The following is a 258803-nucleotide window of genomic DNA, read 5'->3' on the forward strand; positions in this document are numbered from 1 at the left end:
ATAAGCCATTTAGGCTTGTTTGCCAATCCTTTTCTTTCTTCTTGAATTGAATAAAATATATATATGTTTAAACCAGATGGTAGTGCAGGAAGCAAACGTAAAAGGCTCGAAATGTTTTAAGCGGTCTTCGTTTATGCTGATTTCAGGATAATCTCCCCTTGTACAGGATCTATATTCTAAACTGTCAAAACGTATTCGTTGCGCGACGCATATCTTGGTTAAACATTATGACGTAAAAATAGACCAAATACCAGTGACATTTGAGGCCATCATGGCGGGCATTGTAAACAGGAAAAAGAGCGAAGATCAAATTAAATCTTGTGATATCATGTTTGATGCCGGCGTACATTCAAATGTCAGGGCTGTTATTGCTAATGAACTTTTAAAGTATTTTATGTACGAAAGGCAACAGATACCAATGCCATTCGATCATTTGAAAAAAGAAGCACTTGCCAAGTCGAAGACCACCACTTCCAGTATCGAGGAAACGGTAATGCTATTTGCTGAATCTATAAAATCCCACAGCTTAAAGGGAACATAGCCTTGATCAAAGGTTGTACTGGATGCTGAGCCTAGGGATGTATAGTAATCCCATTTAGCTATTAATTATTAATACCTTAGAGACTTGTGCAAGTCTCAGGGAAACATAACTCCCAAATTTCCCCAAATTTTAGTGTCCAGTCGGCGCTATTTTAATTAGGCTGAAGGGCATGGACACTACAGATGCTTTATGGCTTTGTTCATGAGGACATACAGTATGTATTTTCATTTCAAACAGAAAATACAAATTTGTAAATCATCATGTCTTGTGATATATTTATCTCAGATTTCCCATTATATTGACCACATTTGTTATCAGCTGTTCGTTTATCTGAAGTGTCTGAAGGGATACTGTGTACTTTTTACTATTGCATAATACTGGTGTTCACCAATATCTTCATGCTTTCACTCTTGTATGCATTAATCAACAACAAAAACATGTGTCAGTTTGACTGTTACTTCTTATTGTACATATCCGTTGTTATAGGACAACTTCTCATTCATCCATCCTCCAATATGTGTTGGTTCGTGCAGCACAGTGAGAACAGATCTGAACACATCAAAAACCTGTAGAAATTCAGCTCCATAATATGCAAATTTGTATTCCCCAAAAAGAAACAACCAATCCATGTTTAGATTTGACACTTTCAAACTTGACAAAGTTGGAGTTTTGTTTCCGTCTAAAGCATGTGACTGGATGTATGCCTTTAGAGTTATGTAGTATGGTAGCCCAGTGGTTAAAGTGATCGCTTGCCATGCAGAAGACCCGGGTTTGATTCCTGTCATGGGTACAATGTGTGAAGCCCATTTCTGGTTTCCCTTGCCGTGATATTGCTGGAATATTGCTGAAAATTACGTAAAGTCATACTTACTCACTAAGTGGAGTCATGTATCTGGCTGATTGTGCTCTGAAAGCTGCATCTGTGTAGTAAATATCATATCAAGACCGCTTTGTTACCACCAGGTGTTGCAGGATGACCACTCTTAGCGATGGAGATTTCCTTACATCAGTGTTTTGTTGAGACAAGTAAATGTCACTGTAATAGGAACTCATCATCACCTCTACCACAAGTTAAATGTCAACATATATTTAATGTTAATATTGTTTTTCCATTAAGATTGTAGTGATTTATTTTTTCAACATCTGTTTTAGCTATGAGTTATGTGTCTCATTGTAGGATGTTGGTTTTCGTTGCAGACTGTCTTGACTACTGTGAGGCAGAAGAGGAAATGTTTCTATGGCAGCATGGAGGAAAAGAAGAGGACAAGACTGATTTCCTGTGTGATGGAAGTGATGGACCAGGTCGAGGCTGCTTTTATCACGTGCCCTGAAGTTAAACAGGTGCTCATCACCATGGGTGGCACAGTCATCAGTCCCAGGGAGTCGTTTCTCATCAACCTCCCTCCTCTGTCCCCAGAGGCAGACTTAGTGTCCCTCAAGTCCAGTGTCAAGTCTCTGTTCCGCCAGCTCATTACCCACGACTTGTTGGGGGGAGTGAAACCCATCTCACCAACACACATCTCTGTACTGCTGTATGCACCCAGAGATAGCGGCATACAGTGGTTTGTGCCCAAGCCCATATTCAAGCGTCCTGTCCGCGGTCGACAGTTTGAGTACAACATGAAATGTAGACACCATAATGTGGGGTCACATGACCTGTCATGTGATGTGAGTGAAATTGAGATATCAGGAATTGAGCCTCTGGACTCATCAGTGCTGTCTGACGTTGACATGAATGACTGTGTTTTGAAGAGCTGTCTTAGTGCATCTTACCCAGCCACTGCCTTGTATACTGGAGATAGTCAGATGGATACATGTAGGCCTTCCGAGACTGTTGTTTCCTCTTCACTTGAGCCAGACATGATCTGGTTCCAAGCCCCTGTGATGGTGAAGGGTTATAAGGACAAGCCAGGAATGATGTTGTCTTAGGTGACCTATGCTGGTGAAAGGATGTAAGGACAAGCCAGGAATGATGTTGCCCTAAGTGACCTATGATGGTGAAGGGATGTAAGGACAAGCCAGGAATGATGTTGCCTTAAGAAACTTTTTCACTTCTTAACATGTATTTTTGAAATTTGTTTTTAAAACTGTAGATTTTACTTATTTATATACATAAAAGATCGGAATTTTTATATCATGAATTAAAAGAAAATGTGCAGATTTCATAATGATGCTTGTTGCAGTAATCAAAGTGATTTTTTGTGCATGTATTTGTGATACGCATCCTGCTGAAACAACACATTAAAGTATGTCATTTATTACAGATGCAAATGTCAATAAAAGTGCTATTGTAAACTCATAGTCTGTCAGAATACAAACAAGGCAACCTACTACTGAGTTACAAGTCCTGAATGTGTACTTCAGGACACAGCAATCTGTCCAGTGTCTTCAGAGCATAACAATCAGTGAAGGCATTGACCCAGGATGTGTGTAGTGTCTTCAGGGCATAACAATCTGTGTAGGCATTGACCCAGGATGTGTGTAGTGTCTTCAGAGCATAACAATCTGTGTAGGCATTGACCCAGGATGTGTCTAGTGTCTTCAGCGCATAACAATTAGTGTAGGCATTGACCCAGGATGTGTGTAGTGTCTTCAGAGCATAACAATTAGTGTAGGCATTGACCCAGAATGTGTAGTGTCTTCAGGGCATAACAATCAGTGTAGGCATTGACCCAGGATGTGTCTAGTGTCTTCAGCGCATAACAATTAGTGTAGGCATTGACCCAGGATGTGTGTAGTGTCTTCAGCGCATAACAATTAGTGTAGGCATTGACCCAGGATGTGTGTAGTATCTTTAGTGCATAACAATCGGTGTAGGCATTGACCCAGGATGTGTGTAGTGTCTTCAGGGCATAACAATTCTTATCAAGTTACCTTAATTAAATGATTCAACATCTGGAAAATTCCGTTCCATGCCTTAGCTACGTGAACACCTGGGATGCCAGCTGACATCACGGGAACAGCAACACACCGGCAGGGGTCCAGACTGTGAACACAGACAGAACTCTTCAGTCTGTATCTGTTCCTTTGTTTGTGAACACAGTAACTTCTATTTAAACTGTGAAATTAGAATAGAAATTCGCCACACTTAACCATCAGCCAGTACAGAGGATACCGAGGTTGAATTCAACACAATTCCGAGGTCCTAACTACTCTCAGCCAGTGGGATTGTGATATTTTATGGACGCTTCCTGTCCAATGTCGCCTCTACTTCACAGACAACCCATGCTATTTTTTTAGTTCCATGCTTATTTACAAACCCGTCAATATCGACACTTCATTCTGCCCTTCGTCTTTACTAATTTGGGGAGAACACCGTTGAAGAAAGTAAAGTGTATAGTATGTAGAATTGCTAGTTGAACACCAGACTCTCTGAGATTCAGCAGATACCCGTATATGATATTATATTAACGATATTAATACGACAGATAACTCTACCGCGCGTCACACACGCACACACACACACACACACGCGCATGCACATGCACATGCACCCGCGCGATATCAAGTAACAGAAGTACTAGCAGCCAGTTAATCAGATCCATGTGCGATTTGTTAAGTTAATGTGCAGCGCGGTTAGTAAGTGACGATTATTTCACGCCAGTTGTCAGTATTTAAGGTGTAGTACATATACATAACAGATACTAGATCTAGAGTCTTTTCAAGGCCCGATTTCTATTTGCAATGAAGTTGGTCAAGTCCCACCAGTGGTACCTGTGAAGGTCCGGGTTAGAATGAGCCTCCGGTAACCCATGCTTGTAAGAGGCGACTAACGGGATCGCGCGGTCAGGCTCGCTGGCTTGGTTGACACATGTCATCGGTTCCCAATTGTGCAGATCGATGCTCATGCTATTGATTACTGGAATGTCTGGTCAAGACTCGATTATTTACAGACGCCGCCTTATAGCTGGAATATTGCTGAGTGCGGCGTAAAACTAAACTCACTCACCAACCAGTGGTACTGGCCGGGGAACTTCGTGGGTGATGACGCCAGTCCGAAACAATAGGAGCGTACATTCACCGTGGATGAAGATTCTCCTGTCGTTTAAGATGTGGTGAGGTGAGGTGAGGTGAAATTGGGTTTAACGTCGTGCTGGAGAATATTTCGCTCATATGACGACGTGCATGCGTGTGTATGTGTATGTGCGGCTGCTTGTACTAGCCCAGACTTAAGCTGGTTTTATAGTGCTAGCCCACTGAGATACCATGCCGCAGTGAAGCATGAATACCCCACTCAGACACATTATACTGACTCCGAGCCGACCAGTCCTTGTTGTACTCATTAATGCCGAGCGCCAGGCAGGGACCAACTAGTACCATATTTTAACGTCTTTTGGTATGTTGCGGTCGGGGATCGAACCCGCGACCTTTCGCTCTCCGGGCGGACGTCGTTTAAGATGTATAATGATGACGTCTTACATATTGTTATTGCAAAACTTGGTAACGCGGAGCATCACAAATTAGTCTAACGCTTAAATTCTATAATAAAAACGTTGATTGAAACGGGCAACTTCATTTTACGTGAAAAGTAGCCCCTGTAAACGTGGGGTTGTTTTAGATTCAGAACAATAGGAAATGTACCCCTTGGACTCTTGCATTACTAAAGTGAGTGAGTGAGTGAGTTTAGTTTTACGCCGCACTCAGCAATATTCCAGCTATATGGCGGCGGTCTGTAAATAATCGAGTCTGGACCAGACAATCCAGTGATCAACAGCATGAGCATCGATCTGCGCAATTGGGAACCGATGACATTTGTCAACCAAGTCAGCGAAACTGACCACCCGATCCCGTTAGTCGCCTCTTACGACAAGATAGTCGCCTTGTTATGGCAAGCACATGGGTTGCTGAAGACCTATTCTACCCCGGATCTTCACGGGTCTGCATTACTAAAGAGGCGGAAGGTAAAATATTGTTTGTGAACATAATTTCTTTGTATAATATAGATATTTTATTTTATATTTGCGAACAAATTCATCACCAATAACCAATATACGTCTGCTTTTAAAAGCCATGTTGTGGTGGAAACAACTCGGATTCAGATTGTCTGCAACATTTGTGCTTGACAATACACAGGTGTATTTCAAATAAACGAATGTAATGTTGTTGGTCTTCGAGGACTGGCATTATATACAACGTTAAGCACCATCATCCCTTGATCCCCGTGTAGTATGTGTAACCCAGCAGGAGTACATGTTGCCGTAACGATCCAGCTGGGAGCCATGTTTGTGTCCGATCTACGTTACAGTGTGCCGGTGGTTTAGCGAAAAACACATATCACCAATTTAGGACGCCAGACATGTTTAATTTCATTTGAGTGTGAAACACACTTCTGCTTTTACAGGATGCCGATGCTGAAAAGGTCTTCCATTTTGAAGTACAGTCCTTGTTCGTTTGGGGACCTCGATGCGAACACCATCGCCACTGTAACGGGAGGTAAATACCAACATTCAAGAAAGATGGCGTCGTCCATGTCTTCGTCAACTGGTACGCTGTGTATTGATTTTGACACGTTTGTTTGAACATGTAGGATAAACGTTATATTTTGGGGATAAGTTGTTTTTTAAACATATGCCCGGCCATACACCCTTTATACATATGGTGCTGCTATCAGTAATATTAAAGTTAACTAAAAGCCTTCTTTTTGGTCGGCAAGTTTTACAACTTGAACAAGAACGACGATAATCAGTAAACAAATGTACCTAATCTTTAATCATGTATGCCTTTCCCTCTCCCATATACACTTTGATTATTCCTAGGTGCGGGTAGATTGTATCGGAATATATTTATGTGTATCATTTTAACATGATTTCCAAATATCCCATTGCCTTGGTTGTTGTCATGGTTATGATGCTATCAACAAGAAGGTTATCCAAAGTTTATCATATCAGTATCACGTTTCATACAGTACCCACCTGACGAACAACTTCAATTTTCGAATTTAACGTCCGTATCCCATTACACATTCTTGTAACGTCCGGGGGGCGGTGGGGTAGCCTAGTGGTTAAAGCGTTGGCTTGTCACGCCGAAGACCCGGGTTCGAATCCCCACATGGGTACAGTGTGTGAAGCCCATTTCTGGTGTCCCCTGCCGTGATGTTGCTGGAATATTGCTAAAAGCGGCGTAAAACCAAACTCAGTCAGTCAGTCAGTGTAACGTCCGTATCCCATTACACATTCATGTAACGTCCGTATCCCATTACACATTCATGTAACGTCCGTATCCCATTACACATTCGGCATTCTTGTAACGTCCGTATCCCATTACACATTCTTGTAACGTCCGTATCCCATTCCACATTCTTGATAGAATATAATCCAGCAACCGATAACCTTCCTTATGTGAGACTATTCATTTGTTGTCAGGAGCTTAGGAAATAATGTTTCAGGGTGCCGTTGTACAAAACAACCTTAGTGCTAAGGCTACCATAAGTCTACGTTAATGAATGGGAGTTACGGTAACCTTAGCGCTAAGATCGCTTTGTACAACAGCACCCTGGATAGTAGTTAATAAAACCAATACTTCCACTGGTGGTCCTAAAATTACAAAAGAGTGTAAGTGGTGAAAGACCTTTATTTAATATGATACACTGATGTATTTCACAATAACAAATTTCAAATTTCAACATGCTTTCCTTCTGATTTGAGGAGGAGCCTGGCTGTAAATATTCCCCCAGTGTGATGTCATCACAAGATTATTTGATCAGAGAACATACTAATTCCATGGGCTGTTTAAGATGTAACTTGTTTCATGGTTGTGTCGTTGGAAGTCTGCTGCAAGTGCAATGCTGATGAAAGTATCTATTGTTTAGCCATACATAAATATTATAATACACATTTCTAATAGTTTGTATTTTCTCTCTTACAGAAAATAGCACCTCCTACTGGATCAAGTTTTTCACTGATGCTGGTGTCCCTCCAGGAGACTCTGCGAACTATGCAGTTGCATTCAATGATAATCGCATTCAGAGGGACATGCTCCTTGACCTTTCCAAGGAATATCTGCTGGACATGGGCATCAGTCGCCTTGGAGATGTCATTGCTATCCTAAAACATGCCAAGGCTGTCCACACACAGGTAGAACCATCGCTCCCAAGGAAAGCATGAAACACAAATTTAACTATTTCAGTACAATAGGGAGAAGGAAATGTTATGATAGAATGGTATTATCATAGAGTGTTACACCTGAAAACATTTTCAAATCCTTTAATTTATTAAATTCTTTGATCAAAGCCTGTTCATGATAATCCTTGCTATTTTAACAACATTAAGTTACCCTTTACTTATTTACTGTCAACTGTGAAAATGTCTTTTACAGAGGGGGCGCTAGCTAAGAGGTTAAAGTGTTTGCTCGTCATACCAAAGACCCTCTTTCGATTCTCCTCATGGGTACAATGTATGGAGCCCAATTTTGGTGTTCCCCGCCTTGATATTGCAAAAGCAGTGTAAAAACCATCTCACTCTCTCAGGGAAGAACAAATCGCAATTATTGTTTTCTTGAACATTGTCAGTTGTTGTTTGTAGGATGCCCGTGATAAGGTCCTGAAGAATGCAAGTCCAGCTGCTAATAATAGTACTTCCAACAACAGTCCATCTCAGGCCCGCAGATCTACAGGTAACCATGGTAACAGTTGGCAAGATGGCTGCAAAACAGCAGAAGTAAAGACTGAATGATATATATTTACACATAGATTTGGAAAACCCCTGTATGTTGTATTTAATATTGTTGAAGTACCTGATCCCTAGTGTCAGTCACTCAGTGTGTTTGTGTTCCTGGTGTTTAAGGGTACCTGACCCCTAGTGTCTGTGTGTTTATGTTCCTGGTGTTTAAGGGTACCTGACCCCTAGTGTCTGTGTGTTTGTGTTCCTGGTGTTTAAGGGTACCTGACCCCTAGTGTCTGTGTGTTTGTGTTCTTGGTGTTTAAGGGTACCTGATCCCTAGTGTCTGTGTGTTTGTGTTCCTGGTGTTTAAGGGTACCTGACCCCAAGTGTCTGTGTGTTTGTGTTCCTGGTGTTTAAGGGTACCTGACCCCTAGTGTCTGTGTGTTTGTGTTCCTGGTGTTTAAGGGTACCTGACCCCTAGTGTCTGTGTGTTTGTGTTCCTGGTGTTTAAGGGTACCTGACCCCTAGTGTCTGTGTGTTTGTGTTCCTGGTGTTTAAGGGTACCTGACCCCAAGTGTCTGTGTGTTTGTGTTCCTGGTGTTTAAGGGTACCTGACCCCAAGTGTCTGTGTGTTTGTGTTCCTGGTGTTTAAGGGTACCTGACCCCAAGTGTCTGTGTGTTTGTGTTCCTGGTGTTTAAGGGTACCTGACCCCTAGTGTCTGTGTGTTTGTGTTCCTGGTGTTTAAGGGTACCTGACCCCTAGTGTCTGTGTGTTTGTGTTCCTGGTGTTTAAGGGTACCTGATCCCTAGTGTCTGTGTGTTTGTGTTCCTGGTGTTTAAGGGTACCTGACCCCAAGTGTCTGTGTGTTTGTGTTCCTGGTGTTTAAGGGTACCTGACCCCTAGTGTCTGTGTGTTTGTGTTCCTGGTGTTTAAGGGTACCTGACCCCTAGTGTCTGTGTGTTTGTGTTCCTGGTGTTTAAGGGTACCTGACCCCTAGTGTCTGTGTGTTTGTTTCAGCTGCCAGCAGAATGGTGGGCCACTACTTGGGCAAAGACCCTGAGGCTGCACCCATGAAGCAGATACCAACTCCCAAACCAGAAGTGTCAGGTCAGCCAAAGGTTCTCCACAATCGAAACCCAATATATGTACTGAGATAATAGTTGTATGTGTGTATATCATATTGAAAATGGTACATTACAATTATTGATGTCATCAGTTTCTGAAAAACGTTAATAAATTTGATGTGGCTGTGATGAAAGTGACTTTGTCCTGTATGTAATTCCATCTATGTACAGATTCCTCGTCAAAGAGGTCCTCAGTGTTCGAGCGACTTGGAGTTGACTCCCCGCAGCAAGTCACAGTGACAGGACTGGGCAATGTTGTTCTCAGGAGTACCTCACCATCTGTGAGTTTAACACCTCGGCACCCTCCTACCTTACTGATCACAACCCTAACCTCCTCCCAGATAACCCTAACTATCCTCCCACAGGTGTTCACTACCCTAACTATCCTGACCCTCCTACCCTGGTGATCACTACCTTAACTCTCCTCCCCCAGAGTGATCACTGTCCTGACCCTCCTACCCTGGTGATCACTACCCTAACCCTCCTCCCCCAGGTGATTCACCATCCTGACCCTCCTACCCTGGTGATCACTACCCTAACCCTCCTCCCCCAGGTGATTCACCATCCTGACCCTCCTACCCTGGTGATCACTACCCTAACCCTCCTCCCCCAGGTGATTCACCATCCTGACCCTCCTACCCTGGTGATCACTACCCTAACTCTCATCCCCTAGGGTGAGATCACTATCCTGACCCTAACCCCCCAGGTGATCACCATCCTGACCCTCCTACCCTGGTGATCACTACCCTAACTCTCATCCCCTAGGGTGAGATCACTATCCTGACCCTAACCCCCCAGGTGATTCACCATCCTGACCCTCCTACCCTGGTGATCACTACCTTAACTCTCCTCCCCCAGAGTGATCACTGTCCTGACCCTCCTACCCTGGTGATCACTACCCTAACCCTCCTCCCCCAGGTGATTCACCATCCTGACCCTCCTACCCTGGTGATCACTACCCTAACCCTCCTCCCCCAGGTGATTCACCATCCTGACCCTCCTACCCTGGTGATCACTACCCTAACCCTCCTCCCCCAGGTGATTCACCATCCTGACCCTCCTACCCTGGTGATCACTACCCTAACCCTCATCCCCTAGGGTGAGATCACTATCCTGACCCTAACCCCCCAGGTGATCGCCATCCTGACCCTCCTACCCTGCTGATCACTACCCTAACCCTCCTCCCCCTGGTGATCACTACCCAAACTCTCCTCTTACAGGTGATCATTGTTTGTTGTGTTGATAACATCTTGATGTTAATACAAACATTTGATACTGATACAGACTTAAGAGAAATGTTTGATTTTATATACATTTCCATGGTTACGGAGGAAAATGAGATGGCAGAAAAGTCATTTGTACCGTAAACAAATGTCACACTCACCATATTTAGTGTTAAATTTAACAGCATGTCTTCATTGGTAATGTTTACATCTACACATTCAGAAGTAGTAATTTTATCCTGGACCATTATGTTGATATGTTGTGATACTGTTTAGTTGATATACACATGTATTAGTATTACAATTTCCAGTCAATGATAGTTCTATTGTCAGTGACTGTAGACAAGGCTCTCCATTAGCTGTGAGTTTTCACTAATACTACAGGCTGAAATGTTGACGTTCCACACTCTTATGAAGAATATTGTTCTGGTGACCTCCAGGGTTCTGTTTTTAATCGTCTGGGAGACAAATCAACTGTCAAGAGACCAGCATCTTCAACCTCAGTATTGGGAGAAGACGAGGATGACAGTGATGAAGTTGCTGCCTCAGCCCTGGAATACGCTGGAGTGCTCAAGTCCCCCCCTAAGAAGGTCAAGGTCACTTCACAGTCTAAGAAGGCAGCATCCCTGACAGCTGCAGCCCGTAAACTGGCTGTCCGGAAGAAGATCAGTGAGTATGTCAGGGATGGGTTACGAAGGTTGTTTCAGTAACAGTGACTGGTGTGTCGCAATGTCATGTGGCAGGATGGTCAAGTGTCAAAAAGATCAGTTTTGATATGTATATTTTCTAAAGAATGTATGACTTTTTTCTTGTATTGAACTTCGACTTGTTTTCAATTCAACATTTTTGCAACCTATAACTTGAAAACTACTTCATGGATTCTTTTCCAGTAGTAGAGGTTCAGTTTGATTTCGATAAGTGGAGTTTTACCTTACCTCACCCTACACAGCTTCCATACCTAAACCGAAGAGACAGTACTGAGTAGACCGACAGTTGAAATCTGTGCCTCGATAACCCAGAGTTATCTTTCTTGGCTCCTTCAGATTCATCTCGTAGTGTGTTATGGAAGTCACCTTTGATTTTTGAGACTTTGAACCAAGACATGTTGAAGTTGTAAACTCTCATCAGTGGCAGCCTTCATATGGTTTAGTGTGTATCACACACAGGCTGTTTCATGTAGGAATGTTAAGGTGTCAATATATCTCCCAGGTCAAAAGTTTTCTCCAGATGATGTTGGACTCTAGGTCAGGGTTATCAGTGATCCCTCCTCACTTTGGGCATTGTTTAACATATATTTTATGAGTGATTAAAAATTTATACTACAGTGGAATCTGTCAAATCCGAACTCTTTGTAATCCGTATTTCTTTATAATCAGGACTACTCTGAGTACCGGCAAAATTGTTCTTAATTTATCATAAAAGCTTGCCTTCTAATCCGGACTCTCTCAAATTACGGATTACGGACTAAAATAACAGTCCTGGCAATCAACTTGCTATGAGAACAATGCTTTGTATATGTATTAAGGAAGTTTGTATATGTATATGATGTTGAATTATAGATAATGTTATGCTGGAATGTTGTAATAATTCTGCTTATGTTAGTGACATTGCTTATTGTAGCTAAACATTCTCATGTTCCATCTTGGTCCTCAGCAATCCAGACATCTGAGGTGACGACAACATCACCAGCATCAGCAGCAACAGCAGGCATTCTGTCGCGAGATTATGTGGCGGAAAATCTGTCTATTAAACAGCGACTTGGGAAGAAGGTACAAACAGAAACAGCAAGCAGTACAACAGCATCATCATCGACCAGCTCAGCCGTAACCCCATCAGTGACAGTACGACTTGGCCCTCAGAAAGCCAAAGTGACCAGCAGCAGTGGAATAACGTCCCAAGGTACGTGAGGACCGGCAGGTTGCAGTGTTGGTGTAGTATACATCACTGAGGTATTCATACTCATTATCTCACCCACACATCAGTATCATAAGGTCTGTTTGACAGCTGTAGGTTGATCTGGCTGATCCTAACAAACTGAACCAGTTGGTGACATGCTGGCTGCCACACTCACCCCAGCAGCACAATCATTGTTCTCAATATCAATCACTGAATTGTCTGGTCCTAAGAGGGCTGATATGGTAGTGGAGGGTTGATATGGTAGTGGAGGGTTGATATGGTAGTGGAGGGTTGATATGGTAGTGTTGATATGGTAGTGGAGGGTTGATATGGTGGTGGAGGGTTGATATGGTGGTGGAGGGTTGATATGGTAGTGGAGGGCTGATATGGTAGTGGAGGGTTGATATGGTAGTCGAGGGCTGATATGGTAGATGATGGTTGAAATGGTGGTCGAGGGTTGATATGGTGGTCGAGGGTTGATATGGTGGTCGAGGGTTGATATGGTAGTCTAGGGCTGATATGGTAGTCGATGGTTGATATGGTAGTCGATGGTTGATATGGTAGTAGAGGGTTGATATGGTGGTCGAGGGTTGATATGGTGGTCATGGGCTGATATTGTAGTGGAGGGCTGATATGGTAGTGGAGGGTTGATATGGTGGTCGAGGGCTGATATGGTAGTCGATGGCTGATATGGTAGTGGAGGGTTGATATGGTAGTCCAGGGTTGATATGGTAGTGGAGGGCTGATATGGTAGTTGAGGGCTGATATGGTAGTTGAGGGTTGATATGGTAGTGGAGGGCTGATATGGTAGTCTAGGGTTGATATGGTAGTTGAGGGCTGATATGGTAGTTAAGGGTTGATATGGTAGTCGAGGGTTGCTATGGTAGTCGAGGGCTGATATGGTAGTCGAGGGTTGATATGGTAGTCAAGGGCTGATATGGTAGTCAAGGGTTGATATGGTAGTCGAGGGTTGATATGGTTGTCGAGGGTTGATATGGTAGTTGAAGGTTCATATGACTGGTAGTCGAGGGTTGATATGGTGGTTGAGGGCTGATATGGTAGTCGAGGGCTGATATGGTAGTCGAGGGTTGCTATGGTAGTCGAGGGCTGATATGGTAGTCGAGGGTTGATATTGTAGTCAAGGGCTGATATGGTAGTCGAGGGAGTTGATGGCAGATCGAGGGTTGATATGGTTGTCGAGGGCTGATATGGTAGTTGAAGGGTCCATATAACTGGTAGTACGAGGGCTGATATGGTGGTCGAGGGCCGATATGGTGAGTCGAGGCTGATATGGTGGTAGAGAGGCCGATATGTAGTGGTCGATAGGGCTGATATGGTAGTCGAGGGCTGATATGGTAGTCGAGGGCTGATATGGTGGTGAGGGCCGATATGGTGGTCGAGGGGTTGATATTGGTGGTCGAGGGTTGATATAGGCAGTCGATATGGTAGTAAGTCGAGGGTTGATATGGTAGTCAAGGGCTGATATGGTAGTCGAGGGTTGATATAGTAGTCGGGGGAGTTGATATGGTTGTCGAGGGTTGATATGGTAGTTGAGGGTTGATATGGTAGTCGAGGGCTGATATGGTAGTCGAGGGTTGATATGGTAGTCGAGGGCTGATATGGTGGTAGAGGGCTGATATGGTAGTCGAGGGTTGATATGTTGGTCGAGGGCTGATATGGTAGTCGAGGGCTGATATGGTGGTAGAGGGCTGATATGGTGGTCGAGGGTTGATATGGTGGTAGAGGTCTGATATGGTGGTCGAGGGTTGATATTGTAGTCGAGGGATGATATGGTAGTCCAGAGTTGATATGGTAGTCCAGGGTTGATATGGTAGTCCAGGGTTGATATGGTAGTTGGGGGCTGATATGGTAGTAGAGGGTTGATATGGTAGTTGAGGGCTGATATGGTGGTCAAGGGCTGATATTGTAGTGGAGGGTTGATATGGTAGTGGAGGGTTGATATGGTAGTCGAGGGTTGATATGGTAGTCGAGGGCTGATATGGTAGTCGAGGGCTGATATGGTAGATGATGGTTGATATGATGGTCGAGGGTTGATATGGTGGTCGAGGGTTGATATGGTGGTTGATGGTTGATATGGTGGTCCAGGGTTGATATGGTGGTCAAGGGTTGATATGGTAGTCTAGGGCTGATATGGTAGTGGAGGGTTGATATGGTAGTCGAGGGTTGATATGGTAGTCGAGGGTTGATATGGTAGTGGAGGGCTGATATGGTAGTGGAGGGTTGATATGGTAGTCGAGGGTTGATATGGTAGTAGAGGGTTGATATGGTAGTCGAGGGCTGATATGGTAGTGGAGGGCTGATATGGTAGTGGAGGGCTGATATGGTAGTTGATGGTTGATATGGTGGTCGAGGGTTGATATGGTGGTCGAGGGTTGATATGGTGGTTGATGGTTGATATGGTGGTCCAGGGTTGATATGGTGGTCGAGGGTTGATATGGTAGTCTAGGGCTGATATGGTAGTGCAGGGTTGATATGGTAGTGGAGGGTTGATATGGTAGTGGAGGGTTGATATGGTAGTCGAGGGTTGATATGGTAGTTGAGGGCTGATATGGTAGTCCAGGGTTGATATGTAGTCTGATATATATGGGGCTGATAGTCTACGGTGGTAGAGGGCTGATATGGTAGTCGAGGGCTGATATATATATATGGTAGTCGAGGGTTGATATGGTAGTCGAGGGTTGATATGGTAGTCATATGGGGTTGATATGGTAGTCGAGGGCTGATATGGTAGTCGAGGGTTGATATGGTAGTGGAGGGTTGATATGGTAGTCGAGGGTTGATATGGTAGTTGAGGGTTGATATGGTAGTTGAGGGCTGATATGGTAGTTGAGGGCTGATATGGTAGTCGAGGGCTGATATGGTAGTCGAGGGTTGATATGGTAGTCGAGGGCTGATATGGTAGTCGAGGGTTGATATGGTAGTTGAGGGTTGATATGGTAGTCGAGGGTTGATATGGTAGTTGAGGGCTGATATGGTAGTTGAGGGTTGATATGGTAGTCGAGGGTTGATATGGTAGTCGAGGGCTGATATGGTAGTCGAGGGCTGATATGGTAGTCGAGGGTTGATATGGTAGTCGAGGGTTGATATGGTAGTCGAGGGTTGATATGGTAGTTGAGGGCTGATATGGTAGTCGAGGGTTGATATGGTAGTCGAGGGTTGATATGGTAGTCGAGGGTTGATATGGTAGTTGAGGGTTGATATGGTAGTCGAGGGTTGATATGACTGGCGAAAGGAAACTGTCATATCATAACCTTTTTATCATGTACCACATCAAGTGATGTAACTCTAAAACAAACTAGCCTCCATCTATTGAACTTTCGAGCGTTTGCGTGTATTCATTCCATACCAGTTTAGTAGCAGGGCAATAAGGCTGATATGGATTTTCGGCCCTAGGGATGATATGGCTGATATGCGTTTTCAGCCCAGCTGGTCAATATGGACATATGCCGACAGCCAGTATTGCAAAATGGTCCATACGGTATGCACGAATGTTAACTTTCGCGATTTGGTAAGCTGTGTTCTGATTGGTCAGTCCAAAAGGTTAGCTGATGTGACCTTCTACAAGGTTTTGTTAGACTCAGTATAGCAGTGTAACGAATAATACTGAGCCTAAGTTTACTTAGACTGCAAACCGGAATGCATGGTATGGATGCCCACTGGTGGGTTTAGATAACATTGAGGTGAGGTAAAATTGGGTTTAACGTCGTGCTGGAGAATATTTCACTCATATGACGACATGCATGCGTGTGTATGTGTGTGTGCAGCTGCTTGTACTAGCCCAGACTTCAGCTGGTTTTATAGTGCTAGCCCACTGAGATACCATGCCGCAGTGAAGCATGAATACCCCACTCTGACACATTATACTGACTCCGAGCCGACCAGTCCTTGTACCATTAATGCCGAGCGCCAGGCAAGGACCAACAAGTACCATATTTTAACGTCTTTTGATATGACGCAGCCGGAGATCGAACCCGCAACCTTCCGCTCTCCTGGTGGACGCTCTAACCACTACACCACGGAGGTCTCGATAACATTGGGCTTGTAAGAACATTATCTAAGCCAAGCATAGTCAACAAGCATGCCTAGAGCAATACAAGGCAAACTAACCCTTTCTGGGCCATTGGACAGCTTTATTTTTATATATGCAAGTATTCCATATGTAGTTTATCTTAGAAACCGATAAATACTCTCAATGCAGACTATGTTGTAACCAGTGAGGAGGCAGATAAACCATGGACCAGTCAGATTGTTTTCATACACCATGTTACATGTGACATATGTTATATTTGGGATTACACTGTCTTTGTAAAGTACAGATTCTAGTACTTTTGTTGCGGTCTAGGCGGCTGACTTTGTGTGCTGGCGATTAGGTGCCTGACTCTGAGGGTGTGGGTTCGAATCCCGGATGGGACTCAACCCAACAAAAGTACTAGAATCTGTACTTTATAAAGAAAGTGTAATCCCAAATATAACATATGTTACATTTGACCACTTTCTAAATGACATTGTGTACTTCATACCATGTTACATGCTACAGGTATCAAGTCTCGCCTGGCCCCAAGACAGGAGAGGACACACCTGTGAAGCCACCCGAGATCTCCTCCACCCCCACTGTTGTGAGGTCTGGGATCTTCGGGCGACTGGGAAGAAAGCACACCACACCTTGACTACAGTCTACAGTGACTGATGTAACCTTCTCATGGACTGTCAATGTGATCTATTATAGACTGCCACCCCCAGTGATGGCCTCCTGTACCTGGGAGGTAGTGATGGCCTTCTGTACGGGGAGGTAGTGATGGCCTTCTGTACCTGGGAGGTAGTGATGGCCTTCTGTACGGGGGAGGTAGCAACGCCCCTGTGTCACCTGTCTGTGCTGCAGGAGTAGTGACCGCTATGGTAATACACTTGCATAATGAGGGCAGCTGGCGTCTCGAGTGTCAATGTCTGCTTGCTGTCCTGATAGCCACCACTCTCCGTCCATGTTGATGCTGCTTGTCGGGAGCCGACTGTTGTAAGTGCACTGGTCAAACTCCCCGACCAGTGATAGAAAATCATCTAATATGTGTGACAGGGAAGAATGAATGAATTCACCTGTGTGAGGTGAGGGTGAGAAGGAAATAGGTTAAGGTAGTGTAGGTAGGATGGATAATTTCACCTGTGTTTCAGGCTTTGTTCAGAGGAATGATATCACCTGTGTGGGAAGGGCTCTTAGGAAGAATGATATCACCTTTGTGAGGTGTGGGGCTACTGGTTGTAAGGTAGATTGAGTCCTCGTGTTGCGTGTGAGTGAGTTATCTGCAGTGTAGTGTCTGTTGAGGTACAAAACAGACCCGTGTGCAGTGGGCTGACCTCCTGTGTGGAGGCACTGGGTTGAAGTGGAATCTTACCTAGGCGTAGTTCCCAGCATGCAGTTGTCATGGTTAATAGAAGCCAAATAAAGCAATGAAATGATTTTGAAACGTAATGGTGATGGATGCACGTCGCCAGCAACCAGGAAATGATGCAGGGCATTGTCAGCAATAATTCACAGGGAGTAGTGAAGATGGTAATTTTACTTTCATTTTGTATTTATTGAACTTTTATTTGTGAGATAACATAGCACTAATGATATTTTCTCATTAAAGACAACGTGGAAAAGCCATAATGTGTTGTGTCGTTTGTATGATCCAGTTAGTGTCGTAGTATTTGTACATTGAGAACAGCAGTTCTAAACCCAACTTGCTCATGCTTTTTGTAGGTAATAATATACAAACTTACACATCACTTGTATATATATTCGGATATACCAGTTGTAGCGCTCCAGTATATGTCCATATACCCAGTTGTAGCACACTTCTATATGTGGATATACACAGTTATAACACACCAGTATATGTGGATATACCCAGTTACAACACACCAGTATATGTGGATATATCCAGTTGTAGCACACCAGTATCTGTGGATATACCCAGTTATAACACACCAGTATATGTGGATATACCCAGCTATAACACCAGTGTCTGTGGATATACCCAGTTATAACACACCAGTATATGTGGCTATACAGTTATAACACACCAGTATATGTGGATATACCCAGTTATAACACCAGTATCTGTGGATATACCCAGTTATAACACCAGTATCTGGATATACCCAGTTATAACACCAGTATATGTGGATATACACAGTTGTAGCACACCAGTATATGTGGATATACCCAGTTGTAGCACACCAGTATATGTGGATATACACAGTTGTAGCACAGCATTATATGTGGATATACACAGTTGTAAAGTAAGGCCAGAAATCCTTGGGAAATGCTTTTTGGCTTCAATATCAATATGACGAATTTGACACAAGATAAAATCACATATATGATACATGTACGAGACTCTACCTAGTTGGATATTAAAGCTCAGATGAAAAAAATGCACTTGAGGGGTGACTTCACAGGAGGAAATTTTGACGTTTTAACAACATTCGTAAATATTCTAAGTACAAACTGTAGTTTAGAAATACAGACTATAATTATTCATATAGCCTCAACTAATTAAATTACATAAATGATTGTAAACAGTTTTGTTTTGTGGAACATCTATATGTGAAAAAGATGGAACTCTTGTAGTAGTTATAATCAAAATAATTACGTAAAAAATTCTTAATTCAAATCACATAGATAATCTTGTTCACCCCTAGAAGATTCACTTCGTGTATGAGCATTGAACTGGCAACATGTGACTTGATATCTCTGCAGAACAATTAATTTCAAATTTATACCAGTATTTCATACTGGAGAAACAAAGGGGGAAACCTCTCGTCAGCTATGACAGGGTTTACTATAGAATGTGTAAAGCCCTTAATTTGACATATAGTCAGGTTTACAACGTTGTAAACAAATCAGTTACCTCAGGGGTCGTGTCAAAATCAAAACCAGGTAGGAAACACAAACTGGATAGCTTTGATGAGGGTGTCAGACGCCGTGCAGTTTATAAACTATATGAACGCAGAATCCCACCGACGTGTGCTAAAATAAAAGATGAGATCAAAGATACAATAAATGTCTCGAAAACAAGACTTGTAGCTCTGGTAGAAATGGGGTTCAGGTACACCAAAAGGGGAGATGACAGAGCTGTGTTTAGAGAAAAGTACTCAATCCTGTCCATGCGATCAGCTTATCTCAGAACAGTTGAAGAATACCGCAATTTGGGGTTTCAAATTATATACCTTGATGAAACCTGGTGTAATAAAAATCAGTCAACCGATCGGATGTGGCTTCCTTCAGATTGTTCTAAGGCACCAGTGTAACCATCGTAGGTTACGGAATGATTGGGGGTTGTGACTTTGTTGTTGAGGCCAATACATAGAGAATCTCACCCAAGTGTCTTCTGATATCAATTATATCAACACGAGTTGATAAAGTTACAAATATCCGAGGCTTGCCGAGGATATTTTTACTTTATCAACGAGTGTTGATATATTTGATATCAGAAGACACGAGGGTGAGATTCTATTTATCATCCAAAATCACTCTTCATAAATTTTCAATGAAAAATGTACATCTCTGAACATGGTACTGCCATTAGACTTGCAGTGCAGTGATGTCATATCATTGTGATGTCATCAAGTACATGACATCATAGCATTGTCAGGGCATTGTACAAAATCTACTGTCAAAACGATATCTCCTAGGAGATATCGTTTGATCTCACACAAGCGATATCTCCGGTGGAACACAGTTTTGGATGATAAATCTGATGGTGATTACTATAGCGAAATGAATGGGCAGGTATTTTTGGATTGGTTCGAACATCAGCTTTTACCGCAGCTGGACGAACCAAGCGTTATCATTTTGGATAACGCCAGTTACCATAACCTGCATGTCCCTGGTACCATCACACCCAACATGAGCAATCTCAAGGCTCAGTTGCAAGACTTTCTCACTTCCTGTAACGTGCCTTACAGGCAATCAGAAACAAAGCCCCAGCTCATGGAAAAAATCCGGCAGCACAAAAAGCCAATCCAGTACATCACTGACGAACTAGCTGCAAAACAAGGCCACATAGTTCTGCGTACACCATGCAGTACGGCACTGTGAGCTCAATCCCATCGAGCTGATCTGGGGTAACTCAGAGACCTCTAGGTAACTGTAAGAATTTTATTGCTCGCGATAATACAACATTCGCGCTTTCAGACGTTAAAGAGCTTGTGTATGCTTCTTCTGCGAGAATTTCCCCCAGAGGTGTGGCGAAAGGCTGAAGACCGTGTTCTCAAAATCGCGGACGAATACCGTCTGCGAGACGGCGTTAACGTCAGCCGAGTTGCACCTGTTGTAATTCCGCTAGAGTCCTCATTATGATTAGGGAATGGTACATCGTGATTACTCATATGTCATATTAGGTCGAGGTGGTATGAATGATTATATATGAGTTTTGAATCTGAAATATCAACCATTATCAAATAATTGCCAAAAAAGCATTTTCCAAGCATTTCTGGCCATTTAGCACACCAATATATGTGGATATACCCAGTTGTAGCACACCAGTATATGTGCATATGCCCAGTTGTAGCATACTACTGTATGTGCATATACCAGTTGTAGCACACCAGTATATGTGGATATACCCTGTTATAGCACAGCATTATACGTGGATATACCGTTGTAGCACACTACTGTATGTGCATATACCCTGTTGTAGCACACCAGTATACGTGGATATACCCTGTTGTAGCACACTACCGTATGTGCATATACCCAGTTATAGCATAGCATTATACGTGGATATACCCAGTTGTAACACACTACTGTATGTGCATATACCCTGTTATAGCACAGCATTATACGTGGATATACCCTGTTGTAGCACACTACTGTATGTGCATATACCCTGTTATAGCACAGCATTATACGTGGATATACCCTGTTGTAGCACACTACCGTATGTGCATATACCCTGTTATAGCACAGCATTATACGTGGATATACCCTGTTGTAGCACACTACTGTATGTGCATATACCCTGTTATAGCACAGCATTATACGTGGATATACCCTGTTGTAGCACACTACTGTATGTGCATATACCCTGTTATAGCACAGCATTATACGTGGATATACCCTGTTGTAGCACACTACCGTATGTGCATATACCCTGTTATATAGCACAGCATTATACGTGGATATACCCTGTTGTAGCACACTACTGTATGTGCATATACCCCTGTTATAGCACAGCATTATACGTGGATATACCCTGTTGTAGCACACTACGTATGTGCATATACTGTATACGTGCATATACCCTGTTATAGCACAGCATTATACGTGGATATACCCTGTTGTAGCACACTACTGTATGTGCATATACCCCTGTAATAGCACAGCAGCATTATACGTGGATATACCTGGTTGTAGCACACTACTGTATGTGCATATACCCTGTTATAGCACAGCATTATACGTGGATATACCCTGTTGTAGCACACTACTGTATGTGCATATACCCAGTTATAGCACAGCATTATACGTGGATATACCCTGTTGTAGCACACTACTGTATGTGCATATACCCTGTTATAGCACAGCATTATACGTGGATATACCCTGTTGTAGCACACTACTGTATGTGCATATACCCTGTTATAGCACAGCATTATACGTGGATATACCCTGTTGTAGCACACTACTGTATGTGCATATACCCTGTTATAGCACAGCATTATACGTGGATATACCCTGTTGTAGCACACTACTGTATGTGCATATACCCTGTCATAGCACAGCATTATACGTGGATATACCCTGTTATAGCACACTACTGTATGTGCATATACCCTGTTATAGCAGAGCATTATACGTGGATATACCCAGTTGTAGCACACTACTGTATGTGCATATACCCTGTTATAGCACAGCATTATACGTGGATATACCCTGTTGTAGCACACTACTGTATGTGCATATACCCTGTTAAAGCACAGCATTATACGTGGATATACCCTGTTGTAGCACACTACTGTATGTGCATATACCCTGTTATAGCACAGCATTATACGTGGATATACCCTGTTGTAGCACACTACTGTAAGTGCATATACCCTGTAATAGCACAGCATTATACGTGGATATACCCAGTTGTAGCACACTACTGTATGTGCATATACCCTGTTATAGCACAGCATTATACGTGGATATTCCCTGTTGTAGCACACTACTGTATGTGCATATACCCTGTTATAGCACAGCATTATACGTGGATATACCCTGTTGTAGCACACTACTGTATGTGCATATACCCTGTTATAGCACAGCATTATACGTGGATATACCCAGTTGTAGCACACTACTGTATGTGCATATACCCAGTTATAGCACAGCATTATACGTGGATATACCTAGTTGTAGCACTCCACTTTATATCCAGCTGATACACAGTCCTATAGATATATCTCGTTGACAGCCCCTGCTCACATTTAGATATCCAGTTGATAGTTCCTCCTTATATATAGAGATATCCAGTTGATAGTGCCTCCTTGTATATAGAGATACCAGTTGATAGTGCCTCCTTGTATATAGAGATATCAGTTGATAGTGCCTCCTTGTATATAGAGATATCCAGTTGATAGTGCCTCCTTATATATAGAGATATCCAGTTGATAGTGCCTCCTTGTATATAGAGATATCCAGTTGATAGTGCCTCCTTATATATAGAGATATCCAGTTGATAGTTCCTCCTTGTATATAGAGATATCCAGTTGATAGTGCCTCCTTATATATAGAGATATCCAGTTGATAGTGCCTCCTTGTATATAGAGATATCAAGTTGATAGTGCCTCCTTGTATATAGAGATATCAGTTGATAGTGCCTCCTTGTATATAGAGATATCCAGTTGATAGTGCTTCCTTATATATAGAGATATCCAGTTGATAGTGCCTCCTTATATATAGAGATATTCAGTTGATAGTTCCTCCTTATATATAGAGATATCCAGTTGATAGTGCCTCCTTGTATATAGAGATATCCAGTTGATAGTGCCTCCTTATATATAGAGATATCCAGTTGATAGTTCCTCCCTGTATATAGAGATATTCAGTTGATAGTGCCTCCCTGTATATAGAGATATTCAGTTGACAGTGCCTCCTTGTATATAGAGATATTCAGTCGATAGTGCCTCCCTGTATATAGAGATATTCAGTTGATAGTGCCTCATGTATATAGAGATATTCAGTTGATAGTGCCTCCCTGTATATAGAGATATTCAGTTGACAGTGCCTCCTTGTATATGGAGATATTCAGTCGATAGTGCCTCCCTGTATATAGAGATATTCAGTCGATAGTGCCTCCCTGTATATAGAGATATTCAGTCGATAGTGCCTCCCTGTATATAGAGATATTCAGTTGACAGTGCCTCCTTGTATATGGAGATATTCAGTCGATAGTGCCTCCCTGTATATGGATATATCCAGTTGATAGTGCCTCCCTGTATATAGAGATATTTAGTTGATAGTGCCTCATGTATATAGAGATATCCAGTTGATAGTGCCTCCCTGTATATAGAGATATTTAGTTGATAGTGCCTCATGTATATAGAGATATTCAGTTGATAGTGCCTCCCTGTATAAAGAGGTATTCAGTTGATAGTGCCTCCCTGTATATAGAGATATTTAGTTGATAGTGCCTCATGTATATAGAGATATCCAGTTGATAGTGCCTCCCTGTATATAGAGATATTCAGTTGACAGTGCCTCCTTGTATATGGAGATATCCAGTGATAGTGCCTCCCTGTATATAGAGATATTCAGTTGACAGTGCCTCCTTGTATATGGAGATATTCAGTTGATAGTGCCTCATGTATATAGAGATATCCAGTTGACAGTGCCTCCTTGTATATGGAGATATTCAGTCGATAGTGCCTCCCTGTATATAGAGATATTCAGTTGATAGTGCCTCCCTGTATATAGAGATATTTAGTTGATAGTGCCTCATGTATATAGAGATATCCAGTTGATAGTGCCTCCCTGTATATAGAGATATTCAGTTGATAGTGCCTCCTTGTATATGGAGATATTCAGTCGATAGTGCCTCCCTGTATATAGAGATATTCAGTTGATAGTGCCTCCCTGTATATAGAGATATTCAGTTGACAGTGCCTCCTTGTATATAGAGATATTCAGTCGATAGTGCCTCCCTGTATATAGAGATATTCAGTTGATAGTGCCTCATGTATATAGAGATATTCAGTTGATAGTGCCTCCCTGTATATAGAGATATTCAGTTGACAGTGCCTCCTTGTATATGGAGATATTCAGTCGATAGTGCCTCCCTGTATATAGGATATTCAGTCGATAGTGCCTCCCTGTATATAGAGATATTCAGTCGATAGTGCCTCCCTGTATATAGAGATATTCAGTTGACAGTGCCTCCTTGTATATGGAGATATTCAGTCGATAGTGCCTCCCTGTATATGGAGATATCCAGTTGATAGTGCCTCCCTGTATATAGAGATATCCAGTTGATAGTGCCTCCTTGTATATAGAGATATTCAGTTGATAGTGCCTCCCTGTATATGGAGATATTCAGTCGATAGTGCCTCCTTGTATATAGAGATATTCAGTTGATAGTGCCTCCTGTATATAAGAGATATTCAGTTGATCTACGTATATACACGGTGTCATTAATCAAGGGTCAAGCTATTGGTAACACTATTTCTCACATCCATACTAATACTGTTGTGAGTTTAAAATAAACAGCTAGCTTTTACTGTGTCTGCTTTTCACATATATACTTAGGCTAGACTAACTGAGTGAGTTTAGTTTTACGCCGCACTCAGCAATATTCCAGCTATTTGGCGGCCAAGAATAACTTAAATATATTTGATATAGCATAACAAATGGGATATATTTACTTATTTAATTACTTATTATATATATTTGTGAAGTTGGTAGTGGTAGGTGAAATTGGGCCTGTTGTGACATTCATGGAACACAAGAAATCACTGATCACGGATGACCTGTGGAGTGTCCCCGACTGTTGTGCTACTGTAAGCGTCAAAACAGAGTAGTCTCCCTTCACCGATTCTCTCTCTCTCCCAGGATGCGGGAGTGCCTCAGGTTGCAAGTGAGTTTACTAGTCTTTTTGTGTACATATGACGCAACAGCAAGTTTCAGATAAGCGTGACTTAGCTATCAAGTGTTTCATTTTTTGTTGTTGGAATATTCAGACGACGTGGCTCGTCCTTGATCATCGACTGCAGCTTGTGTAGGTGGTTGAGTGGAACACCCACGAAGTCACCTGACGCGACTAGTGGTCCGGTTTGTTGGATTATACGACACTTCAACTGGCGGTGAGGAAAATAGCATTGCACGGTTGTTCAGTAAGAATATACTGACACGTGTTTTCCTTTTCACCATCAGCTAATCAAATGTATTTACTCTATATTCTGTCTCTTCATGGGATAATTGTTGGGGACCAAATCACGGGAAACGGGCTCCCTACAACAAGCATGAGATACACTCATTCTTAACCAAGAATCTGAATGACATAAGGAAATTTTTCCATAATCAGTAATGGAGAAAGTTTTGAAATATTTGAAATGTTAAGTAGGTCAATGAATCTTGGTATGATAACAGTTATACCCTACCCAGGCCAGGACAACACTCACTGACTGCTCTGACGACTGACATCTTCAACTGTGTACTCCAAGGCCATCGCCTGTGTTTAGTCCTGTGAGGGAGGCCGCTTTGAGTTGTTATGATCCTCACAACAAATCTGTTTGTTTCAGTGTTTGTGGCTAGCCGATGCAAGCTGTGTTGTGGAGTGTGGAGGAGCATGAGGACTCTGGCCACAGTTGTGCCCAAACTGACTGTCTCTCCCCAGATTGCCCTGGTGGATGAGAAGGTTTGTGTGACAGTGAGTGGGCTGAGACCGTCCCAGAGAGTGACCCTCCACGCGTCACTGACAGAGAAGACTGTGTTTGCTGCCTGTGGTCACTTCACGGGTGATGAACATGGCTGCATCAATGTCACAACTCAAGCCTCTTGTGGAGGAACATACACAGGTACCTTGTACAACCTGTAAAACAATATATATAGTCCTTCACAATGACGCCCCTGTGCAACTCAACCCACCCCCTCCCTACCCTAAATAACAACTGTGTCCTACACTACACCTGTGTCCTACACTACACACAACTGTGTCCTACATTGCACCTGTGTCCTACACTACACACCTGTGTCCTACACTACACACCTGTGTCCTACACTACACACCTGTGTCCTACATTACACCTGTGTCCTACACTACACCTGTGTCCTACACTTCACCTGTGTCCTACACTACACCTGTGTCCTACACTACACACCTGTGTCCTACACTACACACCTGTGTCCTACACTTCACCTGTGTCCTACACTACACACCTGTGTCCTACACATACACCTGTGTCCTACACTACACACCTGTGTCCTACACTACACACCTGTGTCCTACACTACACCTGTGTCCTACACTACACACCTGTGTCCTACACTACAAACCTGTGTCCTACACTTCACCTGTGTCCTACACTACACACCTGTGTCCTACACTACACACCTGTGTCCTGCACTACACCTGTGTCCTACACTACACATCTGTATCCTACACTACACCTGTGTCCTACACTACACCTGTGTCCTACACTACACATCTGTATCCTACACTACACCTGTGTCCTACACTACACCTGTGCCCTACACTACACCTGTGCCCTACATTACACACCTGTGCCAGGGCACACCCTACACTTTACCTGTGTCCTGCACTACACACCTGTGCCCTACACTTCACCTGTGCCCTACACTACACACCTGTGTCCTACACTTCACCTGTGTCCTACACTACACCTGTATCCTACACTACACCTGTGTCCTACACTACACCTGTATCCTACACTACACCTGTGTCCTACACTACACACCTGTATACTACACTACACCTGTATCCTACACTACACCTGTGTGTATCCTACACTACACCTGTGTCCTACACTACACACCTGTATCCTACACTACACCTGTGTCCTACACTACACCTGTGTTCCTACACTACACACCTGTGCCCTACACTTCACCTGTGTCCTACACTACACCTGTGCCCTACACTACACACCTGTGCCCTACACTTTACCTGTGTCCTGCACTACACACCTGTGCCCTACACTTCACCTGTGCCCTACACTACACCTGTGTCCTACGCTACACCTGTGTCATACTCTACACTTGTGCCCTACACTTCACCTGTGCCCTACACTACACCTATGTCCTACGCTACACCTGTGTCATACTCTACACTTGTGTCAAACACTACACACATGTGTCCTACAGTGTGGTTGCTGTTGTTCATGTGTCTGCTGTGTTTGTGGCAGGCGTCGATGGCATGGGGCTTCTGTGGAGCATGATACCGGCACCGGGGGAGTCAAAGATGGCTCGTCTCAGCAAGAGGGATGTCACAGAACCATTTTCAGTGCGGTTCTCACTGCTTGAAGGCCACCTAGATTTAAACCAGTGTGATGTAAAAGAGACCATTGTGACAGTTACGGCAGAGCGCTGGTACAAGGCCAAGGGTGTCAGGAGTATCACTGTCCGAGAGGGAAGACTGAGGGGCACATTGTTCTTGCCAGCAGGTAGGCAGGTGTTATGTGTGGGCAGGTGTTATAGGTAGGTATATGTGTATGTTGGCAGGTGATAGATGTTGGTTGGTCTCATAGGTAGTCAGGTGTTGCAAGTAGCCAGGTGTTACAGGTTGGCAGGTGTTACAAGTTGCCAGGTGTTACAGGAAGCAAGTGTTAAGGACCAGATGTGTCTTGTTTGACAAGATCTGGATGTGTCATGTTTGGCAAGGACTGGATGTGTTATGTGTGACAAGGTTTTGATGTGTCATGTTTGACAAGGTCTTTATGTGTCATGTTTGACAAGGTCTGGATGTGTTATGTTGGACAAGGTCTTGATGTGTCATGTTTGACAAGGTCTGGATGTGTTATGTTTGACAAGGTCTGGATGTGTCATGTTTGACAAGGTCTTTATGTGTCATGTTTGACAAGGTCTGGATGTGTCATGTGTGACAAGGTCTGGATGTGTCATGTTTGACAAGGTCTGAATGTGTCATGTGTGACAAGGTCTGGATGTGTTATGTTGGACAAGGTCTGATGTGTCATGTTTGACAAGGTCTGAATGTGTCATGTGTGACAAGGTCTTGATGTGTCATGTGTGACAAGGTCTGGATGTGTTATGTTGGACAAGTTCTTGATGTGTCATGTTTGACAAGGTCTTTATGTGTCATGTGTGACAAGGTCTTGATGTGTCATGTGTGACAAGGTCTTGATGTGTCATGTTTGACAAGGTCTGGATGTGTTATGTTTGACAAGGTCTGGATGTGTCATGTTTGACAAGGTCTTTATGTGTCATGTGTGACAAGGTCTGGATGTGTCATGTTTGACAAGGTCCGGATGTGTTATGTTTGACAAGGTCTTGATATCTTATGGTTGACAAGGTCTGGATGTGTCATGTTTGACAAGGCCTTTATGTGTCATGTGTGACAAGGTCTGGATGTGTTATGTGTGACAAGGTCTGGATGTGTCATGTTTAACAAGGTCTTTATGTGTCATGTGTGACAAGGTCTGGATGTGTCATGTTTGACAAGGTCTTTTTGTGTCATGTGTGACAAGGTTTTTATGTGTCATGTGTGACAAGGTCTTGATGTGTCATGTTTGACAAGGTCTTTATGTGTCATGTGTGACAAGGTCTGGATGTGTCATGTGTGACAAGGTCTGGATGTGTTATGTTGGACAAGTTCTTCATGTGTCATGTTTGACAAGGTCTTTATGTGTCATGTGTGACAAGGTCTGGATGTGTCATGTGTGACAAGGTCTTGATGTGTCATGTTTGACAAGGTCTGGATGTGTTATGTGTGACAAGGTCTGGATGTGTCATGTGTGACAAGGTCCGGATGTGTTATGTTTGACAAGGTCTTGATATCTTATGGTTGACAAGGTCTGGATGTGTCATGTTTGACAAGGCCTTTATGTGTCATGTGTGACAAGGTCTGGATGTGTTATGTGTGACAAGGTCTGGATGTGTCATGTTTAACAAGGTCTTTATGTGTCATGTGTGAGAAGGTCTTGATGTGTCATGTTTGACAAGGTCTTTATGTGTCATGTGTGACAAGGTTTTTATGTGTCATGTGTGACAAGGTCTGGATGTGTCATGTTTGACAAGGTCTGGATGTGTCATGTGTGACAAGGTCTTGATGTGTCATGTGTGACAAGGTCTGGATGTGTTATGTTTGACAAGGTCTTGATATCTTATGGTTGACAAGGTCTGGATGTGTCATGTTTGACAAGGCCTTTATGTGTCATGTGTGACAAGGTCTGGATGTGTTATGTGTGACAAGGTCTGGATGTGTCATGTTTAACAAGGTCTTTATGTGTCATGTGTGACAAGGTCTTGATGTTTTATGTTTGACAAGGTCTTTATGTGTCATGTGTGACAAGGTTTTTATGTGTCATGTGTGACAAGGTCTGGATGTGTCATGTTTGACAAGGTCCGGATGTGTTATGTTTAACAAGGTCTTGATGTTTTATGTTTGACAAGGTCTTTATGTGCCATGTGTGACAAGGTCTGGATGTGTCATGTTTGACAAGGTCTTGATGTGTTATGTTTGAAAAGGTCTGTCCAGGTGTTACAAGTAGCCCGGTGTTACAGGTAGCAAGTGTTAAGGACCAGATGTGTCTTGTTTGACAAGATCTGGATGTGTCATGTTTGACAAGGACTGGATATGCTATGTTTGACAAGGTCTGGATGTGTCATGTTTGACAAGGTTTTTGTGTGTCATGTGTGACAAGGTCTGGATGTGTCATGTTTGACAAGGTCTTTATGTGTCATGTGTGACAAGGTCTTGATGTGTCATGTGTGACAAGGTCTGGATGTGTTATGTTTGACAAGGTCTTGATATCTTATGGTTGACAAGGTCTGGATGTGTCATGTTTGACAAGGCCTTTATGTGTCATGTGTGACAAGGTCTGGATGTGTTATGTGTGACAAGGTCTGGATGTGTCATGTTTAACAAGGTCTTTATGTGTCATGTGTGACAAGGTCTTGATGTTTTATGTTTGACAAGGTCTTTATGTGTCATGTGTGACAAGGTTTTTATGTGTCATGTGTGACAAGGTCTGGATGTGTCATGTTTGACAAGGTCCGGATGTGTTATGTTTAACAAGGTCTTGATGTTTTATGTTTGACAAGGTCTTTATGTGCCATGTGTGACAAGGTCTGGATGTGTCATGTTTGACAAGGTCTTGATGTGTTATGTTTGAAAAGGTCTGTCCAGGTGTTACAAGTAGCCCGGTGTTACAGGTAGCAAGTGTTAAGGACCAGATGTGTCTTGTTTGACAAGATCTGGATGTGTCATGTTTGACAAGGACTGGATATGCTATGTTTGACAAGGTCTGGATGTGTCATGTTTGACAAGGTCTGGATGTGTTATGTTTGACAAGGTCTGGATGTGTCATATTTGACAAGGTCTTTATGTGTCATGTTTGTCAAGGACTGGATGTGTTATGTGTGACAAGGTCTTGATGTGTCTTGTTTGACAAGGTCTTGATTTGTCATATTTGACAAGGTCTGGATGTGTTATGTGTGACAAGGTCTTGATGTGTCATGTGTGACAAGGTCTGGATGTGTTATGTTTGACAAGGTCTGGATGTGTTATGTGTGACAAGGACTGAATGTCTTATGTTTGACAAGGCCTGGATGTGTTATGTTTGACAAGGTCTGGATGTGTTATGTTTGACTTGTAATGATTTGTGTATCTACTTGTCCACAGGTGATGGTCCTTTTCCAGGTGTGATTGATATGTTCGGGTCAACAGGAGGTTTAATTGAGACAAGAGCTGCACTTTTAGCTTCACATGGGTTTGCTGCTTTAGCTCTTGGCTACTTGGGATATGATGACCTTACTAAGGATCTGAATGACCTTGACCTAGATTACTTCCTTGATGCAGTGGACTGGCTGCAGAATCATTCTGCCATCTGTCTGAATGGCATCGGCGTCATTGGGGTCTCGAAGGGTGCGGAACTGGCCATGCTTATGGCGACATTTTCTCCAAAGGTTGGTGATGGTGGGATGATTGAAGCTCAAGCATCGTATTGTTAGTTTGATTCCATCTTATAGATTTGCATCATCTAGTGATATGTCTAGAAAATATTATTTCCAGAACAGTTAATGTTTTAATGTGATGATTTTTATATATGGCTGAAAAACCCCTGCGGACCATGTTGTAAAACATTAAGGTGGTTGGGTACTGTTGCCTTGTGACTAAAGCATCCATCATGCATCCATCATCACAGTACCGATTCCATGCATGGTGATGACATGTAGGGTCAAATTCCGGTGTCCCTTGCTGTGATATGACTGGAAAGTTAAAAGTAATGCAAAACTATACTCACTCAGTCCAAAACATAAAAGTATGCTCACTTAACAAAAACACTGGAGTTCTGGGATGTGGCCCCAGTGCTAGGTGTACGAGGTGACTCACGGGTGCAGGTGGGCAGGTAACTTGATTGGGTCTTTGTATCACCTTTGCTTCAGCTGGTTCTAATAATGTCTGATTTGTCTGGTCCAGACAGTCTGCTGTCATTTACCTGTAATATTGCTGTCATTTACCTGTAATATTGCTGTCATTTACATGTAATATTGCTGCCATTTACCTGTAATATTGCTGTCATTTACCTGTAATATTGCTGTCATTTACCTGTAATATTGCCATTTACCTGTAATATTGCCATTTACCTGTAATATTGCTGTCATTTACCTGTAATATTGCTGTCATTTACCTGTAATATTGCTGTCATTTACCTGTAATATTGCTGTCATTTACCTGTAATATTGCTGTCATTTACCTGTAATATTGCTGTAATTTACCTGTAATTGCTGTCATTTACCTGTAATATTGCTGTCATTTACCTGTAATATTGCTGTCATTTACCTGTAATATTGCCATTTACCTGTAATATTGCTGTCATTTACCTGTAATATTGCTGCCATTTACCTGTAATATTGCTGCCATTTACCTGTAATATTGCTGTCATTTACCTGTAATATTGCTGTCATTTACCTGTAATATTGCTGTCATTTACCTGTAATATTGCTGTCATTTACCTGTAATATTGCCATTTACCTGTAATATTGCTGTCATTTACCTGTAATATTGCTGTCATTTACCTGTAATATTGCTGTGTGGTATCAAACAACAAATTAACAAACGTCTATTCCTCCTGCGCAGGTGACAGCGGTTGTCAACATCAGCGGCTCCCTGGCCTTCACATTTACTGACCTGAAGAGAATCGGTGCCGAGGACATCAAGGGTGTAGAGTAAGATATGGAGAACTGATCTGATCAATGTGTCATGTGTGATTGTTGTGTGCATGTCTCTGTAGTGTGTAATGTGTGTGTCTCGTGTTTGTTCTTTATATTTACGTCGTATGTTTTAATAGTTGTGTGTCTACTGTCTAGTTTGTGTAAAAAGGATGTCTGTTGTATCCTCCGTAGCTTCTCATGCATGGGTTGTATTGTTATGTTGTATCTATTGGTTGAGGTAATGTCCTGTAATTGTCCCTATATTCCAACTTGTTATGTTGGACACTTGGCCCAACCAACACATTCACACACCTGGGCCACATGTGTCCTGACTGACACATTCACACAACTCAGCTATGTGTGTCCTAACTGACACATTCACACAACTGGGCTATGTGTGTCCTAACTGACACATTCACACAACTGGGCTATGTGTGTCCTAACTGACACATTCACACAACTGGGCTATGTGTGTCCTAACTGACACATTCACACAACTGGGCTATGTGTGTCCTAACTGACACATTCACACAACTGGGCTATGTGTCCTGACTGACACATTCACACAACTGGGCTATGTGTGTCCTAACTGACACATTCACACAACTGGGCTATGTGTGTCCTAACTGACACATTCACACAACTAACTGGGCACCTGTGTCCTTACTGACACATTCACACAACTGGACATGTGTGTCCTAACTGACACATTCACACAACTGGGCTATGTGTGTCCTAACTGATACATTCACACAACTGGGCTATGTGTGTCCTTACTGACACATTCACAAAACTGGGCTATGTGTATCCTAACTGACACATTCACACAACTGGCTATGTGTGTCCTAACTGACACATTCACACAACTGGGCACCTGTGTCCTAACTGACACATTCACACAACTGGACACCTGTGTCCTAACTGACACATTCACACAACTGGGCTATGTGTGTCCTAACTGACACATTCACACAACTGGCTATGTGTGTCCTTACTGACACATTCACACAACTGGACTATGTGTGTCCTAACTGACACATTCACACAACTGGGCTATGTGTGTCCTTACTGACACATTCACACAACTGGACTATGTGTGTCCTGACTGACACATTCACACAACTGGGCTATGTGTGTCCTAACAGACACATTCACACAACTGGGCTATGTGTGTCCTAACTGACACATTCACTTAACTGGGCTATGTGTGTCCTGACCAACACCTTCACACAACTGTGCTATGTGTGTCCTTACTGACACATTCACACAATGGGGCTATGTGTGTCCTGACCAACACATTCACACAACTGGGCTATGTGTGTCCTAACTGAAACTGAGGCAAGAGAAGGATAGTGTGCTATGACAGGGATGATGTCAGAGTTTGTGTGTTTCATTACAGGATAGATGTGGGTGGACTGGTGGTTACAGATGCTGGCATGATCACTCGAGATGCCTACAGCGGCTGGGAACGTGTCACTATTCCTGTAAGTGAGAAACATGGTCTGTGTAACAGTTCTGGCAGAGTGAAGCCTTGTGGGCCTCATGTTGTATGTGAATGTATGGTCTGTGTTTCAGTTCTGGCAGAGTGAAGCCCACTTCCTGCTGCTCTATGGAGAAGAAGATCAGTGTTGGAATGTCCAGGGAGCCAAGATGATGGTGAATTCACTTCCAGTTGAGAAGAGGAAGAAAGTAGAGATGGAGTTCTACCCTGATGCAGGCCACCTGATAGAGCCACCCTACACACCACACTGCTACTCCTCCTTCCACAAAGTTGCAGGTAACTACCTAGATGTGTTGGTTGCCAGTGGTACCGTTTGGGTATTGGTGGTCAGTGCCCATAGGTTTATATCCACCCTGATATAGATACTGTACAACACCTGTATTGTAATCCACCCTGATATAGATACTGTACAACACCTGTATTGTAATCCACCCTGATATAGATACTGTACAACACCTGTATTGTAATCCACCCTGATATAGATACTGTACAACACCTGTATTGTAATCCACCCTGATATAGATACTGTACAACACCTGTATTGTAATCCACCCTGATATAGATACTGTACAACACCTGTATTGTAATCCACCCTTGTATAAAAAATGTGCAACACTTGTCATGTAATACCTGTATTGTAGGTCACTAAAGTCTATCAGTATTCTGTTTTCACGAGTTCTCGACTCAGCTTCAACATTAGCACTGATCTCTAGCTGGTCATGTGTGTTTTCAGAGCCAACTTAATAGCATGTTTTCATGCACAGTAAATTGTTGGTGTGGGTGTGTTACTCTTGCTATCAACCACTGGATTGTCTGGTCCAAAATTGGTTATTTACAGATAATTTCAAATTGCTTTTTAAAGAATATTTTTAGAGAGGTGAATATTGCTGATTGTAGCGTTAAGACCCAAAGAAACAAAAGCTGTGCTGGACAACTTGTGTGACTATCTGGTATAGGCTCTAGCTCTCATGCTGCTGGTTTCAGGAATGAACCTTGTGTGGGGAGGGTCTCCTAGGCCCCATGCACATGCTCAACAGGATGCCTGGCACAAAGCACTCAACTTCCTGCATTTACATTTGGGTCAAGGTCAAGGTCAGGATCAAAGAAGAAACAGCCAAGTGAAGAGTTCCCTATGATGGCAGCCATCTTCCCTCAGCCTGCTCCATCATAGTGATGCTGCATTACCTCATGTCGCCAGTAGTGTGATCATGTCATATTGTCACTTCTGGTTTTGCCATATATATTTCAGATGACAACCGATCAGGACAGAGATTACTCCAGAGTGGGTCTCCTGGCTAAGTACTGGCAAGTCCAGGGTGGATCTCCTGGCTAAGTACAGTCAGGCCGCGGTAATCCGGTCCTCGTTAATCCGAATCCACCGACTTCCGAATGCTACTCACTGGGCACCAAATCATCTCCCTATATATTGAATACAATTGACACCTCGTCAGTCCAACGATTCAGTTTCCGCCTCCGAACGCTGGTCAGTCGGAACGGATTGGACTAATTAAGTTGTAAACAGCTGCGTTAATCCGAACGATTGAAGTTGACCGCGCTGCCGACTGGCCCACCCAAAGTGACACGTGGTTTGTTTAGCGACTTAGCGACTCATCCCTTTGATCCCTTTATCACAAAGTCTAACCAGTCCAGTTAACAGTTTAACAACTTTTACTCCAAATATATTGAGTGAGAAGTGTCAATGTGTGTTGTAAAAATCTTCCGCTATAAATATGTACGGGTAAACATTTCACAAATCAATGCATTTTCACTATGGCTTGCCAACCTGCTAAGCGTAAGCGCTTCGAAATTACTGCGTCTCAAAAGAGGGTAATTTGCCTATACATAGAAAGAAATCCTAAAGCCAGTTTCGATTTTTTAAGTAAACATTTTGGCGAAGAATTCGGTCATTCTGTCGACAAAACTACTGTTTCGGACATATGGAAAAGTAAGGATAAGTGGCTAAATATTTCGGAAGATTCTCTATCTCTCACAAGAGAACGAAATGCTAAACATGCCAAATTAGAGGAAGCACTTTATGTTTGGATGACAGAAATGAACACAAAAAATGCTTCAGTAAATGACCAAATGTTAACTGAGAAAGGCATGGAATTGGGCTCAAAATTAGGAATCAATGATTTTGGTTATTCTCGCGGTTGGCTTTACCGCTTCAAATCTCGTCATCAAATTAAGAAACAAAATTATCAGGGGGTAGCTGCCAGTGCTGATAAGAATGCAGTAGTTAAAGGTAGAGAAGAATTGTGATTCGCTGACTTCAGAGAACATCATAGAGATGGTGACAGCTGCAGATGATCAGATTGAAAGTGAAGAAGAAGAAGCAGAAGACATGGTCACCCTTCCGTCTTTAACAGACATGAGACTGTACCTCGGTAACATCGTTACGTACTACGAGTGCCAGGGTGACATCGAAAATGCAGATAAAGCAATGGACATGCTCAATTCTTTAAAACAACCTTTGACGCAGCCCACCATTAAAGACTACTTTTGTAAGTAAAATGTGTGAGTGAAACAATGTGTAATAAATCCAGTGATTGTCTTTCATGTTTTGTTTTGATTTCTTTGATATCAAGGGGAAGTAACTCGGTGCATATACTGTGGTTTCAGCAGTACGAACGTTTCACTATCCGAACGTTTTTTTAAAGAAACCAAAGTGTTCGTATTAACGAGGCCTGACTGTACTGGCAAGTCCAGGGTGGATCTCCTGGCTAAGTACTGGCAAGTCCAGGGTGGATCTCCTGGCTAAGTACTGGCAAGTCCAGGGTGGATCTCCTGGCTAAGTACTGGCAAGTCCAGGGTGGATCTCCTGGCTAAGTACTGGCAAGTCCAGGGTGGACATAGTGTCAACATACTATCAAGTCCAGGTGGATGTTGTGGCCTGATACTGGTGTGTCCACGATGCTGATGGGATGAACTAAGAATGACAACTGCACACGATGCAGGGAATCAGTAGGTCTGATTTTTGAAAACACACAAGTGTTATAAATTTATTGTAGTTAAGGCCTTAGACCCTATATAAAAGCGTAATTTACCAACTGAAAAGGTGACATCTTCAACTAAGCTGAAGTCAGTTTCAGGTCGTACTTGGGGCACTGGACATTTGATGACAACTGAAGAAACACTGGAAATAGAACAATGTCTGGTTTATGTAATCTGTGCATGTGAATAAAGCATCAGAACACAGCTGTGACTTCTGAATGGGATGTAGTAAAGTGGCAGTCGTGGCTGTCTCTGACGCCAACAGGTACAATCAGCCAAAGAATCACAATGTAAAAGGGTAGAACAAACAAATGAGACTATTAGGAGATACCGGAGATATCTCTCCTAGGGACGTTTGACGTCACAGATGCGTTGTATGAACTGAGCAGTCGCTATGAAGCTCAAGCTGACTCTAAGTCTGCTGGGAACTTTGGATCCTCTGCCATCTCACACCTGTTGGTTCTTACAAAATCTGAAGAGCACCTGTTATTTGAAGACTGTGAACAACAGAACAACGATTTATGACAGCGCTGTAAGTCTGATCCAGATCATGTCAGCCTGGGTATTGTTATGCACCTGGCCAGGCCAGACTGGCGATGTAGTTGTTGAGCTTCTTGCTGCGACCCACCATGGCCCTGGTAGCGGCGCTCCTGCTGTTCATCTCCGCGATAATCCCGGCCACCTGTTGACGCGGGACGGCTGGTGACCGCCCGGACGCCTCATACCTAGACGGGGCCGACTTGGGTCTCCGAGGTCTCACGCTGCCCGGGTTTGACCGCCAGGCCTCTTCAATGCTGGGAGTAGAGGCATTTTTGGAGGCCAGTCTAAGAGCTGACCGCTGAGGCTGCGCAGTGTGTGGGCGTGTCTTAATGTCAGTGTGGCCCCTCCCCTTACTAGTCATGGTGTAGCTGCTGGCTGGGCGGATATGCATAGGGCTGTATCTGCCCCCAGCTATGTGACCCTCGAGTCTGGTGCTGCTAGACACAGGCTTGCTGTCCCCTGCCACACGGGCAGGCATTACAAGCCCAATCTTTCGCTGTCTATTTGGCCTTTTTCTCAAATAATGGTTTTGGATTATGTCATCTAGAACTTCCAGACATGTGGTGAACCTCTGCTCCTGTTTCTCAGGGCCCACATGTCGTCGTTCAGAACTAGCTCTCTTGACTGTCACAGGAGCTGCAACAGTTGACGGCCGTGGTATTCGTTCTATTGCTGGTTTAGGGTTCTGGTCTGGCGTCCGGGCCTCCATTGGAATAACAGAAAGACGTCTTTCCTTCAATGCTGCGTTCTTCCTCATGGCGCGCGTGTCGGGCTGGGAGTAGGTGTCAAGCCCGGTGCATCTGACTGTCAGATCTCGCAGGAAGTGTGTGTACTCCTGGAACAACTTGACGTGCTGCTGCTGAGAGGTTCGGTCCTCCTTGTCCAGGATCCGCAGCGTCACCTCCAGCTGCCTCTGGAGGGTGACGTTCTTCTGGCGCATTAGGCGCTCCGTCATGCTCATGTCAACCGCCATTATCTGGAACACAGAACACGTACGTGAGTTACTAGTAACTGAGACTGTGTATGCCTACTAGGGCACAAAGCATATATTTGTGGCAACAAAAAGCGGTTACACCGTGATTGGTGACGTACATATACTGTATTATTAAGGATTGGTATTTTACGTTGAGACTCCTGTGTCGATTGCGGACGAAAAAAGATCCCAGAGCGTGGACTGGATGGTCAGTGACCTGGCGGTAAGTGTGGTATTGTACCTGACTGCAAGTTGGCCTTCCCTTCACTTGAAAATCAATGACAACAGGTATTTGTGTTTGGATGGGCGTCCCTTCAACTGCCGACAAACTGGCAACGTAGGTCTACGCCCCATACAACCGACGAGTACTCCCCATACAACTAATGCCTACGTCCAAACAATATAGGACCCAGCCCCATACAACATAGGACTACGCCCTATACGACGGCGGATTTATTTAACAAAGCAGGAAACCGCCCCATATGTTGTAACGTAGGACACACACGCACTACCCACTACACACACACACACACACACACGCACTACCCACTAAAACACACACACACAAAACCGACGTCCTCGCACCATTCCACTACGACTACGCGCCATACGGCGACCTACACTGCCCTATTCTACCACTCTACTGCCCTAGTCCGCCCCACCCTCCCCTTCTTTTACATACTACAACTGTCACCCACTCAACGTAGGATTTCTACCGTTTTAGCGTAGGACCCCTAGCAACCGCCTACTGAATATATATTACTGGTAGAATTCTGCATGAAGATGCCATTTAATGGAATTGTCACGTCCAAACATTGATACACAGGAATACCTGCAGACTGTACAGTACCACAGAGACTACGAAACGTACAATACCTCGTAAAGGAGGTGTTTACCATCTGGTGTCGGCAGTGTGACGGTTCACGGCTTCTTAATGTCGGCAGTGAAAACCTTACAACTGCACCGCTCGACAACACAAGGGAACATTGAAGTTTCCCACCGATAGTATCTACACTACCATAGAGTGGCCTGGAAGAGATTGCATCTACACAGACGGTCAGTGCAAGGCGCAGAAGTAGTACCGTAGATCCTTGAAAACAAGCCTTCCTCCCCTACACGTCAGCTTGTAATACACGCCGGGTTTGATGTATCATAAACATCTCCCTCGATTGGACCCCGAATCAACTAAAAATATTTACCGTCAAATCATATATTACGAGTGTAGAATGTGTCTGAAATATATAGATATCACAGCGTCTATACAATGATATACGGTATTAAGTAACCCCAACCACAGTGGACAATGAGTGGTGCCTTCATTGGGTGCCAGGTAGGACGCTGGGGTGATAGCTACACTGTCTACACTGTCTCACTGACGACCAGGGGCCGTCTTGACAAGGGATTAGTCGGGTAGCGACAGCTGAGAGAGTGCTGACGTTTATAAACAGATATTGATGTTTCTTGATTTGTACCCCCGCCAGTGCCACTCTCTTAGCGTTCACCCTTAGCGTAACAACATGACTCACTGGAGACATCCGATAGTCATGACAGCAGGTACAAACACCATGGATCAGTGCTACGATCACAGTTTATAATACTGTTGTGTGGTATAGTTCCTGACATACAACATACGAATCACAGTGTGATACAGTAATAATTGCGGCGAGCATCACACCAAACTGCCGAAACACAGCTGTCAGATATCAGCATTAAGATCCAGTTGGATATACAACAGCTGTAACACACCACACCCGCGAAGGCCCGGGTTAGAAATGATCTTCAGTAACCCATGCTTGTCGTAAGAGGCGACTAACGGGATCGGGTGGTCAGGCTCGCTGACTTGGTTGACGACATGTCATTGGTTCCCAATTGCGTAGATCGATGCTCATGCTGTTGATCACTGGATTGTCTGGTCCAGACTCGATTATTTACAGACCGCCGCCATATAACTGGAATATTGCTGAGTGTGGCGTAAAACTAAACTCACTCACTCACTGTAACGACGTTTTACATCTGCGTCTTCAGAAAGGGGCGAAGCAGATCCCCGAGACGTCATTACAAACAGTTCAGAACTTAATATCCATTGATCAAAGTTCCATGTATTCATTGTATGTACTAGTTGTAACACTTCTATATATAGCAGCCATAACACTGCCTGCCTGACTGTAGCTTTGTCCGACGTGACTATATCTACCGACTCCAAGAGAGCCTCGCCCGGCACGGGCCGTTATTACACCACCAGCACAGTGAATGTTTATGCACTTTGTGCAGATCTGAATAACCAGTGTTTTGAAGCTCATCCTGTACATGCATTCAATAGCCTCATATACAGACACCGTATTCAGGTGAAAACAGCATTGACCTATATATACGTTTGAAATGTATTCCATGCTTATCACATGTAGCTCGTTGTCCAGGGTGTCCCTTACAAGGCGTGTACACATACACGCGCACACGCAGGCGCACGCAGGCGCGCAACTTTCTATTTTCGTCCCGAGAACGTCATTTTGCTTCAGATAGCGACAACGTGTTACTGAATGTAAATGCGAATCTTCACGGGGACGTCGATTACGACAGTGTCTTGAAGTGACATCAAATTTCTACGTGTTGTAATAGGTATATGCGTCTTGAAGTGACATCAAATTGCTACGCGTTACTATAGGTACATGTATATGTGCCTTGAAGTGATATCAAAATGCTACATGTTGCTATAGGTATATGTGTCTTGAAGTGACATCAAAATGCTACGTGTTGTAATAGGTATATGTGTCTGGAAGTGACATCAAATTGCTACGTGTTGCTATAGGTATTTGTGTCTTGAAGTGACATCGAATTGCTACGTGTTGCTATAGGTATTTGTGTCTCGAAGTGACATCGAATTGCTACGTGTTGCTATAGGTATATCTGTCTTGAAGTGACATCAAATTGCTACGTGTTGCTATAGGTATATGTGTCTTGATGTGACATCAAATTGCTACGTGTTGCTATAGGTATATGTGTCTTGAAGTGACGTTAAATTGCTACGTGTTGCTATAGGTATATGTGTCTTGAAGTGACATCAAATTGCTACGTGTTGCTATAGGTATATACCTACCTGTGTCTTGAAGTGAGGATCAAATTGCTACGTGTTGCTATAGGTATATCTGTCTTGAAGTGACGTCAAATTGCTACGTGTTGCTATAGGTATATGTGTCTTGAAGTGACGTTAAATTGCTACGTGTTGCTATAGGTATATGTGTCTTGAAGTGACATCAAAATGCTACGTGTTGCTATAGATACCTGTGTCTTGAAGTGAGATCAAATTGCTACGTGTTGCTATAGGTATTTGTGTCTTGAAGTGGCATCAAATTGCTACGTGTTGCTATAGGTATTTGTGTCTTGAAGTGACATCAAATTGCTACGTGTTGCTATAGGTATTTGTGTCTTGAAGTGACATCAAATTGCTACGTGTTGCTATAGGTATATGTGTCTTGAAGTGACATCAAATTGCTACGTGTTGCTATAGGTATATGTGTCTTGAAGTGACATCAAAATGCTACGTGTTGCTATAGATACCTGTGTCTTGAAGTGGATATATGTGTCTTGATGTGTCTTGACATCAAATTGCTACGTGTTGCTATAGGTATATGTGTCTTTGAAGTGACGATGTAGCTATAGATATATGTGTCTTACGATCAAATTGCTACGTGTTGCTATAGGTATATGTGTCTTGAAGTGACATCAACTATCTACGTGTTGCTATAGGTATATGTGTCTTGAAGTGACATCAAAATGCTACGTGTTGCTATAGATACCTGTGTCTTGAAGTGAGATCAAATTGCTACGTGTTGCTATAGGTATTTGTGTCTTGAAGTGACATCAAATTGCTACGTGTTGCTATAGGTATTTGTGTCTTGAAGTGACATCCGGTAAATGGAGGTTATTATTAACGACTGTAATTTATCTGCACATGAGCAATGACTTATCAAGTCACGGTAACAGCAGGAACGAAATGTGCCGTGGAATGTAAGTAATGGTGTTACTCTTTATATTAGTTAAACAGACGTAAATTAAATAGTCTAAGATCAGTTTCAATGTCTTATTGCCATCCTTTCAAGTTTTCTGTAATAATCTCTGTCAAATCGTGATTGAATATTCAGAAAGTTGACAGAAGCGCTGTATTCCATACATTTCCGGGTACTCGATTCCGATTCCGATTCGGGTAAGTACATGCGGGTACTCGATTCCATTTTTTTCCTACCCGTCCCAGCCCTACACGGAGACGTCAGCTGACGGGCATGTTTTGGTAGATGCAGGTGTATACACCTACCAGCCAGGGACCTCTCCATTGCTGCGTGTCTTGTGTGTGGAAGAGGAACGTCGTGCTGTCTATTTAAGTACATGGTAACTGAGTTCTCGCTGGGTACGAAGACAGAGAGAGGATCACGTTCATTGTGGTGGGACATTACACTAACAACTAGTCTCTGAAATGAACATTTTTTTACAGCAAAAAATAGTTCATAATAAAAAAATGAAACATTATGAAAAGGAGCTGTGGAAATCTAGACTTGCCACATAATCTAGACTGTCATGGTCTGTCTTGGATATGTTTGTTTCAGGGTCTGTATAACAGACTAGTGAGACATATACATAAACACTTACCGTAGGTACGACCGATCACTGCAGGCAGCCCACAACGCCGGAGAATTACGTCAGAGTGAATGTTGCCATCCGTATGTTGGCGTTGGTTTCAGGGCGGCTCTTTAGTGGAACTGTCTATGGACAACCGCTAGGTCAGACACGCTTAGTGCAATAGGGTCGCTAGAATCACAACAGAAAATCTGCTGTGAATGAAAATACAATTTAGCAATGTTCATGTTCCAACATTCTCCTGCTTGATTCTAGTGTCGCTGCGTCCCCCTGTACCTGGTCATCCACGGTACCACCCTCTCTACTGGCCTTGTAGGGGTCTCGCTGTTTGCCGTCCACACTGGAGATGATCACAGGCGATTTCTCGCAGAGTCCTTCCTAAGACTCAGATTATAATGCTTTGGTGTAATGTTGCAATAAATCCGTTCAGCACTTGCCCTGGCCGCTTAGCGGGGTTACGCCCGTTGTCTACTTATAATGCACCACAAGTTCATATGAATGGCACCTTAAAGGCTTTGTAATGGAATAAAGGTTGTGGACGCGAGCGGCTCTCTCTCTACAAGGATTGGTGACAGCTCATTTGACGGGATTAGGCTCTGTCATGCAACCGGACCCACCAAGACAGCATTCCTACTCTTACTCCCTCCCTCCCCTCCCCCCTGCAGACTGACGGTGGAGGGTAGTAGACATTGATTGGTGAAGGGACTAGAGTCTTATCTGAATAACACACACACACATACACACACACACTCTCTCTCTCTCTGGTACCACTCTCTCTCTACCATGGTAACTGAGGTGCTGACATAGGTGACTCCATGGTAACTGAGGTAGACGTATGTGACTATGAGACATACTACCATGGTAACTGAGACATACTACCATGGTAACTGAGGTACACTATGTGACATACTGCCATGGTAACTGAGGTAGACTATGAGACATACTACCATGGTAACTGAGGTACATGAGACATACTATGTGACATACTAAATGACATGTGACATACTACCATGGTAACTGAGGTAGACTATGAGACATACTACCATGGTAACTGAGGTAGACTATGAGACATACTACCATGGTAACTGAGGTAGACTATGAGACATACTGCCATGGTAACTGAGGTAGACTATGAGACATACTGAGGCCATGGTAACTGAGGTAGAGGTACTACTATGTGACATACTACCATGGTAACTGAGGTAGACTATGAGACCATGAGGTAGACTATGAGACATACTACCATGGTAACTGAGGATGGTGACATACTACCATGGTAACTGAGGTACACTATGTGACATACTACCATGGTAACTGAGGTACACTATGTGACATACTACCATGGTAACTGAGGTAGACTATGAGACATACTACCATGGTAACTGAGGTAGACTATGAGACATACTACCATACTACCATGGACTATGAGACACTGTACTACCATGGTAACTGAGGGAGGTAGACTATGAGACATACTACCATGGTAACTGAGGAGGTAGACTATGAGACATACTATACCATGGTAACTGAGAGGTAGACTATGAGACATACTACCATGGTAACTGAGGTAGACTATGAGACATACTACCATGGTAACTGAGGTAGACTAGTAACATGGTAACTGAGGTACACTATGACATACTACCATGGTAACTGAGGTAGACTATGTGACATACTACCATGGTAACTGAGGTAGACTATGAGACATACTACCATGGTAACTGAGGTACACTATGAGACATACTACCATGGTAACTGAGGTAGACTATGAGACATACTACCATGGTAACTGAGGTAGACTATGATGGACATACTACCATGGTAACAGAGGTAGACTATGAGACATACTACCATGGTAACTGAGGTAGACTATGAGACATACTACCATGGTAACTGAGGTAGACTATGAGACATACTACCATGGTAACAGAGGTAGACTATGTGACATACTACCATGGTAACTGAGGTAGACTATGAGACATACTCCCATGGTTGCCAAAGTACAGCAGTAATGCTTCATGTTCGGATGGTGTCCTTGCGTCACGTGACAGCTGAATGCTGGGGATTATTGTGAGAGGGGTGTGAGTGGCACCTACTTCAGACTCCGCGCCACGATCTGGGCAACCACGAACCGGGCAACCACGTTGTATTACCAAGGAAAGGCAACTTTATCTCACAAGGACTCGGCGTAAACGTGGTGGAAGGAACGTGAACCGTGAGGTGAATTGCACATTCGTAATACTAGTATACTGAAATTGTGTTAGCAAGTGTACTGTTTGAAACCCGTTACTTTCTGTGGTGAATGACAACAACGTTGCCTTCTTGGTGTGCCGTCGTCTTTCCTATACGTTCCTCCATACCATGCTGTCCTCCTGGTGGTTTATTGTCTCACCTTGTACAGCTAACCTATGCTGATAATACACACGACATACGAAGCGTTCACCTACCTTGGCGTTGGTTGAAATGTTGATACAGCCGTAACGGGACCTCCCCAGGCGTATGGAGTGAATGGGACATTCGTAAAATATTGATGGTTTAACGTCGCAGTCAGCATTACGGTAGATGTATGACTGTTGTCAATAATTATATTAGGTCTGGAACAGAATCCACGCAACTGGGACCCACGTACCTAGGACAAGATGACTTGCTTCAACCACGTCAGCGACCCTGACCACCCGATCCCGTCAACTGGGTCAAGATGACATGCTTCAACCAAGATGACATGCTTCAACCATGTCAGCGACCCTGACCACCCGATCCCGTCAACTGGGTCAAGATGACATGCTTCAACCACGTCAGCGATCCGTCCTGGGACCAGATGACATGCTTCATCCATGTCTGCGACCCAACTGGTCAACAAGATGACATGCTTCAACCATGTCAGCGACCCTGACCACCCGATCCCGTCAACTGGGTCAAGATGACATGCTTCAACCATGTCTGCGACCCTGACCACCCGATCCCGTCAACTGGGTCAAGATGACATGCTTCAACCATGTCTGCGACCCTGACCACCCGATCCCGTCAACTGGGTCAAGATGACATGCTTCAACCACGTCAGCGACCCTGACCACCCGATCCCGTCAACTGGGACAAGATGACATGCTTCAACCATGTCTGCGACCCTGACCACCCGATCCCGTCAACTGGGACAAGATGACATGCTTCAACCATGTCTGCGACCCTGACCACCCGATCCCGTCAACTGACAAGATGACATGCTTCAACCACGTCAGCGACCCTGACCACCCGATCCCGTCAACTGGGACAAGATGACATGCTTCAACCATGTCAGCGACCCTGACCACCCGATCCCGTCAACTGGGACAAGATGACATGCTTCTTGTTTAGGTTCCAACTCTGACTTCATTAGGTTCACCAGCCAACCTAGCTGAGTGAGCAACTTGATTGTGAAGTTCAGCTGTAGTCTGAGTTGACTGACATCTTGGTGAACCTGAATTCCGTCGTCCAAATAGAAGGCATTGCGTAGACCTCGATGATGTAGATATGCGACTATAGGCTTGGTTACTCGTGTGAATAGCCACGGAGCCGAAGATATTCCAAACGATAGGACGTTCCATTGGAAGTTCTGCCCTCTGAATAGGAATCGTAGATACTTTCTTGATTCCGGGTGTATGGGGGATGTGAAGGTACGCATCCTGCAAGTCTATGCTGGCCATGTAATCTGCTGGACGGACGAGTAGTCTGAGTTGAGGTAGGTGGATCATTCTGAACCTCTCTGGTTTCAGTAGATAGTCTTTGTTGAATTTGCGCATGTTGTAAATCAAGTAGAGTAGAAGCCTGGAGTGAGATGATGCTGATCTATTATCTCTACCGCCTCATTCATAAGTAGTGAGTCGATGGCCTCTTGTAGTTTGTCTGCCTGTTCCTCTGCGTAATCGAAGACCATCAGGCTGAGAGTTAGCGGAGGTGTGGCCTTGAGTTTCACTCTGTATCCTTCTCTTAGTACTTGAGAGACGTAGTCGTCCTCTTGTATCCCCCAATTTTTCCAGTACCTTTGTAGACGTCCACCCACTGTTGATGGTTTTACAGGAACGGCAGGGGGTGGAAGACTCCAGTCGTTCCGAACCACGATATCAACGTCTAGTTCCTCTGGATCCTCTGGGAGTGCGGCCTCTCCCTGAGTTTCCTCTGTAATTTCTGGATGAGCGACGAAAAGATCCTTTGCCGCCTCTGAAACTGGGGTACTGCTTCTCCTTTGCCTTCTGTATGCCGGAATATTTTGACTTGCTGTTATACTTTTGAGAAGTATGACGGATGACGTTGGTTAGAGGGTACCTTGGATATAGGTTCAATTGGAGGGATAGTGACGGAGTCAAAGTCGTCGTTATGCATCATATAAGTGAAGATTCATCTCTTCACGAACCTCTGTGATGTGAGCTATCCCTTCGCGAACGTCTGTTGCTAGATGTATCCCTTCGCGAACTTCTGTGATGTGAGCCTTCTCTTCTCGAACCTCTGTCTCCTGATGAGTGACTTCGCGAACGTCTGTGAGAGATATGAGATCTCGATCTAGAGCGGCTAGGTGTAGGAGATGGATCCTTCAATGTTCTCAAACGTTGAGGGTTCGCAGATGTAGAACTGTGTGTAGGCATCTCATCTCTTCTATCCTCTTCCAAGATGACAGAGTCGTCTGACTGTGGAGACCTTCGCAAAGATGTACGTTCGCCAACCTAGTCTTGAGACGCAGTTCTATGAGGAGTAGGTTTGCGCAGGTCCGTAGGATTGCGCACGGTGTTGGTAGATGAGAGGCTTCACGATCCTTCGCTTCTTCCTCGAACCTACGTTCCATCATGGCCATCATCTGGTTGGTGAATTGTCTCATACTTTCACCCGGGTCAAAGTTCAGCGTTGGTTGAAGCTGCTGCAGTGTTGACGAAGCGTTCGCGTGCGCTGATGAGTTCTGCGCCTCAACTTCACTCCGTTGAGAAGTAGGTGGTAGTTCGTCAAACAGCTGGCCTGCTGTGACCGTTGCAGGGGACGATCTAGTACTTGTAGAAGTCGATTGAGTCGCTGAATTCATAGGTACTTCGGTAGAAGTACCGGGGATCATCAAAAACGTCTTCTTCATGTGGAGGTTATATCTCCTCGTTGAAGGGTTTCTGCTGCGTTGATGTACTAGCACGCGTAGATTTACCCTCAGATCTGGTAACAGATGCTTTCTTCTGCGATGTAGAAGAGGGTGACGTCTTTTTCTTACTTTGAGTCGGTGTCAACTGTGTTGTAGCCGATCTCTTCTTCGGTCCCCGTACCAGCAGATTGCCCCTGCAACGCACTAAACATAGCACCAGTATTATGAACATCAGCAGTAGCAAGCAACATACAGTTTGAAGGCTGATCTCCTGTTTTATCAGCCGTGACTTGAGATGACTTCCTCACCCGATCCATGGCACGTCTATAGATATAAGACAAATATTGATTTTATTTAAGATTTGATAAATCAACACACTAAGTACAGCGCAGGCTGGAAGAACATGGTTTTATGCACGAAGGGCACTGGGGGTGAGGATCAGCCACGGATAACCTGTGCCTGCAAACACTGCAAGATTTCATGAAATGTAAACAAAGTTACATAACGATGAAATAAAGACACAAATACAAATAATTTTTACAATTGTTTTACATATAATACATAGTAGTTATTGCCAAATCCAGCGTAATTTTGAAGAATAGGACCTAAATAAATAGGATATAATGCCGTATAAGGAAGTCCAGTGCTCGCCCAACCATCCGCTTGGGCGAAAAGGGAGAGAGTGACAAGTAAGGCTGGTCACATGACTGTTTGCGCGGAACGAGGGCAAAGGGAGGTAACTCGTGGGTGAGTGTATTTTTACGTCCGCTTCTGGAACTTCAAGGGATTCAAGCGTTCCACTGCCATTCGAAAAGGAAAAGGAGATAAGCAAAAGGTCATGAGTCAGGATAAGAAAAAATAAAAACGTTGTTATCAGAAGCAATATGGTCACGACTACAGAGAAATGTGTATACGATATCACGGGCAACTGTGTGACTCAGTGGGCATAGTCTGGTGTCGTCTGCAGCAAACAGGCGATTCATCCATTGATACGCTGCGAACATAGCAGGTCACCAGTACACAGTATGTTTGCCGCTCTTCAGGGAGAAAGGTCAAAATATAGGACGGTCGCCTCGCCACTGGGTGACTGAGACAGCCCGTCTGCTGTCCAAATCAAGGTCACTCCCTCGCTCTGTGCGAAAACACTAATAGACAGATGGTACAAACAGTGTGACTTGAACAGTATAGGACCTGAACGGTGGGACCTGACATCTTCAAATATACGCAAACAGAGGCGTTCAACTATTCTACTATGCCCTCGGTGTTATCCACAATAGGAGGGTACATAACCCCTGTGTTGGAACTGGTGCAGTCGCTTCTACCCCAGGAACGATCTGTCTCCACCCGTACTGCCCTCATTTTCTCGTCCACCCTGCTGCTTGGCTATCTGCTTCTGGGAAGGGATGGGAAGAAACGACCCCCTGGGCCTATTGCCTTCCCCGTCATTGGCAACATGCCACAGATGGCCGGCATCAGGAACATCTATCGGTTTATGATGAAGCTGCGACATCGGTACGGCGACGTGTACAGGCTGAAGGTGGGGTCGATGACGATGGTGGTTGTGTTCGGACCTAACCTGATACGAGACACTCTGGTGAACAAAAGCAGTTACGTCATCAACAGGCCCAACTGGATCTACATTCTCAAGAAGATCTTCAATGGGAAAGGTGAGTGTAGGTTGGCACGAGCCACATCATTTAGATCAATTCCCGCCATTCTGATAAACACCTTACTGAAAGTTGCTTTGTTTACAACAACGTGACCTTCACAATATAGGGCATATTGAAAGTTGTTTTGTTTACAACAACGTGACCTTCACAATATAGAGCATATTGAAAGTTGCTTTGTTTACAACAACGTGACCTTCACAAAATAGAGGATCTTGAAAGTTTACTGTGCTGGTATGGCGTCATCTATACTCACACACTGTGCTGATATGGCGTCATCTATACTCACACACTGTGCTGATATGGCGTCATCTATACTCACACAATGTGCTGATATGGCGTCATCTGTACTCACACACTGTGCTGGTATGGCGTCATCTATACTCACACACTGTGCTGGTATGGCGTCATCTATACTCACACACATGTGCTGGTATGACGTGATCTATACTCACACACTGTGCTGATATGGCGTCATCTATACTCACACACTGTGCTGATATGGCGTCATCTATACTAACACACTGTGCTGATATGGCGTCATCTATACTCACACACTGTGCTGATATGGCGTCATCTATACTCACACACTGTGCTGATATGGCGTCATCTATACTCACACACTGTGCTGATATGGCGTCATCTATACGTGATCTATACTCACACACTGTGCTGATATGGCGTCATCTATACTACACACACTGTGCTGATATGGCGTCATCTATATCACACACTGTGCTGATATGGCGTCATCTATGCTCACACATGGCTGATATGGCGTCATCTATACTAACACACTGTGCTGATATGGCGTCATCTATACTCACACACTGTGCTGGTATGGCGTCATCTATACTCACACACTGTGCTGATATGGCGTCATCTATACTCACACACTGTGCTGATATGGCGTCATCTATACTCACACACTGTGCTGATATAGCGTCATCTATACTAACACACTGTGCTGATATGGCGTCATCTATACTCACCCACTGTTCTGATATGGTGTCATCTATACTCACACACTGTGCTGATATGGCGTCATCTATACTCACACACTGTGCTGATATGGCGTCATCTATACTAACACACTGTGCTGATATGGCGTCATCTATACTCACACACTGTGCTGGTATGGCGTCATCTATACTCACACACTGTGCTGATATGGCGTCATCTATACTCACACACTGTGCTGATATGGCGTCATCTATACTCACACACTGTGCTGATATAGCGTCATCTATACTAACACACTGTGCTGATATGGCGTCATCTATACTCACCCACTGTTCTGATATGGTGTCATCTATACTCACACACTGTGCTGATATGGCGTCATCTATACTCACACACTGTGCTGATATGGCGTCATCTATACTAACACACTGTGCTGGTATGGCGTCATCTATACTCACACACTGTGCTGGTATGGCGTCATCTATACTAACACACTGTGCTGATATGGTGTCATCTATACTCACACAGTGTGTTGGTATGACGTGATCTATACTCACCCACTGTTCTGATATGGTGTCATCTATTTAAGAAATACGCTTCGCTCTACCACCATGTATAGTGTAATAAAACACACTTTTGCCCTGAACTATTATAACGTTAAAGCACTCGGACGCAAGCGTCCTATACATGGTGGTAGGGCGAAGTGTATTTCTTTTCTAAGATGCCAAATTTAATACTTTCTAAAGATAAATACGATTAATTTAAGGCAGAAAACAAACGACGGTGTCGGTGACCTAAATTAAGAATCCTCGCACAGGGCTAACTGGCGCGCTGTTCTATTGATGTGTCTGCCCCCTACGTTAAGACGAACGTTACCAGAAAAACCAAATGATAACAGTTTGATGACGGTTTACGTTCGGATTAAATATCTTCTTTGAATTATTTTAATTACATCTGTCATTAACGTAAACCATATGGGGCAATAAGAACGTTGCATTTCTACTACCAGCGTAAGTTTAGATCAGTACATCCAGAGGAAGTTGAGTAGTCAAGCGACATTCCACAATTGCATTGTGGGAATGTAAACATTACGAACGTTACCGTGTCGCTGAAAACTTGTGAGTCGAAATGACACATTTTAACCGTCGTAAAGCATAAACGTAATGTTTCCACCAGTGATGTTAGCTGCGTGAAGCAACAGCAAACCAAGACACTGGATGCAACGGTGAAGTTTACTGTAGGAGGCCGTACGAGGCGATGACAACTGACATGCATCGTGACGTCGCTTACATTGTGACGTAATGTAAAATGGTTCGATTACGAGGGGGCACACTAGAATGGCGCAGTGACGGGATAACGTCATTCAATTGTTACGTCATCAAAAAACTATACCTTTATTGTCTGATAATGTATTTATTTTTCGATTGTTCTAACCGCTAGGCATCTTAGAAACTCACACACCATGCTGATATGGCGTCATCTATACTCACACACTGTGCTGATATGGCGTCATCTATACTCACACACTGTGCTGATATGGCGTCATCTATACTCACACACTGTGCTGGTATGGCGTCATCTATACTCACACACTGTGCTGATATGGTGTCATCTGTACTCACACTGTGCTGATATGGCGTCATCTATACTAACACACTGTGCTGGTATGGCGTCATCTATACTCACACACTGTGCTGATATGGTGTCATCTATACTCTCACACTGTGCTTATAAGGCGTCATCTATACTCACTGTGCTAATATGGTGTCATCTATACTCACACACTGTGCTGATATGGCGTCATCTATACTCACACACTGTGCTGGTATGGCGTCATCTATACTCACACACTGTGCTGGTATGGCGTCATGTATACTCACACAGTGTGTTGGTATGGTGTCATCTATACTAACACACTGTGCTGATATGGTGTCATCTGTACTCACACAGTGTGTTGGTATGACGTGATCTATACTCACACACTGTCGGTATGACGTGATCTATACTCACACACTGTGCTGGTATGGCGTCATCTATACTAACACACTGTGCTGGTATGGCGTCATCTATATTCACACAGTGTGTTGGTATGACGTGATCTATACTCACACAGTGCTGATATGGTGTCATCTATACTCACACACTGTGCTGATGTGGTGTCATCTATACCCACACACTGTGCTGATATGGCGTCATCTATACTCACACACTGTGCTGGTATGACGTCATCTATACTCACACACTGTGCTGATATGGCGTCATCTATACTCACACACTGTGCTGGTATGACGTCATTTATACTTACACACTGTGCTTGTATGGCGCGCTGGTATATACATACACACTGTGCTGGTATGGCGTGTTGGTATATACTTACACACTGTGCTGGTATGGCGCGCTGGTATATACCTACACACTGTGCTGGTATGGCGTATTGGTATATACTTACACACTGTGCTGGTATGGCGTGTTGGTATATACTTACACACTGTGCTGGTATGGCGTGTTGGTATATACTTACACACTGTGCTGGTATGGCGTGTTGGATATATACCTCACACACTGTGCTGGTATGGCGTATTGGTATATACTTACACACTGTGCTGGTATGGCGTGTTGGTATATACCTACACACTGTGCTGGTATGGCGTGTTGGTATATACTTACACACTGTGCTGGTATGGCGTGTTGGTATATACTTACACACTGTGCTGGTATGGCGTATTGGTATATACTTACACACTGTGCTGGTATGGCGTGTTGGTATATACTTACACACTGTGCTGGTATGGCGTGTTGGTATATACCACACACCGTGCTGGTATGGCGTGTTGGTATATACTTACACACTGTGCTAGTATGGCGTATTGGTATATACTTACACACTGTGCTGGTATGGCATGCTGGTATATACATACACACTGTGCTGGTATGGCGTGCTGGTATATACCTACACACTGTGCTGGTATGGCGTATTGGTATATACTTACACACTGTGCTGATATATACTTACACGCTGTGTTGGTATGGCGTGTTGGTATATACTCACACTGGGCTGGTATGGCGTGTTGGTAAATACTTACACACTGTGCTGGTATGGCGTGTTGATATATACTTACAAACTGCTGGTATGGCGTGCTGATATATACTTACACACTGTGCTGGTATGGCGTGCTGGTATATACTTACACACTGTGCTGATATGGCGTGCTCATATATGCTCACACTGTGCTGGTATGGTGTTATATATACACACACACGGTACTGGCCCCATAGGGTTAGTATCTTGATGTGTACTCATGGTACATCTTTACGTACATGAAACTCTCACGTTCAGGTGTCTTCTGGAGTAATGGCGACCAATGGCGCTCCATGAGGAAGTTCGCTGTCATGACCCTGAGAGACCTCGGGGTGGGGAAACGGTCGTTGGAGGAGCGCATATTCGAGGAGTGTTGCATCCTAACCGAGACGTGGGAGGCCCTTGAGGGGAGCAGCTTCAATGTCAAACCGTACCTGGCGAATGCTGTATCCAACATCATGTGTAACATCGTATTCGGGGAGAGGTAAGAATATGTTCCTGTCAGCTGATTTGATCACTCCCTATCTTGGTTCAAGCTCGCGATGCCGATGTGGCCCTTACACGTCTTATAATGTTGTGGAGTTGAATCCCACTTATCATTAATTTGTCATAAGTGTGTCAGCATCTTTCCTGTACTCGTTGAGGGCAAACATTCTAAATATCTACTGTCCCCATTATACCTTCTTAGGTGACATACCATTATATTCTGTCTAGAACACTCCTCGCTGTCAAGTGTGTCTGGTGTACGAGTCTTTGCTGTCCAGAACTCCCTTACTCCTCGCTGTCAAGTGTGTCTGGTGTACGAGTCTTTGCTGTCCAGAACTCCCTCACTCCTCGCTGTCAAGTGTGTCTGATGTACGAGTCTTTGCTGTCCAGAACTCCCTCACTCCTCGCTGTCAAGTGTGTCTGGTGTACGAGTCTTTGCTGTCCAGAACTCCCTCACTCCTCGCTGTCAAGTGTGTCTGATGTACGAGTCTTTGCTGTCCAGAACTCCTCACTCCTCGCTGTCAAGTGTGTCTGGTGTACGAGTCTTTGCTGTCCAGAACTCCCTCACTCCTCGATGTCAAGTGTGTCTGATGTACGAGTCTTTTCTGTCCAGAACTCCCTCACTCCTCGCTGTCAAGTGTGTCTGATGTACGAGTCTTTGCTGTCCAGAACTCCCTCACTCCTCGCTGTCAAGTGTGTCTGATGTACGAGTCTTTTCTGTCCAGAACTCCCTCACTCCTCGCTGTCAAGTATGTCTGATGTACGAATCTTTGCTGTCCAGAACTCCCTCACTCCTCGCTGTCAAGTGTGTCTGATGTACGAGTCTTTGCTGTCCAGAACTCCCTCACTCCTCGCTGTCAAGTGTGTCTGATGTACGAGTCTTTGCTGTCCAGAACTCCCTCACTCCTTGCTGTCAAGTGTGTCTGCTGTACGAGTCTTTGCTGTCCAGAACTCCCTCACTCCTCGATGTCAAGTGTGTCTGATGTACGAGTCTTTTCTGTCCAGAACTCCCTCACTCCTTGCTGTCAAGTGTGTCTGATGTACGAGTCTTTGCTGTCCAGAACTCCCTCACTCCTCGATGTCAAGTGTGTCTGATGTACGAGTCTTTTCTGTCCAGAACTCCCTCACTCCTCGCTGTCAAGTATGTCTGATGTACGAATCTTTGCTGTCCAGAACTCCCTCACTCCTCGCTGTCAAGTGTGTCTGGTGTACGAGTCTTTGCTGTCCAGAACTCCCTCACTCCTCTCTGTCAAGTGTGTCTGATGTACGAGTCTTTGCTGTCCAGAACTCCCTCACTCCTTGCTGTCAAGTGTGTCTGCTGTACGAGTCTTTGCTGTCCAGAACTCCCTCACTCCTCGATGTCAAGTGTGTCTGATGTACGAGTCTTTTCTGTCCAGAACTCCCTCACTCCTTGCTGTCAAGTGTGTCTGATGTACGAGTCTTTGCTGTCCAGAACTCCCTCACTCCTCGATGTCAAGTGTGTCTGATATACGAGTCTTTTCTGTCCAGAACTCTCTCACTCCTCTCTGTTAAGTATGTCTGATGTACGAGTCTTTTCTGTCCAGAACTCCCTCACTCCTTGCTGTCAAGTGTGTCTGATGTACGAGTCTTTGCTGTCCAGAACTCCCTCACTCCTCTGTCTCGATGTCAAGTGTGTCTGATGTACGAGTCTTTTCTGTCCAGAACTCCCTCACTCCTCGCTGTCAAGTATGTCTGATGTACGAATCTTTGCTGTCCAGAACTCCCTCACTCCTCTCTGTCAAGTGTGTCTGGTGTACGAGTCTTTGCTGTCCAGAACTCCCTCACTCCTCTCTGTCAAGTGTGTCTGATGTACGAGTCTTTGCTGTCCAGAACTCCCTCACTCCTTGCTGTCAAGTGTGTCTGCTGTACGAGTCTTTGCTGTCCAGAACTCCCTCACTCCTTGCTGTCAAGTGTGTCTGATGTACGAGTCTTTGCTGTCCAGAACTCCCTCACTCCTCGATGTCAAGTGTGTCTGATATACGAGTCTTTTCTGTCCAGAACTCTCTCACTCCTCTCTGTTAAGTATGTCTGATGTACGAGTCTTTTCTGCCCAGAACTCCCTCACTCCTCGCTGTCAAGTGTGTCTGATGTACGAGTCTTTGCTGTCCAGAACTCTCTCACTCCTCTCTGTTGAGTATGTCTGATGTACGAGACTTTTTTGCCCAGAACTCCCTCACTCCTCGTTGTCAAGTGTGTCTGGTGTACGAGTCTTTGCTGTCCAGAACTCCCTCACTCCTTGCTGTCAAGTGTGTCTGATGTACGAGTCTGTTTTGCAGGTTTGAGTACACAGACAAGGACTTCAACAAGCTGCTGGGATACCTTGAGTTCCTGTTCAGGAACGCTGGTATCCAGGTCCCCGAAAACTTCTTCCCATGGATCAAGTACATCCGGGGGGATGCACCAGTAAGTACTCGTGGGAACCACCAAGGGATGTTGTCTCGTTACCATAGTGATAGAAACCTGGCACGGTGATAGACGTGCTGTTCTTCTTTTGAATTAGTTCATTACGCTTCTCTTCTTCCTTATTACCATGGCAACAGATGCTTTGCTTTTGTCACTTTGTGGTGTTGAACACTTCACTGTTGCAGGCCCAAAAGATGATTAACAATGACAAGAAGTTGCAGGAATTCGTGCTGAAGAAAGTGAATGAGCACCGGATGGACTTTGACCCCGACAACCCGAGAGACTTTATTGACTACTTCCTGAAGGCCGAGTTAGAGGGGGACGGTAAAAGTAGGTGGAACACCGAGTTAGAGAGGGGGCGGTAAAAGTAGGTGGAACACCGAGTTAGAGGGGGGCGGTAAAAGTAGGTGGAACACGGAGTTAGGGGACGGTAAAAGTAGGTGGAACACCGAGTTAGAGGGGGGCGGTAAAAGTAGGTGGAACACCGAGTTAGAGGGGACGGTAAAAGTAGGTGGAACACCGAGTTAGAGGGGGGCGGTAAAAGTAGGTGGAACACCGAGTTAGAGGGGGGCGGTAAAAGTAGGTGGAACACAGCGGTGTAACACTCAGCATAGAATCCACTCATGACCCTCAACTCAGCCACTGAATGCTTTTATATTCTCAGATGTACTGGTCAGTGACAGATGTACTGTACAGGGTTGAGTGGCAAGTGACAGATGTACTGTACAGGGTTGAGTGGCCAGTGACGGATGTACTGTACAGGGTTGAGTGATGTACAGTACAGCGTTGAGTGGTCTGTGACGGATGTACAGTACAGCGTTGAGTGGCCAGTGACGGATGTACTGTACAGGGTTGTGTGGTCAGTGACGGATGTACTGTACAGGGTTGAGTGGCCAGTGACGGATGTACTGTACAGGGTTGTGTGGTCAGTGACGGATGTACTGTACAGGGTTGAGTGGTCAGTGACGGATGTACTGAACAGGGTTGAGTGGTCAGTGACGGATGTACAGTACAGGGTTGAGTGGTCAGTGACGGATGTACAGTACAGGGTTGAGTGGTCAGTGACGGATGTACTGTACAGGGTTGTGTGGTCAGTGACGGATGTACTGTACAGGATTGAGTGGTCAGTGACGGATGTACTGTACAGCATTGAGTTGTCATTGACGGATGTACAGTACAGGGTTGAGTGGTCATTGACGGATGTACTGTACAGGGTTGAGTTGTCAGTGACGGATGTACAGTACAGGGTTGAGTGGTCAGTGACGGATTTACAGTACAGGGTTGAGTGGACAGTGACGGATGTTCTGTACAGGGTTGAGTGGTCAGTGGCGAATGTACTGTACAGGGTTGAGTTGTCAGTGACGGATGTACAGTACAAGGTTGCGTGGTCAGTGACGGATGTACTGTACAGGGTTGAGTTGTCAGTGACGGATGTACAGTACAGGGTTGAGTGGTCAGTGACGGATGTACTGTACAGGGTTGAGTTGTCAGTGACGGATGTACTGTACAGGGTTGAGTGGTCAGTGACGGATGTACTGTACAGGGTTGAGTGGTCAGTGACGGATGTAGTGTACACGGTTGAGTTGTCAGTGACGGATTTACAGTACAGGGTTGAGTGGTCATTGACGGATGTACAGTACAGGGTTGAGTGGTCAGTGACGGATGTACAGTACAGGGTTGAGTGGTCAGTGACGGATGTACTGTACAGGGTTGAGTGGTCAGTGACGGATGTACTGTACAGGGTTGAGTTGTCAGTGACGGAGGTACAGTACAGGGTTGAGTGGTCAGTGACGGATGTACTGTACAGGATTGAGTGGTCAGTGACGGGTGGTACAGGATTGAGTGGTCAGTGACGGATGTACTGTACAGGGTTGAGTGGTCAGTGACGGATGTACTGTACAGGGTTGAGTGGTCAGTGACGGATGTACTGTACAGGGTTGAGTGGTCAGTGACGGATGTACAGTACAGGGTTGAGTGGTCAGTGACGGATGTACAGTACAGGGTTGAGTGGTCAGTGACGGATGTACAGTACAGGGTTGAGTGGTCAGTGACGGATGTACTGTGTACAGGGTTGAGTGGTCAGTGACGGATGTAATGTACAGGGTTGAGTTGTCAGTGACGGATGTACAGTACAGGGTTGAGTTGTCAGTGACGGATGTACTGTACAGGGTTGAGTGGTCATTGACGGATGTACAGTACAGGGTTGAGTGGTCATTGACGGATGTACAGTACAGGGTTGAGTGGTCAGTGACGGATGTACTGTACAGGGTTGAGTGGTCAGTGACGGATGTACTGTACAGGGTTGAGTGGTCAGTGACGGATGTACTGTACAGGGTTGAGTGGTCAGTGACGGATGTACTGTACAGGGTTGAGTGGTCAGTGACGGATGTACTGTACAGGGTTGAGTGGTCAGTGACGGATGTACTGTACAGGGTTGAGTGGTCAGTGACGGATGTACTGTACAGGGTTGGAGTGGTCAGTACTGTACAGGGTTGAGTGATCAGTGACGGATGTACTGTACAGGGTTGAGTGGTCAGTGACGGATGTAGTGTACAGAGTTGAGTGGTCAGTGACGGATGTACTGTGTACAGGGTTGAGTGGTCAGTGACGGATGTACAGTACAGGGTTGAGTGGTCAGTGAGGGATGTAGTGTACAGGGTTGAGTGGTCAGTGAGGGATGTACTGTACAGGGTTGAGTTGTCATTGACGGATGTACTGTACAGGGTTGAGTGGTCAGTGACGGATGTAGTGTACACGGTTGAGTGGTCAGTGACGGATGACCAGTGTTTTGCAGTCAGATGTTCTGTAGTATGACATGTGTTTCAGTTGCGGTAGAGGACGTGTTCCGTACCAGTGTGGATCTGTTCCTGGCGGGTTCGGAGGCAACGTCTGTGTCGTTGCAGTGGATGTTGCTGTATTTGTCAAGCTTCCCCGACATCCAACAGCGATGTCATGACGCAATCCAGAAGGTAGGTACATGGTACGTCACACACAAGTAATCTGAAACACGATGCATGTTTCCTGAAGCTAAATTTAATTGTCAATTTGGTTGTATTTAAATCACACTGTATTCTTCCTTGCTGGCTGAAGGTGACAGGGGGCGGGCGGCCTGTGACGCTTGCGGACAAGGACAAGCTGACATATATTGTAGCCACCCTCAACGAAGTCCTGCGTCTGGCATCCATTGGTGAGTCTCTTAGGGGGGAAGGGAAGGATCAGGGCGTATCACTGGGCGGGACAGGTGTGAATCTGGGTGTGCCATTAGGGCGGAGCAGAGGTGGATGTTGGTGTGCCATTGATCGGAGCAGAGTTGGATCACGGTGTGTTATTTGGCGGGGCAGAGTTGGATCACGGTGTATTATTTGGCGGGGCAGAGTTGGATCACGGTGTGTTATTTGGCGGGGCAGAGGTGGATTACGGTGTGCCATTGGTCGGAGCAGAGTTGGATTACGGTGTGTTATTTGGCGGGGTAGAGGTGGATTACGGTGTGTTATTTGGCGGGGCAGAGGTGGATTACGGTGTGTTATTTGGCGGGGCAGAGTTGGATCACGGTGTGTTTTTTTCGCGGGGCAGAGTTGGATTACGGTGTGTTATTTGGCGGGGCAGAGGTGGATTACGGTGTGTGTCAATGGGTGGGGAAGAGGTGGATATGGGTGTGTCATTGGGTGGATCAGAGTATGTCACTGGACTAGGCACGATTGGATCATGGTACTTAACTTGGCGTGGTGGGGAATGTGTGTTTTAGGAGAAGGACTGGCAGGGCTGTGGATGTTAGTCCCCGGGAGAACCTCCTTGTTGTTGACACAACGTGCCGTGTCACTCTCACGTGACATCTCGGAAGTGGTGGTAACATTTTCTACGCATGTCCGTGATGTGATGTCCTCGCCGTATTTTCATTGCCAGTGATCTTTTCCTAGCGCCGATGACACCCCCGCATGCTGTGACCAAACCATGCGAGATCGGAGGCTACCACGTCGACGCCGACACCATTGTGATATTCCACATCTACTCCGGCCACATGGACCCTAAACACTGGAAACAACCGGAAGTGTTTCGCCCCGAACGCTGGATAGACACGGAGGGCAGGATCATCAAAAACACGGCCTTTATGCCGTTTGGAGGGGGTGAGAACTGTTCAGACATGTCAGACAAGTCCAACCCTTCTTAACATAATGATAAACGAGGTTCTTGAGAGGCATTTAGAAGTTGGTATTCAAGTAAAAGGCAAATATTATGGATGACAACTTCTTTTTTATTGTATGTCACCACGTTTCTGGGCTTATTCCTTGCCCCTTCGTCAGGTGCAACTGACGAATCTATTTACTTTAACTTACATGCATGAACACTGGCCAACTTAGTGCCACATTTACACAGACGGGCCATTTGACCCAGGTACAAAACCCACACATCACAACCCTCTGGGCAGACTTAATCCTACTGCCTCCCAGACAAACTATTCACGGCAGAACTAATGGACATAGTAACAGTACTCCGTGACCCGCTCTTCAAACAACACCATAAAATATTAAATCTAACAGACTCATTCAGTGGGCTCCAGGCGTTAAAAAAACCAAAATATATACACACACACACCCTCCTCCTAAATAAGTAAGTAAGTAAACAAATAAATAAATAAATAAATGATAAATAAATAAAGTGAAACACTACATGGTCTGGTAGGGTGCGTGGCACTGTGTCGTAATGTAAAAATCTCCACATCATCACGCTGAGTTATCATTGCCTGCGCCTTCAAACACTATTCGCTCATTCATTAGATTTATTGTTTGTGTCCAGGACCTCGCACGTGTTTGGGGGAGCCTCTGGTGATGATGGAGTTGTTCCTGTTTGCCACCAACTTGTTGCAGCGGTTTGAGTTCCGACTGGAACCAGGAGCGGGAACCCCGAGTCTGGAAGGGTATCAGGACGGCATCACCAACTTACCCGTGGACTTCAACATACAGGCAGTCACCCGCTCCACGGCCTGACTCTGGCAGCTCAGAGCATCAACAAGTTCACAATGTGTAGACTAACGATTAGTATCTGGATATATATAGTTTAGATAAAAACAAATAAATCATTTAGTGTCACACAACACCCAGTGACAATGAAGATTCAGAGCCTGTGGAAATCTAGACTTGCTTCAATCTAGAGCTTTAGCACTTCATAAGGGGCTTGGCGGAAGGGGAGATAATGCGGTTCAGGGACTGAGGCTGACTACTTCGTGCGTAGCTGTCATGTCGTCCTGGACATCCACAGCCATTTGGCTCCCTAGTAAGTCTATTGTATCAACACAAGTTTGGGATGAGTTTGTCACCAGGGGGATTCAGGGTAAGATTGTCGTTACATGATGAGTCATGATGGGTTTGTGTGTATGTTTGTATCTTTGTGTGTGTGTTTTTATATGTCACGGTCAAACGCACGCGTTCTAACGGAACATGCTGTGTCTAAATAAAACATTTGGAGCATATCCCATGAAACAGACTATGCACTTTTGTATAAAGGCCACTTTGGTCATTATTTCAGCTATATCATACCGAGTCAGCTTGACGGACGTGTGTCAGTATTTCAGTTATATCATACCATGGCAGCTTGACGTGTGTCAGTATTTCAGTTATATGATGACGTGTCAGCTTGACGTGGGTCAGTATTTCAGTTATATGATAACGTGTCAGCTTGACGTAGGCCAGTATTTCAGTTATATGATGACGTGTCAGCTTGACGTGGGTCAGTATTTCAGTTATATGATGGCGTGTCGGCTTGACGTGTGTCAGTATTTCAGTTATATGATGACGTGTCGGCTTGACGTGGGTCAGTATTTCAGCTATATGATGGCGTGTCAGCTTGACGTGTGTCAGTATTTCAGTTATATGATGACGTGTCGGTTTGACGTGGGTCAGTATTTCAGTTATATCATACCATGTCAGCTTGACGTGGGTCAGTATTTCAGTTATATGATGGCGTGTCAGCTTGACGAGTGTCAGTATTTCAGTTATATGATGACGTGTCGGCTTGATCGCGTGGGTCAGTATTTCAGTTATATCATACCGTGTCAGCTTGACGTTGGTCAGTATTTCAGTTATATCATGACGTGTCAGCTTGACATGGGTCAGTATTTCAGTTATATCATGACGTGTCAGCTTGACGTGGGTCAGTATTTCAGTTATATCATGACGTGTCGGCTTGACATGGGTCAGTATTTCAGTTATATGATGACGTGTCAGCTTGACGTAGGTCAGTATTTCAGTTATATGATGACGTGTCAGCTTGACGTGGGTCAGTATTTCAGTTATATGATGGCGTGTCAGCTTGACGAGGGTCAGTGTTTCAGTTATATGATGACGTGTCAGCTTGACGTGGGTCAGTATTTCAGTTATATGATGGCGTGTCGGCTTGACGTCGTCTGTCAGTATTTCAGTTATATGATGGCGATGTCGGCTTGGCGTGGGTCAGTATTTCAGCTATATGATGGCGTGTCAGCTTGGCGTGTGTCAGTATTTCAGTTATATGATGACGTGTCGGTTTGACGTGGGTCAGTATTTCAGTTATATCATACCATGTCAGCTTGACGTGGGTCAGTATTTCAGTTATATGATGGCGTGTCAGCTTGGCGAGTGTCAGTATTTCAGTTATATGATGACGTGTCGACTTTTGGCGTGGGTCAGTATTTCAGTTATATCATACCGTGTCAGCTTGGCGTTGGTCAGTATTTCAGTTATATCATGGCGTGTCAGCTTGACATGGGTCAGTATTTCAGTTATATCATGACGTGTCAGCTTGACGTGGGTCAGTATTTCAGTTATATCATGACGTGTCGGCTTGACATGGGTCAGTATTTCAGTTATATGATGACGTGTCAGCTTGACGTAGGTCAGTATTTCAGTTATATGATGACGTGTCAGCTTGACGTGGGTCAGTATTTCAGTTATATGATGGCGTGTCAGCTCGACTTGGGTCAGTATTTCAGTTATATCATACTGTGTCAGCTTGACGTGGGTCAGTATTTCAGTTATATGATGGTGTGTCAGCTTGACGAGGGTCAGTGTTTCAGTTATATGATGACGTGTCAGCTTGACGTGGGTCAGTATTTCAGTTATATGATGACGTGTCAGCTTGACGTGGGTCAGTATTTCAGTTATCTGATGACGTGTCAGCTTGACGTGGGTCAGTATTTCAGTTATATGATGACGTTTCAGCTTGACATGGGTCAGTATTTTATAGTTATATCATGACATGTTAGCTTGACGTGGGTCAGTATTTCAGTTATATCATACTGTGTCAGCTTGACGTGGGTCAGTATTTCAGTTATATCATACCGTGTCAGCTTGACGTAGGTCAGTATTTCAGTTATATCATGATGTGTTGGCTTGACATGGGTCAGTATTTCAGTTATATGATGGCGTGTCAGCTTGACGTGGCTTTTTTTTCAGTTATATGATGATGTGGCAGCGTGATGTAAGTCAGTATTTCAGTTATATGATGACGTGTCGGCTTGACATGGGTCAGTATTTCGGTTATACCATGGCGGTGTCAACTTGGCGTAGGTCAGTATTTCAGTTATATCATTACGTGTCAGCTTGAGGTGTGTCAGTATTTCAGTTATATCATGACGTGTCAGCTTGACGTGGGTCAGTATTTCAGTTATATCATGACGTGTCAGCTTGACGTGGGTCAGTATTTCAGTTATATGATGACGTGTCGGCTTGACGTGGGTCAGTATTTCAGTTATATCATGACGTGTCAGCTTGACGTTGGTCAGTATTTCAGTTATATCATGACGTGTCAGCTTGACGTGTGTCAGTATTTCAGTTATATCATACTGTGTCAGCTTGACGTGGGTCAGTATTTCAGTTATCTGATGGCGTGTAAGCTTGACGTTGGTCAGTATTTCAGTTATATCATGCCATGTTAGCTTGATGTGGGTCAGTATTTCAGTTATATGATGACGTGTCAACTTGATGTGTGTCAGTGTTTCAGTTATATATCGATGCTTGACGTACAGGTCATTTCAGTTATCATGACGTGTCAGCTTGACGTGGGTCAGTATGTCAGTTATATGATGACGTGTCAGCTTGATGTGTGTCAGTGTTTCAGTTATATATCATACCGTGGGTCAGTATTTGTCAGCTTGACGTGGGTCAGTATTTCAGTTATGATCATACGTGTCAGCTTGACGTGGGTCAGTTTTTCAGTTATCTGATGACGTGTCAGCTTTACGTTGGTCAGTATTTCAGTTGTATCATACTGTGTCAGCTTGACGTGGGTCAGTATTTTAGTTATATGATGGTGTGTCAGCTTGACGAGGGTCAGTGTTTCAGTTATATCATGACGTGTCAGCTTGACGTGGGTCAGTATTTCAGTTACATCATGCCATGTCAGCTTGACGTGTGTCAGTATTTCAGTTATATCATGATGTGTCGGCTTGACATGGGTCAGTATTTCAGTTATATGATGACGTGTCAGCTTGACGTGGGTCAGTATTTCAGTTATATGATGGCGTTTCAGCTCGACTTGGGTCAGTATTTCAGTTATATGATGGCGTGTCAGCTCGACGTGGGTCAGTATTTCAGTTATATGATGGTGTGTCAGCTTGACGAGGGTCAGTGTTTCAGTTATATGATGACGTGTCAGCTTGACGAGGGTCAGTATTTCAGTTATATCATGACGTGTCAGCTTGACGTAGGTCAGTATTTCAGTTATATGATGACGTGTCAGCTTGACGTGGGTCAGTATTTCAGTTATATGATGACGTGTCAGCTTGACATGGGTCAGTATTTTTAGTTATATCATGACATGTTAGCTTGACGTGGGTCAGTATTTCAGTTATATCATACTGTGTCAGCTTGACGTGGGTCAGTATTTCAGTTATATCATACCGTGTCAGCTTGACGTAGGTCAGTATTTCAGTTATATCATGATGTGTTGGCTTGACATGGGTCAGTATTTCAGTTATATGATGGCGTGTCAGCTTGACGTGGCTTTTTTTTCAGTTATATGATGATGTGGCAGCGTGATGTAAGTCAGTATTTCAGTTATATGATGACGTGTCGGCTTGACATGGGTCAGTATTTCGGTTATACCATGACGTGTCAGCTTGACGTAGGTCAGTATTTCAGTTATATCATTACGTGTCAGCTTGAGGTGTGTCAGTATTTCAGTTATATCATGACGTGTCAGCTTGACGTGGGTCAGTATTTCAGTTATATCATGACGTGTCAGCTTGACGTGGGTCAGTATTTCAGTTATATGATGGTGTGTCAGCTTGACGTGGGTCAGTATTTCAGTTATATCATGACGTGTCAGCTTGACTTCCTGCTGCCTGTGTTCCCCTGTGCACTGATGCGTTTCTTTTTCTCATGAATTGGAATTTCAGATAGGATTTTCAGAAATGTAATGAAGGCAATTTCGCCTAGATGTTTTGCCACGCTTGGAGTATATTGATGGTCTGATATCGTACAATGTTACTCCAACAGCCCATCGCGACACTGAATTCCACCTGAACTACTCTGGGCAATACGTCAGTGCGTCTGTGATCAAATAGCCAAAGACGATATCGCGTGAAGATACGTGTCATGAACAAAAGTCCGTTGTTATGTGCCATGTAATGCCAACAAACAACATGAGACCAATAATTTCTCTCAGAATAGGAGTATCTGAAACTGAAACATATAACAAGAGAAGACTGTTTCCCCTTTCAGTGTGCGTCATGTCGAGTTACTGAAAATACGATATAGAGATCACAACAACACGTGACAGAGTCAGCGGTCCTTTCTTATTAGTTTATGTAAACATACAATAAGTCTGGACAAATTCTTACATGTGATACGTCAGTTCTACAAGATTTAATCTGTTTGGTCTCAAGTAGAATTTGGGGGGAATATACAGAGTTGAACAACGAGATGACATCAGAGCGGCAGAAATGATTGTTGTGTAAGCTTCGCGATAGCACGACAGCGTCAGTACTACGACACAAGCACTAGTGTTCGACGAGAATAAGCCATCAGTGGTGGAAGTCCTATCTGAACAAGTCCAGCAGACGATTAGGTGACATGGGCATGCACACAGGCATACACACCAGGCATGCAAACATGGCATGCATACACACAAGGGATGAAGCACACACAAGGCATGCAAACATGGCATACACACAAGGTATGCATACACACATGGCATGCAAACAAGGGATGCCAACAAGGCGTGCATACACACAATAAAGCACACACACAAGGCATGCAAACGAAGCTTGCACAAGTCATACTGCACACTTCGTCTGTACAACGAGGAGAGTTCTATGGATATACAACTTCTTTAATATAATGTAAGAAGTAAAGCTACTAACACCGTTATCAAGCATCATTTGTTTGATAACGGTGTTAGTAGCTACACCGAAACGTCGCTCATATTCTACTAACAACGTTATCAAACAAATGATGGCATCATTTGCTTGATAACGGTGTTAATAGCTACACCGAAACGTCGTTCATATTATATTTAAGAAGTTGTATATCAATAGAACTCTCCTCGTTGTTCATCACACCAACTTCTAAATGCCACTCAAACAAGTCACTTCGTCTGTGTTGCATACATGCAAACGCAGTATTTCGATCGAGTTTCTCGGTTCTGTTTTAGAACTTGTTGAACGTTTTAAACAAATGCTGTCAGTCATTTGTAAATATATCAGGATTTATTACTGTAGAACATGTGCACGTACTTAGACTCTCTACATATCAATGAACTAATTACCGCCGCAATATACTAGTTGTAGTTGGAATACTGATGAGGGCAAACAAAACAACTAATTAACAATTACAGGTTAAAAAGCTTTAGGATCGGATTAATCTGCAACAAAATAATACTTTAACCCTCTACGAACACTATCTAAACATAATAAAACATTAATTACGGATAGTCAAAGACTCCGTTTCAAATACGGCACTAATTATGCCTACTCTCCAACGGTCTCCTGACAACGCAACATAGAAAGGTTATCTGTCTTCAAATTCACTTTTGTAAGAAACATTATTTTCAGGCGTTTCAATCAGTCAGGGATAACCTACCGTTTCCTTTGTTTTTGAGATACTTCTTTTTCGGTCGGTATAAACGGTGGTCTCTCACATAGCCAGAGTGGGATCTGCCTGACCAGGGTTACTGTTTTGATAACGCTTGTCCAGATGAGCCATATACATGTAGTCTGTATCAACAGTGCCAATACCACTCAACGCGTGTACGACAAGGTAACATTTTCACTGTTACACTTACAAATTCCATTCACATATGTATTGCTGTATGGACCAATTCTCTAGTGACACTGGGCGATGGGACAGCCTAGTGGACACGAAATTGTGCAGAACTATGGATTGAGAAATAACTAAATTTTACATTGTCGTATTAGACTGGGATGCAGCAACTTGGACACTGCATTATCTAATCTTTGAAGGACTGATGTAATATGTATTAGTTTGGGGAGCGACATTAAAATATAGGGGAAACACTGTTTGTCAATCCCACTGTACACTACTAGTGGTACAAGAATAAATATTGTTTAAACTATACACACACTTGCATACAAGTCGCATTGTAGATATACACTATAGCCCTAGAACAAAGGCTCACGATTCAGTGGCTAATGCTAATTACCTGGCTTGCATCTCTCACCTAGCCAAAGTGCAATGTTGTCTTAACAAGACCTGTTTAGGAAGATTCTGGCTAAGTGAGAGTGAACCGTAACTGTATCAAACTGAAGCACCCCGGTTCGTTTGAGAGTAAGAGTTACCTGCTCCTTAATCAGGAGGGCGCTGCTGCCTAGCAAACTGTAAATGTGTAAACAACCATATTCACAGTACAGCTTGTGTGTTTGCACGGTATGTAAATCTGTTTTGTTATAGGCCACTGATTTGCTCGTAGCACAAAAAAAACCTTTCACTTGTCATTACAGACATTTGTTCTAATATCGGTTTTGCAATGCATCTTTGTAGGTCCGTTGCAACGAGCAGGTAGATATGCTCGCGCTTGGAACTATACTTGTCTGAACCGGCTTCGTCGTGTGAAATTAATATAAAAATCTTGATTGTATTTTCCGACTTTAAACTGAGATAGAAAAAAACAAGGATGAAGCAATAAGCTGGATCTAGCCTTGCCCAGTTCATAAAAACCCATTGGGATCCCAAACCAAGTTATTTAATCATTTAGCCGTAAACGTCAGATGTCGGATACGGCCTTCACAGTCTCACTCTCGGAAGACAGTAAAGTTGTTTGTTGTGATGAGATTTTGAAATGGGTGTTATTTGTCTCCTTTATTTGCAGTGTATGACTTAAAATGAAATCGGAATATCAGAAGCACTTCAAGGTGTCGGCGCTTAGGAAAAGCCTGCCTCTCTACTACGAGAATGTGGCCTTTCGGACAGCGCGTCGAGAGAGGGAGTATGCCCACACACCGGTCTCCTGGTACACTGAGGAGAAAAACGATGATGAAAGCGTGGACAGTGACAGGGGGGATGAAAGTGGATCAGATGGGAACGATGACAGTCTACAGGTGCCAAAAGTGATGAAGAAGAGACTTGTGGCTGAGAGAGACGAATGGAGTGATGATGACGATCACCCCACCGAATCCCCACTGGTCCATGATGAGAAGTCAAACAGTATGCCTATTTCCGCAGAAAGAGAACATTCACAAACACAATTGACAGTGGGTGCAAATGGTACTTGATATTAATTATGTTGAACCTAAGATAAGAGCCTGACACATGTTGTATTGTCATTTGAAGTCTGCTGAAGTGATACACTGGAATCTTGGGATGGTTTACTGGGGCGACAGACATGATACAGTGCTCAGTGTATGAGGGTGAGGTGAAAGTGGAATCTTGGGATGGTTTACTGGGAAATTGCAGGTTTGATAAGTGCTCAGTGTATGAGGTGAGGTGATGAAATTGGGTTTTACGCAGCGGTTTGAGAATATGGCGGCATGCATCGTGTGAATGTGCGGCTGCTTGTACTAGCCCAGACTTAAGCTGGTTTTATAGTGCTAGCCCACTGAGACTGAGATACCATGCCGCAGTGAAGCATGAATACCCCACTCTGACACATTATACTGACTCCGAGCCAACCAGTCCTTGTTGTACCCATTAATGCCGAGCGCCAGGCAGGGACCAACAAGTACCATATTTTAACGTCTTTTGGTATGACACGGTCGGGGATCGAACCCGCGACCTTCCGCTCTCCGGGCGGACGCTCTAACCACTACACCATGGAGGCGGTCGCTCAGTGTATGAATAAGGCTTGTCCAATTACCCGAGATGGGCTAGATTTCTGACGGACGGTCTAAATTTACAGCTAGCCAGCTCAATGGTCTGGTAAAAGTTTTTAGATAACATGTTCCATACATTTGAGTAAATTCACCATATCCTAAAATCTATTTTTCAAATTGAGCCTTACATTTAGATTTGACAATTACTGTTTGAACATTGAACTATCGTATCACAAGCTCAAAGTACTGCATTGACATATATTATCAATAAAACACTGACACTTATCGATGCGCAGAGATCTGCAAATTGTCTGGTGTGGTTAAATCTATTTTGGGCTGGTAACATTCTGGCGTTACCAGCCTCGTACTGTCTGGCTGGGATATTGGCTTAGTTCATTCACTGTATACAGCAATGATAACACTACTGTTAAGACAGATGGGTTTTGTTAAACAATTACAAGATGAAGTGAGAATCTGAAGTTGTGATATATCCATATATCTTGAATCCAACATCCAATCATCACTGTTACTTTGTTTATGAGTGAAAATATCCATTCATCAGTTTCAGAAAATAATTCAAATATCCTTTCAACATCTACCTTTGGTAGCCATTTTGATGTTGGATATTCACCCACTACCAACTTATGTCTGCTGGCAACACATTGAAATATGATAGTCCTTGCGTTCACATATGAAGAATGAGAAATGTCCAAGTGAACTTTGAAATAACGACAATCAAATTACTTCTTAGATATGGACATGTGGCCTGTCACGCTTTTCACACTGTCAAGCAGCACAGAACAGGCAATGGTCTTTAAGTAGGCATCAATGACCCGGACAGGATGACCATGACTGCATGCCTCTGTCTGTCCATGAAATAGGTAATAGGGGTTACCCATTCATTGTGCACCATGGTATTTCAATCTATAATAATAACTTCATGTTTAGGTAAGTTTGAGTGGTAATGTTTAAGGCATGATCATCATTATGCTGGATAATATTAAGAGCAAACATTGTGTCCTTTTTGAGATTCAGATTCAAGGATTAAGAAGCAGAGGAGACCGGACAGAAGACAGAAGATTCCTTGCCCTGTCAGTAAACTACATGGTCCGATGTCAGGAACGAAGCAACCACAAATAAAGAGTTCCAAGAGGTCAACTACATCCGCTGGTGTGAGGTCAAAGGCTTCCACTTTATCCAAGTTGAGGAGATCAACAACGCCTGCAGCAGAAGCAGAAGCACAGCATCCAGCGCCATTCATGTCCTACGGCTGGGCAGGTGCTGGGCGTGACTTGTCTCAACACAAGACCTTCAACATTCGAGCAACAGCAGATGTGAGCAAATTAATTATAGCAGGCAGTTCATGTTGCCACCATTACTGTCCCATTTTCCTAGACATGTCTTGTTGCCCAGCTTACTGTATTAAGTTTGTAGTTGTCAGATTTTGCAGAATATTGTATTTAGTATAGTTAGGGTTGTCCAGAAACATGATCTATCACTTGTTTATGTGTGTGTGCAGGTTTGTGTGACATCCTCGTCATGTTGTCATTAGCTTCCTTTCTTTCTCAGCTGGAACTTGTTTTGTTACTAACAGTAAAGATACTTTACCATCTGTGCCCACATTTGTAAGCCTCTGTCACTTTAGTAGAAGCATCAAAACATTCACGGCTGATAGGTATTCCAGACACTTATGTTGAGCTATTGTTGAATGTACTGGTAACTTCTCTATGAACAATTGGGGGCGGTGGGTAGCCTAATGGTTAAAGCGTTGGCTCGTCACACCGAAGACCCGGGTTCGAATCCCCACATAGGTACAATGTGTGAAGCCCATTTCTGGTGTTCCCTGCCGTGATGTTGCTGGAATATTGCTAAAAGCGGCGTTAAACCAAACTCAGTCAGTCAGTCTATGAACAATTGTATGATATGTAGTGTTATAGTGAATTTTAATGTTGTTAACACTATTCCTGGTGCAGCAGTTAGTGACATGATGGCTGTTCCAGGTTTACCCTGCTGCTCTTCGGGCCCACTCCAGGAGGACAACCGCAGCACAGCAGAAAGAGGTGTCAGCTCAGAAGACTAAGGAGGATCGCGTGCAGGCACTATTGAATTCAGCCGCCAACGAGAGAGCTAAGCACGAGATTGAGTGGACATCTGAGTACAGGCAGCAGTATCCCGCATACAGCGAAGAGGAGTACAGCCGGAGTCTCTCTGCTCGGGCCAGTGAGAGGAAACTGTGTCGTATCATCTATGTGTCGTGATCACAGAATGCTGGTTGAGTGGGTTCAACACTCTAGTTTGTAGTCACACATACCAACCACATAACTTAGTCAATGACACAAACAACATTGATAGTCACATTAATCCATAGACCAGGAGGATGGAAACTACTCTCATCTTTTGTCTATATGGTACACAATGATATGCTGGAGAACAGTCCTCGGCAAATGTGAGAGTTGTCTCCCTTATCATACAGTACAAAGATTGTACAGGCCCTGGCCTTGTGGACACGTTAGGGCCATGGATTTATGGGCCAGGTCAACCTACATGAACATATCTCATAGAGCAGACTGAGTCCGCCGCGAATGGTGCCTTGTGACAACTTTTATTTAACCCTCCTACACAACACTGAGATTCATCAACAGTCTTAGATAGCAAGACTTCTACATTTTTCAGAAAAGCTTTTTTATGTACATATATTTTATTGAATTCTGTTATTTAGTATATGTTTAAATTATCCATTGCATATTTTGCAAAATGTTACTTTTATATTAAAATGAGTAATCCTATACTTGTCATTTCTTGTGGATATGGAAACCGATGTGACTAAACATTGATCACACAGCAGCAGTGGTAGTTCAGTACCACACTGACTGACCAACCGTGTTGTTGTAATAACACGTCAGTCTGCCAAATACTTACACCTTCACTTATTTATATATTGAATTTATTCCAGTGTATTTACAGATGCTGTTGTCCTGTTGAAACAACATGCAATACAAAATGTTACATTGCTATACAAAACTGCAGTACACTAGGTCTATGTACAAGATGTAGCAAGCAAGAGTTGTACATTGTTCTGATGAGTACATGACACAAGAGAGTACAGGGACACCCTACACTGTACTAGGTTTACCCCAATATCTCTAGTCAGTAGGCTGCCATGTGCTAGACTTGTGTCTAAAAACATGGAAGGAACTATCCTTGATATATTGGCCAATCATGACTCCAAGGTAATGAAATCACAAAATCTGATAATTTACATAAAAGTTTTGAGCGTCAAAATTTTCATTAAGCTTATGAAACAGAATTTTTAGTAAAACTGGTAAACCACAGGTACTATGGTTACTATGGTTACACAAGTGTAGAGAAACAATAACCCCCCATCTGACTATATTTTGAAGATTTCGACTTTATCATGGAGACAGTTTAAGTAACAATGCAATACATGTCTAAACAGGTCCATGTACTCAACATCAGCTGACGACAGTTTAACAGATTCAAAAACTAAACTGCAATTCATTTACAGTTAATTCTCCAAAGCTATTCCGGCATTGGTCTGGTATCCATCAGCTGCAAGATGCTGGCAGCACAACACAATGTACAGGTTATTTACATGATAAGTAGCACTTCAACAACATCACTTAAGCTCAACAGTAGTTGTGTATAGATCTGTACACTACTGAAGACGTGGCGGATCGCCACAAGCAGACACTCATTCTTTGTTCTAGGACAGATACACTAGCACAGATCACAGCATAAATAGATTACCTTTTTACAATGGGAAAACAAAGGCTTGTCAAATACTATTTTATAAATTGTCACATTCTTAACCTGCAAGTCATGTCTCTGCAGTTGTTAGACCCACACAGTATATAGCTGATATGTTGTAATCCGAGAACTATTTACTGTCTATCTGTTCCTAAAACTTTACCATGCTGTCAACAACTGATCTCCATCCCTAACCGGCAACCTCTCACCCCTGCCCTGCTGTTAACCTCAAAACCCCATTCCCATCCTGTGGTTAACGTCGAACCCTGTCCTGCTGTCATCTACTAACCCCATCTCGACCCTGCTGTCGACCACTAAATCCTTACATGGCTAATACAATCATGAACTTTTTCCCCTTTAAGAACAAACAATTAAAAATAATGACAATGTACAATAGAAAAATGTGCCAATGAAATATAAATTTTCGGGAAATTAATATTCCAGGCAATTGTCCACTTCTGAGCTGATGAGCTGTTCTTGTGACTGAGGTTTTGAAGTCCGTCAGATGACAACAAACTGAGGTCCTTGTGATGGATCTCTGGTAAAGCTGGTCAAGTGTCCACATTGCGGCCGGCTGAGCCACCAACTGATGACACATATTAGAGACTATGAGATACATTTAAGATACAGTTGCATGAGTACAAATATTCACAGCCATTCATGTGATAACGCAGACATTTACGAGATTCCAAGAGATGAGTCCAGGCTTGTCACTTCCTGTCTCCTGCCTTGTTTTCCTGGAATGTGGTTACAACAGCAGCTGATTTCACAGCAACAGCCAAGAGGAGCGTGCCATGGAGGCTTACAAGAACTGGAGTCAGATCTACTGGGGCACAGCTACACTTACTTCCACTGTACCACAGGACAAACTATCCATGGAAACAGTCATGCTCTTCTTCTTCACCTCACACATGCAGACACATTCACACTGGCACACACTTGCACTCACACACATACACACAGTCTGAGGACAGATGGAATGAGCTTGTATGGCGGCTGGCATCACCCCGAAGTACCACTCCCAGCATTGGGCTGCTTCCTTGTGTCGGAGTAGGTGGGTGGGAGGGGGTGTGACTAGCAGGCACAGTCCGGTCGTTTGGTGGCTTGTTGCTGTCGGTGTAGTCGCCGAAGAGAGGCATCTCCATATTGAATTCCAGACCCCATCCGCTCTGGATCTAGCTCTCCTGATGAAGATAAAGCTGGTACAGATGATGTGCCCACACACGGAACAAGAGGAATAAAAATGTGACCAAACTAGCTGTTTGATAAGATTTATGAAACTATATATACCCACACTACTGTACCCACAACAGGTGGGTAGTGGGTGTGACACTGGGGACAACATGTGGGTAGTTGGTGTGACACTGGGGACAACAGGTGGGTAGTGGGTGTGGCACTGGTTACAACACAGGTGGGTAGTGGGTGTGACACTCGGGACAACAGGTGGGTAGTGGGTGTGACACTGGGGACAACAGCTGGGTAGTGGGTGTGACACTGGGGACAACATGTGGGTAGTTGGTGTGACACTGGGGACAACAGGTGGGTAGTGGGGGTGACACTGGGGACAACACAGGTGGGTAGTGGGTGTGACACTGGGGACACACACAGGTGGGTAGTGGGTGTGACACTGGGGACAACAGCTGGGTAGTGGGTGTGACACTGGGGACAACAGTGGGTGTGACACTGGGGACAACAGCTGGGTAGTGGGTGTGACACTGGGGACAACATGTGGGTAGTGGGTGTGACACTGTGGGACTGGTTACAACACAGGTGGGTAGTGGGTGTGACACTCGGGACAACAGCTGGGTAGTGGGTGTGACACTGGGGACAACAGCTGGGTAGTGGGTGTGACACTGGGGACAACATGTGGGTAGTTGGTGTGACACTGGGGACAACAGCTGGGTAGTGGGTGTGACACTGGGGACAACACAGGTGGGTAGTGGGTGTGACACTGGGGACAACACAGGTGGGTAGTGGGTGTGACACTGGGGACAACAGGTGGGTAGTGGGTGTGACACTGGGGACAACAGGTGGGTAGTGGGTAGTTGGTGGGTGTGACACTGGGGACAACACAGGTGGGTAGTGGGTGTGACACTGGGGACAACACAGGTGGGTAGTGGGTGTGACACTGGGGACAACACAGGTGGGTAGTGGGTGTGACACTGGGGACAACACAGGTGGGTAGTGGGTGTGACACTGGGGACAACACAGGTGGGTAGTGGGTGTGACACTCTGGGGACAACACAGGTGGGTAGTGGGTGTGACACTGAGGACAACACAGGTGGGTAGTGGGTGTGACACTGAGGACAACACAGGTGGGTAGTGTGTGTGACACTGGGGACAACACAGGTGGGTAGTGGGTGTGACACTGGGGACAACACCGGTGGGTAGTGGGTGTGACACTGGGGACAACACAGGTGGGTAGTGGGTGGGACAACACAGGTGGGTAGTGGGTGTGACACTGGGGACAACACAGGTGGGTAGTGGGTGTGACACTGGGGACAACAGGTGGGTAGAGTGTGTGACACTGGGGACAACAGGTGGGTAGAGTGTGTGACACTGGGGACAACAGGTGGGTAGAGCGTGTGACACTGGTTACAACACAGGTGGGTAGCGAGGTAGAGATGAGGGTGATACAGATACTCCTAAAGCACCCTGACATGAAGACAAGGAGGCAAGTTTTCAACCTGACTATGAGAGAAACCAACCTGACTCAATCTTTGTGAGGATAGACCGTGCACACTTCAGGAAGGTCTCCTCCACATTCTCTCCTGTGAGAGCACTCGTCTCCAAAAACATAAGTTCTGAAAGGAACAGTAACTATATCACACATCTGTAGACAGTAGAGCCCAACAGCTCCATTTCACTCGAGATACTTGTTACAAATGACAGTTTTAAGGTAATAAATATATAAGCACTATAGAACTAGAGAAAGTGTACCATGCTTATACTATTTGTGATACTAGCATATATATGATGAATGTAGGAAAAAAAGTAACAGGAAAAAACGAAACAGGAAAAAAAGTAAAGTGATTAGTTTAGTGTTGGATTAAATCCTGTGAGCACCTTATATAGAGCTGAGTAGTGTACTTTGAGAAACTAAGTCTCCAAAGTTGCTCACCATTCTCTTGTGCAAAGCGGCTAGCTTCCAAGAATGTGACTTCACGCTCAGCCTCAAGGTCCTTCTTGTTGCCGACCAGGATGATGACAATGTTAGGGCTGGCTAAAGTGCGGGCATCAGTCAGCCAGTTGGTCAAAGCATTGTACGTCTCACGGCTACAACAAACACACATTACTGTACATCTCACAGCTAAAACAAACACACATCACTGTACATCTGAGCTACAACAAACACACATTACTGTACATCTCACAGCTAAAACAAACACACATCACTGTACATCTGAGCTACAACAAACACACATTACTGTACATCTCACAGCTACAACAAACACACATCACTGTACATCTCAGCTACAACAAACACACATTACTGTACATCTGAGCTACAACAAACACACATCACTGTACATCTCACAGCTACAACAAACACACATCACTGTACATCTCACAGCTACAACAAACACACATCACTGTACATCTCAGCTACAACAAACACACATTACTGTACATCTCACAGCTACAACAAACACACATTACTGTACATCTCACAGCTACAACAAACACACATCACTGTACATCTCAGCTACAACAAACACACATTACTGTACATCTCACAGCTACAACAAACACACATTACTGTACATCTGAGCTACAACAAACACACATCACTGTACATCACAGCTACAACAAACACACATCACTGTACATCTCACAGCTACAACAAACACACATTACTATACATCTCACAGCTACAACAAACACACATTACTATACATCTCACAGCTACAACAAACACACATCACTGTACATCTCAGCTACAACAAACACACATTACTGTACATCTCACAGCTACAACAAACACACATCACTGTACATCACAGCTACAACAAACACACATCACTGTACATCACAGCTACAACAAACACACATCACTGTACATCTCACAGCTACAACAAACACACATCACTGTACATCACAGCTACAACAAACACACATCACTGTACATCTCACAGCTACAACAAACACACATTACTATACATCTCACAGCTACAACAAACACACATCACTGTACATCTCAGCTACAACAAACACACATTACTGTACATCTCACGGCTACAACAAACACACATCACTGTACATCTCAGCTACAACAAACACACATTACTGTACATCTCACAGCTACAACAAACACACATCACTGTACATCTCACAGCTACAACAAACACACATCACTGTACATCTCAGCTACAACAAACACACATCACTGTACATCTCACGGCTACAACAAACACACATCACTGTACATCAAACCGCGGCTACAACAACAAACACACATCACTGTACATCTCACAGCTACAACAAACACACATCACTGTACATCTCAGCTACAACAAACACACATTACTGTACATCTCACAGCTACAACAAACACACATTACTGTACATCTCACGGCTACAACAAACACACATCACTGTACATCTCACAGCTACAACAAACACACATTACTGTACATCTCACGGCTACAACAAACACACATCACTGTACATCTCACAGCTACGTCAAACAATCACTTTGTGTCTCTAATCTTCAAGTGTAAAACAGAACCTGTTATTGGCTTCTTGTGACAGTGATTGGGTTCTCAGGTGTTAGTGTCGTATATTCAGCCCTTTTCATAAGGAAAGCTCACCTGGTTATATCATAGACCAGCAGGGCGCCGGCAGCACCTCTATAGTAGCTGCGGGTAACGGACCTTAAAAACAAATAAAATATGTCATAACTTGAAATAGTAATACTTCATAATAGAGTACCAAACTTTGTACCTGGTTCAACCAGAAAGCACTGTGGAAACTTCCTCCAGTCGACAGTCATCCACACCTGACATTACCTGATCCCTGCAGGCTGATCTACCTGCACACCTGACATCACCTGATCCTGACAGACTGATCTACCTGCACAACTGACATCAGGTTTTGATCCTGACAGACTGATCTACCTACACCTGATCCTGACCTGACATCAGGTTTTGATCCTGACAGACTGATCTACCTACACACCTGACACCACCTGAACCTGCAGAATGACCTACCTGCACACCTGATCCCTGCAGAATGACCTACCTGCACACCTGACATGACCTGATCCCTGCAGAATGACCTACCTGCACACCTGACATGACCTGATCCCTGCAGAATGACCTACCTGCACACCTGATATGACCTGATCCCAGCAGAATGACCTACCTGCACACCTGACATCACCTGATCCCAGCAGAATGACCTACCTGCACACCTGACATCACCTGATCCCAGCAGAATGACCTACCTGCACACCTGATATGACCTGATCCTGACAGACTGATCTACCTGAATCGTTCTTGCCCAGCAGTGTCCCAGATCTGTAGTTTGACAGCTTTTCCACCAACATTGACCACCTTGCTTCCAAACTCAACTCCAATCGTGTGGTTTGAGTCCTGCTTGACTGAAACAGGTAATGTATATATAGGACTGCAACATATACACAACATTCACTATGAATAAAAAAAAGAAATACATTGCTGTTTATAGCCTAATGACAGTGCCGTAAGGGGCTTGGCAAAAGTTTCTCTACTGCATTGCTTGGATGGATTCCATTTTGCGTAACTCACTTAGATAATCATCAAATTAGTTCAAAGTAAAAATACTCTCTTAGAAATATCCATAAATTTTCAATTCTAGTGACAACGCATAATGAATTGAATTTCATGAAGGGATTCGCTGCCTCCTTTGATTCAACGAATATGTGAGTGAACCATACCAGGCCTAGTAACGTTCTGTATATCACCATGAAGGTTCTCATGGTGGAGTATAACTACACCTTACTGACAGAGGTACACAGGATATGTCATGTGTCTAGTGAAATATGATGTATCTGTCATTGAGTGACATGGAAACATGATTTTGTCACTCGTGGCTACGAACAGAGAGAACATATAAATGGCGTGAAAATAAACTAAGGAACAATTACTCACTGGCAACAATATATTTTTTATTTCATCTATATGAAACAAAAAAATAATGCATTATCTATGTTATGGTAGGAATTTACCCAACTCTTATCATGAAGTAAATGTTCCATTCACTGCCATCTGTGTGTTGTTGGTTGGTTTGTTGTTTAACACCGTACTCAGCAATATTCCCCGCTATATGGCAGCGGTCTCTAAATAATCCAGTTTGGACCAGACAATCCAGTGATCAACAGCATGAGCATCGAATCTACGCAACTGGGATACAATGACATGTGTCAACCAAGTCAGCGAGCCCCAAATCCCGTTAGTTGAATCTTACGACAAGCATGGCTCCGCCTACAAGTATCACCTATAACAAGGGCTGACTATAACACAGTATGCTTGGTACCAGCAACACATCTCCATGACCACTTCAATAATGTCTTCATATATTGTATGACAAACAGAAACCTCCCTGATGATTCATGCTAGTATCAAGTAAACTTATGTTGTAAGCCCTGACAAAATGCTCTGTCTCTGTTGCTCGTTGCCTTGACGGCAAGGGATACCAGTATATGGCAACATGCTTTTCATGTTACACGTAATGCACTAGTTTTTCTTAGTTCTGATATGTAAATATTAAATCATTATTTGTGTTATTAAACCTGAAATATACTCAGAAATTCTTTCACAGATGATATTTGTTTTTGAAATTTATTTACAAAACAGGCAACATGTAGGTGATTTTGGTCTCATGTTAATATCTGCCCTGTATCCAAAGCTACAAAATGATGGCACCTGACCATGCCCAGTAATGTTTACGTCATTTTGCAGAAAACAGAATCTAAACGTACAAACTACATCAATCAGTGTCAAGTATTGCAGCTTCCTGTAACTCACAATATATATCACAATACAGATACCTCCATTTCAACATGATCACAGCAATATATAATGTCGTGTCACCAGACAGCCTGGGGTGTAGAGTACGACAGCAAACACACTTACACTTGTTCTCTATGAACTGATGCAGAATGCAGGACTTGCCAGTCCCGGCACTGCCAATCACCAGGAACTTGAACAAGAAATCTGAAAGTATACATCAATGAAAAATATTGGAACAGGTAACATACACCAGGTACATGTAAAACGAGTAACATAAACCTGGTACATGTAAAGCGCCAGGTACATGTAAAATAAACCCAGGTACATGTAAAACGTGTAACATAAACCTGGTACACGTAAAACGTGTAACATAAACCTGGTACATGTAAAACGTGTAACATAAACCTGGTACATGTAAATCGTGTAACATACACCAGGAACATGTAAACAGTGTAACATAAACCTGGTAACATAAACCTGGTACATGTAAAGCGTGTAACATAAACCATGTGGTACATAAATGTAAAGTGTAACATAAACCTGGTACATGTAAAACGTGTAACATAAACCTGGTACATGTAAAACGTGTAACATAAACCTGGTACATGTAAAACGTGTAACATAAACCTGGTACATGTAAAACGTGTAACATAAACCTGGTACATGTAAAACGTGTAACATAAACCTGGAACCTGGTACATGTAAAACCTGGTGTAACATAAATAAACCTGGTACATGTAAAGCGTGTAACATAAACCTGGTACATGTAAAGGCGTGTAACATCGCCAGGTACATGTAAAACGTGTAACATAAACCTGGTACATGTAAAACGTGTAACATAAACTGGTACATGTAACATACCCAGAGTACATGTAAAGCGTGTAAATAAACCTGGTACATGTAAAAAGCGTAACATAAACCTGGTACATGTAAAGCGTGTAACATAAACCTGGTACATGTAAAAATGTAACATGGTACATGTAAAAGCGTGTAACATAAACCAGGTACATGTAAAGCGTAACATAAACCTGGTACATGTAAGCGTGTAACATAAACCTGGTACATGTAAACGTGTAACATAAACCTGGTACATGTAAAACGTGTAACATACCAGGTACATGTAAAACATGTAACAAACCTGGTACATGTGTAACATCACGCCAGGTACATGTAAAGCGTGTAACATAAACCTGGTACATGTAAAGCGTGTAACATAAACCAGGTACATGTAAAACGTGTAACATACGCCAGGTACATGTAAAACGTGTAACATACGCCAGGTACATGTAAAACATGTAACATAAACCTGGTACATGTAAAACGTGTAACATAAACCTGGTACATGTAAAACATGTAACATACGCCAGGTACATGTAAAACGTGTATCATAAACCTGGTACATGTAAAACGTCTATCATAAACCTGGTACATGTAAAACGTGTAACATAAACCTGGTACATGTAAAACGTGTAACATACGCCAGGTACATGTAAAACGTGTAACATAAACCTGGTACATGTAAAACGTGTAACATACGCCAGGTACATGTAAAACGTGTAACATATGCCAGGTACATGTAAAACGTGTAACATACGCCAGGTACATGTAAAACGTGTAACATAAACCTGGTACATGTAAAACGTGTAACATAAACCTGGTACATGTAAAACGTGTAACATAAACCTGGTACATGTAAAACGTGTAACATACACCAGGTACATGTAAAACGTGTAACATACGCCAGGTACATGTAAAACGTGTAACATAAACCTGGTACATGTAAAACGTGTAACATACACCAGGTACATGTAAAACATGTAACATACGCCAGGTACATGTAAAACGAGTAATATAAACCTGGTACATGTAAAACGTGTAACATACGCCAGGTACACGTAAAACGTGTAACATACGCCAGGTACATGTAAAACGTGTAACATAAACCAGGTACATGTAAAACGTGTAACATAAACCTGGTACATGTAAAACGTGTAACATAAACCTGGTACATGTAAAACGTGTAACATACGCCAGGTACATGTAAAACGTGTAACATAAACCTGGTACATGTAAAACGTGTAACATAAACCTGGTACATGTAAAACGTGTAACATACGCCAGGTACATGTAAAACGTGTAACATACGCCAGGTACATGTAAAACATGTAACATACACCAGGTACATGTAAAACATGTAACATACGCCAGGTACATGTAAAACGTGTAACATACACCAGGTACAGTCGAACCCTGTTTATCCGGACATTTTGGTTACACTCGGAAATCGTCCGGATAGCGAAGCGATCCGGTTAACTGGATCAAACAAGCAAAACGCATTGACAATGTATATTGAAAATTTATTCATGTATGTATATCAATAAGTCAATAGTCAAAAACATATAATCATAACAATACCATATTCAATATCACACCAATCAACTTTCTTTCAGCACGTTGATTCACGTTATACATTTTACATAGCACATCTTACTAGACTCTATATCACATATCACAATATTTCCTTAAAAAGTCCGTGATAGGTGTCTGCTTCCTTGGTTTTATTTCTTCAAATCACTTCACCAAGTCCATCAATAAATTCACTGAACCTTCGTCTCCAGTACATTCGTAGAAGGTCAACAGACTGTTAGCGTAACAACTGCTTGTTGTTCATCATCATCTGACTGGTCGTCTGTCGGTGGCTGCACTCTGTTGATGATTTCTTCATCAGTTAGCTCATGTCCAGTTTCCATGACATTATCTTCATCAACGTACTGTTCAGCAGTTGGGACTTTGTCGCTGTCACTTCGTGGTAACTGCTGCATCCAATTCCGCGGCTCAGCTTAATCCCAATCCTAATTAACATGTGTTTTTGTTACTGATGTGATGTTCTCACACCTGCCACAACTGAAGTGACACGCGTCCCTAGTGTTTTGATGGGTACTCAATTCACAGCAAACGCATGCCGAGAGATTAACAATGAATACACTTAGATGTCCGGTAAACAATATTGACGTGAAACATACATGTACACATGCGCCTAGATCTTTCCGTCCGGATAACTGGATCATTTTTTAAATGGAAATCTATGGGAATGGTTTGAAACTTCTCCGTCTGGGTCCGGAAGCGCGGGGTCCGGCTAAGCGAGTACAATAACTGAAGGCAAGTTTCGTTTCACCTAAAAATCGTCCGGAAGACAGGGTTTCCAGATACACGGGGTCCGAGTAAACGGGGTTCAACTGTACATGTAAAATGTGTAAAATAAACCTGGTACATGTAAAGCGTGTGACATAAACCTGGTACATACATCAGGTGTGTAAACAGGTAACATACACCATGGCACCATTGTACAAAGTGATCTTAGAGCTAAGTTGACCACAACTCCCATACCTTAACACAGACTTACGGTAGTCTTAGCGCTAAAGTAGTTTGTAGAACCGCACACATGTAAGTATAGGCCAGGTAACCGTTTACATCGGGTAAGTGTAAACAGGTAACATACAGGTAAAATAAACTATTCCAAAATAGGGAATACTCCTTACAAAACATACAATGTCCTCAGTTTAATAAATATCTGATTTGCCAGAGATAAACATTATCATTGAGCTTTGATCATGTGCCTACAATCTCACTGGGGATTGGCCATCAAGTCTGTCATGGGCTATATTTAGCAGCGTACGAACAATACAAGCACAAGCTGGTGAAAAAACATATGCAGATGTAGTAAGTATAGTGCTACTAAGCAAGCTGAGTCTTGAATACAATCGTTAGCAGTCACCGGACTGACGATTGTTACACAGAGTTACTAACCAATGCAGCCCTCGAAGTTCATACTAGTCCATTAGCCAAAGACTGAGGACAAGACAAATCTAATATCCCCTTTTGCTGTTTCTAACTCTGAACCAGTTTCCTGGGATCCATTTTCAAACATGATACATTTCATTTCATAAAGAGCTAGATACTAAGCAGTAGTAGTTTAAAGGTTTGCTCCATTTCAGTGTGAATGATAAAACCCTGTACAATGTGGTTTTGTTGTTTTGTTTTAATGGAGTATACGTGCCTTCAGCAAAGTACATCTGCACCTGGCTTCATATATAGTCAGATCTAAGGGTTTTGGGTCGAAATTAACAGATGCTAATACGCTAAATGCATTTAAAAATGCGAATAGCGTCCAATTTTTAAAATAAAGGCAGACTTTTTTAGCGTCCCGTGTTATTGTTGATTTAAATCAGAAAAATTATGAAAATGGCCACACAAAACCATCGTCATACTCAGTTTGGAGTTACTTCCCTTTATTTATTGAAGACAATTAATGAAGGGGTCCTTATTCAAAATCCACGGAACTTATAGCAAATAACATACTTAGTATGACATCTGGATTTTCCAATTCAGTGATGGCGGACCTTAGCAACCACGTGCATGTGTCAAATTGGGTATATATGATAGAACATTATTAAAATAATATGATAACACACTACTTAAAACGGAAGTGTGAAGGGGAAAGTGGTGAGGAATTGGGGATAAGTCCTGACAAATAGAAAACTGACGGAGGTCACGCCAAGAAATCTAGTAAAATGGAAGGCAGTGTAGGTGTTTTGTGACAAAATGAAGTTATTAAGGTTATTGGTTGTGGAATTATTTTTATGTTTTTGCATATTGAAATTTCATTTAGCTAGTAGCTTAAAAAGCCACAAGCAGTCTTTTGCTTGTGCTTTAAACAGTTAAGTTCTAACCCTGTTCATATACAGTCAGATCTCAGGTTTTGGAGCACCTATAGAATACAGCACCACAACTTCTCGTGCAGACGGTCTCTGTCATAGGTAACATGTCACTAAGAGCAACTAGTTTTGTAAAAATCCATCGGATGCGAACCAGTGACCTTTGGATTGTTGCCCAACAGCTAACCGACTGAGCTACGACCACACTGTTACACAATGTGCACATTTATCTAGTCATTCCTGAGACGTTATGGAAATCAACGGAAAGCATTGAATAGGTCATGGACAACTATGAAGGTTATGGTTAGTCTTGGTTTCTCGTGATTTTAATCTACGGACAACTGCCGAATGGCTCCGTTGACATTTGGCACACTTGTCCCATTCCGTAATATATGTATATATATTATAAGTTCCCATTTATAATTCATTTAGTCCTAAAAGTTACGCTGAAACCGAAATATAAAATATATTTAAAATAAAAGTGCTTTCATAAACTTGCGCTTTCTTTAAAATGCACCCCCGCCGTCCATGTTTACAACACAAACTCTCTACATTGCTTGGCTTGCTCAATGACAATGTGTATAGAGCTGACAGAACACCGAGAGGAGCATTAGGCAGGCTTGATATCCCAGCAACACTCTGACGTCAAAGATAATTGTTTTTGGTAACAAAGATTCACAAATTACTTCACAAGGTATTGTGATGTAATTTGTAAAGTTTGTGGTGCTGTATTCTAAAGGTGAGGTGAGGTGAGGTGAGGTGAAATTGGGTTTAACGTCGTGCTTGAGGATATTTCGCTCATATGATGACGTGCATGTGTGTGTATGTGTATGTGCGGCTGCTTGTACTAGCCCAGACTTAAGCTGGTTTTATAGTGCTAGCTCACTGAGATACCATGCCACAGCATGAATACCCCACTCAGACACAGTATATTATACTGACTCGAGCCGACCAGTCCTTGTTGTACCCATTAATGCCGAGAGCCAGGCAGGGACCAACATGTACCATATTTTAACGTCTTTTGGTTTGACGCGGTCGGGGATCGAACCCACGACCTTCCGCTCTCCGGGCGGATGCTCTAACCACTGCACCACGGAGGCGGCCGTATTCTAAAGGTAGGCCCAGGTTTTCAGACATTACACGTTTTCAGATATCAGGGCTTACTCGGACAATAACGAGGAGTGTTGTGCAAAACTGACATTGTAAATTATTTAATGACAGATTGTGTTAAGTATAAGGTTTTCTTTTATAAGTTAGTGAGATGTTTCATAGTTGTTCATATGATTAGAAAGATAACAACAAACATTTCGTAAGAAATCCATAATACGAGGATAAAACAAGCACTGCAGAACGTGAATATGCTACAAGTGTGTAATGTTCTGACACCCTTGATCTTTAACATGTTTAACCTGACATATCCAAGTGAGAATTTCATGAATCCTTATTATCATGGACTTTCACATCGATAGGTCACACATCCTAAGCAAAATAACATTTCTGTCAACAACTGTCATCAACACAAGGCGACAGTACAATCTTTAATCGACGTTCAAGATGTAAACACTTTCTGTATCTTCTTGGCTGTCATGAAACAGGCGACCCATTCATCACTAAGCTCATCATAACTGATTAAATAGTGTTCACTGGTACATCAGCTGATTCACATAAAGGTGTAAGAATTATTCACCGTGGGAAAAGTCGTCTTCCTATCATGAACAATGACATAAAAAACTTACCATACGATTCTGACATTTTGATTATTCCTGTACGTCAGTGTCTGTGACAGTAATTTTTGAGACTACTTCCTCCAAAATGGCTGTCACTTCCAAATCAAATCTCGTCAGTGCGGTAATCGACTTTTGATATATTCGAATTATCAGCAATATTCCAGCTTTGTCGAGTGCGTCAAAGTGGTTGGGAAAAGTCAAAGTACGCAAAAATAAAGAAAACTCGCTTTATGCCAAACAGAAAATGACATCATATACCGAACTCACAACAGCATTGGTATTGAAGCGCTTCCTATTGCTGTATTTTGGCGTGGACTATGTGTCCCTGTTCATACACGGACGTTCTTGCCTCCTTTGGATTTCGATTTCGTTTGCAAGAAAGACGTTGTTTATCTCATCTTGTTATGATAATCTGATACTAACTAGAAAACATGGACGCAAAGTCACTGATAAGGTATCCAAGCACTGTACGGATCGCCACGAGTGAGTGCAAGTATTGCTCTCACCGTCAACAATTTCCAGTTGTAACTTCTAAAACTAAATACGTGTACTAGAATCTGTAATTTACTGAGGAAGTGTATTACCAATATAACATGCCTTACATTGGCCAATTTCTAAATGACATTGTGTATTTATACCTTTATATGTGGTCACCTTATTTGACAGTGAACCGTGAAGATCCGGGTTAGAATTGATCTTCAGTAACCCATGCTTGTCTAAGAGGCAACTAACGGGATCTGGTGGTCAGGCTGGCTGACTTGGTTGACACATGTCATCGGTTCCCAATTGCGTATCTATCGACGCTTATGCTATAGATCACTGGATTGTCTGGTCCAGACTCGAACTACACACCGCTGCCATATAGCTGGAATATTGTTGAGTGCGGCGTACAACTAAATTCACTCTTTCACTAATTTACAGTACAGCTGAAGCCAGCAATTCCTGTGGTCCCATTCCATGGTCAACGTTAGAAACAACTTCATCACTTCGGACTTTCATTCCATATTAAGTGATATATTTACGATACCATGCAAAATGGTATCGCAAAAAGCAACACCACCATTACAACAACAACAGCAACAACAACAACAAAATGTTTTGTTCAAATAACTGCACGGTGCTTTGGAAGCCTGGACGTGCACCAAGACATGGCCGATAGCTGTCACTTGAAATGTTTCTCGGTCGTTGCAGTCATGCCAACTACGTGAGCACGTGTAGAGTCTTCCAGTATTTCATCCATAGAAACTTATCACGCAGATGTTTAACACCACTAGACAGTGGATGAATACTGCACACCGGGAACGACATCACCCATTCTACTCAGCACAACAGTTTACACCAGGAACCAGTCGTCGTTATCAACCCGTGAACATCCGGGTTAGAATTAGTCTTCAGTAACCCATGCTTGTCGTGAGAGGCGACTAACGGGATCGGGTGGTCATGCAGGCTTGCTGACTTGGTTGACACATGTCATCGTATTCCAATTGTGTTGATCGATGCTTATGTTGTTGATCACTGGACTGTCTGGTCCAGACTCAATTATTTACAGACCGCCGCCATATAACTGGAATATTGTTGAGTGCGGCGTAAAACTAACTTCACTCACGTCATTATCATGGAGTCGTTATCCTCAAGCTCCACTCCGTGTACATATCAGCATTAATCAAGCACAACCCACTCTTTTATACCATAAGGGACCGTTCATAATTTATGGCTAGGGGTGTGGTGATGATTTTTATGGAGATACATGTACAATGTGAATGCCCCCCCCCTAAATAAATAAATAAAAAAAAATAAAAAATATATGTACAAAATAAGTGACCCCCTTGCATGTCATGTACAAAATCAATGACCCCCTCTCCCCTTCCCATAATTTCTAAGCATAATTTTAAACATGTATTTATGTACAAAATTTCTGAACACATGGTAATATATAGAAGGCGTTGTTCTGCGAATGGTCTAGCGTTGTCAACAATGGGGCGTTGGGGGCGCGGTGGGCGAACTGGCTAAGGCGCCAGGCTAGTGATCCAGCGAGGTTGAGGTGTCGGGATCGAGCCCACCTGTGACCGGGTGTAAAAAACCTTGGAGTCAACTTTGTGTGCATACTCTTTCAGTGTTGTCACAACCCCTAGTGTACAGTACACAACCCTGTGCACTTAAAAGAACCCACGAATTCGTTGGTATATGACCAGATGGTGGCCACATGAATACGTGCAAACACCTAGTTGCGCGTACAGCAACGTGCAGTGAACTTGGACAAAGTACTGTGACTATGTGTCCCGGGGCACCCAGCTGTGAATGGGTACCTCGTTAGGATGAGAAACCCACAATAACTCGGTGCGCCTAGTGGCTGCAAGAGTTGTCTACTCCCCCAGGGAGTTTTGATAATACGATGTGTCGTTGAGATTGACGTCCAATGACCGAGGGGAAAATACCAGCGCCTTGAGCATGCACTAGTTGCCTGGATATGTGCGCTATATAAATATCCTATAATATCAGACGACAAGTAAAGGGATGGTTATCAACATGTGGCACGATGACGGTATCCATTACTTCCCGATGATAACGTTGTCATAGTGATAACATTAATCTGTTTATGTTTATGTTGTTCCTTAGTGTTGCATTCTGTGTTTTTATTGTAGATTGTATTATCTTAATTCCTATGTATAGAATCTGTTCTGAGATAAAATGATGGGTCATTCTATGGAAAAGGGCTATTTCACCTTTCGCTCTTAAGAAAATTTGTTTGTATTTTTGGTATTTTCTATGTGTTCATATAAACTACTTTGGTTTGTATGATCGGTATATTGCATCAGCAGATACGTCTGGACAATAATTTTCCATAAAGTTTATTGTGGCGTTTTTTAACTTAAAATCAAAATGTCATTACCGCAACGGCGGCAAAAATACTGATTTTGGAAAATCTAGTCATCATTTTTGCTTAAAAACAGCTATGAAATTGAAAGAGCCCCAAGCACTGTAATGAGATCCAACTATAACCGTCATACAAAACAGTCCACACCACCACTAAAGGGTTGAGTTGCATGGATCATCTGCTGGTGATGCGTCTCCTTACGCGCCAAAGGCCGCCAGTAACGTGAAGAAGTTAGCGACTGTCATCAGACCAATGAACCAAACGCTATGTTCTCAAGATCAGGTTTTCTAGGAGCCTGCACCTTGCCAGACGTTCCTGCCAGTGTCTCTCTGTGAAAAGAGGACGTCTGATTGCACACCGTCCCTCTCAGACCAGCAGCCCGCAGCATCCTTCGGATGGTACTGGTTGGGAGTTCTAAACTCTCTGTTGCCGGCGCAGTGCGAAACGAATTAGAACTCGGCCATCATGGTCCCTGGTCTTCCAGGTCTAGGACAACCCTTTACTTCACCGGTCACCACACGTTTCCTCATAAGTCGACTAATAACCGTGTGGTTAATGTTCAAGTTTGTACAGTTTGCGCCATGACATACTTGCCAGTAACTTGTCATCGTGTATTTTCTGGACATCTACGCATCACCATGTCAAGAAAAGTTAGTGTTTAGTAGTGTCGTCTCTTATATCAGTTCAAACCAGTTGAGGAAACTCTAGTGCAATTATGAAAGTTATACCCCAATGTGGTTGGCGCCTTCACTGCACGTGGACATGCGACCCATAGCTTTTGATGTATTATGTGAAGCACGTGCTTTACATGTGCATTCAAATATGCTAGGATATGATGTGACCAAAAACTATAATTGCCCTTGGATTCAGGTGGTGCTTTAGTAAAGCTAATGTATATACTTGAAGGTGATCATTTCACTTAATTGCCCAGCCTATATAGTTGTACGTACACACTTGTCTACAGCAGATATTCAGTGATACCATGCCAGAGTTTAACATGGGTACCCACTCTGACACAGGATACCTGACTCACATCCGACCGTTCCCAGTGTTTTCACCTTAGGTCAGGCAGGGCAAGCGCCGCCTTCTAACACCTTCAGGAATTACGTGGCCGGGAGGTCCAGTCACCGACCTATCACTCTTCAGGTCGATCCACTAGACCGATGAGGCGGTCTATCCCCAACGTGATGCTCGTTGAGAGGGAAGTTTAGTTTTACGCAGCTTACAGAAACCTTCCAGCAATATCGTGGCAGGGGACACCAGAAATGAGCTTCAAACATTGTGCGGAAGTGTGCAGAAGGGAAAACAATTGCGACGCAGTGCAGACGCCTGTGACTTAACGTATGTCTCGTAGTATCGCTGGATGGCGTCTTATATACATTCCATCTCAATCCCGTGTTTCAGAGACAGTGGACTTTTACTTGACAGCATAGGTGGATCCAGAGGGTGGGGGAGGGCAGGAGTGCGCGCGCGCGCACGCACGCACACTCACACACAATCAGTTATAAAAAAATGACCATTGAAACTCTCAAACGATATCAGTCCATATAAGATATACACCCCGTACTCTAGTGTGAGATATCAGGGCTCTCATGTCTTGGGAGTTCATACAAGAAATACACCCCTACTCAAGTGTGAGACATCAGGGCTCTCATGTCTTGGGGTCCATGAGTGTGAGATCATCACTACCTAGTGTGAGATATGTCTTGGGGTCCATACAGGAAATATACACCCCTAGTGTGTGAGATATCAGGGCTCTCATGTCTTGGGGTCCATACAGGAAATACACCCCTACTCTAGTGTGAGACATCAGGGCTCTCATGTCTTGGGGTCCATACAGGAAATACACCCCTACTCTAGTGTGAGACATCAGGGCTCTCATGTCTTGGGGTCCATACAGGAAATACACCCCTACTCTAGTGTGAGACATCAGGGCTCTCCTGTCTTGGGGTCCATACAGGAAATACACACCCCTACTCTAGTGTGAGATATCAGGGCTCTCATGTCTTGGGGTCCATACAGGAAATATACCCCTACTCTAGTGTGAGACATCAGGGCTCTCCTGTCTTGGGGTCCATACAGGAAATACACCCCTACTCTAGTGTGAGATATCAGGGCTCTCCTGTCTTGGGGTCCATACAGGAAATACACCCCTACTCTAGTGTGAGATATCAGGGCTCTCATGTCTTGGGGTCCATACAGGAAATACACCCCTACTCTAGTGTGAGACATCAGGGCTCTCATGTCTTGGGGTCCATACCCCCTACACTAGTGTGAGATATCAGGGTTCTCACGTCTTGGGGTCCATACAGGAAATACACCCCTACTCTAGTGTGAGACATCAGGGCTCTCATGTCTTGGGGTCCATACTCTAGTCTAGTGTGAGACATCAGGGCATGTCTTGGGGTCCATGTCTTCAGGGGTCCATACAGGAAATACACCCCTACTCTAGTGTGAGACATCAGGGCTCTCCTGTCTTGGGGTCCATACAAGAAATACACCCCTACTCTAGTGTGAGACATCAGGGCTCTCCTGTCTTGGGGTCCATACAGGAAATATACCCCTACTCAAGTGTGAGACATCAGGGCTCTCCTGTCTTGGGGTCCATACAAGAAATACACCCCTACTCAAGTGTGAGACATCAGGGCTCTCCTGTCTTGGGGTCCATACAGGAAATATACCCCCTACACTAGTGTGAGATATCAGGGCTCTCACGTCTTGGGGTCCATACAGGAAATACACCCCTACTCTAGTGTGAGATATCAGGGCTCTCCTGTCTTGGGGTCCATACAGGAAATACACCCCTACTCTAGTGTGAGACATCAGGGCTCTCATGTCTTGGGGCTATACAGGAAATACACCCCTACTCTAGTGTGAGACATCAGGGCTCTCATGTCTTGGGGTCCATACAGGAAATACACCCCTACTCTAGTGTGAGACATCAGGGCTCTCATGTCTTGGGGTCCATACAGGAAATACACCCCTACTCTAGTGTGAGACATCAGGGCTCTCATGTCTTGGGGTCCATACAGGAAATACACCCCTACTCTAGTGTGAGATATCAGGGCTCTCATGTCTTGGGGTCCATACAGGAAATACACCCCTACTCTAGTGTGAGACATCAGGGCTCTCATGTCTTGGGGTCCATACAGGAAATACACCCCTACTCTAGTGTGAGATATCAGGGCTCTCATGTCTTGGGGTCCATACAGGAAATATACCCCTACACTAGTGTGAGATATCAGGGCTCTCATGTCTTGGGGTCCATACAGGAAATACACCCCTACTCTAGTGTGAGACATCAGGGCTCTCATGTCTTGGGGTCCATACAGGAAATACACCCCTACTCTAGTGTGAGATATCAGGGCTCTCATGTCTTGGGGTCCATACAGGAAATATACCCCTACACTAGTGTGAGATATCAGGGCTCTCATGTCTTGGGGTCCATACAGGAAATACACCCCTACTCTAGTGTGAGACATCAGGGCTCTCATGTCTTGGGGTCCATACAGGAAATACACCCCTACTCTAGTGTGAGACATCAGGGCTCTCATGTCTTGGGGTCCATACAGGAAATATACCCCTACACTAGTGTGAGACATCAGGGCTCTCATGTCTTGGGGTCCATACAGGAAATATACCCCTACACTAGTGTGAGATATCAGGGCTCTCTAGTGTAGTAACGTCACGATATGCATTGCTGGCAAGCTTTACGCTACACCATTTATTTGTTTAAGTATTGATTCATATTTTGACATATATCAAATACTATCTTGATGTTGGACCAATACTTCATATAAAACATTTTTTGTTAACTACAAACAGATCTTTAAGTAAAGTGAACCTAACACAGTTTTCTCGTGTAATTCTGTTATAGAGAACGCCAAATGTGACTAGATTTGGTGAGTGTAGTGTAATTCTGTTATAGAGAACGCCAAATGTGACTAGATTTGGGGAGTGTACTTGATGGATACTTGGCTGGTACTCAGTCTTTCCTTCTCTCTAATAATCTCTATCAACATATCTGGTGACTGTGTGCTATGATATGAGCTTATCATCAAGTAATGGCTGCTTGTCGCAAGTAAAGTGTCGGAAATGTTGTATGGTATTGTGATCTCAGTATCAAGACATGTATCGTATATAGTGAGGGACCTGTATTGTGACATCCCCACTGGTGAGATATCAGGATTCTCCTGTCAGTGAGTTTATATAAGAGATATAACACCCTGCTTCTGAGTGAGATATCAGGATTCTCCTGTCGGTGAGTTTATATAAGAGATATAACCCCCTGCTTCTGAGTGAGATATCAGCATTCTCCAGTCGGTGAGTTTATATAAGAGATATAACCCCCAGCTTCTGAGTGAGATATCAGGATTCTGTTGCTGGTGAGTTTATATAAGAGATATAACCCCCTGCTTCTGAGTGAGATATCAGGATTCTCCTGTCAGTGAGTTTATATAAGAGATATAACCCCCTGCTTCTGAGTGAGATATCGGGATTCTCCTGTCGGTGAGTTTATATAAGAGATATAACCCCCTGCTTCTGAGTGAGATATCAGCATTCTCCTGTCGGTGAGTTTATATAAGAGATATAACCCCCAGCTTCTGAGTGAGATATCAGGATTCTGTTGTTGGTGAGTTTATATAAGAGATATAACCCCCTGCTTCTGATTGAGATATCAGGATTCTCCTGTCAGTGAGTTTATATAAGAGATATAACCCCCTGCTTCTGAGTGAGATATCAGGATTCTCCTGTCGGTGAGTTTATATAAGAGATATAACACCCCTGCTTCTGAGTGAGATATCAGGATTCTCTTGTCGGTGAGTTTATATAAGAGATATAACCCCCTGCTTCTGAGTGAGATATCAGGATTCTCTTGTCGGTGAGTTTATATAAGAGATATAACCCCCTGCTTCTGATTGAGATATCAGGATTCTGTTGCCGGTGAGTTTATATAAGAGATATAACCCCCTTCTTCTGAGTGAGATATTGTGACTCTGTCGGGGAGTCAATATAAGGGAAGGACTGCCTGCACCTAGGAATAATAAACATTCAGTGTAGCCTCTTCTAAAATGTTCTGTTCTCTGCTTTATATCCTAAAATTCTTTTGTTTGTTTGAGCCACTGTTCACACACAGCAAGGAGTGTCCTGTATTTTTTCATGGCTGCCATGACTGTCTGTGGTAGCTAAGTTCAATGCTGGATGCACTTTGTGACAAGCATGCCTTCCGGTGACAAGCCACAGCTAACTAGACATATAGACCCCAACAGGACATGCTGACACCCAAGAACAACTGGAAAGAGCAACTAACACAGGTTGTGTGTTACAATTTATACATTATATACACTTCATACAAGGTGTTCTCGACTGTCAGGAATCCCACGCCGGGACTCTGCTTCTCTGGTAGCTTTGTCCACAGCTTCGTCTGAAGGAAAGTCAGCTCCACAGGGCAGGGTTCAACAATTGCCAACAGAAAGCTTGGCTCTCAGTCTTTTGAAAACGTAAAACCACTTAGTTTTGTGTTAGTCGATTGTGAAAGGGGTTTCATTGTCGACTTCTTGTTTGGCTTCTCACTGGTGTCGTCCTCCACACGCTTCCGCTTGCGGCCATCAGGACTCGTTGCTGCTGCTGACTGAGACTTCGCTTTCTGGGACCAGGTCTTGGGAAGAAAAGTCAGTGTTAATTTTCTCACATACAATCACTATATTTTGTGTGACATACGACCAGTCTTAACACAGCATGCAACAACTACTTCAGGTTTTGTGTCAGGTGCCTCTCGGTCTTTCCTTCCCAGGTGTCCATGTGTCCATGTAAACACACCTGTCCCAAGTCCTCCCTGAGTCTAGGTATACACACCTGTCCCCAAGTCCTCCCCGAGTCTATGTATACACACCTGTCCCAAGTTCTCCCCGTGTCTATGTATATACACCTGTCCCAAGTTCTCCCTGTGTCTATGTATACACACCTGTCCCTAGTCCTCCCTGAGTCTATGTATACACACCTGTCCCAAGTCCTCCCTGAGTCTATGTATATACACCTGTCCCAAGTTCTCCCCGTGTCTATGTATATACACCTGTCCCAAGTTCTCCCCGTGTTTATGTATACACACCTGTCCCTAGTCCTCCCTGTGTCTATGTATACACACCTGTCCCAAGTCCTCCCTGAGTCTATGTATACACACCTGTCCCTAGTCCTCCCTGTGTCTATGTATACACACCTGTCCCTAGTCCTCCCTGTGTCTATGTATACACACCTGTCCCAAGTCCTCCCTGAGTCTATGTATATACACTTGTCCCAAGTTCTCCCCGTGTCTATGTATATACACCTGTCCCAAGTTCTCCCCGTGTTTATGTATACACACCTGTCCCTAGTCCTCCCTGTGTCTATGTATACACACCTGTCCCAAGTCCTCCCTGAGTCTATGTATACACACCTGTCCCTAGTCCTCCCTGTGTCTATGTATACACACCTGTCCCTAGTCCTCCCTGTGTCTATGTATATACACCTGTCCCTAGTCCTCCCTGTGTCTATGTATACACACCTGTCCCTAGTCCTCCCTGTGTCTATGTATATACACCTGTCCCTAGTCCTCCCTGTGTCTATGTATACACACCTGTCCCTAGTCCTCCCTGTGTCTATGTATACACACCTGTCCCTAGTCCTCCCTGTGTCTATGTATACACACCTGTCCCTAGTCCTCCCTGTGTCTATGTATATACACCTGTCCCAAGTCCTCCCTGTGTCTATGTATACACACCTGTCCCAAGTCCTCCCTGTGTCTATGTATACACACCTGTCCCAAGTCCTCCCTGAGTCTATGTATACACACCTGTCCCAAGTCCTCCCTGTGTCTATGTATACACACCTGTCCCAAGTCCTCCCTGAGTCTATGTATACACACCTGTCCCAAGTCCTCCCTGTGTCTATGTATACACACTCTGTCCCTAGTCCTCCCTGTGTCTATGTATACACACCTGTCCCTAGTCCTCCCTGTGTCTATGTATATACACCTGTCCCTAGTCCTCCCTGTGTCTAGTCTATGTATACACACCTGTCCCTAGTCCTCCCTGTGTCTATGTATACACACCTGTCCCTAGTCCTCCCTGTGTCTATGTATACACACCTGTCCCTAGTCCTCCCTGTGTCTATGTATACACACCTGTCCCAAGTCCTCCCTGTGTCTATGTATACACACCTGTCCCAAGTCCTCCTGTCCAAGTCCTCCTGTGTCTATGTATACACACCTGTCCCTAGTCCTCCCTGTGTCTATGTATACACACCTGTCCCAAGTCCTCCCTGTGTCTATGTATACACACCTGTCCCAAGTCCTCCCTGTGTCTATGTATACACTGTCCCTGTGTCTTAGTCCCAAGTCCTACACCCTGTCCCAAGTCCTCCTATGTATACACACCTGTCCCTAGTCCTCCCTGTGTCTATGTATACACACCTGTCCCTAGTCCTCCCTGTGTCTATGTATACACACCTGTCCCTAGTCCTCCCTGTGTCTATGTATACACACCTGTCCCTAGTCCTCCCTGTGTCTATGTATACACACCTGTCCCAAGTCCTCCCTGTGTCTATGTATACACACCTGTCCCTAGTCCTCCTGTGCTCCTATGTATACAACCTGTCTATGTATACACACCTGTCCCTAGTCCTCCCTGTGTCTATGTATACACACCTGTCCCTAGTCCTCCCTGTGTCTATGTATACACACCTGTCCCTAGTCCTCCCTGTGTCTCTATGTATACACACCTGTCCCTAGTCCTCCCTGTGTCTATGTATACACACCTGTCCCAAGTCCTCCCTGTGTCTATGTATACACACCTGTCCCTAGTCCTCCCTGTGTCTATGTATACACACCTGTCCCAAGTCCTCCCTGTGTCTATGTATACACACCTGTCCCTAGTCCTCCCTGTGTCTATGTATACACACCTGTCCCTAGTCCTCCCTGAGTCTATGTATACACACCTGTCCCTAGTCCTCCCTGTGTCTATGTATACACACCTGTCCCAAGTCCTCCCTGTGTCTATGTATACACACCTGTCCCTAGTCCTCCCTGTGTCTATGTATACACACCTGTCCCTAGTCCTCCCTGTGTCTATGTATACACACCTGTCCCAAGTCCTCCCTGTGTCTATGTATATACACCTGTCCCTAGTCCTCCCTGAGTCTATGTATACACACCTGTCCCAAGTCCTCCCTGTGTCTATGTATACACACCTGTCCCAAGTCCTCCCTGAGTCTATGTATACACACCTGTCCCAAGTCCTCCCTGTATCTATGTATACACACCTGTCCCAAGTCCTCCCTGAGTCTATGTATATACGCCTGTCCCAAGTCCTCCCTGTGTCTATGTATACACACCTGTCCCTAGTCCTCCCTGTGTCTATGTATACACACCTGTCCCAAGTCCTCCCTGTGTCTATGTATACACACCTGTCCCTAGTCCTCCCAAGTCTATGTATACACACCTGTCCCTAGTCCTCCCCAAGTCTATGTATATACATCTGTCCCTAGTCCTCCCTGAGTCTATGTATACACACCTGTCCCAAGTCCTCCCTGTGTCTATGTATACACACCTGTCCCTAGTCCTCCCTGTGTCTATGTATACACACCTGTCCCTAGTCCTCCCCAAGTCTATGTATATACATCTGTCCCAAGTCCTCCCTGTGTCTATGTATACACACCTGTCCCTAGTCCTCCCCAAGTCTATGTATATACATCTGTCCCTAGTCCTCCCTGAGTCTATGTATACACACCTGTCCCAAGTCCTCCCTGTGTCTATGTATACACACCTGTCCCTAGTCCTCCCTGTGTCTATGTATACACACCTGTCCCTAGTCCTCCCTGTGTCTATGTATATACATCTGTCCCAAGTCCTCCCTGTGTCTATGTATACACACCTGTCCCTAGTCCTCCCCAAGTCTATGTATATACATCTGTCCCAAGTCCTCCCTGTATCTATGTATACACACCTGTCCCAAGTCCTCCCTGTGTCTATGTATATACACCTGTCCCAAGTCCTCCCTGAGTCTATGTATATACGCCTGTCCCAAGTCCTCCCTGTGTCTATGTATACACACCTGTCCCTAGTCCTCCCTGTGTCTATGTATACACACCTGTCCCAAGTCCTCCCTGTGTCTATGTATACACACCTGTCCCAAGTCCTCCCTGTGTCTATGTATACACACCTGTCCCTAGTCCTCCCCAAGTCTATGTATATACATCTGTCCCTAGTCCTCCCTGAGTCTATGTATACACACCTGTCCCAAGTCTCCCTGTGTCTATGTATACACACCTGTCCCTAGTCCTCCCTGTGTCTATGTATACACACCTGTCCCTAGTCCTCCCCAAGTCTATGTATATACATCTGTCCCTAGTCCTCCCTGAGTCTATGTATACACACCTGTCCCAAGTCCTCCCTGTGTCTATGTATACACACCTGTCCCTAGTCCTCCCTGTGTCTATGTATACACACCTGTCCCTAGTCCTCCCCAAGTCTATGTATATACATCTGTCCCAAGTCCTCCCCGAGTGTATGGGTACACACCTGCCCCAAGTCCTCCCTAACTATGTATACATGTAGATGTCATACCTGTCTCTCTTCCTTAGGAAGGGCACGGAACCTCTCAGCTGCAACCTGACTCAAGTCCTCCTGGGAAAGGTCTGGTCTCTCTTCCTCCAGTTCCTCTCGGTTCTCTTCAAGCCACAACTGGAAGCCACTCACAGACCTGACAACAGGTGATCAGACGGGTGATCACAATGCAGCAACAATCAGCAGCTTCATGTTGCAAAAGAGCTCTGAGCGACAAAGGTCAACAAAGTGTGTCACTTTAAGGTGGATTCACACACCATTACGCCCCTGGCATGGTACAAACAAACCAAAGGCTGGTCCAATTAGTGCAATCAAATTTGTGCCAACAATACATTGCATTCAACTCTAGACAGTAAGTTGATTCACCTGTTATAAACTGACAACCATGCCCTGAAGCATCAGGTCAGATAAACATTCCATAAAACTCGAACTAACCTGTAGAGGTTTCAGATTCTTTGAATATATTCCTCCTTGGGGTACTTATAAGCATTTAAATGTCCATTTAAATTCCCTACGACAGTTGTAACAATATTTGAATAAAATATTTACAAAACAAAAACTACGTTTTGTCTTGTGAGACCACCCTTACAGGGCCTTCCGGCCCCCTACAGCCAAGAGCAGGTAACTCTAGACCGTAACCTCGTACCTCACTTTCCATGCTGAGCTAAGTCAGACAGAATCTTGGGGAGGTGGTGGTACCTAAGGAGGAATATATTCAAAGAATCTGAAACCTCTACAGGTTAGTTCGATTCTTTTTATATATTCCTCCTTGGGGTACTTATAAGCATAAGTCAGACTCCTAAAGACGGATCTCAGGAGCGGCATTCTGTCTGCTTAAACACCCCGACAAGAAGTGGAATTTCCCAAGCTAATTATAGCAGAAAAGGCACACTTACCCGGTCACGTGTCCACCAAAGCCAATCAGGCGGGGGCATGAGCCAGGGTCAGGGTTAACGCGTGATGCAAATTTGTCCAGCGAAACCTCGCTAATGCAACGAGCGAGACACACCCTCCCTCCTTCCCGTAATCTACTCGGAAGTGAAGATAAGGGTCCCATAATAAACCCAGAAGCGAAATGCGGAATATGAACAGCAAAGTTTCCAAGGGCAGTTTAGTCTAGAGCTTCTCGGTTAGAAAGCAGAGACATGGGAATAAAAACCAGCACCACATAAAACCCATCACCAAGGAAAATGTAACAAGATTTGTAAAACCCAACACCAGTGTTAAAAATTGGCAGATAATGGTTCACACAATAAAAAACCTCGAAAGCTCAATCGGCTAGAGAGGTGGAACCATGCCCACTGGAGAGAACTGACTGACCGAACCGAGCACGCTCACTGGAGAGTCTGTCAAGTTGGTAATGACGGATGAGCGTGCTCGGACGGCTCCAAATAGCCGCATGAGCAGATCTCCTCAATGGGCAGGGCTGCAGCGTAAGCTGTCGATGTAGCTACTGCCCTAACCGAATGAGCTTTCAACCCAACAGGCGGGATACGCCCTGTTTGAGTATAACTCATATGTATGGCAGAGACAAGCCACCGAGAAATGGTCTGCTTGGTGGCCGGAAGACCAGCCTGAACTCCCCGCCATAACAACAAAACAATTGGTAACCCTTACGGGTACCCCTTGTTCGTTTGATATAAGCCTGAAGTGTCTTCACGGACATCTAAGGCGTGAGCACGTCGTGAGAGGTACCGGACAGGGAAGGCTGAGTGAAAGCTGGGAGCTCAATAGGCGCCGTCACATGGAAGGGACTATCCTTCTTAGGGACGGTAAGTCTCAGGCAGCCGAATGCTAACTCTGTCTTTGTGAAAACAGTAAGCGCGGGATCGGGCCGACATTGCGTGAATATCGCCAACCCACCTGCCAGAAGTCACCGCCACAAGAAGCGCCGTCTTCCACGCCAACAGCTGGAGGGAAAGAGCCGACAGATTGTGAAACAGTGGACCGGACAGCCAATCAAGAACGATTGACAAGTCCCACGGGGACTAATCCGTCGGACAACCGGACGGATTCTGTCCACACCTGCTAAAAGCTGTACAAGAGGGTGCTGCCCCAAGAGAGCACCGTCAACAGGAATATGAAAGCAGAAATAGCCGTAGAATATCCCGAACAGTGGAAGCCGCTAGACCGGCTTCCAACCGACTGGAGGAATTCTAACACACAGACTAAATCTGTAGAAAGGGATCAAGAATCCCCTGTTGACACACCAGCGAATAACAGGCCCATCTATCCTCATATTGAACGTTTGTCGAATCCCTCCTCCGAAGCCAGAATTGTGTCTGCAACTGGTGCAGGAATTCCGCTCGCATGGAGGCGATCCCTGATAGGGTCCAAGCCACCCACTGAATCCTGGGATTCGGGTGGGGCGCTCCGTTCTGGGATAGGAGGTCCGGTCGAAAAGGTAATAGAACAGGAGGCTGAGCCAGAAACCTGAGAATTACCGGAAACCAGCTTTGTGCCGACCAAAGGGGTGCCAGAAGCACAAGTAGCCGAGCTGGTTGTGCGGTCAGCTGCGACAGGACCCTGGAAATCAGTGGTATCGGGGGGAACGCCCACAGTACCCTGTCCGTCCAATCTAGCTGAAAGGCGTCGTTGGCTAACGAATCCGGGAGCAAAACACAGGAATCTGGTTCGTCACCCCAGACGCAAACAGATCCACCTGGAACGACCCGAACAACTGGGAGATAATCCCGAATATATCCCGGTCGAGCATCCACTCGTGTGGGGCTAGTATCGCCGTGAGAGAGCATCTGCACGGACGTTGTCTACCCCCGGGAGATAAACAGGCAAAACCCGAATGTTGAACTGATCGCACCACAGTAGAAACTGCCACGCCTCCTGAAGGAGCGACGGAGACACTGTGCCGCCTTGCTGGAGAATGTAAGACATGGCCGTTTGATTGTCCATTTCTAGGCGAACCACACGGCCCTGCACCAACACCGGAAGCACTCGAACACCTTGCGGACTGCTCTCAGTTCTAACACATTGATGTGTAGGCTGACCTCCCGCTCCGACCAGAGGCCGGAGGCTGAGTGCTTTCGCCCAGGACCCCCAACCTGTGAGGGAGGCGTCCGTCTGAACTGAGAGGGAAGGTGTCGGGTGTCGAGGGGATCCCCTGGACAAATTCCCGACGTCCGCCCACCATCGCAAGTGAGGGATTAACCACTCTGGCGTTATGAGCATAATCTCGTAGCCCTGCGAAAGTGGGACCACAGCTGAGCTAATGCTTGCTGAATTGGTTGCATCCTCAAGCAGCGACGCCAAACCACGCCCACTGTCGCCATGTTGCCGGCAGCAAAGCCATGTTCGGGCCGGTTTTAACGGGGACTGGAGGAACTGTAACACAGTCCCCGGACTTTGACGATGCGGTCCGAGCAAGGGAAACAATCCCTAGCGCCGTGTTGAATCTGGCTCCCAAGAATATCAGATCCTGCGCCGGAACGAGGTCTGATTTCTTGAGATTGATAATCCAGCCCAGTGACACCAGAGTATCCAGCACGCACAGTGTGGAGGCTCTGCTTAACTGAGGCCCTAAGGCCCGTAGAAGCCAATCGTCCAGGTATGGGTGACAACACCTGCCCTGAGACCTGGCTAACTGAGCTGGGATTAGCATAAGTTTGGTTAACACCCTTGGGCCGTGGAGATGCCGAAGGGGAGCCTGTGAAACTGGTAGCACGCCCCGTCGAAGAAGAGAACCGGAGGTACTTCTTGGAATTCGGGTGCATTGGAACATGGAGGTATCGTCTTTGAGATCGATTGACGTAAGCCAATCCCCTGTCTCGACGGAGGAGATCACTGACCTGAGTGTCTCCATCCTGAAAGCGGCACCTCCAGTAATTTGTTCAGCCCTCTGAGATTCAGAATGGGTCTGAACCCTCCGTCCTTTCGGCCACGCGAGAAAGTAGGTGGAATAAAACCCCTCTTCTCGCTGACACACAGGAACCACCTCGATGGTCGCCTTGGTCAGTAAAGACTGAACCTCGGCATGGAGGACTTCCGCCTTGTCGGCGGGGGTCGGCACAGGCGCAGTGCAAACCCGAGAAGGACGGAGGATCGGCGCCTCCCACTGTGGCAAATGGCCATCCCTGAGTGTGGACAGGACCCAGGGATTTGAGGTGGCTGCCTCCCACTCCCGGAGGAATAGGGACAGCCGTCGCCGACAGGGACGTGTGGTAAGAGGCAGTGCACCCCACCGCCGGCAAGTCTCCGCTATGCGTGAGTGGGGGCAACAAGGGCTCTGGGGAATGAATCAGTGGGAAGCCGGGATGGCTTCCCCTTGCCCCGAAAAAGACTGCTGCGCTGGAGCAGGCTTGCCCTTGCCTCTCGTCGCGCTGCTCGCTTTGGACTGCAAAGGGCAGTCCACTTAACAACATCCTTCGCCGAGGCAGAAGGGTAAGCGGACGCGAAGCGAGGGGAGGGCGATGGCGAGAGCCGGAGGGCTGCTCCAACAAAGGCTTTGAGTCCTTAAAGGTAGAGACAGCCTCCGCGGCCTCCCTTACCACCTGCAAGGCCCCAGGGAACAGGGAAGATCCCATGGTATAGGGCAATGACAGTAGAGCTTGCTGTGTGGCCGGCGAATACCGCGCCACAGACAGCCACAGGCGGCGCAAGCCCATGACGGCACCCATCATCTGGCTGGCACAGCAATCGAATGCTGTCCCGAGCCAGATGCGAAAGTGTGCGTCGCGCGAGCACCGACTCGATGAATCGGCACCGCAAGCTGTGGGCCACCAGCTGTCCCTGCAATGCAGACAGGTAGGCTGAATGGACGGCTACTTTAAGTTGTTGGGCAGCAAGACCGCAACATTCTTCGAATGACCGGTAGGCAGACTTCAGCGGCAGTGACGTACTAGCCGGAAAAGGGGGGAGGCGCCTGCCCTGCCTGGCCGAGGCCAGGGAAGACGAAGACGACCCTCCTAACGTGACTGAGGCAAAGACGCACTCGTCCACCACTGGTGGTTCGAAGAGCGCCTCCTCACCTAACTGGTACCGCCTGCCGGCGTCAGGCAAATCAAACACGAAGCAGTACCAGCCAGGAGCGGATTCACCACCTCACTGACCAGTGATGGGAGAATGCGAAGTGCCTCTGCGACCGGTTAGGTGCGAACGCCTCCCGGGGCGAAACTCCCGAGGGGTCGGGTGCGGGGACGGGAACAGCCACCCGCGGCAGGACTTCGCGATCTTATCCCGAACCTGCCGCAGGGACGAGGCAAAGGAGTACGGCACTCCCGCCTCCGATTCCTCCGTCCCTTCCTCCTCCTCCATATCGACCTCGGCAGAATCCTCGGCCACCATAATCTCAGACTCCTGAGAGAACGCCGAGGAGACGCCAGAGGCAGGACCAGAAAAACTCATAAGGTCAAGAGGAGCCAGGGGAAAAGCATCGCCCTGCCGGAGGAACCAGCGCCAGGTCGCCGAAGTCGCCCGAGAGGAACCTGCCGCAACAGGCTTCCCGGCACCCAGACTGGCTGCCAGGCCGAGGTATCCCCGAACTGGTCGGCGCCAGGCGACCGCCAGTCGGGACACCAGGCAATGACAGGGCAAACCTGTATCGCCGGGCACCAGGCACCTGTGACAGACCAGCGCATAAAGCCAGGTCGCCACCAGACGCCGAGGGCATGCTATCACCACGGCGAAGCCAGGATCAAGTCGCCGGGGAGGCGTTCTCGAGCGAGCTTCGGGCGCGTAACCCCCAGATGTCAGCTCCGCCCCGACGACCGGGCGGCGCTGAGCTCCTTACGGAACCCGCTAACGCTGTATCAATCAGGGACTTGACTGGCGACATCTGCTCCTGGAAAAACGGTTAACGAATCAACAGGAACGCTTTTACAGGTGCTGAATCAAGAGGGGGTGGCGGGTACAGAGACGGAAGCAGTAGGAGATGCAGAAGGCATGAGTCGCGTGAAGACGAAGCCGCCTTGGTCGCCTTTAGCTTTTTGGGAGCCGGCTCAGGAGAAGCGGCTCCCGTGGACCCCTTTTTTTACTATGGAGCGCTTTGGACGGGGATCCTGTGCCCAGAGATCACCCCGCCCGAAGCAGGTTGCTGTAGAACAGCGTGTCTATCCGCCTCGCCGAATGGATTTGGGGGAGAACATGGCACATGCCGCACACCCTCTTCCTCATGTTCCTTCTGCACTAAACAGCGTAAAGCAGACTCGTGGGAATCCCATACACGGGAATTGCAGCAAGGCACGGTACAGGGTTTAAACTGCAACAAGTAAAACCTGTGCAGCAATCTACCCTATACCCAAATACAAATACATGTAAAAGGCGCGATGGGCGACACAACTAATCACGACAAACGTAGCATGCAGTTGACAACCTAGTACACACTGCAGCATAACTAACAATTCACGGGTTTTAGCGTAATATAGAAAATGCGAGCAGTAGACATACGCCTACACGCATTACAAAGATACAAATAAAAACCACTAAAACCACCTGTAACATTGAAAACCACATGGGAAACCAATGAACAGGAAGGCTAAGTTTAAGGGACCTGTCCGCCATCTTGACACGCACTAGCGAGCCGACCGCGACAGGTACCAAGTTACAACGAGAAATTATGAATGAAAAATTCAGAAAAGCCTCCAATTCGCCCATGCAGGGAAAAAAAAGAGAACCATACATACAGTTGCAGTTTCTGAAACACTCATAACTCTCTTAGTCGCAAGGAAAAACCTTCTGGTATGGACCCACGTCTTGTCGGTACAACGACAGCATGGAAAGTGAGGTACGAGGTTACGGTCTAGAGTTACCTGCTCTTGGCTGTAGGGGGCCGGAAGGCCCTGTAAGGGTGGTCTCACAAGACAAAACGTAGTTTTTGTTTTGTAAATATTTTATTCAAATATTGTTACAACTGTCGTAGGGAATTTAAATGGACATTTAAATGCTTATAAGTACCCCAAGGAGGAATATATAAAAAAGAATTACATATTGCTTTTGTCCAATTCAGGGTTAGGCCTAACAGCTTGCTGATCCACACAATTATGGTTATGGCTTGCAATCTGTTGATGGTGTTCAGGAACTATCAGACTGTACTTACGGCTTGCTGTTCTGGGTTTCGGAGTCTTCCTTGACGGGTTCCGCAGAGTGGCTGGACACCTTGCTGTCACCACTTCTGTTCTTGCTGAACATGTTGGATATCGTCTTTGTCTGAAACACACGGAAGAAGGAAATATGTAGATGACACCTGGATTTCACTGTGGTTCTGACCTGGGGTTTCACAGAATATCCAACCTTTACATGATGCTAGACGATTCAAAGACTTCTGCTTGTATTTGGTGACATCACTTGTAGATATGTTGAGTAAGATGTGTAATGTGATGTTTGTGTTGTGAGTTGTGAAATATGATGACTGTGTTGTTTAAATGTGTGTTGTGAGCTGTTATGTGTGTGTTGTGTAATGTGATATATGAGTTGTGAGTTGTGTGTCGGCCTTTCCATGTCTTGGCATACCTTCTTGTTGACGCCTGACTTGCTGGTTCGGATGCTGACAGGAAGAGGCACGATCAGTTTGTCCGACTTGTCAGTCTTCGTGGAGAGTTTGTCAAACACTTGACTCCCCTTGATTGGATGAGCAGAAGAACGCTGACTAGAGACCTGCAACAACACCCTGTTGTCAACACTTTGTGTGTGGAATGTTCAATTCATGAATATCTACCATGCCATGTTCAACACTGTACCTACAGGCAGTGTCATGTCCAACACTGTACCTACACGCAGTGTCATGTTCAACACTGTACCTACATGCAGTGTCCTGTTCAACACTGTACCTACAGGCAGTGTCATGTTCAACACTGTACCTACAGGCAGTGTCATGTTCAACACTGTACCTACAGGCAGTGTCATGTTCAACACTGTACCTACAGGCAGTGTCATGTTCAACACTGTACCTACAGGCAGTGTCATGTTCAACACTGTACCTACATGCAGTGTCATGTTCAACACTGTACCTACATGCAGTGTCATGTTCAACACTGTACCTACATGCAGTGTCATGTTCAACACTGTACCTACATGCAGTGTCATGTTCAACACTGTACCTACAGGCAGTGTCATGTTCAACACTGTACCTACAGGCAGTGTCATGTTCAACACTGTACCTACAGGCAGTGTCATGTTCAACACTGTACCTACAGGCAGTGTCATGTTCAACACTGTACCTACAGGCAGTGTCATGTTTAACACTGTACCTACAGGCAGTGTCATGTTTAACACTGTACCTACAGGCAGTGTCATGTTCAACACTGTACCTACATGCAGTGTCCTGTTCAACACTACCTACATGCAGTGTCATGTTCAACACTGTACCTACAGGCAGTGTCATGTTCAACACTGTACCTACAGGCAGTGTCATGTTCAACACTGTACCTACAGGCAGTGTCATGTTCAACACTGTACCTACAGGCAGTGTCATGTTTAACACTGTACCTACAGACAGTGTCATGTTCAACACTGTACCTACAGGCAGTGTCATGTTCAACACTGTACCTACAGGCAGTGTCATGTTTAACACTGTACCTACAGGCAGTGTCATGTTCAACACTGTACCTACAGGCAGTGTCATGTTCAACACTGTACCTACAGGCAGTGTCATGTTCAACACTGTACCTACAGGCAGTGTCATGTTCCAACACTGTACCTACAGGCAGTGTCATGTTCAACACTGTACCTACAGGCAGTGTCATGTTCAACACTGTACCTACAGGCAGTGTCATGTTCAACACTGTACCTACAGGCAGTGTCATGTTCAACACTGTACCTACAGGGTCATGTTCAACACTGTACCTACAGGCAGTTCATGTTCAACACTGTACCTACAGGCAGTGTCATGTTCAACACTGTACCTACAGGCAGTGTCATGTTCAACACTGTACCTACAGGCAGTGTCATGTTCCAACACTGTACCTACAGGCAGTGTCATGTTCAACACTGTACCTACAGGCAGTGTCATGTTCAACACTGTACCTACAGGCAGTGTCATGTTCAACACTGTACCTACAGGCAGTGTCATGTTCAACACTGTACCTACAGGCAGTGTCATGTTCAACACTGTACCTACAGGCAGTGTCATGTTCAACACTGTACCTACAGGCAGTGTCATGTTCAACACTGTACCTACAGGCAGTGTCACTGTATCTATACTTTTAGACAACTTTCATGTATGTGTGTGAGAGTGAGACAAAACATACCTTGAATGGGTTAGAACGAGCTAGTATGGACTTGCTGGTTGGTTTGCCCGGAACTTCTCTAGGCTGCAGGTTCAGTTTGGGTCCTGCAAGATGACCAGTACTGACTTATACATGAGAACTTTCACTAACAGAGAATAGCACCTCCCTATAGTCTTCTCATGCAGCTGAGCTGAATTACACGTTTAAGAGAAAGTATATATAATGTTTTGACAACACACGAAGTCTTGCTTGGAAAATCTATTGTTAGTATATCAGCTGACAGTTGTAACAATATGAGTAAAACTGTAACAGCATTCAGTACTAAACTGTGACTATACTAACCAGTACTGTGACCTTCTTCTGTGTCATCTTCCTCCACCATATCAGCCTTCTCTTCCTCTTCATCCTCCATGTTCTCCTCGTGCTGCGCCAAAGTTCCGTTCCTTCGAGAGCAGGCAATGTCCTCACTACACAACATAGCAAGTCTTTAACATTCCAGCTATACCGCAGCAGGCAGTGTATAATCAAGCCTGGATCTAGCAACCATTTCCAGCATGGAATTCCCAGCTTGTGCCAAGGAAGTAACAAACAACTAAACAAGTGAATACATTCAGCGGAGTCCCACTAACGAGATATATTTCCCCATTTGTACCTTGTACTAGAGGTCTTCCTGTGACATCACCTAGCTACATGATTCTACTCTACCTTTCTTCTACTATCTCCTCCTCTTCCTCTTCTTCTGCCCTTCTCTGTGCCAGTTCACTGATGCGTTGGGCAAGCTGCATATGTTTGAGTCGACTGGCGTACTTGATGGCCAGCTGCATGGTGTGCTCCTCCTGCATCATCTCACACACTTCCAGCGCCCGCGCTTCCCGGTCCGACCTGGCAGACAGCTGCAATGTGAAACAACGTGAAACATCTCACACACTTCCAGCGCCCGCGCTTCCCGGTCCGACCTGGCAGACAGCTGCAATGTGAAACAACGTGAAACATCTCACACACTTCCAGTGCCCGCGCTTCCCGGTCCGACCTGGCAGACAGCTGCAATGTGAAACAACGTGAAACATCTCACACACTTCCAGCGCCCGAGCTTCCCGGTCCGACCTGGCGGACAGCTGCAATGTGAAACATCTCACACACTTCCAGCGTCCGCGCTTCCTGGTCCGACCTGGCAGACAGCTGCAATGTGAAATGTGTATGTAAATGATCACACACACTTCCAGCGCCCGGGGTTCCCGGTCCGACCTGGCAGACAGCTGCAATGTAAAATGTGTATGTAAATGATCACACACACTTCCAGCGCCCGGGGTTCCCGGTCCGACCTGGCAGACAGCTGCAATGTAAAACAACGTGAAACATCTCACACACTTCCAGAGCCTGCACTACAGCTGTGAAACATGTATACAATATCATCACATGCAGAAAGTAGACATGATGTGTAATAGTCTATAAGAGACAGCTGTATCAGATGCAGTACCAGGAAGAATGAACTTACTGCAAACAGCTTGATGAGAGCTTCCTGTGCTGGGCGCAGAGCCTCCTGCAGGTCAGAGTTGTCTGCCCCTGGCACCCTCAGTGAAGCAGCAAACAGGCAAGTCCTTAGGAAAGTTTCCTGCGAAACATGAACGACTAAGGTGAAGGACACTGGTTAATCTTGTCCATGTCACAACTTACAACATACTGACTGGTCTTTTTTATCTTTTATAAAGACTCATGACATGAGATTCACCAGTCAAGATAGGTAAAATAACTTTTTTTTCAGGACTGACAATGTTTGACATAAATGACGATTTGGCTTTATGTCACATGTATACCTCATATTGGCTTTTCTCTGTGTTCATCTCACACATGGGCAGCTTGAACGGGATGACCGACACAGCTGGGCGTGGCAGTGTGGGGGGATATCGGGCTCCCTTGCAGGGGATACACCTACAACACAGTAGTACAGTAGTTATCACTGACAACAGCAGTACATCAATACACCCTGACAACAGCAAGTACATCAATACACCCTGACAACAGCAAGTACATCAATACACCCTGACAACAGCAAGTACAGCAAGTACATCAATACACCCTGACAACAGCAAGCACATCAATACACCCTGACAACAGCAAGCACATCAATACACCCTGACAACAGCAAGTACATCAATACACCCTGACAACAGCATGTACATCAATACACCCTGACAACAGCAACTACATCAATACACCGACAACAGCAAGTACAGCAAGTACATCAATACAACCTGACAACAGCAAGCACATCAATACACCGACAACAGCAAGTACAGCAAGTACATCAATACACCCTGACAACAGCAAGTACATCAATACACCCTGACAACAGCATGTACATCAATACACCCTGACAACAGCAACTACATCAATACACCGACAACAGCAAGTACATCAATACACCCCTGACAACAGCAAGCACATCAATACACCCTGACAACAGCAAGCACATCAATACACCCTGACAACAGCAAGCACATCAATACACCCTGACAACAGCAAGTACATCAATACACCCTGACAACAGCAAGTACATCAATACACCCTGACAACAGCAACTACATCAATACACCGACAACAGCAGGTACAGAGAGTACATCAATACAACCTGACAACAGCATGTACATCAATACACCCTGACAACAGCAAGCACATCAATACACCCTGACAACAGCAAGCACATCAATACACCCTGACAACAGCAAGCACATCAATACACCCTGACAACAGCAAGCACATCAATACACCCTGACAACAGCAAGCACATCAATACACCCTGACAACAGCAAGTACATCAATACACCCTGACAACAGCATGTACATTAGTACACCCAGACAACAGCAAGTGCATCAATACACCCTGACAACAGCAGTACATTAGTACACCCAGACAACAGCAAGTGCATCAATACACCCTGACAACAGCATGTACATCAATACACCCTGACAACAGCAAGTACATCAATACACCCTGACAACAGCAAGTACATCAATACAACCTGACAACAGCAAGCACATCAATACACCCTGACAACAGCAAGCACATCAATACACCTTGACAACAGCAAGTACATAAATACACCCTGACAACAGCATGTACATCAATACACCCTGACAACAGCAAGCACATCAATACACCCTGACAACAGCAAGTACATAAATACACCCTGACAACAGCATGTACATCAATACACTCTGACAACAGCAAGTACATCAATACACCCTGACAACAGCAAGCACATCAATACACTCTGACAACAGCAAGTACATAAATACACCCTGACAACAGCAAGTACATCAATACACTCTGACAACAGCATGTACATCAATACACCCTGACAACAGCAAGTACAGCAAGTACATCAATACATCCTGACAACAGCAAGCACATCAATACACCCTGACAACAGCAAGTACATAAATACACCCTGACAACAGCAAGTACATCAATACACCCTGACAACAGCAAGCACATCAATACACCCTGACAACAGCAAGCACATCAATACACCCTGACAACAGCAAGTACATAAATACACCCTGACAACAGCATGTACATCAATACACTCTGACAACAGCAAGTACATCAATACACCCTGACAACAGCAGTACATTAGTACACCCAGACAACAGCAAGTGCATCAATACACCGACAACAGCAAGCACATCAATACATCCTGACAACAGCAAGCACATCAATACACCCTGACAACAGCAAGTACATCAATACACCCTGACAACAGCATGTACATCAATACACCCTGACAACAGCAACTACATCAATACACCGACAACAGCAAGTACAGCAAGTACAGCAAGTACATCAATACAACCTGACAACAGCAAGCACATCAATACACCGACAACAGCAAGTACAGCAAGTACATCAATACACTCTGACAACAGCAAGTACATCAATACACCCTGACAACAGCAAGTACATCAATACACCCTGACAACAGCAAGTACATCAATACACCCTGACAACAGCAAGCACATCAATACACCCTGACAACAGCAAGTACATCAATACACCCTGACAACAGCAAGTACATCAATACACCCTGACAACAGCAGTACATCAAGTACACCCTGACAACAGCAAGCACATCAATACACCCTGACAACAGCAAGCACACAATACACCTGACACCCTGACAACAGCAATGTACCCTGACAACAATACATCAATACACCCTGACAACAGCAAGTACATCAATACACCCTGACAACAGCAAGTACATCAATACACCCCTGACAACAAGCAAGCATCAATACACCCTGACAACAGCAAGTACATAAATACACCCTGACAACAGCATGTACATCAATACACCCTGACAACAGCAAGCACATCAATACACCCTGACAACAGCAAGTACATAAATACACCCTGACAACAGCAAGTACATCAATACACCCTGACAACAGCAAGTACATCAATACACCCTGACAACAGCAAGTACATCAATACACCCTGACAACAGCAAGCACATCAATACACCCTGACAACAGCAAGCATGTACATCAATACAACCTGACAACACCCAGCAAAGTACATCAATACACCCTGACAACAGCAAGCACATCAATACACCCTGACAACAGCAAGCACATCAATACACCCTGACAACAGCAAGTACATAAATACACCCTGACAACAGCAAGTACATCAATACACCCTGACAACAGCAAGCACATCAATACACCCTGACAACAGCAAGCACATCAACACACCCTGAAGCACTATTCCCAAGTGACAGACAGGAGGGAGAATTACCCGAAGCACTAATCCCAGGTGACAGGCAGGAGGGAGAATTACCTGAAGCACTATTCCAAGGTGACAGGCAGGAGGGAGAATTACCTGAAGCACTATTCCCAGGTGACAGACAGAAGGGAGAATTACCTGGAGCACTATTCCCAGGTGACAGGCAGGAGGGAGAATTACCTGAAGCACTATTCCCAGGTGACAGACAGGAGGGAGAATTACCTGAAGCACTATTCCCAGGTGACAGGCAGGAGGGAGAATTACCTGAAGCACTATTCCCAGGTGACAGACAGAAGGGAGAATTACCTGAAGCACTATTCCCAGGTGACAGGCAGGAGGAGAATTACACTATTCCCAGGTGACGGGCAGGAGGGACTATTCCCAGGTGACAGGCAGGAGGGAGAATTACCTGAAGCACTATTCCCAGGTGACAGGCAGGAGGGAGAATTACCTGAAGCACTATTCCCAGGTGACAGGCAGGAGGGAGAATTACCTGAAGCACTATTCCCAGGTGACAGGCAGGAGGGAGAATTACCTGAAGCACTATTCCCAGGTGACAGGCAGGAGGGAGAATTACCTGAAGCACTATTCCCAGGTGACAGGCAGGAGGGAGAATTACCTGAAGCACTATTCCCAGGTGACAGACAGAAGGGAGAATTACCTGGAGCACTATTCCCAGGTGACAGACAGGAGGGAGAATTACCTGAAGCACTATTCCCAGGTGACAGGCAGGAGGGAGAATTACCTGAAGCACTATTCCCAGGTGACAGGCAGGAGGGAAAATTACCTGAAGCACTATTCCCAGTTGACAGACAAGAGGGAGAATTACCTGAGTTGCTGTGGGTGTTCCCCGACTCCCACAATCCAGTAGTGGTCTGACTTGCCCTTGGCCTACAACAACACATGGGTATATATAGGCTGATCCACAAGAGTGAAGGAGGCTCACAGGTATCATAGCTCACCTGGCAACATATCCAACTCCTTCACATACACACAGCTTCAGATACCTGTTTAGTATTAACACTTCCGATGAGTGATTATCAGAATTGCAAAATATCACAATGTTCGAGTCAGAAAACAATTGTCTGATGTTCCCATGTAAGCTCCTTGCCATTGCCTCATATTGTGATCAGACACTAGGGGTGAAACAGTACGCTCTTACCACGGCACAGTACATATTGTGATCAGACATTAGGGGTGGATCGGTAAGCTCTTACCACGGTACGGTACATATTGTGATCAGAACCTAGCGGTGAAACGGGACGCTCTTACCACGGTACGGTACATATTGTGATCAGACACTAGGGGTGAAATGGTACGCTCTTACCACGGTAGGTACATATTGTGATCAGACACTAGGGGTGAAACGGTACGCTCTTACCATGGTACGGTACATATTGTGATCAGACACTAGGGGTGAAATGGTACGCTCTTACCACGGTACGGTACATATTGTGATCAGACACTAGGGGTGGAACGGTACGCTCTTACCATGGTACGGTACATATTGTGATCAGACACTAGGGGTCAAACGGATCCATGTTGGACCCGTGGGAGAGCCCCACACTGAACTGCCATACTCACATGTTCCCTCCCCCTGGACCGATGTTGGACCTGTGGGAGAGCCCCACACTGAGCTGACATGTTCCCTTCCCTGGACCCATGTTGGTCCCGGGGAGAGCCCCACACTGAGCTGACATGTTCCCTCCCCCTGGACCCATGTTGGTCCCGTGGGAGAGCCCCACACTGAGCTGACATATTCCCTTCCCTGGACCCATGTTGGTCCTGTGGGAGAGCCCCACACTGAGCTGACATATTCCCTCCCCCTGTACCCATGTTGGTCCCGTGGGAGAGCCCCACACTGAGCTGACATGTTCCCTCCCCCTGGACCCATGTTGGTCCCGTGGGAGAGACCCACACTGAGCTGACATATTCCCTTCCCTGGACCCATGTTGTTCCCGTGGGAGAGCCCCACACTGAGCTGACATATTCCCTTCCCTGGACCCATGTTGGACCCGGGGAGAGCCCCACACTGAGCTGACATATTCCCTTCCCTGGACCCATGTTGGTCCCGGGGAGAGCCCCACACTGAGCTGACATATTCCCTCCCCCTGTACCCATGTTGGTCCCGGGGAGAGCCCCACACTGAACTGACATACTCACATGTTCGCTTGTGTCCGCCACCTGGACCCACGTGAGAACCCCTGTAGAGCTCAGTCTCCGCACGATGCCAGCCGAGTCCATGGAGAAGGGTGTTCCCTCAGAGGAGAATCTGCAACGTCATCAACAACTTACTTCAGCAACTAGTTATAAAAATGAGAGCAAGGCCTTTTAACCATACTCAGCCTTGCCACTGCAATGTTGACCTGACAGCCTTACATCCGTACTCACCCTAGCCATTGCAATGTTCACCTGACAGCCTTACATCCGTACTCACCCTAGCCACTGCAGTGTCGATTTGGGGGATATGGAGAGTGGGCCTCCATTCAGCAAAGTTTTCTTCTGACGCCCGACTGTTGTGAGAATAACTCCTAGAAACTGGTCTCCAGGGATTCCTACAAAAGACCATTCCGTCATTACCACCCAAACAACTACCAAAAAAGAAACCAGATACCTAATATTGAGTCAAAGGTCATGAAACAGTGGTGTATTCATAATTCTCACATACATTCAGCGACTTACCCATGCCAGCGTGGTACGTTATCATACATAAGTTCAGTGACTTACCCATGCCAGCGTGGTATGTTATCATACATATGTTCAGCGACTTACCCATGCCAGCGTGGTATGTTATCATACATATGTTCAGCGACTTACCCATGCCAGCGTGGTATGTTATCATACATATGTTCAGCGACTTACCCATGCCAGCGTGGTACGTTATCATACATATGTTCAGCAACTTACCCATGCCAGCATGGTACGTTATCATACATATGTTCAGCAACTTACCCATGCCAGCGTGGTATGTTATCATACATACGTTCAGCAACTTACCCATGCCAGCGTAGTATCTTATCATACATATGTTCAGCAACTTACCCATGCCAGCGTGGTATGTTATCATACATATGTTCAGCAACTTACCCATGCCAGCGTGGTATGTTATCATCAGTTTATTGTCATGGGCTGCAAGACACACAACGGGGCCTGGGATGGAGAAGACATCCTGCTGGACGCCAGCTCCGCTGAATATCCTCAGATTACGGGCATCAGTAGCCACAGCAATCCAGCCAGCGCCAGCCGTCACAGCCTACAGAAGACATGTTTCCAGTAAAAGTACAGCTGTATCAAACACTTACACATACATTACAGCCAATACTGAACAGCCACACTGTGAGGCAGTAATGGTACAGTAATGGTACACTGTGAGCAGTAATGGTAGTCAATACTGAACAGCCACACTGTGAGGCAGTAGCCATGGTGAGGCAGTAATGGTACAGTCAATACTGAACAGCCACACTGTGAGGCAGTAATGGTACAGTCAATACTGAACAGCCACACTGTGAGGCAGTAATGGTACAGTCAATACTGAACAGCCACACTGTGAGGCAGTAATGGTACAGTCAATACTGAACAGCCACACTGTGAGGCAGTAATGGTACAGTCAGTACTGAACAGCCACACTGTGAGGCAGTAATGGTACAGTCAATACTGAACAGCCACACTGTGAGGCAGTAATGGTACAGTCAATACTGAACAGCCACACTGTGAGGCAGTAATGGCCACAGTCAATACTGAACAGCCACACTGTGAGGCAGTAATGGTACAGTCAATACTGAACAGCCACACCGTGAGGCAGTAATGGTACAGTCAATACCTGGAACAGCCACACTGTGAGGCAGTAATGGTAGTCAGTACTGAACAGCCACACTGTGAGGCAGTAATGGTACAGTCAATACTGAACAGCCACACTGTGAGGCAGTAGGCAGTAATGGTACAGTCAATACTGAACAGCCACACTGTGAGGCAGTAATGGTACAGTCAATACTGAACAGCCACACCGTGAGGCAGTAATGGTAGTCAATACTGAACAGCCACACTGTGAGGCAGTAATGGTAGTCAATACTGAACAGCCACACTGTGAGGCAGTAATGGGTCAATACCGAACAGCCACAGTGAGGCAGTAATGGTATAGTCAATACTGAACAGCCACACTGTGAGGCAGTAATGGTACAGTCAATACTGAACAGCCACACTGTGAGGCAGTAATGGTACAGTCAATACTGAACAGCCACACTGTGAGGCAGTAATGGTACAGTCAATACTGAACAGCCACACTGTGAGGTCAATGGTAGTCAATACTGAACAGCCACACTGTGAGGCAGTAATGGTACAGTCAATACTGAACAGCCACACTGTGAGGCAGTAAGTCATGGCCAATACTGAACAGCCACACTGTGAGGCAGTAATGGTAGTCAATACTGAACAGCCACATAGGAATCGGTGAACAATCAATACCGAACAGCCACACTGTGAGGCAGTAATGGTAGTCAATACTGAACAGCCACACCGTGACAGCCAATACTGAACAGCTGAACACACTGTGAGGCAGTAATGGTACAGTCAATACTGAACAGCCACACTGTGAGGCAGTAATGGTACAGTCAATACTGAACAGCCACACTGTGAGGCAGTAATGGTAGTCAATACTGAACAGCCACACTGTGAGGCAGTAATGGTACAGTCAATACTGAACAGCCACACTGTGAGGCAGTAATGGTACAGTCAATACTGAACAGCCACACTGTGAGACAGTAATGGTACAGTCAATACTGAACAGCCACACTGTGAGGCAGTAATGGTACAGTCAATACTGAACAGCCACACTGTGAGGCAGTAATGGTACAGTCAATACTGAACAGCCACACTGTGAGGCAGTAATGGTACAGTCAATACTGTAATGGTACAGTCAATACTGAACAGCCACTCTGTGAGGCAGTAATGGTACAGTCAATACTGAACAGCCACACTGTGAGGCAGTAATGGTACAGTCAATACTGAACAGCCACACTGTGAGGCAGTAATGGTACAGTCAATACTGAACAGCCACTCTGTGAGGCAGTAATGGTACAGCCAATACTGAACAGCCACACTGTGAGGCAGTAATGGTACAGCCAATACTGAACAGCCACACTGTGAGACAGTAATGGTACAGTCAATACTGAACAGCCACACTGTGAGGCAGTAATGGTACAGTCAATACTGAACAGCCACACTGTGAGGCAGTAATGGTACAGTCAATACTGAACAGCCACACTGTGAGGCAGTAATGGTACAGTCAATACTGAACAGCCACACTGTGAGGCAGTAATGGTACAGTCAATACTGAACAGCCACACTATGAGGCAGTAATGGTACAGTCAATACTGAACAGCCACACTGTGAGGCAGTAATGGTACAGTCAATACTGAACAGCCACACTGTGAGGCAGTAATGGTAGTCAGTACTGAACAGCCACACTGTGAGGCAGTAATGGTACAGCCAATACTGAACAGCCACACTGTGAGGCAGTAATGGTACAGTCAATACTGAACAGCCACACTGTGAGGCAGTAATGGTACAGCCAATACTGAACAGCCACACTATGAGGCAGTAATGGTACAGCCAATACTGAATAGCCACACTGTGAGGCAGTAATGGTACAGCCAATACTGAACAGCCACACTGTGAGGCAGTAATGGTAGTCAGTACTGAACAGCCACACTGTGAGGCAGTAATGGTACAGTCAATACTGAACAGCCACTCTGTGAGGCAGTAATGGTACAGCCAATACTGAACAGCCACAATGTGAGGCAGTAATGGTAGTCAGTACTGAACAGCCACACTGTGAGGCAGTAATGGTACAGTCAATACTGAACAGCCACACTGTGAGGCAGTAATGGTACAGTCAATACTGAACAGCCACACTGAGACTAACTGAATCAATTCTAGGATTAATCAATGTCAGCTTATTGACTAGGGAACACTGACCTGGGCTTCTTCACCCTCAGGCAAACATATCGTCCACTCCTTGCTGCTGTCCCATGACCCAAAATGCATGCACATCACCTTACTGAAACATGGAATAAACAGCACATCATCTTACTGAAACATGGAATAAACAGCACATCACTTTACTGAAACATGGAATAAAGAGAACATCACCTTACTGAAACATGGAATAAACAGCACATCACCTTACTGAAACATGGAATAAACAGCACATCACTTTACTGAAACATGGAATAAACAGCACATCATCTTACTGAAACATGGAATATAACAGGATAGCACCTTACTGAAACATGGAATAAAACAACATAGCACCTTACTGAAACATGGAATAAAACAACATAGCACCTTACTGAAACACATAACCTAATGGATATGTTGAATAAACACCACAGTACAAAGTTGAGGCGGAGTGTTATTTGTCTTAAAGCCAAGTTGAGTGAAACAGTGTTTACCACGTACCTGGGGGTGTCATCTTCTGCAGGGCAGGCCAGCACGAGAGCTGTGGAGCTGAGGCTGGCCAGGTGACAGTCCAGGCTGTTGGTCAGGTGCATGGCATGGTGTGTGGCCGTACTGTGGAACTCCACATCAATAGAGTTCTCCTCATCACTTACATACTGCTTCACGATGCCCACGTCATTCCATACCTGCCGACAGACACCTTTCATGTACATCAACATAGAGCCTTTCTGGTATATCAACATTGTGCCTTTCTGGTATATCAACATAGAGCCTTTCTGGTATATCAACATTGTGCCTTTCTGGTATATCAACATAGAGCCTTTCTGGTATATCAACATTGTGCCTTTCTGGTATATCAACATAGAGCCTTTCTGGTATATCAACATAGAGCCTTTCTGGTATATCAACATTGTGCCTTTCTGGTATATCAACATTGAGCCTTTCTGGTATATCAACATTGTGCCTTTCTGGTATATCAACATAGAGCCTTTCTGGTATATCAACATTGTGCCTTTCTGGTATATCAACATTGTGCCTTTCTGGTATATCATCATAGAGCCTTTCTGGTATATCAACATTGTGCCTTTCTGGTATATCATCATTGAGCCTTTCTGGTATATCAACATTGTGCCTTTCTGGTATATCAACATAGAGCCTTTCTGGTATATCAACATTGTGCCTTTCTGGTATATCATCATTGAGCCCTTCTGGTATATCAACATTGTGCCTTTCTGGTATATCAACATTGTGCCTTTCTGGTATATCAACATTGTGCCTTTCTGGTATATCAACATTGTGCCTTTCTGGTATATCAACACAGGGCTTTTCATACTTATCAACACAGATGTGACAGGTGTGACAATCTACCAGGTACCTGTTTGACAGGTGTGACAATCTACCAGGTACCTGTTTGACAGGTGTGACAATCTGCCAGGTACCTGTTTGACAGGTGTGACAATCTACCAGGTACCTGTTTGACAGGTGACAATCTACCAGGTACCTGTTTGACAGGTGTGACAATCTACCAGGTACCTGTTTGACAGGTGTGACAATCTACCAGGTACCTGTTTGACAGGTGTGACAATCTACCAGGTACCTGTTTGACAGGTGTGACAATCTACCAGGTACCTGTTTGACAGATGGGACAATCTACCAGGTACCTGTTTGACAGGTGTGACAATCTACCAGGTACCTGTTTGACAGGTGTGACAATCTACCAGGTACCTGTTTGACAGGTGAGACAATCTACCAGGTACCTGTTTGACAGGTGGGACAATCTACCAGGTACCTGTTTGACAGGTGGGACAATCTACCAGGTACCTGTTTGACAGGTGGGACAATCTACCAGGTACCTGTTTGACAGATGGGACAATCTACCAGGTACCTGTTTGACAGGTGGGACAATCTACTAGCGTTTTCCCCCAGGATCCAAAGAGGGCAAGGCTAGGGAATTTCTGAAGGGGCACCTCTATTCCAAAAAGTGCATGCAATGACAGTATTATGTTAAGTTATGTGCATGTGATTCTTAAAGACTCAAGCAGCACAGTTATCACTTAACTTTAACATGAAATAGAAACTAAAAACCACCAAGTGTTAATATCAACAAGAAGACAAAGTCATCAATATCCCCCGCAATGACAAAATACTCTTCATGAATATGTCTACTAAACTAGCATCCAAAAGAAACACCACCCAAAAAAAATGTATCATAAATTGTCAAAATAATTGCCAATCTGCTGAAAAACGGCTGAAAACACATCCCTCGAACACAACCTGTCTATTCCCAGTGAACAAGTGCACGAGATTTTGATGATTGGTGAGTTAAATGAAAAATGGAAATTGTGCACAAAGTTACCCGTATGACATGAGGGTATAAAACCTTACTAGATTTGTTCTCTCTCATCATGTGACACGATGAAAGCAGCCAACATGCCTCGATTGATCAAAGAACAGAGGGAAAGAGCAATTGGTATGCTACAGATGGGCGCAACACAGGAGCACGTGGCCAGGATCATGGGATGCTGCAAGTCCACCATCGCCAGACTTGTCACACGTCACAGACAGACTGGCAGTACTGCTGACAGACCCAGGAGTGGCAGACCCAAGGTCACGACCCCACAGGAAGATTGCTTTTTACGGGTGCTTCATCTGAGAAAACGCTACCTCACTGTGACGTCATCAAGCGCCAATAGCCTTGGACATGCAGTCAGCAGACAGACCGTAGCAAGACGACTCCGTCAGCATGGTATTCGTGCCTATCGACCTTTCAAGGGCATGGCGTTAGCAGCTCCGACACCGACGTGCCAGATTGAGGTGGGCCAGGACCGTAATGCAGTGGCAGCAGCGAAACTGGTGAAGAGTGCTCTTCAGTGACGAGAGCAGGTTCCAGCTCTTCAAATCTGATGGTCGTGTTCGAATCTGCTGATGTCGGGGCAAACGGACGGCACCTGCTTGCATCCAAGAAGTGGAGCATTATGGCGGTGGAAGCGTTATGTTCTGGGGCGGAATTTGTGGGGACCAGAAGACAGATCTCGTCATCATCAACGGTAATCTCACCGCACGTCGTTACATCGACGAAATTTTACGGCCTGTGGTGCTGCCTTACCTGCAACGTCACCCAAGGACTCTGTTTCAACAGGACAACGCCACAACTCACACAGCTCTAATCACTAATGACTTCCTCAACACTAACGTCAACCTGCTACAGTGGCCAGCTGGAGGAATGGCGCCGAATCCCTAATGATGACGTCAGAAGGCTCACACTCAGTTCGACACCGCGTTAGAGCCTGCATCACTGCTAGGGGTGGCCACACGATACTGAATCATCTGTGTTGTTCAGGACAGTTTAAGACCTTAAAAACGAATCAGCGTTGGGGATCGAATACTGGACTCTGCACCCCTGTGTCATCCATGTGCTTTCAGAATACGAACTGTTTCGTTTTTCTAACTGAAAAGTTTCAAGAACTTTTGCTGAATGATTGTGTTTTACAATACAACACTTCTTGTTACCATAATTTGCTTTTGTTGAGTTTTAGTGAAGAAAACTGCTTGGTGGTGTTTCTTTTGGACGCTAGTTTAGTTATGATTATGTCGAATGTTTTGGAGTGTATATAGCAAAGCAAAAGGAGAGTATCGAAAGGTTTTTAAGATCTGCTCCAGAAAGGAGCACTACCACCAAATTCAGTTGAAGCCTAACTTGTTGCCATGGACATGCAACAAGATGACATCCTCATAGTCACAGCCTAAGTCTACAGAAATCACAAAAAATAAATTTGTATCTTGGTCTAACCATCAAATGGCACATCTATGGATCATGCTTGATATGTGTACCAAGTTTTATGAAGCTAGCATGTATAGTTTAGGAGATCTGCTCCGGACAAGATGACATCCTCATTGCCACAGCCAAAGTCACGTTTCCATGGAAACAGCAAAAAACAAAATACACATTTGGGTCTAACCCCCAAAAGGCACATCTAGGGATCATGGTTGACATGTATACCAAGTTTGGTTAAGCTATCACCAATAGTTTAGGAGATCTGCTTCGGACAAAGTGTGACGGATGTACGGATGGATGGAACTCGTTTCTATATACCCCGCAACTTCGTTGTTGCGGGGCACAAAAAGGGCAGGGCACCAAATAAAAAGGGCAGGGTGCTGTGCCTCCTAAAGTTGCCTAGGAGAAAAACTACCTTCAATGTACATGTTTGACAGGTGTGCCAACCTACCATGTATCTGTTTGACAGGTGTGATGGTGTGGATCCAGGCTGGAAAGGCCTCTGCAAGGGGGTTGGCTTGAAGGTATTGGCCGGTATTATGGAGGCAGGTGGAGGTAAGCTGTCCGCAATGCTGCTTGCATCATCCTCCTTGGGTAAGAGCTTGATGTCTTTCAGAAAATCTAAACATAAGCAGAGGTTCAATAGCTGGCTCACTCAACTATCAAATACCAATTGCAAGGCTTGTTGTTAGTAAGTTAGCAGATTCTAGACATGATGAGTGGCCACAGGGACTACCTACAACCCACCCATGACACGTTGTGGTATTGGAGCAGGTGCAGCTGGGTTATTACATGTAACAGTGACAGGAATACAACTGGTGCTGACAGATGGGCAACAAAGGGAGGAGGTGAGTTCACGAGTCAGGACTATCCGTACCTCCATCATCGTCATCATCATCATCATCATCTAGCAGTGGCTTGCTCTTCTTTGTGCTAGGTACATCTCCTTGTGCAGCATCTGTTGCTTCTCTGTCATCATCATCGTCCCCAGGGCCTGCATTGCTGGCTTCCAGGAGCAGATCATCATCGTCATCAAAAACTCCAGCAAACTGCTCCGCATTCATCTGGTCATTCCCAGCAGGCTGTGGAAGGCGAGACAGGCTACAGTCAGTGTATGACATCTACAGTCTCAGAGAACTGTTTCAGAACTGTAGCCCTAAAATGTTATTTTACGTTCTATTGTCTTCAGCACAATTTAGTAGATTTTGGCTTGCAGACTGGCTCGAATGTGTCTGAAAAATACTCTGGATCTGATTTGACTCACATGACACTCAGAATTAAAGTCTACATTACTCTATTCTATCATGATGACTAATCATGTTGACTGCATCCCCTGACGAAGGCTCACCTCATCTCGGGTTGTTGTCAGGTCAAGCACCCCAAGCTGTCCCTGTGTAACAGAAAACATCAGTATGTGAGAGAGTGCTACTTCATGCCACACCAACAGTCAGCACTGGCCATACACACCAGCTGATACTGATACACTCTACAGATTTCAGTAAACTTACACAGATATGCCATTGTACATATGCTTATGCCTTATTGTTGAGAATATCAGTGCAGATGTACTTGCCAATTTCAATGGCAGGAATCCATGGATAGGCATAGTTGATGTTTTTTTCAAAATATGTAATTTTCTGATTAAAATTGATATTTTATACTTATCCTGACTCATGCTACTTGCTTGTCTTCTTCTTCTTGCGAACACAGTGGAACACTTGTATCTCCCAATTGAAGTTCCCTTCAATGTAAAATCACTAATTAGTACTCACCACGAGTTATCTGTTCCCTCAAAAGCGCGGGAACGAGGGCGCCACCTCCTGCCATGTGCCTCACTCTCTCCTTATATAGCGAGCCCAACACTTGAATTTTCAGGGAAATCCAAAGTGTTATGTGGGGAGGACGGGAGGGCTTACCTCATGAGTCAGGATAAGTATAAAATATCAATTTTAATCAGAAAATTACATATTTTTCCTTATCCTGACTCATGCTACTTGCTTGTAGAATCCGACGGAAGCGGAGGTGGGAATACAGAATACTTTGGATTTTAGATAATTAGTGATTTCTGTAATGACTGTAATAACCCTTATGGGAACTTCATAAAGGTACTGATTGATGAATTCCTGCTGCTAACTTATCAGCTGCCCTATATGGGTTATTACAATATAATATTAAGATAAAAGTATATACAACATGCATACTATGCTTAAGACTAATAGACTTAAGCTTGACAATATGCATAAACTTCATAGAGTTTGTTAGCTAATATACTTTTATGTTATATCCATAGTACTGAGCTTAAGATATGATTAACTTAAGCTAAATATATAATAGCAAAAACTTCATAGGGTTTGTTAGCTAATATACTGTTATGATATAACCATAATAGTACTGTGCTTAAGATAATAAATGAACTTTAGCAAAATATATATAGCATATAGCTATTTAGTACTGTTATAAGATAAGTAGTAAAATCTATAAGATTGACTTATCTTCTCCGAGGAACTGTCAACTGTTGTGCGAGGACCATGGGACCGAAATGGTGAATACCTGAGACGTCCTCTGTGGTGATATCTCTCAGATAATGGTTGGCAAACACCATATCGGATCTCCAGAAACAACCCTCCATTATGGTATTCAAAGAGCAGTTGCCGTGCAGAGCCAGTGTCGATGCTAACGCTCTAATTTCATGAGGATTAGATGCTCTTGGAGGGTCGAGTCCTGCAGCCTTGTAGGCACGTAGTATGACAGTTCTGATCCAAATGGAGATGGTAGTAATACGTGAGACTTCAGTCTGCGTAGCTGTTGATAGAGGAATAAATAATCTCTTGAATTTTTGTCTCCTCTGTTTGGATCGTTGGAAATATATTTTCAGTGCTCTTACTGGGCATAGTGATAGATCCATCGTATCATGAGGTCCAAGTATAGATGAGAGAGCTGGGACGTGGAATAACCTGTCTGGTTGGCCTGGTAATTGGTTCTTGGCAAAAAAATCCCAACGTAGTCCCATATGCACGATGTTATGAATATCATCAAAGCGTATTCTCTCATAATCCAATGCGTGAATCTCTGACATCCTGGCAGCCGTAGCTAGAGATAACAGGAACAATGTTTTCTGTGTCAGAAATTCGAAGGATGTAGATTGTAACGGCTCATATGCCTCACTTGTGAGGTGTTGGAGCACTATATTTAGATCCCAAGCCGGAGCGTGAAATCTGCGTTTTTGATCCTCCAATCAGAACCCTCGTAGTAAGGCGAGTAACTCTGGGGTCTTGGTTAACTTGACACCCGTTCTCATAGTTATGACAGAGCTTATTGCTGCAAGATAAGTGGATAAGGTTGAGCCTTTTAGATTTCTGGTCTGACGTAGATAACATAAGTAGTCAGCCACTTGAGGATGAGTAGAATATCTGGCTGTAAATCCTTTCTTTGCAGCATAATTGACAAAACTGTGCCATTTGTCATCGTATAAGTTGCGAGTGGAGTTACGCAAGGCAAGCGTGACTGCTTTTGCCGCTCTGGCTGAATAACCTCTCTTATTTAGACACGCCTTGATACAGTCCATACGTGAAGTTGGAATGTTTCTGGCTTTCCGTGTGCTTGTTTGGTGTGCGGATGTATTAACAGATTCGCGCACTTTTGAAGTTGTAGTTTTGGTTGTCCGATTTCTTGAATAAGAGTTGGAAACCACGTTCTTGCTGGCCAGTAGGGGGCGACCAAAATCAGATGGAGGCTCTGAGTTTGTTTGATTTTGAGTAACACTTGTGGGATTAACGCTGGTGATGGAGCAGCGTGCGCGTTGAGTCCTTCCCACGATATGCTTAGTCGTCCGTTGCCCATGCTAGTGGGTCTGGAACTAGCGATACGAAAGTTGTCAGTTGTTTGTTGAATCGAGTGGCAAATAGGTCTATTAGTGGAGTTCCTATTTCCTTGATAATTTGATTGAATATCTCTGTATGGAGCATCCATTCCGTCGGTGATGGTTGGAGTGGACGAGAGAGAGCGTCTGCTATTACATTCTTTGCTCCTGGAATGTGACATGCTCTGACATGTATGTTGAGATTGTCGAGTAAATCGAACAATTGAAAACATAGAGTCAATAGGTTCGGGGACCTTGTTGAGCCTTGTTTGTTCACATAAAACGCCACTGTCGAATTGTCTGTGTGAATCATCAACTGAGCATTCTGTAGAAAGTTGCTCCAGTGACTTATGGTGTTTATCACTGCTTGCATCTCTAGCAGATTTCTGTGTAATTTGCTCTCTTGATTGCTCCATAGGCCTGACGCTGTCCTGTTGGCGAGATGGGCTCCCCAACCTTGTAGTGACGCGTCTATGTAGAGATGTGTTTTCGATTCCGGCTCTATTAAGGAGACGCCTACGCAAACATTCGATCTCTTGGTCCACCATAGTAGGTGAGGTTTGACCTGATCCGGTAGACTGAACGGTAGAGAGTCGTTGAGATGCGAATTGATGAGGACTTGCAACGGACGTAAAGGCTTGTGGGATTGACTGTTGGATCTTGATCCATCTGTCCTCCGGTACTACTATATGATTCTGGGCTGTTAGAAATCGTATACCTAGAAATTGCAGATCTTGCGTTGGCTCTAGGTCTGACTTGAGTAGATTTACTAACCATCCTAGTTGAGTTAGTAACTTGATTATAAAGTTCAGCTGTAGTCTGAGACGCTGTGGATCTGGATCCACTTGTATCCCGTCGTCTAGGTAAAACGATCTGCGAAGACCTTGACGATGTAGGTATGAGATGATAGGTTTCGTCACTCTTGTGAATAACCAGGGGGCCGATAAGATTCCAAAAGGGAGCACTTTCCATTGGTAATGTATTCCGTCTAGGATAAATCGGAGATATTTCCTTGAATCGGGATGAATCGGAATGTGTAGATATGCGTCTTGCAGATCTATGCTGGCCATGTAGTCTCTGGGACGAATTAAGTGTCGTAGTTGCGGTAGGTGTATCATGGCGAAACGCTGGCGGTTTGCTTAGATAGTCTCTGTTGAAGATGCTCATATTGTATATGAGACGAAACTTTTCCCTGAAATTTTTCTTGGGCACTAGGAAAACTGGGGAGTAGAAACCTGGTACGATGTTTACTTGATCCAGAACTTCTAAGGCCTGCTTGTTTAATAGTGTAGCTACTGCCTCTCTTAACATTGGTAGTTGTAATGGATGGAAGTCGAACCTTGGAGGGATGACTGTCAACGGAGGTTTGGCCTTGAGTTGTATTTGATATCCGTGCTGTAGGATGTTGGATACATAAGGATCTTGTAGGAATCCCCAGTTTTCCCAGTGCAGATGAAGGCGTCCAACCACTTGAGACGGTTGTACTGGAACGGCTGGGGGTGGAAGACTCCAGTCATTCCGAACCTGTACTTCATCGTTTATAAGTGCGGGAACCTCTGGATGACCTGCCTCTTGCTGATCCTCCTCTGAAATTGCTGTATGGGCGACGAAAAGACTCCTTAGAACCTTTTGCTGCAGCCAATAGCTTGTCCCGTGCTTTCTGTAGTCCAGAGAATTTCGACTTGCCAGAGTATCTCATAGATGTTTGCTTAATGACATTAGCTAACATATCCATGGACTTAATCATAAGCACCTCTCTAGAGTCCTTAGACACTTCTTTGGAGACCTTGTCTATGTTACCACCAAAGAGATATGGAGATGACCACGGGGCAGCGTAGAGGGATTCGGTAAATTGTTTACCCCAATTACAGGAGGCTAGGAGACCTTGACGACGAGCCATAGTAGTAGCTCCCGAAAGCGCTGACAAATGATCTGTTAGGAATTGTTGGTCTCTTTTCTGCATGAGTAGAGCCGAGTAGATCATTCTATCTTCTTCATCTGTAGAGTCTTTGAACTTGGTGAGAAGAGTTTCATTGACAGTTCTAGATCTATTCAGTCCAAAAAACATTCTCCTAGAAATGGTATCCAACTGAGCTAGCTTGCGGTCGTCTATTCTGTAATTCCTGGACTTGTTCTCATTGATTAACTTAAAGTTCTCATCAATATCTTGAGCCTTGAAAAAGGAGTCCATATTGTGGCCTGCAAACTTCTTAGCGTTGAAAACCGGGAAATGTGCTGTCTGAGACTTCGTAGATTTGGTAAAAGCTGCATCCAGATTAGCTGGAACCGCTGCTGTCGGGTCAATAGGAGGTAAGGAGATAGTGTCAGCATCATCTTCCTTCATCAAATAAGTATGGGCTGAGTTCTCGTTCTTAGACGGGGAGGAAAGTTCCAAACCATTCACCATCCAGTATCTAATTTCTGCATCCGAGAATATGATACCCCCTTCCTCTTCTGACGTCGGATCACCGATAATAGACTCCGAGGTGGAGTCCTAGATCTATATGAGGATCGATGAGAAGAATGTGGTGAACGGACTGACGAGTGGCTTGTATAGGGAGACCTTTGTGGAGACTTCCTTGGCGAACGCTGGAGGCTTTGTGAAGCTCTCTGTGAATCCCTTATAGATCTTCTAGCTGAAGATGACTTGGAGCCACTTAACCTTCGTGAAGGTGTTGAGTCAGAGTCCGAATCATTAGATAGGAGCTTGCTTCGCGACCGACCTCCGTGTTCTTCAGGGTCTGAGCTCGGTGAAGCACTCCTCCTCCGTGAACCCTTTTGCGAATGGTGAGGATCTGGGTCCTTCATGGAGGCGGACTGGGACGTCCTTCGCGAAGGCTTCGATACGGGCTGGGTTGCCTTCGTGGAGGCGCGTCTGTGGGCTCTGGGGCCCTACGCGAAGTCAAACAAACGGGCTCTGGGGCCCTACAAGACTGTGAGTGGGTTGGGCTCTGGGACCCGCGGCTCTGAGGCCTCTGTAAACCGTATCGATCTTCCATCAACATCATAATTTGGGTGACCAGGTCGTCTGCGCTGATGTAGACGATGCCCTCTGTATGGTAGCGACGGGACCCTCAGGTGGATTCTCTGCCATCAGTGTAGGCATCTCTAGCTGCGTGTTGATCTGCGCTGAGGTGACGGTAGCCGATACAGGTCGCTTCTTATGCCGTATATCTGGAATGATGATCGGTAGATCGTCATCATATAAGCCCAATTCTGAAACAGGAAGAATGTCAGATGAAAAATTGTTAGTAGTCTTCGTAGGTTTCACTTTCGACGAAGATGTAGCCCTGGGGGTGCGGAGTGTACGTTGTGACGACGTAGAAGCTCTCCTGGTCTTAGACTGGGACGACGGGATGTCCTGGGATGCAGGTCGCTTCTTGGAGATAGCGGACTGCGTCCCACGCTTCTCCCCCGAGGACAACTCAAGCAGAACACCAGACGGTAGGGGGTAATCCGCCAACAGTTGACATGGTATATCAGACTCTGATCTATTAGCCATAACTGAAGACTGTTTCCGTAATCTATCTGCTGCGCGTCTCAAGACGCAAAATAAATATTTATCAAAGGCAGAATTAGATAATTTAATACAATGATTGCAACGTGAAACAGTAGAGCACGGCGTAATACAACTAGGGCATATTAAATGCGGATCAGCAGCAGAGAAAGCGTAATTTACAAACAGTGCAGATTTTCATTAACGCAATCTACTGAGCAAACACGGCGAACCGTGAATAAAACAGTAGAAACACGAATAAATATCAATGCATCATGTATAAGGATACTAGTTACACCTCTGTAGATGATTATAAGAGGTAAACAACTAAATATAAATAAAGGATATAATGTGTAGGGAGACACAGGCGCTCTCACGTCCTGCTCACTGGGCGAAGAAGGAGAGAGTGAGGCACATGGCAGGAGGTGGCGCCCTCGTTCCCGCGCTTTTGAGGGAACAGATAACTCGTGGTGAGTACTAATTAGTGATTTTACATTGAAGGGAACTTCAATTGGGAGATACAAGTGTTCCACTGTGTTCGCAAGAAGAAGAAGACAAGCAAGTAGCATGAGTCAGGATAAGAAAAAAATAATGTTATTTAGAATAAACAGATAGAACAAGAAAGGTTAAACAGGATCTTTTACTATTTCCAACTGCAGACCAGTTCTTATAATCTCATGAATGACATCAGACGGCACATTCATTGAGCTCAATCAGTTATATCTGAGTCTTGGTCAACTGCCATGGAAATATGCTGTATAGATAACTGAGACATCTCAAACAGATGTATTGTCAGAGGTACCTACCTCAGTGTCACAGAGCGCGAGCTGGGAAGAATTGCTTGGGTTCCATGCTAAAGCACTGATGTTTAGACCCTTGTCATGTCGCTGTCTGGAAGAACATGGGCAAAGAACTGGCTAGACAGATGAATGTGCTGAATCTGACAATCACGCACTCTACTGAAACATTAATTAACAACAGCTTCTCGTAAGAGCATGACTTGGTCAACACAATCTACACAGCTCACTGTTAACGCTGTCAGTATAGTAAGGTAATACAAAATAACAGTCAGCCCTACACAATAGAAAATAATGTGGTCAACACAGTTGTCCCTTATATTAACAGTTAACATATTTGGGCCAACACACTTAACATTGGGTCAACAGTTAACTTAACATTGGGCTAACTTGGGTCAACAGTTAACATGTCAACACAGTTAACATACTTGGGTCAACACAGTTGACACACTTGGGTCAACACAGATGACATACTTGGGTCAATACAGTTAAGATACTTGGATCAATACAGTTAACATACTTGGGTCAATACAGTTAACACACTTGGGTCAATACAGTTAACATACTTGGGTCAACACACTTAACATACTTGGGTCAACACACTTAACATACTTGGGTCAACACACTTAACATACTTTGATCAATACAGTTAACATACTTGGGTCAACACACTTAACATACTTGGATCAATACAGTTAACATACTTGGATCAACACACTTAACATACTTGGGTCAACACACTTAACATACTTGGGTCAACACACTTAACATACTTGGATCAATACAGTTAACATACTTGGGTCAATACAGTTAACATACTTGGGTCAACACACTTAACATACTTGGATCAACACACTTAACATACTTGGGTCAACACAGTTAACATACTTGGGTCAATACAGTTAACATACTTGGGTCAATACACTTAACATACTTGGGTCAACACACTTAACATACTTGGGTCAACACACTTAACATACTTGGGTCAACACACTTAACATACTTGGGTCAACACACTTAACATACTTGGGTCAATACAGTTAACATACTTGGGTCAATACACTTAACATACTTGGGTCAACACACTTAACATACTTGGGTCAACACACTTAACATACTTGGGTCAACACACTTAACATACTTGGGTCAATACAGTTAACATACTTGGGTCAACACACTTAACATACTTGGGTCAACACACTTAACATACTTGGATCAATACAGTTAACATACTTGGGTCAATACACTTAACATACTTGGGTCAACACACTTAACATACTTGGGTCAATACAGTTAACATACTTGGGTCAACACACTTAACATACTTGGGTCAACACACTTAACATACTTGGATCAATACAGTTAACATACTTGGGTCAACACACTTAACATACTTGGGTCAACACACTTAACATACTTGGGTCAACACACTTAACATACTTTGGTCAACACACTTAACATACTCAACACACTCAACACACTTTAACATACTTGGATCAACACACTTAACATACTTGGATCAATACAGTTAACATACTTGGATCAACACACTTAACATACTTGGGTCAACACACTTAACATACTTGGGTCAACACACTTAACATACTTGGGTCAACACACTTAACATACTTGGATCAATACAGTTAACATACTTGAATCAACACACTTAACATACTTGGGTCAACACACTTAACATACTTGGGTCAACACACTTAACATACTTGGGTCAACACACTTAACATACTTTATCAACACAGTTAAGTTGACACATACTTGGGTCAACACACTTAACATACTTAACATACTTGGGTCAACACAGTTGACATACTTGGGTCAATACAGTTGACATACTTGGGTCAACACACTTAACATACTTGGGTCAACACAGTTGACATACTTGGGTCAATACAGTTGATATACTTGGGTCAACACAGTTGACATACTTGGGTCAACACAGTTGACATACTTAACATACTTGGGTCAACACAGTTGACATACTTGGGTCAATACAGTTGACATACTTGGGTCAAGACAGTTAACTTACTTGGGTCAACACAGTTGACACACTTGGGTCAATACAGTTAAGATACTTGGGTCAATACAGTTAACATACTCGGGTCAATACACTTAACATACTTGGGTCAACACAGTTGACACACTTGGGTCAATACAGTTACCATACTTGGGTCAATACAGTTAACATACTTGGGTCAATACAGTTAACATACTTGGGTCAACACAGTTAACATACTTGGGTCAATACAGTTAACATCAACTACAGGTCAATACAGGTTAACACAGTTTGGGTCAGTCAAACAGTTCACATACTTGGGTCAACACAGTTGACACACTTGGGTCAATACAGTTAACATACTTGGGTCAATACAGTTAAGATACTTGGGTCAATACAGTTAACATACTTGGGTCAACACAGTTAACATACTTGGGTCAATACAGTTAACACACTTGGGTTAATACAGTTGGCCCTGACATGAATGGCCCTGTTTCAATGAAGAATATTCCTGGAGATAATATATAGCACCATCTAAATAACTGCCATAAACTCACTTGTCTACACACTTGCGTGTGTTCCAGTCAAAGACAACAATAGTGCCATCACAGCATGTTGCAGCAAGCAGCTTCTTATCAGGAGAGAAGGTTAGGATGGACACCGCCTGAAGGACAAGAGGAGAAGGTTTGGATGGACACTGCCTGAAGGACAAGAGGAGAATGTTAATGGACACTGCCTGAAGGACAAGAGGAGAAGGTTTAGATGGACACTGCCTGAAGGACAAGAGGAGAAGGTTTGGTTGGACACTGCCTGAAGGACAAGAGGAGAATGTTTGGATGGACACTGCTTGAAGGACAAGAGGAGAAGGTTAGGATGGACACCGCCTGAAGGACAAGAGGAGAAGGTTTGGATGGACACTGCCTGAAGGACAAGAGGAGAAGGTTTGGATGGACACTGCCTGAAGGACAAGAGGAGAAGGTTTGGATGGACACTGCCTGAAGGACAAGAGGAGAAGGCTTGGATGGACACTGCCTGAAGGACAAGAGGAGAAGGTTTGGATGGACACTGCTTGAAGGACAAGAGGAGAAGGCTTGGATGGACACTGCCTGAAGGACAAGAGGAGAAGGCTTGGATGGACACTGCCTGAAGGACAAGAGGAGAAGGTTTGGATGGACACTGCCTGAAGGACAAGAGGAGAAGGTTTGGATGGACACTGCCTGAAGGACAAGAGGAGAATGAAGGACACTTGGAAGGACACTGTTTGATGGACACTGCCTGAAGGACAATGTTAATGGACACTGCCTGAAGGACAAGAGAAGGTTTGGATGGACACTGCCTGAAGGACAAGAGGAGAAGGTGTGGATGGACACTGCCTGAAGGACAAGAGGAGAATGTTAGGATGGACACTGCCTGAAGGACAAGAGGAGAAGGTTTGGATGGACACTGTCTGAAGGACAAGAGGAGAAGGTTTGGATGGACACCTCCTGAAGGACAAGAGGAGAATGTTAGGATGGACACTGCCTGAAGGACAAGAGGAGAATGTTAATGGACACTGCTTGAAGGACAAGAGAAGGTTTGGATGGACATCGCCTGAAGAAGAAGAGGAGAATATTAGGATGGACACTGCCTGAAGGACAAGAGGAGAAGGTTTGGATGGACACTGCCTGAAGGACAAGAGGAGAAGGTTTGGATGGACACTGCTTGAAGGACAAGTGAAGGTTTTCATGGAGACTGCTTGAAGGACAAGAGGAGAATGTTAGGATGGACACTGCTTGAAGGACAAGAGGAGAAGGTTTGGATGGACACTGTCTGAAGGACAAGAGGAGAAGGCTTGGATGGACACTGCTTGAAGGACAAAAGGAGAAGGTTTGGATGGACACTGCTTGAAGGACAAGAGGAGAAGGTTTGGATGGACACCGCCTGAAGGATAAGAGGAGAATAGTGTACATACCCCAGTGAAGGACTCGTGAGTGATGACACTTTTCTGCCATGAGTTGTGTTCATAGACAGCTATTTCCTTTTCTCTTGGCACCAGCAGGTTCTGGGGAGTTTAGAAATATGGTAAATGATTTGGAGAAAATGAATTGTGTTTTGTTTGAATAATTATCACAAAACTCAAAGAAATTCTTGTGAAAATGTCAGTATTTATTCAAACACTGGCTATACAATCACCTATACAGAATACATGGCCTGCACCACATATGGTGTGCACACACTCACTCACCTTGCCGTCTGGCGACCACGTCAAGCGACACAGCGTCTTGGAGAGACTGAAGGAGAAGCAGATAAAGTCAGTCAAGTTGTAGCCTTTGAGTCCGCCCACTGATTGTATATTTCAACGTATCCAAATGTATTCAGCCCGTAAGAATCATAGGTAGCATCATCCCCTGTCTGGAGTGTGGGTGTGACGGGCTTGTCAGGACTGTGGGTGTGAATGCACCTGTCTGGACTGTGGATGTGAATGCACCTCTCTGGACTGTGGGTGTGAATGCACCTCTCTGGACTTTGGGTGTGAATGCACCTGTGTGTAGTGTGGGTGCGAATGCATCTGTCTGGACTGTGGGTGTGAATGCGCCTGTCTGGACTGTGGGTGTGAATGCGCCTGTCTGGACTGTGGGTGTGAATGCACCACCTGTGGGACTGTGGGTGTGAATGCACCTGTCAGGACTGTGGGTGTGAATGCGCCTGTCTGGACTGTGGGTGTGAATGCCTGTCTGGACTGTGGGTGTGAATGTACTGTCTGGACTGTGGGTGTGAATGCGCCTGTCTGGACTGTGGGTGTGAATGCACCTGTCTGGACTGTGGGTGTGAATGTGCCTGTCTGGACTGTGGGTGTGAATGCCTGTCTGGACTGTGGGTGTGAATGTACCCTCTGGACTGGGTGTGAATGCACCTGTCTGTAGACTGTGGGTGTGAATGCACCTGTCTGGACTGTGGGTGTGAATGCCTGTCTTGACTGTGGGTGTGAATGCCTGTCTGGACTGTGGGTGTGAATGAGCCAGTCTGGACTGTGGGTGTGAATGTGCCAGTCTGGACTGTGGGTGTGAATGCCCTGTCTTGACTGTGGGTGTGAATGCACCTGTCTGGACTGTGGGTGTGAATGCCTGTCTTGACTGTGGGTGTGAATGCCTGTCTTGACTGTGGGTGTGAATGCACCTGTCAGGACTGTGGGTGTGAATGTGCCTGTCTTGACTGTGGGTGTGAATGCACCTGTCTTGACTGTGGGTGTGAATGCACCTGTCTTGACTGTGGGTGTGAATGCACCTGTCTTGACTGTGGGTGTGAATGCTGCCAGTCTGGACTGTGGGTGTGAATGCGCCTGTCTTGACTGTGGGTGTGAATGCACCTGTCAGGACTGTGGGTGTGAATGCACCTGTCTTGACTGTGGGTGTGAATGCCTGTCTGGACTGTGGGTGTGAATGCCTGTCTTGACTGTTGGTGTGAATGCGCCAGTCTGGACTGTGGGTGTGAATGCCTGTCTGGACTGTGGGTGTGGAATGCGCCTGTCGGGACTGTGGGTGTGAATGCGCCTGTCTGGACTGTGGGGTGTGAATGAATCGCCTGTCTTGACTGTGGTGTGAATGCGCCTGTCTTGACTGTGGGTGTGAATGCGCCTGTCTGGACTGTGGGTGTGAATGCACCTGTCTTGACTGTGGGTGTGAATGCACCTGTCTTGACTGTGGGTGTGAATGCACCTGTCAGGACTGTGGGTGTGAATGCACCTGTCTGGACTGTGGGTGTGAATGCACCTGTCTTGACTGTGGGTGTGAATGCACCTGTCAGGACTGTGGGTGTGAATGCACCTGTCTGGACTGTGGGTGTGAATGCACCAGTCTGGACTGTGGGTGTGAATGCACCTGTCTGGACTGTGGGTGTGAATGCACCTGTCTTGACTGTGGGTGTGAATGCGCCTGTCTTGACTGTGGGTGTGAATGCGCCTGTCTGGACTGTGGGTGTGAATGCACCTGTCTTGACTGTGGGTGTGGCTCTGTCTGAACTGTGGTGTGTGAATGTGCCAGTCTGGACTGTGGGTGTGAATGCACCTGTCTGGACTGTGGGTGTGAATGCACCTGTCAGGACTGTGGGTGTGAATGTGCCTGTCTGGACTGTGGGTGTGAATGTGCCTGTCGGGACTGTGGGTGTGAATGTGCCAGTCTGGACTGTGGGTGTGAATGTGCCTGTCGGGACTGTGGGTGTGAATGTGCCTGTCGGGACTGTGGGTGTGAATGCACCTGTCGGGACTGTGGGTGTGAATGCACCTGTCAGGACTGTGGGTGTGAATGTGCCTGTCAGGACTGTGGGTGTGAATGTGCCTGTCGGGACTGTGGGTGTGAATGTGCCAGTCTGGACTGTGGGTGTGAATGCGCCTGTCTTGACTGTGGGTGTGAATGCACCTGTCAGGACTGTGGGTGTGAATGTGCCTGTCTGGACTGTGGGTGTGAATACGCCTGTCTGGACTGTGGGTGTGAATGCGCCTGTCTGGACTGTGGGTGTGAATGCACCTGTCAGGACTGTGGGTGTGAATGCGCCTGTCTGGACTGTGGGTGTGAATGCGCCTGTCTGGACTGTGGGTGTGAATGCACCTGTCGGGACACTTCCACGTGATCTCACCTTATGTCTGAACACTTTGGTATGCTTTCCTCCAAAGACTTGACACAGGATTGGTCGGCCACCGTCCACACTTTGACACTGCCATCACAGCTGGAGGAAGCCTGGAATGGACGGGACATTCACAGACGGGACTTTCACAGTCGGGACATTCACAGTCGGATACAACTCATCAGGAAATCCCAGGGTCTCCTCCATTGTATGAGTGAGTTGGGGTGAATATTGAGCAATATTACAGTTACATCACAAAATGTCAGCATGTTGGACACGTACCAATAGTTCCTCTTGAGGGTAGAGAGCCACACTAAGATACATGTTGGGCACGTACCAATAGTTCCTCTTGAGGGTGGAGAGCCACGCTAAGATACATGTTGGGCACGTACCAATAGTTCCTCTTGAGGGTGGAGAGTCACACTAAGATACATGTTGGACACCTACCAATAGTTCCTCTTGAGGGTGGAGAGCCACACTAAGATACATGTTGGACACCTACTAATAGTTCCTGCTGGGGGTAGAGAGCCATGTGAGATACATGTTGGACACCTACCTATAGTTCCTCTTGAGGGTGGAGAGCCACACTAAGATACATGTTGGACACCTACCAATAGTTCCTCCTGAGGGTGGAGAGCCACACTAAGATACATGTTGGACACCTACCAATAGTTCCTCCTGAGGGTGGAGAGCCACACTAAGATACATGTTGGACACCTACCAATAGTTCCTCCTGAGGGTGGAGAGCCACACTAAGATACATGTTGGACACCTACCAATAGTTCCTCCTGAGGGTGGAGAGCCACACTAAGATACATGTTGGACACCTACCAATAGTTCCTCCTGAGGGTGGAGAGCCACACTAAGATACATGTTGGACACCTACCAATAGTTCCTCCTGAGGGTGGAGAGCCACACTAAGATACATGTTGGACACCTACCAATAGTTCCTCCTGATGGTTCCTCCTCAGGGGGTGGAGAGCCACACTAAGATACATGTTGGACACCTACCAATAGTTCCTCCTGAGGGTGGAGAGCCACACTAAGATACATGTTGGACACCTACCAATAGTTCCTCCTAGTTCCTCCTGGGGTGGAGAGCCACACTAAGACACATGTTGGACACCTACCAATAGTTCCTCCTGAGGGTGGGGGTGGAGAGCCACACTAAGATACATGTTGGACACCTACCAATAGTTCCTCCTGGGGGGTGGAGAGCCACACTAAGATACATGTTGGACACCTACCAATAGTTCCTCCTGAGGGGTGGGAGAGCCACACTAAGATACATGTTGGACACCTACCAATAGTTCCTCCTGAGGGTGGAGAGCCACACTAAGATACATGTTGGACACCTACCAATAGTTCCTCCTGAGGGGTGGAGAGCCACACTAAGATACATGTTGGACACCTACCAATAGTTCCTCCTGAGGGTGGAGAGCCACACTAAGATACATGTTGGACACCTACCAATAGTTCCTCCTGAGGGTGGAGAGCCACACTAAGATACATGTTGGACACCCTACCAATAGTTCCTCCTGAGTTCCTCCTGGGTGGAGAGCCACACTAAGATACATGTTGGACACCTACCAATAGTTCCTCCTGGGGTGGAGAGCCACACTAAGATACATGTTGGACACCTACCAATAGTTCCTCCTGAGGGTGGAGAGCCACACTAAGATACATGTTGGACACCTACCAATAGTTCCTCCTGAGGGTGGAGAGCCACACTAAGATACATGTTGGACACCTACCAATAGTTCCTCCTGAGGGTGGAGAGCCACACTAAGATACATGTTGGACACCTACCAATAGTTCCTCCTGAGGGTGGAGAGCCACACTAAGATACATGTTGGACACCTACCAATAGTTCCTCCTGAGGGTGGAGAGCCACACTAAGATACATGTTGGACACCTACCAATAGTTCCTCCTGAGGGTGGAGAGCCACACTAAGATACATGTTGGACACCTACCAATAGACACCTACCTCCTCCTGGGGTGGAGAGCCACACTAAGATACATGTTGGACACCTACCAATAGTTCCTCCTTGAGGGTGAGAGAGCCACACTAAGATACATGTTGGACACCTACCAATAGTTCCTCCTGAGGGTGCACACTAAGAGAGCCACACTAAGATACATGTTGGACACCTACCAATAGTTCCTCCTGAGGGTGGAGAGCCACACTAAGATACATGTTGGACACCTACCAATAGTTCCTCCTCCTGGGGTGGAGAGCCACACTAAGATACATGTTGGACACCTACCAATAGTTCCTCCTGAGGGTGGAGAGCCACACTAAGATACATGTTGGACACCTACCAATAGTTCCTCCTGAGGGTGGAGAGCCACACTAAGTTACATGTTGGACACCTACCAATAGTTCCTCCTGAGGGTGGAGAGCCACACTAAGATACATGTTGGACACCTACCAATAGTTCCTCCTGAGGGTGGAGAGCCACACTAAGATACATGTTGGACACCTACCAATAGTTCCTCCTGGGGGTGGAGAGCCACACTAAGATACATGTTGGACACCTACCAATAGTTCCTCCTGAGGGTGGAGAGCCACACTAAGATACATGTTGGACACCTACCAATAGTTCCTCCTGGGGTGGAGAGCCACACTAAGATACATGTTGGACACCTACCAATAGTTCCTCCTGGGGGTGGAGAGCCACACTAAGATACATGTTGGACACCTACCAATAGTTCCTCCTGAGGGTGGAGAGCCACACTAAGATACATGTTGGACACCTACCAATAGTTCCTCCTGAGGGTGGAGAGCCACACTAAGATACATGTTGGACACCTACCAATAGTTCCTCCTGGGGGTGGAGAGCCACACTAAGATACATGTTGGACACCTACCAATAGTTCCTCCTGGGGTGGAGAGCCACACTAAGATACATGTTGGACACCTACCAATAGTTCCTCCTCCTGGGGGTGGAGAGCCACACTAAGATACATGTTGGACACCTACCAATAGTTCCTCCTGGGGTGGAGAGCCACACTAAGATACATGTTGGACACCTACCAATAGTTCCTCCTGAGGGGTGGAGAGCCACACTAAGATACATGTTGGACACCTACCAATAGTTCCTCCTGGGGTGGAGAGCCCACACTGGAGATACATGTTGGACACCTACCAATAGTTCCTCCTGAGGGGTGGAGAGCCACACTAAGATACATGTTGGACACCTACCAATAGTTCCTCCTGGGGGTGGAGAGCCACACTAAGATACATGTTGGACACCTACCAATAGTTCCTCCTGAGGGTGGAGAGCCACACTAAGATACATGTTGGACACCTACCAATAGTTCCTCCTGAGGGTGGAGAGCCACACTAAGATACATGTTGGACACGTACCAATAGTTCCTCCTGAGGGTGGAGTGCCACACTAAGATACATGTTGGACACGTACCAATAGTTCCTCCTGAGGGTGGAGAGCCACACTAAGTTACATGTTGGACACCTACCAATAGTTCCTCCTGGGGGTGGAGAGCCACGCTGAGATACATGTTGAACACCTACCAATAGTTCCTCCTGGGGGTGGAGAGCCACGCTGAGATACATGTTGGACACCTACCAATAGTTCCTCTTGGGGGTGGAGAGCCACGCTGAGCACTGGAGCCTGGTGACCATGGAACACCTTCTGGTTACTGCTCTCAACCTCAACATGCTTCACAGTGAAGTCACTGAAACAGACAATCTGCATTTATATGAATTCAACAAATGTCAACTGAAATTTATTTCACACCTGATGTTGTGACACTGATGGAGTTACATGTCACATGCTACATACCTTGATGCAGCCACCATTACGCTGCCAGACTTGTTGAAGCACATGTGTGACACGGCACCGGTGAAGCGGGTCACGATGCCATCAGGGGAACCATCAGGGAAGGTATGAGTCTGTATGGAGTTGGACTCAGATGCAGTGTAGAAACGATTATTCTGCAAACACAATGTAATACAATCATTTAATCTTCATTCCATCTGACATCACTGCTGTGGTGTGTTATATTGGGCTAGACTCTGATATACAGAACCTTAACGATGATATGCCTACATGAATCTGTTAACAGGCCGAAATGCTTAATGTTCATATCTCTATAACTCTTATATTGTAATGCACTTTTATTTTCATAATTTGTTTGCAGATATTTGATACTGCACTAATAACACAGTTGGAGGCATGAAACACACAACTTTCTGTCCCTCCACGCTGTGTGCCAGGATAATGGAGGGATGGCTTATGGTAAGAATATTTCTGCTGGAAATGCCAGCATATCCTTACAAAAACATTGCAGATACCTATGACTAGTATGAGACAGAACAAAAATGATAACTAAATACTATACTGTGTTTCCAAGTCTGAATTGGGGGAATTCTTCATAAACTGAGAAATTAAAGGTTGTCTCTTGAAAAGTTCTTGAAAGCATTTTATTTCACCTTAAAGGCAACAGCATAAACTTTCTCTCCAACTCTGTGAGAGACAGCATCATCATCCTCGATACCCTGCCACACTCTGACATCTCCATCTGTACCACCAGTCAGCATGTATCTGAAACACATCAGTATCTCCATGATCACCCGTACATCTGCATTTAGTACACCCATGTTTCTGAAACACATCAGTATCTCCAGGATCACCCGTACATCTGCATTTAGTACACCCATGTATCTGAAACACATCAGTATCTCCAGGATCACCCGTACATCTGCATTTAGTACACCCATGTATCTGAAACACATCAGTATCTCCATGATCACCCGTACATCTGCATTTAGTACACCCATGTATCTGAAACACATCAGTATCTCCATGATCACCCGTACATCTGCATTTAGTACACCCATGTATCTGAAACACATTAGTATCTCCATGATCACCCATTACATCTGCATTTAGTACACCCATGTATCTGAAACACATCAGTATCTCCATGATCACCATGTATCTGAAACACATCAGTACCTCCATGATCACCCGTACATCTGCATTTAGTACACCCATGTATCTGAAACACATCAGTATCTCCAGGATCACCCTTACATCTGCATTTAGTACACCCATGTATCTGAAACACATCAGTACCTCCATGATCACCCGTACATCTGCATTTAGTACACCCATGTATCTGAAACACATCAGTATCTCCAGGATCACCCCTACATCTGCATTTAGTACACCCATGGACAGCTTCAAAGTCACTGAATGTTTGAGTGACTGTCATGTGAATATTTACGTTCACACATAAGAAAAATATATGTTTCAAGTGTATTGATTACAGTTGAAACAAATGATACAAAGAGACAACATTAGATGTTTGAGACTGGCTAATGAGTTTTGTTGTTGTTTTTTTCATTCCAGGAAAATCAGGTTACATGGATCCCAACCGAAGGTGGATGTATACATAGATGGAATATTGGTTACAGGTAGTATAGGCAATAGTTCGCAATAGAGAGACAATTTCAAATCTGATATTAACACACTAAGCCGCACTACAGGGATGAAAATAACCCATTGCCCGACGTCCGAGTCCAGTGCTTTTTTCTGTCGGGCAAGCAAATTTGTATATCACACTGTACCGGTGTCCAGTTGACTTTCCAATATTAATAATGTTGTTTATTTAAAAAAATAACAAGAAAACGGACAGTATAGTGGAAAAATTATCAGGGCAAGTGATTTTACATGTGCCACTGTACCGTGGTACACTAGAAATTTTAAAGTTATTTCCACCCCTGCACTAGCAGGCTCAGATTGGGATTGATGAAGCTTCCCTATTAAAGATAGTAATTAATACTGCAAAGTTAGGCACAACATGTTAAAGTAGTGGACACACAAGTCTAATGAGTTTTGCTCTGTTTGCCATTACCTCCCGACTTGGATGCCATTTTAGGCGGATTTTATTATAATTTGCATTGTACAAAAACAATTTTATTCTGTTTTCGGGTGTACTGGACTTTACCGGGCGCACTTTTTAAGATTAATTAGCGTTGCTGGGGTTCCCTAACCCTAACCCCTAACACTAAGGATCGTAAAGGGTGCCTAACTCTAAGGATCGTAAAGGGTGGCATACCCCAACCCTAAGGAACGTAAAGGGAGCAGCGAGGGCTGCGCCGGGTAAAGTTCATTCTAGCCCTGTTTTCATATGTTTACAGATATTTAGAAATAAAACAACACGTCCGATCAAGTCTCATCATACCGTTAGTGACATTCCTTCAACCATGACGCGGTGAAAACGAAAACTCAAAACACACGAGCGATTACACAGAAAGTGTTATTGACAAAGAATCCTTGCATGTTGGTATCTGAAACTTAATTAATGTGGTAAATTACTCCCCTTGCTCGAGTTAATATGCGGGTATCAGGTGTGCAGGGGCGTCTCAAGATGTGCTATGACTTCTAATTAAAGGTAAGGAAGCTGACATACAAGTGACAACAATCTTAGTGGATCTAGCGTTTAGTTAAAATCTGAGGAATCTACCTTCCAGAATCTTCAAAACACAGGACTGTGTGCCCATCGCTGTGAGCATATCTCATAGGTTTCATTTCCGGAAAGAAAAGTTATATTAAACACTCAATGTTGTTCTCGTCTTGACACTATCGTCAACGCCAAAAGTTTCCCGCAATAATATTGAATTTCCCGCGGTTAAAGTAATCTCGCGGCAAATAAATAAACTATTTTCTTTTCTTTTAGAATCTAAAAAAATCATATTACTACCAATTTTGAATATTTTGTTTGTTTCTTATACAACGTTAAGTAAAACCTGCGTAAGATTGTTACAAATTTTAATTGTGTTATTACGCCTACGCGGCTGCGTTCTGTAACATGTTCGTGATTCCGAGAACAGTTATGACAACTGCAAGAACACTGTCTATGATGTTCAAAACTATTAATTTACTGTTACTACGGAACGCAAGAGACCTACATCACTATATGTAATGTACTTTTCCATGTGTATTTTATCAGAATTCTCCAAAAGAATCCAGCTGGAAGAATTTCAGAAACTCAAAATCACACACATTATCGATCATTATGCACATGGTTTGTTTATTTAACCACAAACAGATTGACAGACAGTCTTGTTGATCATGTAAGTGCTAATTGCATTTATTAGTGGGTTTTTTAAAGACTGCTCAACATCTGCAATTTCGGGAGAAAAAGTTTGTAACCGATCATTGTCATATTACCGAGGATCGCGCCGAATATTGTTTATACAGTTTCAGTCAAACGATATGGAGGAATTGTTCTTACATTTAACTTCAGGGGCAGAAGATATTTAACTTACTCATGTGTGCAGACATATAATGTCGTTTCAGGGACATATCTATTAACAAACCATTCTCGAAACGAGTCGCACAAATACACCAATGTAACATTTCCTGTTGCCGGAAGTTCCTGGGTGAGGCTGTCAGTCAGTCATAGCGTACACCATCAGGCGAGACACTGTACAGAATGGAGTCAGGTAGGATATTGTCTAGTCTGACGTGTGTCGGTCAAATGTTATTTGTTCTTCCAACTGGTGAAAACTGTCTCTATCTTATCATTACATCAAAAGAAACACAAATCTATCAGACTTACTTACCAAGTTAAAATTAAGTGATGTTGACTCATTGAGTCAATGAGTGTCACTGTTTTGGATTGGGGCAGGATGTGAAAAGTTGAGATCTGGGATTGACCATTCTCCGGAACTGCTTGTCATTGTATACCATATACTTACCGTGCTGATAAAATCTTAGTAATCGGTTGTCCAATCTAACTAGTGTAATATTTAGTGAGGAAATCTTAATAAATGTTGTTTTTCATAAATCTCAGGAATGAAAAGTTCTGATTTTTGTACTGGCAAGACTTCCGCCCGTATCCCCCCTAAATTTTAACCATGAGGAAAAGTTTCTTTGAGTGGCATTTTTTAGAAGTTGGATATGTCTTTCAGTATGTTCAGATACATTTAAAGAAATATGTTAAAACTCATCCTTATCAGATGAGGAATATATATTCAGGTGATATAATTTGACTAGAATGAAATTTAAAGGGGGATACGGGCAGAAGTCTTTCCCAAGGTTGTACGTGTGACTCAAGGATGAAATTCCCCAGTTTCTGTGATGTAGAGTGGCCAGCCCTTGGTCCGTGTTCTGCACCCTTCTAGTGATTCTGGGTTGGATAAGACCCCCAGAACTTAATCTTGTAGGAGTTGACTAAAATGGACCAGGCTCTTAGCTTGTCATGCTCTGATTGTGAGCGAGGTTTCTTATGCTTTTTCAACTACTGTTTGCTAGGTCAGCCAGTGTATACCTTGGTAGGAACACAATGTTTAGCTGGCTGAACTACTGGTTTGCACGTGTCTGACTCCATTATTTCCTAGCTATTGTAATGTATGATGTCTTTTAGCGGCATTTAGAAGTTGTTATAGATGACCAAGATATTTTATGGATTAAAGGATAAAGAAGCTTAAATCCATAAAATGTCTTGGTTATTGTAATGTAGTTGGAATATTACTATTATGATAGTAAACAACACTCCCTTTCTGGACTTAACATTACAGTTAGTCTGTTGTTTTGAGTCTAGTCAGCACTAGTGACATTTCCATTGGGCTGTCACTGATGCCATTAGCTAAACTCTGTCAGATCATGTTTGTGGACAAGAGAAATGAGAAGTTCATTTCTGAACTTTCAGTCTGTGTGCTGTGCATTCTTCATTCACTTTATAGTTAGTCTGGGAATAGGTGCATATTCTGTATTTAAGAAAATGTTCATTGATTTGTATGTGTGGTTGCAGATACTGACCCTGATGCTATCCAGCACCTGGACTCCGTCATCATGGAGGACAACCAGTGCCGAGGAATCGTGAACATTGATGAGGCTGTCGCCCCTGTCAGACATCGCCTTCACCGCTCAACAGTCCGGCCATTCTTTTGTTGTGGGAGCGAGGTCTCCCTTGTTAGCCTTGTAGACTCGCTTGATCTTGGTCCTTCTACTTCGTCATCATGTCTGACATCTGATACCATGCTGCCACCTTCTGCATCAGCAGGAACAAAGACAGATGGCAGCTCCAGTGGCTGCAGAAGGACAAGTCTGAGAGGGAAAAGGTCTGAGAAATTACAACCAAATAAATCCAAGAAAAGATTCTGGAGTTTACGTGGAAAACTTGGAAGCAGGTTTGTCGGGCAACATGCTCGAAATGATGTGTGCCAACATCAGATGAGTTGTCTGTGTTCAGCTCACAGGAAACGAGGGACTATGCCATGCCTGGGTCATGAAGACTTGGCATCTCAAGGTACGCTGCGTACCTCCGGGCATCTGGGAGCCATGTTGTCTGGATTAAGAGTAGGGCAGAATGCTGCTGTACCCCTAATTGACATTGCTAGGGTTAATTTTGACGCTTTGTACCCCACTCAAGACATGGATGAGATTCGCCGAGAAGAGAGAGCAAAAGAAATCGAACATGGAATTGAAATAAGTCCCCAACACTGGCCAGCAAGTTTGTTCAGTGTTGTTACACGTTCAGGCCCCAATCAGCACAGAGGGAGGATGAATGTCTCAACCCGCCATCATTCACTTAGCTCTGTATCGTTCCCTCCATTTGCAAGTCTGACACCGTCCTCATCAGATTACGAGGAGTCAGTGTATGGTGACAGTTCTGTGCTGTGTCTGCAGGCACTCGCCCACCATCTTCCCGCAGTCCTGCAGCCTCCAGCTCCACTCTGTCAGCAGCCGTTGCAGCCAGCCGCCCACAGTCAGGTGGAGTACATTCACTGCCTTGTCCCCGACCTCATCAAGATCAGCTGCTGCAGCTTCTACTGGGGAGTGATGGACCGCTATGAGGCTGAAGCACTGTTGGAGAATAAGCCAGAGGGAACCTTCCTACTGAGAGATAGTGCACAAGAAGACTTCCTGTTTTCAGTCAGCTTTAGACGCTACAACCGTTCACTTCATGCTCGTATTGAACAGTGGAACCACTTGTTCAGTTTTGATGCCCATGATCCTGCCGTGTTTGCCTGTGACAGTGTAGTTGGTTTGATTGAACACTACAAAGACCCTGAATGTTGCATGTTTTTTGAGCCTATGTTAACGCTTCCCTTGAATCGCACTTCTTGCTTCCCACTGAAGCATCTCTGTCGTTCACAGATATGCAACAATATCTCGTACGATGATGTAAATGTGCTGCCACTGCCGTCCTCCCTCAAGGAGTATCTCAAGTACTATCATTACAAGCAGAAAGTGCGCGTCAAGAGGCTGGATATCCCCTAGCACTTCGTTTCTCTACAATGAACTGTTCTGTTACCCTCTTTCTTCAATGAAAAACATGTCATGTCAGAATTCCTACAACCCACAATTTGAACCATATTGGTGTGTTTCTAAGATGAACTATTTGGGCATTTGGATCTGTTTCTAACGAGCAAGCACTCAACAACTAGCAGTTCGACTAGTCGGTGTGATGAACTACTTTTACATGCATTCACTGTGTCCGAATGTATATAAATGACTCGGTGAAACAATCTGCAATACATTAATTACACGCTACATGTTATGGCTATCTCGCACAGATACACTTGGTTGACAAAAATATTGTTGTTCTGGAGAGTGAAACGTGACTGTATGATTGTCCCGGTTTCTGTGGACAAGTCAGGACTTCGACCATGGTGACTGAAAGATTCAGGGAAGTGATCACGTGTGTATACCTACCGTGAAACACGGAGGTTCTGTTATGGATGTAGGGTGCATGATTTAAATGATGGAGCTCCTTGATAAGGATCTTACTGCATTTGTCTCAGTTTAATTTAAGAAGTTTGAACTCTACTGTACTATTTGTTATTAAACATGTTGAAATGTTTCTTGTACAATACTTTAGACAAATATTTAACATAAGTAAAATCTTTCATTGTAACTGGGATCGATTAAATACATATATACATATGGTATAGAAACCTAAGAGACAGAATGCTGACAATATCGTGCCACTTGTAAGTTCTACTTGTAGGTGTCCCACATTATACTGACAGTACAGGAATATGACCAGAGTATTGTTTAAAGACGTCGTAACTGTGTCACACACAAGTGTCGATGAATATGACACAAGGGTTTTATTCAACTTTCAAGAGTTTTCCAGTGTCAGCTAAATGGAAAGGGGGCGGTGGGGTAGCTTAATGGTTAAAGTGTTGGCTCGTCACGCCGAAGACCCGGGTTCGAATCCCCACATGGGTACAATATGTGAAGCCCATTTCTGGTGTCCCCACTGCACTGGATTGATGTTGCTGGAATATTGCTAAAAGCGGCGTAAAACCAAACTCACTCACTCACTAAATGGAAAGTTCGGTGACATTTACCTCATTGTTGAAACTCAAAGTGTAGGTATGGTAAGGACTGACAAGCATACAGAAACTAGGATTCAATGTAATGATCATAAGTATCTGGTGTGTCTTAGGAACACAACTGCTGGGATTCGATGTAATGATCATAAGTATCTGGTGTGTCTTAGGAACACAACTGCTGGGATTCGATGTAATGATCATAAGTATCTGGTGTGTTTTAGGAACACAACTGCTGGGATTCAATGTAATGATCATAAGTATCTGGTGTGATTTAGGAAAACACAACTGCTGGGATTCAATGTAATGATCATAAGTATCTGGTGTGTTTTAGGAACGCAACTGCTGGGATTCGATGTAATGATCATAAGTATCTGGTGTGTTTTAGGAACACAAATACTGCACCCAGCAATACTGGGGTAAGAACACACAGGATACAGGTGGCGAGGGTGGTACATCAGCTGCACCCAGCAATACTGGGTGGTACAGGATTATCTGGTGAGTGTACAGGGGTGGTGGTACATCAGCTGCACCCAGCAATACTGGGTGTACAGGACGTGGTGGTACATCAGCTGCACCCAGCAATACTGGGTGTACAGGGACGGTGGTGGTATCATCAGCAATAGCTGCACCCAGTGTACACCCAGCAATACTGGGTGTACAGGGAGATGGTGGTATCAGCTGCACCCAGCAATACTGGGTGTACAGGGACATGGTGGTACATCAGCTGCACCCAGCAATACTGGGTGTACAGGGAGGTGGTGGTACATCAGCTGCACCCAGCAATACTGGGTGTACAGGGACGTGGTGGTACATCAGCTGCACCCAGCAATACTGGGTGTACAGGGAGCTGTGGTGGTACATCAGCTGCACCCAGCAATACTGGGTGTACAGGGACGATGGGTGGGACGTGGTGGTACATCAGCTGCACCCAGCAATACTGGGTGTACAGGGGCTGGTGGTGGTACATCAGCTGCACCCAGCAATACTGGGTGTACAGGGACGTGGTGGTACATCAGCTGCACCCAGCAATACTGGGTGTACAGGGATGTGGTGGTACATCAGCTGCAGGGATCATTACACCACCCAGGTGGTGGTACATCAGCTGCACCCAGCAATACTGGGTGTACAGGGACGTGGTGGTACATCAGCTGCACCCAGCAATACTGGGTGTACAGGGACTTGGTGGTACATCAGCTGCACCCAGCAATACTGGGTGTACAGGGCGATGGTGGTACATCAGCTGCACCCAGCAATACTGGGTGTACAGGGACGTGGTGGTACATCAGCTGCACCCAGCAATACTGGGTGTACAGGGAGGTGATGGTACATCAGCTGCACCCAGCAATACTGGGTGTACAGGGAGGTGGTGGTACATCAGCTGCACCCAGCAATACTGGGTGTACAGGGATGTGGTGGTACATCAGCTGCACCCAGGAATACTGGGTGTGCAGGGACGTGGTGGTACATCAGCTGCACCCAGCAATACTGGGTGTACAGGGACTTGGTGGTACATCAGCTGCACCCAGCAATACTGGGTGTACAGGGACGTGGTGGTACATCAGCTGCACCCAGCAATACTGGGTGTACAGGGACGTGGTGGTACATCAGCTGCACCCAGCAATACTGGGTGTACAGGGACGTGGTGGTACATCAGCTGCACCCAGCAATACTGGGTGTACAGGGAGGTGGTGGTACATCAGCTGCACCCAGCAATACTGGGTGTACAGGTTTTGATGGAACTTTGAAACTTAAGGTTGCGGAGTCAAAGTCAACATTGGATAAATAGATACATGGTTATGGCAGACTTCTTCCTCAGTTAACTTACTGGCCCTTTGTCAGTATTTGATACGTCACTTATACCAAGTGTTGTGTTACTGGGCAACACTGAAATATGTTGGTGAATTAACCAGTCATTTTACACTAGTCAGGGGAGATGCACTAATGCGGAGTAGTTCTACAATCATCAGAAACAGGAACATTCCAGCTTATCTACTGTGCCTTGTTTCTGTCCACAAGCAGGAGAACACCTATAGTTCCTACTTCTCCATAACACAATCATTTCTGAGTTGTGTGTGATCCAACAAACGTGATGCCATGCGACTGAACCTCTGCCATGCTACGTGCTGGGAGAGTGGACTAAAACAACAAACTATACGGTCCAGTGCACAGCTAATCTCCTGCCTCATCACCTCGGTAATGTAACAACAGGGATGGAAATAACTTTAAAATTGCTAGTGTACTCCGGTACAGTGGCACATGTAAAACCACTTGCCCTGATAATTTTCCCACTATACCGGCCGTTTTCTTGTTGATTTTTTAAATAAACAACATAATTAATATTGGAAAGTCAACTGGACACCGGTACAGTGTGATATACAAATTTGCTTGCCCAACAGAAAAAACACACTGGACTCCGGCGTCGAGCAATGGGTTATTTCCACCCCTGAACAACCCAACTAAACGTGAAGCATTCACCCAAAGCTTAAATTGACAAAAGTATATCTTAGATGAGGAATGGACTAAACCAGGGGAAAACATAAAACAATCTGTAAGAAATGATACCATGTTATTATGTTTGGACATTTAAGAAATGATGCTGATGTATTATGTCTTGTAGCACATATAATAACGAATTACCATTAAGAGCACATTATGTTTTATTGTGAGACTGAACAGTGTCCTCATTACCCGTGTCTCATATCTGGTCTTAATTAGCAAATGTTAATTGCTCATCAAATCATTATCAGGTGACCAACACCATCTTGAAATACGAGTAGGGTTTTCTGCTGGGTGGTCAACTGTAGAGCCTTTCCCTCATGGTAGGGGCTGCTCTAAAGTTGATCTGGGCGATCTTTGTCTCGTCTGCTGTCTTTGTTATGATTTCAATGAAACATAACACATTTGTGTGCTGGTGTCACAGGGCTTGTTGAAACAGTTGTGGAAGCCTTCCAAGTTGTGCAGCCATGATCCTGTTGTTTTGGGGAATGTTGCATCATCATTTACCGACTTGGTGACAATGTAGTTGACTAGTTGTTAAAGCCAATGGCTATCATAACTTAGGGTGTTGACTGCATGGCATCCACCCACATATCGTGGACAGCAGCAGCAGGGAGAAGGGCAAGTCCGGCAGCTCTTCTGAACCAAGTCTGTACAGCAAGGTCTTCCTTGTACTAGACAGCCAGACCAAGGTTTCGACTTCCGTGCCAAATGGCCTGGTAGCCTTTTACCTCTGTGCCAGGGAACTCGTCTTGACAACACGGATACCACTCAAAGTCAGTCTGTACGTGGACAGTAGCCCCTGGGAAGGTCAGTGTCTGCTGCACCTCAACCTTCAGCAGATTGACATAGGCAGGAGACTGGTGATGAAGTAGGTAAATGTTTGGTGATCTTATTACACATGTGAAAAATGTGATCGTTAATAAGAGGATGAAGAACAATTGAGTGAGTGAGTTTAGTTTTATGCTGCACTCAGCAATATTTCAGCCAGCTATATAGCGGCGGTCTGTAAATAATCGAGCCTGGAACAGACAATCCTGTGATCAACAGCATGAGCATCGGTCTACCCAATTGTGATGTGATGGCATGTGTCGACCAAGTCAGCGAGTCTGACCACCCGATCCCGTTAATCATCTCTTACGACAAGCATGGGTTACTGAAGATGAATTCAAATCCGGATCCTCATGGGTAGATAAAAGAACAAACTGAATGAAAGAGATTCAAGATTAATGAATGGAAGGTCTGACAGATTGATGGATGAAGGTCTAACAGATTGATGGAAGAAAGGAAAGTATAACAGTCTCACTGAAGGTCTCAAGACACTGATGGCAGGAAGGTTTAATGTAGCAGATGATGGAGTGACATTGAAAGGGACGAAGATGTATGCAGGTTGCTGGGATGGGCAGAATGACTGACAGATTGATGGAGGAGGATGGATGGCCTAACAGATGAACAGTCTACAATGGCCGAGTAGTTCTTCAACCTGCCAAGCTGAACATAGTGTGTAATGTCAAATTATGTTCTACTTATGTTCTCAAACAGAAGCTTGAACATGAGTGGAATGTGTCACATACATGTATCTTTTTTTCCTTTTTGGTTTTAAAAGGTTTGTAAAAGAAATCTACATGTATCACTAAACCACCAAAGAGGTGTTAAACATACATAATTTACATATAATTGGTTTTTGACCGATTTATTACAGAATGGCCCCTATTCATCACATGGTTCTTCCTGAAACCTGCTGCTGCACTCGGAAGTCCCACTGAGGACATCAGCGATCAGGTGTTTGGGGATCTCAGAGCCACGCACTTGGATAGTGTAACACGCATTCTCAACTTTGTGCAAGCTCTGTCTGAGCGTGGACATTTTTCGATTCAGTTCCCGAGAAACATTCCCGTAGGACAGAAATGCATCATGTATACGTCGCATGAACGCACAAACTTTGAAAGGAAGCTGTAAGTCCCCAGCTCCCACACTGTTGATAGTCAGTCTCATGAGTTCACCGGTCAGGTCTGCCACGCCCAGCATGTACTCCAGGGGTGGTATGAGGACTTGCACAGTTACCTCCCTTTTCACATTTGGAGCAGTTATATCTGCTACATTTTCCACTGCTGGATGAGGAGTGGGGAAGGTGAGGTCATCTTGAATCTGTTGGAGAGTCACCAGGGACCCACTGTGCAGATAGTGATAGAAGGTCACAGCTTCAATGAACTCCTGAAGACCTGCAAACAGTACAAATCACAGTTTACATCCATTTCTAAATCAGACCTAAATCATGTCATCAATGTCCATGGTACCATCACAGATTTAAATACCATGGTAATGTCATCTAGGTCCCAGGTACAATAACAGGCATTTAAATACAATCACATACCAAAATAATGTAACCAAGGTTCAAGGTACAATCACAAATCTAATTAATGTAGGGGTGGGATATCTCAAGTATAGACCTACCTGCATAGCTGGGATATCTCAAGTGTAGACCTACCTGCAGGGCTGGGATATCTCAAGTATAGACCTACCTGTAGGGCTGGGATATATCAAGTATAGACCTACCTGCAGGGCTGGGATATATCAAATATAGACCTACCTGCAGGGCTGGGATATCCCAAGTATAGACCTACCTGCAGGGGTAGGATATCTCAAATATAGACCTACCTGCAGGGCTGGGATATCTCAAGTATAGACCTACCTGCAGGGCCGGGATATCTTAAGTATAGACCTACCTGCAGGGCTGGGATATATCATGTATAGACCTACCTGCAGGGCTGGGATATCTCAAGTGTAGACCTACCTGCAGGGCTGGGATATCTCAAGTATAGACCTACCTGCAGGGCTGGGATATATCAAGTATAGACCTACCTGCAGGGGTAGGATATCTCAAATATAGACCCACCTGCAGGGCTGGGATATCTCAAGTATAGACCTACCTGCAGGGCTGGGATATCTTAAGTATAGACCTACCTGCAGGGCTGGGATATATCATGTATAGACCTACCTGCAGGGCTGGGATATCTCAAGTGTAGACCTACCTGCAGGGCTGGGATATCTCAAGTATAGACCTACCTGCAGGGCTGGGATATATCAAGTATAGACCTACCTGCAGGGCTGGGATATATCAAGTATAGACCTACCTGCAGGGTGGGATATCCCAAGTATAGATCTACCTGCAGGGGTGGGATATCTCAAATATAGACCTACCTGCAGGGCTGGGATATCCCAAGTATAGACCTACCTGCAGGGGTAGGATATCTCAAATATAGACCTACCTGCAGGGCTGGGATATCTCAAGTATAGACCTACCTGCAGGGCCGGGATATCTTAAGTATAGACCTACCTGCAGGGCTGGTATATATCAAGTATAGACCTACCTGCAAGGGTGGGATATCTCAAGAGCAGACCTACCTGCACGTGTGGGTTGTCAATAGTATAGACCTACCTACAGGGGTAGGATATCACATGTATCTTTGTACTTGCAGGTTAAGTTTCACAGCAAAGAGACTGTTCTCACCTGGGGAGTAAGCCCGTAAGAACTGATATGGGTCTTCTCCTTCCAACTCTTCAGATATCTTCATCATCTTTATCAGCTTTATGTTGTTCAGTTTTTCAAGTGTTTGCGCAAGGAGACTCTCAGAATCCTCATTTCTGTGGACAGAAAAGACACCATCTATAAACAATGATAAACTAGGAGTCTTTTTTTAGAGACATTTCGACGTTTCTTAGGAAGGATAAGAATATATGGATGAGAGAGACACCATTATTAAGCACAAGACTGCTACAGAACCTACAACCTACACCTCCTATCTGCTGAACACAACTTTTAACAGATCTATATACATGAAGCCTACCCTGCCACTCTGTGCAGCATGAAGATAGTCCGCTTGCTTTCGATGGTGACATCTCGGCTAAGTTTGACTAAACGTTCATATTTATCATGCCTCGTGTCAAGCAGGACTTGAAACTCTCGGAAGGCTTTGATAACCGTACTGTTTTCATCCACATCTGTATTCTTTCTTTTCCGCATTTGTTTTCCTGAAATGAAAGATTTGTATTAGAACTTCCAATGATGTCACATATTCTCATTATCAGGGTTGAACCAGGACAAACTTCAACTATGGGTAGTAGGGCTTGAGGTGTGTGCATGGATCATGCATCAGTCTAAGTTCATGGTGGGGTAGCCTAGATGCAGCGGGTAGCAGCGATGCGATCCTATACAGTCAAGACATGCAGGGTCATGTCTTGACTGTATAGGTCCGTATCGCGGCTTTTGGCTAGCCTAGAGGCAGCCTAGCCTAGTGGTTAAAGCATTCACTCGTCACGCCGAAGACACGGGTTTGATTCCCCCCACATGCACCAAGGCTAGTTCATGAATCAGGGTTAGTTCATCCACTGACTTGGGCAAGCACATCACTGAAGTTCATACTGCTAATTTAAGTTTTGTGTCAATTTCTAATGGTGATACTAAACATGTAGAGAAAATCACGCCTGTCATAACAACCGTATGTCCCTCAACATCCATCATGATGAAATGTCTTCCCTTTCACAACATGTATATTTGCTTGATAGAAAATATATTCATCCGTCATACAATCTTGAAAACGCACTCGCTTGCACCGTGAGAAACAAAATTAATACTGTAATATCAAAATGACAGGACGTAATAGATGTGACGAGGTTCCAACATAATGGTATATGAAGCAGGCCGACATTAGTGGCCACACAGATCTCTGAACTAGGGTATTCACACGAAGAGACACTGGTCTGCCGTCTGGTCATATTTAATTTAGATCTACTCGACTCAAATGATGCTTCAACAAGAATGCCTCGATGATATAATGTACCGCCTTTCAGTATTACTTCTGTATCAATATCTATTTCACCCATCAAGGTGACACATGAAGATAATATCACAATAAATGTAACGCATCGAAATTTCCAAGATTATTTGGCTACTGGTTCAAAACACACCTTCAGGTGACGCCATATTGTTTACATCGTGCCCCTGGCTAGAACTCCTTACATCGTTATCTATTTGCTTGCGTTTATGCGAATTGTTTTTGTTCCGAGAACGTATGTTTACTCATGAAATGACTAAAGGAAATGGACGTTGCGTCAAGATGATGGTTGTGAACAAACGAAGGGTCACTAGTCGTGTACGGCTTGGGTGAACTCCATCAACAGGGTATGGTAAACAGAGATGCTGATAAATGCGATCCTGAAGTACTGAAGTACCCATTAGTGTGGGACTGAGTTCTATCACCTTAACACGATACCGTTGTTACAATAAGTCCTACGAGACTTCCTCTAAACCATTAGAAAAGGTCGGTCACGCTAGCAGGGTCCAGGGCTTTGCGACATCAAGACTTTGAGCAGAGACCATATAATTATTATTATATGGTCTCTGCTTTGAGCAAGGAAAGGATTAACTGTATAGTCGTTAATTATCTCGGTTAGATTTGTTGAACAAACCAGGAAGACATGGTGAGTGTTGTCACACAGGATATCCTTGTTGACCAAGCAATGTTTACACCTCTCTGAAGCACCCAACGTTACGTGATCAGAGGTGCATGTTGAGGAACAGACGCAACGTATACCACCCCGAATCAAACACCTAGATCTAACAGTGTTGGACAAGGAATTAATATTACAAGGCCGTGACAAGGAACACGTTTCTCTATGCACATGCCTGTAGATTGATTGAATATTTTCTCATGTGTATATTACAGATCAATTTCTCGAAAAAGGTGTTTGCATAACATTATACATATACAATATATAGGTGTCTGTATACATGTACTATAGCTCTAAATATTTCCATTTTGTTTGTCCATATTTGTTGTGGAAATGACCAATCGCATTCTTGTCTGACTTAGGAGATCTGAGGGAATATCTGCTGAACGAGGCAGACACCACTAAGCCTGAAGTACGACAGTGTTACAGCTGTATGACTGTAAGTATAAACTGATCGAGGCAGACACCACTAAGCCTGAAGTACGACAGTGTTACAGCTGTATGACTGTAAGTATAAACTGATCGAGGCAGACACCACTAAGCACTAAGCCTGAAGACAGTGTTACAGCTGTATGACTGTAAGTATAAACTGAAGGCAGACACCACTAAGCCTGAACAGACACAGTGTTACAGCTGTATGACTGTAAGTATAAACTGATCGAGGCAGACACCACTAAGCCTGAAGTACGACAGTGTTACAGCTGTATGACTGTAAGTATAAACTGATCGAGGCAGACACCACTAAGCCTGAGCCACGACGAAAGTGTGAAAGTAGGCTGTAAGGCAGAAGTACTGATCGAGGCAGACACCACTAAGCCTGATGACAGTGTTACAGCTGTATGACTGTAAGTATAAACTGATCGAGGCAGACACCACTAAGCCTGAAGTACGACAGTGTTACAGCTGTATGACTGTAAGTATAAACTGATCGAGGCAGACACCACTAAGCCCTGAAGTAGGACAGTGACAGTGTTACAGCTGTATGACTGTAAGTATAAACTGATCGAGGCAGACACCACTAAGCCTGAAGTACGACAGTGTTACAGCTGTATGACTGTAAGTATAAACTGATCGAGGCAGACACCACTAAGCCTGAAGTACGACAGTGTTACAGCTGTATGACTGTAAGTATAAACTGATCGAGGCAGACACCACTAAGCCTGAAGTATGACAGTGTTACAGCTGTATGACTGTAAGTATAAACTGATCGAGGCAGACACCACTAAGCCTGAAGTACGACAGTGTTACAGCTGTATGACTGTAAGTATAAACTGATCGAGCCTGGCAGACACCACTAAGCCTGAGTACTTATAAACTGATCGAGTATAAACCGCGGGGAACTGAGACACCACTAAGCCTGAAGTCACGACAGTGTTACAGCTGTATGACTGTAAGTATAAACTGATCGAGGCAGAACACCACTAAGCCTGAAGTTCGACAGTGTTACCAGCTGTGCATGACTGTAAGTATAAACTGATCGAGGCAGACACCACTAAGCCTGAAGCACGACAGTGTTACCGCTGTATGACTGTAAGTATAAACTGATCGTAGGACAGTGTTACAGCTGTATGACTGTAAGTATAAACTGATCGAGGCAGACACCACTAAGCCTGAAGTACGACAGTGTTACCGCTGTATGACTGTAAGTATAAACTGATCGAGGCAGACACCACTAAGCCTGAAGTACGACAGTGTTACAGCTGTATGACTGTAAGTATAAACTGATCGAGGCAGACACCACTAAGCCTGAAGTACGACAGTGTTACCGCTGTATGACTGTAAGTATAAACTGATCGAGGCAGACACCACTAAGCCTGAAGTACGACAGTGTTACAGCTGTATGACTGTAAGTATAAACTGATCGAGGCAGACACCACTAAGCCTGAAGTACGACAGTGTTACAGCTGTATGACTGTAAGTATAAACTGATCGAGGAGACACCACTAAGCCTGAAGCTGTATGACTGTAAGTATAAACTGATCGAGGCAGACACCACTAAGCCTGAAGTACGACAGTGTTACCGCTGTATGACTGTAAGTATAAGTGATCGAGGCAGACACCACTAAGCCTGAAGTACGACAGTGTTACGCTGTATGACTGTATGACTGCCTAAGTAGTGTTAAATGACTGAGTATAAACGAGGCAGACACCACTAAGCCTGAAGTAGACAGTGTTACAGCTGTATGACTGTAAGTATAAACTGATCGAGGCAGACACCACTAAGCCTGAAGTACGACAGTGTTACAGCTGTATGACTGTAAGTATAAACTGATCGAGGAGACACCACTAAGCCTGAAGTACACTGACTGTAAGTATAAAAGACTAAGCCTGAAGTACGACAGTGTTACAGCTGTATGACTGTAAGTATAAACTGACCGAGGCAGACACCACTAAGCCTGAAGTTCGACAGTGTTACCGCTGTATGACTAGCATATAACGAACTGACGGCCACTTGGTCCCGCTCACTTGCTGTATTGTATGTCGAAATGCCCATAAGGAAGTAGGGCTATAACGAACTAAAATCAGTGGCCATTCGTTATAACGTAGTATACTTGTAGGGTAAAATGGCCCTGTGTGCCTGTACGACTGACCAATGGGGACAATGTCAGAAGTGCGATCTCATGCAGTGTTTTAGTGATCCATTCATACAAACTCGTATATCTGTCAACTTGCCCTGTTTCTCATATTGCGATATATTGCAATAATTTAAGAGATAATGGAAGGTTTCTGTCCGAGTGCGTACATCATAAATTCCTAATAGCTCTCTGCGTGCGACATCATGTACGATAAACTAAGAAATGGTAAAGAAAATGTTTGGCTTAAATATGTAGAAGATATATTGAATAGATGCGGACTGAGTGATGTGTTCAGAAATCCATATAATTATCCCCCCAAATGGGTTTCATCACAAGTAGAAATCATCTTAAGAGATCATGTCGATCAAACCTTGCGCAGCTCCGTTATTAATGGTTCTAAAGGAATTAATTACGAACTAAAGAAAGCCCGTCTTTCGAACAATTTTTACTTCTCGAAAAATCATTATATACCACGTAACACGGTAAGCACAATGTCCAGTGGAAACAGGAAGATGGCGTGGCCTATTCCGTCAGGATAGAATATGTCCTCTGTCTGATTCTCCAGCCATTGCAGATGAAATACACATTTATTTAGACGTACAGCCTTTGAAACAGAACGTCGTCTTTATATTAATGAATTTTAATTTAAAATGCCAAATATGTACAAATACAAAAGTCTAATCTGCAAAAGAAAAATGTCAGAATTAAAGAATCTGTTTGTTTTGAAAAGTTAAAATAACCTATCCTACTGATATCACCATTCTTGTCTGTTTCTGTAATACATATATATTTTAGGGGTGACTATTGAGGGGGAAACAACTATTGCGATAGCGATAGTCTATTGCGGCGAACTATTGCAATACTATTGCAATAGTTTTCTCTCTTGAAGTGTCTCATTTGAAGTCATTTCCCAAATGTACGTATAGTTTATATGAAATAAAAACAGGTTAAAGTAGTTTCAGTCAATTTAATAGCTAACAAGAAACTTGAAACCCAGATCAGGTAAACAGTTAAAACATAAACTCAGTGAAGCTGAAAGTCTGCACTCTAAATCAAAGTGAACGAATCTGGTACTTCCTGTAATTTGCGCTGCACATTTATCAGCGGAAGTCAATTACTAAACTATCGATAGTCACACATACTATCAATGCATCGATAATTTTTCGTTTCTACCATCAATTAATTACTATCGGAGACTCAACAGTTGCAATGCATCGATAGTTCGATGCATCGTTACAGCCCTAATATTTGTATTCTCTTGTACCACCGTGGGTGGTTTTTGAGAAAAATAAACTTGTCTTGTCATCTTCTTAGCTGCTGTTACACCATACTTTCAGGCTCCTCGTTCCCATTGTGCATGGTTGTATGACAGTGGTTTACACATAAATAAAATAATGTAGAACTTCAATGTGGAATGTTTAATTGACGTATTGTAACAAAGTTTTGAGAACATAATGATGAAGGTAATAGTATAACATGATGTCATTATCAGTGCTGTCACAGTTGCTTCAGTAGAATATGCACTTCAATGAAATTTGTAATTATCGTTACTGTATGTCAGTGCGTCATTTAGATTAAACTCCAATATAAACGTGTTAACATGAACCGTTGCAAAATGAAGCAAAAACATGATTTAAGTGAACTACTCGAGCTTAAAATCTCATGTGACCTCCAATAACTAAGATCCTTGACTAGAGTGTCATTATACAGTACTGCAAAGGCGTTTCTGATAAATTGATAGCATATGTCCCATTATGAAACAAACAAAATAACAAAATAACATGAATTGCTCTACTGAGAAATAACCAAGCTTGGTCCATTTGAGGTCACTTAATTCCTTCAAAACGTCACATATGAAACCATTCAAACCCACAAAACTTAAAGCCTTTGGTTGAATATTTGGCACTTTTTGAGCCTCTTATAAAGATACTTCCACTTGTAAAATGTTACATGAAACCAACAGAAATAAAAGTATATTTGGCACTTTTAGAGCACATTTTGTTGCTATGGAAATCAAGGGCAGATAATTCAAAGGGAGCTAACTCTGGATGCCCCCAATATATTGCAGAATCTGAACCATATCGCGATAATCGCATCGTATCATGCGCCTATTGAAATCGAGCGTGCTGGATCTCTGGCGTTGACATCTTACATTTACTGTTAATAAGGATAGTTGTTTGTCCAAATTAGTCACAGGTCACACAAAATTAATTTCCCATCTACATAAAATAAATAAACCAACACCAAACAGACAAATGCACACACTGCAACGAAACAGAAACGCCCGAACACGTCCTACTACACTGCATACACTACCAACAACACTGAACGGTGCTCCAGAGTTCACTGGACACTAACACACACGTAACACTACACTCCTAAGCCCACTCGGAGACCATAACGGTATATGGTCTCTGGCCCACTAAATAACATTCAAACCTTCAAAACCTTAGACAAATTTCTTGTCTAACGGGCCTTCTAGGTTGCATATAATCCCATATAACCGACCAGTGATAACATAACAACAAAACACACACACATCCCACCCCCACCCCCTACAAAAAACACGAAAAGACACCAGTGACCACGGAGGGTTCTCCCGGACCAACAGACACCAGTGACCACGGAGGACACTCCCACACCCCAACAGACACCAGTGACCACGGAGGGTTCTCCTGGACCAACAGACACCAGTGACCACGGAGGATTCTCCGGACCAACAGACACCAGTGACCACGGAGGACACTCCCACACCCCAACAGACACCAGTGACCACGGAGGGACTCTCCCACAGACACCAGTGACCACGGAGGACACAACAGTGACCACGGAGGGTTCTCCTGACCAACAGACACCTCACGGAGGATTCTCCCACACCAACAGACACCAGTGACAGAGGGCTCTCCACCCAGACACCAGTGACCACGGAGGGCTCTCCCACACCAACAGACACCAGTGACACACGGAGGGACACCAGTGACCACTCCCCGTGACCAACAGACACCAGTGACCACGGAGGACTCTCCCACACCCCAACAGACACCAGTGACCACGGAGGGCTCTCCCACACCAACAGACACCAGTGACCACGGAGGGCTCTCCCACACCAACAGACACCAGTGACCACGGAGGGGCTCTCCCACACCAACAGACGGAGGACACTCCCACAGACACCAGTGACCACGGAGGGCTCTCCCGCACCAACAGACACCAGTGACCACGGAGGGCTCTCCCACACCAACAGACACCAGTGACCACGGAGGGCTCTCCCGACCAACAGACACCAGTGACCACGGAGGGCTCTCCCACACCAACAGACACCAGTGACCACGGAGGGTTCTCCCACACCAACAGACACCAGTGACCACGGAGGACTCTCCCCACACCAACAGACACCAGTGACCACGGAGGGGCTCACCCCGCACCAACAGACACCAGTGACCACAGTGGAGGAGGGTTCTCCCGGACCAACAGACACCAACAGACACCAGTGACCACGGAGTGAACAGACACACCAACAGACACCAGTGACCACGGAGGGTTCTCCCAACACCAACAGACACCAGTGACCACGGAGGGTTCTCCACACCAACAGACACCTCCACGGAGGATTCCCACCAACAGACACCAGTGACCACGGAGGACACTCTCCACACCAACAGACACCAGTGACCAACAGACACCAGTGACCACGGAGGGTTCACCAACAGACACCAGTGACCACCAGGATCTCTCCCACACCACAGACACCAGTGACCACGGAGGACACCAACAGACACCAGTGACCACGGAGGGCTCTCTCCCGGACACCACCAACAGACACCAGTGACCACGGAGGATTCTCCTCTCCGCACCAACAGACACCAGTGACCACGGAGGGTTCTCCCACACCAACAGACACCAGTGACCCAACAGACACCAGACACCAGTGACCACGGAGGGCTCTCCCACACCAACAGACACCAGTGACCACGGAGGGTTCTCCCACACCAACAGACACCAGTGACCACGGAGGGCTCTCCTGGACCAACAGACACCAGTGACCACGGAGGGTTCTCCTGGACCAACAGACACCAGTGACCACGGAGGGCTCTCCCACACCAACAGACACCAGTGAACACGGAGGACTCTCCCGCACCAACAGACACCAGTGACCACGGAGGACACTCCCGCACCAACAGACACCAGTGACCACGGAGGGCTCTCCCGCACCAACAGACACCAGTGACCATGGAGGTCTCTCCCGGACCAGGATCACTGAAGCGGACAACAATAGAAGGATATACTCTTCTTATTATTGTGTACACACCCGGGACGAGTCACCCAGTGTGGGTAGAGATTGTTCCGGGTACAGTCTAAACACAACGTATCCACAACACAACATCGTAGATGCCGGGGTAGGTGCTCAAGAGGGTTGGAGCTGATGCTGTACCTAAGCCTCTATCTTGAATGATTAGGTTATCGTAGATAACCTTGTTACTTTGTTAGCGTGATCCTTACACATCTGCTATTTTGAATGTGAACAACACAAATTGGTTGTATAGCTGGCACGTGCTAATAAATCACATTACACGTACGCAATGCCACGTTTTGCCAATCACCAGCGTTACCTCCAGCAAGACAAACACTCATGACGTGGCATCTTTAGGATGGATACCAAACTGTCAACAACAAAATATCCCAATAAATCCAAAGTGTCAATATGTATCCCTTTGAATGATTGAAGAAACCTAGTAAAAGCTCATGATTATTTTGTGATAAATTCATTTGTGAAAATATTTTCCTCAAACTCCTAGAGCTTCAATATAAATTTATATATAAAGCAATTTACACAAAGGGAGTTGATAATGAGTTAGGTTCATTATATGGTTCAGTTTGTGAGAACATCGGTCATGTGTACATTGATTGTCCAACTCTCAGACTGTTTTGGAAAGAATTCATCAATCTCATTAATAGACTATTCAGCATAACATACCCACAAAACATATTTTATGTTGCTGCAATAGCAAGGTTTTTTTAGCAACAGCTTACTCAATCACATGATTTAATTGGCCAAACGCCATATATTTGTAATGAACATTTGGGGTTTGAAACCCAGTTTTAGTATCTATAAAGCAGTATTAAAATATGTGTATCAAATTGAAAAATATATTTGTTCGAAAAATATCTATGGATTTATTTAATAGAAAATGGAATATAATATCACCAGCGCCGTCACTGGGCCGTATCGGAAGTGAAATTACATTTGTGACGTCATTCCATTGTCTGCTCGCTCCATTACTTTTCAAGAATGGAGCGATGTGTACAAATTACAAATTAAAGACTTCATATTGTCATTTTTACATTTAATTTTGATAACAGAAATATTCCCAATACTTTGAATGTAATTTAAGTAGGGTAATATCCTCGTAACTCTGCATTCCTTAAAAATAATGTGCCTCGGCTCCATTATTTTTAAGGAATGGAGAGTTACTCGGACGTCACCCTCTACGTAAATTGTTACAACTTTTGTATCGATACAGTACAACAAAATTGACGATTCCAGGTTGAAAACAATAAGACAAATACTCGTGAGCACCCGACACGCCGAAAACAACAGGGGACATTTGAGTAAACCATGGGCTGCACTTGTTTGTGTCACCAAACATCCGGCGTGGATGTTGTAGGATGGAGAGTAACTAGGTCGATCATTCACTCCTGCATCAAGCTCGTGTGAGGAAGTGGCACTCAGGGCTTTATCAATACATAACTTCAATGTCTGACTCAAACAGTTGATCTACTGACGACGCACATCAGGTGATGAGGTCAATCGATTACTTTAGCCTGTAATTCGGTGTGTCAGCACCACATCATACCTCATGTTAACTATCACATCACACATGTTGTTGTCATTGGAACGCTGAGGTCACGTGTGTTTATATCTCCGAGACAGGTGACCTCCCCAGGGACAGAGAGTTACTGATCCGCGAACAGACCGTCAGTTGTCAGCGAGTACTGGAGGTGACTGGAACAACAAACATGAAGTTAGTAGTCTGCGGGGTTGTACTTCCCGCGCTCATCCTCGCCACACAGGGGATCCTGGAACACAGGACCATCTATCCACAGCCGGAGCAGATCCACCTATCTTACGGAGGTGTGTATGTAAGGGATTTTACATGGGTGTCGTACGTAAGGGGTTTACATGGGTGTCGTACGGAGGTGTGTGTATATGTAAGAGGGGTGTACGTGGGCGCCGAATGGAGATGTGTGTGTATGTAAGGGACTGTGCATAGATGCCGTACGTGTGTGTGAGTGTGTGTGTACGTGGGTACCGTACGGAGGCGTGTGTGTGTGTGTATGTGTAAGGGAGTGTACGTGGGTGCCGTACGGAGGTGTGTGTGTGTGTAAGGCGGTGTACGTGGGCGCCGTACGGAGGTGTGTGTGTGTGTAAGAGGGTGTACGTGGGTGCCGTACGGAGTGTGTGTGTGTATGTACGGAGGGTGTGTGTGTGAGAGGTGTACGTGGGTGCCGTACGGAGGTGTGTGTGTATGTAAGAGGGTGTACGTGGGTGCCGTACGGAGGTGTGTGTGTGTATGTAAGAGGGTGTACGTGGGTGCCGTACGGAGGTGTGTTTGTGTATGTAAGAGGGTGTACGTGGGTGCCGTACGGAGGTGTGTGTGTGTGTGTATGGGTGTAAGGGGTGCCGTACGGGTGCTGTACGGAGGGTGTGTGTGTGTGTGTATGTAAGAGGGTGTATGTGGGTGCCGTACGGAGGTGTGTGTGTGTATGTAAGGGGTGTACGTGGGTGCTGTACGGAGGTGTGTGTGTGTATGTAAGGAGGGTGTACGTGGGTGCCGTACGGAGGTGTGTGTGTGTGTGTATGTAAAGGGGTGTACGTGGGTGCCGTACGGAGGTGTGTGTGTGTATGTAAGGGGGTGTACGTGGGTGCCGTACGGAGGTGTGTGTGTGTGTGTATGTAAGGGGGTGTACGTGGGTGCCGTACGGAGGTGTGTGTGTGTATGTAAGGGGGTGTACGTGGGTGCCGTACGGAGGTGTGTTGTGTATGTAAGGGGTGTACATGGGCGTTGTACGGAGGTATGTGTGTATGTAAGGGGGTGTACGTGGGTGCCGTAGGAAGGTGTGTGTGTATGTGAGGGGGTGTACGTGGGTACCGTACGGAGGTGTTTGTGTATGTAAGGGACTCTACATGAGCGTCGTACAGAGGTATGTGTGTATGTAAGGGGTGTACGTGGGTGCCGTATGAAGGTGTGTGTGTATGTAAGGGACTGTACATGAGCGTCGTACTGAGGTATGTGTGTATGTAAGGGGGTGTACGTGGGTGCCGTACGGAGGTGTGTGTGTATGTAAGGGGGTGTACGTGGGTACCGTAGGGGGTTTTACGTGGGTGCCGTACTGGGTGTGTGTGTGTGTGTGTGTGTGTAAGGGGTGTACTTGGGCACCGTACGGAGATGTGTGTGTGTGTATGTAAGGAGGTGTACGTGGGTGCCGTACGGAGGGTGTGTGTGTGTATGTAAGGGGTGTACGTGGGTGCCGTACGGAGGTGTGTGTGTATGTGGGACTGTACATGAGTGTCGTACTGAGGTATCAGTGTATGTAAGGGGTGTACGTGGGTGCCGTATGAAGGGTTGTGTGTATGTTAGGGGTGTGTGAAGGTGTGTGTGTATGTAAAGGGTGTACGTGGGTGCCGTATGAAGGTGTGTGTGTATGTAAGGTGTGCATATGGGTGCCATACGGAGGTATGTGTGTATGTAAGGGTGTGTACGTGGGTACCGTACGGAGGTGTGTGTGTATGTAAAGGGGTGTACGTGGGTGCCGTACGGAGGTGTGTGTGTATGTACGGGACTGTACATGAGTGTCGTACTGAGGTATGTGTGTGTATGTAAGGGGGTGTACGTGGGTGCCGTATGAAGGTGTGTGTGTATGTAAGGGTGTGTATGTATGTAGGGGGGTGTACGTGGGTGCCGTATGAAGGTGTGTGTGTATGTAAGGGACTGCATATAGGTGCCATATGGAGGTATGTGTGTATGTAAGGGGTTATATGTGGGTATCGTTCGGAATGGACTCAAAACTGCTTAGATATTCGTAACTCGCAATAAAATAAGGGGTGCCGGCCAAGTCTTTCTTCAATTTTCATTCTCCCCCATCCCTTCGCTCAAGTGTTCCAGTACCCCGTTCACTTCTAATTAGTAGCAGTGTCTTTACATTGGAGCAGTGTCAGGTCAGTGTGTGTGCCCTTGATTTGGTTAGATGACTGAAGAACAAGTCTCTACACATTGAGATAGTGGAGGTACATGGGAGCAGTGTCAGTTCAGTGTGTGTGCCCTTGATTAGGTTCAGATGACTGAAGAACAAGTCTCTACACATTGAGATAGTGGAGGTACATGGGTCACCAAGAAAATATCTCATTGTATAGCTGGTAAGAACAGATGTTATCGGAGGTATTTGTAAACAGGGGGCATCATCTATAACAGTGTCAGCAGCATCGATATCACGGTGATAACAGCTGTCTCTCAGAGATGGACAGGAGATTAACCCTTCGACCGACATTAGATGTGGTGTGCAAGAGGTGTCGCTGGTACCGTCACCGGTCTGTTCAGATCTCAGTCTCTGAATTGATTCACGTACATCAAAACCTTTGGATGTCAGTTATTTTGAGTCATGTTATCCAAGCTGACTTCGCCAAGAGAAACAATGATGGCTAGATATCCCCCACCAGGGTCCAACTAAGCTTCAACCTTCAGTAGGTTTCAGGGTGTCTTCATACGTTCATGCAAACGTTGCAGAATAGCCCCAAAGTTTCCCAAACCCACCATTTCCTTTCCAAAACAATGAAATCTAAAGACATACATTAGAATTGTCAGCAATAAATACATAAAAAGGAGTTTAATTCTAGAAAAAAAACCAAGGACACAGCTGTTCCTTCCGAGAGCTTAACTTTCAAATCTTTCTCCGATTCAAGGGCTTTCTGAGATTGTCTCATGTAGATGATGTTGTTACAGCCGCCCCCGACCAGATGGTGGTGACGTGGGTGACTCTCGGCAAGGCAGGCACCGCCACCGTCAACTACGGGGAGGGGAAACTCGATCAGACTCAGTATGGAACCACCACCATCTTCACTGATGGTGGCACTGAGAAGCGTGTGCTCTACATACACCGTGTGACACTGTCGGGCCTGAACCTTGGACACCAATATAGTGAGTAGCTGTAGATCTGGTGATGGTGGCACCGAGAGGCGTGTGCTCTATATACACCGTGTGACACTGTCGGGCCTGAACCTTGGACACCAATATAGTGAGTAGCTGTAGATCTGATGATGGTGGCACCGAGAGGCGTGTGCTCTATATACACCGTGTGACACTGTCGGGCCTGAACCTTGGACACCAATATAGTGAGTAGCTGTAGGTCTGATGATGGTGGCACCGAGAGGCGTGTGCTCTATATACACCGTGTGACACTGTCGGGCCTGAACCTTGGACACCAATATAGTGAGTAGCTGTAGGTCTGGTGACGGTGGCACCGAGAGGCGTGTGCTCTATATACACCGTGTGACACTGTCGGGCCTGAATCTTGGACACCAATATAGTGAGTAGCTGTAGGTCTGATGATGGTGGCACCGAGAGGCGTGTGCTTCATATACACCGCGTTACACTGTCGGGCCTGAACCTTGTAGATCTGCTGGTGGACCTGAAATGGTTAAATGTCTCCTGCTTGTTCCAGCGTACAGATGCGGAAGTGACGCCGGCTACAGCTCCATCCTGACCTTCAGGGCGATGCAGGGCGGCAGTGACTGGAGTCCCAGACTTGCTGTCTTTGGTGACCTTGGCAATGAGAACCCACGTGCATTGCCCTATTTACAAGAAGAGGCTGAGGCTGGACACTTTGATGCCATTCTCCACGTAGGTACGTGATAAACTTTGGCATATCGTCGCGTAGGTACCTATATTGGCGACCACGAGACGTAGATGCCTGACAGACAGATGTTTGTATCTTCCACGATTACATTTGAAACGTGTGCATGTGTGCATGTTATAAATAGGTTGATGTACGTGCGTGCATGTAGGTGTGTAGGATCACGGCCTCCACCGAACTTCCTCCGAATATACCAGGACGATATTAAGGGAACCCCATGGTTTGGTCAGAAAGGATATGTAAAGAAAGGCGGAATTCAGGTTTTCAAAGCAAAGTCATATCTGAGCTTCCATACAGGCACCCTAAAGGGCTTACTGGATATCAAACGACGGGTTGTCTCCCCTCTCTCGCCAGTCGTATTTGGGCCTCCCAAAGGTGTCGTGAATTCAACCGAGAACATCTCACAGGTCAGAGACCATATACCTGTATATGGTCTCTGCACAGGTGTTCAGTCGATGACACCTCTGGATATTTGACTGCTCAGGACAATAACATCTGATGCCTGAGACACCGAATACGTCAGTTATAACAGCTGGAGGTAACGCCTGGTCCACACGATGGTGACGGGTCATGGCCTGTTGTCGTACGTACTGCCAACTGAAACCACGATGCTGCCACAGACGGACTGCTTTCACCCTGCACGTCGTCTCCAAGCAAGCCGTCTACCACCTGCACAGCGTCAACATAACCTCAATTCACAGGACACCTGGTGGTGTGTCCACTGTTGTCGGTAGCGCTTCAGTGCCACGGTGCTTTCCTCGGGAAGGACGTCTTGATGTCAGAACCGCAAGTTTCAACCTGTGACGTCGGTGATTGGCCAGCTTAACCATACCTGCATGGAGCTGTGTTTGTATTGCCTGTCTTTATCTTCGATACATTTTCCTGTTTGTACCCCAGTGAGTGCGTTCGTGTGCGTGTGCGTGTGTGCGCGTGCGTGTGTGAACACACGTTACACGCGTATTTCCTAAACACGTACATGTTTGTTTTTACAGGGGACTTCGCCTACGACTTTGACACCGTGAGTATCACCTGGAGGGAGAGAAAGACGTATTGTCTGTGGATAGTGGGGGAAGATGGTGTCATTTCTGTGGGTAATGGGAAAGTTGAAGTATTGTCCGTGGATAGTAGGGGAAAATGATGTCATTTCTGTGGGTTCTTTTACCAAATTTGTTGGATTCTGATCTGATTGCCATCAATTGTTTGATTGATATTAACGTACGACTTGCCTATTTTCCTACAATGTCATTTGTTATAATATGCCTGGGTATGTGCCAAACTCTGAATACAAACGCAGGGTTTATACATGGTTGTCATGTGATGTCATGTTTTGGTACCTAAAAAAGATGAATAAAAAAAGAAAGTAAGTATTGTGGGGAAGATGGTATCCTTTCTGTGGATATTGGGGGAAGATGGTGTCCTTTCTGTTGGTAATGGGGGTGGTGTGGAGAGTTATTGACAGAACTGATACCATGTCTTGTTGCCAGGACAACGCCCGCCTCGGCGATGAGTTCATGCGTCAGATAGAGCCCGTGGCAGCCATGGTTCCCTACATGGTGTGTGTTGGCAACCACGAACACGCATAGTGAGTACTTCCGGTATTAGCTGTTAGCACAGGACTGACGTCACACTATCAACCTGTTGATAATCGACACACTTTATGTTGTGCGATAACCCAGTTCTCCTGTATTTACTGATTACATATTGAATATATTTCTTGTTTCAACACAACCAGATTATCAATTGTATCCTAACTCGGTTTAGCAGTACAACTATAGTAAAAGCACAAAGTTCAGATGCAGTACAACAGTCAAAGGTTGTATGATAGTAGTGATAATATTGATAATAAGAATAATTAATCCTCATCATCAGACAGCAACAGTGGTGGAAGGCAGACCACGTCTGGATATCCACTGTAAAGATATGGTCCTCCCACAACAGCTGGTCGTAATGGCGTGTGAGATGAGATATGGGCATGGCCCCTTATATAATCTTAATGGTTTCCAGAATGTTTTAAACTATGGTGGAATAGTCATTAGCTCTTCTAAAAGATTCCTAATTACACAACTGTTCTACATTTGTTCTTCCGTCTTCATCAAGGCCAGTAGTGTGGGAAGATTGGCATTTTCACCCTGGATATCCAGCCTAGGTTTGGTTAAACCACGGACCTTGTGGCTGTTGTATAATGTCATTGTATTCACAGTACCCCTGACTGTTGTACCCCTGACTGTTGTACTCCTGACTGTTGTACCCCTGACTGTTGTACCCCTGACTGTTGTACTCCTGACTGTTGTACCCCTGACTGTTGTACCCCTGACTGTTGTACCACTGTACTCCTGACTATTGTACCCCTGATTGTTGTACCCCTGAATGTTGTACCCCTGATTGTTGTACCCCTGATTGTTGTATCCCTGAATGTTTTACCCCTGTTGTACCCCTGTTGTTGTACCCCTGACTGTTGTACCCTGACTGTTGTACTCTGACTGTTGTACCCTGACTGTTGTACCCCTGACTGTTGTACCCCTGACTGTTGTACTCTGATATGTTGTGTTGTACCCCTGACTGTTGTACCCTGACTGTTGATTGTTGTACCTGAATGTTGTACCCTGACTGTTGTACCCCTGACTGTTGTACCCCTGACTGTTGTACCCCTGACTGTTGTACTTCCTGTTGACTGTTGTTGATTGTTGTACCCTGACTGTTGTACCCTGACTGTTGTACCCCTGACTGTTGTGACTATTGTCTGACTGTTGTACCCCTGATTGTTGTACCCCTGACTGTTGTACCCCTGACTGTTGTACCCTGACTGTTGTACCCCTGACTGTTGTACCCCTGACTGTTGTACCCCTGACTGTTGTACCCTGACTGTTGTACTCCTGACTGTTGTACCCCTGATTGTTGTACCCCTGACTGTTGTACCCTGACCCTGACTGTTGTACCCCTGACTGTTGTACCCCTGACTGTTGTACCCTGACTACCCCTGACTGTTGTACCCTGATTGTTGTACCCCTGACTGTTGTACCCCTGACTGTTGTACCCCTGACTGTTGTACCCTGACTGTTGTACCCTACTGTTGTACCCCCTGACTGTTGTACCCTGACTGTTGTACCCCTGACTGTTGTACCCCTGACTGTTGTACCCTGACTGTTGTACCCCTGACTGTTGTACCCCTGACTGTTGTACCCCTGACTGTTGTAGCCCTGATTGTTGTACCCCTGACTGTTGTACCCCTGACTGTTGTACCCCTGACTGTTGTACCCTGACTGTTGTACCCTAACTGTTTTACCCTTGACTGTTGTACCCCTGACTGTTGTACCCCTGACTCTTGTTCTCCTGACTGTTGTACTCCTGACTGTTGTACCCTGACTGTTGTACCCCTGACCGTTGTACCGCTGACTGTTGTACCCCTGACTGTTGTACCCTGACTCCTGACTGTTGTACCCTGACTGTTGTACCCCTGATTGTTGTACCCCTGGCTGTTGTACTGCCGCCGTTTAAGTTCTACCATTGTTCTTATTTTTCTGCAATATGTGTTCATTAGAAAACATAGAGCCAACTGTTACCTGTGAGATATTTCCGTGTTTTTGGGTTTTTTCGCACAGATTTCTGATTCTAAATATTGTTTCAAGTTTGAACAAACAGTGTCTTTGAAATAAAGGAAACTATTAACTGATATCTGCACGTTTTCTGGCACACAGAGTTATGTCGGACGTCTCAATTCGCTGCGGAGAGTTGTGTCCCTTTGCTATGTCGGTGGCCTGTGATCGTAGGTTCGAATCTCGGTTTTGCCCTGGTCATGTTTCCAGGTTTCACAGTACCATGTCGAGCGCCGAGATTTGCATCAATTCGTGCATTCCCCCATCATGATGCATAACAGAAACACACCTTCTCCTTCTTCCATGTAGCCCACGGATGATGTAGCCAGTTGTATCATCACAGGTCATACATACACACACAAATAGAACACGCTTGGCAATGTCAGTATCTTCACATACAGCACATGTCTCCTCTTTCAGCAACTTCTCCAACTATAGGAACAGGTTCACGATGCCTGGTGGAGACGGGGAGGGCATGTACTTCAGGTAGGTATGTTCAACCATTACAAACAAGAAGTGGCTGTGTTGTGTAGTAGGATTTGGACATCAGTATCACCCTACAAGAAATGAAACTGCTTATTGCCTTAAAATAATCTCAGAAAATGAAAGCCTCAAACGTTAACGTAAATGGCTTCTCTTTTTGTTCAACATTTACCATGAGTGTTTTAGTCATACATATATACACAACACATTACCGAGTAATGCTCACACACATTCCTAGTAATAGTAATAGTCCGCTTAAATGGCGCTCATATCCAGGCACACTGCCTGCTCACGGCGCTACGTACATTACACACTCACACACATTCCCTAGTAATGCTCACACACATTCCCTAGTAATGCTCACACAAATTACCGAGTAATGCTCACACACATTCCCTAGTAATGCTCACACACATTCCCTAGTAATGCTCACACAAATTACCGAGTAATGCTCACACACATTCCCTAGTAATGCTCACACAAATTACCGAGTAATGATCGCAAACATTCCCTAGTAATGCTCACACAAATTACCGAGTAATGCTCTCACACACTGGTGATGCTCCCCTACACAACCCACACACTTAATGCTTCACACATACACTACTCCTGATACACACAGCGTCACACAGCCACACTGATCCACGTTACAAACATCTGCAGCTGGAACATCGGCCCCGCCCACATCATCAGTTTCTCCACCGAGGTGTACTACTACGGCGTGAGCACGGAGAGTATCCGCGCCCAATACGAGTGGCTGGAGAAGGACCTGCAGGAGGCCAACCTCCCAGCCAATAGAGCCGCTCGGCCGTGGATCATAGTGATGGGCCACAAACCCATGTACTGCTCCAACAGTGACAAAGGGAACTGTGTGACAATGACGACAACCCGGTAGGTGGTCACCATGGAAACCAAGTTGGTGGTAATGCCATCGCATCTGATCGAATTTCATATTCAGCGATTTAACATTATGGTCCAGGCGTTAGTGTGACAGTAACAATCTTTGTTAATAATTGACTAAGTTATACGACCATGAAAGTTTTGTCAATGAATGATGACAAGAAAATTGTAGGATATGTTGACGTTCTAGTTGGAGATATGTCTGTTCACAGATTAGAAACGGCAACAAGTACTACCCTGCAAGTCTGGAGGAGTTGTTCTACAAGTATGGCGTGGATCTGGAGTTCTTTGCTCATGAACATTCCTACGAGCGGCTGTGGCCGGTGTACAAGACCAAGGTACGCAAACTGACTGTGTCGACCGATGCTCACAAGCAGAAACCTAGCATGTCCACATACTGCAGAAGCTGTTATTCAACCCTGATGGTGGCTTCTTTGATAGGCATTTTAGAAGTTTTATAGGTGAAGGAAAACCAAGTTCTATGGATAGTCAACTTCTTTATTGCAATTATTATAATATTTTGGAGATTTTACGCGCACTTTCCGCCCTGATTATATTTGACGCCGTGACGTACAATCACCTATACTTCATTTCACTGAACCCGTGAAGATCGGGGTTAGAATTGCTTTCAGTAACCCATGCTTGTCGTAAGAGGCGACTAACCGGATCGAGTGGTCAGGCTCGCTGACTTGGTTGACACACGTATCCCAATTGCGTAGATCGATGCTCATGCTGTTGATCACTGGGTTGTCTGGTCCAGACTGGATTATTTACAGACCGCCGCCATATAGCTGGAATATTGCTGAGTGCGGCGTAAAACTAAATTCACTCACCCATTTCACTGAACAGCGCCCTCTAGTGACAAGTGGCATGTGATCAGTTCCATTCAAGTTTTGATTTGGAATCTCATGGCTTTCATTACTTTCTTTGGAACTTTTAATTTACATGTCACCTTGTTGTTTTTTCAGATTTGCAACGGCAGCATTGACAAACCCTACGTGAACCCCCAGGCGCCCGTACATGTTGTTACTGGATCAGCCGTGAGTCGATAAGACGCTGGTTTCAATGCAGATCAAACAACTGATAGATATATGTGTTGCTAGATTTCACAGCATATGTTCATGTAGTGGAGTGTACTATTGAATACTTATCATTGAATAATATATTTTATCCTGAAACAAGTTTCTATGTCAACTGAGGGATGTTACACTATTACTTCACAGGGTGACAGAGAAGGACAGACCAAGTTTTTACATACAGTTTTACCCTGGACTGCATTCCACACTGACGATTACGGATATACCCGGGTGACAGTGCAGAATGCAACTCATCTGTACATGGAGGAAATGTCTGTAGATAAGGTTTGTACCTCTAGAAGTCATGTCATCTGTCTGGTGTACTTGTAGGTATCACACATTGCACAACACGTGATCTATCTGGTGTACTTGTAGGCATCACATATTGCACAACACGTGATCTATCTGGTGTACTTGTAGGCATCACACATTGCACAACACGTGATCTATCTGGTGTACTTGTAGGCATCACATATTGCACAACACGTGATCTATCTAGTGTACTTGTAGGCATCACATATTGCACAACACGTGATCTATCTGTGCATCACTATCACAACACATGATCTATCTAGTGTACTTGTAGGCATCACATATTGCACAACACATGATCTCTCTAGTGTACTTGTAGGCATCACACATTGCACAACACGTGATCTATCTGGTGTACTTGTAGGCATCACATATTGCACAACACATGATCTATCTAGTGTACTTGTAGGCATCACACATTGCACAACACATGATCTATCTGGTGTACTTGTAGGCATCACATATTGCACAACACGTGATCTATCTGGTGTACTTGTAGGCATCACATATTGCACAACACATGATCTATCTGGTGTACTTGTAGGCATCACATATTGCACAACACATGATCTATCTGGTGTACTTGTAGGCATCACATATTGCACAACACGTGATCTATCTGGTGTACTTGTAGGCATCACATATTGCACAACACGTGATCTATCTGGTGTACTTGTAGGCATCACATATTGCACAACACGTGATCTATCTGGTGTACTTGTAGGGTATACCCATGTTTTTGGAACGGCGGTGTAGCCTTATGGAACTGATTATGGCACTGCCAGTGTATCGAGTACATCACACAGATCTTAGCAATGAAATAATAACAATGTAACCATCTTACCATCTCTTGTTCTTTTATAGTGCCCTGAAGAAAGAATGTGAAGTTTCTTTTTTGACTCAGTATATTTGACGCCTTGACGTACAATCACATATACTTCATTTCACTGAACCCGTGAAGATCGGGGTTAGAATTGATTTTCAGTAACCCATGCTTGTCGTAAGAGGCGACTAACGGGATCGAGTGGTCAAGCTCGCTGACTTGGTTGACACACGTATCCCAATTGCGTAGATCGATATTCATGCTGTTGATCACTGGGTTGTCTGGTCCAGACTGGATTAGTTACAGACCGCCGCCATATAGCCGGAATATTGCTGAGTGCGGCGTAAAACTAAACTCACTCACTCATTTCACTGAACAGCGCCCTCTAGTGACAAGTGGCATGTGATCAGCTCAATTCAAGTTTTGATTTGGAATCTCATGGCTTTCATTATTTTCTTTGGAACTTTTTATTTACATGTCACGTTGTTTTTTCAGATTTGCAACGGCAGCATTGACACACCCTACGTGAACCCCCAGGCGCCCGTACATGTTGTTACTGGATCAGCCGTGAGTCGATAAGACGCTGGTTTCAATGCAGATCAAACAACTGATAGATATATGTGTTGCTAGATTTCACAGCATATGTTCATGTAGAGGAGTGTACTATTGAATACTTATCATTGAATAATATATTTTATCCTGAAACAAGTTTCTATGTCAACTGAGGGGATGTATCTGGTGTACTTGTAGGCATCACACCAATTGCACAACACATGATCTATCTGGATGTACTTGTAGGCATCACACATTGCACAAACGCGTGATCTATCTGTGGTGTACTTGTAGGCATCACATATTGCACAACACGTGATCTATCTGGTGTACTTGTAGGCATCACATTGCACAACACATGATCTATCTGGTGTACTTGTAGGCATCACATATTGCACAACACGTGATCTATCTGGTGTACTTGTAGGCATCACATATTGCACAACACGTGATGATCTATCTACATTGCACAACACGTGTGATCTACTTGTAGGCATCACATATTGCACAACACGTGATCTATCTTGTAATACTTGTAGGCATCACATATTGCACAACACATGATCTATCTGGTGTACTTGTAGGCATCACATATTGCACAACACATGATCTATCTGTGGTGTACTTGTAGGCATCACATATTGCACAACACGTGATCTATCTGGTGTACTTGTAGGCATCACATATTGCACAACACGTGATCTATCCGTGCTTGTAGGCATCACATATTGCACAACACGTGATCTATCTGGTGTACTTGTAGGCATCACATATTGCACAACACGTGATCTATCTGGTGTACTTGTAGGCATCACATATTGCACAGTACGTGATCTATCTGATGTATTTTGTAGGCATCACATATTGCTATAGACTGGGCCACCCCATGTTCTGTTGGTTGTTCTACACACAGTGGTAAATATAGACTGGGCCACCCCATGTTCTGTTGGTTGTTCTACACAGTGGTAAATATAGACTGGGCCACCCCATGTTCTGTTGGTTGTTCTACACAGTGGTAAATATAGACTGGGCCACCTCATGTTCTGTTGGTTGTTCTACACAGTGGTAAATATAGACTGGGCCACTCATGTTCATGTTCTGTTGGTTGTTCTACACAGTGGTAAATATAGACTGGGCCACCCCATGTTCTGTTGGTTGTTCTACACAGTGGTAAATATAGACTGGGCCACCCCATGTTCTGTTGGTTGGTTACACAGTGGTATATAGACTGGGCCACCCCATGTTCTGTTGGTTGTTCTACACAGTGGTAAATATAGACTGGGCCACCCCATGTTCTGTTGGTTGTTCTACACAGTGGTAAATATAGACTGTTGGTTGTGGTACACAGTGGTAATATAGACTGGGCCACCCCATGTTCTGTTGGTTGTTCTACACAGTGGTAAACCTCATGACTGGGTTCTACACAGTGGTAAATATAGACATGTTCATGTTGGTTGTTCTACACAGTGGTAAATATAGACTGGGCCACCCCATGTTCTGTTGGTTGTTCTACACAGTGGTAAATATAGACTGGGCCACCCCATGTTCTGTTGGTTGTTCTACACAGTGGTAAATATAGACTGGGCCACCCCATGTTCTGTTGGTTGTTCTACACAGTGGTAAATATAGACTGGGCCACCCCATGTTCTGTTGGTTGTTCTACACAGTGGTAAATATAGACTGGGCCACCCCTCATGTTCTGTTGGTAAATATAGACTGGGCCACATGTTCATGTTGGTTGTTCTACACAATAGTAAATATGTTTTACACAGTGGTAAATATAGACTGGGCCACCCATGTTCTGTTGGTTGTTCTACACAGTGGTAAATATAGACTGGGGCCACCTCATGTTCTGTTGGTTGTTCTACACAGTGGTAAATATAGACTGGGCCACCCCATGTTCTGTTGGTTGTTCTACACAGTGGTAAATATAGACTGGGCCACCCCATGTTCTGTTGGTTGTTCTACACAGTGGTAAATATAGACTGGGCCACCCCATGTTCTGTTGGTTGTTCTACACAGTGGTAAATATAGACTGGGCCACCCTCATGTTCTGTTGGTTGTTCTACACAGTGGTAAATATAGACTGGGCCACCTCATGTTCTGTTGGTTGTTCTACACAGTGGTAAATATAGACTGGGCCACCCCATGTTCTGTTGGTTTGTTCTACACAGTGGTAAATATAGACTGGGCCACCCCATGTTCTGTTGGTTGTTCTACACAGTGGTAAATAAATGTTCTGTTGGTTGACAGTGGTAAATATAGACTGGGCCACCCCATGTTCTGTTGGTTGTTCTACACAGTGGTAAATATAGACTGGGCCACCCCATGTTCTGTTGGTTGTTCTACACAGTGGTAAATATAGACTGGGCCACCCCATGTTCTGTTGGTTGTTCTACACAGTGGTAAATATAGACTGGGCCACCCCATGTTCTGTTGGTTGTTCTACACAGTGGTAAATATAGACTGGGCCACCCCATGTTCTGTTGGTTGTTCTACACAGTGGTAAATATAGACTGGGCCACCCCATGTTCTGTTGGTTGTTCTACACAGTGGTAAATATAGACTGGGCCACCCCATGTTCTGTTGGTTGTTCTACACAGTGGTAAATATAGACTGGGCCACCCCATGTTCTGTTGGTTGTTCTACACAGTGGTAAAATATAGACTGGGCCACCCCATGTTCTGTTGGTTGTTCTACACAGTGGTAAATATAGACTGGGCCACCCCATGTTCTGTTGGTTGTTCTACACAGTTGTTCTACACAGTGGTAAATATAGACTGGGCCACCCCATGTTCTGTTGGTTGTTCTACACAGTGGTAAATATAGACTGGGCCACCTCATGTTCTGTTGGTTGTTCTACACAGTGGTAAATATAGACTGGGCCACCCCATGTTCTGTTGGTTGTTCTACACAGTGGTAAATATAGACTGGGCCACCCCATGTTCTGTTGGTTGTTCTACACAGTGGTAAATATAGACTGGGCCACCCCATGTTCTGTTGGTTGTTTACACAGTGGTTATAGACTACACATGTGGTAAATATACAGTGGTAAATATAGACTGGGCCCCCATGTTCTGTTGGTTGTTCTACACAGTGGTAAATATAGACTGGGCCACCCCATGTTCTGTTGGTTGTTCTACACAGTGGTAAATATAGACTGGGCCACCCCATGTTCTGTTGGTTGTTCTACACAGTGGTAAATATAGACTGGGCCACCCCATGTTCTGTTGGTTGTTCTACACAGTGGTAAATATAGACTGGGCCACCCCATGTTCTGTTGGTTGTTCTACACAGTGGTAAATATAGACTGGGCCACCCCATGTTCTGTTGGTTGTTCTATACAGTGGTAAATATAGACTGGGCCACCCCATGTTCTGTTGGTTGTTCTACACAGTGGTAAATATAGACTGGGCCACCTCATGTTCTGTTGGTTGTTCTACACAGTGGTAAATATAGACTGGGCCACCTCATGTTCTGTTGGTTGTTCTACACAGTGGTAAATATAGACTGGGCCACCCCATGTTCTGTTGGTTGTTCTACACAGTGGTAAATATAGACTGGGCCACCCCATGTTCTGTTGGTTGTTCTACACAGTGGTAAATATAGACTGGGCCACCCCATGTTCTGTTGGTTGTTCTACACAGTGGTAAATATAGACTGGGCCACCTCATGTTCTGTTGGTTGTTCTACACAGTGGTAAATATAGACTGGGCCACCCCATGTTCTGTTGTTCTGTTGGTTGTTCTACACAGTGGTAAATATAGACTGGGCCACCCCATGTTCTGTTGGTTGTTCTACACAGTGGTAAATATAGACTGGGCCACCCCATGTTCTGTTGTTTGTTCTACACAGTGGTAAATATAGACTGGGCCACCCCATGTTCTGTTGGTTGTTCTACACAGTGGTAAATATAGACTGGGCCACCCCATGTTCTGTTGGTTGTTCTACACAGTGGTATATACGACACGTCACACATGTATTACATCTAGATAGTGTATACGTTATTCACAGTGTATTACCATGTAGTGTACTCGTCAAGCACGTGTCAAACGTGTTATACCCCAAATCATATATAAGATCTACACGTGTCACATGTTCATCACTAGATAATGTGGACGTCCTACGTTCTATGCTCTAGTTAATGTGGACGTCCTACGTTCTATGCTCTAGTTAATGTGGACGTCCTACGTTCTATGCTCTAGTTAATGTGGACGTCCTACGTTCTATGCTCTAGTTAATGTGGACGTCCTACACGCTATACGACCATATACTCTGATAATGTGTAAGTGTAAGAAAGATGTAACAACTGACTGAAGTAGACTGTTGTGAATATTGAGACATTCAGTATAAAATATGCCATTTCTACATAATACTTCATTTTTATCAAATTTTTATACATCCAATGTCTAATATAACATCGCCATCGTCATTGATCAGACATCTCTTCATCACTTCCTGGGTGGGATCTAATGAGGTTTAGTCATGGAGGAGGGCATCTGTTATCATATCCATTGGATCGTCGTTGGCAAAGATGATGGTATGATTGTTAGTTAATGCCCCGTCGTGTACCGACAAGACGTTTGTCAGTGGGTGTATGTCCGAGTAGGCTGGTAGCTGACTAAAGGGCGGCGAGCTCCAGACCAGCCCTTCAGTAGAACACTGACCCCCTCCTCCAGGACTGAAGGGGTACGGGGGTGCCGGTCTCGTCACAGACTCGCAGAAATGGTCTCCTCCCACACACTGCGAGATGCAGTGCTCCAGACGACTACAGTTGTCTCCATCTGTACAACTGTTAGCATGTTGTACAGTATGTTGTATGGAGAAGTTGGCTTCACCACGGGGGCAAGGTCACTCTCGGGTTGTTTGGCGTCATTAATACTCGGAACACTACCAGTACCTTCAGTGTACGGCCTTGACCTGTAGCGGGAACTTGTGTCGGTGGAGTCACAGACATTACTGTTGTAAGCACCGTGTACACTACCCGGAGTAGTCGCCAGGTCAGACGCGGAGGTGTCATGACAATCCTGTCTGCTATCCGCTACACGGCCAGGATTGCTGGCACCAGCATCACCATCCTGAACAGGCCTCCCCCCGCCATGCAGGGTATTGGTCGTAATGTCTGTCGCGCCGTCAGCGACGCTGTTGGTGGCAACGTCAGTAGTACCGTCTGTAGCAACGTGATTCAGAGCGTCTGTAACGCCGGCGTGAGTCGACTGTACGCAGGTATCCCTCGCCTCTTGTTGACCACCTTCAGCAGCACTGCATGACTCTCCGAGGACCTCCCGGAGTGCCGCGATGTAGTTGACAGCCAGCCGAAGAGTGGTGATCTTGGTCAGATTGGCACTGTCAGCCGCCTGGACACACTGGTTCGGAAGCACTGTCTGCAGCTCCTCGAACGCAGTGTTTATTTCCTTCATGCGACCCCTCTCGCGAGAGTTGGCGGTTTTCCGGCGGTATTTACTGAGAGGTGGTGGACGAGACTTGGGCTTGGGTTGTTTAGGAGCAACCAGCCTTTCCTCAGTCTCTATGCGAGTCACCAGTGTCTTCTGGCGGAGGTTGTATTTCTCTCTCTTCTGCCTTTTGGCAAGTGGTTCTGATTCCTGGTCCTTGGTCTCTTGAGAGTCGGCGTTGCCATCCTCCACACTCGCCATGGTGTACCGCGCTGTAAGTGAACGAAAATCAGTACAGGTCTGTGATAAATCAGATAATGTCATTTCTACAACTGTATTCATCCACTCATTTTGAATGTTGCAATTTTGTTTTTCCCAGTTATGTTGCAGTTCATACCCCCCCCCCCCCCTTCTCTCTCTCTCTCCTCAGTCACACGGTGATGATTGAACACACACTGACACACCAAACCCTGACTGAAGGAGATGGTTGCAGTCACTACACACACACATTGAACACGCACACATTGAACACACACACACACACATTGAACAAACACACACATTGAACACAGCAATGACAGGCGGAGATGTGGTAATTACAACTGTATACCTCCATCCACCCACACACATCACTGTTAACTCCCCTCCGATAGACTGAGACAGTTGCAGTCACACACACACACACATGGCTATACATGTATGTATATGTGTGTGTCTGCGTATACGTGCATGTATGTGTCTGTGTCTCTGTGTGTGTGTGTGTGTCTCACACACACACATCACTGTTAACTCCTCTCCGACAGACTGAGACAGTTACAGTCTCACACACGCACACACACACACACGCACATCACTGTTAACTCCCCTCCGACAGACAGAGACAGTTGCAGTCACACACACACACACACACATTGAACACAGCAATGACACGCGGAGATGTGGTATTTACAACTGTATACTTCCATCCACCCACATCACTGTTAACTCACTGTTAACTGCAGTCTCTCTCCTCTCTCTCAGACTCTCTCTCTCTCTCTCTCTCTCTCTCTCTCTCTCTCTCTCTCTCTCTCTCTCTCTCTCTCTCACACACACACACACACATCACTGTTAACTCCCCTCTGACAGACGGAGACAGTTGCAGTCTCACACACACACACACACACACACACACACACACACACATGGCTATTCATGTATGTATATGTGTGTGTCTGCATATACATGCATGTATGTGTCTGTGTCTCTGTGTGCGTCTGTGTCTGTGTGTCTCAGTGTGTGTGTGTGTGTGTGTGTGTGTGACATAGACAGTAAACTCTCCTCTACTCGGACATAGAAACGTTTGTTGCAGTTGTTACAAGTAGAACACATTCATACATAATACGCACACGCACACACAAAAAGACGCACGCACGCAATGCAATCAGAAACAAAAAACGGTCTGCTTTTCAAAAACTTACGTCTTGTCGACTGTCTATAAATTAGAACGGTAGCTTCTTGATTTATATGAATGGATTTCTTCAAATGGATGATTTCAATCTTTCATCAGAAACACTAAATCAAGGTGAAGTTGATCCTTTAGACGACACACACATCCAGGTGAGGTTGATCCTTTAGACGACACACACATCCAGGTGAGGTTGATCCTTTAGACGACACACATCCAGGTGAGGTTGATCCTTTAGAAGACACACATCAGGTGAGGTTGATCCTTTAGACGACACACACATCCAGGTGAGGTTGATCCTTTAGAAGACACACACATCCAGGTGAGGTTGATCCTTTAGAAGACACACACATCCAGGTGAGGTTGATCCTTTAGAAGACACACACATCCAGGTGAGGTTGATCCTTTAGAAGACACACATCCAGGTGAGGTTGATCCTTTAGAAGACACACACATCCAGGTGAGGTTGATCCTTTAGAAGACACACACATCCAGGTGAGGTTGATCCTTTAGAAGACACACACATCCAGGTGAGGTTGATCCTTTAGAAGACACACATCCAGGTGAGGTTGATCCTTTAGACACACATCCAAGACACACACATCCAGGTGAGGTTGATCCTTTAGAAGACACACACATCCAGGTGAGGTTGATCCTTTAGAAGACACACACATCCAGGTGAGGTTGATCCTTTAGAAGACACACACATCCAGGTGAGGTTGGTTATTTAAAAGACACCTACAACTATTTGAGATTGTCATTCGATCATATACACATAAATTTAGGTTGGAATGGTCATTTGGAAGATGTACACACACATATCCAGGAGAATGAATGTCGATGTTGTGGATACAGCGAGAGAGATGCAGCGTGTTAATGATGCAGCTTCAGGTAGTGAATGCATCCCCACAACTGCTGCATGAGTTCGCCATCGTCAACACTACCCGGGCCCTCTCATCTTCCAGATAGCTTGTATTCAGCACAGCAGTATTAGACGAGGAGGTTATAAATTGTGTTCAGATGATTGTATTTTTTCGCAATAAACTACCCCTCCTTCAGGTCACAGGTCAGGCCTTGTTAACACTGTCACGTGCCTCCAGGTCACTGCACATCTTTAAAGGTATGACGCTTCCCCAGACGGGTAATACACGTGTATATTGTGTGATGGTATGACACAGGTACTGAAGGTAACTGGTGGCTGCCACGCCCCATGTCCTCGCTCCTGTGTGTGTCAAGCTTGGACAGAAGCCAGGCTCGGCTGGAATGCGAGCGTCCTGACCGGGCAGTCAGACAGACAAGTAGATCGGGCCCATCCCACTCAGCCCAGCCAGTGGAGCGTGCATACCTACATATGTCTTGCCGCGTACATTGTCACGCTCTCCCCTCTCTCATACATAACCAAACAGGCCGGCATTGTTCTCCCGCCTTCGCCGCATCTACCCGAACAATACACGTCTATTTAGCGGACGCCGAGCGAGAAGCAACTGAAAGATGATACGTCAGGCAGCTACCCCGCTACCACCCGACGACGTCAACAGACATACCCAGTCAGTCAACCACGCACGAGCGAGCCCTCCACACAGGTGTAGCTGATGAATATAATCCCTGCCTTCCTAACATTCATCGGCCGTGCCGGGACACCCTCTCATTATAAACCATAGGGCCTTTCTTTAAAGTATTTGCTTCAAGTTCCTCAGGGAGCAGAACCACAAAAAGTTAAACCCATTAAATGCTCGAGGCATACAGGTTTGAAAGCATAAAAGCGTTGGAAACCTGATACGTATTTCATAAGCAAACTTTCCGTGGTACGAAAACGGCGTTCCGTTGACTTCACGATATGGAACACTCGCCGATTCAAGGGGTTATCACTACAATACGTACAATACGGCAGGTGAACATATTGCATCTTCATTACTTTGAAGAGGTAGCGGTTTATGAGGAAAAGAAAACTTCAGAAGGTGTTTGGTCTTGAACAGATATCAGTGATAGGGCTTCATCAGTATACGAAGAGTCCCTAAGATGCTAGGTAATAGGATTTAAAGGCTTAGTACGTCACTGGCATCAATGAGCATTTGTACACTTCATAAGTACCATCAATCGTATGGTATGTACTATGGTATAAGTAAGCGGCGACAGACATCAGAGGAAAGCTACACATTAGAGGAAAGTTACTGTCAATTATGTATAATAATCTAAGAATTCGTTCATGTGTGAATATTAATGGCTACTACAAGCAGTATTTCATAAACATAACAATTGCGTAAAGCAAGGGGAAGTATTTCCCCAAAACTGTTTTCTCTACATGTGATAATTGGAAGAAGGCATTCCTAGAAGTGTTTGTTGTGACGAAACATCTAGACTCATTACTACATCTAAGGAAAATATGTTTTAATGTTTTCTTCTTTGCCTATAAGCAGCATAATGCCCTGATTGCTTTGATTACCTACTGCCGTCTGACGCAAGGGGTACTGTGTCTCATGCCGGGGGTACCATGGTGTACCAGCGTTACAGTGTCTCACGCCAGGGGTACCAGGGTTACAGTGTCTCACGGCAGGGGTAACAAGGGCACCGGGGTTACAGTGTCTCACGCCAGGGGTAACAAGGGCACCAGGGTTAGTGTCTCACGCCAGGGGTACCAGGGTTACAGTGTCTCACGCCAGGGGTACCAAGGGTTACAGTGTCTCACGCCAGGGGTACCAGGGTTACAGTGTCTCACGCCAGGGGTACCAGGGTTACAGTGTCTCACGCCAGGGGTACCAGGGTTACAGTGTCTCACGCCAGGGGTACCAAGGGTTACAGTGTCTCACGCCTAAGGGTACCCAGGGTTACAGTGTCTCACGCCAAGGGTACCATGGGTTACAGTGTCTCACGCCAGGGGTACCAAGGGTTACAGTGTCTCACGCCAGGGGTACCAAGGATTACAGTGTCTCACGCCAGGGATACCAAGGGTACCAGGGTTAGTGTCTCACGCCAGGGGTACCAGGGTTACAGTGTCTCACGGCAGGGGTACTAGGGTTACAGTGTCTCACGCCAGGGGTACCAAGGGTACCAGGGTTACAGTGTCTCACGCCAGGGTACCAGGGTTACCAGGGTTACAGTTCTCACGCCAGGGAGTACCAAGGGTTACAGTGTCTCACGCCAGGGTACCAGGGTTACAGTGTCTCACGCCAGGGGTACCAAGGGTACCAGGGTTAGTGTCTCACGCCAGGGGTACCAGGGTTACAGTGTCTCACGCCAGGGGTACCAAGGGTACCAGGGTTAGTGTCTCACGCCAGGGGTACCAGGGTTACAGTGTCTCACGCCAGGGGTACCAAGGGTACCAGGGTTAGTGTCTCACGCCAGGGGTACCAGGGTTACAGTGTCTCACGCCAGGATACCAAGGGTACCAGGGTTAGTGTCTCACGCCAGGGGTACCAGGGTTACAGTGTCTCACGCCAGGGGTACCAAGGGTACCAGGGTTAGTGTCTCACACCAGGGGTACCAGGGTTACAGTGTCTCACGCCAGGATACCAAGGGTACTGTGTCTCATGTACTTTTTATAGGCACGATTTCTGAAACAGTTAACAAGACCCCAGGAACAACTGATTCGAATACGTTGAATTACTAGTGAACATTTCTGAAACTAAAATATTTTTTGCTTTTTCTTTCGAGAAAGGGTTTAACGTGATAGTTAAAGTTGTCGATAGGTTTACATAGGTGGAACAATCCCTGTATTATTATGATATGTTGAATTACAAGTGTGGGATCAGGGTAGGGAAGTTGTCTTCTATCTATACAACAATGTCAGGTTTCTCAGTCCAGAGCTTGTCCCTATAAGACGTCGCCTGTTAAAGTCTTACTTGTTCCGCGAGACCAGCCCCGTAGAGTCCGTCCGTAGCTGGGACGAAGCTGCAGACAAATTGCGAAACGGAGACCAACTAAACAATTAACAAGTTATTTGACCGCCTCCGTGGTGTAGTGGTTAGAGCGTCCGCCCGGAGAGCGGAAGGTCGCGGGTTCGATCCCCGACCGCGTCATACCAAAAGATGTAAAATATGGTACTTGTTGGTCCCTGCCTGGCGCTCGGCATTACTGGGTACAACAAGGACTGGTCGGCTCGGAGTCAGTATAATGTGTCTGAGTGGGGTATTCATGTTTCACTGCGACATGGTATATCATTGGGCTAGCACTATAAAACCAGCTTAAGTCTGGGCTAGTACAAGCAGCCGCACATACACATACATACGCATGCACGTCGTCATATGAGCGAAATATTCTCAAGCACGACGTTAAACCCAATTTCACTTCACCTCACCTCAACAAGTTATTTTCACAGAATCAAATTGATAAATTAAGTCAACCCTGACACGTTTTCGGGTAGTTAAATGCAATCAATGTCATAGATGAGAAAATACCTGCCATGGATTCCAGTGAAAGGTTTGTGGTTGTTGTGGTCTATACCCAGGACGTACAATCTCCAGGAACCTTGGGTAGATTGCATCGATAATGTACAAAACAACATACGTTCGCCATTTGTGTGTTTCATTACACTTGATTGTCTTAAAACAGTAATTAAAACGTTCAAATCTAATACGGCAGCGGTACCTGATGCTTTTCGAAACCATTCCTATTAGCGAGGAATGTCTCAGGGCAATTCTCTTTGTCCTTTACTTTTCTGTTTGTCACTCAATCTGTTTAGCATTTTCATAAGAAATAGGAATGTAATTATTCGTGACCTCCTGAGCACAGATCCCCACATCTCTTACTAAGGCTGAAAAAAGACCAAATTCACCTTGTTGAGACCTTTCCTAGGCATGTCTTTCTGGCTCGACAAATGCAACTTCCTTCATTTGAAACGTGGCCAGTTGAGGGATGCAGGTTAAAGACAAACTCCAGATTGTCACTTATATTTACTATAGGACAACTTAGGACAGAATAGAAATGTAGACCTTTCCGTCCTTTCTTATTCTTTTGGTGTTGTTGATTCCACGACACAAGAGATTCGGAGTATTAACGCCTTCTCGCCAAGAATCATGCCAGACAATAGATCCCACCACTCTTGCTCTTCATTCAGTCGTTTATGAGTTATATGTATCAGTTATATGTATCAGTTATAATCGGAGGACGTGTTTATGTTGGCTCTTCATGGCATGATGTCTATCTTTATTTTTGCTGCGTTTATATATTAACGCGTGGATATGATGGCTATTTTGCGATACGATATAACTCATACTTTGAAGTATACTCAAAGTTCCAATATTACATACTAGTGAAAACTGGATGGATGATTGTTGTTCAGAGATATACACTGTTCTAGGATGTATAAGAAACCTAGATATGTTTTGAACATGAATCTAAAGGAGTCCAGGGATGGAAATTTCCTGAATAGAGTTAAAACTTCTTAAAAACAAACGTGACAACACGGTGTGTAACATATTCGTAGTGTTGAATACTGGTGTAAAATATTATCGTGACACGAGAGACGGACAAAATGTTTGTATTTTCAGATCAGATGTTTCGGACAGATTTGTGAGTAGTGTGAAGTCCATTATAGTAAGGCGCTGCAAGACTGCTGTCATCGGTGTGTTTACCACCAGGTCTCCATCTGGATCCCGACATCTATAGGCAGCTGAAGCAGCTTCTTGGGGTGCATCCCGACATCTATAGGCAGCCGAAGCAGCTTCTTGGGGTGCATCCCGACATCTATAGGCAGCTGAAGCAGCTTCTTGGGGTGCATCCCGACATCTATAGGCAGCTCGAAGCAGCTTCTTGGGGTGCATCCCGACATCTATAGGCAGCTGAAGCAGCTTCTTGGGGTGCATGCCGACATCTATAGGCAGCCGAAGCAGCTTCTTGGGGTGCATCCTGACATCTATAGGCAGCTGAAGCAGCTTCTTGGGGTGCATCCCGACATCTATAGGCAGCTGAAGGAGCTTCTTGGGGTGCATCCCGACATCTATAGGCAGCTGAAGCAGCTTCTTGGGGTGCATCCCGACATCTATAGGCAGGCAGCCGAAGCAGCTATAGGCAGCTGAAGCAGCCGAAGCTTGGGGTGCATCCCGACATCTATAGGCAGCTGAAGGAGCTTCTTGGGGTGCATGCCGACATCTATAGGCAGCTGAAGGAGCTTCTTGGGGTGCATCCCGACATCTATAGGCAGCTGAAGCAGCTTCTTGGGGTGCATCCCGACATCTATAGGCAACTGAAGCAGCTTCTTGAGGTGCATCCCGACATCTATAGGCAGCTGAAGGAGCTTCTTGGGGTGCATCCCGACATCTATAGGCAGCTGAAGCAGCTTCTTGGGGTGCATCCCGACATCTATAGGCAATAGGCAGCTGAAGCAGCTTCATGGGGTGCATCCCGACATCTATAGGCAGCTGAAGCAGCTTCTTGGGGTGCATCCCGACATCTATAGGCAGCTGAAGGAGCTTCTTGGGGTGCATCCCGACATCTATAGGCAGCTGAAGCAGCTTCTTGGGGTGCATCCCGACATCTATAGGCAGCTGAAGCAGCTTCTTGGGGTGCATCCCGACATCTATAGGCAGCTGAAGGAGCTTCTTGGGGTGCATCCCGACATCTATAGGCAACTGAAGCAGCTTCTTGAGGTGCATCCCGACATCTATAGGCAGCTGAAGCAGCTTCTTGGGGTGCATCCCGACATCTATAGGCAACTGAAGCAGCTTCTTGGGGTGCATCCCGACATCTATAGGCAGCTGAAGCAGCTTCTTGGGGTGCATCCCGACATCTATAGGCAACTGAAGCAGCTTCTTGGGGTGCATCCCGACATCTATAGGCAGCTGAAGGAGCTTCTTGGGGTGCATCCCGACATCTATAGGCAGCCGAAGCAGCTTCTTGGGGTGCATCCCGACATCTATAGGCAGCTGAAGGAGCTTCTTGGGGTGCATCCCGACATCTATAGGCAACTGAAGCAGCTTCTTGGGGTGCATCCCGACATCTATAGGCAGCCGAAGCAGCTTCTTGGGGTGCATCCCGACATCTATAGGCAGCTGAAGCAGCTTCTTGGGGTGCATGCCGACATCTATAGGCAGCCGAAGCAGCTTCTTGGGGTGCATCCTGACATCTATAGGCAGCCGAAGCAGCTTCTTGGGGTGCATCCCGACATCTATAGGCAGCCGAAGCAGCTTCTTGGGGTGCATCCCGACATCTATAGGCAGCCGAAGCAGCTTCTTGGGGTGCATCCCGACATCTATAGGCAGCCGAAGCAGCTTCTTGAGGTGCATCCCGACATCTATAGGCAGCTGAAGCAGCTTCTTGGGGTGCATCCCGACATCTATAGGCAGCTGAAGGAGCTTCTTGGGGTGCATCCCGACATCTATAGGCAGCTGAAGCAGCTTCTTGGGGTGCATCCCAACATCTATAGGCAGCTGAAGGAGCTTCTTGGGGTGCATCCCGACATCTATAGGCAGCTGAAGCAGCTTCTTGGGGTGCATCCCGACATCTATAGGCAGCTGAAGCAGCTTCTTGGGGTGCATCCCGACATCTATAGGCAGCTGAAGCAGCTTCTTGGGGTGCATCCCGACATCTATAGGCAGCTGAAGCAGCTTCTTTGGGTGCATCCCGACATCTATAGGCAGCTGAAGCAGCTTCTTGGGGTGCATCCCGACATCTATAGGCAGCTGAAGCAGCTTCTTGGGGTGCATCCCGACATCTATAGGCAGCTGAAGCAGCTTCTTGGGGTGCATCCCGACATCTATAGGCAGCTGAAGCAGCTTCTTGGGGTGCATCCCGACATCTATAGGCAGCAAAGCAGCTTCTTGGGGTGCATCCCGACATCTATAGGCAGCTGAAGGAGCTTCTTGGGGTGCATCCCGACATCTATAGGCAGCTGAAGGAGCTTCTTGGGGTTGCATCCCGACATCTATAGGCAGCTGAGGCAGCTTCTTGGGGTGCATCCCGACATCTATAGGCAGCTGAAGGAGCTTCTTGGGGTGCATCCCGACATCTATAGGCAGCCGAAGCAGCTTCTTGGGGTGCATCCCGACATCTATAGGCAGCTGAAGGAAGCCTGACATGCCGAAGCAGCTTCTTGGGGTGCATCCCGACATCTATAGGCAGCGAAGCAGCTTCTTAGGCAGGGGTGCATCCCGACATCTATAGGCAGCTGAAGGAGCTTCTTGGGGTGCATCCCGACATCTATAGGCAACTGAAGCAGCTTCTTGGGGTGCATCCCGACATCTATAGGCAGCTGAAGGAGCTTCTTGGGGTGCATCCCGACATCTATAGGCAGCCGAAGCAGCTTCTTGGGGTGCATCCCGACATCTATAGGCAGCTGAAGGAGCTTCTTGGGGTGCATCCCGACATCTATAGGCAGCCGAAGCAGCTTCTTGGGGTGCATCCCGACATCTATAGGCAGCTGAAGGAGCTTCTTGGGGTGCATCCCGACATCTATAGGCAGCTGAAGCAGCTTCTTGGGGTGCATCCCGACATCTATAGGCAGCCGAAGCAGCTTCTTGGGGTGCATCCCGACATCTATAGGCAGCTGAAGGAGCTTCTTGGGGTGCATCCCGACATCTATAGGCAGCTGAAGCAGCTTCTTGGGGTGCATCCCGACATCTATAGGCAGCTGAAGCAGCTTCTTGGGGTGCATCCCGACATCTATAGGCAGCTGAAGGAGCTTCTTGGGGTGCATCCCGACATCTATAGGCAGCTGAAGCAGCTTCTTGGGGTGCATCCCGACATCTATAGGCAGCTGGAAGGAGCTTCTTGGGGTGCATCCCGACATCTATAGGCAGCTGAAGGCAGCTTCTTGGGGTGCATCCCGACATCTATAGGCAGCTGAAGCAGCTTCTTGGGGTGCATCCCGACATCTATAGGCAGCTGAAGCAGCTTCTATTGGGGTGCATCCCGACATCTATAGGCAGCTGAAGGAGCTTCTTGGGGTGCATCCCGACATCTATAGGCAGCTGAAGCAGCTTTGGGGTGCATCCTGACATCTATAGGCAGCTGAAGCAGCTTCTTGGGGTGCATCCCGACATCTATAGGCAGCTGAAGCAGCTTCTTGGGGTGCATCCCGACATCTATAGGCAGCTGAAGCAGCTTCTTGGGGTGCATCCCGACATCTATAGGCAGCTGAAGCAGCTTCTTGGGGTGCATCCCGACATCTATAGGCAGCTGAAGCAGCTTCTTGGGGTGCATCCCGACATCTATAGGCAGCCGAAGCAGCTTCTTGGGGTGCATCCCGACATCTATAGGCAGCTAAGCAGTGGTATGCATGTGTAGCCATGTTGTAAGCTATGATCAGAAGGCCGCCCTGTATAATCCACTAGCCAACCGTGTGTGGCATCCTCGTTCACACAGAAGTGACACACGACAGTATACAAGTTGGTAACATGACGCTTCACTGACGCCCTCAGTCAGTGATACTGTTCCCAGTCTGGGTAGTAATGCTCTGGTTTTGTTTATCATTTGTATCATTGTTTATCTGTAAGACTTTTACGACTACTTCACTCAATTGTCCCCCTACGATCGCTTTTCCTTAGTGCAAATCACTGCCGGTGCCGAGTCTGACATAACTAACTGATTCTTAGAGAAGGACTGTAGCTTAAACATTTACTGTTAGGGACTTTGTCTGTAGACATCAACCATTTTCAGTTTCAGTTGCTGAAGGATTGATGACATGATTGGCGGAAAAGTCTACTCGGGAATAGCCTTGACGTGATAACAATATGTGTTGTTTATCAGAATAAACAGAACTTATATGTGGTGTTCAGTAATATACTGGTTGGAACACAGAAGAATTCTTTGAAAGAAACAAATGGAAGAACTTCTAACGTTTAGTTATTCCTGGAGTTCCTGTCGTGTACACGTGGCATCCGACTTCGGATTAGAAGGACCGTGGTTCGAATCCTAGCACGGGACTCGGAAATTTTATGGCCGCTATACTTACATAAGCTTATATCTTTCATAAACACTGTATATAGTCAATTGTATTTGTGATCAATACCCTCATCCCATCTTCAACAGTCATTAAACATGCAGAAACACATATATCACACAACAGAGACCCCCAAACACAGTGCAGGCCAGATCCATGTCCAGGAGGAAATCTTCACGGCTGTACCAGTTCCGTGTTGCCCTATAAAGTAACCCTGCCTAACAACGGTGGCAGCTTGTGTTACAACACTATTCAATCTACACTATGCAGTCTTTATCACTTTAATCCCGGTACACAATGAAGTTACACCACCCTTCACAGGGGTCTGACTGGACCTGGTGTGGGGCGACGATTGCTCCATGTCAAGTTGAAGATTATACCAGTGGAAGACACACATGGTTTATGTATGGGTTCTTACTGAGATTGGAGGCAAACATTCACAGCTATAAACATGTATAATGTATATGTAAGTATATGGAAATGTGGATCATATATCAATCATGTATGGGGCCTACTTCAATGAACATGGTATTACCTCTGTAGAGGACATATGTAACTGTTATCTGTACGTGAGACAGAAACAAAGGAAGACCCAAAGGGTTGCTCCCGTGGAGGAGTTCCAGTGTTTCACCTCCTGGCGAGATACTATAGACTTAATCAACTCTTTCGGTACATAAGTAATGCATTTACTTCGGGACCTGGTCGTGGTCAAGATATCTCTTCGACAATAATTTGTCGAGTTTTTCAAACTCTTCTTTTTATTTCATTTCAATGTTTACAATTCGTCATTTGAACCCTCCATGGTATATGTTTGTTTCACAACGTGGTTCATTCACGATTAACGATGTTGTAGCGGCTGATGATCTTCTGCAGGTTTCTACTTGCCTCCACCAAACAGGAAACTTGTTCCTTCAACTCATCAATGAGTATCTGAGCATTGCCCTGGGGGTCATCCCGTCCTGCAGTCTGACCCTTCAAGATGACCGGTTGATCTACATTTTCGTCAAACGTTTTATACATGTTGTTAAAATTGTCTGTTACATTGGCAGCTGACGCGGCTACTTCATCCCGAAATACTATCAGTTCCTCCTTGGTCGCTAAATCCTTTCTCAAAACTTTCAGTTCTTCTTTCGAAGCAGATTTTCCTTTTGATTCAAATATCAGATCCATCTTGGCAGCCTGTGTGTCCACTTCTGCCAAAACCCGGTCAATCTGCTGACGCAGGGCCTTGAACTGGCTTCTAAACTGTGCTTCTGTAGGTGGGGACAGAGTCATGGAATCCTTCGTAGAGGTGAGTTTCTTGTGAAGGGCCTTGTAGCCCATCACTTCAAGGCCATGCAAGAAGGCAGGGAATGCCTCTGTACCTCTCGCCATAAGGATATCCAGAAACCGGTTAGTTCTCTCAACTCTGGTCGTGCCAGCGTCAATATGTTTCATGTCGTCCAGGTCTATGACATTCTTGGAGTAGAGAGTCCCAGTGATGTCCTTGGCGTCCAGCTCCACCTCTATGTCCATTATGTGTGTCTGGATGCACTTCTCATCTTCAGCAAGCATCTTCCCCCGCTCTGCAGCCATGGCGTCTCAGGGAATCTGGAATGTTATGAGAATAAAGAAATACACAGAATCTACACATCTGTCGTACAAGCAGCATTCTGAAGAGATAGATGTTAGAATCGTTTGATGGCGTTCCAACAATCGGCTCATTGTATTATATTCAGCAGCTTCTAGTGGAAAGTAAATAAAGAAACACTCCGTACTTGCAAGGGCTGAAGTGAAGACAGAGCATGACTCCTTCAACAAACCTTCTAATCCGAATATCTTATGTCAAGAGTAAGCCTTCACAGACAAATCATATTTTGAAATACATCTTCGTAAGAAACTAGATTTCTAAGTTCAGGCTATTTTACAATACATTTTTATTGTGGCGAAATATGGCCTTACGCTAAACTATATTCAGATCAACAGTTTTCATCACCACTAGTCGTTGTTACTATCATCCTTCTGACCGTTATTACTTTATAGATTTATAATTACAAACAATGAACCAGTTCAAGCGGTCATCATGAGCAGGATGAGGCAAACCCAACTTCATCCTCCCACCAGGGTTACAGGGGTCGAACACGTACATGGCATAACGGTATTCTGGGTTTATGGTTTAGGTGACACTGAACATGCCCATTGTCTAGACGGTGAGACCAAAATGTTCGGTTAGTAAACGCAGTGTATGTCTATTTACCGATTGATACTCAATACCATTTAACTTATCGCGAGTTGTTTCAAAACCTAATCAATTCGCATCGTGTTTACTAGTCATGCCTGTTGTGACCCTCCACAAAAAGATTTCGAAAAAACATCTAAAGATTGTAAAGGTAATGATGATACCTAAATATGACGCCAGAACCCTTCTTCAACAGGCTAAAACCACGTTGGTGCATTCGACTGAAGCACGAGACATTTATCCATGAATTACTGTCACGAGAGTTGTCCGTTATAATCTGACCTTAGGTCATCGCCCTGGAATCCATCATAATCCACTCACAGAATTCGATTTCAGACTCACACCAAATATTTCAAATAGGCTTTACAAGCTGATTCTACCACCAGACTGAAACACGCTTGAATCTGATTGGTGCAAATATCATGAACATATTGTTCACCTGTATCCAATTCCATTTGGTACTTTAAAATTAAAAAAACCCAACCTTTTCACAAAATCCTTGCGTGTTAATTTCACCGATCTACCGATAGCCTACAGGTGTATATGAAGTAACTTCCCGATCAGAGCTGTGTACATCTGATATTGGGGCATTACCTGATGTTGTCACTAACTGGTACACTGCACACAGCAGATTAGCAAACATGATGGAACATATTTCAGAACACAATTAACTCATACATTGACGACTGTGTACCAGGTATGTTCGTGTGAAGACGGTGGTCCTCCACCATACCACACAACGGTTCCATTGGCCGTGATTGTGTCCACAAGCCCGTTGCCATCAATAAATGAAAATATATCTGGACAATCTCCTCGTTTTGTGTCAAAATGTCACCGTTGCTCGGAACGTGTATGGCGACAAAGCATTCATGTCAGTTACAGCTGCCAAGGCAAATACGTGGTTAATCAAAACTATCAGTCTGAATATGTTACATCTTACTTCTTACAACAATATATATTTTATGGCAGGCAATGCTTTCTTCAACAGACCTGAGCAAATATAAGGTTTTTGAGCATTTTCTGAGGCAAAAATAGATTTTTATTAAAATTCGTTGATATTCTATTCTAAAAGAAATAAGTATTTTTCTTTAACCAGTCAAGAATAAGTCACGAGTCCCTGAACCGCTTTCATGCAGTATTATGGACAGCTAGAATGGAGACAAACCTACTGTGTTTTAACATTTAAGGTCATCTAACTGTTGATCAGAAGCTGTTATCTAGGCATTCATAATGCGCACTGTTCTATAAACTTAAATAAAGGTACTGATTTACGGCTAGACTACATTAAACGTCAACACACAGTAGATTCACCACTGAAATAATTATCCAGACATATTATATTGGTACTCGGGTCTGTCAATAAGATGTGACTCAAACTGTAAAACTAGCAACTTACCGTCAATGGGAACAAACTTGTGAAGTATATTCCTGTGTGGTATTCAAACACATACACTGAGGTACAGCACGCCGAGACAAAGCGATCACTGTACTGCCGGACTTACAAGACATGTGACACTGTTCCCTGTGCTAACAGGCCGCTGATGGGCTGGGAAGATTAACGATGAATGTGACGACTTCACGATCTGATGAGCACATGGTTTATAACACGCGGAATCAGTCACACCCACACACCAGTAACTGGAAGACTGTGGCTGGTATTTGTTTTACATTAAACTATTATTCGCAGCTATGACATTCCGTGTACACCTTTACCACGTAGTTGCTGATCAACTGTCTGGATCAGTGGCAATCAGTTCCAATAACCGACCTAAAGAAAAGGTTTGTGAAGGGGTAATGTGTCTCCCCCACACACCCTCTAGGATATGTTCCTGTGTCTCACCCACCAACCCTCTAGAATATGCTGTTGTGGCTCACCCATTGACCCTCGGGGATATGTTGCTGTGTCTCACCCACTCACCCTCCAGAATATCCTGATGTAGCTCACCCACTGGCATATGCTTCTGTGTCTCACCCACCCACCCTCTTGGATATGCCGCTGTGTCTCACCACCACCCACCCTCTAGGATTATGCTGCTGCTGTGTCTCACCCATTCACCCTCTAGGATATGCTGCTGTGTCTCACCCATTCACCCTCTAGGATATGCTTCTGTGTCTCACCCATTCACCCTCTAGGATATGCTTCTGTGTCTCACCCACTCACCCCTCTAGGATATATGCTCACCCTCATGTCTGCTCACCCTCTAGGATATGCTGCTGTGTCTCACTCACCCACCCTCTAGGATATGCTGCTGTGTCTCACCCACTCACCCTCTAGGATATGCTGCTGTGTCTCATCCACTCACCCTCTAGGATATGCTGCTGTGTCTCACCCACTCACCCTCTAGGATATGCTGCTGTGTCTCACCCACTCACCCCTCTAGGATATGCTGCTGTGTCTCACCCACTCACCCTCTAGGATATGCTGCTGTGTCTCACCCACTCACCCTCTAGGATATGCTGCTGTGTCTCACCCTAGGATATGCCCCCACTCCCCTCTAGGATATGCTGCTGTGTCTCACCCACTCACCCTCTAGGATATGCTGCTGTGTCTCACCCATTCACCCTCTAGGATATGCTGCTGTGTCTCACCCACTCACCCTCTAGGATATGCTGCTGTGTCTCACCCACTCACCCTCTAGGATATGCTGCTGTGTCTCACCCACTCACCCTCTAGGATATGTTGCTGTGTCTCACCCACTCACCCTCTAGGATATGCTGCTGTGTCTCACCCACTCACCCTCTAGGATATGCTGCTGTGTCTCACCCACTCACCCTCTAGGATATGCTGCTTTGTCTCACCCATTCACCCTCTAGGATATGCTGCTGCTGTGTCTCACCCACTCACCCTCTAGGATATGCTGCTGTGTCTCACCCACTCACCCTCTAGGATATGCTGCTGTGTGTCTCACCCACTCACCCTCTAGCATATGCTGCTGTGTCTCACCCACTCACCCTCTAGGATATGCTGCTGTGTCTCACCCACTCACCCTCTAGGATATGCTGCTGTGTCTCACCCACTCACCCTCTAGGATATGCTGCTGTGTCTCACCCACCCACCCTCTAGGATATGCTGCTGTGTCTCACCCACTCACCCCTCTAGGATATGCTGCTGTGTCTCACTCCACTCACCCTCTAGGATATGCTGCTGTGTCTCACCCCTCACTATGCTGGGAATATGCTGCCTCACCACTCACCCTCTAGAATATGCTGCTGTCTGTCTCACCCACTCACCCTCTAGGATATGCTGCTGTGTCTCACCCACTACCCTCTAGAATATGCTGCTGTGTCTCACCCACTCACCCTCTAGGATATGCTGCTGTGTCTCACCCACTCACCCTCTAGCATATGCTGCTGTGTCTCACCCACTCACCCTCTAGCATATGCTGCTGTGTCTCACCCACTCACCCTCTAGGATATGCTGCTGTGTCTCACCCACTCACCCTCTAGGATATGCTGCTGTGTCTCACCCACTCACCCTCTAGGATATGCTGCTGTGTCTCACCCACTCACCCTCTAGGATATGCTGCTGTGTCTCACCCACTCACCCTCTAGGATATGCTGCTGTGTCTCACCCACTCACCCTCTAGGATATGCTGCTGTGTCTCACCCACTCACCCCCACTCACCCTCTAGGATATGCTGCTGTGTCTCACCCACTCACCCTCTAGGATATGCTGCTGTGTCTCACCCACTCACCCCCTCTAGGATATGCTGCTTGTGTCTCACCCACTCACCCTCTAGGATATGCTGCTGTGTCTCACCCACTCACCCTCTAGGATATGCTGCTGTGTCTCACCCACTCACCCTCTAGCATATGCTGCTGTGTCTCACCCACTCACCCTCTAGCATATGCTGCTGTGTCTCACCCACTCACCCTCTAGCATATGCTGCTGTGTAATGCTTATACGTCACAGGCCATGCCTATGGAAGATTTTACTGCCCCTTCATTGACCTCTAAATCCAATGTCCCACTCTGAGGCATAAGTAATGGTGACATGGTCTTTTTTAATTGATAACCTTCTGAATGAACATCATTTGGCACTAATGTAGAGGTTATCAGCAAAATAATTAGGTTATAGCCCGTCTCCGTTGTGTCCGCCCTCAAGTGACGACACAACGTCAAGACTGAAGCATACCACCCCCGACACAGGTTCCAGATGGTCATACGTTCTTGTCTAAATGGATAAATGTTTATCTTCGACGTGTCTTAGATGTCCCAGAGTTCCTAGATGCCCGAGATGTTCTGGATGTGTAAATACGATGAACGTCATATGAAGATGACTCGGTGCCATAGATCTCAAACGTCCCACATATCGTTGATGTCCTTCAAGTCCTAGATGTCCTTCATGTCCTAGTTGTGTAGATGTCCTTCATGTCCTAGTTGTGCTGATGTCCTTCATGTCCTAGATGTTCAGATGTCCTTCATGTCCTAGATGTGCTGATGTCCTTCATGTCCTAGATGTGTAGATGTCCTTCATGTCCTAGATGTGTAGATGTCCTTCATGTCCTAGATGTGCTGATGTCCTTCATGTCCTAGATGTGTAGATGTCCTTCATGTCCTAGATGTGTAGATGTCCTTCATGTCCTAGATGTGTAGATGTCCTTCATGTCCTAGATGTGTAGATGTCCTACATGTGTAGATGTCCTAGATGTGTAGATGTCCTTCATGTCCTAGATGTGTAGATGTCCTTCATGTCCTAGATGTGTAGATGTCCTTCATGTCCTAGATGTGTAGAGATGTAGATGTCCTAGATGTGTAGATGTCCTTCATGTCCTAGATGTTGTCCTAGATGTCCTTCATGTCCTAGATGTGTAGATGTCCTTCATGTCCTAGATGTGTAGATGTCCTTCATGTCCTAGATGTGTAGATGTCCTTCATGTCCTAGATGTGTAGATGTCCTTCATGTCCTAGATGTGTAGATGTCCTTCATGTCCTAGATGTGTAGATGTCCTTCATGTCCTAGATGTGTAGATGTCCTTCATGTCCTAGATGTGTAGATGTCCTTCATGTCCTAGATGTGTAGATGTCCTTCATGTCCTAGATGTGTAGATGTCCTTCATGTCCTAGATGTGTAGATGTCCTTCATGTCCTAGATGTGTAGAGATGTCCTAGATGTCATGTCCTAGATGTGATGTCCTTCATGTCCTAGATGTGTAGATGTCCTTCATGTCCTAGAGATGTGTAGATGTCCTTCATGTCCTAGATGTGTAGATGTCCTTCATGTCCTAGATGTGTAGATGTCCTTCATGTCCTAGATGTGTAGATGTCCTTCATGTCCTAGATGTGTAGATGTCCTACATGTCCTAGATGTGTAGATGTCCTTCATGTCCTAGATGTGTAGATGTCCTTCATGTCCTAGATGTGTAGATCATGTCCTAGATGTGTATGATGTCCTTCATGTCCTAGATGTGTATGTGATGTCCACATGTCCTAGATGTGTAGATGTCCTTCATGTCCTAGATGTGTTGATGTCCTTCATGTCCTAGATGTGTAGATGTCCTTCATGTCCTAGATGTGTAGATGTCCTTCATGTCCTAGATGTGTAGATGTCCTTCATGCCCTAGATGTGTAGATGTCCTTCATGCCCTAGATGTGTAGATGTCCTTCATGCCCTAGATGTTCTACGTTTCCAGAGATCCTGGTTGTCGTTTTGGTTGTATTTGCCTGAGATACCACTTTTTTCCTGTTTGTGCATGTATCTATCTGTTGAAAAACATAACGTGTTATTCCATGGAGCACAAGGCAGCCATGTCATTGTAAAATCACTTGCATGTCTGCATGGGTACCAGCTATGGGTTGCCGCTTGGTATATAGTGTACGACGTGAGATGTAATTATGTTTGTTTCTCAATGCTGGGTGCACCACTCTCAATAGCCGCATTGTTAATATGGTATACACTCACATAAGGAAGATAAGGCTGAAGGATGGACTAGGTCAGAAACAACTGGAGCTAATCAAACTGGCGTGATTTGTTCATTAGTTCTCTTCTGATAATAAGGTTAACTTCCACTCTTTTGTCATCAACTTTAATAAACAGAAACGACAAAACCCGTTCTACTTTCTTAAGAAATCTCTGCTAACAGCAGAGTGGATTGTACAGTTGCCACTGTATCATGAATGTGTGTTTATCTGAATGTGTGTTTATCTGACAGCGCAGTCAGTGGTATTGCAGTTGTACGTCTTCAAACAATCCACTCTGGACCAGACAATCAAGTGATTGACTCAATGAGATACGATGACAGAGCATGAGTTCATGAATCACTATCAACACAGTGATGACACCAGGTGTTCGCGTTCCACCGGTAACACCCGTCATCAACATATGCAATCGAATATTCCCTCCGCATGTCTACCATAAAACAGTTTGAATTATTTACATACTGAGGTCTTGATTGTTGTGACAATGATAGAACAACTTCTGAGCAAGATGCTGTTTGATATCAAGCTCGATTGTATCTCAAGAGTGGTGAAATGTAACCAATAAAGGCGGGAGCTGTTGGAATATTGCTCGACATGAAAGACTATTGTAATGATGAAGTCACCCCTTTAGTCATACACCATTGTGGAGAGCGTTGTCACGCTGAATCTTTATGCCGAGCACTAGATGCTAAAAGATATTTAGATCTAACAACTCAGTGAACGTTGACTAAAAGTGCGTGTCATGATTATAGAGGCCTTTTATTGAGTTTCAAAGGCTGTCAAATTACCCTGGTATAACCTTGGCACAGCTCCAGCGATTAGACCATGTTGCCGTCATGGCTGAAGATTTGGACAAGCCGAGCAGGGCAGGAAGTAAAACACATAGGGATGTAAAATCTATTTTCCACGCATGATTCATAGAGTACCATTACTATAAGTAAAGCTGTCGCTATATATAGGCATTGTTAAGGTGGAATGTTTTCAATATTTATGTCGAATTATAATTCTCTTTTCTTTAGCATACCTGTAACCGAGGAGGGTGTATTTTCTAAACCAGATTAAAGTGTAGTAAGTGAGAACAGGTCGATCCAGTTTATGGGTTGGTTACTTGGTTAGTTTCAGTTTGTTTACACAAGATAACGTAGATTGTTGGCACCAAGCCATGGTCGGAAAAACGTTAGATTGTGGTGTAGCGGACTGGATTGTCGCGGGTTTATCATTTACAATCCGTTGTCACGAGCTCTTGGAAATCAATACATGTGTTTATATGTGTATTATCTACCAGCGTTTCAGGCAAGCTCCAGCTGTGGGACGTCCTATCATATACAGGTGTTTGTTATGTAGTGTCAGTTAAGTATCAACTGACAAGTAGTAATGAAGAACATAAAGTATCATACAATACAGTATTAGGTCACTCCTTTAATGAAGAATATAACCACAGTATTAGATCACTCCTTTACATAATACAACCACGGTATTAGATCATTCCTTTACATAATATAACCACAACTTTATTCACATATGAAATCTATTTCTCCATACAAAGGAAATATATTGTAAATTAATTATATGTTTGCAGTGCCTTCCAGGAACTCCACAGTCACTCAGAACGTAAAGTGAGTTTCTCTGTCAGAAAACCAAATTCAGCAGGCAGCGAGTATAAAACGAATGTGGCACAATCTGAAACGCGCATATGCGCGCGCACACGAATAATCATAAAGTATAATGATAACAGCAGATTTAACGGGTGAGTACGTCCCCTCGGTAACTGGAGAAACAGGTTAGTTTACAGTTGGCTCGAGATGTTCAGGAAATAGTATTTGTTTCTCAAGTGATAGGTTATTGGCGACTCCTCCAGAGGTGTCAAGTCTCCAAGCATATATACGGTATATGTTTAACTGCTTCAAGGTGAATACAAGCGACAAAACCATTTCCATATTTTCAAGAACCATCTCTAGTCTCAGTTCCAAGCTTTTCTCCTGTGGATGGGTTTCTTGACACCATAGACACCGGTTCCAGCTGTCTGAGCACGACCATTACTCACCTGACTTTCCTCACGGATGGTCTTCAGTTGATTCTCAAGATTTTCCTTCAACTCCTTTTCAATTTGCTGTCGATCTTCTCTTCTTTCCCTCTCCTGCCTTTTCCTTTCTTCCTCTATCTTCCTCTCCAGTTGATGCATGTCTTCTTGCCTCCTCCGCTCAATGTCCGCAATGTCTCGAACATGCTTTTCCCGGTCCCTCTCCCTGTGCCTTCTATACCGTGCTTCTGCCGTTCTGCGTTCTTGTATTTCCTCCTGAACCACGGCCTCCAAGTTGGTTATGTCCCCTTGCTGCTGTTCTATGGTAGTTTTAAGAGATCTGTTTTCTTCTTCCAGAACGGAAACCTTTGTCTGAAGGTCAGAAATTTGACATCGAGCAATTTCAAGCAGTTCGTCTTTTTTCCGAACTTGTTCTTTCAGTGACTGAATTGTGCCCAGATTGTCATCATTCATGAGAGACATCTCCTTGATGTTGCTCAACGTCGCTGTTATATCCGCCATAGACGCCAATATTTCCTTCCGAAAGGTTTGTAATTCCTCCTTGGTAGCCAAGTCCAGCCTCAAACCCTCGACCTCTTCCTTCGTTGCATAGAGATTCTTTGACTCGGACATTTCGTCAATCCTATGCGTCTGTCTATCCAAGGCTGCCATGATTGTCTCCATACGCTTGCTCAGATCAGTGAACTCTCTAGAAAGCTGTGTTTCGGCTTGTCTTCTGTGTAGTGCCGAGGTCAGACTGTTGGACTCCTTGGTGGCTCGTAGTTTCCGCACTAGACCCTTGTACCCCATAGTGTCGAGAGCATACAAGAAGACTTGAAAGGAATTGGTGCCTCTGAACATGAGGATATCCAGGAACCTCTTGGTTCTGTCAGCCCGGGTTGTTCCCGACTCAATGTGTTGCATGTCCTTCAGGTCAATGACGTTCTTGGAGAAGAGAGTCCCAGTGATGTCCTTGGCGTCCAGCTCCACCTCTATGTCCATTATGTGTGTCTGGATGCACTTCTCATCTTCAGCAAGCATCTTCCCCCGCTCTGCAGCCATGGTATCTCAGTTTGCCTTATTAATGAAAATGATACATGTTTGATATTATTTATACACCAATAAATACGAGAAGGAAAGTAAATAACACACTCCTAACATATACTCTCCAAAAGGTAGGGGATAACCGCAATAACATATTTTCCAAACTTCTAAGAAATATAGGTTTCTAGAAATAGTTGTATAATAATAATGAACGAAGTTGATACACATACATGTGATGACGAGTTGCCTATCGATGACAACTGGTTTTGTTGTGTGACAGTAGATGTAAACTCCGACGACGATCCTGAAGTAAGAAAGGAGTAAAATGGGAAATTTGGATTTTTTGGATCAAAAGTGACTTAAACAATTTGTCCAATATTCATAAATTCATAAACGATGCATATATCCACTGATGATTTGAGGGAGTCTGTCCCACTCCTGGCAAAGTTCGGGGGCAAGGAAATAATGCCCCAATTTCATAAATTATAAAGACACCTGGAGCCTCCGCAGTGAAGAACTATTTCTTTTAGGTAAACTGGACTTGTGTGTTTCTCATTATAATGAAATAGAGAACATTTTCTTCTTCTTACGTTCTGACAGTGTTCAAAACCTGCCTCGTAATTAAGTGAACTGAAAGGAGAAAAACTTGGGAAGCAATGCAATAATTTTTCAGCTTCAATCTGGAGTCTTTCCGATTGTAAACTAAGTTCTTTTCAAAATGGTGCTTTAGGAAACCGTCTCAACTTTTGTGAAGGGTTTTAAGTTTTCTCATTGAGTAGAACACTTTCGAGATTTTGGATACAATATCAGATACATGTTATGGCGATTTGCTGTTCGATGAAAGTATAAATGTTTATGAGACTTTCAGATGCCTTGTCTAATGATGTGTCATCACCAGATAGTCCGGTCATGTAATCGAGATCATCAGCAAAATCATATACGTAAACATGGAATAAAATGGCACCAAAACTCGTCCGTGAGGGACGCCAGCTCTGAGTAACCTTGATTTAAACAGTGCCTACCTTCAATACCATACATTTCCATCATATATCAAAACATATTGGAGATGGGAGACATGATGGGGCGGAGAACATGATGAGGCGGGGGACATGATGGGGCGGGGAGAACATGATGGGGCGGGGACATGATGGGGCGGAGAACCTGGCGGGTTCAGGCTACTGGGGTTACATAATAGTGAGTGAGTGAGTTTAGTTTAACGCCGCTTTGGCAATATTTCATCAATATCACGACAGGGGACACCAGAAATGGGCTTCACACATTATACCAATGTGGGGAATCGAACCCGGATCTTCGGCGCGACTAGCGAACGCTTTAACCACTAGGCTACCCCACCGCCCCGTGTACATAATAGGACGAGAAGGAAAATAACTGGTCAGAGAACACTATGACAATTCCTGTATTCAAATGTTTCTACAATACAATGTTTCACAGAACGTACGATCAATAGTCGTAAAACAGAGGCGGAGGTGGCCTAAAATCAGTGTTTTCGAGCATTTGAATATACAGTAGAACTTTACCTGTCTTGAATTTGTTCTCGTCCCACCCTGTCAAGTGCACAGCTGAAGAGAGAAGATCTGTATGTCAGTACACAGCTGAAGAGAGAAGATCTGTATGTCAGTACATAGCTGCCGGGATATGCTATATTGATCTTTGAATAAGGCTCAGGGTATAGATTACCAGTGAAACATCACACCCTCCGTGGGGCGATATTAAGTTCATATCAGGATATCATGTCACCTGTCTTTTGTTTTAGTGACCTGTTTTCAGACAGTATATGAGTGCATGCACGAATGAGTGCCTGACTGCCTGCCAGTGTGTATGGTGGGTTATACCTGAAATGTTATATCTAGAGTTATATATCATCTACAAGCTCGGTTTGTGTACATTGATTGTGGCTGTATCGTCTGTCAGATGGGTGTAACCTTATATCCAGTAAGATTGTTGCAGAACTACTGGAAAACTACTTAGTGAACGACGAGAAACAATCCAATAATAAGACAAAATTCTGGAAAAACATGACAAATATGCAGACCATATCTTTGAAATGGCTCGTTTGCATCCCAAGCCCCAGGTTGTCGGACTCCCCGATGCCCCTGGTTTTAGTACCTCCTGATCCTCGGCGAGTGGACGGGTTCCTCACCCACTCGGTGGGTAATGCAGAAGGCTGCCGTGTTTGGGAGCCTACAGAAGGGCAAGGGCACCTGAGCTGATGATGAGCCATATCAGGACCACCCGACTTCTCCCTGTTGCATCAGACTTCTCCTGCTGCATCACCCCTATAGTCATACACCCGACTTCTCCTGCTGCATCACCCCTATAGTCATACACCCGACTTCTCCCTGCTGCATCACCCCTATAGTCATACACCCGACTTCTCCTGCTACATCACCCCTATAGTCAGCACACCCGACTTCTCCCTGCTGCATCACCCCTATAGTCATACACCTGACTTCTCCCTGCTGCATCACCCCTTTAGTCATACAACCCGACTTCTCCCTGTTGCATCACCCTATAGTCATACACCCGACTTCTCCCTGCTGCATCACCCCTATAGTCATACACCCGACTTCTCCTGCTGCATCACCCTTTAGTCATACACCATTGTGGAGAGCGTTGTCAGGCTGAATCTTTATGCCGAGAACTAGATGCTAAAATATATATAGATCTAAAACTCAGTGAACGTTGACTAAAAGTGCCTGTGGCCGGATTATTGAGGCTTTGTATTGAATTTCCTATTGCATGTTGATCAGGCTGCAAAATACCACGGCATAACCTTGGCACAGCACCAGCCAATTAGACCATATGTAGCTGTCATGGCTGAAGAGATAGAATAATTTGGACAGGCCGAGCAGGGCAGAAATGAAACACATACGTACGTAAAATATGTCTTCGAACATAATAATGCATTATAAATATAGCTGCCATACACTATACGCGACTGTACACCACGCACAACGCACTATAAACTGTTCATTAAACACTTGACGTTATACACTATACACTACACACTGTACATTGTACACTAGACTTTATACACTATACACTGTACATTGTACATTAGACGTTATACACTATACACTGTACATTGTACATTGTACACTAGACGTTATACACTATACACTGTACATTGTACATTGTTGTACACTATACGTTATACTATACACTGTACATTGTACACTAGACGTTATATACACTATACACTGTACATTGTACACTAGACGTTATACACTATACACTACACACTGTACATTGCACACTAGACGTTATACACTATACACTACACACTGTAAATTGTGCACTAGACGTTATACACTATACACTACATACACTTTACATTGTAAACTAGACGTTATAAACTATATACACTTTACAGTTTACAATAGGCGTTATGCACTATACACTACACACTGTACATTGCACACTAGACGTTATACACTATACACTACACACTGTACTTTGTACACTAGACGTTACACACTTTACACTATATACACTTTACATTGTGCACTAGACGTTATACACTATACGCGCACTACACACCGTACATTGTACACTAGACGTTACACACTATACACTACACACTGTACATTGTACACTAGACGTTAGACGTTATACACTATACACTACACACTGTACTTTGTACACTAGACGTTATACACTTAACACTACACACTGTACTTTGTACACTAGACGTTATACACTATACACTACACACACTGTACATTGTACACTAGACGTTACACACTATACACTACACACTGTACATTGTACACTAGACGTTATACACTATACACTATACACTGTACATTGTACACCAGACGTTATACACTATACTACGCATTGTACACTAGACGTTATACACTAGACGTTATACACTTTATTGTACACTAGACGTTATACACTACACACTTTACATTGTACACTAGACGTATACAACACTATACACTACACACTGTACATTGTACACTAGACGTTATACACTATACACTACACACTGTACATTGTACACTAGACGTTATACACTATACACTACACACTGTACATTGTACACTAGACGTTATACGCCATACACTACACACTACACATTGTACACTAGACGTTATACACTATGCACTACACACTGTACATTGTACACTAGACGTTATACACTACACACTGTACATTGTACACTAGACGTTATACACTATACACTACGCATTGTACACTAGACGTTATACACTATCCACTACAAACTTTACATTGTACACTAGACGTTATACACTACACACTTTACATTGTACACTAGACGTTATACACTATACACTACACACTGTACATTGTTCACTAGACGTTATACACTATACACACTGTACATTGTGCACTAGACGTTATACACTATACACTATATACACTGTACATTGTGCACTATACGTTATACACTATACACTATATACACTTTACATTGTGCACTAGACGTTATGCACTATACACCACACACTGTGCATTGTACACGTTCCACCGGTAACACCCGTCATCAACATATGCAATCGAATATTCCCTCCGCATGTCTACCATAAAACAGTTTGAATTATTTACATACTGAGGTCTTGATTGTTGTGACAATGATAGAACAACTTCTGAGCAAGATGCTGTTTGATATCAAGCTCGATTGTATCTCAAGAGTGGTGAAATGTAACCAATAAAGGCGGGAGCTGTTGGAATATTGCTCGACATGAAAGACTATTGTAATGATGAAGTCACCCCTTTAGTCATACACCATTGTGGAGAGCGTTGTCACGCTGAATCTTTATGCCGAGGACTAGATGCTAAAACATATATAGATCTAACAACTCAGTGAACGTTGACTAATAGTGCGTGTCATGATTATAGAGGCCTTTTATTGAGTTTCCCATTGCATGTTGACAAGGCTGTCAAATTACCCTGGTATAATCTTGGCACAGCTCCAGCGATTAAACCTTGTTGCCGTCATGGCTGAAGATAGAATAATTTGGACAAGCCGAGCAGGGCAGGAAGTAAAACACATAGGGACGTAAAATCTATTTTCCACGCATGATTCATAGAGTACCATTACTATAAGTAAAGCTGTCGCTATATATAGGCATTGTTAAGGTGGAATGTTTTCAATATTTATGTCGACTTATAATTCTCTTTTCTATAGCATACCTGTAACCGAGGAGGGTGTATTTTCTAAACCAAATAAAAGTGTAGTAAGTGAGAACAGGTCGATCCAGTTTGTGGGTTGGTTACTTGGTTAGTTTCAGTTTGTTTACAGAAGATAACGTAGATTGTTGGCACCAAGCCATGGTCGGAAAAACGTTAGATTGTGGTGTAGCGGACTGGATTGTCGCGGTCTTTACAATCCGATCATTTACAATCCGTTGTCACGAGCTCTTGGAAATCAATACAATATGTGTTTATATGTGTATTATCTACCAGCGGTTCAGGCAAGCTCCAGCTGTGGGACGTCCTATCATATACAGGTGTTTGTTATGAAGTGTGTGTGTGTCAGTTAAGTATCAACTGACAGGTAGTAATGAAGACCTTGCATCAACAGTTTCATACAATACGGTATTAGATCATTCCTTTACATAATATAACCACAGTATTAGATCATTCCTTTACATAATATAACCACAGTATTAGATCATTCCTTTACATAATATAACCACAGTATTAGATCATTCCTTTACATAATATAACCACAGTATTAGATCATTCCTTTACATAATATAACCACAGTATTAGATCATTCCTTTACATAATATAACCACAGTATTAGATCATTCCTTTACATTTACATAATATAACCACAGTATTAGATCATTCCTTTACATAATATAACCACAGTATTAGATCATTCCTTTACATAATATAACCACAGTATTAGATCATTCCTTTACATAATATAACCACAGTATTAGATCATTCCTTTACATAATAGAACCACAGTATTAGATCATTCCTTTACATAATATAACCACAGTATTAGATCATTCCTTTACATAATATAACCACAGTATTAGATCATTCCTTTACATAATATAACCACAGTATTAGATCATTCCTTTACATAATATAACCACAGTATTAGATCATTCCTTTACATAATATAACCACAGTATTAGATCATTCCTTTACATAATATAACCACAGTATTAGATCATTCCTTTACATAATAGAACCACAGTATTAGATCATTCCTTTACATAATATAACCACAGTATTAGATCATTCCTTTACATAATATAACCACAGTATTAGATCATTCCTTTACATAATATAACCACAGTATTAGATCATTCCTTTACATAATATAACCACAGTATTAGATCATAATATAACCACAGTATTAGATCATTCCTTTACATAATATAACCACAGTATTAGATCATTCCTTTACATAATATAACCACAGTATTAGATCATTCCTTTACATAATATAACCACAGTATTAGATCATTCCTTTACATAATATAACCACAGTATTAGATCATTCCTTTACATAATATAACCACAGTATTAGATCTTTTCCTTTACATAATATAACCACAGTATTAGATCATTCCTTTACATAATATAACCACAGTATTAGATCATTCCTTTACATAATATAACCACAGTATTAGATCATTCCTTTACATAATATAACCACAGTATTAGATCATTCCTTTACATAATATAACCACAGTATTAGATCACTCCTTTACATAATATAACCACAGTATTAGATCATTCCTTTACATAATAGAACCACAGTATTAGATCATTCCTTTACATAATATAACCACAACTTTATTCACATATGAAATCTATTTCTCCATACAAAGGAAATATATTGTAAATTAATCATATGTTTGCAGTGCCCTTCCAGGAACTCCACAGTCACTCAGAACGTAAAGTGAGTTTCTCTGTCAGAAAACCAAATTCAGCAGGCAGCGAGTATAAAACGAATGTGGCACAATCTGAAACGCGCATGTGCGCGCGCACACGAATAATCATAAAGTATAATGATAACACGAGATTTAACGGGTGAGTACGTCCCCTCGGTAACTGGAGAAACAGGTTAGTTTACAGTTGGCTCGAGATGTTCAGGAAATAGTATTTGTTTCTCAAGTGATAGGTTATTGGCGACTCCTCCAGAGGTGTCAAGTCTCCAAGCATATATACGGTATATGTTTAACTGTCTCAAGCTGAATACAAGCGACAAAACCATTTCCATATTGTCAAGAACCATCTCTAGTCTCAGTTCCAAGCTTTTCTTCTGTGGATGGGTTTCTTGACACCATAGACACCGGTTCCAGCTGTCTGAGCACGACCATTACTCACCTGACTTTCCTCACGGATGGTCTTCAGTTGATTCTCAAGATTTTCCTTCAACTCCTTTTCAATTTGCTGTCGATCTTCTCTTCTTTCCCTCTCCTGCCTTTTCCTATCTTCCTCCATCTTCCTCTCCAGTTGATGCATGTCTTCTTGCCTCCTCCGCTCAATGTCCGCAATGTCTCGTGCATGCTTCTCCCGGTCCTTATCCCTGTGCCTCCTATACCGTGCTTCTGCCGTTCTGCGTTCTTGTATTTCCTCCTGAACCACGGCCTCCAAGTTGGTTATGTCCCCTTGCTGCTGTTCTATGGTAGTTTTAAGAGATCTGTTTTCTTCTTCCAGAACGGAAACCTTTGTCTGAAGGTCAGAAATTTGACATCGAGCAATTTCAAGCAGTTCGTCTTTTTTCCGAACTTGTTCTTTCAGTGACTGAATTGTGCCCAGATTGTCATCATTCATGAGAGACATCTCCTTGATGTTGCTCAACGTCGCTGTTATATCCGCCATAGACGCCAATATTTCCTTCCGAAAGGTTTGTAATTCCTCCTTGGTAGCCAAGTCCAGCCTCAAACCCTCGACCTCTTCCTTCGTTGCATAGAGATTCTTTGACTCGGACATTTCGTCAATCCTATGCGTCTGTCTATCCAAGGCTGCCATGATTGTCTCCATACGCTTGCTCAGATCAGTGAACTCTCTAGAAAGCTGTGTTTCGGTTTGTCTTCTGTGTAGTGCCGAGGTCAGACTGTTGGACTCCTTGGTGGCTCGTAGTTTCCGCACTAGACCCTTGTACCCCATAGTGTCGAGAGCATACAAGAAGACTTGAAAGGAATTGGTGCCTCTGAACATGAGGATATCCAGGAACCTCTTGGTTCTGTCAGCCCGGGTTGTTCCCGACTCAATGTGTTGCATGTCCTTCAGGTCAATGACGTTCTTGGAGAAGAGAGTCCCAGTGATGTCCTTGGCGTCCAGCTCCACCTCTATGTCCATTATGTGTGTCTGGATGCACTTCTCATCTTCAGCAAGCATCTTCCCCCGCTCTGCAGCCATGGTATCTCAGTTTGCCTTATTAATGAAAATGATACATGTTTGATATTATTTATACACCAATAAATACGAGAAGGAAAGTAAATAACACACTCCTAACATATACTCTCCAAAAGGTAGGGGATAACCGCAATAACATATTTTCCAAACTTCTAAGAAATATAGGTTTCTAGAAATAGTTGTATAATAATAATGAACGAAGTTGATACACATACATGTGATGACGAGTTGCCTATCGATGACAACTGGTTTTGTTGTGTGACAGTAGATGTAAACTCCGACGACGATCCTGAAGTAAGAAAGGAGTAAAATGGGAAATTTGGATTTTTTGGATCAAAAGTGACTTAAACAATTTGTCCAATATTCATAAATTCATAAACGATGCATATATCCACTGATGATTTGAGGGAGTCTGTCTCACTCCTGGCAAAGTTCGGGGGCAAGGAAATAATGCCCCAATTTCATAAATTATAAAGACTCCTGGAGCCTCCGCAGTGAAGAACTATTTCTTTTAGGTAAACTGGACTTGTGTGTTTCTCATTATAATGAAATAGAGAACATTTTCTTCTTCTACGTTCTGACAGTGTTCAAAACCTGCCTCGTAATTAAGTGAACTGAAAGGAGAAAAACTTGGGAAGCAATGCAATAATTTTTTCAGCTTCAATCTGGAGTCTTTCCGATTGTAAACTAAGTTCTTTTTCAAAATGGTGCTTTAGGAAACCGTCTCAACTTTTGTGAAGGGTTTTAAGTTTTCTCATTGAGTAGAACACTTTCGAGATTTTGGATACAATATCAGATACATGTTATGGCGATTTGCTGTTCGATGAAAGTATAAATGTTTATGAGACTTTCAGATGCCTTGTCTAATGATGTGTCATCACCAGATAGTCCGGTCATGTAATCGAGATCATCAGCAAAATCATATACGTAAACATGGAATAAAAATGGCACCAAAACTCGTCCGTGAGGGACGCCAGCTCTGAGTAACCTTGATTTAAACAGTGCCTACCTTCAATACCATTCATTTCCATCATATATCAAAAAACATATTGGAGCGGGAGACATGATGGGGCGGAGAACATGATGAGGCGGGGGACATGATGGGGCGGGGGGAGAACATGATGGGGCGGGGGACATGATGGGGCGGAGAACCTGGCGGGTTCAGGCTACTGGGGTACATAATAGTGAGTGAGTGAGTTTAGTTTAACGCCGCTTTGGCAATATTTCATCAATATCACGACAGGGGACACCAGAAATGGGCTTCACACATTATACCAATGTGGGGAATCGAACCCGGATCTTCGGCGCGACTAGCGAACGCTTTAACCACTAGGCTACCCCACCGCCCCGTGTACATAATAGGACGAGAAGGAAAATAACTGGTCAGAGAACACTATGACAATTCCTGTATTCAAATGTTTCTACAATACAATGTTTCACAGAACGTACGATCAATAGTCGTAGACAGAGGCGGAGGTGGCCTAAAATCAGTGTTTTCGAGCATTTGAATATACAGTAGAACTTTACCTGTCTTGAATTTGTTCTCGTCCCACCCTGTCAAGTGCACAGCTGAAGAGAGAAGATCTGTATGTCAGTACACAGCTGAAGAGAGAGAAGATCTGTATGTCAGTACATAGCTGCCGGGATATGCTATATTGATCTTTGAATAAGGCTCAGGGTATAGATTACCAGTGAAACATCACACGCTCCGTGGGGCGATATTAAGTTCATATCAGGATATCATGTCACCTGTCTTTTGTTTTAGTGACCTGTTTTCAGACAGTATATGAGTGCATGCACGAATGAGTGCCTGACTGCCTGCCAGTGTGTATGGTGGGTTATACCTGAAATGTTATATCTAGAGTTATATATCATCTACAAGCTCGGTTTGTGTACATTGATTGTGGCTGTATCGTCTGTCAGATGGGCGTAACCTTATATCCAGTAAGATTGTTGCAGAACTACTGGAAAACTACTTAGTGAACGACGAGAAACAATCCAATAATAAGACAAAATTCAGGAAAAACATGGCAAATATGCAGACCATATCTTTGAAATGGCTCGTTTGCATCCCAAGCCCCAGGTTGTCGGACTCCCCGATGCCCCTGGTTTTAGTACCTCCTGATCCTCGGCGAGTGGCCGGGTTCCTCACCCACTCGGTGACACTCGGGTAATGCAGAAGGCTGCCGTGTTTGGGAGCCTACAGAAGGGGCCAGGACACCTGAGCTGATGATGAGCCATATCAGGACCACCCGACTTCTCCCTGCTGCATCACCCCTTTAGTCATACACCCTTGTGGAGAGCGTTGTCAGGCTGAATCTTTATGCCGAGAACTAAATGCTAAAATATATATAGATCTATAAACTCAGTGAACGTTGACTAAAAGTGCCTGTGGCCGGATTACTGAGGCTTTGTATTGAGTTTCCCATCGCATGTTGATCAGGCTGCAAAATACCACGGCATAACCTTGGCACAGCACCAGCAATTAGACCATATGTAGCTGTCAGGGCTGAAGATAATTGGAATAATGTGGACAGGCCGAGCAGTGCAGAAATGAAACACATACGGACGTAAAATATGTCTTCGAACATAATAATGCATTATAAATATGGCTGCCATACACTATACGCGACTGTACACCACGCACAACGCACTATCAATTGTACTTTAAACACTTGACGTTATACACTATACACTACACACTGTACATTGTACACTAGACTTTATACACTATACACTGTACATTGTACATTAGACGTTATACACTATACACTGTACATTGTACATTGTACACTAGACGTTATACACTATACACTGTACATTGTACACTAGACGTTATATACTATGCACTGTACATTGTACACTAGACGTAATACACTATACACTACGCACTGTACATTGCACACTAGACGTTATACACTATACACTACACACTGTACATTGCACACTAGACGTTATACACAATACACTACACACTGTAAATTGTGCACTAGACGTTATACACTATACACTATATACACTTTACATTGTAAACTAGACGTTATAAACTATATACACTTTACAGTTAACAATAGACGTTATACACAATACACTACACACTGTAAATTGTACACTAGACGTTATACACTTTACACTATATACACTTTACATTGTGCACTAGACGTTATACACTATACGCTACACACTGTACATTGTACACTAGACGTTATACACTACACACTGTACTTTGTACACTAGACGTTATACACTTTACACTATATACACTTTACATTGTGCACTAGACGTTATACACTATACACTACACACTGTACATTGTACACTAGACGTTATACACTATACACTACACACTGTACATTGTACACTACACACTGTACATTGTACACTAGACCTTATACACTATACACTACACACTGTACATTGAACACTAGACGTTACACACTATACACTACACACTGTACATTGTACACTAGACGTTATACACTACACACTGTACATTGTACACTAGACGTTATACACTACACACTGTACATTGTGCACTAGACGTTATACACTATGCACTGTACATTGTACACTAGACGTTATACACTATACACTACACACTGTACATTGTACACTAGGCGTTATAACTACATACACTTTACAGTTTACACTAGTCGTTATACACTATACACTACACAATAGACGTTATACACTATACACTACACACTGTACTTTGTACACTAGACCTTATACACTATACACTAGACGCTTTACATTGTACACTAGACGTTATACACTATACACTACGCACTGTACATTGTACACTAGACGTTATACACTATACACTTTACATTGTACACTAGACGTTATGCACTACGCACTGTACACTAGACGTTATACGCTATACACGACGCACTGTACACTAGACGTTATACGCTATACACGACGCACTGTACACTAGACGTTATACACTACGCACTGTACACTAGACGTTATACACTACACACTGTACACTTTACATTGTACACTAGACGTTATACACTACACACTGTACATTGTACACTAGACGTTATACACTATGCACTACACACTGTACATTGTACACTAGACGTTATACACTACACACTGTACTTTGTACACTAGACGTTATACACTTAACACTACACACTGTACTTTGTACACTAGACGTTATACACTATACACTACACACTGTACATTGTACACTAGACGTTATACACTATACACTGTACATTGTACACTAGACGTTATACACTACACACTGTACATTGTACACTAGACGTTATACACTACACACTGTACTTTGTACACTAGACGTTATACACTATACACTACACACTGTACATTGTACACTAGACGTTATACACTATACACTACACACTGTACATTGTACACTAGACGTTATACACTACACACTGTACATTGTACACTAGACGTTATACACTACACACTGTACATTGTACACTAGACGTTATGCACTACGCACTGTACACTAGACGTTATACACTATGCACTACACACTGTACATTGTACACTAGACGTTATACACTACACACTGTACATTGTACACTAGACGTTATACACTATACACTTTACATTGTACACTAGACGTTATGCACTACGCACTACACACTGTACATTGTACACTAGACGTTATACACTACACACTGTACTTTGTACACTAGACGTTATACACTATACACTACGCACTGTACACTAGACGTTATGCAGTACGCACCGTACAGTTTACATTGTACACTGGACCTTATACATCTCGACGACGACGTTGTGTTAATCTACGACCGTCATTCACCACGTTGTGTGAATCTACGACCGTCACTAACCACGTTGTGTGAACTTGCGAACGTCATTATCCCTGTTGTGTTAATCTACGACCGTCATTATCCATGCAAACAAACAACCCTATCACATGCTATGTCTATGTCTTTCTGCGTTTGTTTGAATAACTTTAAATTAGCATGGAACCGCTTGGCGGGCATGAACACCAGGGATAATAATAATAATAATAATAATGTGTCCATTTATATAGCGCCAAACTCCACACTAGGTTATGGTAATGTCCCAGTTGTCTGGCTGACTGGCTTCCAACCCGTGCACAGATTAACTGGTATGGATCCCGTCATAGCTGTCCATCAACTCACTATGTTACGGATATACTAATAATGGCTGTGACGTCACAGGGATGCTGCTCACTGACAAGCTGATCACGTGATCAAACCTACGTACAATTTCAGGTCAATGGTCTCACGGCTGTACTGACAAAATGTGAGTGAGTGAGTGAGTGACCAGCCATGTGTTCGTGCGGTCAGTCCACTCCTACTAAAAGCATGAGAAACACAGGACATGATAATGTAATGTAAAGGAACCAGACAAGCGTCCAGCCTTGCCGATATCCGAGGTCTTCCTTCCAGAACTGAGGCGTAATTTATCACACGTATAAACCATTACTATGCCAAATCAAGTTTAGCGCAAAACAATGTCTTCATCACATCCGCCACTGTAGGGCATTTTGTGGTATATTGAACCAGGATCAAAAATTGTCACGTGACCAGCACGATCGCTGCACTCACAGGAGAAGGCCTCTTCCGGCATAAGTGTGGGATGAGAGGGCGATTCTGACAATGAGCTATAAATTATTATCAGAGTCCAACACTACAGACACAAATGGCAAACAGTGAAAGGTGACACTGAAAGAAGAAGAGGCAAACAGCCCTATAGTTTGTTTTCATGCTCAATAAGGACATCCCAGCGAGGCAGTGAGGGTGTATCAAGGAGCTTCTGGTGATTAAGAGGCCTGTGTATCGGATCTATTGTGTGTGGAGAGGACCAAACGGATTATATAAATATGACTACAATGATGTCTTGGTTCAGTACCTTGAACATGGTGCTGCTCATGGATCTGACTGATGGTAAGTATCACCACCTTCTTCTCTCACAGACATTGTCGGCGGACCATGGATCTGACCTACTTCTCTCACAGACATTGTCGGCGGACCATGGATCTGACTGATGGTAAGTATCACCACCTTCTTCTCTCACAGACATTGTCGGCGGACCATGGATCTGACTGATGGTAAGTATCACCACCTACTTCTCTCACAGACATTGTCGGCACACCATGGATCTGACAGATGGTAAGTATCACCACCTTCTTCTCTAACAGACATTGTCGGCAGACCATGGATCTGACTGATGGTAAGTATCACCACCTACTTCTCTCACAGACAATGTCGGCACACCATGGATCTGACAGATGGTAAGTGTCACCACCTTCTTCTCTCACAGACATTGTCGGCGGACCATGGATCTGACTGATGGTAAGTATCACCACCTACTTCTCTCACAGACATTGTCGGCACACCATGGATCTGACTGATGGTAAGTATCACCACCTACTTCTCTCACAGACATTGTCGGCGGACCATGGTTCTGACTGATGGTAAGTATCACCACCTACTTCTCTCACAGACATTGTCGGCAGACCATGGATCTGACTGATGGTAAGTATCACCACCTACTTCTCTCACAGACATTGTCGGCACACCATGGATCTGACTGATGGTAAGTATCACCACCTACTTCTCTCACAGACATTGTCGGCGGACCATGGATCTGACTGATGGTAGTATCACCACCTACTTCTCTCACAGACATTGTCGGCGGACCATGGATCTGACTGATGGTAAGTATCACCACCTACTTCTCTCACAGACATTGTCGGCGGCTCATCTATGACATGTTAGACATGAAACTAACCTTAAATGTGATCGTAAGGCTGTGGTTAGAGGCATGTCATTCCATCTGTGGGTCACAGTAGACACAGATTCACGAAACACGAAGCAGGACATTATTAACCTCTTGCTTCCGAGTGCTGGACACAGTGTTGATTGGAGGCAAGGAACGCGGGATTGGGATCATTAAAGTGTGTGTTAGTACCTCTGTGTGTGTGTGTGAGAGAGAGAGAGAGAGAGAGAGAGAGAGAGAGAGAGAGTGTGTGTGTGTGTGTGTGTGTGTGTGTGTGTGTGTGTGTGTGTGTGTGTGTGTGTGTGTGTGTGTGTGTGTGTGTGTGTGTGTGTGTGTGTGTGTGTGTGTGTGTGTGTGTGTGTGTGTATTTTGATCCGCTTTAGAATCCCTCTTCAGACTCCAATGCTTATAAGCTTATAAGAGGCGACTAACAGGACCGGTTGGTCAGATTCGCTGACATGGTTGACACATGCAATCGTATCCGAATTGCGTTGATCGATGTTCATGCTGTTGATCACTGGGCTATCACGATTATTTACAGACCGCAGTCAAATAGCTTGATCATTCCTGAGAGCGGCGTTAAACAACTAACAAATCCAATCTGTTTGCTGACCTAGTTTTGTCCTGTCAGTTGCAGCTGGTGTCATCCTACAGACGGAGAAGATGGTCGTGCAGGGCGTTGCGTCCTACATGAGAGCGTCGTGCGACTGTCCCGCGACACACATAGTGCTGGTTCGGCCTGACACCAAGACAGTAGTTTTTGTAGCACAACAGTCGACTGCCAGAGTAATTGTGAAGGTTATTTGAGTGACCCGCTGTTTAGTAATGAAACAACTCTGAGTGTTGTCATTGTCAAGTTTCAAGCTGTTGATGTGGGAACATGGAAGCTGCGATGTTGTGGCAAAGAAGTGATGTCAACAATAACAGATGGAGCAGGTGAGAAGACATGTGTGAGTGGGAGGGGTGGGGAGTGATGTCAACAATAACAGATTGAGCAGGTGAGAAGACGGTGGAGTGGGAGGGGAGGGGTGGGGAGTGATGTCAACAATAACAGATGGAACAGGTGAGAAGACGTGTGTGAGTGGGAGAGGAGGGGTAGGGAGTGATGTCAACAATAACAGATGGAGCAGGTGAGAAGACATGTGTGAGTGGGAGGGAGGGGTGGGCAGTGATGTCAACAATAACAGATGGAACAGGTGAGAAGACACGTGTGAGTGGGAGGGAGGGGTGGGGAGTGATGTCAACAATAACAGATGGAACAGGTGAGACGACATGTGTGAGTGGGAGGGGAGGGATGGGGAGTGATGTCAACAATAACAGATGGAACAGGTGAGAAGACATGTGTGAGTGGGAGGGAGGGGTGGGGGGTGGGAGTGATGTCAACAATAACAGATGGAACAGGTGAGAAGACATGTGTGAGTGGGAGGGAGGGGTGGGGGTGAAATGATGTCAACAATAACAGATGGAACAGGTGAGAAGACATGTGTGAGTGGGAGGGAGGGTGGGGGTGAAATGATGTCAACAATAACAGATGGAACAGGTGAGAAGACACGTGTGAGTGGGAGGGGAGGGGTGGGGGTGAAGTGATGTCAACAATAACAGATGGAACAGGTGAGAAGACATGTGTGAGTGGTAGGGGAGGGGTGGGCAGTGATGTCAACAATAACAGATGGAACAGGTGAGAAGACATGTGTGAGTGGGAGGGGAGGGATGGGGGGTGAAGTGATACTGAGTTGACATCGGTTTAGTAGGGATGACATTGGTTGTGTTGCGTTCAGTTGAAATGAGTGGGAATGAGATAAATGATATCGGTTGTGTGAGTGAGTGAGTGACTAGTGACCTTTGTAATATGCAGCATCATTCTTCATATTTTCAGAAACTATATCAAGACGTCCAACCATCCTGCGCGACCCCGTACCGCCAACAGAACATCTCGGGGGGCGAGCAGATGGGGCCGCACGATCACACACGACAAATCGACTGTTCGCAAAAGCTACACGTTTCCCCACCACCGACAGGACACCTCGGAGGACAGGTTCTGTCCCTCATCCAGCATCCAGCACTGGAAATACACTTCCCAATTCTAACATCGTCCTCAACATGTCACTGATAATGACATCCATCTTTTTACTGATGTTTGTAAATGTTTTTTAATCTTGACCCAATCAATACATAGTTGCACAGTGTATATGGTCTCTGCTCTGAAGCATGAGCGTGTCGGCCAGTGCAGCAGCCGAGAGATGACCTAATGGGACTAGTGAATGGACACACAAACAGCTGTTTCCAGGGACACTCAAGGTACCCGGATGTAAACTATTGACCTTTGTCACGCTCACGAGCCAGATCCTGAGTATTCACTCACCAATTTCACCAAGTGCTTTACGTCAGAGACATGCAGCACTTCCGGCTTTCCTGCCACAGCCGGCAGCCATGACATACAGGAATACAGAGAGTTGGTAAAAAAAAACCCAACTCACTCACGTAATTTTATGAGGAAATTAACAGTAATTGACGTGGTTCTATTCTTGTCTTTATTATCACCCGTTGTTTGCCACAAAAAGCTGTATTGTTAAAATTCTTTCTAAATTTGGAAATATAACAGCAATGAAAAGTTTTGTGTAGGTTTTGAGAGTATAAAAAGACAGCATAACAGCAGGTTATAATGTCCATGACATTGACGTTAAGAGTCCAGGTTCGGGGCAGGGGTCAACCACCAATGCCACCGATGTCACCAGCTCAGTGACGTGTATGCCTACCCCGAGCACAGCAGTCCATCGCCGACGCATGGAGTCTATCAAATAGGCTGGAAGGCAAGTGGAATGGCTTCCCAAATTCTCTGTAAATCTGTGGCTAAATCAGGAACGTTATCCGGCGGAACACGGCGTAGATGTCGCTCTATTTCCTCCCACGCATGCTCTGTAGGGATCCGGTGAATCTGCAGGCCAAGGCAGTTTTGTTATATTGTGCTGTGGAAGAAAGCCCCATCAACCTATAGCCGCTTGTGGGCATGGAGTGGTAATCGTGGTCCAGGGCGGTGAAGAAACGGAATTGTTCTCTTCAGCCCACACCTGTCAAATTGCCCCGAGCAACATCTAAAGATTTTCTCCAACGTGCACTTATCCCACCCCCCAGTCATCACGGAACCATCCCAATTCCTCTCCAAGACACAGGCTTGAATACAAAGCTTCCCAAGACGTCTGTAGACACGTTGACCTCCTTCACTATGGAAAATGTTTAATTGTCTGTGAAAAGTCCTCCACCATAACCGAAATTGACAGGATTTCGGCACCACCTTTCACGGCTTTCACGATGACATTGCGTCAGGATAGGTCGTATGGCGGGACGAGTCATGTCCCATAATGAAGCAAGCGGTTCCTGACTGTGTTGGAGTTGATACGCCGAAGTCTTGGAATGGCCTGAACAGTGGTGCCTGCAGTCTGAGACCAGTGTCGGAGATGGGGCACCCGCATCTATCTGTCCTGTCTCGGCGTTGTGACACGTAGACGTCCTGCACGTGGGCGATCTGCAATTTCATTATTGTTCTGACAACGTCTCAACTGTGCTGAAATGGTGTTTCGCTGGCAGTGGAAATCTCGGCCATCTGACGTGAGATTTCCTCACCGTACCATCCCCTTAGCCTCATGACGTCATGATGTCGATGTCAAACAATTAAGCTTCCAAACTGTGAGCAGCTTCTGACAAATGTGTGCTCTCAGTGTATCGAGATGCACATGCACAAATGTGTTTGCACGTGCCAATGCCGGACCACCAACATCACGAAATGTAGCCCATGCATGCGTGTTCAATTGAATTCACTAATTTCTGTGTTTACATTTGTATATATGTACACTTGTTGTTCAAATATATATTATTTTGATTTCATCGGTGCACAGTATCGTTTCGTAGTTAGTATGTGGCAAGTATGCAAAAATGGAATCAGTGGAAAGTATTACTTTAATTTCTAATCAGTGTGGGCACACAGGATAACAAACTTTGCCTTACGAAATACAACGCACATAGGTTTGAACTGAGCATATATATATATATATATATATATATATATATATATACGGGTATATAAGTCAAATACGTGTAAGGAGTAATGTCTGTAGCGGTGTGCAGGTCGCTCTGACTGCCTGTAACATGGGCCCAGGAAACATGGAGAGGAGGCGCAGTGTCGGGGACCTCTCCAAGGAGTCACTAGACGTTCGCCGGTCTACTGGGCGTCTACACTGAATCTGTAGACGGTTGTCTGTCTATAAGTCTCGCCGGGTCTGAGGATGGTGCTTGGGAAACTGGGCTGAAACAATGGAGAAAGGATGACTCACTCTGTCTTGTATGGAATACTGTAAGGGACATTCTCGCGATCTCGCATTCTCGCTCTTTTGGTATTTTAAGCTTGATTCCAAAGGACGAGATCGCGAGAATGCGAGATCGCGAGAATGTCCCTTACAGTATTCCATAGTCTTGGCAATGAGTATTGTGATATTGCTAGCTGTGACTGTAATATGTACATTATAGACACTGCTGTCAAGCCCGTGTGTTGGGGCCACGTCAACCACAACACTGTTTTCAACCCGGATTGTTTCCGCCATAATTCCACACAAATGTGTGTGTGTGCGTGCGTGCGTGCTTGCGTGCTTGCGTGGAAGCTGGGGGAATGGGCTGTCTGTTCAAGGCAGGATGCGCCATCAGCTAGGTATTTAGTGGCGTTTGTGTTTGTCATGTCTGCGGTTGTGTTTGTCATGTCTGCGGTTGTGTTTGTCATGTCTGCGGTTGTGTTTGTCATGACTGTGGTGTTGGTTGTCAAGGCAGTGGTTGTGTTTGTCAAGTCAGTGGTTGTATTGTAATGACTGTGGTTGTGTCTGTCATGACTGTGGTTGTATTTGTCAATGCAGTGTCAGGGCAGTGGTTGTGTTTGTCAAGGCAGTTGTTGTATTTGTCAAGGCAGTGGTTGTGTTTGTCATGACCGTGGTTGTATTTGTCATGACTCTGGTTGTATTTGCCATGACTGTGGTGTTGGTTGTCAAGGCAATGGTTCTATTGTCATGACTGTGGTTGTGTTTGCCATGACTGTGGTTGTGTTTGTCAAGGCAGTGGTTGTGTTTGTCATGGCGGTGGGGACTGGAGATCAGTTGAGGTTGTTTAGTTGGGTGACCATGGGTTCTACATTTATATTCAGTAAATATAAATACTCAATACACATCTCACATATCATGTTCGGTTTGCCCTGTCGGGATGCCGATACCATAACAAGGTATACATGACTCGAGGACGTCATTGCTTCTGAGCCGAGTCTACGACAAATAGATGGGACGTATGTCCAAAGAAGGTGTGGCGTGGGCATTTTACGTCCGTTTCAGTTGTTATATTATTTAGGCAACAAATGCACTTAAAGTATTTGATTACATCCATCCCATTGTTGGCAGTGTTGGCATTCTTTCACCTGATTCACACTGTCTGGGTGATGCTGGGCTTCGAGACAGTTGTGTTAACTCACGTGATTCACACTGTCTGGGTGATGCTGGGCTTCAAGACAGTTGTGTTAACTCACCTGATTCACACTGTCTGGGTGATGCTGGGCTTCAAGACAGTTGTGTTAACTCACGTGATTCACACTGTCTGGGTGATGCTGGGCTTCAAGACAGTTGTGTTAACTCACCTGATTCACACTGTCTGGGTGATGCTGGGCTTCAAGACAGTTGAGTTAACTCACGTGATTCACACTTGTCTGGGTGATGCTGGGCTTCAAGACAGTTGAGTTAACTCACCTGATTCACACTGTCTGGGTGATGCTGGGCTTCCAGACACTTGTGTTAACTCACGTGATGTACACTTGTCTTGGTGATGCTGGGCTTTAGACAGTTGTGTTAACTCACCCGATTCACACTGTCTGGGTGATGCTGGGCTTCAAGACAGTTGAGTTAACTCACGTGATGTACACTTGTCTGGGTGATGCTTGGGCTTCAAGACACTGTCTTGAGCTTTAACTCACCTGGTGTCACACTTGTCTGGGTGATGCTGGGCTTCAAGACAGCTGTGTTAACTCACCTGGTTCACACTGTCTGGGTGATGCTGGGCTTCAAGACAGTTGAGTTAACTCACGTGATGTACACTTGTCTGGGTGATGCTGGGCTTCAAGACAGTTGAGTTAACTCACGTGATGTACACTTGTCTGGGTGATGCTGGGCTTCAAGACAGTTGAGTTAACTCACGTGATGTACACTTGTCTGGGTGATGCTGGGCTTCAAGACAGTTGAGTTAACTCACGTGATGTACACCTGTCTGGGTGATGCTGGGCTTCAAGACAGTTGAGTTAACTCACCTGATTCACACTGTCTGGGTGATGCTGGGCTTCAAGACAGTTGAGTTAACTCACCTGATTCACACTGTCTGGGTGATGCTGGGCTTCAAGACAGCCGAGTTTACTCACGTTATGTACACTTGTCTGGGTGATGCTGGGCTTCAAGACAGTTGAGTTAACTCACGTGATGTACACTTGTCTGGGTGATGCTGGGCTTCAAGACAGCTGTGTTAACTCACCTGGTTCACACTGTCTGGGTGATGCTGGGCTTCAAGACAGTTGAGTTAACTCACGTGATGTACACTTGTCTGGGTGATGCTGGGCTTCAAGACAGTTGAGTTAACTCACCTGATTCACACTGTCTGGGTGATGCTGGGCTTTAGGACAGTTGTGTTAACTCACCTGATTCACACTGTCTGGGTGATGCTGGGCTTCAAGACAGCCGAGTTTACTCACGTTATGTACACTTGTCTGGGTGATGCTGGGCTTCAAGACAGTTGAGTTAACTCACCTGATTCACACTGTCTGGGTGATGCTGGGCTTCAAGACAGCCGAGTTTACTCACGTTATGTACACTTGTCTGGGTGATGCTGGGCTTCAAGACAGTTGAGTTAACTCACGTGATGTACACTTGTCTTGGGTGATGCTGGGCTTCAAGACAGTTGAGTTAACTCACGTGATGTACACTTGTCTGGGTGATGCTGGGCTTCAAGACAGTTGAGTTAACTCACGTGATGTACACTTGTCTTGGTGATGCTGGGCTTCAAGACAGTTGAGTTAACTCACGTGATGTACACTTGTCTGGGTGATGCTGGGCTTCAAGACAGTTGAGTTAACTCACGTGATGTACACTTGTCTGGGTGATGCTGGGCTTTCAAGACAGTTGTGTTAACTCACCTGGTTCACACTGTCTGGGTGATGCTGGGCTTCAAGACAGCCGAGTTAACTCACGTGATGTACACTTGTCTGGGTGATGCTGGGCTTCAAGACAGTTGAGTTAACTCACGTGATGTACACTTGTCTGGGTGATGCTGGGCTTCAAGACAGCCGAGTTAACTCACGTGATGTACACTTGTCTGGGTGATGCTGGGCTTCAAGACAGCCGAGTTAACTCACGTGATGTACACTTGTCTGGGTGATGCTGGGCTTCAAGACAGTTGTGTTAACTCACCTGATTCACACTGTCTGGGTGATGCTGGGCTTCAAGACAGTTGAGTTAACTCACGTGATGTACACTTGTCTGGGTGATGCTGGGCTTTAAGACAGTTGTGTTAACTCACCTGATTCACACTGTCTGGGTGATGCTGGGCTTCAAGACAGCCGAGTTAACTCACGTGATGTACACTTGTCTGGGTGATGCTGGGCTTCAAGACAGCCGAGTTAACTCACGTGATGTACACTTGTCTGGGTGATGCTGGGCTTCAAGACAGTTGTGTTAACTCACCTGGTTCACACTGTCTGGGTGATGCTGGGCTACAAGACAGTTGTGTTAACTCACCTGATTCACACTGTCTGGGTGATGCTGGGCTTCAAGACAGCCGAGTTAACTCACGTGATGTACACTTGTCTGGGTGATGCTGGGCTTCAAGACAGTTGTGTTAACTCACCTGGTTCACACTGTCTGGGTGATGCTGGGCTACAAGACAGTTGTGTTAACTCACCTGATTCACACTGTCTGGGTGATGCTGGGCTTCAAGACAGTTGTGTTAACTCACCTGATTCACACTGTCTGGGTGATGCTGGGCTTCAAGACAGCCGAGTTTACTCACGTGATTCACACTTGTCTGGGTGATGCTGGGCTTCAAGACAGTTGTGTTAACTCACCTGATTCACACTGTCTGGGTGATGCTGGGCTTCAAGACAGTTGAGTTAACTCACGTGATGTACACTTGTCTGGGTGATGCTGGGCTTTAAGACAGTTGTGTTAACTCACCTGATTCACACTGTCTGGGTGATGCTGGGCTTCAAGACAGTTGAGTTAACTCACGTGATGTACACTCGTCTGGGTGATGCTGGGCTTCAAGACAGTTGAGTTAACTCACGTGGTGTACACCTGTCTGGGTGATGCTGGGCTTTAAGACAGTTGTGTTAACTCACCTGATTCACACTGTCTGGGTGATGCTGGGCTTCAAGACAGCCGAGTTTACTCACCTGATGTACACTTGTCTGGGTGATGCTGGGCTTCAAGACAGTTGAGTTAACTCACGTGATTCACACTTGTCTGGGTGATGCTGGGCTTCAAGACAGTTGTGTTAACTCACCTGATTCACACTGTCTGGGTGATGCTGGGCTTCAAGACAGTTGTGTTAACTCTCCTGGTTCACACTGTCTGGGTGATGCTGGGCTTCAAGACAGTTGTGTTAACTCACCTGGTTTACACTGTCTGGGTGATGCTGGGCTTCAAGACAGAACCCTGTAAACTTCCCATAAGTGGCGCCATCTTTTCCCTTGTCCTTGGCGTCGAGGTAGTAGCTGGTGTAGAATAAGACCGATGGTTCGGTTGTGGATACTTCCAGGACCCGCCCTGATGGAGGGTGCTCCATTCTGTAAACGAGAAGAAACAAATAAAACAGGATTCTTACCGACCGCTCTATTTTGTCCTATATTCCTTTCCATTCATACAGTACAGACAGTATTAAAACGACCTAGTTCCCAAAACAGATTGAAGATGTTGATTTATCCACTTATTTGTATCTTTAGATCCCCACAGGCCACTGCATAGGCGTGCAGGAATATCTTCTCCAGCTACGTGCCCCAGGTCACGCCAACCGTACAAAATGACGGTCTGAGGTACAGATACATGTCACGCCCACCGTACAAACTGACGGTCTAAGGTACAGACCCACGTCACGCCTACCGTACAAAATGACGGTTTTGGAACAGATATGCCACGCCCACCTTGCTACATGTTTCAGGTTCCCCGACTCCTCCAGGTTATAGCTGACAGTATATCCTGTTCCACCCGGAACTGACGTCATATGATCTCCCAGCCGTACAGGACTCCGCAGGTCGTAAGGGGTTTCATCAACATCTTTTAGCTCACCTGAAATGTAAACAGTAATAATCCCAACAGCACCTATCCTGATTATAGCCTTTATAATAATGTAGGGAAAGTCTCATTCGCTGTCTGATCTGCGTATTGAGGGGGCACAGGACTTGATGATACATCTAACCAGCTTGACTGTGCCAGGATCACCCCAAGCCTCATGGTTGCATTTAACTATATTATTCTGTAAAAGAAAATTGCAAATTAAATGTGGGCATGTATTGAGAGTACACAATACTGGGGCACAGTGACAATTTGCAAACATTCAACTCATAGGAATAATTGCTCGTCACGGCTTCCACAGCTGTCAACAAGGGAGGGAGGCATGCAATCTTGTTTTATGCCGCTGTATTGTAATTCAAACAACGCGCAAATAATGTGACCCACACAAAATCAACAAGGTCACCTTACCTGTAGGTATGAGAGTGTCGTCGAGGACGGCGTATGCATCAGAGTTAATTCTGACAACGTGGTCGTCAATGTGGCCGGCAGACTGACGAACAGAGAGATATTTTGTGTTAGATCAGCGATATATGCATGGATGGGCAGGGGGCGCATTATCTTTTGTTAAAGTATTATCTGTTACAAAGTGTTATCTATATATCGCTGACAGATAAGAACATTTCACATCCCAACACCTAACCACGTTGGTAAGTTTGTCCACTAGCTGCCACGTTTAAAACTCGAGAATAGTCTCGATCTAACTAATGGCCCATGTACACGCTCTATAAACAAGCCCAATAACACTTCCAATTGCATGCCTGATTCAGACATGCCCTATACACACCCCTGCACACATGCCCTGTAGACACACCCTATACTCATGCTCTTTATGCATGCCTTAAACACGTGTCCTCTGCAGACGCTGTACACATGCCCTGTAGCCACACCCTATACTCATGCTCTTTATGCATGCCTTAAACACGTGTCCTCTGCAGACGCTGTACACACGCCCTGTAGCCACACCCTATACTCATGCTCTTTATGCATGCCTTAAACACGTGTCCTCGGCAGACGCTGTACACATGCCCTGTAGCCACACCCTATACTCATGTTCTTTATGCATGCCTTAAACGCCTGTCCTCCGCAGACGCTGTACACATGCCCTCTACATACACACTGTCTGGATAGCCAGAACACACGCCCTATGCTCATACCCTATCCTCACCAATAAACACATACCCTGCAGTCACGCCCTTCACACATGTTCTATACTAGTGCACTATAAACACGCCCAGTATACGTGCCCTACACACGCCCTGTACATGCCCCACATACAGGCACACATTCAGGAGTTTGTACCGATACTGCCTGCTGCGCTGCTGCTGTCGAGGCCTCTTAGGGGGGCTTCTATATTACAGGGTAAAACAAAGCTGAAGCATCACCCGACCAGGTGTATTAAAGTCTATGGAGGTTATAATGAAAACCAAATGTCAGACCACTGTTTCATTGCCCTTGTATAAATGTATACCGTGTTCTAAATTAAGCTCACTTGAAATATTCAAAATATTCAACTGCTTGGATGAGGATATGTTTGATCGCTCACATGTCCGGCCATGTTGAAGTAGGCGTGGTTTGTCAGGTTGATGGGCGTGGCTTTCGTGGTGTTAGCCTCGTACTGAATGAACAGTTGATTGTCATCTGTCAGCTCGTACGTCACAGTTGTCGTCACCTCACCCGGGAAGCCCTCCTCGCCATCGTCGCTGACGTATCTCAGCTGAAGCTTCTTGCCGTCCACAACATTGGTGTTCCAGACGACTTGGTCAAAGCCTTTCACGCCGCCATGTAATAGATGCTCCCCGTGATTGGCTGTAAGGTTGTACGTTTCCCCGTCCAATGAGAATTTAGCTCCCTTAATACGGTTAGCATACCGTCCAATGATAGAGCCAAGGCAGAATATTGCGTTGCTTTCGTAACCTGCAATATGAACATATGATCGAGTCTTTACCTACTGTCTAACCACATGCAGTGTTATCTCTGTGACTGTATTAGCGCCTTCATAAAACAGTGAACGGTTTTCATTCCACGTCACACTAAATCTGATATTCGATGTTTTATGGATTAATCCCATTTAAGCTGATGTCACCCCGTCTGCGGTGAGGCGATATGCCAAATCACACAGATACAGCCTGTATGTCAGACATGGGTTAAACTGAAGGTGGTCGATTACGCCGGTGTGTGACCGAATCAAGGTAAGGTTGGTCCGGCAACATCACACTACCAACTACCATCTCGTCTCACAACCAACCTGTCATATCGTCGAAGCCGAGACTGATGTCGTCAACGTCGCCGTGTTTATCTGGCACAAGGATGTCAGTGATGGTGGCGCCGTAGTTCAAGACGCGGACAAGGACATTATTGCCATTCGTAAGGGTGTATCTGGCGGAGAAACAGAATTACAAAATTTGTGTTGACATGTAGTTTTAAAATCATGTCTTCTGGTCGTTTTAGCTTTACGAAAATATTTTGAAGCCGGGGGCACCTGGACTAACCCCCAAATGTCTGTGTCTGCCACTTGGTGCATGATTTCGTCTGGCAGCTTATATAACGTTTTCTCTGAACTTGTAAATATAATCAACTTTCTGGAACTATGAGAACTCGTATTTAGTTACTCAATCACTGTCCTCATTACATGACTGGATCACAGCCTGTAGGCCAAGGTCCCGAGATGACCTAGATGGCCTGTGTCTTGTTACAGGTCATGAGAACAGCAAGATAACCCAGCTCCTGACCAATCTCGTTACAGACCTGAGTGAGACACGTTTAGACGACCAGTACAATCAGAGTGAACTAGGGGCAACCTGACGATCAATTCAATCACAGGGAACTAGGGGCAACCAGACGACCAGCACAATCAGGGGAATTAGGGGCAACCAGACGACCAGTACAATCAGTGGGAACTAGGGGCAACCTGACGACCAGTACAATCACAGGGAACTAGGGGCAACCAGACGACCAGGGCAACCAGACGACCACACAATCAGGGGGAACTAGGGCAACCTAGACGACCAGTACAATCAGGGGAACTAGGGGCAACCTGACGACCAGTACAATCAGGGGAACTAGGGGCAACCAGACGACCAGTACAATCTAGTGGCAACCAGACGACCAGTACAATTAGGGGAACTAGGGGCAACCAGACGACCAGGGGAACTAGGGGGGCAACCAGACGACCAGTACAATCATCAGGGGAACCTGGGGCAACCAGACGACCAGCACAATCAATTGGGGAACTAGGGGCAACCTGACGACCAGTACAATCAGTAGGGGAACTAGGGGCAACCAGACGACCAGTACAATCAGTGGGGAACTAGGGCAACCAGACGACCAGTACAATCAGTGGGGAACTAGGGGCAACCAGACGACCAGTACAATCAGGGGGAACTAGGGGCAACCAGACGACCAGTACAATCAGGGGGAACTAGGGGCAACCAGACGACCAGTACAATCAGGGGGAACTAGGGGCAACCAGACGACCAGCACAATCAGGGGGAACTAGGGGCAACCAGACGACCAGTACAATCAGGGGGAACTAGGGCAACCTGACGACCAGTACAATCAGGGGAACTAGGGGCAACCAGACGACCAGCACAATCAGTGGGGAACTAGGGGCAACCAGACGACCAGTACAATCAGGGGGAACTAGGGGCAACCAGACGACCAGTACAATCAGTGGGGAACTAGGGGCAACCAGACGACCAGTACAATCAGGGGGAACTAGACGACCAGGGCAACCAGGGGACGACCAGACGCACAGTACAATCAGGGGAACTAGGGGCAACCAGACGACCAGTACAATCAGTGGGGAACTAGGGGCAACCAGCCTGGGGACGGCCAGACGACCAGCACAATCAGGGGAACTAGGGGCAACCAGACGACCAGTACAATCAGGGGAACTAGGGGCAACCAGACGACCAGTACAATCAGTGGGGAACTAGGGCAACCTGGACCAGACCAGACGACCAGTACAATCAGGGACCACTAGGGCAACCTGACGACCAGTACAATCAGGGGGAACTAGGGGCAAACCAGACGACCAGTACAATCAGGGGGAACTAGGGGCAACCTGACGACCAGTACAATCAGGGGAACTAGGGGCAACCAGACGACCAGCACAATCAGGGGAACTAGGGGCAACCAGACGACCAGCACAATCAGTGGGGACTAGGGGCAACCTGACGACCAGTACAACCAGGGGGAACTAGAGGCAACCAGACCATCAGTACAACAAGGGTAAAAAAACAAAACAAACACAAGCACGCTCGCACGCACGCGCACACACACATGCACGTCACACAGACGTACACCTACAAGGAGCCTCTGGTGTTTCATGAGAGTATCGCATCCTATGCTATGTCTTATCACTGTAAAGTTCACCTGTCAAACGCACGCCTTCACTGACGGCGAGGCTGCCCTGTGGTGCCAAGCTGTGAGGCTTTTCTAAACAAGAAATGGTCAGTATGGTGCCACAGCCGTGACAGAGTGGGTTTATCTACCTGCTGACATGTTCTCCGGTCTTCGTCACCCCGAACTCCTCCTCTGTGATAGAAGCCATTGTTTGTCCTCAGCCTGTTATCTACTGCAAGGCACTTAGTAATTACCTCCCTTGTCCATGTCACGCTACATTCACTGCAAGCTTTATTTGAATGTTGCTGTAGATTCCACATGTTGGTAGATCTTCCTGGGAGACAGATGACTCTCGATGTTCGGTACACACTGTCTTCACCGGTAGTCCCGATACAATCAATACAAACATGCGATGAATGTCGTCGTCGCTGTCGGTCACGCTCCAGACGTCTATATGGACATGCACGCACGCACGCACACAGACACGCACCACACACACAAACTAACACTAACGCACACACACACACACACACATACACACACTAACACACACATCAACGCAGGCTGACAGAGTATATTGTTTCTGCAGAAGTCATTACCTTCATTGTATATACTGTAACACCCTGTCAACCATTACCTGTACTTGTCCTTGTGTCCCAGTGTCACCGTGGTGTAAGGAGGACCTCCCAGCCTGTACCAGTGTCACCGTGGTGTAAGGAGGACCTCCCAGCCGCTATCTACTCAGTCCCCGTCCAATACCCTCCCAGCCTGTACAAGTGTCACCGTGGTGTAAGGAGGACCTCCCAGCCGCTATCTACTCAGTCCCCATCCCTCCCAGCCTGTACCAGTGTCACCGTGGTGTAAGGAGGACCTCCCAGCCGCTATCTACTCAGTCCCCATCCCTCCCAGCCTGTACCAGTGTCACCGTGGTGTAAGGAGGACCTCCCAGCCGCTATCTACTCAGTCCCCATCCAATACCCTCCCAACCTGTACAAGTGTCACCGTGGTGTAAGGAGGACCTCCCAGCCTGTACAAGTGTCACCGTTGTGTAAGGAGGACCTCCCAGCCGCTATCTACTCAGTCCCCGTCCAATACCCTCCCAGCCTGTACCAGTGTCACCGTGGTGTAAGGAGGACCTCCCAGCCTGTACAAGTGTCACCGTTGTGTAAGGAGGACCTCCCAGCCGCTATCTACTCAGTCCCCGTCCAATACCCTCCCAGCCTGTACCATAACACAGCTAGTGTGTTGTGTGCGTGTCTTCCCAGAAACGTTCTGAAACTGTATACACTTGTAATCTGTCGTCCTTGGTGTTTGTGCACTGGCGACAGTGTGTAGGAAGATACACCAGAGGCTCGAACTCAACTCAAGTCTGTGTGAGAAAGGGTCTCCGTTCACCTTTGAGCTTGTGGCGACGGAGCAGCTTATCGTACAGTATCGAATGAATGAATGAAAATAATATCGAATAATCGAGTCTGGACCAGACAATCCAGTGACTGATATCACGAGCATCAATCTACACAATTGATAAACGTCGACATACATTAGCCAAGTAAGCGAGCTGACCCTGCTAGTCATGAAACATCCGCTAGTCGCCTCTTACTGCAAGTATGAGTTGCAGACGACCTGTTCTAACCTGCTGATTTAACGACATTACGCTCTTACTTTATGTCTGACTGAACTATTACAGGTCTATGTTCCCTGGATTCAATATCCCGAGTTTTATTTTGGGTATTCCGCTCCAGTTAGAGCATTATATGCTCCTACTTACAACTCCACAGGTACATCACATTCATCCACCACTGTCCACAACCCACTGATGGGGTCAACACGACGTCTCTCACCCAGCCAACGTATAGATTACATAAGCCGGGGGAATGGTATATATTTATTCATAGATATGCACAGTAAACGTCAACCCCTTGATTAAGGTAGGATTCAAGGTCAAGGTAATGCAAGAAATGTGCATGCCATGTCTCTGCTGACTAACGGTGTCTACTCTACATCTGTAGACGGTGCATGTCCGTCTACTGTGCGTCTACACTGAATCTGTAGACGGTTGTCTGTCTGTAGGTCTCGCCGGGTCGGAGGATGGTGCTTGGGAAACTGGGCTGAAAGAACGAAACAACTGAATCATCCTAAGTGTTCGAAATAGAAGTAGAAATGTCAGAACAGACCAGAACAATCCAAAGAAAACTGACGACCTGCAAAGAAGCGAGACTTGTTCAGCGTGAAACTGGTTCCAGCATCAGTAACGATGTACGGGGCTAGCAGATGGTGTGATGTACACTTGTCTGGGTCATGCTGGGCTTCAGGACAGTTGAGTTAACTTACCTGACGTACACCTGTCTGGGTGATGCTGGGCTTCAAGACAGTTGAGTTAACTTACCTGATGTACACTTGTCTGGGTGATGCTGGGCTTCAAGACAGTTGAGTTAACTCACGTGATGTACACCTGTCTGGGTGATGCTGGGCTTCAAGACAGTTGAGTTAACTTACCTGACGTACACCTGTCTGGGTGATGCTGGGCTTCAAAACAGTTGTGTTAACTCACCTGATGTACACTTGTCTGGGTGATGCTGGGCTTTAAGACAGTTGAGTTAACTCACGTGATGTACACTTGTCTGGGTGATGCTGGGCTTCAAGACAGCCGAGTTAACTCACCTGATTCACACTGTCTGGGTGGTCCTGGGCTTCAAAACAGTTGAGTTAACTCACGTGATGTACACTTGTCTGGGTGATGCTGGGCTTCAAGACAGTTGTGTTAACTCACCTGGTTCACACTGTCTGGGTGATGCTGGGCTTCAAGACAGTTGAGTTAACTCACCTGATTTACACCTGTCTGGGTGGATGCAGTTGGGCTTAACTCACCTGATGTACACAGTTGAGTTAACTCACGTGATGTACACTTGTCTGGGTGATGCTGGGCTTCAAGACAGCCGAGTTAACTCACTTGTCTGGGTTCACACTTGTCTGGGTGATGCTGGGCTTCAAGACAGTTGAGTTAACTCACGTGATGTACACTTGTCTGGGTGATGCTGGGCTTCACACTGTCTGGGTGATGTCTGGGTGATGGGCTTCAAGACAGTTGAGTTAACTCACTGTCTGGATGCTACAGTTGAGTTAACTGTCTGTCTGGGTGATGCTGGGCTTCAAGACAGTTGAGTTAACTCACGTGATGTACACACTTGTCTGGGTGATGCTGGGCTTCAACTGACAGGTGATGTTAACAGTTGAGTTAACCTGGGCTTCAAGACGGTTGATTACTCACTTGTCTGGGTCATGCTGGGCTTGCTGAGTTAACTCACGGGATGTACACTTGTCTGGGTGATGCTGGGCTTCAAGACAGTTGAGTTAACTCACGTGATGTACACTTGTCTGGGTGATGCTGGGCTTCAAGACAGTTGAGTTAACTCACCTGATTCACACACGGGGTGATGCTGGGCTTCAAAACAGTTGTCTGGGGTGATGCTGGGCTTCAAGACAGTTGTGTTAACTCACGTGATTCACACTGTCTGGGTGATGCTGGGCTTCAAGACAGTTGAGTTAACTCACCTGATTCACACTGTCTGGGTGATGCTGGGCTTCAAGACAGTTGAGTTAACTCACGTGATTCACTGTCTGGGTGATGCTGGGCTTCAAGACAGTTGTGTTAACTCACCTGATTCACACTGTCTGGGTGATGCTGGGCTTCAAGACAGTTGAGTTAACTCACGTGATTCACACTGTCTGGGTGATGCTGGGCTTCCAGACAGTTGTGTTAACTCACCTGATTCACACTGTCTGGGTGATGCTGGGCTTCAAGACAGTTGAGTTAACTCACCTGATTCACACTGTCTGGGTGATGCTGGGCTTCCAGACAGTTGTGTTAACTCACCTGATTCACACTGTCTGGGTGATGCTGGGCTTCCAGACAGTTGTGTTAACTCACCTGATTCACACTGTCTGGGTAATGCTGGTTAGACAGTTGAGTTAACTCACCTGATTCACACTGTCTGGGTGATGCTGGGCTTCAAGACAGTTGAGTTAACTCACCTGATTCACACTGTCTGGGTGATGCTGGGCTTCAAGACAGTTGAGTTAACTCACCTGATTCACACTGTCTGGGTGATGCTGGGCTTCAAGACAGTTGAGTTAACTCACCTGATTCACACTGTCTGGGTGATGCTGGGCTTCCAGACAGTTGAGTTAACTAACTCACCTGATTCACACTGTCTGGGTGATGCTGGGCTTCCAGACAGTTGAGTTAACTCACCTGATTCACACTGTCTGGGTGATGCTGGGCTTCCAGACAGTTGAGTTAACTCACCTGATTCACACTGTCTTGGTGATGCTGGGCTTCCAGACAGTTGAGTTAACTCACCTGATTCACACTGTCTGGGTGATGCTGGGCTTCCAGACAGTTGAGTTAACTCACCTGATTCACACTGTCTGGGTGATGCTGGGCTTCAAGACAAAATGCTCCAAATTTCGCGTAGGTGACACCACCTTTGCCCTTTACATCGAGATAGTAGCTTGTGTAGAACATCACGGAGGGTTCTGTTGTTGACATTTCAAGTACACGTCCTGATGGCGGGTGCTCCACTCTGTTAAACGAGAAGCAGCAGGTCAAGCATAGTTGGACGCAGCTACGGCGTTACGACCTCAACCTCATCAACATCATCAACCTCATCAACATCAGCTGACACACCGACAAGTCCTCGGGTTCCTGAGGCTCGGCTGTTTGTTTCGACTGGTTCATACTCCTTACTTACAACCTCCATGGATACAGCTACAGTATCACTGACATACAACACTCATTCACTCATCACGGGGCAATATGTACAGGAATCTGTATACACAGGGGTGTGCAGTCCCAAACTCTTACCCTATGACATGACCTAGAAACAATCCTGTCTTCATTTTACCATTTACCATTCTATTACACAAGAAGCACGCGTCCATCAATATAAGAGGTTGTGTAGATGACCCAGTATCAGGGGAACAGACATGCCACGCCCACCTTGCTACATGTTTCAGGTTCCCCGACTCCTTCAGGTTATAGCTGACAGTATAACCTTTCCCGCCCGGAACTGACGTCATGTGATCTCCCAGCCGTATCGGGCTGCGCAGGTCGAGAGGAGTTCCAGTAACATCTCTTAGTTCACCTTCAAGAAGCGGAAACCTATCAGACAATTACACATGTTGATTCAAAACCAGCAACACCAACCTTGTAATACAAACCAATAATAGCGATATGAATCTGTGATCGTTTGTTAAACGTTTATCCTAAGTTTAATAAAATTCTGAGATTTATATGTTCACCTGACAAGGCAAGATTATTAGGATTCGCAATCTTAATTTCACTTTTGTTTACTTTATTGTTTAAAGTGAAATTCATCGGTACGTTTTCACTGCAAACAGACTATAGCTACCATACAGTAATCACATGTTGGCAACCACGCCCTGCAGATCAGCTGGGTTGTTGTTACTTCATCACTGTTACATCAACTGATCCCAGTAGTCACCTCACCTGTAGGTATGAAGGCGTCGTCAAGGACGGCGTATGCATCAGAGTTGATACTGACCACGTGGTCGTCAATGTGGCCTGCAGACTGACGGGAAAAGGGAGGTAAGTTTACTTTTGTTTTCCATCAGTGATTACCCCAAGGCAGGGAGGGTTGTGTGGTGGGTGTGGAATACCGTGGATACCGCATGGGTTGGTAGTTGTATCAATATCAATATTTAGTAAATGCCTGTTCACTTCTGTTATTCGCTATTATTTTATATATAAAAGAAATTGGTAAAATGAACTTGATTTCTTTTCCATTTTTGAATATCAGTGGCCTTTTACAATGACTACTCTTCGACTGTGGAGACTGGGTATTTAGTGACGGGACTGCAGCACGGGAAATCTTACATGTCCGGCCATGTTGAAGTAGGCGTGGTTTGTCAGGTTGATGGGCGTGGCTTTCGTGGTGTTAGCCTCGTACTGAATGAACAGTTGATTGTCATCTGTCAGCTCGTACGTCACAGTTGTCGTCACCTCACCCGGGAAACCCTCCTCGCCATCGTCGCTGACGTATCTCAGTTGAAGCTTCTTGCCGTCCACAACATTGGCATTCCAGACGACTTGGCTGAAGCCCTTTTCGCCGCCGTGTATGAAGTTGGACCCGTGATTGGCTGCCAGGTTATAAGTGTTACCATCCAATGAGAATTTAGCTCCTGCTATACGATTAGCCACTCGTCCAATGACAGTGCCGATGTAGGGTTTGTTGTCTTGGTAACCTGGTGATGGGAATAGGACATCCTATCATTATCTAGGAACAGAGAATACAATAAGAATAAGAAGAAGAGTGGATAACGTTGCACTTGTTGTTTTCTGGTGTTCATAGCGTGTTTGTATTCGTTATACTATGATTGAATTATTGGTTTTACAGAGCGATAGCAAGTCGTTTGGACAATACACAACATGCAAAACAGCCTGGAAATATTTAAGATTGGACCAGAAGAAAACGGTGAATGATATTATGAGTACTTCATCTGGTAAAATGGGATGCTAGCAACCAAGCCGCCAAATCTAACCACCAGACATATCTATGACAAGTACAGGTTGTTGGTAAGAAGTTGTAACTTGGAATCCACACTGGGCGACTTAGTAACACTTATCTCCAGTGACATCTTCTGTACTTTACAACAGCTGTGCTATTTATTTTAAAACTGCAACACCTGTTTTGGTCATGCGTCATATAAGCTTCGGTCCAGTGTTGACAGATTGAGAAGGTCTTATCCACCGCCATAGTGTGGGTGGACAGGGTGTTCCGGGGCACGTGTCACAACCCACCCGACCAAGGTCCTGATTCCTGGCATATTCCAATATGGAAATATCTATATGAATCGCAAGTGTGTAAAGCGCATGCGCACAACTCGTTATTACTTTCATTCAGTACAATATATGACATTACTATGGAAAACATTTCAGTTCCTACTAGACACGTGTATGTATTCTGAGGTGTATGTCCCTCTTTCGCACCAGATACCAGATTTGCTGATGTTACAGTGAGTGAGTGAGTGAGTACGGTTTACGCCGCTTTCAGCAATATTCCAGCAATATCACGGAGAGGGACACCAGAAATGGACTTCACACATTGTACCCATGGGGAATCGAACCCAGGTCTCGGCGTGACGAGCGGACGCTTTAACCACGAGGCTACCCCAGCGGCCCGCTGATCTTACAGACTTTATTGCGGACAACTTCCACGATCTGGACAAAGACATGGTTATCGTTGGATGCATAAAAAATGTATCCAATGCGGTTTAATCGTGAAACAGGATAGTGTACGTTCGTTGCTAATAGTGTTGGACCCGGATGGCGTTGAATTTCGCTCAAGACACCGTCTTCATCGACGTGTTTATTCTTCAACTTCCTGTGTTGTTAAAACATGTTAAATAAACTACAACACACATACGTATACATAAGGGATTGAAACGGAGGAAGTAAAACGGGGAACATGGTATTTTAGTAAGAAATAAAGTCGGTACATGTGCTATACGTGCACATACTAATGGATCAAATAAATAAGGCGGCTTTTATATGATATTGTACAGAATTAAACTCAATACATCAGACATCAGTTTTATAATTAAGTATAACACTCAACGTTTACATTTTTCATGGTCATGTAATACTATATATTCATAATAAAGCCGTAGCACAAAACAAGGTATCCAAGCTTTATGCTAGTGTTCATAATACGTTGTACCAATATTAGAAGTCATCATAAACACCTATAGTTAACTCCGACTTTGCATCGTTTGAAATCTTCCAAAAAGGATAGAAGTTTGTACATTTTAGCCATCAGTCAAGCAAACGTGCGTTCCATTAATGCCATTAAATGCTAAACACGAAGTTGAGCGCTCAAGATACTAACTTGTGCGCTCAAGATATTAACTTGTGCGCACAAGATACTAACTTGTGCGCTCAAGATATTAACTTGTGCGCTCAACATACTAACTTGTGCGCTCAAGATGTTAACTTGTGCGCTCAACATACTAATCAGGTCCCTTCATTCAACATATTTAATCTGTTGCGTAAAATCCGTATTCTGGCCACGGGGTATCTTGGTCGGAGTCTCCCGGGTTCTACATAAAGTAAAAGGGATTACCTTTCAGTGTTGAGTAGCAGGGGTTAGAGCTTCTTGATAGGGCAAATCGCGTACCTTAGTTGTGCTGAATGTAATGTGGGGTTATAATCCTCATATAGGGAACACTCAATATAGTCTTAACTATCCGAGAAATAGTCGTGTATAGAGATAGTCGTGTATAGAGATAGTCGTGTATAGAGATAGTCGTGTATAGAGATAGTCGTGTATAGAGATAGTCGTGTATAGAGATACTCGTGTATAGAGATAGTCGTGTATAGAGATAGTCGTGTATAGAGATACTCGTGTATAGAGATAGTCGTGTATAGAGATAGTCGTGTATAGAGATAGTCGTGCATAGAGATAGTCGTGTATAGAGATACTCGTGTATAGAGATACTCGTGTATAGGGATAGTATAGAGATACTCGTGTATAGAGATACTCGTGTATAGAGATACTCGTGTATAGAGATAGTCGTGTATAGAGATAGTCGTGTATAGAGATACTCGTGCATAGAGATACTCGTGTATAGGGATAGTATAGAGATACTCGTGTATAGAGATAGTCGTGTATAGAGATACTCGTGTATAGAGATACTCGTGTATAGGGATAGTATAGAGATACTCGTGTATAGAGATACTCGTGTATAGAGATAGTCGTGTATAGAGATAGTCGTGCATAGAGATAGTCGTGCATAGAGATAGTCGTGTATAGAGATACTCGTGTATAGAGATAGTCGTATATAGAGATAGTCGTGCATAGAGATAGTCGTGCATAGAGATAGTCGTGCATAGAGATAGTCGTGCATAGAGATAGTCGTGCATAGAGATAGTCGTGCATAGAGATAGTCGTGTATAGAGATAGTCGTGTATAGAGATACTCGTGTATAGAAATAGTCGTGTATAGAGATACTCGTGTATAGAGATAGTCGTGTATAGAGGTATAGAGATAGTCGTGTATAGAGATACTCGTGTATAGAGATAGTCGTGTATAGAGATAGTCGTGTATAGAGATAGTCGTGCATAAGTCGTGTATAGAGATAGTCGTGTATAGAGATAGTCGTGTATAGAGATAGTCGTGTATAGAGATACTCGTGTACTTTCATTATAGCAGTGGGAGCTGGCGTATGTTCCGTGTCGGCGGACGTCTTCAGGTCAAGGCCAGGGGCAGTATAGATTACGTTCGCAGCTGAGGTGAAAGGTCACATGTGCCGTCTTCACGGGCAAGGGGCCTTATAGACTAGTGTATTCGAAAATATTCACTCGAGGGAATAAAGTTGGATCACGGTTGGATGAATGTCTAACTGACAAACAAAGCAGGCATCCATTGACGTGTATCTCAGCTTTAGTGACAATACATATTAGAAAACTCCACCGAGTGCATGCAGCTACGCCAGTATTATGCAATACGTGTTCGATACAAATGTCTGATACTTGTGATATATTGTACCAGCAGGTGTAAATCTTCTGTGTGTACGAACAAGAAATGTGAGCCACAGCCGTGACAGAGTGGGTTTATCTACCTGCTGACATGTTCTCCGGTCTTCGTCACCCCAAACTCCTCCTCTGTGATAGAAGCCATTGCAAGGTGATCACTCTTTGCTATCTAATACACGCCGCTCAGTGATTGCCTCCCTTTGGGTATAAACCAGGCCAGTATGTGTCCAATGTATGTAAAACCACAAAAACAAGATCAAAACCGTAAAAAGAAGTAGTAATGTTTTGCTCAGATCACCTTGCAGAACGAGTCCTGGTGACACAGTGACCTATTTAGGTGGTTGACACGACATGCTCCGTTTCTGTTTCTACCGTTTCTGTTTCTATAAACAATAAATATATTAGGCAACGCCCACTAACAGAGTACTGTATTCTGATTGGCTGATACGAGAATGAGCAGGGTTTGTGAATTTCGTAGAGGGTAATAATGTCCGAGTAACTCTCCATTCCTAAAAAATAATGGAGCCGAGGCCCCGGAGGGGCCGAGGCATATTATTTTTTAAGGAATGGAGAGTTACGAGGATATTACCCTACTTAAATCACATTCGAAGTATTGGGAATATTTCTCTTATCAAAATTAAATGTCAAAATGACAAAATGAAGGTTTTATTTTGAAACTGGTACACATCGCTCCATTCCTGAAAAGTAATGGAGCGAACAGACAATGGAATGACGTCACAAATGTAATTTAAATTTCCTACTCGTGTCCTCGGGTTTTGTGGTAGTTATTGCATTTGCAATCGGAGAAGTTATTATTTTTACAGTACTATAAGAATTGACTTCAGTGTTGTTTTTGCTGTAATGCAGTTAATAACGTTAAAAACCGCTACACGTACGCGCAACTTTCACTCCAGTTTTCACGTTTATATTTATGCCAAAACAGTTTTGCCATGTACTCTGTGTATGTACTTCTATATTTGGCAGCATATATTCCGTATTCTGGCCACGGGGTATCTTGGTCGGAGTCTCCCGGGTTCTACATAAAGTAAAAGGGATTACCTTTCAGTGTTGAGTAGCAGGGGTTAGAGCTTCTTGATAGGGCAAATCGCGTACCTTAGTTGTGCTGAATGTAATGTGGGGTTATAATCCTCATATAGGGAACACTCAATATAGTCTTAACTATCCGAGAAATAGTCGTGTATAGAGATAGTCGTGTATAGAGATAGTCGTGTATAGAGATAGTCGTGTATAGAGATAGTCGTGTATAGAGATAGTCGTGTATAGAGATACTCGTGTATAGAGATAGTCGTGTATAGAGATACTCGTGTATAGAGATAGTCGTGTATAGAGATAGTCGTGTATAGAGATAGTCGTGCATAGAGATAGTCGTGTATAGAGATACTCGTGTATAGAGATACTCGTGTATAGGGATAGTATAGAGATACTCGTGTATAGAGATACTCGTGTATAGAGATACTCGTGTATAGAGATAGTCGTGTATAGAGATAGTCGTGCATAGAGATACTCGTGCATAGAGATACTCGTGTATAGGGATAGTATAGAGATACTCGTGTATAGAGATAGTCGTGTATAGAGATACTCGTGTATAGAGATACTCGTGTATAGGGATAGTATAGAGATACTCGTGTATAGAGATACTCGTGTATAGAGATAGTCGTGCATAGAGATAGTCGTGCATAGAGATACTCGTGCATAGAGATACTCGTGCATAGAGATAGTCGTGTATAGAGATACTCGTGTATAGAGATAGTCGTATATAGAGATAGTCGTGCATAGAGATAGTCGTGCATAGAGATAGTCGTGCATAGAGATAGTCGTGCATAGAGATAGTCGTGCATAGAGATACTCGCGCATAGAGATAGTCGTGCATAGAGATAGTCGTGTATAGAGATAGTCGTGTATAGAGATACTCGTGTATAGAAATAGTCGTGTATAGAGATACTCGTGTATAGAGATAGTCGTGTATAGAGGTATAGAGATAGTCGTGTATAGAGATACTCGTGTATAGAGATAGTCGTGTATAGAGATAGTCGTGTATAGAGATAGTCGTGCATAAGTCGTGTATAGAGATAGTCGTGTATAGAGATAGTCGTGTATAGAGATAGTCGTGTATAGAGATAGTCGTGTATAGAGATACTCGTGTACTTTCATTATAGCAGTGGGAGCTGGCGTATGTTCCGTGTCGGCGGACGTCTTCAGGTCAAGGCCAGGGGCAGTATAGATTACGTTCGCAGCTGAGGTGAAAGGTCACATGTGCCGTCTTCACGGGCAAGGGGCCTTATAGACTAGTGTATTCGAAAATATTCACTCGAGGGAATAAAGTTGGATCACGGTTGGATGAATGTCTAACTGACAAACAAAGCAGGCATCCATTGACGTGTATCTCAGCTTTAGTGACAATACATATTAGAAAACTCCACCGAGTGCATGCAGCTACGCCAGTATTATGCAATACGTGTTCGATACAAATGTCTGATACTTGTGATATATTGTACCAGCAGGTGTAAATCTTCTGTGTGTACGAACAAGAAATGTGAGCCACAGCCGTGACAGAGTGGGTTTATCTACCTGCTGACATGTTCTCCGGTCTTCGTCACCCCAAACTCCTCCTCTGTGATAGAAGCCATTGCAAGGTGATCACTCTTTGCTATCTAATACACGCCGCTCAGTGATTGCCTCCCTTTGGGTATAAACCAGGCCAGTATGTGTCCAATGTATGTAAAACCACAAAAACAAGATCAAAACCGTAAAAAGAAGTAGTAATGTTTTGCTCAGATCACCTTGCAGAACGAGTCCTGGTGACACAGTGACCTATTTAGGTGGTTGACACGACATGCTCCAGGTACTGGGGTACAAACCAGGCGCAATCCCCGCATGGTTAAATGGCCGTCCTGCATTGACACAACTACAAGGGTGCTATACAGAAATATATTTATTACAATTATGCGATGATACAACACTAACACTCCCAAATTCGCACATTCGTGATCACTTAATCTTATACCATCCCGAATATTAACAGGCTTAAAACATGTCTGATTGTGTAATGAGATACCAGTGTCATTTTACACCCAAAAGAGATACAGATCATCGCTCAATGAAAGTGTCGTTTATCCGTAACCATGGAAACAACGTCTCTGGATGTTTACGCTCCAGACAGATCTATGACGTCATGACTCCAAACCGATAGGTGGTGCTCTGGCGGTACAGGGCGCAGGATGGTGTTGGGAAACTTGGGCTAAACAAATGAGAAACACAGCGTCATCACTATCTCCTGCCAAACAAATCGAATAACAGTATTATGCAGACGTGTCCAGTAGACTAGTGTTGGGAATTGGTTTAAATCTCATAATTGATGATTGGTTCATTACAACCGATCAATCATCGAAAATAATTGGTAAGCGTCATTTATCAAATTTTCCTGGTTATGTTTGTTAATGCACAAAAAATATAGAAAAAACATGTAGTTCTCTCGGGGTTTTCGCAAATTGCACAAAATGCATTTGCAAATTTCACATCTTTAAAGGATGACTAGTGTGTTAGGAACATACATTTCCTGGAGTTGTTAAGATAAACTTAATCATGACTTGGAACGAGCTTGTAGTGCTTATGCAATGTCGAGACAAAATCGACCTTTTAAAAAAATACTGTTATTGCAAACAAGTGGTCCAAAATTGTTTGTGTTCGATTATGAGAAAACATGATCGATTGCTTGGTCGTTTCGTCATTGCGACCAATCTTCGATTATTTCAATTAATCGGACCACCACTAGTAGAGACCGGCAATGTTATCAGTCTGACATATGTATACAGCAGTAGACCAGCAGCGTCTCTGATCTCAGTGCCTCACAGTAACTCAGGTGTGGGTGAAGCGGTGTCCCCAGGGCACAGCAAAGCAGGGATATGTCCGACAAGTAGCCGCCAACCAAATTTCATCAAAACGGGGCATGCAGACAATCCAAGAAATCATATGATACAAACAACATAAAACAAAATGAAAATACTTTGCAATGTTGTCATATCGTTTGCTGTCGTTCATGTGGAATTTGCTTTGACGTACATGTTAGTTTGTCCTGGTTGACTACGATACGTTCACATAGCAGGTGAACAGGGTTTTGTGAAACGCAAAACAATCAGGCATTGGAATTATTTTGTGCGCCCTTTTCACATTGTGACCTTGTCTTCTTGGTGGGGTTGTGTGGTGCACATGGGGATTCATGCAAGCAAGGTGAGGATGTCATCTGTGGATGACTCCTTGCCCTTCTACAATATGAACATGTGGGGAGGTTTAGTACGGTCTCTGATAAGTGGATTGCCAGTCAAACATGCCGGATACCGAGTCAGACGAATAAATACCTTCGTCACAATTTGTTTCTTTCGACAATGAAGACAAAACCTAAAACAGCGTTTGTGGTGCTATGGAACAGTCCCTAAATGTGCCCGAGGCAAATCAACACCCACATTATAGTGGCCTAGTGTCTCTGCAATGCTAAGCATGTTTCACAGACCATGGAGTGGTTTTCGCACCAATGACAGACAAGGAAATCGCCTGTGACAGATTTTTGAAACGTGGCAGTCTAGCAGATATCCGTACATTCTATATACAGAGGGATACAAGTGGACAGGAGAAACTGAGACTGGACGAGCTCAGTGATGAACTCAACTATAGTAGACTCACGTTGTGGACGCTGTCGGGGTAGTGCTGGGCCTCGAGACAGAACGCCGAGTACCTCCCGTACATCGCCCCTCCCTTCCCGCGGTTGTTGAGCCAGTGTCCGGTGTAAAACATAAGGGCGGGTTCGGTGGTCCAACACTCGAAGTACCGGCCTGACCCCGGGTGTTCGAATCTGAGGAGAAAAACAACTTGAAGTGAGTGAGTGAATGTTGCAAGATTTACTCTATATTACACTGACCTGTCCAGAAACTGGAACCTGGACCCGGCAAACCAGTGACTGACAGCATGAGCAACACACCACACCATCCGGGCACGAACTCTCTGATCCGGATCCTCTATTAAACATGGGATGCAATGGCCTGACCTATCCCTGGTATCCACTATGATGACCACATAGGAAGTGGCGGAGACGTTGTAACGACGGTGATGTGGCGTGTAGGAACGTCTCTCCTTCCATCATTAGGGCGCTGGGGTAGGCTTATGGTTAAAGAGTTCACTCGACCCGGGTTCGATACCCCACATGGGTACACACTGTGAACCCTATTTCTGGTGTCCCGCGTCGTGATATTGCGGTATATTGCTGAATGATTCGTAAAACCATACTCACTACCTCACTCCTGCATTATTTAAACGAGAACGTATTTGAAAGTGGACACCCCCAAATCACTTTTTTCATATTTGAACCAAAACGCAATTTTAGAATTCGTTAATACCAATGTTTGAAAATATATACTAATATTTCTCATATTGAAAGGAAAAGTTTATATAAATGTTGAATTGTTATGCCTCTGTGAGGCCTTTGTTTTCCTAACTGAACATGCCGGCAGGTTATGACGTAATTGGTGCCTGTGCATTTGAACTGGTTCCCTGCCCAATCCCAATGTTAAAGATATTCATAATAAATTGACAGCGTAATAAATATGTACCTGAAAGAAACAGAAAAGTGAAAGGTTGGAAGCAGGACATATTTTGGTCGTGTGTCCTCTCATTTAAAAAATCCACCTCAAGTAAAATATCAAATATGCATTTTATTGTTTGGGACATCCAAAATGTCGAAAACACATTTTTTAATTACCCAATTTAGTTTTCTTGTATGAATATGGCGTGGTCGACCACTTACCTGGCGGCAAGCTCTTTGTTCCCCGTCACCTGCAGGTTGTAATTACAGGTGAAGCCTCTGTCCAGCTTGGGATTGTGTAGCCGGTCACCAATACGTGTTGGTGTCCGGAAATCTTGTGGCTGACCAGTCACATCACGAATTTCACCTGCAGATATAGACAAGATCATACATAGTGGAACCCCGCTAGTGTGGAACTCGTACATCACGGACACAGGGCGTCGTGTAGTGATTACGTTAGTGTTATTCCAGCTATGTCACGGCGAGGCACACGACAAATCGGCTTCACACATAGTACCGAACCCGGACATTCGGTGTGAGGAGCCAACGATAACCACTAGGCTACCCACTCTCCTACCCAGAGTTCCATGCGGCCAGCCAGCATAGTACCTCTGCCACAGGCCAGAAAAATGTGAGGATTCGTCACATCTTGCACCGTCCATTCAATATACTGTACATATTTCTGAACTCTTTTATTTTTGACGAGTCTACACATCTAATTAAACATCTATGATAGAATGGTTTAGTTTCACTGAAAAAATATCATAAAACATGTAACACTATTTCGATTTGCGTAGCGATCCTCTGTTTACATAGGTTGTACGGCTCCACGTGCTGTCATCGAAGCCGACGTAGAGCAAACGATGCAGCCAGTTTGATATCTAAACATGTACTGTCATAAATCTTACTGTCGCACTTGTGGAAGAATATATATGTAACAAAGTAAAACATTGTGAAGAGCGCACCGAAAAGCTTGCGTAAGGCCAGTCTCTTCTTATTATGAATATGCGCGTTTGTTTACAAACAAGAGAAAAAGTCCGGTCATGTGATATGCAAATTAGTCTGTGGCAGTGATGTTATGCTAAGTCATCACTGCGTCGGAGTGTGGGCTACCCCACGTCCCAGGTGACGTGATTAGTTCAAGGGAGGTAATCATAAACCCACGATCTTATTTTTTTATTATACCAAAAAATGTTAACACCTCTTCCTCTGAAGCAGTACCATTAATGAGGTTCCTCTGAAGCAGTACCATTAATGAGGTTCCTCTGAAGCAGTACCATTAATGAGGTTCCTCTGAAGTAGTACCATTAATGAGGTTCCTCTGAAGCAGTACCCGTAATGAGGTTCCTCTAAAGCAGTACCATTAATGAGGTTCCTCTGAAGCAGTACCATTAATGAGGTTCCTCTGAAGTAGTACCATTAATGAGGTTCCCCTGAAGCAGTACCATTAATGAGGTTCCTCTGAAGCAGTACCATTAATGAGGTTCCCTGAAGCAGTACCATTAATGAGGTTCCTCTGAAGCAGTACCATTAATGAGGTTCCTCTGAAGCAGTACCATTAATGAGGTTCCTCTGAAGCAGTACCATTAATGAGGTTCCTCTGAAGCAGTACCATTAATGAGAGGTTCCTCCTGAAGCAGTACCATTAATGAGGTTCCTCTGAAGCAGTACCATTAATGAGGTTCCTCTGAAGCAGTACCATTAATGAGGTTCCTCTTACCATTAATGAGGTTCCTCTGAAGCAGAGAGGTTCCTCTGAAGCAGTACCATTAATGAGGTTCCTCTGAAGCAGTACCATTAATGAGGTTCCTCTGAAGCAGTACCATTAATGAGGTTCCTGAAGCAGTACCATTAATGAGGTTCCTCTGAAGCAGTACCATTAATGAGGTTCCTCTGAAGCAGTACCATTAATGAGGTTCCTCTGAAGCAGTACCATTAATGAAGGTTCCTCTGAAGCAGTACCATTAATGAGGTTCCTCTGAAGCAGTACCATTAATGAGGTTCCTCTGAAGCAGTACCATTAATGAGGTTCCTCTGAAGCAGTACCATTAATGAGGTTCCTCTGAAGCAGTACCATTAATGAGGTTCCTCTGAAGCAGTACCATTAATGAGGTTCCTCTGAAGCAGTACCATTAATGAGGTTCCTCTGAAGCAGTACCATTAATGAGGTTCCTCTGAAGCAGTACCATTAATGAGGTTCCTCTGAAGCAGTACCATTAATGAGGTTCCTCTGAAGCAGTACCATTAATGAGGTTCCTCTGAAGCAGTACCATTAATGAGGTTCCTCTGAAGCAGTACCATTAATGAGGTTCCTCTGAAGCAGTACCATTAATGAGATTTCAGACTATTATCACAATGCAACATAAAGTGTTAGTACGGTGTATGCACCTGTTGGTATATAGAGGTTATCCATCGGTAGATATGTGTCGGCTTTCACTCTCCCGACGTGGTTCTCTAACTCTGCTGCACCTGCGCCCTGTAACAGGGAACAGTATTACAACTGGGAGATCGGCTACACCAGATTATGTAGTCAGCGTATGTTGTCAAGGGTACAATATCAAATACTTTGGTGCTTTTACTTTGTTTTAACATCTGAATTTAATGAGTCTGGCAAGACATATCCCACTATGATATGTCCGAAGACATCAATAGAATAGGTCACGAAAATGTACGTCTACATTCAACTGAAGCCCGAAGTACTGCCCAATCCAAGTGTTTATGAAGTCTCCACGAAGACTGTGTCCATTACTCGCAGTGCTACATGTAGCATGTGTTGTATTAGGGATTACACCTTTCTAGTACACGTGTTACATTACTCACGTGTCCGGCCAAGTTGAAATACACATGGTTGGTGAGGTTGATGGGTGTGGTCTTGGTGGTTGTGGCTGTATACTCCAGAGTCAAGCCATTGTCGTCGTCTAACTCATACGTCACCACCGTGGTTACCTCCCCTGGAAAGTTCTCCTCTCCATCAGGGCTGACGTACTTCAACACTAACTTACCCCCGTCTATGGAGGCATCCCACATCATCTGTTGAACACAGAATTTGGACAGAGCTATAATTACGAAACACGAAATACTATTACGTTAATGTTACAATCTGGTAGCGATTCATAAACCCATTCTTATGATACAGAGGGACAAGTCCAATGGACTCTGCTTTTATGGAAACTGTTTTGTGGCGTTTATTCTGTTACGGTAAATGTAATGTAGAGCTACGTTTCTCGCTTATCTACCAACTAGATTACGTCACACTAGAGTTCATGACTTCAGTAACAGAAAAAACAACAACAAAACAATAGTCTGCCATGTATTATGTAAATACAATTTCTTTACAAAATGCCGGTCGGCATTCACATAATATTTTTTTAAAATTCACATGAGTCTTGCTACCTGTCACTCCCGTTTGGCGTAGACGGCTCTTTGCTCTAGTAATATTAAAAGACTAGAGTCAACTGTAGCTTATCTCTCACAATTCCAATGTAAAGCTTCTCAGCTGGTCTCGCTATAAGCTGCTTGTTACAAGATTACCCTGTGGAAGCTAGATACATACCATACAACAGGCACATGTAGCATTCACTCACTCACTCACTAGATACATACCATACAACAGGCACATGTAGCATTCACTCACTCACTCACTAGATACATACCATACAACAGGCAACAGTAGCATTCACTCACTCACTAGATACATACCATACAACAGGCAACTGTAGCATTCACTCACTCACTAGATACATACCATACAACAGGCAACTGTAGCATTCACTCACTCACTAGATACATCACCATACATACATACCATACAACAGGCAAATGTGGCTGATACATACCATACAATAGGCAACTGTAGCATACATACTCACTCACTAGATAGATACATACCATACAACAGGCAAATGTGGCTGTGGGTTCATCCACTAGATACATAGGCTGTAGCATTCACTCACTCACTAGATACATACCATACAACAGGCAAATGTGGCTGTGGGTTCATCATAGGCTGTGTAGCATTAGCACTCACTCACTAGATACATACCATACAACAGGCAAATGTAGCTGTGGGTTCACTCACTCACTCAGGCTGTGTAGCATTCTGTGCATTCACTCACTACTAGATACATACCATACAACAGGCAAATGTGGCATTCACTCACTCACTAGATACATACCATACAGGCTGTGTGTAGCATCCATACACTAGATACATACCATACAACAGGCTCATGTCAGATACATACCATACAACAGGCAAATGTGGCTGTGTAGCATTCACTCACTCACTAGATACATACCATACAACAGGCAAATGTGGCTGTGGGCATTCACTCACTCACTCACCACTAGATACATACCATACAACAGGCAAATGTGGCTGTGGGTTCATCATAGGCTGTGTAGCATTCACTCACTCACTAGATACATACCATACAACAGGCAAATGTGGCTGTGGGTTCATCATAGGCTGTGTAGCATTCACTCACTCACTAGATACATACCATACAACAGGCAAGGCTGTAGCATTCACTCACTCACTAGATACATACCATACAACAGGCAAATGTGGCTGTGGGTCACTCACTAGATACATACCATACAAATGTAGCATTCACTCACTCACTAGATACATACCATACAACAGGCAAATGTAGCATTCACTCACTCACTAGATACATACCATACAACAGGCAACTGTAGCATTCACTCACTCACTAGATACATACCATACAACAGGCAACTGTAGCTGTGGGTTCATCATAGGCTAGCACTCACTCACTCACTAGATACATACCATACAACAGGCAAATGTGGCATTCACTCACTCACTAGATACATACCATACAACAGGCAAATGTAGCATTCACTCACTCACTAGATACATACCATACAACAGGCAAATGTGGCTGTGGGTTCATCATAGGCTGTGTAGCATTCACTCACTCACTAGATACATACCATACAACAGGCAAATGTGGCTGTGGGTTCACCATAGGCTGTGTAGCATTCACTCACTCACTCACTCACTCTCTCACTCAGGTCTCAGAAAATATATATAGCGTCAAGTTCTCGCTACATACGTAATTGTTACATCTTACAGTGCACCATTTCTTTACTTTACATGCCATTAATACTTCCTGAAAGGACCCTTGAAATCAGTATTCGGGGGTTCCCCGGACCCTGGTTTTGTAAGTCAAGGTAAACCCCTGAGAGTGTCGTATGTGTTGCAAGCAGTACCTTGTCAAAGCCCTTGGTGCCACCGTGCACGTAGTTGTTGGCCTCCTGGCGGTCATTGGCGTTGAGGTTGTAGGTCTTCCCGTCCAGGTCGAAGCTGGCTCCGGCAATACGGTCTGCCACACGGCCCACAAGGGCACCCATGTAGATGGGGTTGGCTTGGTAACCTTGGACAGAGGGCTGACATTAGAGACAAGTCAACATCCTGAAGACACGTCACAACCAGCTCGTAAACTGCGGACGTAATCAGGATTTGACACATGCAAACAAACACGTCTACGTGTTTCTAAGGAATATATAGGTTTGATATATTGGAGGTCAACAGTGACCAAGAGTATTAACAGAGTAAACAACCGGGTTAGAATTTGGCTTCAGTAGCCCATGCTTGTTCTAAGAGGAGATTAACGGGATATGACTGGCTTGATGCTCATGATGTCTATCACTGGATTAGCTGGTTTGGATTCAATGATCAATTACTGGATTAGCTGGTTTGGATTCAATGATCAATTACCATGTACCATGTGCAACACACTCACTCACTCATACCTTCAATGTCATCAAAGCCCGGGCAGATGTCCGCGATCTTCCCCTCTCTGTCAGGGACCCGGATCTCCGTGATGGTGCCGCCGTAGTTGATGATGCGGACAACGACGTTGTTTTTTGTTGGTCAACGTAAACCTGGAACCGGTTATACAACAATACCAACGACGATCCCTTGTCGGTACGCTCCAACAGCAACACCTGGTCGCGACTAGATGTTAGTGATGCTGAGGTTATATAGTGCTAAATCCAACCGCTAAGTGGGTGCTCAAAGTGTTGCATGTGACTCTGGGCGGTGCTCATGGCTTGATATCAGCCAATGGTATATCGAGCCTGGAGTGAGTGAGTTTAGTTTTACGCCGCACTCAGCAATATTCCAGCTATATGGCGGTGGTCTGTAAATAATCGAGTCTGGACCAGACAATCCAGTGATCAACAGCATGAGCATCGATCTGCGCAATTAGGAACCAATGACATGTGTCAACCAAGTCAGCGAAACTGACCACCCGATCCCGTTAGTCGCCTCTTACGACAAGCATAGTGACCTTTTATGGCAAGCACATGGGTTGCTGTAGACCTATTCTACCCCGGATCTTCACGGGTCTCGAGCCTGGAGTGAGATCTGTACAAGATTGTGTCTGGACCATTTGATATATCGCGAACACGGAGGTGTTTAACACAAGGATATCACAACAGCTATGAACACATAAACAAGTTAAAGAAGTTGGAAGGTTTCGTGTGGCAATACCGGTACAGATTAACTATGGCCCTAAGAACAAGGCTATCCTTCAATAACCCTTGAGTAGGATAGTTATTACACAGGACCAGTGTATTACAGTTACAGCACTCATGGCAGCATCTAGGCGGGACACGGGAGCATGTCCCCCTTTAACGGTAGTGTATTAACGGGACATTAATGTCTCGACCTGAAGCTGACCTGACTGACGGTCATCACACACCTGGTCACCTCGTTCCCGTCCCTCGTCTGACCATAGCTGTCCTGTGTAACGCGCGGCATAGTGGACAATGGATGACTGTGGTACACGCCCGACTTGACTCTCGACTCCTGGCCACAAATGTCTCTCACTGCGACAAGCTACCTCCTTGCTGCCCTGATTCCTGAGTTTAATCTCTCATAGGTCAGTGGAGACATATTTCAGTTACCTCCCTTCGGTTTACTAAATTCATAACATCATAGTCAAGTTTCTGTTTTGATTCTGTGTTGAAACTGTGACGGACTATACTTTATGTTGATAATTTGTTCATAGAACTCGGTCTTAGTTTTGTCAAAAGCTAAGATGAAAGATGGCATTTGCACGTTGAGTTTAAAAACAACATGTATCTAGAGTTCTATTTTTGACGATTTGACATATATCATTAAAAAGTTGGGGATATTCCATTTGTGGTGATATTATTTGGGAACCAGGTTGAATAATTGTATATGGAGGGGGTAAATACAAATTTATCTTCTACCGACATTAGTTTAGAATTTACTGCATTATATATTCCAGTAACCTACCATCTTGACGCTTCCGATAATCTGTCACGTGCCACGATAAGGCTTTGTACGGAGCATGCTGTCTGTGTCCCTGTAGTGATCATGACCAGTCTGTGTCAGATAGGTCATTAGTAGTGTGCTACAACACCATACACGCTGACATAGCCAACGGTATGGCTAGGAAATGGGACATAATATCTAATACATAGACAAAACCATCACTCATTTTCAAAACTTTCCTTTCCCTCATTTCTATTTTCGCTTTGGCGGTTCCTAAGTACATTGTAATTGCCAAGTGAATATTTAAAAACAATAATCATTGTAACAATAATCATCCGGCGCTCGTGAAACAACACGAGGCGTAATGACGTGAGGTGAGGTGAGATTGGGTTTAACGTCGTGCTTGAGAATATTTCGCTCATATGACGACGTGTGTATGTGTGTGTGCGGCTGCTTGTACTAGCCCAGACTTAAGCTGGTTTTATAGTGCTAGCCCACTGAGATACCATGCCGCAGTGAAGCATGAATACCCCACTCAGACATATTATACTGACTCCGAGCCGACCAGTCCTTGTTGTACCCATTAATGCCGAGCGCCAGGCAGGGACCAACAAGTACCATATTTTAACGTCTTTTGGTATGACGCAGTCGGGGATCGAACCCGCGACCTTCCACTCTCCGGGCGGACGCTCTAACCACTACACCTCGGAGGCGGTCCCATAGGTCAAGACCTGTGTGCCATTGTACAAAGCGATCTTAGCGCTAAGTGACCGTAACTCCCATACCATAACATAGACTTTTAAATATTATTCGACCACAACCTCACTTCCGAGGAAGAAATCGCTATGTTACAAGTTGTGTCATGGAAAATCTTTATGGTCATCAATCATATACATATTTTACTACAACTAGTAAGTAGTTTTGATTCTTTAACTTCCGTGAAGCGATCTGAACACAAGTAAGATATCGTTTCAGGCTTCCACAACGCTCGCTTCGCACTCACAAACATAACCCATTTAGCACGAACTGCGGGGTCCTGTGGAAATCTGTGCATGGTGACACCATCGCCCGACCCCTAGGAGCAATTGACGACAAAGCAACGATTCGGCATGTCGTCGTTGATGTCGAGAAATCATCAAAATGATGAGCGTGCTACACACTTTCTATACAACTAACTGAAAATCGTTCCTCATATGACGTCACTGCAGTGCTCTGGTGACAGAGTTACGTAACCTGTCTGTGGTTTCGTTAGCGGGCGAGAGTGAAGCAGGCGACTTTTTGGCAACTTTTAATCGCTCGGTATTAATTAACCACAAGTTTTTTAAGAATGAATTTGGTGTTCCGCATAAGTCTAACCACAAATCTTTCATATGTAAATGTAAAAAGAGTAAAAAAAACCCCAAAGTTTATTTGTTCTTTAAGGCAGTCTTAGCGCTAAGGTGACCGTAACTCCCATACCATAACATAGACTTAAGGCAGTCTTAGCGCTAAGGTGACCGTAACTCCCATACCATAACATAGACTTAAGGCAGTCGTAGCGCTAAGGTGACCGTAACTCCCATACCATAACATAGACTTAAG

General features: G+C 44.8%; 16 protein-coding genes, 4 long non-coding RNA genes and 1 pseudogene across 27 annotated transcripts; 9 read left to right on the top strand and 12 right to left on the bottom strand.

The window, feature by feature from the left end:
* The first annotated feature begins 223 nt into the window (after nt 1-223).
* On the top strand, nt 224-2836 carry LOC124279294 (MAD2L1-binding protein-like). The gene is made up of 2 exons (XM_046715105.1): nt 224-490; nt 1739-2836. The coding sequence occupies exons 1-2, from the start codon at nt 272-274 to the stop codon at nt 2468-2470; spliced, it is 951 nt and encodes a 316-aa protein (XP_046571061.1). The 5' UTR covers nt 224-271; the 3' UTR covers nt 2471-2836.
* Nucleotides 2837-5901: 3065 nt separating this feature from the next.
* On the top strand, nt 5902-18045 carry LOC124279339 (uncharacterized protein C19orf47-like). The gene is made up of 8 exons (XM_046715150.1): nt 5902-6025; nt 7406-7614; nt 8062-8152; nt 9158-9247; nt 9436-9545; nt 10928-11156; nt 12141-12386; nt 16942-18045. Exons 1-8 carry the CDS (start codon nt 5998-6000, stop codon nt 16986-16988), a joined length of 1050 nt encoding a protein of 349 aa, XP_046571106.1. The 5' UTR covers nt 5902-5997; the 3' UTR covers nt 16989-18045.
* A 7414-nt stretch (nt 18046-25459) lies between these two features.
* On the top strand, nt 25460-37477 carry LOC124279340 (acyl-coenzyme A thioesterase 1-like). The gene is made up of 9 exons (XM_046715151.1): nt 25460-25504; nt 26169-26444; nt 27792-28049; nt 31247-31530; nt 32705-32793; nt 34178-34262; nt 34354-34555; nt 35264-35588; nt 36984-37477. Coding segments are annotated over exons 1-8 (1347 nt in total). The 5' UTR covers nt 25460-25503; the 3' UTR covers nt 35416-35588; nt 36984-37477.
* An 11918-nt stretch (nt 37478-49395) lies between these two features.
* LOC124279341 (cytochrome P450 2J6-like) lies at nt 49396-62607 on the top strand. Its single transcript, XM_046715152.1, has 8 exons — nt 49396-50174; nt 54475-54700; nt 57000-57126; nt 57312-57456; nt 59953-60095; nt 60217-60313; nt 61044-61250; nt 61921-62607. The coding sequence occupies exons 1-8, from the start codon at nt 49760-49762 to the stop codon at nt 62109-62111; spliced, it is 1551 nt and encodes a 516-aa protein (XP_046571108.1). The 5' UTR covers nt 49396-49759; the 3' UTR covers nt 62112-62607.
* A 6239-nt stretch (nt 62608-68846) lies between these two features.
* On the top strand, nt 68847-73152 carry LOC124279342. The gene is made up of 4 exons (XM_046715153.1): nt 68847-68984; nt 69427-69821; nt 71396-71700; nt 72367-73152. Exons 2-4 carry the CDS (start codon nt 69440-69442, stop codon nt 72622-72624), a joined length of 945 nt encoding a protein of 314 aa, XP_046571109.1. The 5' UTR covers nt 68847-68984; nt 69427-69439; the 3' UTR covers nt 72625-73152.
* Nucleotides 73153-74438: 1286 nt separating this feature from the next.
* Nucleotides 74439-87822, bottom strand: LOC124279344 (ras-related protein Rab-4B). Its single transcript, XM_046715154.1, has 7 exons — nt 87578-87822; nt 81250-81330; nt 79622-79736; nt 78946-79008; nt 77256-77410; nt 76843-76938; nt 74439-75318 (listed from the first exon to the last, which is right to left on the bottom strand). The coding sequence occupies exons 1-7, from the start codon at nt 87591-87593 to the stop codon at nt 75209-75211; spliced, it is 636 nt and encodes a 211-aa protein (XP_046571110.1). The 5' UTR covers nt 87594-87822; the 3' UTR covers nt 74439-75208.
* Nucleotides 87823-95759: 7937 nt separating this feature from the next.
* Nucleotides 95760-145147, bottom strand: LOC124279345 (WD repeat and HMG-box DNA-binding protein 1-like). The gene is made up of 27 exons (XM_046715155.1): nt 144995-145147; nt 142956-143067; nt 142306-142457; nt 142090-142198; nt 138511-138611; nt 136124-136169; nt 135851-135940; nt 134457-134563; nt 131898-131982; nt 125085-125126; nt 124614-124818; nt 124188-124357; nt 120463-120647; nt 119980-120061; nt 117094-117259; nt 116444-116561; nt 116170-116278; nt 114836-114897; nt 111032-111146; nt 110713-110829; nt 109923-110110; nt 109560-109684; nt 109239-109321; nt 107503-107646; nt 107090-107199; nt 100042-100177; nt 95760-96102 (listed from the first exon to the last, which is right to left on the bottom strand). Exons 1-27 carry the CDS (start codon nt 145057-145059, stop codon nt 95929-95931), a joined length of 3198 nt encoding a protein of 1065 aa, XP_046571111.1. The 5' UTR covers nt 145060-145147; the 3' UTR covers nt 95760-95928.
* Nucleotides 145148-145880: 733 nt separating this feature from the next.
* LOC124279346 (suppressor of cytokine signaling 5-like) lies at nt 145881-149341 on the top strand. The gene is made up of 2 exons (XM_046715156.1): nt 145881-145976; nt 147287-149341. Exons 1-2 carry the CDS (start codon nt 145967-145969, stop codon nt 148756-148758), a joined length of 1482 nt encoding a protein of 493 aa, XP_046571112.1. The 5' UTR covers nt 145881-145966; the 3' UTR covers nt 148759-149341.
* Nucleotides 149342-153992: 4651 nt separating this feature from the next.
* Nucleotides 153993-157413, bottom strand: LOC124279347 (translin-associated protein X-like). Of its 3 annotated transcripts, none has more exons than XM_046715159.1 (4): nt 157284-157413; nt 156164-156347; nt 155827-155960; nt 153993-154537 (listed from the first exon to the last, which is right to left on the bottom strand). In XM_046715159.1, exons 1-4 carry the CDS (start codon nt 157297-157299, stop codon nt 154026-154028), a joined length of 846 nt encoding a protein of 281 aa, XP_046571115.1. In that variant the 5' UTR covers nt 157300-157413; the 3' UTR covers nt 153993-154025. The 3 variants fall into 3 exon arrangements, with proteins under 3 accessions (XP_046571115.1, XP_046571114.1, XP_046571116.1); XM_046715158.1 differs by lacking the exon at nt 157284-157413 and adding an exon at nt 157157-157262; XM_046715160.1 differs by lacking the exon at nt 157284-157413 and adding an exon at nt 156814-157082.
* A 2495-nt stretch (nt 157414-159908) lies between these two features.
* Nucleotides 159909-178077, top strand: LOC124279306 (acid phosphatase type 7-like). The gene is given in 13 exon segments (XM_046715118.1): nt 159909-159925; nt 166335-166535; nt 169402-169596; nt 170120-170302; nt 171304-171329; nt 171796-171893; nt 174325-174390; nt 175051-175244; nt 175247-175278; nt 175500-175625; nt 176256-176327; nt 176511-176648; nt 177994-178077. Coding segments are annotated over 12 exon segments (1329 nt in total). The 5' UTR covers nt 159909-159925; nt 166335-166420.
* A 3943-nt stretch (nt 178078-182020) lies between these two features.
* LOC124279348 (protein atonal homolog 1-like) lies at nt 182021-184958 on the bottom strand. Of its 2 annotated transcripts, none has more exons than XM_046715161.1 (2): nt 184894-184958; nt 182021-183708 (listed from the first exon to the last, which is right to left on the bottom strand). In XM_046715161.1, the coding sequence occupies exon 2, from the start codon at nt 183702-183704 to the stop codon at nt 182760-182762; it is 945 nt and encodes a 314-aa protein (XP_046571117.1). In that variant the 5' UTR covers nt 183705-183708; nt 184894-184958; the 3' UTR covers nt 182021-182759. The 2 variants fall into 2 exon arrangements, with proteins under 2 accessions (XP_046571117.1, XP_046571118.1); XM_046715162.1 differs by having other exon boundaries at nt 182021-183711; nt 184897-184955.
* A 20-nt stretch (nt 184959-184978) lies between these two features.
* On the top strand, nt 184979-185825 carry LOC124279350. Of its 2 annotated transcripts, XR_006899341.1 has the most exons (3): nt 184979-185009; nt 185045-185450; nt 185496-185825. It is a non-coding gene; the product is annotated as an uncharacterized LOC124279350 (long non-coding RNA). The 2 variants fall into 2 exon arrangements; XR_006899340.1 differs by lacking the exon at nt 185496-185825 and having other exon boundaries at nt 185080-185441.
* Nucleotides 185826-194647: 8822 nt separating this feature from the next.
* On the bottom strand, nt 194648-198446 carry LOC124279295. The gene is made up of 2 exons (XM_046715107.1): nt 198376-198446; nt 194648-196351 (listed from the first exon to the last, which is right to left on the bottom strand). The coding sequence occupies exon 2, from the start codon at nt 196334-196336 to the stop codon at nt 195590-195592; it is 747 nt and encodes a 248-aa protein (XP_046571063.1). The 5' UTR covers nt 196337-196351; nt 198376-198446; the 3' UTR covers nt 194648-195589.
* Nucleotides 198447-204393: 5947 nt separating this feature from the next.
* On the bottom strand, nt 204394-207559 carry LOC124279351 (stress response protein NST1-like). Of its 2 annotated transcripts, XM_046715163.1 has the most exons (3): nt 207501-207559; nt 206193-206266; nt 204394-205995 (listed from the first exon to the last, which is right to left on the bottom strand). In XM_046715163.1, exon 3 carries the CDS (start codon nt 205978-205980, stop codon nt 204859-204861), a length of 1122 nt encoding a protein of 373 aa, XP_046571119.1. In that variant the 5' UTR covers nt 205981-205995; nt 206193-206266; nt 207501-207559; the 3' UTR covers nt 204394-204858. The 2 variants fall into 2 exon arrangements, with proteins under 2 accessions (XP_046571119.1, XP_046571120.1); XM_046715164.1 differs by lacking the exon at nt 206193-206266 and having other exon boundaries at nt 207501-207543.
* A 5194-nt stretch (nt 207560-212753) lies between these two features.
* On the bottom strand, nt 212754-215939 carry LOC124279352 (golgin subfamily A member 6-like protein 6). Of its 2 annotated transcripts, XM_046715166.1 has the most exons (3): nt 215872-215939; nt 214560-214633; nt 212754-214362 (listed from the first exon to the last, which is right to left on the bottom strand). In XM_046715166.1, the coding sequence occupies exon 3, from the start codon at nt 214345-214347 to the stop codon at nt 213226-213228; it is 1122 nt and encodes a 373-aa protein (XP_046571122.1). In that variant the 5' UTR covers nt 214348-214362; nt 214560-214633; nt 215872-215939; the 3' UTR covers nt 212754-213225. The 2 variants fall into 2 exon arrangements, with proteins under 2 accessions (XP_046571122.1, XP_046571123.1); XM_046715167.1 differs by lacking the exon at nt 214560-214633 and having other exon boundaries at nt 215872-215923.
* A 4002-nt stretch (nt 215940-219941) lies between these two features.
* Nucleotides 219942-224582, top strand: LOC124279354. Its single transcript, XR_006899342.1, has 3 exons — nt 219942-220271; nt 221738-222042; nt 222983-224582. It is a non-coding gene; the product is annotated as an uncharacterized LOC124279354 (long non-coding RNA).
* Nucleotides 224583-225042: 460 nt separating this feature from the next.
* LOC124279353 (galactose mutarotase-like) lies at nt 225043-235040 on the bottom strand. The gene is made up of 7 exons (XM_046715168.1): nt 234953-235040; nt 232705-232835; nt 232003-232373; nt 230868-230949; nt 230309-230453; nt 229780-229954; nt 225043-225406 (listed from the first exon to the last, which is right to left on the bottom strand). The coding sequence occupies exons 1-7, from the start codon at nt 235009-235011 to the stop codon at nt 225323-225325; spliced, it is 1047 nt and encodes a 348-aa protein (XP_046571124.1). The 5' UTR covers nt 235012-235040; the 3' UTR covers nt 225043-225322.
* Nucleotides 235041-236676: 1636 nt separating this feature from the next.
* Nucleotides 236677-242057, bottom strand: LOC124279307 (galactose mutarotase-like). Its single transcript, XM_046715119.1, has 6 exons — nt 242016-242057; nt 240700-241089; nt 240313-240394; nt 239803-239947; nt 239218-239386; nt 236677-236911 (listed from the first exon to the last, which is right to left on the bottom strand). Exons 1-6 carry the CDS (start codon nt 242055-242057, stop codon nt 236828-236830), a joined length of 912 nt encoding a protein of 303 aa, XP_046571075.1. The 3' UTR covers nt 236677-236827.
* Nucleotides 237331-238932, bottom strand: LOC124279355. Of its 2 annotated transcripts, XR_006899344.1 has the most exons (4): nt 238890-238932; nt 238570-238731; nt 237530-237627; nt 237331-237474 (listed from the first exon to the last, which is right to left on the bottom strand). It is a non-coding gene; the product is annotated as an uncharacterized LOC124279355 (long non-coding RNA). The 2 variants fall into 2 exon arrangements; XR_006899343.1 differs by lacking the exon at nt 238890-238932 and having other exon boundaries at nt 238570-238752.
* Nucleotides 242058-242191: 134 nt separating the features above from the next.
* LOC124279356 lies at nt 242192-244520 on the bottom strand. Its single transcript, XR_006899345.1, has 3 exons — nt 244443-244520; nt 242893-242899; nt 242192-242202 (listed from the first exon to the last, which is right to left on the bottom strand). It is a non-coding gene; the product is annotated as an uncharacterized LOC124279356 (long non-coding RNA).
* A 2771-nt stretch (nt 244521-247291) lies between these two features.
* LOC124279357 lies at nt 247292-257331 on the bottom strand (annotated as a pseudogene).
* Between the last annotated feature and the right edge of the window lie 1472 nt (nt 257332-258803).

Source organism: Haliotis rubra, unplaced genomic scaffold, assembly GCF_003918875.1.
Source record: "Haliotis rubra isolate DU_JTF1 unplaced genomic scaffold, ASM391887v1 Scf25, whole genome shotgun sequence".
Taxonomy (NCBI): domain Eukaryota; kingdom Metazoa; phylum Mollusca; class Gastropoda; order Lepetellida; family Haliotidae; genus Haliotis; species Haliotis rubra.

Coding starts and splice junctions, on each gene's coding strand:
- LOC124279339 (XM_046715150.1), top strand. CDS start 5,998: ATGGCGTCGTCCATGTCTTCGTCAACTG. Junction 8,153..9,157: donor TCAGGCCCGCAGATCTACAG/GTAACCATGGTA, acceptor TGTTTGTTTCAG/CTGCCAGCAGAATGGTGGGC. Junction 9,546..10,927: donor TCAGGAGTACCTCACCATCT/GTGAGTTTAACA, acceptor GGTGACCTCCAG/GGTTCTGTTTTTAATCGTCT.
- LOC124279347 (XM_046715158.1), bottom strand. CDS start 157,199: ATGGGTGAAATAGATATTGATACAGAAGTAATACTGAAAGGCG. Junction 156,348..157,156: donor AGAAGTAATACTGAAAGGCG/GTACATTATATC, acceptor CTTTCATTTCAG/GAAAACAAATGCGGAAAAGA. Junction 154,538..155,826: donor CTTACGGGCTTACTCCCCAG/GTGAGAACAGTC, acceptor TACTGTTTGCAG/GTCTTCAGGAGTTCATTGAA.
- LOC124279353 (XM_046715168.1), bottom strand. CDS start 235,011: ATGGCTTCTATCACAGAGGAGGAGTTCGGGGTGACGAAGACCGGAGAA. Junction 232,374..232,704: donor CGGCTTCGACGATATGACAG/GTTGGTTGTGAG, acceptor TTCATATTGCAG/GTTACGAAAGCAACGCAATA. Junction 230,950..232,002: donor ACTTCAACATGGCCGGACAT/GTGAGCGATCAA, acceptor TCTGTTCGTCAG/TCTGCCGGCCACATTGACGA.
- LOC124279342 (XM_046715153.1), top strand. CDS start 69,440: ATGAAATCGGAATATCAGAAGCACTTCAAGGTGTCGGCGCTTAGGAAA. Junction 69,822..71,395: donor ATTGACAGTGGGTGCAAATG/GTACTTGATATT, acceptor GTCCTTTTTGAG/ATTCAGATTCAAGGATTAAG. Junction 71,701..72,366: donor ACATTCGAGCAACAGCAGAT/GTGAGCAAATTA, acceptor TGGCTGTTCCAG/GTTTACCCTGCTGCTCTTCG.
- LOC124279295 (XM_046715107.1), bottom strand. CDS start 196,336: ATGGCTGCAGAGCGGGGGAAGATGCTTGCTGAAGATGAGAAGTGCATC.
- LOC124279344 (XM_046715154.1), bottom strand. Junction 77,411..78,945: donor CTGGTCTATGATATAACCAG/GTGAGCTTTCCT, acceptor TGTTTGTTGTAG/CCGTGAGACGTACAATGCTT. Junction 76,939..77,255: donor CCGCTTTGCACAAGAGAATG/GTGAGCAACTTT, acceptor TGTTCCTTTCAG/AACTTATGTTTTTGGAGACG.
- LOC124279340 (XM_046715151.1), top strand. Junction 28,050..31,246: donor CACATTGTTCTTGCCAGCAG/GTAGGCAGGTGT, acceptor ACTTGTCCACAG/GTGATGGTCCTTTTCCAGGT. Junction 32,794..34,177: donor GAGGACATCAAGGGTGTAGA/GTAAGATATGGA, acceptor GTTTCATTACAG/GATAGATGTGGGTGGACTGG.
- LOC124279352 (XM_046715166.1), bottom strand. CDS start 214,347: ATGGCTGCAGAGCGGGGGAAGATGCTTGCTGAAGATGAGAAGTGCATC.
- LOC124279345 (XM_046715155.1), bottom strand. CDS start 145,059: ATGAAACCTATGAGATATGCTCACAGCGATGGGCACACAGTCCTGTGT. Junction 134,564..135,850: donor CTCACGAGTCCTTCACTGGG/GTATGTACACTA, acceptor CTTGTCCTTCAG/GCGGTGTCCATCCTAACCTT. Junction 111,147..114,835: donor GAACACCCACAGCAACTCAG/GTAATTCTCCCT, acceptor ACTGTGTTGTAG/GTGTATCCCCTGCAAGGGAG.
- LOC124279307 (XM_046715119.1), bottom strand. CDS start 242,057: ATGTCTTTGTCCAGATCGTGGAAGTTGTCCGCAATAAAGTCT. Junction 240,395..240,699: donor ACTTCAACATGGCCGGACAT/GTAAGATTTCCC, acceptor TTTTCCCGTCAG/TCTGCAGGCCACATTGACGA. Junction 239,387..239,802: donor AACCTGAAACATGTAGCAAG/GTGGGCGTGGCA, acceptor CTCGTTTAACAG/AGTGGAGCACCCGCCATCAG.
- LOC124279294 (XM_046715105.1), top strand. CDS start 272: ATGGCGGGCATTGTAAACAGGAAAAAGAGCGAAGATCAAATTAAATCT. Junction 491..1,738: donor CTTCCAGTATCGAGGAAACG/GTAATGCTATTT, acceptor TTTTCGTTGCAG/ACTGTCTTGACTACTGTGAG.
- LOC124279348 (XM_046715161.1), bottom strand. CDS start 183,704: ATGGCGAGTGTGGAGGATGGCAACGCCGACTCTCAAGAGACCAAGGAC.
- LOC124279351 (XM_046715163.1), bottom strand. CDS start 205,980: ATGGCTGCAGAGCGGGGGAAGATGCTTGCTGAAGATGAGAAGTGCATC.
- LOC124279341 (XM_046715152.1), top strand. CDS start 49,760: ATGCCCTCGGTGTTATCCACAATAGGAGGGTACATAACCCCTGTGTTG. Junction 57,127..57,311: donor ACATCCGGGGGGATGCACCA/GTAAGTACTCGT, acceptor TCACTGTTGCAG/GCCCAAAAGATGATTAACAA. Junction 60,096..60,216: donor GTCATGACGCAATCCAGAAG/GTAGGTACATGG, acceptor TGCTGGCTGAAG/GTGACAGGGGGCGGGCGGCC.